General features: G+C 37.4%; 1 protein-coding gene across 2 annotated transcripts; it reads right to left on the bottom strand.

The window, feature by feature from the left end:
• Nucleotides 1-32,850: 32,850 nt before the first annotated feature.
• On the bottom strand, nt 32,851-185,224 carry CABCOCO1 (ciliary associated calcium binding coiled-coil 1). 2 transcript variants are annotated; one of them, XM_032423545.1, is made up of 8 exons: nt 185,051-185,224; nt 171,987-172,090; nt 166,699-166,868; nt 154,686-154,830; nt 150,323-150,395; nt 64,270-64,392; nt 63,722-63,862; nt 32,851-32,952 (listed from the first exon to the last, which is right to left on the bottom strand). In XM_032423545.1, the coding sequence occupies exons 1-8, from the start codon at nt 185,123-185,125 to the stop codon at nt 32,866-32,868; spliced, it is 918 nt and encodes a 305-aa protein (XP_032279436.1). In that variant the 5' UTR covers nt 185,126-185,224; the 3' UTR covers nt 32,851-32,865. The 2 variants fall into 2 exon arrangements, with proteins under 2 accessions (XP_032279436.1, XP_032279437.1); XM_032423546.1 differs by lacking the exon at nt 32,851-32,952 and adding an exon at nt 57,437-58,535.
• Nucleotides 185,225-276,186: the final 90,962 nt, after the last annotated feature.

The following is a 276,186-nucleotide window of genomic DNA, read 5'->3' as shown; positions in this document are numbered from 1 at the left end:
GAGGACGAATTGCAGAGTCTGTCAGCAGAGGCGCGGGGTTGGGGGGGGCACGGAGGGGAGGAGAAGAAGGGGGGGGCGGGGGGGGGGCGGCTAAATGCCCTCCGGGCTACCTTGGGAGTAGAATGGAAAGGCTGTAGGCTGTGAGAATTTTTATAGGGAAAAGAAGATGGTAGGATTTGATTCATTAACTGGGTTCAGAAGATGGGAGCATTAATGATAGGAACCAGGATCTAAGGTTGAGAAGGGTAAGTCCACATGAATGCTCATCAATGCGCATGCTCAGGTGAAAATCATAGTTGGGAATGTTCCGTGTTTGAAAAGGATGTGCAGCATCTAAGAGGACATGTGTTCTGTTCAGAGGTCAGCAAACTCTTTTTGTAAAGGGCCAGGTAGGAAATATTTTAGGCTTTAAGGGCCAGATGGTCTCTGTTGTAACTATTCAGCAGCTGGTCCATCAGGAAAGCAACCATAGCCAATATGTAAATGAATGGGCGTGGCTGTACGTCAATGAGACTTTATTTACAGGAACAAGCAGCTGACTGGATTTGGTTCAAGGGCAGTAGTTTGGTGACTTCTGCTCTAGATAACTGCAGCTATGATACAACCACACGTTAAAAGGAGAGAGAACACAGAGGTCCTTTAAAGCCGATTTTGAGATCTCTTTTGGAGTGATGCATGTTCCATATTCAATGAAAGTCTGTAATATCAACTGAAACTTACTTATTCATGCATGTAGCATTTTACTGGGAATCCACTAGGTGCCAAGTATGTTTGCATGTTATCACTGTCACTCTCCACTGGCAACTTTGTGAGTTGGCAACCGCTTTTCCCATTTTACGGTTGAGGAAACTGAGGCAGCCCTGAGTATGGCGACATGGAGTTGTTTACTTTTTCCTGACTGGGAAGTTTAACCAGTCTCTGGGTGGAGGTCTTCCACTCAGGCAGGAAGTTTGCTTAGGCTTGACAGTTTGCCTGAGGCAATATTAAATTTAACACCTGCTTACTCTTTTCAAAATTTTAACTTTGCCCGCAATTAGCAGTCTTCTGGATAACTGCACTCTGTGTTCTTACTAGAGAGTAAGGCCTGGAAGCTGTGTAACATCTACAGCTGGTTCAGAGCCTGGAAGAGAGAAAAGTTGAGGAAGAATAATTTAAGGCTCACGTAATTTGCCCTTTTCTCTAGATTACCTACATTTTTTCCTTTGATCCAGTTGACTGCTGGGTAACTCACAGAATCTTTCTTATGTAATTTAAGACATCATCTTGGTCTTTTTGCTGGAATTGCTACAGAAAAGTTGTGTGGATTTTTCTCCTGATTTAGCTCAGAGTTGTCATTGAAAATACCATTTATTATATTCCCCCATATATTGCTCCCTGTGAGAAAATTATCTCAGAATTTAACATAAGGAAATTTCTTCTCTTCTGAGAAAATATGATTCTGTTTCTCAGCTAAAGAGAACCACACAACTAATTGTGTTTTCTTTTTAGATTGGGCTTCCAGGAAGCTCAGGGCCATGTTTAAAGCACAAAGATAACAACTATTGTCACTTACTACCAAATGTTTTCAAGACTGCATCTCCCTTTTTGCTCCTGTTTTATTAATTTTCTTTTTCCTGCTATAAGCTGCTTCGAATACTTCTTAAAGAGAAATGAGTGTTTCGAAAACATAAATTTAAATTGAATTGATTCAGAATTAGAGAGTTTTTCAGCCAATCAAATAGTAACCTAAGTTCCATTAGACTAAAGAAATATATTGAAAAGACTTTATGACTAAGGACAGACATTTGCTTGTATAACTCTTAGAGGATACATAGTGTTTGCCCTATGATGACAAATTATTTCACATCTGCTGAGTGACCTGTCCAAATGGATTACTACATATATTTGCCTTAACACTAAGCACTGGGTAAGGTACTGAGGACCTGAACAAGCACGAGGTTTGGTCTTAGAAGGTCTGAGAACTTGTTTTAACTCTGCCACGAAATAGTCATGTGACTTCAGGCCAGGGCCCGAACCTCAGCGGGATGATTTCGAATGTCCCTTCAAATTAACCTTCTGCATACTAGCCTATACTTGCTGCTGTCTGCCATTCACTCTCTTGCGTTGTTCCTCAAGGGAGTGTGTGTGTGTGTACACATTTATATATATACATTCATTGAGTTGTATAAACCACATTATTTCAAATAGATTTGAGTAGCTAACAAAGATGAATGCAATAAAATGAGATGAAACGAACTGAAGCGAAATAAAACGGATTTTCTGCAGAGAGAAAAAACAAGACTTAGAAAGATGAGAAGATGGGTAGGTAGTAGGTAGACACCTGTTGAATAAAACACCAGCATCCACCTGCCTGTAGAAAAGCACGTTTTGTTTCTGCACAAACACAAATAGCCTTGGAAGTGGAAGCAAAATGGAGTAAGAGTGTGAAGAAATCTTTGTCTTAAATTAAACTTAACCAACACATGATGGAAACATAGCGTGAATTGACTGAGTGTTAGAAGTCAGTTGCTCAGGGCGCCTGGATGGCTCAGTTGATTGGGCGACTGCCTTCGGCTCAGGTCATGATCCTGGAGTCCCAGGATCAAGTCCCGCATCGGGCTCCCTGCTTGGCCCCATCTCATTCTCTCTCTCTCTCTCTCATTCTCTCTCTTTCAAATAAATAACTAAAATCTTAAAAAAAAGAAAAAAGGTCAGTTGCTGAGTGAGTCATCGATCTATAAAGGTGCTTACTGGATTCGGTAAATGGAAACTCCTCCAGCCCAAAGGTGCAGCAGGGAAGCTCAGGACATTTGCTGCAGTGGGACTAGAAGGCGTTTGGCTCCTGATGGCTGCCTGTGGCTCTAACAGAATGAGAAGCCCCTCTGAGAAGCAAGCAGAGAGTGGCAGGGAAAGTAAAAAACAAAAAGGAAGTAGCTTGGGGGAATTCAACAAACGGCACTTCTGATGAAATTAGTGAGTAATAAGGTGATATAGAGGCCCATTCCTCTTTATGGGGAACATTCTCTGGTGAGCTCTTCAAATGGGAAATTCTCAAATACTGTAATGCGCTGATATGAAAGATTTATGTAGCGAGAGGTCTAAGAGATAGCAGAAGGAATTTGAAGCTATGGAGGTTGGCAGTCCTGCCATTAATACTTCATTCATTTAACAAATATTTATAGAGCCCTTACCATGTATTGGATGCAATGTCAGTCACTTGAGGGAATGGGGGCAAGGGAGCAAATCATGAGTCATATAACATATCTGTCTTTCAGAAGCACATATCGGAATGAAGAAGCTGGCATAAAATAAATCTTATTAATTCATTAAAAGTATTTATTGAGCACCTATTATGTACCAAAGCTAGTGCCAGGTGAGATCCACAGCGCAGAACTAAAATGAACACCATCTGTCTTGAAATGTTTAGAAGTCTGTAAGTCAGGAAGGTTGTTGCTGTTGTTGTTTTCTGTCTCAAAAGAGAATTAACAGACTTTGCTGAGCACTGCAGAGATTAAATGGAATTAGAAGGTCCAAGTAGATAGATAATAAAGCAATAGGAAGAACAATGGAGATTCCTATTGTTTGGGTTATTTCTTGGCATATTTATTGTGAAGAACTCTTTAATTTTACGTAAATGGTAGGTTTTCTTAGTTCTGAAGATTGAGGTTTTACCTAAAATAGTGACCTCATATATTTATCTAGTGGCAGAGCCTGGAAAAATGATCTGAATCCCCAGGAGAAGAGAAGGCAGAGCTAGCAGGTGGGGACTATATGTTGCAAGATGCTCTGTCCCATGCTTACGGCAGACATTATTCATAGATCACGGAACTTTTTCCTGCTATGCCTGGATACGGCCTCAAGATCCTTCTTATTACAGTGTGGTAAGTGGCCAGGGCTTGTCTTGGCACATAAGGATGAAGTCTTTTTGCCCTCTGAAGTCCCTTTAGCCATTGGGACATGCCCCAGTTCTTCATACTTTGAGATACAGCTGAATGCTTTGAGTTTCGTTTGGGCTTTTTCCGGTTCTTTCCTTCCCTCCCTCTCCACCTCCCTCCCCCCACTCCCCTCTGCCCCTGCACTATACTGTGTGTTTTACATACATATTTTATTGAATCCTCACAAGAATCCTGGGAGGTAGGTGTGATTATTACATCTCCTGAAACTAACTCGCCCAAGGTCCCACCAGCAGTCAGTAGTGGAACTGACTTCAAATCTACACCATGTGTCTCCTCCCAGAGCTGAAGCTTGTCCCCGCCTGCAGAGTCAGAAATGTGAGACTGGCACCCCCAGGAAGTAAGGTTGTTCTTTTCAATGAAAAATTCATGCCCTTCTTTCTTTTTTTTTAAAAAAAATTTTATTTGAATTCAATTAATTAACATATAGTGTATTATTTGTTTTAGAGGTCGAGTTCAGTGATTCATCAGTTGCATACAACACCCAGTGTTCATCACATCAAGTGCCCTCCTTAATGCCCATCACCCAGTTACCCCATCCCCCACCCACCTCCCCTCCAGCACCCCTCAGTTTGTTTCCTAGAGTTAAGAGTCGTATGGTTTGCCCCAATGTTTATGGCAGCAATGTTCACAATAGCAAACTGTGGAAAGAGAAGGACACGCCCTTATTTCTAAACCTGAAGACACCGTCTATATCTCCAGGAGAAAGGATAGAGTTGGACAACCCCTCAATCTCCTGTTCCATCTTCTTAATCGGACCGAGGAAGGAACAAGATGCAGAAGCCCACGCTTGTGTACCTGCATCCCACCCCTGTTCCCTGACATCTGTGACCATAACGGGGAGGGAATGGCTGATCTAGCACAGCTGACCTGGGGGAAAGGGGTTAAATACTTGGAACACTAGGTATCATTTTCTTTTTTCTTTTTTCCAGGGATATTAACTAGCTGATTTGAATTCCATTTCTCATCCTGCCCCATACTCATTTTTGGGTCAAACAGTCCGGAGGACAAGCTAGGCATCAGAACAGAGAAGCAAGAGACACAGACTTAGGCAGCTGTAGTCCCCAAATTATCAAAGGTTGACGCTGAAGGGGAAAACCTTATTTTCTAAAACTGTATCGACAGGATTAAGATGGGAACTGGATGAGAAATATAGGAAATAAAAACAATACTGCTATTTATGGAACACCTACTAGATGCTAACTAGATGCTTATTTCAGTGCTTTACATGAATTTTAAAAACTTGCATGACCATACAAAGTTGATATTATTTTTTTCTCTTTTATAGTTGGGGAAAATGAAGATCAGAGAAGTTAAGACACTTGCTTACAAAGATGACAGACACAGCTAGCAATACATGGTCCCCCCAGGAGTCAAACCACAGTTCCCCAAATTCTAAGGCTCTTAATCAATTTACTAAATCTGACCTATGTGAAAATGGTATAAACTTTAAAGCACCAAAACCCAAATTTACTAATGAAGCTTAAGCTTCAGGGCCCCTCACTTGCCAGGGCCCTTTGTAAGACTCTGGGAGAGGTCCCAGTAGTTTTTATTTATAACTTTGTATTATTTTACTCAAAGAAGCTCTCCTCAATTATATGAGCTTTGGACCCCACAAAACTTGAATCTGCCACTGAAAGCACCATATTATTCTAGGCTGGATCATCACATAGTCCAGTCCTTCCATTCTTATTTCCCACCATCCCACGGAGAGTCCAGTAGACAGTTCTCTTCTCTTGGCTGGCTATTAATCATCATCCAAATTCCCAGTGTTTCCCTTCTCTGGAATCTCTCTCTCTTTTTATTTTTTAGATTTTATTTATTTGTTTGAGAGAGAGTGAGAGCATGCACAAGCGGTGGGGAGGGGCAGAGGGAGAGGGAGAAGCAGGCTCCCCACTGAGCAGGGATACCGATGTGGGGTTTGATCCCAGGACCCTGAGATCACGACCTAAGCCAAAGACAGACAACTGACTGAGCCACCCAGGCGCCTCTCTTTCTCTTTTTTTAGATAGCAAGTCATGTTGGGGGCCGACAGCTTCAGCATAAAAGTATTAATCTTTTTTTTTTTTAAGATTTTATTTATTTATTTATTTGACAGAGACAGACACAGTGAGAGAGGGAACACAAGCAGTGGGAGTGAGAGAGGGAGAAGCAGGCTTCCTGTGGAGCAGGGAGCCCGATGTGGGGCTCGATCCCAGGACCCCGGGATCATGACCTGAGCTGAAGGCAGACGCTTAACGACTGAGCCACCCAGGCGCCCCCATAAAGTATTAATCTTTTTTCTGGCGTCACACATATAACATTGCCCATGGTGTGTTTGTAACCCCTTGTGAGAACGGCCAATCTTCTAATTATAGTAAATGCAGTCAAGGAAAAGGGCCCAGATTTTAAACAAACAGCCATGAATTCTGCATTTGCATGTCATGCTCTGAAATCATCTTTTTCTGAGTCACGGATTATCCATTTAGATCAAGCCATGAAGAGCATCGTGTTTTGTTAAGTTGGGGCCTTTGGAAAGGGTAAAAGAATTGTAGCCAAATATACTGAGATTCTGTACTCTTCAAAGTAAAACATCTTGGTAAATCATAGTTCTCAAGTGGCTACACATTCAGGACAAGAATATATTCATGCTGAGTGAACTCTATTTCCAGAACTGTGACAATGTAGAATGTACAATTACTGGAGGATTCAGTGAGCACTGGAGAACGCTGAATTACTATAAAAGTTGATTTGGAAACTAATTTGGACCATATGATTATTGGGACAAGACTTATAACATCTTTATTTCTTACTATCTATAGAAACAAACTCAGGTATGTGTAAGGAGGTATTAGTTCAGGCAAAAACAATGTTACTAATAAGCCGTGTGACCTTAGATGATGATGATGATGATAATGATGATAATGACTAAAGTTCGCATTATTGATTATTGACTATGTCAGGTACCATGCTGAGCACTTTACATCCATTACCACATTTAATCCTCACAACTCTATCATTGTCCCCATTTTTCAGATGAGGCCACTGAGGCCCAGAAGGGTCAAGTGACTTTCCAGGTCATCTGGTAAATCATGAGCCTGGGATCTGAGCAAGATCTCATAGCAGAACCCAAGGTCTTAAACACTCTTCATGCTATTTCACCTTGTGGGGCTCAGTTTTCCAATCTGTAAAATGAGGGGCTTGGCTCCCCCCCAGTCTCTGTTTCTTCTAGCTATAAAGCTCTAAGATGTTATGATTTCAAGTTGTAATCCTCTGGCAGCAAAAGAGTGCTTGATTTTTTTTTTACGAATATGTTTGTTTTTCAAATTGATCTCTACCAGCTCAGGGTAATTAAAACCCCACAGCTCTTACATTTCCCAAGTAAACAGAGGCGTGCACATTCACCAGCCCTCACAGCAGTGCCTCTGGCTCTGTTTATGCATAGCACCTAAGATAAAAATCAAATATATGGTGAAAAGTAGTAAGCACTGTATGAGCAGAGGAATAACGTATGTACACCCTAGCCTAATGTTCTGTAAGTTTTTGCTTATTTATTGATGGCAGTAAGGGTTGACTTGATCCAGGGCTCCCATAAACAACTTCAGATGATCTGTTGGTACATAGTACTTTACATTCATGGTGGCCATGCTGTGGGACGGTGATGGTGGGCTTAGAAATGCAGAGTATCTATTTAGCAGCTTGCAATCCAGGTAACCATTTATTATGGCCAGAATAACAGAATTCACAATTTGAAAAATGCTCAGCCTTTCTGGATTAAGATGCTATCATGGCAGAGTTCTTTACGCACAACCTCAGTTACCATGGAAATCATGATGCAGAATGTTCTAAGTTCTTGGCATCTCTGGATTGCAAGTGTTTATTTACCTTTTGTGAAGAATATATTCCTGAATCGGAGGCAGAAACGGAACAGGTTTCCTACGAAGAACATGGATGTGGGTTCCTTAGGTACAATGTGGCAGGACAAGGGAGAGGACCCTTTGCTCATTTCATAAAGAGCTACTGAGTGCTTCTTTCCTGGCTTTCTGTTGGGAGCTCCTGGTGCCCAGATGAAGTATGTGAAGCCTTGTCCTCAGGAGCTTGTAGCATGGGTGAGAAGCTGCATGTGAAAAGCTCTCTGTACATTTACATGGTGCACATGTCTTTATGTTCATGAAGAAGATGGCATTGAACTAGGCCTTAAAGGATAAGAATTTGGACCTACAGACACTGGGATGAGAGTGGAGAGGAAGAAAAGCGAGGAGGAGAGGCTAGGTGAAGCAAGACAAGAGACAGACTGGGCCTAGAACAAGTCTGTCTGTATTTTTCCATTGTAGCATCATTATCATTGCCATTGTTTGTGTTGTTGTTTGATTACTGACTGTCTCCCCACACTGGAGTGTAAGTTCCTTGGGAGCATGGACAAGGAACAAGGTCTGTGTTATTCACTGACATATCCCAAGTACCTATGACCCTGTCTGGTATGTGGAAGGAGCTCAGTAGCTATGTATCATGTGGAGAGAAGAAGACAGGTTTGGAACAAGACTGACCAAGAGTGGAGGGACATGCAGAACCTTGGGGTCAAAGATACGTTGTAGTTTAGTTATCCCAACTGCTGGTCAAGACTTTCAAAAATCAGAGTTTTGCCTTGGCATGGTCATAATGCTAGCTGGACACAGAGAAAGAATTGAAAAAACAAACAAACAAAGAACAAGCAGACATTAAGACTATGAACAGGAGTCAGAATGGGGTGGCAATTTAATTTATCACAGCAAACATGTACCAACCACAAACCAACCATTACAGAGGTCAAGATGAACTTCAAAGGAGTTTCAAAGGAAGGAAAATTGTGTCTTCTTGGTAAGTAATAGCTTCATAGAAGAGGCAGTATTTCAAGTACAATTTGAATAATAGGTAGATTTTTTTCTAGATTGGAAATGGAGAGGAGAAGGACATTCCAATAAAGAAAAACAAAACAAAACAAAACAAAATTAGAGTTGGGAAGAGAAAGAGCAGTTATGAAGAACCTGTGTGTCAAATATCTTAGTTTATGTTTTACTTAAATCACCTTACTTATTCTTTGCAGAACCAAATAGGGCAAGATTACAGATGAGGAAGCTGACCTTCCTAGTAGAGCTGTGACTTGAATCCATGTCTGTCTGACTCAAATCTGGTAAGAATGGTCATAATAATAGGTAACATTAATTGAGCTACCTGTTTCCTTATCCTCTTGGGAAACCCCATCCTTCATGAACCAACACAAGCATCTCTCCCTGGCGATTTTTCCTGTAACCTCTGCATTGAGTGTTCTGCATCTGCCCTAATTAGAAATAGTTATTTCACTATATTGCAATTATCCAATGACATCTATTTGGAACACACTAGATCATGAACTTGATGAGGAGAGGGATGGATGTATCTGCCACCTTCTGTAGATGGGCTCTTGGTGGGACTTCTTTGTGTAACTAAATTTTGAATTCATGTTCTCATGTGGGATCATCATATGAGCTGAATCTGAACTAACTGGTTGCACCCTCCCTTCAGGAAGCCTGGTAAAGTGAATTTGATATCAACTTTGTGGTGAGATGGTCTAATAAGGTGGGGAATCCCCCAATGTACATGTTGGTGTTCAGCTGAGCCAAACATTCAAAAAGAAATTCAGGAGTCCACCAGAGAAGGCAAAGTTGTCAAATCATTCCCTGAAGCACCTCTGAGTAAAAAAAAAAAAAAAAAAAGGTCTTGGCTTGGGTCTGTGTTATGGATAAAGGAAGAACAGGAGAAAAAATAAAGGAATGGCCAGCCTCACAGAGACTCAGGTGAGCGGGATTGTGCGCGGGCAGCAGGTTGCAGAGTTCAACCTCTGAGCTCAGTGTGTGCATCACCCGTGGGGCCCAAGTGATTTTAGGGGTTTATGAACACATTTAAAAAATAATTTAAAGGTTATTTATTTTAAAGTATATCAGACAAAATAATTAGCACATCAAAGCTGTGAATTCGCAGCTACTACTGCTTAGGAAAAGGTTAAATTTAAGTTCTGTTTAAAAAGAGTCATTCAATATTAAAAGGATTAAGTTACTAATAGGGCAGGTGGCACATAGCTGTGGCATGGTTTCTGCAGGTAGCAGAGGAATGGCTGGAGTTTGGGAAAGCTCCTGCATAGAGACAGGAGGCCAGAGCTTCACTCATTCCTTACCGGGTCTTTATCTCAATGGGCCTCAACCTCATACTTTAAAGGGGTACAAAAATACCATCTCGGCTTCCTGAAGCCAGGGTCTAGACTAGATCTCTTGTACTGTCCAGGTGATACTTTAGACGGTTTGCCACACATGCCAAGACGGCTTGTGAATTTGGTGGGAATTTAATCTATTCATCCTCATCATTCAGCCGAGTCCGAGAAGTGTCAGACCCTCAAGGATCAGTCTTTAAATATGGGTCTGCATCTGAGTGGCTTTTGGGGGAAGATTCATCATGGTTGGGTGTGTTTTTGAATTTGCTAAACGATATAAGCTCAAATTTTGATTTGCTCTCAGTATGGGTCTGCTCCCTGGCTCAGTTTCACATCCCTTGGCTTTCCCATCCCTAACTCCTTCCTTTGAGTTACTGGCCACTCACTCTGAGACAGTGAGCTGACTGAGATGTGAGCATGCCCAGAGTCTAGCTCCCAGTCTAGCTCGTGGTAGGCGCATAATGGATGTAGAAACAAATCCCTTGAGAGTGGACATTATTCTCCTTCTCTAAGTTCAGCTCTCAGGAAATTGTATTACCTTTTTATATGTCTCCCTGCTCTTCCCCACAAATAATTTAGTTACTTATTCCTTGGGAACGTTTATAGTTCAGCAAGACCTGCCACTTCAGGAAGCAGGGGAGGAGAGAAACTGAGAGGGGAAGAGCACTTTGCATTTGTTAAGGTGTTGGAGTAGCTTTGGCATGAGGAGACTCTGGCTGAAAATGAAGCCGTAGCATTGAGGACAGCCTGAACTGACTGCTCTGAGCATTCGTGAAATGGCAGCGGAAGGTGTCTCATACTTGGATCTGGATATAAGAGAGAAATTTGGAGAGGGGCCCTAATTGTGGGGTCTGTTTTCAGATGATTGTTCAATATAGCTTGCATTACATTGGCAGGGACTTTGGACCCTAGTAGTTAAGCTGGGTCAACTCTCTGACCGAGGAAGTGGGGCCAAGGTTCGTGCTCTCAGTAAGCAAGACTTGATGCCATTCATTTCCACTCATGGTTCCATGAATAAACCTCAGACGAATCATTTCGTCAATTAACTGCCTCCCCTTGTCTTTGAGTTAGTAATAGTATGGTTGATGGTATCTCTGCTCACCAAATGTTCCATTTTCCTTGTTGGACCTTTTCTTCAGGGCAGTTACACATTTCCACCCTGTTAAACGTACAAGTGGCCGTATGATTTGCATCCACCAATAAAATATGGGCCAAAGTGATGCATGGCTCCTGGGCAAAAGCTTTAAGAGCCAGCAATGTTTTTCCCTGCCATGATAACTAGCAATGTTCCAGCTTGGGTCCCTGAGCACAGGTGAGTTGGAGCAAAGCTGCCGCGAACCTGCAATAGATATGTAGTGAATTCAAGAGATAAATTTTTGTTGCTGGAAACCACTGAGTTTTTCTCTGTGTGCTGTTTTTTAGAGTCATATAATCTAGCCCATCCTGGCTGACAAATTAGTGATAGTAGTAACCCCAGCAATAAGAATATTGCCATTTTGGGGAGCTAAATCCTGTGCTAAGGATTTTGCATGCTCCATCTCATTTAATTTGGTAACAAACTTGTGAGGTAGATCTGTTTCCTCAGTTTGCAGATGAGGAAGTTGGAAGTCAGACTGAAAAAGTTTCTTGGGTCATGTCACTAGAATGTAGACTGTGGTCATGTCACTTGAACTGGCCCTTGCTCTAAACTGCTTCACCTTATTGTACATCCCCAACCCAATAACTCTGTCAAGCTGTCATCCCACGCAAGTGCCAAGGCTTCTGACTCTCAGATGCCTCCAACATGGATCCTTGCAGGGAACACACCTACAAAAGCAAGGCATGATCTCCCATAGCCTGGAGAACAAAATAAGAAAGTGTCGCTAATCTGTTGCTTACAACTTAAAAACCTACTATTTATCATATAAGAGAAGACAAGATCCATAAACACATAATTTCTTATTATAAAATAATGCCCTACACTTACAAAAATAACCCAATAATTGTATTAAACTACTAACTTGATAGTATGTTAGAAATTATGTAAATAAAAAGTACAAATATTTATCACCAAAAAATGCCACTGTACAAGCAAATTTGGGGGGAATAGTTAATATATAAATATAATACATATGTATGCTTATATGTACACATTTATGTATATGTATTCATACATGCATATATATAAAATACACACACATATATAAAACATATATATATACAAAATCTGCTTTAGAAATAATGGTCTGGATGATTCATATTTGAACCACAATACATACATATGCCTTAAAGTTTAGTTATTGGATAATAATAGACCAAAATACTCTTTGTGCAAATGTGCACCATTACACACAATAGGGTTTACCAAACAACTGACAACAAACACAATTAATAATGATATAATGAAACCACAGTAATCTGTAATTAAAAAACAAGAATAGCAACAATTTGAAAACCACAACCAACCAACCCAAAGCAACATTGCTAGTACACTGACAACAAAGGATCCTTCCTGAAACCTGTGGGAATTCCAGCTGTGTGCGTGTGCGCTTACGTCGGAGTCGGCGATGTTGCCAAGCATTGTGTGGGAGCCAACCTTGTTAGCAGAGCAGTGAATTAGCATCCTCGACCCACTTGCAATGTGCTAACTTTAATTTATGAAGACTAAAATTTAGTGACCTCTAATTGTCCACATAGTAATAAATAATCCTTATGTCTATGAATTAAATCAGGACTGGTTTTCTTCCATTGAAATGGCAGCCGATCAATGGGTCTCATTGGTCTTAGTTTGATAATCACAGTGTTAGAAGTCTGGTGAACGAGATTGCCTGACTTTTTCTAATTAGACCCCAATTTAGATAGATTTTCTGGCAAGTACCTCCACAAGTGAGGGCCCAGGCACTGGGCATTTGCTTCCTATATATTTTCAAAAAGGTCTTTGGGGATCTATTGATCACTTCTGAGAATGCATTTGTTTTGCCAGGTGCTTTAGTCCTGAGAGAGAAGTGCCTTGTGTCGAGGGCGTACGTGGTTTGCCATGACCCAGTGGTTAGCATCACATTTCCTAAGGCTGGGAGAATACCAGTCCATCCTTGGGCCAATAGCACAGAATGGCCAACCTGTTTCATACATACAGTGCTGAGGAAGGAAAAGGAGCTTCAGACTCTGTGGAGAAATGTTTTTCAGATCCCTAGCTGGGGCCACTTGACTAAAAGCGTCTGTGTGATTTTTCTCCAGGGCCTCTGTTTGGACCATTATCCAGGTAATATTTTTGGCTTCCCTATTCCCTCACTCCCCACTTTTGTACCCCTACCTTCCTATTGCCACCAATAGAGGTAAAGGGTAATGGATGACTTGGTACCTGTTCAAATGAACATCCAACAACTGAACACAGCTTTTTTTTTTTTTTTTTAAGGTTCAAATTTGATCACTCTCAGTTTAAAATATCCTGCTGGTACATCTGCCTGCATATGTCCTCAACATGTATATTACTTCCTTTTCTTTATGTATATTACCTCTTAGGATACTTGTGTTATGGGTTGAATTATGTCCCCCCCAAACAAATATACTGAAGTTCTAACTCCCCCATATCTCAGAATGTGATCTTACTTGGAATCAGGGTCTTTGCAGAAGCAATCAGGTTAAAATGAGGTCACCAGGATGGGCTCTAATCCAATAAGACTGATGTACTTATACAAAGGGGACATTTGGACAGAGACAAACATGCAAAGGGAAGACTACTGAAGACACAGGGAGTACAACATCTATAAGTCAGGGAATACCTGTGGCTGCCAGAAGCCAGAAGAAAGGCATGCAACAGATTCTCCCTCACAACCCTAAGAAGGAATCAACTCTGACAACACCTTGATTTAGAATTTCTAGCCTCCAGATCTGCGAGACAATAAATTTCTGTTGTTTATGCCACCCAGTTACAGCGGCCCCAGGAAGCTAATGCACCATGCAACTTTGCCGATGGTATTAATGCATTAAAGTTTAATTTAATTTAACAAGTGCCTGTAAATGAATTCAGGCAGACATGGTGATATCTGATAATGGCTTAATGTGCTGCTCCCTCCTCAAGCTTCCAAATCTCTTCTTCCCCACTGGGACCTACACTCCATTTTTCCACCAACCTTTCACTGTCCCTCAAACCCCTCCATGTCCTCAGTTCACTCTACTAGCTTAGATTCCCTGGGCCATCATTATAGTCATTTTTTGCATCCCATCAACTACTTCACCCTCTCTCTCTTCATTATTCTCTTCTGGAAAACCTCAGCCTTGATTAAATTCCACTCTCTGCCTCTACCCATACAATTAAATGTGGCTGGAGAAAACACACAAGATGAACAATAACACTTTAATTAATGGCCACTGAACTATCTGGCCTAGTCATTCTCTCCCTTTCCAGAGGATGATTTTACCTCTTCTCCTTCCTCAGAATTCTGGTATCCCTGCCTCTCCCCTTCCCGCTTCCCTCTCAGCTAATGACTGCTTCCTATTTCACAGAGAAGCAATCAACAGAAGATGTCTGCAAGCTCCGGTTTCCACATCTCCCTGAATCTGGCTGTTGCCCTCTCTGGCCTCCTTTTACTGTGGATGGGCAGTCCATGCTCCTGTCTCAGTCCGGCCCCCCCTCCGGGGGGCCAGACCTCCGCTCTTCTCCCTTCTTTAGGGAGAAGTTGACTCTTGCCATTGTCCCCTCCTCTCCCCTCTCCTATATTGCCAACATTTCCTGTTTCCTCATCTGCTGGATACTTTCCATCAGCATACAAACAGGCTGTAAGTTTTCACATTTTAAATAAAGACCCTCTCCTGACACACACTCCTTCCAGCTGCCACTTCATTTCTTAGAACTTCTCTACAAAAAACCAAGTTGAACAGATTGTCTTTATGCTTTTTCTCTTCTTTCCATTCTCTCTTGAAGTTACTCCAATCAGCCTTTTGCCTCCAGATTAATGCCACTGAAACGAATCTGTGAAGGTCACAGCCATGCTCTCTAACTGCTATGTCCATTGGTCAGTTCTCGGTCCTCAACTTCCTGGACTTATCAGAAGTACTTGACATGACGATCAATTCCTCCTCCTTGAGATATTTTCTTTCATGGGCCCCAAGATTCCTTATTTACCTGTTTTTCCTCCTGTCTCAATAGTCAGTCCTTCTGCATATCCTCTGATTGCTTTCTCCTCATTTCCCAAACTGTTGAATGCTGGCACAGTGCCAGGACTCGGTCCTTAGAATTCTTATCTTCTGTATCGATCTCATGCTCTAGGTGATATTTCATCTCGTGGTTCAGAATACCTAAGTGCTTATCATCCCCATTTTATTCTTCAGTTTTGACCTCTTCCCAGGATGCCAGATTCAGGTGCCCACTCAACACTCAACTCTCAAGGTTTACAGAGCCCAGAGTAAACTCCAGGTCTCATGGTCCCCCCTGCAGGCTTTCCTCCAGCAGTGGCCCCTTCACAGTCTGTGCTAACTCTCCCTATCGGCTGCTTAGACCCCAAAATGACATTTACCTCTAACTCATATTTCATGCTTAATCCATCAGAATGAAGGATATGGACTCATCTTTCAGAAGGTATATAATACTTACTGATTTCTCCCACCTTTGCTTTTCACCCTGGTCCCAATCACCATCATCTCATACCTGTTTTGGAGATCGCTTCCAAATTGTTTTCTGTGCTTCTGCCCTTGACACTCTATGTGTTACCCAAGCTGCCCTGATCCTGATGATAGACTGATTTTCATTTTTATAACAGCCTAATTGAGATATTGTTCACCTACTCTGTATAATTCACCCATTTGAAACGTACAATTTTATGACTTTTAGTTTATTTACAGAGTTGTGAAGCTGTCAGCACAATAAAGTTTAGAACAGTTTCATTGGCCCCCAAAGAAACCCCAGACCATTTAATGGCCACTTCTTATTTCATTGTCACATTCCCTGCCCACCCCTAATCCCTAGGCAGCTACTAATCTAGTTTCTGTCTTTATAAATTTGCCTATTTTGGATTTTTCATATAAACAGAATCATGTAATATGTGATCCCCTGTGACTGGCTCTCTTCACTCAGCCTACTGTGTTTGAGGATCATCCATGTTATAGCATGGATCAGTGTTTCATTCTTTTTATTACCGAGTAATACTGTATTCTATATAGATTACACTCTATTCATCTGTTCATCAGTTAATGGACATTCGTGGTGTTTCCACTTTGGGCTATTATGAATAATGTTGCTGTGACCATTTATGTACAAGTTTTGGCATGGGGCATATGTTTTCATGTCTCTTGGGTATATAAGTAGGAGTGGAATTGCTGAGTCATACGGTAACTCTCTGTTTAACCTTTTGAGAAACTGCCAGATTGTTTTCCAGAGCGACTGCATCATTTTACATTTCTACCAGCAATGTATGAGGGCTACAATTTTTCCACATCCTTGCCAACATTTGTTTTTATCTGACTTTTTGCTTATAGCTACCCTAGTGAGTGTGAAGTGCTCTCATTATTTAGACGTTCTTTACACATGTAAGTCAAATCGTGTCAACCCTCCCCACCTTTTCTAAGTACCCGGATGGGGCATCACTCAGTAAAATCCAAAGTCCTTCCAGTGTGATTTGCTCCCCACCCTTCTCAATCCCACTCTCTTACCTGCCATGTTCCCTTTGGCTTGTTTTGCTCAGTTTGGCCACGTACCCTTTGCAGATACCATGCCTTCTGCCTAGAACAAACATTTCCTCCAGATATCCACCCTAATTCCTCCCTCATCTCCTTTGCGTCTCTGTTCAACTGTTGCTTTTTTAGGGAGGTCCTCCCTTAACACCCATTAGTTCCTGAAGCACCTTTCCCTTAGACACCACAACCAGCAAATGGAAGTATATTGAGCCAAAGAGACTTTTCAGTAGGTGCCCCAAGCCACATGAATTCAGCAGCCTATACCTTCTTCTTGTAAGTTCTATGCTGCCCATGACCTTGACAAAACTTGATACTTAAATTTAAAAAAAATTTTTCTCCTCTGGATTTTCTTGTTCTTTCAGGATAAGGGAAAATAAGGTGGAGTGGAAATGGCTATTGGGTAGGATGTTAACATATAACCTATAACATTGCCAGAGGAGAGTTGGTATTGGAAATTTGGCCCCATTTGTTCTGTAGGCCCCCTAAAGAGGATGTGCTATGAATATGTGGAATAACAAAAGGTGATGGGCAGGTGCAAGCATGTGTGTAGAGTGCCCACCAGGCAAGGGTTCCAATTCCTACCTTGTCTCTAAGTTGCTGGGTGGCCCTGAGTAAATCACTTAACCTTCCTTGCATATTTTCTCTTGTAAAACAAGGGAGTTGGACGACATGATCTTTGAGGTCCCCTCTAGCCCTGACGTCATATATTCTGCCATACTTTTCACCTAAGGCTTGATTTTAGGCTTTAGGGTCCTGGAAACTGGCAGCTATCAGCCAAAGATCTCCAAATGCAATTTGAACCCAGTGGAGCTTAATATATTTTTGGATCTGGGCTTCAGGAGATCAAGCTTTGTGTTGGCAATATGGGGAATTCAGTTGCTATTTTTGACAAACAGTTGGATTATTGAATGATACATTGTGTCTGGCAGCATTACTGACAAATCAGGGAACAAGGACAATGTTAAGAATTTCAAAATAGTTAAAGGGCCTTAAAAGATGGACCCTAATGAGGATAGTAGATTATTTTAAGAACCATGGGGTTTGTCTTGTAAAACCCTCATTATGTAGAATGAGCTACTGAAAGACAGAGGGAGATGGTATGAGGGGGGACATGTGAGGAAGGGAGAGCTTTGGGATGGACAGGACTCAAATGGACTGGGAAAGAGGACTATTACTCTTGCTTTTAATAGGTCAGGTAATTTCTTATTAGTGTGTGTTTGCTGGGAAGAGGGGAAAGTGATCATGAAATTGTGAGGGTAAAAGAGGTTGGGGGTGGTTTGTCTTTATGTTGCTTGTGGAAAGAAAAGATTTAATTCCTGTAAAACGAAAGGCCTATTAAGGACAAGTAAAGATCAGAGCTAATTTGCACTGAAGGGATGACTCGTGCTAAAATTGGTTTTCAATGTGATAGTGTCACCCGGTGTGATTGCTTGGCATGCCCTAGGGCCACCCCTACTGAAAAGTTCCTTACTGGGCCAGGTTAGGGATAAATGGGGCTGGAGCCTAAGCTTATGGTTGGGAACCTGGCCCTAGTCTACCAAGAGGCAGAGAGGATGAAGGGCGTTGGAAAAAGTGGGACACAGTCTGTGACTTCCGCCTGAGCAGTTGTCCTCATGGTCCTGCTGATGCCACGTTCTCCTAGGACATCTATACATAAGAGTCACTGGGGCAATGTGGGTTTGTGAGTCTCCATACACGGCTTGAGCAATCATGGCTTGTGGCTACAAGAAGGGAACTTTTAGTCTGGAGGGGTCTGTAGGTTTTATGTTCAGTATCAACATTAATTAATTACTAGTGATTTCCCAGAGCACTTTGTGGAGAAGGATTCTAAGTTTCTTATCTAGGCTCAGAAGAAAAGAGTAACTTAATGGATTAGCATGAGTTTAGGGGGCAAGTAATAAATGGAATCTTATCTCGGTCTGACCCATAGTGGGTCCGCTAGTTTTGCCCAGTGGTCATTCCCCTGTACCTCGAATATATAACTGGAATGGATGTATTTGGTGGTAGGCAGAACCATCATGTCGGTTTCTTTGGTCTGGAGGCCAAAGTTATCTTAGAGCAGAAGTTCAGGTGGAATCCCCTGGAACTGCCTCCCTACTCCCCTTCAAAACTGTGAATCAAAACCAATATTGTACTCTGGAGGCATGGCAGGAATTAGGGCTATCCTTAAATATCTAAAGGATAGAGGCTTGGTGGTATCCCTCGTAATTCACCAGTCTGACCCCAACAAAAACTAGGTGGATTCCGGTGGTCAACAAGAGTCCCAGTTGCAGTTTGATGCTGGATATGATGTCATTGCTAGGGCAGGTGAACGTGGCCTCAGATGTGTAGACCAGTGTGTGGTCATTGGTGTGATGAATGTATTTGTTCCTCCCCCATCAAAAGGAAAGATTAGAAATACTTCTCATTTATGGAGAATGGACATTCTTGCCCCAGGGCTTTGTTATTTCTCCTTCTCACTGTCACCAAATAATCTGAAGGGCTCTGGACTTTCTCCACCTGCTATACAACATCACATCGGTCCTTTACCTTGACAACATCATGTTTATTGGATCAGATAAGCCAAATCAGCAGCTAAGTGGAGGTTTGAATAAGACCTATGTGCTCCAGAGGGTGAGATATAAACTTTATGAAGGTAAGACAGTAAACTGGGGAAGTTTTTCAAGGTCAGAAAGTCTAGATCATGCCAAGGCCTCACCTCTAAAGAAAAGAACAAATTATCTCATCTTTCCCCTCCCACCACTAAGAAAGCAGAACCATGTTTGGTAGGCATTTCTGGGTTCTGCTGCAGCGTATTCCACACTTGGGAATACTGCTTTAGTCTCTGTACTATGTGATAGAGACAGCAGCCTGCTCCGAGTGGGCCAGCAGCAGGAAGGGCTCTGCTCTGTAGCAGATCCAGGCTACAATGCTAGCAGCCCTGCCACTTGCACCGTAAGACTTGGCAGACCCTATGATAATAGAAGTCTGGGTGAGGCTAAAAGCCTCCATGTGGAGTTTATGGCTCGCTCCCAGAGGACAACCAGAGTATAGACCCTTGGGGTTCTAGTACAAGGCCATTACATTTAAGGCAGAGGATTATGTAGCATTCAGAAAGTGACTCCTTGCATGCTACTTGTCCTTGGGAGAACAGAACATCTGACCCTGTCCCATCAAGAGACCCTGTGGCCAGAGTTGTCCATCATAAACTGGGTTCTCTCAGATCCACCAAGATTAGGTGGACCTATCAGCAATCCATCCTCTTCCTTGTCATCATCATCAGCTGGCTTCGGGCATGGCAGGGTCAGAAGGCACTAACAAGCTTCACAGGTGAGTGGCCAGACTCTTGCACCATCCTTACTTTTGCCCTGGTCCTTCTCCCTCAGCACACATGTGGCCATGTGGAGGGTTCCTTATGACTAACTGTCAGAGGAGGAAAGAGCAGAGCTTGGTTCACAGGTGGGTCTGATCAATATGTGGGTAGAAGCCAAAAATGGGCTGTTGCAACACTACAGTCCTGCTCAGGGAAAGACAGCAGTTGGAGGAGATGCTGTCAACGGGTAGAGCACCGGGGGGAGGGGGGAGGGGGCAGGGGGGCATACCAGGCTGCCACTTTGTGTGAAAGTGTAAGTGGTCCAAGGTAAGAATATGCAGGGAATGCATATATACAGACTCAGAGTTATGGCAAATGGTTGGCCTGGAATGAGCAAGATTACAAGACAGAGGGCAAGATTTGGGCATGAAGCATGTGGAGAGACTTAGGAAAGTGGGCAGGAAGTGTGAAGGTCTTTGTGTGATATGTTAACCCCCATCTGAGAGCACCTACCCCCAAACCAACACTAAGAACCAAGAACTGTCTCACTGTGGAATCTTGGGCTTTGGCCAATAGGTCGGCTGCTTTTTGTTTGGATTTCAGCTTATTTGCTTCAGAGAGAACTTCCTCAACTACCTTAACTACGGCCTTGCCCCCTATACTCTATCATATCACCTTGTTTTATTTTTTTCCATTGGTCTTATGTTAAATAATCCTATTTATTGTGTGTTGCCTGTGTCTCTGATAATTCTTCACCTGATAGAGAAGAGACATCTCTGTCTTTTTTTAAAAAGATTTTATTTATTTATTTAAGAGAGAGAGTGAGAGAGAGAAAGAGAGAGAGCACAGGCACGGGGAACAGCAGGCAGAGGGAGAGGGAGAAGCAGGCTCCCTGCTGAGCAGGGAGCCCAATGCGGGGCTCGATCCCAGGACCCTGGGATCATGACCTGAGCCGGAGGCAGACGCTTAAATGACAGCCACCCAAGCGCCCGAGACATCTTTGTCTTATTCAGCACTTTATCCCTTGTGCTAGGAACAATTCCTGACACATAGTATGCATTCAATACGTATTTGTTGAATGAAGGAATAGGGCTCAGCAAGGTTAAGTAACTTGCCCAAGGTCACATAGTTAATTAGTATTACAGCTGGGGTTTGAACCCAGGCTCCAGTGTGCTAGTTTTGTGACTTTGGCCAGATACTTAACATCTGTCTTTGTAACTTAGTTTCTTCATCTAATAGTAATATCTACCTCTGGGTTATTGTGAGGATAAATGGAGTTAGTATGTACAAATATTTAGAATAGCGCCTCTTACAGGTTTGGCATGGTAGAAGTGTTTACTACTATTAAGTACTGAATGGGATTTAAACTTGGATCTGACTGGGTTCTTAGGCTTTGGCGGAGACCCTAAGTGGCATTTTTTAAGGGCACGGGGGCACTTGTCGGGGGGAGGGATAATGGCTGAGGAGAGGGTAGGTGTTTGATGGACAGTGAGCTTCATAATCTCACCAAAGCACAGTGATGGGCACTATGGGAAACTCAAAACTACAATATGGTCTCTGTCCTCAAGCAGGTCTTTCCTTTGGACACAATGTTTTAAATGTTTACAACCACATCATCGAGCCAGGTCATTGCTGACCGTGCTGAGGCCAGAAGTGCCCTTCTCCAGGACCAAGGATAGCCACAGCTTTGTTCCACATGTTGCCACACTATTTATGTCTTCCCCAATCCAGATGCGTGGAAACATCTATGGAAACCTTGGGACACCTTCCTCAGGTGTCGACTGCAACTTCATTTTGACTTGTGTCGCTGAATTTGCCCTCCTCTTCTCAGAAATAACTGAGGGCAGCCTCTCTGTGGCCCTTGACCTGACTCACTTTGGTTTTGACTTCTGAACTTCTGACTGCCAAGGACCCTGACCATTGGCTTGGGTGGAAATTTATGGTCCAGGACTGTTGGCATTTATACCACCGGCCGATGGAAGCACATGGCCACATTTTTATTCCGGACACTGAAAACTTTGCCCAAACCACCCTTGGGTGAATTGCATTGAACTTTGCCTGGTATTTTGTGCCGGTATTGTTTGCTGCATACTCTAGTGAGTGTTGAGCTTATATTTACTGCATGATTTAACTGTAAGTTTTACTATTTGAGTTGACCTCCAAGAAGCATGGTAAATGACAAGGCCCATTATACCTTATTTTGTAGGTTTGTTCATTGCCACAGCCATGATGCAGTCTGCATTTCTGACAGAAATGGGATGATTTCACATAGGATTCTTGGATCCGCATTGCTTTGCTAATATTAAGAATTTGGTGAAAAAATTTTTTTGTTTTTTTCTAATGTGAACATGTGTGAAATATGCTTATCCAACAGTTTATTTTGTTCTTCCTTTTTTTTTTCTTTTCCCTTAGCAATGTAGTATCAGCTTTTCCTTTGCTTTTGGTCTCAGGAAAGGTTACATGGTGTTTTAATCGTATGTGTATATAATGCCCATTAGTACTAATGGGATATATACTTTAGCTGGGACATAGTCACTAATAGTATGCAAATCAACACTTGTTCTTCTCCAACGTTTGCTGAAGACTCCGTTCTTGGGCAACATATGGTCTCTAGTCACCTCCTCACTCTGCTCTGAAAATTTTCCATTACACATCTTAATCATCAATTTTTTTTTTTTTTTGCCCTCTGCTTAAGAAATGAATTAAGGCAGGAAGAATTGAGAGGACAACCATTTTTAGATTGAAAAGAACCTCTTCTCCTTGCTGCCAAAACCCACTGTTGCATTTTTACATTTTTATTTTTCATTTTTGACGTCACCAATTAGCACCTCAAAGTGATTTTTGCGTCTGGCATGCATGGGGTGTGAACTATAAAAATTCTGGTTTCAAAGCTTCTTTTGCTCTGTTCTGTGGGAAAAATTCCCTTTATCAGATAGCAATTGTTCAGGCACAAGGGATAATAGTTTAAGATGTGTCCGAAGAGCATTTGTCCGGACAGTCAAAGTAATTTTAGAAAATGTGTGGGTCTGATCAAAGTTAACCTTGTGAATAGCCAGAAAGAAGAAATTAATATTGAAAGAGCACTTAGTGTATATCGGGCGCCACATTTGCCTTCTGTTACTGAGTTTTTGTAAAGGCGAAGGCAACTAAAGTAACTTACCCAAGTTCATGTGTTCACTTGCCCCCTGCTTTTACCACAAAATTATTTAATGAGCGCTATCCTGTTCTAGGCATTGCTCTAGGCCCTGGGGATAGCATACTGAATGTGATACACTTGATCCCTGCCTTTATGGGGCTTGCAACCTAATTGGGAGGACAGATAAAATGTAACTAAACAAAGAATATATACCTCTGCCCCTGGCTTGTGCTCTCTCTCTCACTCGCTCACTCTCTTTCTCTCTCAAATAAATAAAATCTTTTTAAAAAAGATTCTATTTATTAATTTGAGAGAGAAAGAGCACAAGCAGGGGGAGCGGCAGGCAGAGGGAGAAGCAGGCTCCCAACTGAGCAGGGAGTGCGATGCGGGACTCGATCCCAGGACCCTGGGATCATGACCTGAGCCGAAGGCTGATGTTTAACTGACTGAGCCACCCACGCGTCCCTCAAACAAATAAAATCTTAAAAAATATATATCAGTGGGAAATAAATGGTGGTAAGTGCTCCAAAGGCTTCAAATAGTGTGTTAAGATAGAGAATAATTGGAGGTGCAGAGTGAGAGGAACCTTGACTTTGACCTTGACCTTGAATGCACAGTGCAAGGGGACTAAAGCCTTGATTCACACCCAAGTTAGTCTGTCGCCAAAGACGTTCCTTCCATTATATTTGTGTCAACCGGGCAACTCTGTTCTGAGTTTTGATCATGACTAAGATAGCTAACATTTCCTGAGTCCCGAGTATGTGTCAGGCCCCATTCAAGCTTATGTGTTTCTCCAGCTACCTTACGAAGCAGAAATTATTTTTCCCCATTTTGCAGAAAAGAAATCTGGGATTTAAATCTAAGACTTAAGTTTGCAACTTGCCCAGGTGATGCAGTACCATTTTCTCTTTGGTCCCCAGTGCTTTTGTTCCCAGCAGCTAGATTCTATAGCCAACCTTTCTTCCCGGAGTCCGAGGGGTTGTGTTCTTCTTGAGAATAGAGGTTTGGGCAATGTAGATTGGTTGATGGCACATTCTATCTCTATCTCTTAAGGAAGGAAGGAAGGAAGGAGAGAAGGAAAAGATCCATGCCTGAACCCTAGGAGTCAAGAATAACATAGATTTTGAATGGAGTTTTATTCTTTAAAAACATCATGTATTTTTCAGATTAAAAAATGACTGGGATGCCTGGGTGGCTCAGTCGGCTAAGTGTCTGACTCTTGATTTCGGCTCAGGGTCCTGGGACCAAGCCCCACATCGGGCTCCGCACTCAGTGGGGAGTCTGCTGGAAATTCTCTCCCCTTTCCTCTCTCCCTCCCCCTGCTTGTACTCTCTCTCTCTAAAATAAATAAATCTTAGGGCACCTGGGTGGCCCAGTTGGTTAAACGTCTGCCTTGGGCTCAGGTCATGATCCCAGCATCCTGGGATGGAGCCCTGGGTCGGGTTCCCTGCTCAGTGGCAAGTCTGCTTCTCCCTTTGTCCCTCCCCCTGCTCCTGTGCTCTGTGCTCTCTCTCTCTCTCTCCCTCCCAAATGAATAAATAAAATCTTAAAAATAAATAAATCAATCTTAAAAAAATGACTATAAAGTCATAGGTGATTTGGGGGGAAAAAAAGAATAGAGAAATGTAAAGGCAAAAATAAAAATCACTAATGGTTCCAGCATCCAGAAAGGGCAGATTTTTTCAGTGGATAAGAACAAAGATGACTGATATGTATATAGCACCTGTGAAGTGCCAGGAGTAATTTTACACATTTCACATACATTAACTAATTTAATCAGCATAGTAACCCTACCTGAGGGTGCTATTATTATCCCAAAGTTGTGGAAAAGGAAAGAGTGGCTAAGTAATATTCCCAAGACCAAAGGATGAAACTTCCCCAGGCAGCCCAGTTCTGGATCCATGCTACTCCTCATCCTGATATTCCACCTCTATATTAAAAGAGATGTACATAATCTTTTATAAACCTGGGGTCACATTTTATTTATTTTATTTTTTAATTTTTTTAAAAGATTTTTACTTATTTATTTGACAGAGAGAGACACAGCAAGAGAGAGAACACAAGCAGGGGGAGTGGGAGAAGGAGAAGCAGGCTTCCCGCAGAGCAAGGAGCCCGATGTGGGACTGGATCCCATGACCCTGGGACCATGACCTGAGCTGAAGGCAGACGCTTAATGACTGAGCCACCCAGGCGTCCATGGGATCACATTTTACATGCAACTTTAGATTCTACTTCTTAAGTTAACATTATTTCATGGGCATTTTTCCATGTCCTTATATATTCTTCAAAATATTTTTAATGGCCGTATGGTTATATTTTATATAACCACCTCCCACTGTTACACACTTAGGTTGTTCTCCCCCCACCCTTTTTTTGGTAATTATAAAAAATGATGCAATGAATCTGTGTTCATAAATCTTTAATCAACTTTTTGATTATTTCCTCAGGACAGATTCCTGGAAGAGAATGACTTGGTCAGAACTTTTGGCATGACTTCAAATCGTGGTAGAAGAAAAGTGTTCAGATGTGTGTCATAGATTTAAATAACATAAAAACTCAGGAAAGTTGGAGATCTGTGTGGGCTGAGTTAAAAAAAAAAAATCAGGGAAGACTTCCTTAAGGAGGTAGGTGGAGGATGAACCTGCCTTGGACACAGGGCTAGGGCCCCAATGGAGGGGCCATTTCTCTAAGGATCTGGGCATCTCTCTTCCGCAGGTCAGTGGACTTGGGCAGGGGGTTGGTGAAAGAAGGCTTCACGGAGCAGAGTCTTACAGGATGAAAAGGAGTTTCCAAGGTGGACAAGGGGTGTGAGGAGAGGAGGTAAGTGGGCCTTGTCCGAACAACCCAGGCAGGCGCAGAGGTGTGAGAAAACAGGAAGGGCTCTGAGTTGGTGCAGGAATGATTTGGGAGAAGAGCTCAGAAGAGGTAGGGCTAGATCCTGAAAGGCCTTGCACATGGCACTGAGGACCACAAAGTTTTCTTCCACCGGCGGGAGAGCATACAGAAGGCTTTTCGCCTAAAAGAAATTGTGGTCATATCTGTGTTTTTGATGGCACCCTGGTGCCAGGAAGAAGGGATGGAAGCGGGTGCAGGCAGAGGAAGCCCCTCTTGGGAGGACGTTCTGGGGACTCAGAGGAGCGCCCCGGCACCGGACTGTTTTCAGGAGCTTCACCCGCAGCAGGCCCGCGGCCCTCTTCCTTTTGCCTCCCGCTCTGCCAAGAGGAATACAGGCTGAATATTTATAAACATTGACACAGAGATGAAAAAGCTGCAGAAACAAAGAGCACAAACACTTCCTCTACGTTGTTGAGCATTAACATCCATGAGAAATATGCATGCATGTCGGAGCAGAAAATAATGAGGCGCTATGCCTCCTTAAGCAGATTCAGTGCATCCTGGTTAGGGCCCCGATGGGCAGAAGGGGAGGACGGCTGGAGGGGGGCCGGCCGCTGTCGGCGCGGATGCTCCTTCCCAAGCAGACAGGTCACTCGGTGCTTTCTTCCAGGCAATTATTTTCGGGATGACTAGAGATTTCGATCAACCAATCAAGCTTTTACAGAAGCCACTTTCCTTGATTATGTCCCCGATCTTTAACTCAGAGAGATTTTCCTCAGTGTGTCTTGACAACCTCAAGTTTTCAATTAATTTCTCTCTTCCCACCTCCTGCATCTTGCTTTTGCTTTCATTTGGGGAGCTGGAGGGTTCATGGGCTCTTCTGAATTTCCCACGCAGGGTGTGTGTGTGTGTGTGTGTGTGTGTGTGTGTGTGTGTATTTTACTTATTTATTTATTTATTTTTAAAAATATTTTATTTATTTATTTGACAGAGAGAGACACAGCGAGAGAGGGAACATAAGCAGGGGGAGTGGGAGAGGGAGAAGCAGACTTCCCGCGGAGCAGGGAGCCGGATGCGGGGCTCGATCCCAGGACCCTGGGATCATGACCTGAGCCGAAAGCAGACGCCTAATGGCTGAGCCATTCAGGTGCCCTGTGGATGTATATTTTAAAGGCTTCTTTCTGGCTTTCTCTCAATGAGGAATGTCCCATGAAAGAGAAGAATGATTGGTGAGCAGGAGGCTGAGTGAACGAGAACTGAGCGTACAAATTGTGGGGTGTAGAGGAGGCTGAGCTGCGGGCGGTGGGGGTCAAGACCAGCCCCAGGAGTATGCAGAAAGAGGCAGGCTCTGTGTTTTCAAATGCAGCAGGCCTATCCCCGCTTCAAAATACACTGATGAATATTTTGAATTTTAATGGATACACATCTATTTCAGAGTGATTTATTCCATGGGAATGATTGCTTTTCTTTTAAAATAAAATTATTTGCATAAGATATAAGTGACTTAAATAAAAATGCGAGGTAAATATTAGTTCAGATGTTATGTGGAAGGTGGCAAATCTCTTGAAGGTGGCACCTGAGTGCCTTAAGATCAGGAGACACTGGAATGAATTTTGGAATCAGAGAGATGTGGGTAAAATGTCAGCGTTGCCTCTTACTAAATGTGTGCCTCTGGGAAAATTACTTAATATCTCTGCATCTTCGTTTAGTTTTTTTGTTTTTAATCTGTAAAATGGCGTGTACCTTTCAACATTGTTGTGGGGTTCGGAGATTCACTTGTTCATCCGCGCATTCATTCAGTCATTACTAAACATGTGCTCTGTGCCACTCGCTGTCTGGGCGCTGGGAACACAGCAGGGAAGCAGACAAAGCTGATGGCCTCGTGGAGCTGCCATTCTAATGGTGAGGGCAGATAATACATGCATAGAGAGACTTGTAAGGAACGGTCAAGTTCCAAGAAAAATGTAGCTGAGTAAGGGAGAGGTTATAGCGGAGCCTCTGAGACAGGAATATGTTAGGCGTGTTTGAGGAAGGGCGAGGTGGTCACAGGGTGGTTGGAGTGATGGAGGGAGAGGGAGAAAGGAGGAAATGAGGTGGGGCGAGTAGTCCGATGCCAGAGGGGAGAGCGCCTGGTGGGGTGGGGTGGAGAACTTGGGTTTCATTTTAAGGGTGCCGAGAAGAGGATAGATGGATACATTGTATCCATTCATAATGACAAATTCCGTGAATATTTGAATAGCTATTTACCTAGTGCCCAGCTTACGCAGAGCACTCCATTCGGCTCGGAGGTTTGAGGAATACCAAGATAAGATGGACGGAGGAGCTCCAATTCTTGTTGGAGAAACAGGAGCTAATCAATTACTATCTGCCATATATCCAGTACCTGCTGTGCGCCAGGCATAGTTCCAAGGGTTTCCTCGTAATGCAGTAGCTCATGTGGTCCTTAGAAAACAATACCATATAGTCAGTTATTATCTCCATTTCTGGGGCCCGGAGAGGCTTGGCCCTCTGCACAGTGCGTCACCCCTTTCAAAAAGCGGAGAGCAAAGTAGACGTGCTCCCTTTGAGGGTCAAAGTAGAGTGGGTATGCAGAGCAAACGTTACCTCCAAAGAGGGAGAACACAGCCGAGGGACTGCAGGTGCTCTGGACAGCCACCTTGCCTCTCGTCTCCATGCTTGTTTTCTCATCCATGAGATGGGATCACTGGGCGTATCCATCCTACAGGATAGTCGTGAGGATGAAATGAGACAGTGCATGGAAAATGCTTTTGCACTGAGCCTGGCGTATGCAAGCGTCTCTCAGGTCTTAGCAAGACACCTGCAAGGGATTAGGGAGACACTTCATGGTCTGGGCCTGGGCCTTGAGGGGTGAGTGATAAGAAGCCAAGGTAGATAAGTTAATTCTAGGCTGACAGAGAACATCTCAGGTATAATAGAGTGTTGGTGACTCATCGTGCGCTGGGTGGTGGGGGAGGGTGTAGCGGACAATTCTTTTAATTCTATTAATCTGTGACATCGAGGAGACCTTGACTGCCATCCTTAGCACAGTGAACTTTTTTTTTTCAGGCTCCAGGGAAGCTTTGATCCTTTGAGCATAGGGAAGCCCATGAGCAATTCATAGGCATGCCCAGGAGCAATGCGAGAAGATTGCATCGGTCCAGGCTGTCAACACTGAACGTCCGACGGGCAAAGGGAAAGGTGGGGAGAAGGGATGAAAGGTAGAGATGTCTCAGAGGTGGAATCTACAGAGCTTGGGGCCTGATTCCACCAACTCCTTGCTGCTACACACACACATGCACGCACACACAAAGCAAGAGAACGCCAGATTCACCACACCCCAGCCTCGTTCTGTGTCCCGTTGGGGATGAGACTACTTATAGTTCCTTAGTTTTCCCATCTGTAAGGTGAGAAAAATAAAACCAGAATCTCATGGCTCCCAACGGGCTATAGTTATGTATTATGTTAGCATTGAGAACCCTGTGGAAATGCAGACTGTCTTCATTTCTCCTGCTAATAAAGGACTGTCTTCCTCCCAGAATACAGTACCCACAACTTGCATTTTCTGAGTATCAGAAAGCGATGGTTTGGGTTTGAGCTATTCACTCACTTATGATCTGAGATTATTCTAAAAAGACTTCGCAGCTTAGTCTAATTGGGTAATTGGGATGTTTCCAGATGAAATTTGACTTGTATTTTTAAAAAACGCTTTGAAGATCTGGTTGCCATGGTGCTGTTCTGCTGACAAGATCCTTCACTGGCTCCCACTAAGCAGCAATAATGGGCTTCTGTTTATTCTAAGTTTCAGGTTACCCCACCTGAACATCCTCTGGAAGGAAGGAAGGTATGAACCTGGAAGAATGAGGAAAGTCCTTCCCTTGCTCTCCTTGATGGGGATGAGCTGAGGAGAAGGTTGGTCAGGGTAGGGTTGGGGGCCTGGGCCTCGGCGAGGAGGGTCTTCCCAGACCACCTGACCCTGGGGCAGCTGGGAGTTGAGAAAGAAGCCACCGCACATCTGCCACCCATAAATTGGGTGGCTCTTTCAGGATTTGAATACTAATCCTCTCATATTTGGGGCAAATAGGTGTTTGGCAGAAAGAATTATCTTTATTTTAAGAAATAACATGGCTATAAAAATGAATGCTTATGCTTTTATAGTATTACTGTTTTAAATTGGAAAAAGCCTTTGTTCTAAGTCAATTTTTCAACCTCCTGGACAATCATTCTTTCCCGTCGTCCTTAAACTTCTTGTATCTGAGTGTTTATTATAAGAATGTGAAACATCTTCCCCAGATGCAGTATTTTTGGCTTCATTAAAAGTTTTTCTAGTTCCTCTTCAGTCATGTCAATATTTACCTTGGGCAATGCTTTGTATCCTTTTGTTTATAATTCCAGAATTCTCCAAGACAAACTGATTATTCATGACTCTCTGGCCTAGGTTACAATTTAAACATACCTTATGTTGACGTTTTAAGAGTACAAGTCCCCACACCATTTCCTGTACTTCTTCTCATAGTTTGTGACCTGCTGAAATCACTTCATGCCTTGTAGTTTTGTTTGGTTTGGTTTTTTCCCCTTTCAGGTATCTTCCAAGTACATCTTTTTCATCGATTTTACTCTTAGAACATTAGCAAACGAACTTTCTCTTCCTTTCCTTTTAAAATCCCAGGATCCCTTTATCCTGTCAGTGATGCTTTCACGATATTGCATCAAACCCACATTTTTTGAGCACTTCCATTGTTTCTCTTAGGGAGCACACTCTTCCGTGTTGCCCACTCCCTCTTGTGATATTTCTGGCTGCTGATGAAGAGAACATGTGATCCCAGGCTTCATAGTTTACAGACACTGGGATATATATCCACTAACGATAGTATAGACTAAACCCCCAGGGAGTAAGAGGAGGCCTTAGTGGCCAAACAGACATCGTAAAGCTGTAGCATGTTTTTCTTGAGAAGCCCACTTCCGTAGAGCCAATCGTCTTTCGTAATCACTCAGGATTTTATGATTCTGTGTGTTTCTTTTAGTTCTCTACATGTACCTTACGGTTGTAGAGGAGTTAAAACCCACAAAGTCGCTCACATACATTATTACTTTTGATCCTTATTACAACTTTGTGAAGGAGACCCAGAGGATTCAAATGACCTGCTGGAGATCCCAAAGTGAGTTGAGTAAGACACAGTTTTGGCCCTTGAGGATATTTATATTAATAAATGATTTGATTTTATGTAAGTCTTTCTGTTCCTTTAAAACACTGTACTTTTTCTTGTTTGGGGGACTTTGCATGTGCTACTTCCTTTGCTTGAACTACTTGACTTCTCCCTTTAACTAGCTAAACTCCTACCCGTTTTTCAAATGTCAGCTTTGATTTCACTTCCTCTAGAAGCCTTCTGTGGTCCCCCAAGTCTAAGCGAGGATTTCTTCCTTTGGGCTCCCATAACACCCTTAAAAGTACATAAGTTGATCACAGTGTCTGTCCCCTGATGAACACTGGTTAAGCAAGCACTGTTAACACTCCCCACCCACCTCTTACCGCATGCGGATTTCTTGCTTGCCATTGTATCCCCGGTACCTAGCTCTGGGATGGCACTAAATAAACAGTTGTCAGATGAATAACTGATGCACATTGTGTCTTCTGATTGTAGTTCTTGGATCCTTGAGTTCAAAAACAAATGCCACAGAGGGCCCCAAGAGGTGCCAGAGAATTTTGGATATTTCCAAGTTCATTCTTCATAATACCATCTGAGTCTTGGTAACTAATGTGGTTGTTTGTTGTTTGTCAAAACAAAATAAAATGAAACCAGAAATCCTTTTTCCCTTACTTTGCCTTTACCTCTCTGCTTCTCCCTTGGGGAACTGTTCCCTTTCCCACTTTTGATTAGTGTCCTGCAGGTTGGGCTGCCCCCATCTTGGGAACAGGAGTAGGCCTCATAAGCATATTCCATCCCCCAGGTGCTGGGACAAGCTTAGGGATGGGCACTCAGCTCAAGCTGGTAACCCTGGGACTCCTGGTAAAACTCTTAGGTAAGAGAGGGTCTCTTTTTCCTTTGACAGTTACAAGCAATAGAAACAAGGATGGAACAACTGGTTTTTTGGGGACTTGTGGAGAGATCATTGAAGCCATGACAGAATAACCACACCTAAGAGATGGTGATAGAGTGAAGGCATGATAAAGACATCATTGAATACATGGATTCAGCACCTGATTCCTTGAATTTCTAAATGCATGAACTGATAGATTAACTCCCTTTTTGGTTGCAACTGGTTTGAGTTACATTTCGGTCAGTCACCAACGACTGATAGAGTTCTGACTAATTCAGTGGAAAACAAAATACCATGGTATTTTTATTATTGACATTAGTGCTTTTTGTTCCTTTGTGGCTTTGTCTTATGCTTTCACTTCTTCATATGTGTTTTACATCCATGTAATTTGTCTTAGGTGTTCAATTGGGAACCAAGAAAACCAGCATGTTTTTGACTTATTTTCCCCAAGTCCAATGTCACCCTCTAGGATGTGCCCTGGTTCGTATTGGAGCTGAGCACATGCCTGGCATTCTCCTTCTAGGAGTGGTGACAGTTTTGCACAGATTCGACCACATGTCCAAACCTTACCTATTGGTCTTCTGGGCTGAACTGTGGGAGACTGAATACACTGGGGGCTGGGAGGGTGCTTTCTGATCTCAAAGTAGCACAAAGCTTCTGAGCCTATAGAAGCAGGGCCTCAGAACTGAATCTGAATGAGCTTCATGCCCAGCAATGGGCAGACAAAGGCCTTCATATTCTCCTTGGAGACCACTTTCTGCCCCCTTCCGGGGCTGGAGAATCAAAAGCAGTTGCAGGCCATTTGGACTTCATGGTTGGTGGATGCTGGTCTCTGAGTGCTGCGGTGGCTCCACCCATGGAATGGGTTCTGTGGATGGAAAGATAGAAACATCTCTCTTTCCTAGAAGCCTTTGATGAAGGGCCAGTGAAGCTCCCTATGGTAATTGTTTACCATAGGCAATGTACTCAATATATATCAACTGCTCTCTGTCCCTGATTCATGGATGCATATAAGTAATTAAAGCAGGGAGGCACAGATTCAGTCCTAGCTCTTTGGCAAAACATATTCCTGGAAACTGGATGATTGAGCGCATCACTGTATAATGGACAATATTTTCCATTCGAAGTGTTATATTTGGGAGTTGTTTTCCTGAACAAGGCTGCAGCTTCAACTATATTAGAGATGACCGTTCATTGTCACCAAATTCAAGATACAAACTGCAAAATCTTAAAATAATGAGAGTAAGATTTAATTCCTATTAAATTTAAAAAACCTAAAACCACAAGTTTTAAATGAAATGTATATTCCTTACCCATTGTTTGTATAAGTGCCTCAATTATATGTGAAATATTCATATGTCACACAAAAATCTATTTGACTATTATGATGTAAACAAAAATGTGTTTTTTTCTTAGCAATGTGTTAATTTTTGAGAGTATTCTTATTTTAGAATTAAATTAATTTTGCTTATCTTCTTAGAAACATGAAGGGTTTTAGGAGGATGTTTTGGATGATTTAGATCTATAGACCACTGCCCACTCACCACTGAACTGGCCTTTTCTTTTACATCTCCCTATAGTAAGCATGGATGTACCGGTCTTTTGGGTAACCAAATGTGTTAGAAAAGTCTTATTTATGATGATAGCAATCACAGAGATGAAGGTGGTGTTACACTCCCTGAACCTGGTAAAGATATGGAGAAGCGACCTGCAAATTGTCACCTCATATAACAAAATTGCAATTAGCAAAAGACATAAAACTGCCCATTAAGTGAAATTTAGTTTTTCTATGAACTATATTTATAAGTAAGAAGCAAGGTCTGTTTCCTCCCTTCATGAGGCTGAAGTAACAAAGTTTAGGGCTCACTTCCACATGGGACTTAGCAAGGTCCTTTTGTCCTGTGATGTCCTAATGATAAGATTAGGGTTTAGGCAGATGGGCAGGGAGAGGACCCAGAAGTCCTGAGCTAGGGCATGGGTTCCAGTTGACCCTATCCGAGAGGCCTGCCTAAGAGCTCAGGACACAAGGACAATTGACAATGAAGCATTAGGTATTTTCTTTTGTGGGAGTTTCTTGCATATGACTTCCCAAGAAATTGTCCACCGGTCTAGGCTTTTGGATCTCTAAGAAAACCAGCTTCATTCCATCAGTATCTTATACTGATTCCTAATAGAACCAAAAGAGGAAAAAAAGGTTTCTGCCTCACCCCCAGTTAACCTGAAAATTCAATTAAAGAGCCTCCTCCAAACACTCCAAATCATTGAAGTTTAACTATACACACCCTTGGAAAGGCCAGGTTAGATGAAACTGACATTTTGAGAGCTGTATTTTGCATTGAAATAGAAATTGAAATAGGAATGTATTTTTCCTTGCTTGTTTTGATAGCATTTTACTGATAGCAAGTTTGGGGAGAAGGGTTTCAGGGAACAAATATCTAGCTTTTGGTTTATTATCAGTGAACATTTCCCCCAAACTGTACCCTGTTGCTTAGTTCACAAATGGTGCTTAGCAAAATTATGTTTTTGCTTTGCAAATTTGTTGCTGCTTTCTCTCTTGCTTTCCTAGAAGATCTTTGAATATGTAAGGGTGGCAGCCACTGAGATCAGTGTTGATTTCTGCATTGGAAGGGTTTTCTTTCACTTTATCCTAGAATTAATGAGTACAACAAATAGCTGTGCCAATGAACCCATTCTGCTTGGTGACACACTCTCGCCGATGAGCAATTAGCAGATGGTCCGTCTTACTGAGGATGGCGGAGGCATGGGAAAAATGCTGTTAGGAGAGTGGGTCCTACTTATTTGAAGCCAGGTTCCTCCATTTTTCTTGTGGTATTTAGAATCTTGCCTTGCAAATTATTCTCCTCCCCCCCGCCACTCTAATTAGGTGGGCAGCCTCTCTGCCATTTACAGATTTCCATTTGGTTCTACTTCTCTTTCAATTCCAACATTTTTTATTTCTGGCACTGGCAACTTTGCCCAAACTACTCTTAGGTGAGTGTCTGGGGGTGTTATTCCATAAGAAGTCTACAGCTTGATTCAATCTCCTGATAAAATTACAACCGGAAAGCAGCAAAGTGAATAAAAGGAGACAAGAGGCGCTAACGGAGTGACAAAGGCAATCCTGTCACACTAGTGTTACTCAGACCAGTGTTCGCCTGGATGCAGAGCACGTGCCGGTTCTGAGACGTGGGTGGTGCCGTTTTGTCTTTGATTTTTATTACCATGCCCTGAATGAAATTACCTGTTTTATATCTTATGTTTCTCTTGGAACATGTTAACTTATGTCTAGCCCTTGGATTGTAAGAACCCTATCTGTGAGTGACGAGAAATCCAGGTATTGTTTTGTTTCTCTTGTTAATTTGTCTTAAAATGTTCTCTAAGGAAATGAAAGGAAGCCCCCATTTGTTTCTAAGAAAAAAAAATAGTTCCTTTCCCCAAATTGGAGAACTAACAGCCCTAGGAAGAGGTGTGGGCTTGTTTATGCATATTCAGTTAGCTCGGCTCCGAATTTTGTCCTTGAGCTGCTTGGTATCCTCTATTTCAAGTTCTTTCATAGACATTAACTACCAACCATTGTTTTTCAAGCTGTGGATAGTTTACCCACCCCTAAGAGAAACTTTATTTCTTTCTAGCTTTATGGAGGTATAACTGACAAATAAAATCGTATATGTTTAAAGTGTACAATGTGATAGTTTGATATGCGTATGCATTGTGAAATGATAATGCAAATGAGGTAATTAACATGCCCATCACCTCACATAGATACTTCTTTTTAAAATATTTTTGGTTATGAGAACACTTAAGATCCACTCTCCTAGCAAATTTCAAGTCTCCACTACCACATCATTAACTCTAATCACCATGCTATACATTAGCTCCCCAGAACTTAACCATCTTATAACTGCAAGTTGTACATCTCTCCCTTTCCCCCACCCCCAGCCCCTGCACCATTCTAATCCTGAGTTCTAGGAGTTCAACTGTTCTGTTGCACACTTAAGTGAGATTATATTTGTCATTCTGTGTCAGACCTATTTCACTTAGCATAATGTCCTCCAGGTTCATTCATGTTATCACAAATGGAAGGCTTTCCTTTCCTTTTTTATGGTTGAATAATATTTCATTATTTGTATACCTATGTATCTATTGATACCTAATCCATCTATATCATGGTTTCTTTATCCATTCATCCGTCAACAGAACCTAGATTGTTTTCCTTATCTTGGTTACTGTGAACAATGCTGCAATGAACATGGGAGTGCAGCTACTTCTTCAAGATACTGATTTTATTTCCTTTGGATATATACCCGGAATGGGATTGCTGAATCAAGAGAAGCTTTCTTCTGTAGGAATTGTTTTTGATTGTCTCAAGACAATGACTCAAATCAAAAGACTGAGATACTGAAGCCACTTTTGTAATCGGCTCCCAAAGATCTTTCTTGAAGTCCTGACACCATAAGGAAAGTGTCTACTTGCAGGTAGGGCAGCAAGCCCTAAGGGAGATTTTCAGGATTTTCTTATACCCCATGGACAGTTGGGTATACTGACACGTGGACAACTGAGGGTCCCTTACAGTTTCGATATTATCCAGGAATGTGTGAGTTCCTTCTTCAACAACTTCCCTTCCAGGTGAAGGAGATCTTCAAAGGATAGGAAGGATGATAGGAAACCTACTACTTTAGCAAGGCATTACTTGGGATTTCTGTAATTGTGAAGATTATCTTCCCACCCCAGTAGCTCCCACGGACAATCCCTCCTAGAAAAGGGCCCATCAAATCCCTCCTCACATGACAGATCTTCTGTGTTATCTTCCCTAAGTCATCCTTTCTTGTGCTAAACATCTCTAGGGTGTTAACTGCTGTCTAGACGTGTTACCTTCTTGTAATTTCCATACTGAAGGTGGTGTGGTATCCTGGATGTGGTCTGACCAAGTGCAGAGCAGGTGAAGGTTCAGGAATATCCTTCTGGAAAGTTCTCATGTTCTTGTTTATAGGAGAAACTTCCGCCTCTGAATACCAAAGTAATCCAGGCTCATAGGCAGTGCCTGAGATTCCACAGTTCTGGCTGGATATCCAAAGAACCACGTAAAATCAAATTTATTCAAAATCGATCTCTAAACAAACACCACATTCGGATCCTCCTCTTGACTTTGCTATTTCTGAGAGTGAAAGCCAGATTCTTCCATGCATCTTTGAGTTGTCCTTTTTCTCCCTCACCTCCTTCCCGATGGTTATCATTCCCATTTCATGGGCCATCCTGTTTCTCCTGGGCCTGGTTCCTCTCCCGATTCAGATCCGCCTTTCGGCTGATACTGGGAGTCTGCAAAATGTAGGGCATTCCTGTAATACTTTACACAATCGGACCTAAGAAGGTCACACTGAGGAGGGCCTTCTGCACAACGGACTCTCCAGCAGTGCTAATGTGCATTTTCCTGAAACATACACGCAAGAGGGAAAAAGCGCACGTGACAAAAAGAAAGTGGAGAATGAAGTTATCCGTCTTCTTGATGAGCCTAATGTCGAAAGGGCCATGGGATGGACACATCCTCAGGCTGAGTCATCATCTACAAATAGTTAAAACAAAAGTTCCTCCTGCCACGGCTGCATCCAGAGGAGTGGGGCAGAGGTTCTGATTGAGAACTTTGATTTCCCACAGATTGTTTGAGTCTTAAATGAAATTTGGAAAGGTTCCCTGACATCAAAGGCTGTTCCTTTTGGCTAATCGATTGAGTATGTTGTGCCTGTCCTCCCCCGAGTACCCCATGACTGGGAACATATGTCAGACTCTCCCTTTGCCAGTACTTTGGAGGCTCATGATAATAAAACATCCTTTGCCTACGTAAAAGAAAGGGTGGTCCTGGGGTATGTTAAAGCAGCAGAAAATAGCAATGATTTACTCCTCCCTGAAAAAATATACAAAGTGTGATCAATTCCTATTCGAATATCATCTACATAATTTGAAAATGAGACATTGAAGGGAATAGGCCCAACCTCACGATCCTGTTCACATTTACATCTGGGACAGCTGCCAGGGCCTCTCGGAGTTGATTTTGTTCAGTTCTGCAGGGCCGACTTGAAATCCAGGCAGAAAATGAAAGTGAGCAAATTTACCTCTGGCATTCAAAGAAATGCTTTTGGTCAAAGTGAGTATTTCTGACCATGACTCATTTTCAAAAGAAGCATTGAATTCGCTTTGTCATCTTTGCCTGGATCGCGCTCAATCGGCCCTTTTATGATTTTTAAAATATCCTATATGGCCAGGATGGCATTTATTAGGCTTCAGCTATTCAATATTGCATTTCAATATATAAAAGTCACTGTTCAATTGAATATTGAGTTTTCTAAGGAAGTAAACCTACAGAAAAGAAATTTGCAAGAATCTAAAATAAATGAGTTTGAGGAAGATCAAACTACCCTTTTGGCTGTTTCAAAGATCAAAAGATCTTTCTTTTATAGAAATCAGGAGCAGTGTGAATAGCCTCTTTCCTCTACCGCAAAGCCCCGTTTTTTTACTATCATTGATAGCTTGGGACTGCACCATAATGGTATGAAAGGCCCCGGGGAGGAGGGAAGATGGTTTCATTCCTGAAAAGCACCCAGGACTTTTGCGTCTGAAATAGCAGGTTTTTCATTTAATTTAGTCTCGAGCCCAGTCGAGTGAGAAAATGAAAATCTGTCCTCAGCTCCTTCAAGAGGAGGGGTGGCCTTGAAGGGCTTGAGAGGGTCTCCTGATAATTGTTTTTAAAGCCTGCCTGGTATTTTTGTCTCTGCCTCTCACGGAAGCTGGATTATATGTAAGGAGGCTATCTTTGGGTTCCTACCGCCCCACGTTCTGCATAAGCTTAGGGAGTTACCTAATCTCTCTCCGTCTCTGTTGCTTCCTATGTAAAGTGGGGATAATAATGTGTACCTCCTTGGTTTATGCTCCCTCCAACCTCAGGGCCTTTGCTTGCGCTGTTCCCTCAACCTAAGTTGTGCTCAGCCCCTCAGATTCAGCTGGAATGGCTTTTCTTCTGGAAAGTGTCCCATGAACTTAGTTATGCCAACTCCCGTTCCAGCATCAGGCAGTGTACTGTGGTTTTTCTTTGTAGTACTGGTCTCAACTATAATTGAGAAAAGTCTGTGTGAGTGTCATATCTGGTTGGTGTCACATCTGGCTCCCCCTATAAAGGATTAGGAAATCAAATTTATTCACCAGTATCTACAATAACAACAAAAACACAAGCAAAGTGTTTGTTGAGTGAATGAAATTAATGGAGGAAAGTCTGAGGCACAGAAAATGATCAAAAGTGGCAGTCCCTATTTTCCCCGGTACCACGGGCTCCATAAGTGTAGGGAGAGCGTCTCTACAGACTGGTTGTTCCAGAAAGTTCTGTGGCTGTGCAGACAAACATCATCAATCATCTCTCCACCCTAATGCCCGTTCTTCACCTGCCTGAGTCTTTGTCTTCTCTCTGAGAGTATGTTCTTGACTTTCGGGGAGATTCTTGTTCATCCCCTTCTGATGCATGTGTTCTCTCTCTTGGGATGGTCATGACTTCACAGAGCACTCCCTCTGAGAGGTCTGTGGCGAGGGGTGAGAAGCTGGTGGTGACCATGGTGTTTCCTGCCCTGGTTAGAGGATTGAGTGGGTGTAGGGGAGGTTAGGGATATCAGCCGAGTGAGCCTCACAAGTTAGATTTGCGCTCTCACGCTTTTAGACATCACCACTATCATTATCATCTCTGTCATCATTAACAACTAGCAACAGCTACTTTACAGTTTAAAAAACCTTTGCCTCCCCATCTAGGAACAAAAAATTCCCATCAGCACTGTAAACGACTCATGTTTGGAAATTCACCATTAGAATCTTTTGGCTTGGGTTGAGGCAAGTACGTAAAAGAAATTACTTTAGTAGTTACTCACTACATTATTGTGAATTAATTTATCAACTCACTTCATCTGAGAAGTTGGGGGGCCAGCATTAAGGCACTTGGTTGTTTATGTAGGAAAGAAGCGTCTTTGTCAGAGTTTAGTTACAGGTAACAGAATTCAGTCTAGCTATTTGTAGCAGAAATGGATTTCAAACCAGGAATAAGGAGTTTACAAAAACCCCGAGAAAAGCTGGGGGAAAAGGCTTTCAGCAGACTTTCCAGGAATCACACTCTAGAACAACACCTCCGAACTGACGCCCAGAGGTAGCTGCTGCCACGATCCAGTGGGTAAGGAAGAAAGTTACCTCTTCAACAGCTGGCTCTTGTACCTCACGGGGTCTGTCCCAGCCCACAGCAACAAAACAGATGCCCTTCTTGGCTTGCCTCTCAGTAACCGCAGGGCTAGGGTCTGGACCCCGGGGCCTCTGTTAGATTTCCCATATGTCTCCACACTTACTGGCTAGAAGAAGTAGAAGAGTATGGCCTCCACTTCGAAGTCTACTTCCATATTTCCTGGGGGAGTGTCTGCTTGGTTGAAGCTAGGTCTCCTGTGGAATCTAAGCTGTAGGCCACTCTGGGAAATGACACCATTTAGCTTGTCAGCCTCTGCAGGGCCATCCAATGACCATGAAGGCATTGAGATGGACTAGAGTGAATCAGCCTGCAGATTCTAGCACAGGGGCTACATGGTGAGGGTGTAAGGGAGCATTTTTAAGAAGGAAATGGAGAAGGGGCTGAAAACAACAATGACTGACCTCACAACTATGCGTAGAGCTGGTCTTGGTTATCAAGGTGAGGGATTTAGAAATGTCACATCAGGGAGACATTATGGTTTTCTTTGGGTAGGTGGTTTTAAGATCTGCTTGTAAATAGACTTGAGTAAATAGCCTCGAGTAAATAGCCTCCTTCTCCTATGCCCCTGACATTTATGGTGGGGTGGTGGTTTGAAAACTGGCTCCCATACAAGAAAGGCAAGGAGAGAATCAAGAAGGTCGTAGACCACTCCAGCTTGGTAGGTGGAAGGTTTAATAAACAAGGGAATTTACATATGAGGCTTGTCTTGGGAAGTTGCAAAATAAGTAGATCTCTGTACCCCCCGCCAGAATCTTCAACGTTTATACAGAGGTCTTAGCTGGGTTCACTCACAGACACTGTCCAGATGGTCTCAACAACACACTGCTCTCTCAAGGCTACTTCCTTGAAACTGGCTCCCAGTGTGGGGACGGTGGGTAGAATGTTCCTTCCAAGGATAGGGGAGGGATTGAGGAAACTTTGATTGTCTGGGTCCCATTCACAGGTCAATGAGTGGTCATGTCCCCCTTGATGACCTCCTCCAACATGTTTTAGTTCCCTCCTTACCAGAGGAGGAAAGGTGTTCAGACTCACTTGCAACTGAGTGGCCTTCCTTCAGGCCAGTGTCTATTCGGCTTAGAAAACCATCTCATCACAGTGGCCAAAAAGAGAAGCTTTAGATGCTACCCATAGGTGTGTGGCACTTTTACCTACCAGATACATCTCTATTCCCCTGATGAGGAGACCCCAAATGAAGGCTCAAATTTGCTCATTTTGGATGGATCATGGAAACCCCTCTGGGTTTTGGAAGCAGGCAGTCAGCATTGCTATCCTGCCATCTTCTTTTTAACATTCAATCCAGCAAACACCTTAAGCTTTAATAAACATCTTCTCCTTTAATAGTGTTGACTCCAAGCTAATAAGGCAACTAACGAATCAAGTGAAGGTAAATTTCTCATTAACAATTTATTTAACTTTGTTGAAGAGAGCAATTCCAACTTCTGCTAATTGAGTTTGTAACAAAAAGATGGATCCATTTTACTACCACCCTCAGGACCTTAATCAAACTCTGAGAAAGGTAAAGTAACTCTCATTAGCAGACTAAGCGGTAAAATCCAGGATGGAATGGAAGGTACCAGAACACTGTTAAATTCCAAAAACTTCAACAGGATTATAAAGCACAGACTGGCATTTCACAGTATTTTGAATTTTATTTGCCAGAGGAAGAGCCCTTTGACTTGAAGCTAAAGCCGTGTGTAAGACTTTGAAGATGCTGGCTTTAGGATGTGGGTGATGTGTTCAATTTCTCCCCCTTGATTGAAGATCCCTCTGTGGAATGTGGAAAAGCGTGCTGGGTAGACCTCTAAGAGGACTTACGCTTTGCAGCTGATCCAAAGCCTTTCCCTCTGGCTCCAGGAGGTGGCTGTAATTTGGGAGTTTTATAACGAAGGGCTGAGCAGGACTGCCGAATGTGACAGCCCTGCGGGCAGAGGGACATGCGGTGTGTCTGTGATCGGTCAGTGATTGAATTGGAAGGGATTTAATAATTCTTGATATTCTCAGCTTTTTCCTGAGACTTTCCTCTGGAAGCCTGATTAAATGGGTATTATTTCTTCTTAAGTGATTTTACAGGTCGTTTATTTTGGATTTATGAGTATCAACACATTTTAAAAGGTATTAGCGAGCTGTACTGCTGGATACTTGTTCTCTAAATCATTAACTTTACTCTCTATCAGCATCAGATAATAAGAAATCTTTCAAATATTACTTTGTTTTTTCTTCTTATGTATTCGTTCAGGCAACAAATATTTTTAAAACACCTTCTGCGTGCTGGGTCCTAAAAATATTCCAATGAACAAGACAGGCATTGTCTTGCTCTTACTACATTGTAGAAATTTAAAAAAAAATGTTTAGTAAAGTCCATATTATTGTGAAGTCATGGGGAATGAATTTGAATTTAAATTAGTCTTCCCTTCCCATTCGACACTGCATCCAACAAATCAAGTTCTATATGGAGAAGCACAAACAGGATATGATTCCTCTGTGTTTTCTCATACGCTAGTGTGTGTTAACATTTAAAGTAGGAAGAGGAGGTGAATTGGGGAAAAAACTATCCTTTTTCCTCTGTCATCTTCCCCCACAGAATTTGAAATTGTCCAGTTGTTCTGAGTCTGTAGGTCCAAAAGAGAAAATGTTTGTAGTGCTGGCAGAAACCTTTACGTGGCCTATTTTAGGGGGCGCATCTCAATGTTTACACCTGCCAATAAAACCTGCTCTTTTTCTGTGTCCCATTCTTGGCCTGGGGTGTCAGGTGCTGGGCACAAGGTAAAGGGAGTGTGAGTAAGTGAATCATTTGAATCACGATGGAGAAGAGATTCGAAAGGCCCAAACCAGATAACTGGAATGGTCTGGAAGCAGGAGAGGCAAGGTAAATAATAGCAGAAAGGCTAGTCATGAGGTCAGGAACAAGGTGGGTCCAGGCGAGGATTCAGAATGGGGACGGCAGGAAATGTCGGGTTTGGGGGGGTGTTGGTTCTCTGTATTGATCTGAAGCCACGTTTTTAAGAGTCATGGGTAGAGCCTTATGCGAGCATAAAAACTCCTATTGGGACCCAAGATGCGGAGCCCCCGGAGCGGCCAGCTGTTCAGCAGCTGCAAGTCTGAGAACCACCTGTTCTTTTCACACTTGGATTTGGAGAAGCTGGTGAAGAAGGATATGGCAGAAGAGCCAAGGATGCCACCATTTTCTCAGAAGACAGTAGTTAACCCAAAACAGAGGAGAATTCAGCCATGTCCACAAGGCTGGAGACTTGACAAAGTACTTTCCCACCCATCTCATTTGCTCTCCCAATGGCCCAGATGCAGGTGGGCAGCTAGAGGGAGGGTGGTTCTCCTTATTTGACAGATGATGAAATGGAACCCAGAAAGAGCAAGTGGTTTTAAGGTCACACAACTACATTGGGTCAAACCCACGGCTTCAGCCCAAATCTCATTCTAGCCACAATTCTCTTTTCAGTACAATTTACATAATATTCAAACGATATGTAAAAATAAGCAAATGATGAAACAGAGCATTACAAACGTATTGACTCATTGAAGCGTGTGAGATTCCTAGTATCTGTGATTCCTTTCAAAGCTTTGGCAATTCCCCCTGGCTGTCTCCTTTTCCACAATTTGGGCCCTGACTGGCACTGGTGGACATGTGTCTCTGAGCATTTACCACACCTTCTTCCAACAACATACAGACCCAGCATTCCATCTATGGCCACAGTCCTCAGGGTAGTTAAGATCCAGGAATACCTGGAGACATTTTATTCAGTAAGATTCCACTCATTTGCTTACTCGGTTGCTAAATTATCTTCCAGAAGTAAATCAGAAGGTTTGACCAGTCTATTTGCTTGCTTGAGTCGGGAAATCTGAGGGAAATGAGTCTAATTCACTCTTTACATTTCTAATTAAAACTTCTTACATTTCAAACTTTTTGACAGGAAAAAAAAAAAAAAACAACAACCAAGAGACATTGTGTGGAAGGCAGCTTTGAGAAGACACAATCTATGTGTGATTGCTCGAGCAGGAAGGGTTAAACAAGGCAACAATAAAAAACCGCTTGTTTTTGCTTGCTTAAAAAAAAAAAAAACACTCAAACCATCTCCAAATGTAGCTTAATCCATTTTCAGACTCTATACATTATGCATCAAGATTTTGTACAAAAGGAATTTGAGAGGAGTGTTTGCATGAAACCACTTCAGTGGATTAAATTTGCAGTTCAGCATATTAGACTCAAAAAGTTTACAAGACATTTTGAGAGCCCTGCCTCCTTCCCTTATGGACAAGGTTCCTACTTCAGGTAAATAACTTCTTAAGATGAGGTAGATTTGATCAGCTATCCTCAGAAAAAATTAAGAAAGGATTTGGTCTCCCTTCTACTTATCTTAGCAATGACAACTAAAGCTTAAAGAAGAGAAAGCACAATTGAGAAGGTTGATCTCAGTGGTTCTGCAGATCCTGAAGTTCTTTCAGGCAAAGCCACCCTACCCAAGGTAGAAAAGCTAATGTGAGAAGACATTCCCAATATAAAGAGCTCACACAGATAGTTCTGTAATAACTGCAAACCTTATTCAGCTTCAGTTCAAAGTTGAGTTGCCACTATGGTTAAGCATCTGGTTGGAAAGCTCAGAATCGATCACTCAGATGTCTTCACCTAGCAGATGCTAAACATCATTGAGACCACATCTGGATGTTTGGAGGACCAGCCATATTTTTATTTCCTATTGTTTTAAGTAATGTATTGTTGGACTCTTGGAAACATAGTATCCCTTTCTTCTTACCCAGAGAACACACACCACTGGAGGAACACACTTTATGGTGGCAATCAGGCAAGAGTCTGGAGAACCCCAGAAGCAACCCATTTCTGGGCTGTTAATGAGGGGAGGTCCTAAACTGACAGGTGAAGTCTGACCCTGGCATCATTACTGTTATAAATCACGGGCTGTCCAAACAATCTAAAGAGCATCTGAAAATTTCTATGGTAACTTTTATTTTTTTCAAGTGTTGAAAAGTTCCCAGTGGCATGGCTGGTTGCCTGGACTACAGTGTTGTGTTGACAGCTCCAGTCCTTTTCCTGGCAACTGAAGACCCAGGACAGTGACCAATGAGAGGGCGGCATTCTCCTCTGAACTTTTCATTAAGCTGGTGATTCATTTTGAGACCCACATTTTATGAAGGCTGTGAATTCAATACAATGTAGCTGTTGAGGTGTCTACATTCAAATTGGATTCCATTAAGTTTATGGTGTGATTAAATGTCTGAATCATAAGGAGTCAGGGTTGATTTTATGTGCCTTCTGAAAGCACTTCTGAAGACTGGCAGCTTCGATGAGTGTAATTTGATGCATGGGGCTGGGAGAACAAACCTAAAGAGACATCAACTCAAATATAACAAGGATCTGAGAATTGAGGTGGGTGTCAAGCTCTTGGATGTACAGAGTGGGGCTGTTATTCAGCATGCATTTTTTTTTCCCTTCAGAATATCCAATTTGGGGCATTAGAGGGGACTGGGTGGTCTGCCATTACAGTGATTTTCAAACTTGAAAGTCCCTAAGTATTTTTTAAAAGATTTTATTTATTTATTTGACAGAGAGAGACACAGTGAGAGAGAGAACACAAGCAGGGGCAGTGGGAGAGGGAGAAGCAGGCTTCCCGCCGAGGAGGGAGCCTGATGTGGGGCTCGATCCCAGGACCCTGGGACCATGACCTGAGCCGAAGGCAGATGCTTAAGGACTGAGCCACCCAGGCTCCTAGAAAGTCCCTAAGTATTAATTGAGGTGCTTGTTAAAAATGCCAATTTCCAGGTCCTGCCTTCTGATTCTGAAGGGATGAAGTGAGGCGCAGGAATTTTAGACATCACTAGGAGAAACACTGATTTAATAATCATCTTAACATTTGGACAAGTGATGTGCCTCTTCCATGGTCTGGCTCACAGTTCGTGGTAAGAAAGCAAGACCCAGAACTAGATCTCTCTACTGTTTCCTCAGGGATCTTTCATCATCCAATTAGTTCTTGCTCATCCACATTGATGTTTATGATGTGGACATGGTCAGGTCTGAAAGCTACATGCGCCGTGTTAGAAAAGTAGAGAACAACATGAGGTGGCAGAGAGAATGAGCAAACGGCGTACTGCAAGTTATCAAAACTGAGTTCCAATATCTCATTAAAATTTTTGAAGTACTCCTTAACACACCAGGGTTAAATGGGAGTTTCACAATGCTTCATATATTTGAGTCAATTTTAGGCAATTTCTGGCATAAATGGTACACAAAATGCTTTCATTTCTGCATTTCTCTTTATGGATTTCTTTGACTCTAAATACATCAAATATATAGCATTTTGAAATTCTAGAACTGATGAAATTAAACACTTTTTCATTATTCTGACAATTTGCATTTATTCTTTAATTCTCTAATTTGTGAATTAGTTGATCAGATCCTTTGCAATTTTTCTACTGAGTTGTTAGCATTCTTTGTATTGATTTTAAAGAGCTGTTTATATATTAAAGTTGTTAACTCCATATCTGTCATATGTCTTGCTGAAAGTACTTTTCTATTTTTTCTTTTTTTTTTTTTTTTTTTTAAGATTTTATTTATTTATTTGACAGAGAGACCAGCGAGAGAGGGAACACAAGCAGGGAGAGTGGGAGAGGGAGAAGCAGGCTTCCCATTGAGCAGGGAGCCCGATGCGGGGCTCGATCCCAGGACCCCGGGATCATGACCTGAGCCGAAGGCAGACGCTTAACGACTGAGCCACCCAGGCGCCCCTTTTATTTTTTCTTTTTATTTCTTTTCTTTTCTTTTTCTTTTTACTTACAGTGAATTTTCTTTTACACGGAGCATTTCAAAATTTTTCTGTAGTTAAAATGATCCTTTTTGCCTGTTCTTTGTGACATTGTTTCATTGCTTTTATTTGTTAAAGCCTTCCCCATCACAAGATTAGGAAAAGAATGACATACTTTCTTTTAGCTATTCTGTAGTTTTAACATTTGCACTTGCATTTAATGCTTTAACCTGTTGATATACTCTGTAAGATGTAATATACAGAATATGAATATGTAACAAATAAACATTGTCCCTCAATTTATTGTCTCATCATCATTTCTTATAGATTTCTTTATTTTCCCATTAGCCTGTGAAAATAGAGTTCTTTTTATCCCCATTTTAGAGATGAGTGAGCTGAGGCTGAGGCAGCTGACACTGCTTTTATCTGCAGGGGGCAGATTTAAGAATGGATCTCAGGACTGAGTGACTCTAAATTCATAGACTCGGCCACCCAGGGAAATTTCACTGGAAAAAAAATTATTAATTTGATGGCTATTTTTTCCACTAATATCATACTTAAAAATATTTTAGCTTTGTCACGTTTTTAAATTGGAAAGCCTTCGCCCTTTTTTATTCTTTCAGCATTCATGTTGATCGCAGACTAGCATTCGCAATTACAGACCTTGAGATTTTCAGTGAAATTACACTTAAAAAGACATCTCTACTATATTTAAACATTGCATCTAGCAAAACACCCTGTAGGAGAGTCTTATATTTTTCTTCAGCCAGGTCCTTTACATTTCCTATTTTTACCTGAAGTACTTGGTATGTGTGTTACTGCTATGAGATTTTTTCCATTGTATTTTGGAATCCTTACTAATTTATAGAAAATCTATTTTTAATATTCATTTTAAGCCAATTTCTTATTTTTTGGAATAGTTTTTCTCATGGGTTTTCAGTAGATAAGCATATGATCTAAAAACAATAATAATTTTAGCTTTGTGTTAATTATACTTTTAATTTCTGTATGTTGTCTTATTGTAGTGGTAGGAAAAGCTCAATACCGGTGGTGAAAACAGCCAGCCAGCCAGCGTGTCTGCTTGCTTTCTGCTCTCCCTCCTCAAAATATTCATGAAATACCTACTCTGCCAGGCACGGTGCTAGATGTTGGAGACAGAGCACGGTCCCCGCCCTCCTAGAGCTATAGCCTGGACTGGGAGACAGATATTAGACAGGTCTTCATATAATTACTTCATTGCTTACTACCCTTGTCTCGTTCTTGGCTTAAATGGGAATACATCTGGTCTTTCAATTTTAAGCCAAAATGAGACATTCTTTAACATGCTGTGTTCCTAGTTTTTTAAAATCAGGGAGTTTTAGGAAAAGGCTTTTCAATGTCACCTCCTTTTACCTATTGTCAGGCATTTTATAAACAATAAACCAGAGGCACAGTGGGGTTATGCAACATGCCCGCCTTTAGGCGGTTCCTTCCGACAGAATGCTCCATGGAATCCAGCTCTAGAAGTTATCTCACTACTACATAGTCAATGTGTCCACTTACCCACTGTCATAGGCCTGCTAATGTTAAGCCTGGGAGCATTTTTAGAACAGTAGCAATTTGGGGCAGCTCTCTATGTTTGCCCTGGTCCAAACGGTACCTGCTGCCTTCTAATGGTTGCTGTAGAGAGACTCCATGCCTGCCCCAACTCTGCCCCTCTTCCAGGGGGTTGGCCCAGAAGCTGGCAAAAGGGCAATAACAGTGCAGGCTAGGGGATAGCTTAAACCTATTAGAAGCAGTGCTTATTTCTTACTAGTTAAAAAATAGTTAATATAAAATGAATGGAAACTACAGCAAAAAATTTAAGAATCACCTGTAATCTTACCGCCACAAGATAACCCCCATTTTTTTTAATGCTTTTTCTTTGCTTATCAGATTTTCTCCACAACATGCATTTCATATTAAATGATAGATTTTTCCTTTTTTTATTCAATATTATATCATAAACAATTTCCCAAGTCTGTAATTGCCTCATCTTTTTGTTTGTTCTGTTTCCTCAGTTTAGTTCTGACACATGAGTTTTGCTTTGCAATGCTCTGGTGATTCATCTGGCTATTCATTTTGAAATAGTTCTAACAAATAAAGGAGCCTATGAGGACACCTTGAATAAAGACACTTAGCTGAATCTGAAATGGCCACACTTGGTTGAATGAATGATGACCATGTCATCAAAATTTCAGCAGAAAGGAAATGGTAATAATAATTCAATATGAATCCAGCACCTTAAGAGCTGAAAAGGTTTGGTTTCAACAATTTCTACCTATTTTTAATAGACACGTTGGAATGCATTTAGCTTCTTCTATGGCAAACATTTTAAAAACCACACCCACCCATAGAGATAATAATCAGCACCAGTAGCATAATCCTGGGAAAGGAGGAAAAAATCTCTCTCTCTCTCTGTCTCTCTAAATTTGGAATTGGAAAATGCCGAGCATGGTAGGACATCCTGAAGTATGAGGTGTTGTGGAGATGGAGTAGACATGGAGTTGCCCGCTCAATAGCCATTCTTTTTTTTCTGACAGAATCTCAAATTTTCTATTCCAAACTCTGTCTATGATCTGAGCGTGTCTTTTATTTTAACTTGTAGACTATCCAAACCAGAATAATACTTCAGAAACACAGATTGGTTTTTAGGAATAAATATAGTTAATATCGATAGCATCCAACATATCAATATTTGCTCTAATGTGGGCCTTAGTGAGGTTTCTGTAGAAGTATTTAGTAAATAACTTTTATTTATTTATTTATTTATTTATTTATTTATTTATTTGAGCGAGAGAATGAGAGAGAGAGCATGAGACGGGGGAAGGGCAGAGGGAGAAGCAGACTCCCTGCTGAGCAGAGACCACGATGTGGGACTCGATCCTGGGACTCCAGGATCATGACCTGAGCCGAAGGCAGTCGCTTAACCAACTGAGCCACCCAGGCACCCTACTAAATAACTTTTAGCGAATTAAAGAGTATTTCAGCTCAGGAAATAACCTTGGCTGAAAGGAAAAACTATTAGCAAATTAATAATTTAGAGTCTTATTTATACTTTTCTTATTATAGTAGAATAATCCCTAACTAACCATAGATATTTAAAAATTTACTGGCCTTGCTTAAACTAGAAACTATTTAAGGTGTGTCCTCTCATGGGAAATTCCTGAGTGTGCAATTCATCACACTTGTAAGGCTCAGTCAATTATTTCATAGAATGTCAGTCTAGGAGGGGCCGTGGGCTTATATAAACTAAGAAGTAATTACCTTATGTAATAAAACTAAAGCAGGTCCCTAGCTAATGAATTTGCTAGTTGTTTTCCCAGTTTATAGACATTGACCCATATGAGACACAGTACATAGGCGCAAACACAGACAGACATATTCACTGAGTTAATTAGGGCACGCTAAATTGCTGTAGCAGATAGACCCCGGAATGAAGTCATCCTAAGAAGTGGTAGCTCATTTCTGCCTCATAAGACAGTCTGGACACATGATCTAGGTTGGGAAGTGTCTCCTGCAGTGGGGGCATTTAGGAACCTAGGCAGACAGTTGCTCTATTACCTTCAAAATGTCACTGTCCTCATGGCCATCCAGCAGAAAGGCGGAAGAGAGAACAAGGAGAGGTGTTGTTTGGTCTTGAGCAACACCCTCCAAGAAGCCCACTTCACTTCTGTTCACATTTCACTGGCTGCAGCTTAGTTACATGGTCACATCTGACTGCCACGTGACCTGGGAAATGGAGACCTACCATTCTGGGAGAGTGGATTCTGGTGGACGGCTTCTGACACGTATGCACGTATGTAGTGTAATGGAGCACCAGCCTGGCAAAGTCTCCCCGCTGGGTGACCCCATCCTCCCTGGTCTCTTCTCCATTCTCCCTACTGCAATTAGAATCATCTTGGCATAGCGCAAATGGGCTTGTCCTTCACCAACCACCTCCAAATCTCTTGAAACCTTTCAATAACTCCTCATTGTATTTCGGACAAAGACAAAACTCTTTATCCTGACATACAAGGCTCTGCATAATCCAATTTCCACTTACCTAAGCATTTTCAGATTTGGAAAATGCTCCCACTCATTTTCGAGGCCCAGGCCACACCCGCTGCTTTTCACAGTCTCTACTTCCTGTGTTCTCTTTTCACAGAGACTTCACACTTGCTGTTCCCTTGGTCTGAGAACTCTTTTCTCCCCTCTTTGCCTCATTAGTGCCTACTGATCTTTTAAATGTGACTCTCCCAGTGGAACCTTCCTTGATTTGCTCATAATCCTCTAAATAAGCTCTCACTGCAGGAGTTTATCTTTTTTTTTTATAGCATCCATTATAGTTATGCTTTTATAATTGCTTGTGTGACTGATTAAAATCTACCTCTCCTGATAGACTATAAACTCCATGACGTCAGCAGTTATGTCTGTTTTAGCTTATATGTGCTCAGTGTCACTTCTTACCCCCAGAAGATACTTACTAAACATGTGTTGAACATAAGGAGGTTTGAATGAATGAATGAATGATCTGTATTCTAGTTTGGGTCCTGCCACAAATTAACTATGATCACCAAGTTTTCACTTGTCAGGGCTCAGTTTCTTCATTGTGACAGGGTTGAATTAGATGATGTTCAAGACCTTCAGCACCATGGTCCTGTGGTCCTACTATTTGAAAATTGAATCCTGTGGGTCATCATGTTTGTCCAATCACTCAGTTACATTTCTTTAACATTTTTTAAATTTTTTAATTTTCTTAAATTTTATTTTATTATGTTATGTTAGTCACTATACAATACATCATTAGTTTTTGACTCTGAGAAACAAACTCAGTTACATTTCTTAAGCAGATGCAACAAGTTCTGGATCTGGCAAGGTAGAGTGAGAACACTTCTTATTGTTTCATTTTGAATTTCAGCACAAACGTTAACTATATCCTAACCCATGAAACCCAGTAACAACTGAAAAGAGGACTGGATAAGGTTCATGAAAAATAATAGTATCAGTTATTATGCAGAAAAAGATAAGGAAATAAAAGGCAGAAACATTTTGTTGATCACTGTAAGATTAACTTCTGTCTAGGGTCGGAAGATGAGCACCATGTTACTTTTATTCTGGTTGAATTTAAAACTTGGTTTTAGAAAGGTCATGTATTGACAATGCATTCATATAAAATTTCATTGGGATATGAACAGGGGCTTCCCCCCCTTTTTTTTGATTTTGAGATTGATATTTGATAAAAAAAAATTAATATCCAGGCTTTTTTAGCCTTTTTCTGTGTGTGACATAATGGCAGGAGATCATTGCCATGCCCGATTTCAAGTTGTTGGATATCACTTATGTTTCATCTATCTAATCTATCATCTATCCTCTCTCTATTTAAAAACAGCTATAAGTCAAGGAATGCTCATTGAGAGAAGTCTTAGTAGGATCTAGAGGAAATTGACCTCTTTGAGAACAGCTTGAGAGACTGGGACCATTCTATAAATAGTTGATGTCTTTATTGAAGGTTAGCTGATAGACCATATTATATGTTATATTGCAGAGTTGGGTATTAAAAGGAACCCATATACCCTCTGCTTTTATGAGTAATGCACGTTTTTAGAAAGTATCAAAATCTACCACAGAACTGAGAAGGTAAGTTTAGGCCCAAGACTGAGGATGTTTGCAATTTCTCTAAAAATGGGATATATCAGTTTGACCTTCTTTATGAGCATTTCTTTTTCCTGCTAGTTTGCAAGATGGCTACATCTTATTTTTCATGTGTCACTAGGAAGGGGATGTCACTACAACAGTGGTGAAATTTAACTAGGGGCATCTTTCCTTCTAATTTTGTTTTGACTGAGATTCTTTAAGTTAATACATGATTTTTTAAAAGTTTGATATACAGAAAAATTGATCAGATAGTACAGAGACTTCTAGTATACTGTTTCCCTCCCTCCCCACAGTTTCTCCTATTATTACTAATTATTACTGTTATTATTAGTCTTGCATTAGTGTGGCACATTTGGTACAATTAATGAACCAATATTGATATATTTTTATTAAGTAAAGTTCATATTTGTATTTCTTTAGATACCCTTTTTCTGTTTCAGAATCACATCCAGGATTCCACATTTTATTAGTTGTCATGTGTCCTTAAGCTCCCTCTGGCTATGACATTTTCTCACACTTTTCTTGTTTTTGATGACCTTTATGTTTTTTTTTTTTAAAGATTTTATTTATTTATTTGAGAGAGAAAGTGAGAGTCAGAGCAGGAATGGAGGGGGAGGGGCAGAGGGAGAAGGAAAATAGACTCCCCGCTGAGCAGGGAGCCTGATGCAATCTGGGGCTCGATCCCAGGACCCTGGGATCATGACCTGAGCCGAAGGCAGACGCTTAACTGACTGAGCAGGCACCCCTGACCTTGACAGTTTTGAGTACTACTGATCCGGTATGTTGTAGGCTCTTCTACTGGAATTTGCCTGATGTTTTTCTCATGATTAGTCTAGGGTTATGGGTTTTGGGGAAGAAAGTACTATTTTCATCAACTCATATCAAGTGTATATGCCATCGACATGATTTTTGACTATTGATGTTGATATTGATTATATGGAGGAAGTAGCATTTGTCAGGTCTCTTAACTGTAAGGTACTCTCTACATACTGTATTCTTAGAAAGAAGTCACTATGCACAGCCCACACTTAATGATGGCAGTTATGCTCCTCGTCTTTTGGAGTAGAGTATCTACATAATTTGTTTGAAATTCTTTTGTAAGAGAGATTTGGACCAAGATTTCTTTTAAGGAGATGGGCTTATTTGAGTTTTGGGCTATCCCAATAAGTATTTTGTGGTTATAATTACGTGTATATTTTTTAGATAAGGCAATACGACCATGGCAATGTGACAGAGTGGGAAAGGTACTAGATTCGGAATACGAGGGTCTGAGGTCGCAGAGCAGCCAGGTACTTCCCAGAAGTGAGACGTGGGTACACCTGTCTTCCCTGAGAGCTGCTTTGTGTGATCAGAGGTTCTACCTGGCAAGTCACCTCACTTGCTAGCCTCGCTGCCTGGAACAGATGTTCCCTGGTGTGGTCCATGGCTGGTTCCTCCTACCCTGGTCTCAGCTCGAAAGCCACCCCTTCCAAGCAGAGTTCTCAGAGCACCGCAGGTAAAAGTAGCTCTCCCACACCCCGGAACCTTCTATCCCATGGCTTTGTATTAATTATTAGCATGATTTATTGTTATCTAAGATCCTCTTATTTCTTCCCTTGTTTATTATCTGCTTCTAGATTATAAACTTCATCAATTCCATGAACTCCAGCAAGTCAAGGACCTTATCTGTCTTGTTTCCTTTGTCGTAGCTAGACAGTGCCCTGAATATATTCAAAAGAACAAACAAACATCAAATGACCCTTGGAGACATCTGCACTGAACATTCTTTGAAGCTAAAAATTAAGTAAAATAACACAAAACTCTTTGGTGACTCAAACCAAGAGGAAAGATAAGCCAATCTCCACTGCTGGTACTTCCATGAAAAAAAGAGGGATCCTAAAAACAAAAGAGATTTTTAGTATTCTTTCTTTGTTTTGGAATTTGAATTCCAATAAGATGGTATTATTTTGACTTAGATTACTTTTTGCTTGGGAAACTTAAATTAATAGGTATTTTGGCTGCCACGAAGGAGTACTGACTTCTCTTATTTAACAAATCAATGTCCAGGAAAAAAAAAAAAAGACTTTGATGTCCAGAAGAGGGACGTCTTCCTGAGGCTCTCTGAAATTTGAGATGTCAGAAGTATTTCTCCTCTACAATTGTTGGGAAAAGGAGCACGTTTATTCTCTAGGGGAACTGAAGCATAATGAAATGCAATCTAAGAACATGCAAACTTATTATCTACCAGGATGGTTGAATGGTTCCAATCAAATGGAGGATAGAAATAGGGGCTTTATATTCGGATTTTGGAAAAATGACTCCACAGCTATATTTAGGCTCAACAGTGCCTGCAAATACCTGAAATTGTGGCAGTCTGTGGCTTGTTCATAACATAATGAATATATTTTCCCTTTGAAACTTATCATGGAGGTGAGGAAAAAAGTGCCCCAAATTATTCCTGCAGACGGAAGAATGATATCTTACTGTGGATGCTAAGAGAAAGATTGCTGCTTGTCTAAGTAATAGGTTGGTGTTGGTTTTTAATTGGCTCTTCAGAAGCCTGCCTCTGTGTCAAAGACTGCTTCGAGTAGGTGAACCTTGTGACTTCAGAAAGTCAAAATTTTTCTTTATTTCTCTCACTCGTAGGAATTGCTAAGAAGTAGAGCTTAGCATCATTAGCGGTAGGAATCCTTTTATGAAAATACTATTTTCCTTGTCTCCATGGATAGAAGTCCTAGCACCAGGGAGATGACATTTTAAAAAATATGAATCTGATGTTAATTGCTATTTAAAATTTATCAACAAGTTTCCATTGCTATTAGCTTGAAAATGAAATTCTGTAGTGTGGTCTATGGGACCCTGCGAAAGCTTTGACTGTGTCTAAATTGTTCAGCTTCTCCTTGTGTCCCAGGGACTTTGCACTGTCTGAATTTCCTCTTCCTTCACCTTCTTCTGTCTAGTTAATTCTAGGTACCCCTCAGGTCCTAGCCCAAATGTCAAAACCAGTGGGACATGTCGTGACCTCCCAGACTCCTTTGTTCAATACTCTCATAATTCCCCAAAGCTTGTCCTTATCACAGTTAGTATTAACTATTTCCCCTACTAGATCATTAGGGCAGAGACCATGTCTGTTTGGCTCCCTACTCAATGCCCTGGTACATAGTAGGTACTCAATGCTATATACTGGATAATGAATAAATGAGTGAATGAAAGGAGCTGAGTTATACTTTCCTTTCTTGCATAACTTTTCTAAATACTCAATATGCTAACAATAGTGTGTTCCTTTATTATAACTAATAACAAAAAAGAAAGGCCAGTTTTCACTTTGTTTCATATTGACAATGAGATAGCTCAATGAAGATAAAGGTGAAGAATGTGGGTTTTATGATCATAGATACCTCAGTTCAAAACCTGTTTCTACCACTTACTGGCTGTGCGATCATGGGAAAAGTACCTAAAATTTTTCTGTGTTCCAGTTTCCTCATCTATAAAATAGGTCAGACCTGGGCTTAAAGCCCTGATCCATCAATTACTAATTGTGCAACTTGGTTCAAGTTAATAATTTCTCTAAGCTTCAGGCTCCATAACAGGTACAATCATACATGAGGCTAATAATACCTATCCTTCTCTGCCTTAGGGTTATTAGGAGGATTAACCACACACACACACACACACACACACATGCATTTGTTTGTAAACATATAAACGTTGCTCAATCTGTGTGGAGTAAGAAGATAAAAGCAAATGAACACAACAGTGTGACATTATGTTCTACTTATCAGAATACCAAAGATAAAAAGTTGGCCAATGCTTGTTGGTAACAATGTAAAGAGAGATAGATATTCTCATTTCACTGTTGGTGAAATATCTTTGAAAGGCACTAAATTTGACCTAGAAATTTCCCTTCCTAGGAATTCATCCTACAGGTATAATCATACATGTTCATAAAAATGGCAATGTAGCGTTGTGATAGTAAATTACTGGAAGCAATAAAAAGTTCATCAATAGGACTAGTTAAAAAAGTTATGGAATTGATAAAATGAAATACTGTATGGTCGTTAAAATGCATTGATAGGGAATTATCTCCAAAATATTTGATGAAAGGAGCAATGTAAAGAACAATGCAAATTATGTTAAAAATAAAAAGATCACTCTATACAAGCATCCAATTATTTAAATGGATAAAAAATACTTCTCCAAGAATTTACTGGGGGGTGCCTGGGTGACTCACTCAGTTGAATGGCTGCCTTCAGCTCAGGTCATGATCCTAGGGTCCTGGGATCGAGCCCCGCATTGGGGTCCCTGCTCAGTGGGGAGTCTGTTTCTCCCTCTCCCTCTGCAGCTCTCCCTCTTGTGCTCTCTTTCTCTCTCTGTCAAATAAATAAATAAAATCTTAAAAAAAAAAGAATTTACTGGAAGCCATGGTTGCCTCATGGGGAGAGAAATGGGGGTACCCAGCTTCGGTGAAATTTATTTTTCATTGTCTACACTTTGTTGTTGTTGTCTTTAACTAAGTGTGTATATTCCTTTATCAACTCAAATTAAAAAGAAAAAGATTTTATTTATTTATTTATCAGAGAGATAAAGAGAGAGAGAGAGAGAGTATAAGCAGGGGGAATGGCAGGCAGAAGGTGAGGGAGAAGCAGTCTAAGAAGGGAGCCTGATGTGGGACTCCATCTCAGGACTCTGAGATCATGACCTGAGCCGAAGGCAGACGCTTAACCGACTGAGCCACTCAGGCACTCCTGAACTGGAAACTTCTGGAAGGAACTCTCCCCTTCCTAGTAATGCTCTCCATTCTCAAATACTCTGAAGTTAAGAAATTTGGAAAGGACCTAGCTAGTAATTAATTTTATTTATCCAACCTGAAACAATCAGTTGGCAAATAGATATTTTTCTTCTAAAATCATATTTTAATAAAGGTATTTAAAGGCTTGAGATGTTTTCAATCATTCTACTGCAATATAATGGTTAATTTGAAGAGCTCTGTGAGTTTGATTTGTATTTAAGATTTTTACAATCTATATATAGGTTGGTCTTTAATAACCATTTATACATTGCTTCTTTTTATATAGGTCATGTATTCTCCTGGGAGAGTAACAAGATTAGAAATAACAAATGCAGTACAGAATAAATTAAAGTGATTCAAACTGCATTATATAATTTCAGAAAATTAGTTTCACACTGAAACATTTAAATAAGAAAACCAAGTGATTTAAGGTGGGGGGGGGGACCATAGTGTATGCATTTTAATTGCTATTGTTAGCAAGTTTTATCCTTGGCAGTGTGGTATCTGTTCACAGGGCTCCAGTAATATGACAGCTCACTGGGTCAATATGGATAAAATTATTATTATTTTTCCTTATTTAAAAATGTTGGCTTCACTCTCCCTGAAGATGAATAGCATTTATTAGTCAAAATGTCAAAGGGGTATCGTAAAAGTAATTGTATTTTTATATATAATTCTCCAAACTCTTGTATACAAAATGTTCTTATTACACTTAGTGCCATAAATTTGGAGGCTGTTACGGGACAGGAGATAGCAAAATGGGGGCCAATACTTTTCTAATTAGTTAGGATAATAAAATGTAAGGCTTGGTTTTCCTCTCCCAACGAAATGAAGGAGATATATGCTGCTCTGGAGAGTCTACTATTCTGGCTGGTTGTGTTTGTTTCTGTGAAGTTTAGCATCACTCTCCTTGTACTGAGTCCTCAGGCCTTTTTCAATTTTTCTATTCGTGCATTAAAGGCCTCTTCCTGTATTTGCAGCTTTTCGTTTATCTCGGTCTGTGAAGACAATCATAAAAAAGTGGTTATGATGGAGCTATCTTTTGCTGCACATTGTCTTTGTGGTTTTGACATACTATAGTGCCTAAAGACAGACATTATCCCTCACACACCTTCCTGTTTTGCAGACAGAGCCGTGTTTCAGCCTGTAGTGATGTGATAACACTTTATCATATTTCTCTGCACATTCCCGATGTATAGCATGGCTGCTATGAACAGGAAGTGGTATTTGGACAGCCATTTTTCACATAGCCTTGTGCTGGAAGATAGGATAATTTATCTGTATTTTCAGACGGACTTTACCAATAAGCACCGAATCAGAATAACTGCTCTGGGCTCAGTTAGTGCGGTGTTGTGTGTCCCCCCACCCCTTTGCAATGATGTTTTTGTCTCCTGTATAAATACATTCTAAACGGGATCTCAAAAAACTTCTGTTATGAAATCACAACACAAATAATCTCACAATTAGAACAATTCTCATAATTAAGAATATTCATCAGACATTATAACTCTTGGAATTATGCCACTTTGTGGTATAGTTTGGGTAGAAAAAAAGTACGTGATTGCTGACAGGTTTTAGTGTTTGCCGCAGCTGTGATAGCATTTAGCCTCTGGCAGTGATATTCTCTGGGCTGACGTTGCTACCCGCAAAATTCCAGAAATCCTTCCACGTTATCTGAACATTAGTAGTGCCGGAAATGTCTTCCTTTTTTTCATGATGGGTAATAAAATTATGTATAGAGAAGCCAGTGGTGAGCGATGTGGCAAAACTGGTGTTTTGTTTAGGTGATTTAAAAAACGTTTACGAGTGTATGAGGAGTAGTTTATACACATAACTATTAATAAGCAATTTGAAGTTTAGAATGTTAACGTCTATAACATAATTTGATGTCTTCGGGGTAACCGTATTTTGAGAAACTTCTGTTATTTCAATTTATACAGAATAAATTTAAAAAATCAAATACTGTTTTGGGCTACATATAAATTTTCATTCTTATTTATTTATTTATGAGTGTAACTGTAATAGATAGTTTTGAAGTGTACATTCTGGTTACCTTATCTGATGAGATTTTGTTTCACCTTCATGGTAAGAATCAATATTTCTGAAAAGATCACACTGGTGTCAACAATTCTGGATCCTTACGTGAGTACCCATCTTTTTGATTCACGTTTTTTTATTGTTGTTTTTTAAAGATTTATTTATTTTAGAGAGAGAGAGCATGCATGCGTGAGGTGGGGCAGAGGGAGAGGGAGAGAATCTCAAGTAGACTCCCTGCTGAGCGCGGACTTGACGTGGGGCTCCATCTCACCACCCCAAGATCCTAACCTGAGCTGAAATCAAGGATACGGCGCTTAACCAACTGAGTCACCCAGGCGCCCCTGGCTCAAGTTTTATCAAGCCCTAGATGAAGCTCTGGCCTCTGGCTTCTCATTTTTTTCATTTTTCCTTTCTTGGTGGTTGGGTGGAGGAGGCAAGGAAGAATGAACATCGTCCTCCAGGTTACAAAGGAACTCTGTCATTTTTCAGGAATCACTAATCCCCTTGGTCATGGTTTTAGTAGAGGTGGAAAGAACATTGGTCTAGGAGACGGAGACATAGGGATTAATTTAGTTATGTAGCCTTGGACAAGTCACTGAGCCACTTTGGGGATTAGTTCTTATCTGAAAAATTAAGTAGTTAAAATTAAGTATGTTAACATTATATGCTAACTTTTAAATTCATAATTCCAACTCTTAATTTTCTGATATATTCACCAATGTTATATTTCAGTAATACAGCCTTGTGAAAGATTTTTAAAATACGTTGCTCTTGCTTCTTTCTGGCGTGCAACCTATTAGACCATATAGGAATTGAAACGGGTTTGAAGAAATAATCTTGTCACAATTCCAAAGGATTGAGAAGCACCACTCTAACTAAACAGTTAACTCTTCCCACTTTCAATTAATGTGTTCAATGTCCACTAATAATTTCCTTTCTTTCAACTAAGGACATAGATACTATCATCTCCCAGCTTCTGTTTCATGGTGTCACCAGTGTTTGCACATTAACTTGGAGGCCTTTCTGGTATTTCACTGAAACAAAATTCATCGACACAGGTGTGGGCTTGCGGGAGAAGGTTCGTGAGGGTAAGGTGCATGCCGAATAGTGCTGTGTGCTGACAGAGGAGAGCTACATTTCAGATCTCTAGCCTATGGTGATCGGTACTTCGGTTCAGACCCAACCAGCAGAGCCTGGACGAAAAGCCTCCTGCTCTGGTCAAGAACAAGGTTGTCATTAGTCTACCATGTCTCCTTGTTATTCCTCGGAACACTGCTGAGCAGATTAGCTATCCCACCAACCACTAGCATAGGAAAAGTTTCTATTGCCTTTAAGGGAAGAATGGAAAACCCATGACCTGGGCTCAATAGTCTCTCACTGACCACTACCTTGAGGTATTCTCCCACTCAGCTTTTCTAACCTGGAAATTCAAGTTGACCTAAAAATACCTATAGTCCTAAGATGGCAAACTTCCCTCAAGGTTTTTACATTATTTTACCCTGTTGCTTAGGGCCAACAGCCAGCATTTAATGTAAGAATTTAGTGTTAGTATTCATATTTTTCTGAAACGTAATTCTTTAAATATATTAAAGTTTGCTCCATTGGGTATAATTTTATTATACAACTCAGGGCCAAAATAATTTCATTTTGAATGTATCTTTAAAATTAAAATACCTAAACTATATAAGCTTAAAATGTTTGCTCTATTCAGTATAATTTTAATTAATATCTCAGGGCCAAGATAACTTCATTCTTAATAAATCTCTAGAACTATAAAGTTCGTCAATGGGAAAGTAAGTGGATTAACATAAAAAATATAAAGATTCACACTACATTCTCTGAAATTTCTGAATTATAGAAAGGGAAAAATGCCTGAAACCACACTGGAGAAGGAGCTCTAAAAACTGTATTCAAAACATGAATTCTCAACTGCCTTTTCCTCCAAAAATTATAATAACAGCATGGCTCTTAAATAAAGGAGAAAAAAAAAAAACTATTGGAAAATTGAAAACATCTTGCAAAAACTAATTCATTAAATGGTCCTACAGCAAGTCAGCGTGTTCCTACACTGACCACTGACATGTGGCTACCTTTGAACAGGGATGCTGTAGTTTTAAGAGCCAGCAACATTGGAAGGCAGGGTTTAGAAGGGGAAAATAACTTACCTATCTAAAACAGGGGAAAAAATTTAGGTAGGCAGAGAGTAATTAAACTTGGGACTTGACCAAGACACAAGGGTAAACACTGAAATCGTGCCATACCACCGGAGTATTAAAGTCCAAAGTAGTCTGGTTGTGATATTAGAGGTTGTGTGGTTTTTGCGGATAACACTGGGATTGGAACGAGAATCCAGGTCACAGCTCCCATTCAGGGTCTTTCAACAGTTTCTGACCCTGGAAACACTGGATAAATGATTTAGTCTTTCCGTGTCTATCATTTTTCAATTTATTTATCAGGGAAGTGCCTGGCTCATTCTCATGTAGTTTACCAGGATTATTGAGAGAAAAGACATAAAGGGGTTTGCTAGAACTTGAGACATTGTATAAATCCACATCATCAAGCCATTTTATTGAAAAATTGGCAGTAATTTGGCCCAGACTAATGTCCATGAATCCACTTAAAATGGAAATGATTGTGGCACCTAAAGGATCTGCATCCCCCACCTCTGGTCCAAGTCCTTTCTATGCCTAATTGCATTTAGACGAACAAGCTAATGAACTTCCAGGCGCAGCAAGGTTGGCTTTAGGCCAAAGGGACAATAACACACATATACAGCAATCATATTCTTTCTGTTATAGAGTAGTGGTATAAATGTTGCAAACTCTAACAGTAAAAAAAAAAAAAAATTCAATGAACAGTTAAAAATATACTGCTCACTACATGGAACATGGCCTTGGTAAAGATGTTTTCAATTTTGGGGGTCTGCAAACAATTCTATTACTGTCTAGTAGTTCCTCAGCAATAATTTCAGAGCTGCCGGTTGGCAAAGGAGCCCAGGGCCATGATTATACATAAACTATATTTAGATGAAATGTTATCAAATCTAAAAAGGAGATATGTTCTGAACTCAGTTTAATTCAACTGCACTCTGCCCTTCCACACAGTAACCAGTTATTACATTCATGGGATTGTTAACAATAAAGCTTTGTGTAAAACGTGTTCTACCACTATTTCTGGTAAACACTAAGCACCCCTTATTAAGCTGAGGACTTTGGCTGATTCTGTTGGTATCAAATCATTAAATGTTATATAAATAGTGCATTGAAGTTTGATGATTAGACAAGTAACAAGGTATGCTTATGCCAAGCTAATCTTTTGCTCTTTCTAAATTAGTTGTTAATATAGTGTGCTTTTTATATATCATCTTATGTTCAGATAACAATTAAATCTTTCCCTGAGATGCATTAATATTTTAAACATGTAGTATGTTGTTCTATTGATTCATGGTCATTTCTACAAGAAATCGTAAATCTTCTTAAAGTATGCAATTCACTTATTTAACCATTTTGCCTGAAAAATGATGCAAGTCTTTGTGTTGAGGTAGAGATGGGTTTTTGTTTTGTTTTGTTTTGACAGGAAAAAAAGGTTAGACATAAAGTTAAGCTGACTGATCCATGAGTGGCAGTTGCTACCGGGATGGCTGTCCCATCACCATTTCCAGGCAGCCTTTGGTGTGTATTGCTTAGCTATTAGTGGTATGTAAAAAGGAACAAACTCTCTGAGAGGGAGTTCAAGGATTTGAAGGCCTCTCTTTAGAAATTTGGTGGGAAGACTTACCTAAGAATTATGGTTGATCTTCTGTGTTTGCTGTTAGAAAGGTACTCCATTTACTCTTGCATGAGCCATGTTTACAGTATGACGGGCATGAAGTTTTTACCATTTTACTTTTTGGGTTTTCATGACGGATGATTGTGGAAACTGGCAACACACCCCACTCTAGGTGCTGTTGGGGAACCTGTTTCGTGTGATCTTATTGAGTCTCAGATGACTCAACTGTGAATTATGGGAAGATGTGAAATTGAAGTCCTCCATCATAAGCATCACTCTTGCTGGCAGAGTGTGGGTAGTGTTTATAGACATTAAGGCTCAGGTTGGCTAATTAACCAGTAATAATAAAGTAAGTGAGCACACTATCAAGGCTGAGTACCTGAATGCCGATTAAAATATCATCTGTGACTTGATCCAGAACTGCTTTTATATCTTTGATGGTGAAACCCACTAAAGGATCCACGTCGGAAGTGTTGGCTTCTGACTGGGATTCCTCAGGGCCTTGTTCTTGATCCAATCCCTGGAATATTAAAAATAAAGAACACTCAGGTGACTTCTGGAACATTCAGTGATTTATATGTAACCTAAAACTTCCCCTGGGTACTTTTCTACAAGGAATGATGTTGATCTGGAAGAAGATTTTGATTGGATGTTATCCTGCATTTCTGTTATTCATGAGCATCAGGACAGATCAAGTCATGGTGCTGCTAATCAGTGCTTACTTTGAGGAAAGTGGAAGTGGAGAGATTGAAATTGCTGAGCCATCCTCAGCTGGCCCACCAGCAAGTCAACCCTAAAAGAAATATTTATACTGAGCTGGGAAAAATCAGAGGGAAAGAAAATGGAAGAGCATTTGGTTTTTTCCCTCCTGCCCATAGAGAATAAAATGCTGAGACAAGGTGAATTAAGAGACAGAAGGAAACCTACCTTCATTTCTGTATTCAATGTTGGAGGTGGCTCTATGAATGTTGAATAAATATCAGATGAGATTCCTTCTTCTAGAGGATCTGGAAAGAGACCACGTGAAGCCTTGACAACCTCTAACACTTGCTGGAGGGGAAGAAAAGAGCTGTATCATGGTGACTAACCACAATTTCGGCCAATTCATTCATTTCCCTTTCTATATTGTAATGAATATATAGTATATAATACACAGCACATATTATATAACATATATCATACAACCTATTATCAATTAAATTAATTAAAATTATATGATAGTATATAATTATGTATAATTAATGTGCATATAATTTTATATAAGTGCATATGCATATATATAGTGCCAAGTCTATTATATTTTAAGTGCTATTTCCTCTGAATGCTTGACACCACTGCCCTCTTAGTTCTCTTTTGCTTTTTGCTCTCTGTATCTCTGTATCTGATAATTAGCATTTTATTCTTCCCACTGTCTTATTCTCTTTCTATACTATGTGGCTTAGGACTTCATTTTTAAAAAAATTTTTTATTGTTATGTTAATCACCATCCATTACATCATTAGTTTTTGATGTAGTGTTCCATGATTCATTGTTTGTGTATAAAGGACTTCATTTTATACTGTCTTGATCTTTAAATGTTTTATGTGTCAGTGTTCCCTTCCTGTTGCCTACAAGCTCTCTGTAGGTAGAGACCGTGCTTTAGATCCTCTGTATACCTTCTCCAGTTCTGGCAGAGTTTGGGTGCTTGAAACATTCACCAACAGCCTAATCGTGATCAATGTTACTCAGCAGAGTGTGGCCATTCTTGGGGGCAATGGCAAAGTGGCCACCGAGAACTTGGTGATGAGGACAATAAAGACTCTGAAGGTTAATGCATAAAGCCAGGACACTATGAATCAGAGAGGAGATCTGCAAAATCAACCAAAAACACAGAGGGTGAGGCAAGACCTCACCGTGAGCACTTCGGAATTTTGTAGCAAGTGTGTAAATCTGAGGGAGGGCGATGGTTGGTCAACACTGGAAATGAAGAAACGGGAGTCAAAGAAGTCAACTTAAGCAGTGTCCATCCCACTGTGACTTGAAGGTGAGAAAGAGAGGAGGGTACTGATTACAGCAAACATCTGAATCATTTAATTAGTTCCTCTTGTTCTGATTCTGTGTTTAACAAGCAACATCTTGATCATAATTTGACTTCCCATCTCCATTGATCTATAAAGACGTACCCTGCTCAGTGCTTTGATCTTCACGCCTATTACATTCCTCACTGTACATTGGTATGTTGATGTTCTCATTTATACAGTGAGCTTGCTTTTGAGGCCCAGAGGTGAAGCCACCCACCATGTGCTGACAAAGACAGACCCTGAACATACATGTTTAAAGACAAAACTCTGGAAATGCATAAAATCACCAGCTAATTACCATCCTACGGGACTTGGAAAAACCTGAAATCATCATCCATTCCTTTCTAACTTCTCCACAATATTTCAAGTTAACTTACCTGTTAAACATGTGATCATGTATAACTTATAGGTTGTAATGTTTCATCGTTTGAATATTAATAATGTTTTTTTATTTAGATAGGTTTGGGAATGTCCTGAAAGCTCAAGCTATTGCTTGGTCATCCCAGTGTATTTTGCATTGAATTCATATTATTAACTTTAATTCAATTTTATAGGAAGCTGCTGCTTAGTATAAATATAGAGAAGAACTGAAGTGTTAGGACTCTGTAGTCAATGCAGTTTGGAAACCAAGTGATTAAATGGTTGGCTCAAGGTCAAATCATCACTTAGTGCCCGGGCTGGGAGTTAAACCCTGCTGTGCCAACTTCTTGTCCTGGCCAGTTTTCAGTATCCATGTCATCATGTTGCCATACTTGGAAATTATTATTATTAATCACTTAATCTCTATTCTGTTAGATGACATCATTCCAGATTGTTCTTCTTAAGTTGACTAAATGTTAATCAAAATAGAATCTAAAAAAAATATATATAAGAACAATTCTTTTCTGTCATCATATTCATGTCATTTTTTCCCCTAAATGGGACATACAAACATTTTCTTCTTCCCACAAAACTATTTGTACCTTTTTTCATCATGCTTGTTTTTCATCCTCCCACACCTTATATTGCTCTTTATTTTACCAAGCTAGGAAAATGAAACAGCTAAATATAATTTAGTGTCCTTTGCAACATTATCAGTAAAATAAATAAGCTGCACATGGGAATCTAGAGACGAGGGCAGATGATGTGTGGTACAGACTTTCACAGAGGGTGAGGAATAGGAATTTGGGGGAAGTGGTGCTGAGTTAGCCATTGGAAAGCAGAGAGAAAGGAACCCAATAGGGTTTACTGCATTTACCGTAGACCCAGAGAAAGAAAGCATGAGCAAATCTTCAAGGTAAAATATTTCTTTTAATGAAGCAGAATTTTATTTTGTTGCTCTTGCCAAATTTGTCTTGCAACTCTGCTTTTCTACACTCAGGCTCTTTCTGCAAATTGTCTCTGTGCCCTTGGTGGAAGTTCTCAGCAGATGGCCTCCGCGTCCTGGTGGTAGCCGATTCCCCCCGCCTCCCCTTGTGCCCTTTTTTCCATCGGATCATACACGTGAGTGCAAGCAGATATTTGTGTGCAAGTTTCGTCCCTCACACCTCTGTGGTCCACGTTTCTTTACAAGGCTCATCTGAACTACTTGCCAACTATCCACTTTTCCTGGTCTTTGGCATTGGTTGTGTGTGTGTGTGTGTGTGTGTGTGTGTGTGTGTACTGGGCACATACTCGGGAACTTGGACCACTCCCAGCCCCACATTATTATTATTTTTTTTGGTGGAGTGAAACTCCTGTTTATCCCAAGAATCTCTTTTGCTTGATTTTTATGAATATAGCTCATAGCTCATACAGGTATTCATTTGATTTAATTCCTGCACAAAAACTGGGGGTGAGAAGTTCTTCAGAGTGTTTTGCATACTATCAGTGAACCAGATCATAGCTACATTTTCCTCTTTCACAGAGAGTTACATTTGGCTTTCTTACTAAGATACTACAAAGGAAAGAAATGTCCCAGTTTCAGATGGGGGTAAATATAAAGTCATCTCATTAATAATAAGAAGGCATACTGTCAAATATACAGTTTGAAATAAACCTGGTGCCAGAAGCATCATAGTGATTTTTCCCCCCATTAAGTAATCTTTTTAAAAAACAAGTTTAAGGAAAATTAGAATCAATAATTGTGGTGAGAGCACAGAGCCAGCAAATATGTTTAAATGAAACCGTCTGATGCAATACTTTCTTAAAAAAATACAATTAGGCCTTTGTATTTTTTTTAACAAAACCTCATGTTTTACAACATCACTGGTTCTGTAATAAAATCTATTTAAAACAGAAAGACATGGTCAGCTTTATTAAGTTAGATTTTCTGAAAGAACGTTATAATTTCCTCAAGTCTATGAATAGTTGGGGCAAATTAAATAAAGCTAGTTTTATAACTATTTTATACATTCCTGTAGCATTGTAATTGTCTCATATTTTTTTCCTCAAAAGTCTAATATGTTACCTCTTAAACCTAGGAAAATAAAAACAGAAAAAGGATCAAGTATGTTTATTAAAAAAATGCTCCTATTTCGTACCCTGATTTAGCAAGCACCCTTTCTTCTTCTCTAAGAGAATAGCACCCATAATCTTCAGATCAGGAAACAAAGGAAAAGACTTTAAGTGACTTGCCTGAGGCCTAATGCTGAGATTAAAAATCAGGAGTTTCTGATTATACACATACATCCATTTGGCCAAATGATTGGTTTTGCTTGACTTTCAAATACCCCCTAAATATTACTTTGAATGTAAAGCAATAAATGTGTTTCTCTTGCCATTTTTGAATGCTTGCACACAAATGGATATAATAAAAACAATCATGTTGTTCCATGTGAATACCATTTATATTTTTTCTGATAATGAGCAGACCATTTGAACCAAGGTGAGTACATTAAAAGCTCTAATAAAGAAGAGAATAGATTTCTAAACAGAATAATGGACTGTTAAGTGAACATACAATAAATAACTTCTACAGATGTGGTCGCTAGAAAATTAGTTTTGCATAACTTACCAAAATACATTTCCCCCAGATGTTATCTGTTACATGAAAATTAACTTAAGTTAGCTATATTGTTCATTACGTGCACACTGCATTAGTGTTATTTAAGATGGTTTACAATCTGAGCTTTAGTTGAATTGTGCTATGGTATTTAAAGAATATCAAGTAAATGGCTTTTTGGTATAATTTAATACTCGTAAGTACAAAATTTCATCACTGAAATATTATGTAGGTTTTAAAAAATCCAAGATCTTTACAAGCCAAATGAAATCACTAGAATACTTTTAAGATGTTACATATTCAATATAAAATGGACATTTATCATGGGAATAAGTGATAGGAATTTTGAGTCCTCCTGGAACTAAGTACAGGGTCAGTGTAGGTTTGAAGAATGCTTATAGGAATTAGAATCTGCTTCGGATCTTACTGTGTCTGAGAAGAAGTATGAAAATTATATCTGAAAATTGTGTTACTTCATGCTTTCTTTTTCTATTTTATGTGTTAGTATTATTGATAGTACAAACTCTGGCTTACTATTTTTGTTATTGTGTTGTTTTTTAAATGTTTTTTTTGTTACTTATTTTTTTACTGTTTTTCTTTGGAAAAAATTGTGGATGGATTTGTGGGTAGTGGTTGTACTGATGACATCTATGATCAAGGTGGCAATTACTAAATGATTAAATCCAATTATTAAAATATTCAAGATATCAAAACATGCCATTGAAATGACAACTCACCACTGTTTTGAATAGCAGAAAGCAAGATAAATCTGTTAAAACTTTTTTGGAGCGATAGAAATACATACAAAAAACTGGTATGCTTTAAAAAGACATTTGTTTCAAATTGTCAGATGATGACTTCATATGTAAATGAAAACTTACTACAAAATGTGAAAGTTTCAAAAAGCAAACTTTATTGCAAACATTTCCCAATACTAACTAAGGAAAAAAGGCACAAAAATTCCTGTAATGTTTTAACTATTTTCTCCCCTTGAAAAAAGGCATTACTCATTTGCAAGTCTAATGAAGAGGTACATGTGTGGTTCTGGAAATTTTTAACAAAAATTGTAACCCCTTGCCCACAATATACTACACAAAAAGTAACAACACATGAGTGCCACCTGCAAAATGTAATAAACTCTGGTAATGTCACACTGAGGCCATAAATTTAAAATCAAAAGAGAGGAAATTCAAAAGCTCAGATTATCAGAGAAACTTCAATTAATCCATTTCTAAAGTGTTTTCTTTTGTGTTCAGGCCATTACAACCTTCTTAATATACCCCATAAATGTAGAATATCAATTCTGCTACAACAGTCCTCCTCCCCCTTTGCATTTTTGACTTGGAAATAAATTTGCAAATGCAGCATATTAATTTTCTTTCCTGTGCTTAATATGCAGTATTTACATTTTGAAAAGGTTCAAAATGTTGCCAGGCTTCTGCAGGGTATGAATAGACATCTAATAACAACTTCTATTTTTATCCACAACATACTGGCAGTTTGAACATCTATAACTTAACAGAGCTTTGAGACCACCAGATCCACATGCTGATCACCTCAACAGTGACCTGTGACACAGGACAAGTTAGGACAGGAAATGAAGACTACCCATTCCAGCTGAAGTGGCAAGGAGGAATTTAAGTTGGCAGGCCCACAGTAAACCAAATTGCAGTCTGGCTAGGACACTTGAGTTAACACCTTGTGCCCATTTTTATTTATATCTCTTGATTTGATCTTGTTTAACTTGGGCTTGAAATTTTTTTAAAAAGTGAAATAACGAAAGAAGCCGATTCCAGAGTATTTTAGACATCTTTAGTATTTCCAAGTGTGGTTCTGCTTAAGGCCAACATTACAATTTGAAAAGAAATCTGAATACTCCTATCTTAATGACCTCAGACAACAAAATCCTCTCTAATGAATGTGAAAAAGAAAAAAAAAAGTACCTTCTTGTAGTATAAATGCAATTTAAAAGGAAAAGATGTTTTGATCTGGCTCTGGTGTAAACATTTCCTGAGGGATAGAACAGTTCTTCAGATACCCAGATATTTTCTAAAGATGGCAATAATCTGGAAGATAGACCACTGAATTATAGGCTTTTGACTTGGCTCTATTCCTAATTGTGTGATGCTAAGAAAATCCCTAGGCCTCAGTTTGTTTATCTGTAAGAGTAGGATAATGATAATTGCTACCTGGCTACTTCATTGGATTGTTTCAAGCACAAATTAGATAATGTGGATGAAAATTCTGGGAGTTCTTCAAAGGGAAAGTATTATTAAACCCAAAGGTGTATTATTATTATTATTTATAATTACTGTTATTATTGAAAGGATCATCTTTCTAATGCCAGCGCTGGAAGACAGAGTAGAGTAGCCATATTAAGAATACTGGTCCATGCTATTTCTATATGAAATTGTTAACATTGCCCCAAGAGTCCAGCTAATGCAGAAGAGTTTGTTAATAAGGACACACCATCACCCTGTTTCCATATAGTCACAGCCTTTAAATTACCAAATATAAATCCAATGTCATCTTATTTGAAGAATTCCTTGGACCCAAATAACTTCTCTCTGGAGACCTAGAGAACATGACATAGTTAGTTGTTCTGTGGCACGATCGGGACTGAGACAAACCACGTATTTAGAAAAGGAGAATGTTTACATCTAACTTTCAAAATTAGAAAAGCTGCCCCTCCCCCCTCCCCCACCCAATTTATCACTTTTTTCACCTTTCGTTTTTCAGCACCCAGTGTGGTCTGTGGTTGTCCCGACTGAGTTCACTTCCAAAAGATTCCCTTTAACAGATGTCATCAAAGGTAAGGAGTTAGGGCCTATAGGACACATTTTTTGCGTGTCGTTCTTGTGAAAACTGAAACACCAGAGCTCTTGAAACTGCTAAGTTCAACATTGTACTTTTGGTTCTTAGATTGACCTTATCTTGCAACTTCCTCAGGGTGAGAGAGGGAAAGTATGGTTGGTTCTATTATAAATAATTGGAAAACAATTAATGCTTTTCAAAGATTTTTTTTAAAGATTTTATTTATTTATTTGACAGAGAAAGACACAGTGAGAGAGGGAACACAAGCAGGAGGAGTGGGAGAGGGATCCAAGATATTTTTAAAAAGCCACTCAAGAGTATATTTGTTTAGCTTACTAAGTTACACTCTAAAAGGCATATCCTTGAACTCAGTGTAAAGTATTTCAAACAGTTCTGATCATGGATAAATGCGTTTTGGCTTCATCTTGGCATTCTATTTAAAGCTTGATGGTTTTTAATATTTAAAATTGAGGAAATACTCTAAATTATCTCCTGTTTCAAGAATTAAGTATCAGTATCTGTAAATTAGTCAGCATGCTAAAGATGAGTTATGCAATTATCTTTGCCGAAAGCCAGTGTTGAATTTTCAAATATAAATTTAAAAAATTGATTTTACATATGTTGCATTCTAATTATATCTTATGATAGCTTCTATGAAGATGAAATTATTTCATGGCCTTTATATTTGCGAATACTCTTTTTGAGCAAGTACCTGGAATTTGCAGAAATCATCTGAGACAATAAGTCATAATGAATAGAAGAGAAACTATGGTAAATGAAGGAACCCTAAGTCTTTGGTTCTAGTCTTTCTCTTTTCACGGACTTCCTGTTATTTTCACAGCTTAAATTACCTGAGTAAGAGGAGACTGAAACTATTTGGATAAAGCTATCCATGTAATTTACTTAACTTCAAAGCATACCAATTGACTTGCACTTCAGTCCTGAAGTCATCATCCGTTGGAAGCAAAAAAAAAAAACCTCCAAAACAAAAAAATTTCTTAGAACTATATTGAAATTAATTTCATTTAGAAATATAAAGTTTTATTTTTTTAGGCCAAACTAGAATGTTTGTAGAGTGCTATGAAGTCTTTAGAGCAGTCAACATAATATTATTATTCCTGACCTCTTAGACCCAAGATGTCTATTTTAAGTAATCTGACATTAAAAATGTGCTGACAAATATAGATTAAAAAACAACACAGGAAGTTGTAAATCAGTTGGTAACCCTTAGCATCAAGGAAATAAGAGACCACGAAAATGTAGTCATTTACTTTAGTCAACCTCAACTTTAATTTTTAACTAAAGAAAATTCGCAGAAGGCATGATGTTTACATTTTGGATATTTTATTCATAGTTTGTGTGTTTCCTTTTACTCCAGTGGGCTCATAAATTATTACAAGGAAACATGTTGTCACAGTTATAAATATTTCCCCCTCAGCCTAGCTCCCTCCACCATCCCTCCCCCAGCCCTCCTTTTAAAATCTCCACTAACTGGTTCTTTAAGTGCAGTAGTCATTCTTCTTTGATCAGCAGGGCAGGATTTTCGTGCTTCTGAGAAAACTGCTGTTGATTACTCTTGTGTCCCTGGCGTTCTGGAAACAGGGCTCTTTCACGGAGCACCCAGGCCCTTCCTTCCATGCCGGGCAGCCCATTATTATATACATGGGGGTGTCATTATTTCAATAACCTAAAAAGAGTCTTGTCTTTCCTTCCCAGGAACAGCTCTAGGTCCTCTAAGTTTCCGAGGCTTTTCATGGAATCGGAATTCTTGGAAATTAATTACAAAACTGGTTTTGTGAACAATGGCATACATAGCAATAGATTTTTGCAAAAAAGACCTTTCGCTTATAATCTGTTAAAAAGAAACTGAAATCATGGCAACTCTGAAAAATTTAGGTGGTATCTGTATTCCAGATTTGAATGTTTTAGAAATCTGGATTTTTTTTTCCCCCCATTAAATGTGTAGTCAGAGTCCTGGATTGGCTCTGCCACTCAGTAGAGAGTATCTCTGGAGCATGTTTTCTTTATTTGTTTTTTTTTAAGATTTTATTTATTTGCAAGAGAGAGAGAATGAGAGACAGAGAGCATGAGAGGGAGGAGGGTCAGAGGGAGAAGCAGACTCCCTGCTGAGCAGGGAGCCCGATGTGGGACTCGATCCCGGGACTCCAGGATCATGACCTGAGCCGAGGGCAGTCGCTTAACCAACTGAGCCACCCAGGCGCCCCATGTTTTCTTTATTTGTAAAATCAGGGGGTGAGGCTAGGTCATCTCTAGTTCAGTTACAGATGCTATATCCTACGTTACTAAATTTCAAGTGGCCTTTTCTCTAATTATACAAGCCTCAGAGTTGCCAGGCTCTGCAGATCCTCAGATTCCGTATTTTTCTGTCATGATGTAGAAGAATATTTGGATGACAGTCTCAGTACTTAATGGAATCTTAGACAGGCTGCAGCTTGTCCATTTATTTCTACTTAATTATCTTCCACAAACCTGTTCCTCCTTCATTTTCTTCATCACTTAATGACATCACCAGCTTCTTGGTTTCTGGACTCAAAATGTTGAGGTTGTCTTCAGTTGGTCCCTCTCCCTTGGTCCTAACATTAAATCAGGTGTTGGGGGCACCTCTGTGATGTGTCACACCTGCCCCCTTCTTTTTCTTAACCGCGCCCACCGGGTAGCCTCCAGAGCCAAGATCTTGCCTTCAGAGATCATGAACTCCAGCCACACCGCATTACTACTTTCCCACGATGCACACTGCCTACAACATAGTGGGGGCTCGATAAACATTTGCTATGGGAAAAGAGAAAGCCAGCCAGCCAGCCAGCAAGGGTGAAGGGAGGTGCTTTCCCAGCCATGAGTGTTGCCTGTGCTGCCCTCTTTGCTTGGAGGGCACTTCTTCCGAATCCTGGCCAGTCAATATTCCATCTGCCCTGCCAGGCTAGCTCATTCACTCCGGGGAAGTTTTCCTTGGTCTCCCTTGTGCTTCAGAGGATTTTGCTTGTTCCCCTTGAAGAGTATTTGTTCCATTGTACTTGGGAGTTATAGCCATGCAGGAGGGATTTCCCACCACTTTGTGGAAATGACTTGAGGGCAGAGACCGTGTCATTCATCTTGGGACCCTAGCTCAGGTCTTTGTACAAAGGTGGCATTCATTAGGTGTTAAATACTCCATTAGGGTAACCATTCATTTAAAAATTTTCAGGGCTGCCAATTTGTTTGATCTGCTATGATTCAGTTTTAAAAGTTTAACACGACAAAATGTACCACCTGGAGAAGCAAATCTAATGGTTTATTGTTGCATCAGGGCAATACATGTATTTCTCAGTTACGAATGAGTCCTAGAGTATTTGCTCGATTACTATAATGCCAAACAACAAAACCATCTCTCACTGACGTGACTGCATTGCTTAAACTAAGAGTTGTTTTACACAGTATAGTCTAAAATTCTAGAGAATTCCTCAGAGATACCATTTGCCCCTCCACAGCTCCTGATGGAAGTAACATTAACATCAGAAAATCTCTAGATTTTCTGAGTTGCTCAATTCCAGGGTCCATGATTCACATTGCTCTCCATGGGCCACCTACCTGCATCTCCAATCCTCAAAACAAATGTGAATGGTACCCATTGGTGATGTGGCAGCACTGGCCACCATCCAGGAAAATGAACATTGCTGATAAAGAAAAGAAACTCTCGTTTATTGAGAATCTACTCTGAACCTGGCATTGAGCTAGTTAGAAAGCACATTATAAATATTAGGGCCTTCAATTCATACTGCGTTGTGAAGAGAGGTTTTATTGACCTCATTTTTTGAATGAAGAACCTAAAGCTCACAGAGGTTGGGTAACTCGGTCAAGGTCACACAACTAACTAGAGAATGGCAAATTCCGGCAGAACTTGAACCCAGATCTATTTGACTCCATAGCCCATGCACCTAATCCTTGGCGGCAAGTGCAACCCCACTGTTTTTTCGTTTGTTTTTTGTTTTTTGTTTTTTTTGTGGAGTCCCAAAAATGTTTCTCTCTGCTTTACAGGTGAAAAAATACAGGATCAGGAAAGTAAAATGATATATGCACACTAAGGATCTGAAAGCATAAGTTCTCAGGGAATTTCAGAAACAATTTGTTCACTGGTTCCTCGCAGCCCTACTGTGCATAATTCCAAATTAACTCAACAAAAGTAAGACATGGAGATTGTAATTTTTTTTAAGATGGCGAGATGTAAAAGGCATTTGTTTTATAAACAAATTTGAGAACATGCTTAATTCATTTGTGTAAGCAGGAAAGTATAGGAGCATCAGTTTGCTGTTGGTGACTAAAACTGCATGTTCCCGCTCAAACAGCATTTTGTCTCATTTGTTGTAATTGTAATTACTGTTTTCTTTGGAATCACAGTTTTTTCTAGGAACAGGCACATGCAGAAAAGCAACCAATAACCTAGACAGTTAAAAAACACGTTGAGAAATGAGTATGGTTGTGTGAACAAATCTCTTGTGATTATTCTTCCACTGTGTGCTGTAATGTGCTTTAAATCCATTTCCATATTTTTAATTAACACTTAGTTCCAAAAAACTTTCTGGAGGCCATTTAAATCACAAACGGAGGAAAAAACAAATTTGCTTTATCAGAAAATTGACTATAGACTATTTTGATGGCTTTTATTATTTTTACATTTTAATGATTAAAATTAAATATAGCCCGATTACTCAGGACAGAAGACAGTGAAATAATTTTCATGGCTGATATAATTTTAAAGTCAAACCTGGGTGAATGAGATATTCATTCTGTTGTGGACGAGTTTCATTGTCCACCCTGTGGCTCTAATTTCTGACCAGTCCCATCCATTTCATGAAAGGAATTAGACAGCTGTACCAAGTTACTCTTCTAGCAGAGACCCAGTGGTGCTTTGGCTTGATCTCAACAGCTGTCCTATAGGGACTATAGTGTTTGTTCTGTCTCACAGATTTTAGACACCTGTTTTCATAGTTTGAATCATTCATTTCTTTTGAGTGAAAAACAGAAGGCACAAATTTTATTTTAAAATTCTTTGCACCAAAATATCACCTGCTATATTGAAACACAGTCATTGTCATAAGGCATAACTGTAGCTCTCTGAGGATGCTTATTCATACGTGATCCTACAACAAAGGCCACTGTCCTCGTCTAGAAAATGGGGATAATAGTAGTTACCCACCACATGGGTTTTGTAAAGATTAAATCAATATGTGTAAAGCACTTACACAATGCCAGGCATGTAGAGACAGCTTAACATGTGAAGCTTGTTTTTCTTTTAAATATATATTTCCATGTCATTTATGTCTACAGTAACGATAAACAAAGATCTCTTGAGGGTAGGGACTTGGTCTGTTTCGTTCACCACTTCACCTCCTGGCAGGCGGTGGATAAATAATGGGGAAGTAATAAATATTTATTGACTAATTAAATGTAGAAAATCGCTGTGGTCAATAGATCATTCTACCACCATTTCCCCCTGCCATAGAAGTCTACTGACATACAAGGTCCCAAATTTTACGATTTTTTTCTGTAACTCCTCCCTGCCACCAGCCCATGCCCCCAACTTTGGCCATCTACTATGACCTATAACTCAGACTGCTCCTCATCTGGGTGTCCAGACTGGCTTCTTGACTGGACATATTCTCCCCCCTATTAATGGTTCGATTCTTCCAGAAGGCATCCATGTGAGATGGAGTTATGCCAAATGAATAGACTGTGGTGGTAAGACTGGAATATTAGGATGAGTGTAGCCTTTTCCCTGATGAAGAAATTATTCAGGCCAGGAAAAGCCTTGAAGGATCGTTCTGGTTTTCACACTTGTATGAACACAGCCCTGGCATGAAGGGTTGCTAATGAAGCCAGAGAATGTGGCCCAGCATGTTAATTTACTTGATGCAGGGTACTTCCTGGTATTTATAAATGAACTCCATACATTAGGCAACTGATATTTAGATAAGAAAATCAGAAAACAGCACATGCTGTAATATAGTGCTTCAACAGATTGTAGTATCAATCTATTCCTGCAAAGCTAACATCATTTAAGTAATCAAAAACAAGCAAGGACAATGAGCTACTGTTTTGAGATCCTGTTAGAAATAAGAAACCAGGACTAAAACCATTCAAATAATAAAGGTAAATTGCAAAACTAAGCCATAGTATTAATTGGGTTAATCTAATTATACAATCTACAACTGAGCCTTAACCGATTTTGGACTGGGGTATCATTGTAAACATCAGCCACCTGATTATCATCATTGTCCTCAGAGAAGATGAAGCTTTTACCTTTGAGGGATCTGGTGTTCAAGGCATGTTTTGAAGAACAGATAGAATATCAAAATGTTATGAAAAGGCATGTTCTATTTCTTAAGCTTCTAGTTGTATTTGAAACATTTTATTCTGTTCATTTCAGCAATGATGGTAAATACTAAGAAACATCTGGGAAGATAATATTTTAGTCATTCTTTATTCTAAAAAATAGCATTTTCCTTACAGTTTATTTTGTTATAATTCGTTTGCTTACTTGCTCATTGGCAAGTAATTTTATTTTTGGTTGTAGACACAGAAGTACAGCCTTATAATTGATTTATCCTTTTATTAGATCGATTTTCCTGCTGGTAGATCATAAGGCATTTTATTATTTTAGCAAGAATTTTTTAAAGCATTTGCTGCTACATCTCTGAACTTCACCATCTCACTAGCATCTGTCAGATTTAATCACCTACAGAACTACCTTATAAAGATTACCTTATCAGAAAAAGCGTCAACTTGTGAGCTTCGGTGTGAGAATTGCAAAATAGAGCCGAGCTACACTAACAACTGCGGTGCTAATTTATTGTAAATTATGGTTTTTTTTGTTTGCAGAGATAAGATACGAGAAGTGTTTCTATTTAAATTCATTTCCTATTATTTCAACATAAATACAAAACAGCTCGACAAACATGTGAAGAGGTAGAATATTCCTTAAATAGGTTCTAGTGATAGTAGAATTTATTTTCTAAGCTTCAGTACCAGTCACGCCACATTGTTCTAGGTGCAGAATCAGACAGCACAATTAACACAAAACATGGATGTTTAGAATATTAGATGGGAATTGTTGATTGTCATGTGAAGAGTGATGATTTGTAGGATATGAACTGGAAATAATTGCATAGCAAGCTGGGCTACAACAAAGCTTTAATTTACTGGGCTGACACTGTAAACTCATAATGTGTCGACCTGGCACCCGCCATGATGGATTATGGCTGTTCCGAACACATAAGCATATCCCTTTCATGAGCATTCTGGGAACCGTAGTTCAGATGACCCCAGTAAAAACAACTGCCATGGTTTGGCCAAGCTGGTTCTCTAAGAAATGTAAAAATCATGATGAGTCATTATGTTATTAAAATTCAGAACCAGGTGGCAATGAATCACATGAAGTTATCACCTTCAAATCATCAAAGGGAATATAAATTGGGTCATATAAAGTACCATGAATCTCACTGCATTTTTAACTAGATGAACCTCTCATAAAAACAAGGTTTTATTATTATATTTATTGTTATTATTATTAAAACTAGAGTGAAATTTAGTGCACATAAAAGTGAAGGGCTCATGTTGCTGGCTTGAGCCAGAAAGAGGATAGGTCTGTATTTGTAGACTGCTTTACGTAGCACTGGCCTTACATTTTGACCTATTCTTGTCTTTATGAGTCAATGCCAAATGTGGGAATTTGTATAATTCTTAAAAATGCATGAGTGGATGGGGCACATGGTGAGAGGTCCTCAAATCAATTTTGTTTTTTAAGCTAAACTAGACTTTGAACTAGAGAACTTGAGAACCAACTGTAGGTCAACCCAACTGTTCCATTATCCTCTGTCCCCTTTTTTAATACATTGGATCTTTTGAAGGAAACAGAGTAGAAATACCACTTAGCAGAAAAGTAAAAAAACATTTTGCTGGCTTTGCTATGACTTCTTGCTAGTAAGCTGTATGCTGTACCAGATCCCATATTTAAAAGAAGAGTTTTGCCTCTTGAGTAAGATTTAGATTTCAGTTCAGTTCAGTTGAGCTGGGTACATTCCATCCGGGTAGGATTTCTGCGCTCACAGGGGTTACAATCCGGAGATGAAGTTAGAAGGAAGGGGATACAAAATCAATTATAACAATGTGGAAATGGCTACAACTGGGCTAGAATAGGGGACTGCTGGGTCAGTCATACTTTATTTAGCTGATGACTGAATGATGTACCAGTTAGGGAATCAGCCAAACGAAGACACTAGCAAGGAAGGGAAGGGCATGGTGGAGTGTATGGGTGTTTCCACTGTCAGCTAGCTCCTCTTCATAATAATTATCCAAAGCCAGAGGAATAAGTGGCATTAAACCACTTGACTATAAAAACATTTTAAAATAAACTTGGCTCTTGAAGAAGTTGAGCATAATTGTTAATTGCTGATAAATATTACTTTGCTTATAAGGATGAACAGAAGAAATACTATTGTTGGCTAATGGTTATTTTTACTTAAAATGTTTATAATTGGAGGGATACAAATAGGCCTCTGGTCATAGATTATGGAAAATGCATTGATAGTTAAATATATTTTAAAAATCCAAATATTAATAACTACTGACATTTGTGTAGTCCCGTTCTCCCAAAGCTCTTGACAAACATTACTGACTATACACATACAGGAATAGCACTGAAATGCTGCCACTCTTTCAAAGGACAAGATGTTGATTCAAGAGAAAAGTAGCAAATGGCTGATCTACTTAAATATAGGTTTACAGAATATAGGTGTGCATTTGGAAATGAAAACTCACACCACAGCACCTCCCTCCCAAAGCATTTGTCGTATTTTATTTCAACCTTATTGAATTAGTGGTTTTATTTAACTCCATTTTTTACTAAGACACAGATGGTGTTTATATATATATATTTATTTTCTTAGATGGAGATTGAGCTGGTTTATGATTGCTGCATGGCAGTGAGTAAGGACCAGGGTCAATGGCATCTCCTTTCTGAGGCCATCAGCTCTGGCTCTGTAGTGCCTCCTAGGGCTGAAACGCCAGTACGACACAAGAGTGCCACTGAAGGACGAGTTTTGTTTGATTATGAACTAAGATTACCCTCAGTTATCTGAAAGAAACCACCTGGCTCAACCAAATTTCATTTATAAAATATTAGATCAAATGAATTGTTGCTGGGTTGCTTGGTGACACCGATTAAAAATATGCCATGTTTGTCATACTTACTTGAACAAAGTATAAATTACATGACAATAATCATTTTTAAAGATGAGACAACATAGAATGTTTAATGTATACTTTTAGGGCTCTTACTGCTAATTATTAATTATTTTATTGCATTCTCAAAGTATGACTGGCAAAGACAGAAATATAGTTCCTTTACATTTCCTGTAAAGATGTTAATATAAATCCTACATGTCTTCAAAAGTTCAGCTAAACTCCCAGCTCCTCCTTAAAGGTTTCATAATTTTTTTTTCCAGAAAACAAGGCACTCTATGTTTCTAAAACTCTCACATATACAATCATTTTTAGCATACATTTACTGAGTCTGTACTAACAAGCCAAGCACTGTCTAGGCCCTGGGAATTCAGACATGACCAACATACTTAGGGGGTCACAACCTAGTGCGTGGGTGGGGGCCGTGGTAGAGATAACATACACAGTAATTGGAGTGTGAAATACTTATTATAAGTATATGTAGGGTGTCCTAGAAACTTACAGGAAAGAGCCACTTCATTGTGGTGGAAGGGAAGAGGGGAAGAGAGTCAGGGAAAATGTAAAAGGGAGATGGTGCCTGAATTAAATCTTGAAGAAATAGGGCTAGCAAGCAGACAGGGTCAGACAGAGAGGGACAATCCCAGACAGAAAGACGGGGAAACTGGAATTTACACAAAAAGAGAGAGTAAGAAAAGCATTCCAACAAGAGATGCACTCAGTGTTGGTGAAGAGCTGGGGTCACAAGGGGAGGGGGTTTGTTAACTACAAAGCTTTTGGGCAAGTCATTTAATTTCCCATATGCCTTAGATTTGCCACCTATCACATGGGGCAAGTAACCTGCTGACTGACATTTAATCAGTAGAACCCATTTTCTTGGGGACTTTGTGGGAACAAATATCAAAAATTCAAAGCGCAGAGCAACGGGAATAAAAATTATGATGTAAAAGTCTAACAACAAAATGAAATTTTATTTGAGGAGTGCTAATGTTTTAAGTATTTAAATGTTTTAACTTTAAAATGTGATTTATAGTCTTTTAGAGTAAGTCATGTCTAAGAAGTAAGTGTGTGTCTTTTGCTAGAGCTGCATTGAAACGATGGGAAAAAAATTAAAAAGAAATCAAGGGATTTATTTTCCATATGTCCAAATAATATCTAGCAAATTTTAAAACAAGTTTAGTAAAAGTTAGAACAATGCAGTTCCCTCATTCTTTGCTGAGAGGAAGCCTGCTTGATTAATGTAATTAAAGGGTTGCTTGTAACTCAAGACTCAATTAAAAAAATAAATTTGGCCTTATTACTTTACTTCCAACTGGTGGTTTTCCTAGTGTGATTTTTGAGCTAAAATCTGCGGCTGCTTTGTTCATGACACATGAATTGTTTTAGCACATCCTTTCCCCTGCTGTGCATATGATTAAGAAAGCAGAGGTTAAATACTGCAGTAAAGAATTGGGTAAATTCATTCTATTCATTTTTGCTCACAGGGCCTTTTAGTTCTCCTCCCCCTTTTCGGGACTGAAAGAGTGCAGAAGCCGATTATCTTTTCCTGAAATAATTTAAGATATGTTCTTGTGCTGAAAGTGTAACTTTTCTCTCTCAGCATTTTCTAGTGCACTGATTTTGTGATGTCTATGCTATCGATATTATCCATATTAGCAAGAAAACCAAATGCAAGTGCATCCTACCATTTATTCAGTGCTCATGGATGCTGGGCACTGTGATAAGCATTTTGCATACATTGTTATATTTTTACTTGTGATGATCCTACCAGGCACGGATAATTCTTCTCATTTCTACTTGCTCACTTGAGAAACAAGAGGCTCTGAGAGGTTATGGTATTTTTCCAAGATGCCACAATTGGCAGGAGACTGAAGTGAGGTGCTAAATCTGGTCTACTTCATTCTAAACCTGGGGTCTCATCCATTTGCATTCTTTTTGGTAGGACGAGTTTCATTCAAAGGATTTAAAACTAGTTCTGGTAGAGCATCTTGTATGTGTGAGGTGTGATACCTGTTAAACTCAATTGAATGGAAATTTTAAGCTCATGAGGGCAAAGAGCAGTGAGTTCTCTACTCGAGTTTATAGTCTGATGTGGGTGTGACTATAGTATGAAGTATGATAAGCAGCATGAAAGGCAGTGTGGTATAGTGGGGGAAATCATGACAAACTCCCCATGTCCAAAGGAACTCTTTGTTTCATCCCTTAACCAGTTCCTTCCCCAGTCTTCCAGGTAATGGTGCTAATATACATCGGCTGTTCAAATCAGAATCCTGGGGCCACCCCTGATTCCTCCCTCTCTGTCAGCCTTTGTATCCAGCTCTTCAGCAAGTCCTGTCAGATCTGCTCTGAAATCTATCTGACATCTACTTGCATCTACGTTCCCTGCCACCACCCTCCCCAAGCTCCCGGGACCACAGCCATCGCCTTCTAGCTGCGGAAAATAAGCGTCCCTACTCCCCTACCCAGTAAGAACCATGTACAAGGGGCAGCCAGAATAGGTTTGGGGGACCATGAAGCTAAGTTATGATGCAAAATTATATACAAAAGTGAATATATAGAATGATAACAGTAGTAGTGAGAAATTACATATATTAAAAAGCTGACAGGGGCACCTGGGTGGCTCAGTAGGTCAAGAGTCTGCCTTCTGCTCAGGTCATGATCCAGAAGTCCCAGGATAGAGGCCGGAGGTGGGCTCCCTGCTCAAGGGGGAGTCTGCTTCTCCCTCTTCCTCTCCCCCCTCCCCCGGCTCGTGCTCTCTCTCACTTACTCTCTCTTTCTCAAATAATAAAATCTTAAAAAAAAAAGCTGACAAATTCTACAAATATAACAAAACAGAAAAATAAGTTAAAGATTATTAACTGCTTGACCTCACATCTGTAATATATTTTACTTTTTGGGTTTCATACTCTAATCAGCTGTTCACATGACAACGATTTTGTAATATTATCTTCCATAGAAAGAATGTAAAGATTAATGGGTCTTTCCTCTAGCTTGTTATTGGAATTTCAGCCTTGCAACTCATTATCGGTAGTATCATGTACCTTTGAGGATTGATGTCAAATTTCAGAAAGCCTGTATCCAAGTTTCCTTTCGTATATGACTTGCAGAATTTAAGATGCTTTTCAGGTTCTCTTCTGTAGTGAACAATTTAAAATAATCTTTACTTGTTGAATGGATGGCACTCATTAATCAATTTGTGTCAATGTCTTCGTTGTAGAGGCATATTATATGTTTGATGTTATCTTCATTGATGTTAGTATTTTTTGTAAAAATGAAAGAAACTGAAATCTTTTTACAATGTGTTCCTATGATTCACTCCTCTTCACTAATTGAACTATCAAGCAATCTAGAAGCCTATTCATTGCTTCGATTTAAAATGTATTTCTTCTTCTTATTGCATTACTACTTTTGTTCTGATCTGAATTTTGGGGGCTTACAATTAGTCATTGATGTCAGAATAATTTCTACTGATTTAATTGCTCATCTGTATTGCCCTTGTTTCACATTCCACTATACTTTAAATTTTTCTCAGTTCTTTAATAAATCAATTTAAAGATGACAAAAGAAGGTACTCTGAATATAAGTCCAAATCACAAGCTGTAATTTCTCACTTGTTGAAATAAAACATTCCAAAAGTCTGCCTAAATTGCAGTTAAAATGGTATATTCAAAATTTATTGAATAAAATGTTTGCATTTCATTTGCACTTGGGTTTTTCTTCCAAGTCTTCAAAAATATATTTTAGAGTTCTTAAAATGTCATTTCACTCTTATTGCAAGACTTGCATAACTTTTTACACTGCTGATAATTATTAGAATTTTCCATAGAGGATAAAATATAACATTTTGACTCTGGGGCTATCATTAAAAAACATTTTTAATTTAATTTTTAAAATTAAAAGTGGGTAACATTTGTTTGTTAATAATATAAAGTAGTGATATTGGTGTACTTGGATAGCATTTAGCATTAAAGTGACAGAAAATCCAAAATTCAACAGCTTTAACAAGATACAATTTTACCTTGCCTTCACATAAAAATCCAGAGTTTAGCAATAGAAGGCTATTATTTAAGAAGAAGAGATGCCAAGCCCTAATCTAGACCTAGTTATGGTGGGAGAGGTCAAGAGTTAATTTTTGAAAGTACTACAGATGATTCAGATACATGGTCAGGTTTAGATAGCAGCACAGATCCCTTGGTGGGATATTATTTAAGAACTAAGACATTGGGGAGGGTATGTGCTATGGTGAGTGTTGTGAATTGTGTAAGACTGTTGAATCACAGGCCTGTACCCCTGAAACAAATAATACATTATATGTTAAAAAAATAAAAGAAGATAGTAAGAAGGGAAAAATGAAGGGAGGGGGAATCGAAGGGGGAGACGAACCATGAGAGACTATGGACCCTGAGAAACAAACTGAGGGTTCTAGAGGGGAGGAGGGTGAGGGGATGGGTTAGCCTGGTGTTGGGTATTAAAGAGGGCACATATTGAATGGAGCACTGGGTGTTATATGCAAACAATGAATCATGGAAATCTACATCAAAAACTAATGATGTAATGTATGGTGATTAACATAACATAATAAAATAAAATAAAAAAAAATTTGAAGAAGTGCCAAAAAAAAAAAAGAGCTAATAAGGGAAGAGAGTATAGGAAACATCAGATTAGAATTGTTAGCATCTCTTTATTTATTTTATTATTATTATTGTTTTTAGAGAGAGAGGGAGTGTGAGCCCATTCAGAGGGGCAGAGGGAGAGAGAATCTTAAGCAGGTTCCATGCCCAGCATGGAGCCCCATGTGGGGCTTGATCTTATGACTCTAAGATCACGACCTGAGCTGAAATCAAGAGTCAGTTGATCAACCGACTGAGCCACCCAGGTGCCCCTGTGACCATCTCTTTAAATATTTCTTTCTTCCCCATTTATCTGACGTGGTTACCCATTCTTCTGTTCTCCACCTGTCATCAAGCCCTCAGAGCAATTTTGCTACAGCTCACATGACAGAGGAAGTAGAAAAAAAAGGAATTTAGGATTAAAAAAAAGTTTCCTCTAAAGAACATAGGTGACAGATAATGACATTTACAACTATAAAGTGAACAACTTGAAGGTAAGGCCTTCATCTTTTCCAAGAGGACCTCCAGGGCCTATGGCATGGTAGAGGCTCAAAAAATGTCGGTGTGAGGGAATATTAAACTGTATTGGTACCAGACAGGTTTAGCTTAGTGTAGCTGCTCCAGGGACTTTTGGTGGGAAACTAAGACTCAGTACTGAAGGATTACCATCACCTAGTCTTAGATGTTTCCGTTGGCTGACTTTGTCTGATTTTATTGTGACAGAAACCTGGCTGGAGTCTAGAAAGAGAGATGCAGTTCCTCCTGCACTGAATTAGCTTTCTGAGGTTGTCTTTGGAGCCCCACATGTTCCTTTTTGACTGAGGACCATGTGATGCTCATACTGTAAACAGTTTTGGGGGTTTATCCTGGATCCCTTTGAGGGAAATTTTCTGCCTGGGCCCCAATTTTATTCCACTGATTTTACTGTTCTACGGAGATACTTCAGATTACATCATTCCTTGTCAGTGGAACTTCCTATATTCCTGGCCTTGGGAAATCCCATTTTTCTCCTAGATTCTCTTTAGAACATAGAAGAACAAGGATATGTTGTACTAAGCATGCTTCATCTAAAATTTTAAGGTTACTTTTAAGTTAGGTTGAGTTTCTCAACTATGGTTCTAATCTCATTTTACTAAAGAAAATGAATGCCATCCTCCACTCTGTTCCACATTATCTCATCCTATTTTTATTTTAAGATTTTATCCAACACTTCTAGTTTGGATGAGCTTACTTATAATCTCTTTGATCATGGCTATTGCTTCAGAAAGAGCTCCACTTACTTCTCTAGTCATGAATGTTGCCAGTTACCTAATAGTCTGTAATTACAGACGTTTAAACTTTGAAAAACCAGTGTTTTTCCCATCCCATTTGCAGGAGACAGATTTAAAGAGATTTATGTGAAGAGACAAAAATCCATTGTATTTGTTGTTGACATAAAGTGCTGCAGATAGCTTTCTGGTTTTTGTCTCAACTCTTTTTAATGCTCCCCCCCCCCCCACTTCTTCAAGAAAGTCTTAATTAGGTTCTAGTGGTTCTTAACACCTGTCTAATTTCCCACTTAAGAAGGAAGGTGGGCTTTAGGCTCTGAGTAGTTAGCAGGTATCTTAACATTAGCAAATGGAAAAGGTTGGGTAGTAAAGCAGTAGGCTACTGGAGGAAAAGACTAAATACAGTAGGAATAATGAGACACCTAAGTCCACGGATCTGAGGATTTTGTACACATTGAACTTGATTATTAATGTGTGCCGAGAGTAAAAGGGGCTTAGGATATGAATACATATGAGTGCATGTGTGTGCGTGTGTGTGGGCACCACACATGGTAATTAACAACAGTTCCAAACCCCGGGAACTAAGAGTAAAAGAAGGTTTAGGGCTGAGAGGAAAAACAAACAGACCAAATTATTTTGAAATAAATACCTAATATGTAACATTAACTTATCCTCAGAAAAAAGTTTAAATCTTGAATTGGAAAAAAAAAAAAAGCTTGAGTTTGAAAAAAGTTGCCTTTTCCATATTTTTGGGCAAATATAAATAAGTATATATCCTAGACTAAACTTTTATTGTCATTTTTTTTCTTTTGTAGTTTAAAAATATTATAGTCTTTATGTTTCCAACAATAAAACTCTTTTTATTACATAAATCTGAAAATGTCTTAGGCGAAGAATTTATCTTTCTAGTTAAAGATTTGAGTATGCTCTTTCTTCTTCATTATTTAATTATTTAAGGAAAAATCAAGGAAAGAAATCTATTTCAATAAAATAAGAAATATAGATAAAAAGCTGACATGCTTCAATTTGTATTTTCAACTGCAAATCTTCTGAACTGTGAATGCTTTTATATTTTAAAAGTAATTTAACATCTAGTTACAAGTGAAAAAAATGACCAAATTATATCAAACTTCAGTAATTTGAATGTAATGATTTTGTCACTTAGTTTGAAAATCATTCTCATGGGCATAAAAGTGAAGTTTTAACCAAACCTCCACAGGAGGGCACTGTAGTGTGACTCTGGTATAAATTGCAACTACAGCAACCCATTCTGTTATTAGCTGGTCCTTGATTAAACATCTAAAATAGTGAGTCCTTGTCCTTAATTGGAAAATTCTAGTTTTCAAAACTCAAGATAGGTAGATTTCACATGTGGCAAATACTTTTTCTTTGGTAAAAAAGGAATATAGGTAATTTAATCTTTCTTTTGGCATATACTCAAAATCTTATCACAAAATACAGCAAACTTGGTAAGATGTGTGGTCTGGATGAAGCAAAATCTAAATAGGTTAAAATTATATCATATTTTAACAAATAACAGGAATATTTTAGAACTATCAGGGCTAAGCAATCAAAATCAAAAGACATTCAATGGATAAATGCATTATTACTTATAAGTGGTACATTTTTATAAGTAGCATATGTAAATGTTATATGTAAATGTTATTACAAATAATATATATTACTTATAATGGTATGCCTAGCTAACTAGACAGTAGGTAGATAAATCAATCTCAGTGAATATAGAAATAGAATCAAAATATAAATAGCAAAGCATTTCCAAACTGGTTCACCTCCTCCCAATAAGGCTTTAAAAACATTCACTATAATGATAGAAGTGGGATTTGGTCCAAATTAAGATGTTTTAAATGCCCCTCGTCCTAACTTTCAATTTCACTAGTGTATTTTCAAGTCGTTCTCCAGGAGATAAAATATTTTGATATTTTACCAGAGTTAAATTGATATGAAAATCATTGTGCTTTTGGCAGTTACCATGTGCCTTTTGTGGGCCTTGCATTGTTATTTTGAGGCCTAACAGAATGCCACACAAGTCCAAAACAGCTATACTGAATAGACATTTTCATAAAATATGAAGAGTAACAAGATCAATAGTTATAAAATCACATAGTTCTATAACTGTACATAACAAATCTATTTCCATTAAGAAAATTAGTCATTTCATTACAGTTTTGCCAAAAAAATGGCAGGCAATTGGGTAAATCCTAATAATGGAGGGAAAGACTGGTACGAAGTTAAAGTGGTAAAAAATCCCTATATCAACCTGCTTAACTTTCGGATTGCACATATCCCTCTTTATGGTCAAATACAAATAGCTTTAATGTTCTGGGAATTTATAGTTGAAGCAAAATAATATAACCGCAATACAAATCTCATAACTTTCTGAATCTACATTCTATAATAGAAATTGATGGCATCATATTTTCATACAAATGCAAAGCACTTACTTAAAACAGAGAAGTTCTCTAAAACTTTTGATGGTTCACACCTGGGTTGAATAATTAAATTTGTTGGTAATTAAAATGCTCTTTCATCACTCCCCTGGGGATTCAAGACAGCTTGTTTTAATTTAAATATCTTTTCTTTTAGCTCATAGTTACAGATTCTTTAGCCAATAAAGAACTCAAAAAGTAGATTTAAAAGTAATAAAAAATAAAGACTTGGATAAACTGTTCTCATTCAATAAAAAAATGACTTTTAAATATTATTCTTATGTAAAATTGGCAAATTACATAATCAAATACTTATCATAAATAATAGAATCATATACCATTAAAGTTTTCTTTGCTTTTTCATCTAGAATCTAGCTAACCAGAACATTCCACTTATTAGACTTTTTGTTTTTTAGAACATCTATTTTCAAAAATATTTTCCTGCTTTACTGAAGTACACTGTTATATATTTAAAAATTTTATATATTTATCGTATACATTTTGATGAGTTTGGACATATGCATATACTCATGATACTATCACTACAATAAGGGTAATAAACATATTCATGACCTCCAAAAGATTTCTTGTATCTCCTTGCTTCTTTTATTTATTTATTTTTTGTGGTAATATCACTTAGCATGAGATCTATCCTCTTAAGGAGTTTTAAATGTGCAATACTATATTGTTAACCATAGGCACTATGTTGTACAGCAGAGCTCTACAACTTATCTGAAACCTTATACCCATTGAATAGCTCCGCATCTAGCTCCCCCTTCATCCCCTGGCAACAACTATTCTATTCTTTGCTTCTATGAGTTTGACTATTTTATATACCCCATGTAAGTGGAATCATGCAGTATTTGGCCTTCTGTGACTGGCTTATTTCACTTAGCAGAACGTCTTCCAGATCCATCCGTATGTTGTTGCAAATGGTAGGATTTCCTTCTTTTTTTAATGCTGAATAATATTCCATTATATATGTGTATATATACACATACCACATTTTCTTTATCCATTCATCCATTGATAGACATTTATGTTGCTTCCACATCTTGGCTATTGTGAGTAGTGTTGCAATGAACATGAGAGTGCTAGTATCTTTTCAAAGTGCTGATTTCAATTCTTTTGGCTACCTACCCAGAAGTGGGATTGCTGGATCATACGATAGTTCTATTTTAATTTTTTTTTTTTTGAGGAACATCCTTACTATTTTCCATAGTGGCTGCACCATTTAACATTCCTACCAACAGTGCATAAGAGTTGCAATTTCTCCATATCCTCGTATTATCTTTTTCCTTTTAAATAATAATCATCCTAAGAGGAGTGATGTGCTATCTCATTGTGTTTTTGATTTGCAGTTCTCTAATGATTAGTGATATTAAGTACCTTTACTATACCTGTTGGTGATTTGTATGACTTCTTTGGAGAAATGTCTCTTCAAGTCTTTTGCCCATTTTAAAATCAGTTTTGTTTTATTTTGTTTTGTTTTGCTATTGAATTGTAGGAGTTTCTTGTGTATTTCAGAAATTAACCCTTTATCAGGTATATAATTTGCAAATATTTTCTCCCATTCTGTAGGTTGCCTTTTCACTCTGTTTTGTCTCCTTTATTGTGCAGAAGTCTGTAGTTTGATGTACTACCACTTGTCTATTTTTGTTTTTGTCGCCTATGGTTTTGGTGTCCTAACCATGATGTCATTGTCAAGACCAATGTCATGAAGCTTTTCCCCTCAGCTTTCTTCTAGGAGTTTTACAGTTTCAGGTATTATGTTTAAGTCTTTAATCCATTTTGAGTTGATTTTTGTGTGTGGTGTAAGATAGAAGTCCAATTTCATCCTTTTGCATGTGGGTGTCTAGTTTTCCCAACACCGTTTGTTGAAGAGACTATCCTTTCCCCATTGTGTATTCTTGGCACCCTTGTCGAAGATTATTTCAGCTGTAGTCAAATGACTTGATGTCAGTAACTCAAAAAAATGCAACTTCTGGGATATATATTAGGGATGGGCCAAGTTTCCACTGAATTTTATATCACTCTTGGATACTAAAGTGTCTTCCTTAAAAAGAGTTTTATTAAGGAAACTATTTTTCTTCTTTCCTTCCTTCTTTCTCTTTTTCCTCCTTTCTTTCTTCCTCTCTCTCCCTTTCCCTCCTTCCTTCCTTTTTCATTTATTATTTTTACCCAAGTCAGTAAGAGATATTGACAGATTTTTCACAAAATCTAACATGTCAAAATAAAAGCAAGGTTTGGTTAACCAAAATGCTCCATTTCTTAAGCACTAAGCAAAATTTTGCTGCAAAATTTATTTAATTTCTAAATTTGACTCCACTAAACAGATCAGTATCTTGAGGAGTGATCGTCATTTCGATTTTAAAAAAAGAACAATCAGAAGGTGAAATATGACATTAGGTGAGTTCTAGAAACCTTCACACTATGATAGTTAAAAAGAGGAAGATAATGGGAGTTACAGCCCTGGATTTTATATGGGCTTCATCTTTAGGTAAATAAAATGATACACTGTGCTTCCTCGGGCAGGATTATGTAACAAAATCCAACAGGAGCCATAACATGAGGAAGCAGCTTCTTTGAAGGGCCCATATAAATTCCCAGTGCTCCCATAATTTAGACCTTAAGATTTTAAAAATATTACGTAGAACTTGGGTCAAAATAGTTTTTTGTTTGTTTTACATTTTTCTTTTAAAATAACTTGGAATTTACACATAAATTATGGAAATAATACATACAGTTCCTGTATAACCATTGAGATTAAATTGCAGACTAATGCTGCATTTCTTATCAGACTTCAGTGTACATTTAAGTACAATGGCATTTACCTATATAATCACAGAAGAGCTATTAAAATTAAATTTAACCTAGGGGCTCCTGGGTGGCTCAATTGGTTAAGCGTCTGCCTTCAGCTTGGGTCATGATCCCAGAGTCCTGGGATCAGGCCCTGCATCGGGCTCCCTGCTCAGCGGGGAGTCGGCTTCTCCCTCTCCCTCTGCCCCTCTCCCTTGCTCATGCTCTATATTGCACGCTCTCTAATAAATAAACAAAATCTTTAAAAAAAAATTAAGTTTAATCTAATACTGCCATGTAATCCCCAGACTCCAATAGAATTTTGCCAAGTATCCTAATAATGTCGTTTATAGGTCCAGGATCCAATCCCAAAGAAGCATGTTTGGTATTTAACTGTTTCTCCATGCTGTTTCAATTTATAAGAGTTCCTCAGTCTTTCCTTATTTTTCTTGACCTTGACATTTTTGAAAGCCCTAAAACAGTTAGTTTTTAGGATATTGTTCTTTTGGTGTTTATTTGATGTTCCTCATGATCTACGCATTTTTGACAGGAGTAGCCCATGATGTTATATTCTTCTCAGTGCAGCTTATCAGTAAACAACAATGCTAATTTGCATAACTTCTTATAATATTGATGTGTATTACTTGGATAAGATGGCATTGGCTTAGTTTCTCTGCTGTGAAGTTAATTATTCAGCATAGTATACTTATTATTTAATAACTAGTAACAATTTTTATGGGCAGATACACTGAGACTATGTAAATATTCATTTCCTTATCAAACTTACACCCTTTGTTTTAGCATTCTTTGATCATTCATGCTGAAATCAATTATTATTGTGATGATTACCAAATAGTAATACTCTAATTTCATTATTCTTTTTGGATTTATTAGTTGTCATTCTACTGATGCATCCTATTTCCCCTGTATATCTTTTTTTTTAAATTCCTGTATTTATAACAGTCATGCTTCATGGATACGTATTTTACTCAAATGGTTACAGTTTCTTACTATCATAATTTATTTTGATGTTCAGATTGGCTAATAAGAGACCCTTCAAGCTGAATCCTGTGTCCTCTGGACAAGATCCCTTTGTATACTTCTTTGCTTTCTAGTATGTCAACATATTCTAGACCCATCTTTTTTTCCCCCCAAACCCAAAGTCAGCCACTTCTTTTACTGGACAGTGGTTTTTAGAAACCAAGAGCTCTGGCCCTTAGTGTGCTCATTGTTACCAAGGTATCATTGTGCTGGGTCCTCTCATCAGAAAATATTAGAAAAAAATTATCATTAGATTATACTCTATCATCTATCATCTATCTATCTATCATCATCTATCTATATTAAAACCCATTAGTTCACACTGATAACTCCACCACCATGTGGTTTGTTGTAGCCTTCCCTCTTACCACATATATAATTTCCTTCTCTTAGAGTGACAAAACCCATTTTTCTTGACATACTTATTTGCTCAATACCCGCCCCCCCATGCAACCAATTTCCAAAGTTGTGCCAATCAAAAGTTCAACTCTAGACATGTGCTATCCTCTCTCTTTCCCCATTGGCCCCAGTCAGGCTCCAAGAGGAGAAAGGGAAATGGATGAAGAGAGGAAGAAGGAGGAAAGGCTTGAGAATCTTGGCTCTGGCCACATCAATCTCCCATCCTGCCGCTAGTTGTAGTGATGAAACTCTGGACTCTGGATGGATAAACTGTATTTCCCCAGCCTCCTGCTGGGTGTGCTGGCAGAAGCCTAGCTTGGTCAAAATTTTTGAAACTCCAAATCCTGAAGTAATCTTTTGGAGTCTATTCAATATTAATTGAAACAATCAGGTTAGTTATCTAACTTTATAAAAGGAACTAACATTGTTATATTCTCTTTCCCTTATAATCTCAAGGGTTCAATATATTTTTCATCTTTGAAGGAAGATATAAAATGCATAGAAATATTATGGATTATTCTTTCTTTTGAATTGATAAGGGGAGATCTAATGAATTTACTTATGAGGCTAGTTCCCCATGATGTGTTTTTGCCCAGAGAGCCACAATCACCTGGTGACATTTGGTGCTATTTTGCAAATACTGGTAGGCCAACTGCAGTACTGGCAGATCTGTCTCATACTTCCATATTTCAGGAAAGATACTTTTATTGCCAACATCTGAAAACTGATATGCCAAGTGTTAAAGGCCCTAATGTAAACATGAGTAAGAACTAACTTTGTATATTTAAAAGAAAAACAAACAACAAAAATAGAAAACTTAACAACACATAAGAAGACTTACAGAGATAAAAGGATTTAAAGAAATTAGATAGAAAGATATAATACCCATATCCTCAGGTGCCTTCAAAAGCATGTTAAAACAAAGGAAGGTTGAAAAAATGGTTTTAGTCCTATGACATTATAGTTTAAAAACACTGAATGTGTGTGACCCACAGATTTTTAAGGCTCTAGAAATAAATTTAAAACCAATTCTGTAACAGATGTTAATGTAAATGATGCTTACAGGCATTGATAAAACACTGTGCCTTCCCTCTACTAACATATTCCATAATTATACTGTGATTTAAATAGTTTATATATAGAGAGATGAATGTGGAACAGGAGAAAAGTATTCATACATTAGCATTCAGAGTAAGTAATTCAAACATCTAATTGTTCCAGCTCAAGGAATATTTAAAAATATTACCAGTTAGGTGTTCAAAATTATTTCAGTTTATTTTTTTATTGAGTCATGCTGATCATTTACAAAATTAGAAAATGTTCTTGATCATTATAGATGCACATTACAGAAAATACAGAAAAGGAACAGAATGATAGACAATTATCAGAAAAACATTTCTGCTTTTCTTTTATACTAGATACATTCAAAAATCATTTTTTAAAACTGAGCTTGTGCTATTTGCAGAGTTATAGATGAAAACAGACATTTCTAGTTATTTTTTTACTGGAGAGAAATGCTGTGTGTAAGGGACTTGGTTGTACATTCTTTGAACTCTAGAGCTCTTTTAGATGCATTTTAATTAACTTGAAACAGTTTAAATCTTTCTTCAATATTCTGAGAACACCAGTAAAAATCTTACTATTGTAAAAATTATTCTTGAGATTTATGCAATGGCCCATTCTTAAGTCTTTCTGTTTGTAACTATTGTAGAAACAAACTAAAATGAAGTCACTTATGTCAAGGACAAAATGGAGACAGTCAATGCAGGTACATAGGTACATAAAGGAAACTTAACCTAACCTTCCAGGAATTTACAGCTTTCTGAACCAGCAGAGGACACTAGCCAATACCCAAATGCCAGATCTGTTCATTCATGCCATCCCTGCACTTCCTTGTTCCTTTGACTCAGCTACCCTGATCCAAATCAGAAAGAAGACAACCAGGCAACCCATCAGCCGAAAAAGCCCAGTGACTTTCGCACTTATCCCACAAAAATTTCTTAGTCTTTGAGCAGCTTGTAACTCTTTGTTCCTGTAACCCTGAATTTCTCGGCTTGCAGGTCAAAAGCTTTGTGATAAATTCATGTTTCTGCTTTGTTTTATTCAGTATGCAGAGTTTGGTTTTTGACACTAGAATGATTTGAAAATTCCAGTTTTATTAGTATAATAGGTATAAAGATCATGATTTTTTTTTAATGGTTGCCTAAGTTTAATTGGTTCAACTCAATAAATGTTTACTGAGTACATCCTATGTTAAAATCTGTAGGAGACTCAATTAAATAAGAAATAATCCTAACTTCAAGAATTTATAATCTGATGGAAGATGATAGTTAAAAAAATCACATTTTGTCTTTCATTATTATAATTTATACAAGTGTCATAAATGAAGTGATGTAGGAGTTCAAAGGAAGTTATCCAATTCTGGGCGATCATATGTAATTCCACTAATAGTATTTTCTAACTATCAGAATGAGTAACATATCCCCTATCATAGTATTTTCCCCACCAATGAAAATGATTTTATTGCTTTTTCATCATAAAAATGAACAGAATCATTTTGAAATAAGTCAAGCAATACAAAATAGTAAAATAGAAAAATAACTAAAAATCATTCAAATTCCATAAATCTTTAACATGCAAACATTTCCCATATATTATTCTATGTAATCAAATATGACATAAAAATAAATCCATGTCTTTTATATTGCTACATTTAATATTGCACATGTATATATTTATTTTAAGAATTTGGGTGATATGATATTGGTATTTTGTAATCTTTCCTTGTCAATCTTATGTGAAAATTCATGAGCTCATTATTTTTAATGGGTATTATGCAGTCTTACATTGGATAGATGTATCCATATGTGCTTAATCAATTTCTTGTTGAGGAACATTATTTTCCAAATTTTCATGATTGTAAAAAGCAACACTAGGATAAAAGTCCTCATAGATGTATCTCTGCACATGTTGAATTATCTTCTTGGACTAAAGCCCTGAAATTGGAATTGCCAGGTCAAAGGATATGACTTTTTAAAATTTTGATACATTTTAACAAATTGTACTCTAGCAGAGTACCAATTTAAATTTCCACAAACAGTGCAGGAGACTTTTTCACACACGGGCTAGCACTCAGGATTGCCAGTCTAATAAAGGAAGTGGTATCACATTATCTTGTTTGTATTTCTGTGATTGTTAGTGAGCCTGAATATCTTTTTCATATATCTAGTTGACCCATTTGTTTCTTCTTTTATGAAATGTTGTTCACATTGTTTGTTTATATTACTGTTGGGGTCTTTTCTTTCTCTTGTTTATTTATAAGATGCTAGGGATATTAATTCTTTGTTTAACATGTGTTACAAATAATATTTCTCTTTTAAAAAAATTTTCAAACTTGTTTTTGTTGTCTCTTTCAATTAAAAATGTAATTATGTTTTTTTTTACAATTACCAATCTTTTTCCTCCATGCTCACAAAGGCCCTCCCCATCCAGAATTATAAAGAAATCAGAAATGAATTCACTCATATTTTCATCCAGTTCTACTATGATTTAATTTCTTAACTATATAATTTATTTATCTGGTATTTTCTTTGATGTTAGGAGCGAGCTGGTAATGGACATTTTCCTATTTTTTCATATTTCAGTCTTTGATTTGAATGCCATCTCTATCGTATATTAAGATCCCATATATGTTCACAGCTCTTTCTAAATTCTTTGTTGTGCTACAATGATCTGTTGATCTTTTTCAGAAGGAAGGTGGCCATCTCCAAGCCAGGAAGAGAGCTCTCATCAAAACTGACCATGGTGGCATGGACTTCAGACGTCTAGCTTCCAGAACCAGGAGAAAATAAATTTCTATTGTTTAAGCCATCCAGTCAGTGGTATATTGTTATGGCAGGCCAAGGAGATGAATGTACTTTTTTAATTCTCTTATTACACAGGCTATAAGTCATTAAAAATGTTAAATAATAGCAGGAACTCTTGGCACTATTTTTAATGGGAATGCTTGTAGTATTTGTACTTTAGCTTTAAGTTTGGGAAATGCATACTTTAAAAATATTAAGTTGTTAACCTCTCTTCTGATTTCTTTGCTATTACTGATGTTTATTCCCTAAATTCTTGAATAGAATGCTTTATTAATTCTTTTTTGTTTCATAGGAAAACAATTTTAAGGTCTTCTGTAGAGCTTTGGTTGTATCCTGTGGATTTGGCAATTGGTGTTTAAATTTTTATTTTTTTAGCAATTTTAGTTTGGATTTAGTCTTTGGCTGTAGTCATTTCAGAGAATTTTAACACTTGCAAGCACCTATTGCTGTGTTGTTTCTTTATACATTTGTTTTTCATTCCTAATTTTAATGAATTATTGCCAGTGTATTACGTACTATTTCTAATACAGGAATTTGTGGAGGCTTTCTTTGGGGACTAAAATATTGCATTTAAAATTTTTTGATGACTGATTAAAGTAATGTCTTCTCTGTAGACAATAGATGAAATATATAGTTTGTGTGTGTATATGTATCACATGTTAATATCTACCCTAGGCCATCCACCATGGAAGACCTAAATGACTAAATAGACAAAATGACTCAGCCGGGTGATAGCAACTAGCTTTTGCTACCAGGCTTCCCATTGCTGGCATGATGGGCACAGATGGCTGGCTATTTTGGCCCTACGTGGGATGCTCTGACAAAATAATTCTCACTCCAGAGCTCTCCGACGGGATGGCTGAGGTTTTGTAGCTCATTGTCTGCATTGTTGTTTAATGTCTTTCTCCATCCAATCCTGCTTCATTCATCCCCCTTCTCTTCACATGTGTTGATGCCCAGTAAAGATTTTGCACCCAAACTCCATCTTAGCATCTGATTACAGGAAACCCAACTTGTGACACTGAATTCTATAGAATGCATCATTCCTTAGTCCTCTGCTTCTGGTTGGATTTGGCCAAATGGAGCCACAAGGAGAATGTAAGAGGGCAGAGAGAAAGAGAAAGAGAAGTCGATGTATTTATTGCCTCATTTCCTATTTCTTTGGTATGGTTTTGGCCTACACTGTCCCTCTTTTTGACTTCTGTTCCAGCTTTATGGCTCCTTTTCCATGATTCCAACATTTCTTAGACTCTAGTGACAACTTGCCCTTTCCTCTCCCCTCAGGCTTAGGGATAGTATACTAGTGAGACAAAGCTAGATTTACTGCTGTGAAAAATTACCCCCAAATCTCAGTGACTTACAACTATAAATGCTATTTATTGTTCATTGTCGTGCTGCTATCTGATGTCCAATTTGGGAGCCAGGGGCTGGAGAAGCACAAACTAGCTTTAAAATTTCTGTCCATGGGGCACCAGGGTGGCTCAGTTGGTTAAGCATCCGACTCCTGGTTTTGGCTCAGGTCATGATCTCATGGATCATGGATCAAGCCCTGCATTGGGCTCCCGCTCATTGGGGAGTCTGCTTGAAAGATTCTCTCCCTCTGCCCCTCCCCACCTCAAATAAATAAATAAATCTTAAAAAAAAAGCTTCTGCCCATCTGTTTCATGACATTCCGGCTCACATTTTATTAGCCAGATAATGGGTAGCACTAACTTCCATGGAGCACAGAAGTATAAGCCTCCCCAGGAAGAAGCAGAAATGGATGAACAGTAATACACTCTACCAGAAGTATTAATGCCTTTCCTGCTGTTGCTTATACATAGGTGCTTACCAGCTCATGGGGGTTCTCATCTCTATGTAAGTGAAGTTTTTTTTAAAGTTTTTTTGAGGATGCTGTCTGTTTCATGCCCAGAATCCTGATAGATACTGTGGTGTTCACGGAGTCTTTTATCACCATTTCCCTTCAACATTATGTAGTTTTTCTTTTAGAAATTATAATGACTACATTGTTTTATGCTTCGTTAGATAAGAATTTGGCCTTAATTTTATGCTCAGCCAACTTCAGTACTCACCAACCATCTCTCATCCTGTGACTTTGCCATTTCTGTAATTTTTATTTGGATGAATCTCTCTATATTGACTGGATTGTGTTGACTAATGGATTTTTCAAAAATGTTACCTGGATACCTAGGAGATATGCTTTCTCGAACTTTGTATATCCAAGATTATTTCATATTGTCTGGACATTTGAGTACTAAGTTGACTGACTGCAATTTTAGAGTCAAATCTCTTTTTCCCCCAAACTCCACTGACATTGTTTCACAATATTCTTGCATCTAGGGGCGCCTGGGTGGCTCAGTCAGTTAAGCATCTGCCTTCAGCTCAGGTCATGATTCTGGGGTCCTGGGATCAAGTCCCGCATTGGGCTCCTTGCTCAAAGGGTTTCTCTCTCTGCCTGCTGCTCCCCTTGCTTGTACTCTCTCTCTCTCTGAGAAATAAATAAATAAGTCTTTAAAAAAATATTCTTGCATCTAAAACTGCTAAGGATAATTCTTAAATCTGTGTTTTTGTTTTTTTGTTTATTTTTACTTCTTCCTTTGTTGGTGACTTATTTTTTTTTAAAGATTTATTTATTTTGAGTGAGAGAGCAAGTGAGCAAGAGCAAGCATGAGTGAGAGGAGAGAGGGAGAAGGAGAGAGAATCCCAAGCAGACTCCCTGCGGAGTGGGGAGCCCAATGCGGGGCTCAATCCCACAACCCTGATATCAAGACCAAACGGAAACCAAGCATGGGACACTCAACTGACTGAGCCTCCCAGGCACCCCAGGTGACTTATTTTTTTGCTTGAATGCTTTAGCCATGAAGTTCAATAACTTCACCTGTCATATATGTCTCAGAGTTTGTCATTCTTTACCTTTTTCTTCTAGAACAGTGACTCTTTTTTTCTTCATATCCTGTCTTCTTTCACTTCAGAAATGTTACCTCAATTATGTTTTTGATTTTTTTATTCTGTTAATTTTGCTGCTTTCTTCAGAGGCAGGCCTCCATATATTGGGTTTCCACTGGATCTCTTGCAACCCTTGTCTCTGTCCTTTCCCACATATTTCTTGTGTGATTTTCTGAAGCTGGTTCTCTACGTCATAGGTCAGTGTTTCCATTGTCATTTTTACTCTTCATTATTTTAAAATATTTTAAGTTCTTTGATGTCATCATTTTCTCTCTTTTTAAAGTATCAGTTCTTTTTTCATTTTACTCTGTTTTATATCTTTATATTGTCATACAAACATGTTTCCTTAATTTCTTTGGGGGTATGAAACATTTATAGTTTAAAATCTTTTCTCTAAAGTTAGTCTTCTTCATCTTTTTTTTTTTAAGATTTTTATTTTATTTATTTGACAGAGAGAGACACAGCAAGAGAGGGAACACAAACAGGGGGAGTGGGAGAGGGAGACGCTGGCTTCCCGCTGAGCAGGGAGCGCGAGGCAGGGATCGATCCCAGAACTCTGGGATCATTACCTGAGCCGAAGGCAGATGTTTAACGACTGAGCCACCCAGGTGCACCTTTCTTCATCTATTTTTAATAGGCTTATGTATATTTTTCATTCGTTTTCTCCTCTCTCTCTTCCTCTTCCTCTTCTCCTCTTTCTTTTTTTTCTTTCTTCCCTCTTCTTCCTCCTTCTTTTCCTTCTTTCTGATTTTTGTTGTTGTTAATTATAGACACATTTTTTAAAAACTGCTTACTTATTTTTGATCGAAGGACTCTCTATCTGGTGCCCATTAACATCACCCCAAATCAGTAATTGAAAGCTAAGGGAACAAACCACAAAATAGAACAAACTCCTAATAGAGAGAAGCATCTTCCAATTTAGAAGTGTCAAAAAATCTAGAGAAAAACATAGAAAGAAGGCTTTCATACCCTACCACTTAATGTTTGCCCCAAGATGGCACCACTTTTGATTAAAAGAACAGGTCAGAGATAACAGCGTGTTGCTTGGAGAAACCACCTCCCATCTGTTTGGCAATCTTGCTCATCTGCAGTAGAAGAGTACACCCTATGCTGAGTATTTTTTGGCTTTCTGAAGCTAACAATAACAAAAAAGTAGGAATCTTTAGATTTTCTATCACATGTCACCTGCAACTCTGTAATATGTCATAAACTGGAGAGCTTAAGCTTGGCTCTCTGTATCCTCTCTCAGGTGGTCTAAATAGTATCGTACCTAATAGCTGTTCTGTAGCATTTATAGTAGTGGCCCAACGTCTCTTAGTTTCAGCTGGAAATCAAAGAGTTTTGTAAACATGCTCATGTCATTACCTTTCCAAGAAGCCCATTATAATTTTCATAATTTGTTTTAGTAAGACCCAGGAAAGCAATGATCAGACTTAATGTTTGGTTTAAGACACAGGAAGTCAGGGCTTTATTAATACTTTCTGAAACTTTGAGGCATTTAGAAGTAAATTATATATTGGAATTATTTTACTCCATTAGTAAGTGTATCCAAGTGGTAATTTATTTAACCTAATGACTTTCTGTAAAATTAACAGTGTTTTCAAAGCATATTTATGAAATGAAAAGTAATTGATGAAAATTTTTCATTTGGTAGTTTTGCTGGACTTTTTATAATGAATTGGACATCAATTTCTAAGCACCTAGAAGATACAGGCATTGGGTAGAAATTAACCATTTTTTTGTGAGAAATGTATCCCATCTGATTCATCAAATTTATTTCTGTTGACAGAATGGGAAGCTGTTAGATCTCAACAAATAATACCTTTATTAATACTTTCATTAGATAAACTTACAGTGGTTTTTTATGATGAATTAGTAAATATATTGTTTTAAAGTTAGTTTTTTGAAATTTTTCCAGTAAATTGTCTACTTTGTAGACTGAGATGACCAACTTGACTGTAGTACTAATCTGTCTTCTGACCCACACTTTGGAAATTAAAACATACACACACACACACACACACACCCCCAAATTCTGACCTTTGCTTCATGTTTAAATAATAATCTTTTTATGGAAAAAATGCTTATTTTTATACCTTTCTTTAAACAAGTTGGGATTGCTTTTCACAAATAATTTGTAACTATTTTAATTTAAACTTAGTTGATCATTTTCCAGTAAATTGACTACTCTCTGGACTGAGAGCTCTAACCTGCCTCCTGACCCTGACTTTGTAAATTAAAAGACCTACACACATCATCATGTTCATGAACACAAATGCACACCCAAACTCTGACCTTTGCTTCATGTCAAAAATAATAATCTCTTTATGGAAAATAAATGGAGCTGAATTTATAGCAAACAAGTAGAAAGCTTTCATTCCAACTGTACTTCAGGAAGAATTTTCCTATGTTAAAATTCAGTCAAGTTCCCTTTAGTTCATTAAATGCTCTCACAGCAAAGTATGAAAATGCCTTCGAGGTGTTTATTGTACCAAGTCGGAACCACACACACTGACTAGCATCCATTTATAATAATCTAGCCTGCCTTACCCATTAAATTATATTTTCCAATACTCTCCAATACATAGCCCTGCTCAAGATGAGTGGTCTCTTCCCTGTTATCTGGTTAAAATGTAACATACTTGCCTCCATGGCTTTGCTCATATTGTTACTAATTTCTACCTTCTCAAATCTGGAATGTTCTTTGCTAACCTTTTCAAATTCTGCACTTTGTAGGCCCACCTAAATTCCCAACTCCAACAGAATTTTATTTTTGTGTTATATTCCACAGTGATTACTCCTTTTCCTGCCCCTTTATCTAATTTTTTTAAACTAAAGCTTTTCTGTTAAGTCCCTAATTATTCAATTTTATATTGTCAAATAGACTGCATATTCTCTGATGTCGGGTACCATATTACACTCTTTTAAAATTTTTCAACAGTCATAAAGCATGGCACTGAGCACATAATACTTTCTGATTGTTAAACAAAAGTATCAGAAATATGTTTAATTTTCTCTAATTATAATAGTGGACTATTACCTCTAGATAGAGCACAATTTTTTAAAACTAAGTCATTCTTAGGCTGTGCTTTTCCTGTATGGATGATTAAAGGATTTAATATTACATTAAAAACTACACTAAGGTAATTTGAAGTCTTTGAAATTCTAGGAAGGCAGAAATTTGATAGTTTTGTTTTCAAAAATAAGAATTCATGAGATAGACTGTATTCCATATAAATATGGGAAATGTAGAATCTAATTCAGAGGAAAGATGCCTTTTTTTCCCCAAAGTCATTTCCTGAGTATGTTTTTAGAGTGGTTTCCCTCATCAAGTAAGCCAACTTATGTCAGAATTTCAGAACTCTTGGAACTATTCAGGGTTCTATAGGATACATTTTCTCCTGACTCTTTTGTTTCCTTTGTTCTTCATTCTTTGGTTATTTCTTCCTTTTCTTTAAAAGCTTTGTAAGGCTGGTAGGGTGAAGTTCTCAGAGCTGTGCCTGGCACATAGCTAAGAGCTCAGTGTTAGCCATTGTGTTATTTTCTTTTGTTTCTTTATTATGACCCCCCCCCCCATATTAGCCTGGTAAACTATACACAAACATTATTTAGTATTATTTTGCCTATTTGTATCTAAAAAATATGATTAAGGATAAAGAAGAAAGTAGGAAGTCAAATACTCTCAGAAGCCCCTAGTATTGGCCTATTAGAAAGTTTGGATTTTATTCCAATGTTCCTTAATAAATATTTACTAATCATCTCAAATTTGTAAAGCAGTGTGGGGGAGGCACATATAATTCTGACATATATCCTGATAATTTTCTCCAATATGAATTTTGTATTTCAGCAACTAGAAATAATGTTATTTGAAATGTAGAGGAGATAAGACTTATATAAATAATTCAAGGTTGAGAGTTAAAAGTGCCCCGAGAAAGGTACAGATGAAATGAGAGTTCACAGGGGGAAATGGAAGAGCTATTTTCAGTTTAGGGGGTTAATAATTCATAAAAGAGAGAGGATTTGAAATGAACTTTGATGATAGAGCTAGTTTTGGAAAAGCATAAATTTGAGGGAGGTGGGAAGATGTGATGGATTATGGATTGCTGCAAATTCTGTCACTTCCTGAATTGAGAGGTTGAATTTATTTCCCCTCCTCTGGAATCCTAGCTGGTTCTGTGACTACTTTCACCAATGCAACGTGGTCAAAGTGACACTGTACCAGTTCTAGCCTAACTCAAAGAGGACTGGCAGCTTCCCTTCCTCCCTCTTGTAAATTTCATTGTAGGATCCATGTAATGAGCACCATGTAATGAGCCCAGCTAGCCACATGGAGAGACTATGTTGAGAGAGCCTATAGAGAGAGGTCAGCTTCCAACAGTTTGCATTTTCTTGATGACTAACAAATTTGGACACATCTTTTCATTTGGATATCTTTTGTGAAATATATGTTAAGTATGCCCATTTTTTCCTATTGGTTTATCTGTCTCATATCTTACTGCTTTGTAGCTGTTTATCTATTGAAGATTAAGTCTTTTGCTCCCATACATTTTATGGCAAATACTTTCTCCCAATCTACTTGAAGTTTTGTCCTTTTTATTGTGTTTTCTGTTGGAAAGAAGTCTGTAATGTTAATATAATACAGTTTGTCAAGTTTTTTCTTTTATGGTTAGTATTTTTTAAGGCCATAATGATATTTTTCTAGGTTTTCTTCTATAAGCCTAAATGCTTAACCTTCTTATTCATTTATTTATTTATTTAAGAGAGGGGAGGGGCAGAGTGAGAGGGAGGGAGAGAATCTTAAGCAGGCTCCATTCCCAGCAGGGAGCCCAATGCGGGGTTCGATCTACCAGCCCTGAGATCATGATCTTGGATGAAATCAAGAGTTGAATGCTCAACCAACTGAGCCGCCCAGGTGTCCCTAACCTTCATATTAAGATCTACACTTCATTTGAAATAGATCTTTGTTTATATTGTGAGCTAAAGGTCCACATTCATTATTTTCTTTATGGAATTATACACTTGCTCGAGCTTCACTTACTGAAGAGACCATGTTTTCCTCTCTGCATTACTTTGCCACCTTTGTCATTAAACTAAATGATCATGTAATTGTGGGTGTCTTTCTGGACTCTTTTATTCTCTTCCAGTGGTCTATATGTCCAAAATTAAGCACGTTGTCTTCATTACTGAAGATTTACAAATCTTAAAATATGATAGTATAAACTCTTCAATTTTTTTCTTCAAGATTGTTTTAGTCCGTTTTTGTCTTTCACTATTCTTTATACATTATAGAATCAAGCTGTCGATTCATGAACAAAACCTGCTGGGATTTTTAATAAGATTATGTTTAATATGTAGATCAATTTGGAGAGAACTGTTAATCTTTATTATAATGAGTCCTCCAACACATGGCCACCGTGTATTCTTTCATTTGTTTAGATGTTATTTAATTTCATTCAGTAAGATTTTATAGTCTTCTATGTATATATGCTTTATGCACGTCCAGTTAGATCTCATGCTTGTTCGATGTTATTATAAATGTTGTCATTTTATTAAATTTTATTTCCTAATTGTTTCTTGCTAGTATATAGAAAAAATATTTTTGTATATTGGTTATTTGCTCATTGATTTACAAAATTCTTTATAGACATCCTATAATTTTTCTGTAGATTCTTTTGCATTCTACATATGCAATCAGGTCAAATGTGAAAAATAGTAGTTTTCAATCTTTCCCATTTCTATACCTCCAATTTTTTCCTGCCTTATTGCACTGGCTAATTTTTATTTCTCTTTGCCAGTGTATATTGAATAGAAGTAGTGAGAGCAGGCATTCTTATTCCCATCTTCAGGGATAAATTTTTCAATATTTGACCATTAATTATGATACTTATTCCACATTTTCTAGCAGATATTATAATGACTAGGTGTCATATCTATGAAATGATTGTTCTGCTCCTAATGAGAAGATTATATGATTGCCCTCCTTTATTCTAAGGTGATAAATTGCTTTGGTATATTCTCAAATATTAAATAAACCTTGCATTTCTGAAATAAACTTAACTTGTTCGTGGTGGACTATCTTTTCATATGCCATTGCATTTGATTTATTAACATCTTGTTTAGAATTTTTGCATGTATGTTCATAAGAGATATGTCAAGAATTTGCCTTTTTTGAAATGTCCTTGTCAGGTTTTGAAATTAAGGTTATGCTAATCTTTTTCTAAACTTGGACAGTTTATATAAGATTAGTTTTATTTATTTCTTAAATATGAAGATATCTGGCCTTGGAAATTTCCTTATGGAAAATATTTTAAGCTAATTTTAAGAATATTTTAATTAAATTCAATTTCTTTGATATAGTTATTTGAATTTTACAAATTTTATAATTTTTACATAGTATGAAAATTTAAATACAATGCTGTTTATATTATGTTACTCTCTTTTTAATGTATGATTTTTAAAGATCTCCAACTTATTACTAACATTGTATTTTGTGCCATCTCTCTCTTTTTTCTTAAATAGTCTTGCTAAGACATTATTGAGTTTATTAGTCTTTCTAAAGAATAACCTCAGAGGTTAGTTAATTTTCTCTATTGGTTGATATTTTTCGTTTTGTTGATATCTGCTCTTAGCTTTTTAATTTCCTTCCTTATTCTTTCTTTCAGTGTAATTTGGTATTTTTACATTTATTTCTCTAACTTGTCTCTGGCTCAGGAGTCTGGGGTCTTCTGCCAGGATCCATGAAACTGATAGCTAAACTGTAAAGTATGTAAAATCTCAGACCCTTCACAGTTTCTTGACAATAATATTCCCTTATTGTCTTTTCAACATTTGTAGAAATTTTAGTAACATTGTTTCTCTTGTTGATGATATTGGTAATTTTTTCTTCTCGCTTTTTTTCTCTGCTCAGGCTTCACAGAGACATCAATTTTATTGATCTTCTAAGAAATAGCTCTTCTTTTGTGTTTTATTGGTTTCTCTTCCTAATTACTGCTTTTCTTCTATTTATTTTGTGTTTAATCTTCTCTTCTTTGCTAATTTCTTAAGGTGGAAGTTGAGGTCAGAGATAAAGACATTTTCTTTAATGGTATAAATTTCCCAGTAAATACTGCTTTAGCTTTATCCTATAAATTTTGATATTTTTTGTTTTAATTTTCACCCCATTCAAAATAGTTTTAAAATTCCTTTTTGATTTCTTCTTTGATCTATGGATTATTGAGAACTGTGTTATTTAGCTTATACAGATATAGTTTTCTATTACTGATTTCTAATTTAATTTAATTGTAATCAGAAAACATAACTTGCATGATTTTAATTCTTTAAAATTAATTCAGACTTGTGTTATGGTCCAAAATATGGACAAGTTTGTAAATATTCTTTGTTCACTTTAAAGAAATGTTTTCTGTTTTTGTTCTATAAATGTCAATTATGTCAAGTTATTTAGTAGTATTGTTCAAGTCTTCTATATCTTTATTAATTTAGTTTTCTGAGTCTATCAATTATTGAAAGGGGTTGAAATCTCCCACTGTAATTATGGATTTATCTATTTCTCTTTGTAGTTCTATCAGTTTTTGTTTCACATATTTTGAATCTCTGTTATTAGGCACATAAATGTTTAGAATTGTTTGTCCTCTTGAATTGACCCGTTTATCATTATGAAATGACCTTTTTCACTAGCCAGGTCTTTGCTCTGATAACTATTTTCTCTGATATTTATAAAGTTATTCCTCCCTTCTTTTTATGACTATTAGCATGATATATATATATATATACACACTGTCCATCTTTCTACTTTTAGCTGATTTGTGTCCTTATATTCAAAGTGTGTTTATCATAGGCATCATATAGTTGGGTCATACAGTTGGCAATTTGATGATCTTCTCCTTTTATTTGGGTTGTTACATTTAATGTGATAATTGATATGGTTAGGTTTACATTTCCATTGAATGTGATAATTGATATAGTTGAGTTTAAATCTACCATCTTGCCATTTGTTTCTATTTTTCCCATATGTCCTTTGTTCTCTTTTTCTGTCTTCTTTTGGATTAACTGAGCATATTTTTATTTCATTTCAGTTCTGCTTATTAACTATATTTCTTGGTGTATTTTTAGTGATTGATTTAGAGTTTATAGTATGTACCTTTAATCCAGTCTACCCTAAGTAATATTCTGTATCACTTCATGTACAGAAACTTATGCCAATATACTCCTATTTCTCTCCTCTTGGGTTTTTACTACTGTTGTCACACATTTTAGTTTCTTTATATGTTATAAATCCAATAATGTAGTCTTTATTTTTGCTTTAAATAGTCAAATGTTTAAATTTTTTTCATTATTTTATATTGGCTCACATGTTAACCATTTCCAGTGCTTTCATGCCTTTGTATAGATCCAGATTTCCCTCTAGTATCATTTTCTTCTACCTGAAGGACTCACCTGCACATTTCTTGTAATGCAGGTCTGCTGATGATATATTTTTAAGCTTTTCAATTTCTGGAAAAGTATTTATTTCACCTACAGTTTTGAAAGATATCTTCACTGGATATAGAATTCTAGGTTGACAGTTTATTTTCTTTTAGTGCTTCACCATCTTCTGGCTTGCATGTTGCCAAGGAGAACTTTGCTCTCATCCAATGAGAACTGTGTTCTCATTCTTATCTTTGTTCCTCCATGTGAAAAAAAAAAGATGGTGTATTTTTATTCTCTGCTTGCTTTTAAGATTTCTCTTTACCACTGTTTTATAGCAATTTGGTTATGATATTTCATAGTTTAGTTTTATGTGTCTCATGTTTGGGGTTTCTTGAGCTTCTTGCTTGGATCTGTGAGTTTATAGTTTTCATGAAATTCAGATAAAAATTTGTCACTGTTTCTTCAAATATTTTTTCTCCTTCTCCCTTTCTCTTTCTAGGAGTCCATTACACATATATTTGGCCAGTTGAAGTTGTCCTTCAGCTCACTAACTTGTTTTATCTTCCTCCAGACAGGCACAAAGTAGGAGCAGAGTAATTTCAATCCAATTATGGACTAGAAAATAATGGAGCTGGTTTCCAAACACTCTAATGCTAGGTATGCCTCAATTCACCCCATTCTTAGGATATATCACTCCAGGATCCCAACTGACCAGTGGATTTTTGAACTTTATTTTTTTTATGCCCCTCATACCATAAGACTGCTAAAAGATCTGCTTTACTATACAGATGCTATCTGCATAACATTTGAGCCATTTGCCTGTCAAAGTTTAAGAATCAGCACATGCCTGGAATGGAGAACTGTCATAGAGTATCAGGTTCACTCTCTACACCTACCTTCAACTTATGATCTCTATCTCTTAATCCTGACAACGTTGGCATACTCATATTCTCATCTTTGTTTTCCTAGTCTTATAAAATTGCCAAAAGTTCTGTTGGCTTTTTTGCTTCTTAAAGGCTGCCCTCTACCTGTTTCTCAACTTCTTGCCTTGTACTTCCTAAAACAAATGCCCCTAGGGGAAAAGCAGCACAAAAATATTGGGTTCACGTCTTCCTGGGATTGTGGCCTCTTAAGTCCTAACTGCCTTGTGAGATCTCCAAAGCCTTCAAATGGATTTCTAAAAATGTATCCACTTTTCTTTTGTTCTTAATTAGTGCATGATCCATTACAAGATAATCACTCAGAGCTGGAAGCATATGTGCCAGAATAATTATTTTTTGAATGAAGTACTTTTCACATTGGAGAGATCTGTAATTATCTGTAAAATTTATGCTTTATTGTTTAATGTCCCAAAAGAACATATTTCTATATTTTGAAAAGTGAGAATATATTTCTTTCTTTTTACCTTTTCATACTCTTTACCCATTTCTCCTACTGTTCATTGCACCTTGCTGGCAATCACCAATTAGTTCTATCTATGAGCTTGGTTTTGTTTTTGTTTTCTGTCTTTTTTTTTTTTTTTTTTAGATTCCACATAAAAGAGACATCATACAGTATTGGTCTTTGCCTTATTTCACTTAGCATAATGCCATTCAGGTCCATCCATGTTGTTGCAAAATCTTGGTTTTGTTCTTTTTTTTTTTTTTTTTTTTTAAAGATTTTTATTTATTTTTTTGACAGAGAGAGACACAGCGAGAGAGGGAACACAAGCAGGGGGAGTGGGAGAGGGAGAAGCAGGCCTCCCGCAGAGCAGGGAGCCCGATGCAGGGCTCGATCCCAGGACTCTGGGATCATGACCTGAGCTGAAGGCAGACGCTTAACGACTGAGCCACCCAGGCGCCCCTGGTTTTGTTCTTTTTTACAGTTGAATAATATTCTCTCTCACATACACACACACACACACACACACACACACACACACACACGCACACCCCACATCTTCTTTATCCATTCATTGATAGACACTTAGGTTGTTTCCATATATTGGCTATTGTATATAATGCTGCAATAAATATCTATTTAAGTTGGTATTTTCTTTGTTTGGACAGATAGCCAGAAGTTGAATCACAGGATCATTTGCTAGTTCTATTTTTAAGTTTTTGAGGAGCTTCCATACTATTTTCCATAGTGGCTGCACCAATTTACATTCCCACCAACAGTGCACAAGTGTTCCCTTTTCTCCACTTCTTATCTCTTGTCTTTTTGATAATAACCATTCTAACAGGTATGATGTAATATCTTATTGTCATTTTGTTTTGTATTTCTCGGATGATTAATGGTGTTGAGCATATTTTCATGTACCTGTTGGCCATCTGTAGGTCTTTGGAAAAATATCTATTCAGATCTTCTACCGATTTTCTCTATCAGAATGTTTGTGTTTTTTATTTGCTATTGAGTTGTATGAGTTCTTTATATATTTTGAATATGAGCTCCTTGTCTGAACCATGATTTGCAAATATTTTCTCCCATTCAGAAGCTTGTCTTATCATTTTATGGTTTTCTTTCCTGTTCAGAAGCTTTTTAGATTGATTTGGTCCCACTTGTTTATTTTTGTTTGTGTTACTTTTGCTTTTGGTGTCAGATTCAAAAAATCATCACCAAGACCTATCTCAAGGCACTTACTGTTTATGCTTTTTCTAGGAGTTTTATGGTTTCAGGTCTTATATTCAAATCTTTAATCCATTTTGAGTTTATCTTTGTGTATGCTGTAAGATAGTGGTTGAGTTTCATTCTTTTGTATGTGGCTGCTCTGTTTTCCCAGCACCATTTATTGAAGAGAATGTTCCCCATTGTATATTCTTGGCATTGTCATAAATTAATTGATCATATATGTGTGAGTTTATTTCTGAGCTCTCTATTCTGTTCCATTGATCAGAATTATATGTCTGTTTTTATGTCAATAGCATAATTTTTTTTTTTAAAGATTTTATTTATTTATTTGACAGAGAGAGACACAGCATGAGAGGGAACACAAGCAGGGGGTGTAGAAGAGGGAGAAGCAGCCTTCCTGCAGAGCAGGGAGCCTGATGCGGGGCTCGATCCCAGGACCCTGGGATCATGACCCGAGCCGGAGGCAGATGCTTAACTGAGCCACCCAGGCACCCCAATAGCATAATGTTTTAATTACTATAGTTTGTAATAGATTTTGAAACCAGGGAGTGTGATGCTTCCAGTTTTGTTCTTTCTCAATATTGCTTTGGCTGTTTGGGGTCTTTTGTGGTTCCATACAAATTTTAGGAATATTTGTTCTATATTTATATTAAAAATGCCATTGCAATTTTGATAGGGATTGCATTGAATCTGTAAGATTTCTTTGGGTAGTATGGACATTTTAACAACATTGATAATTTCAAGCCATGGGCATGGACTATCTTTCCATTTATCTGTGTCTCCTTTAATTTTTTTCATTAATATTCTGTGGTTTTCAATATACAGGTCTTTCACCTTCTTGGTTAAATTTATTCCTAGTCATTTTATTCTTTTTCATGCAATTATAAATTGGAGTGTTTCATTAATGTCTCTCTCTGATAGTTTGTTATTAGTGTATAGAAAAAACAGATTTTTGTATATGTGACATTCTGTTCTGCAACTTTGTTGAATTTTTTAGTTCTTACCGGTTTTTGGCGGACTATTTAGGATTTTTTATATATAATATCAAGTCTACCTTTACTATATATTTACCTTCCCAGTGAGATGTATTCTTTTCTATGTTTTCTTATTACTAATTAGTATCCTTTCTTTTCAGCTCATAGAAGTCCCTTTAACATTTCTTTTAAGGCCAGTTTAGTGATGAGGAACTCCTTAGCTTTTGCTTGTATGGAATAGTCTTTATTTCTCTTTCAATTTTGAATGATAAGTTTGCCACAAGAAATATTCTTGATTGGAAGTTTTTTCTTTCAGCAGGTTGAATATATCATGCTACTCCCTTCTGGCCTACAAAGTTTCTGGTCAAAAATCTGCTGATTATCTTAGGGGGTTGCCTTGTAGGTCACAAGTTGTTTTATTCTCTTCTTGTTTTAACATTTTAATTATAGCATGTCTTGGTGTTGGTCTCTTTGGGTTCATCTTATTTGGAAATTTCTGGGCTTCCTGGATTGGATATCTGCTTCCTTCTCTAGGTTAGAGAGGTTTTCAACCATTATTTCTTCAAATGAGATTTCTGCTCCTTTTTCTCTCTCTTCTCCTTCTGGGAACTCTGTGAAATGAATGTTAGTCTTCTGATGTTCTGTAAGTCCCGTAAGTGATCTTTATTTTTTTCATTCTTTTACTGCTCTGACTGGGTGAGTTCCACCACCTTCTCTTCCATTTGACTGATCCTTTCTTCTGCTTCATCTAGTCTGCAGTTGAACCCCTCTAGTGTATTTTTTTTCAGTTTGGTCATCATGCTTTTCAGCTCTGTGACTTCTATTTGGTACTTTCTTATATTTTCCATCTCTCTGTTGACGTTCTCATTGTACTCATTCATTCTTTTCCCCACTTCATGAGCATCTTTATGGCCATTATTTTTAACTTTTTATCAGGTAAATTTCTTATCTCTATTTCATTAAGGTTTTTTTCTAAGGTTTTATGTTGTTCTTTCATTTGAAACATACTCCTCTGTTTCTTCCTTTGCTTGACTGTGTGTGGGCTTCTGGATGAAATAACCATGTTTCCCAGTTTTGAAAGAGTGGCCTTATGTAGGAGATGATCCTTGTCACTCAACTCTGCCTCAGTTCCTTGTTGTGTCTCAAACATTTGTGCTTGTCCAAGCAACCTATTATATTTTTAATGTTTCCCAGTAGTTGAGGATGTATGTGCCAAGACCTGTCACTGTCCCTAAGGGGAGAATCTCAGTTTACTGTATATGCAGGGAGTATCAGCAGCATCACAACTGCTTTTAGAATCCAAACTGTTCAACAGAAACTTAGGATTTCTCTAGTTAACTCTAAGAGCTCCTTAAAAAGGCTATTATCATGAAATCTGTATCACTATCTCTCTCTATATCTATGTCTGTACACACACACACATACACACAGATTCAGTATCTAAAGCCTCCAGTCATAATGCTATATTAGGAACTGGAAATCTATGGCATAGAACAAAAGTTTTCCATTGACTACATACCAAAATCTCACTGGAAATTTCTTTCAAAATAGTAAGTAGGTAAGTTTCTTCTTTTTCTTTGGTGAATTAATGCATTACATTTTTAAATCATTCTGTCTTCAAGTTAACAAAAATTAAAATTTACAAGTTATGTAAAATGCTTATTTTATGAAGTCACTCATGCTTTAACATGTCCTTCATCCTTTAATTCATTTTATAATTTTGAAATGGCAAGTGCAGCTTATGTTACCACAAACATTCCCTTTAATCCGAAAAATGTGATTTCTGAAAAGCCACTCAACACAAATAAAGCTCTAAGTAAAGCTTCCTTTTCTAAATCAGTTTAAATTACTTATATTTTAGATATGATGCAGTGCTAGGGCCCTACAAAAAATGAGTGAAATAGCACTGAGTTTTGTCAATTATGTTTTTTTTTCCTATTTGAAGGGCAGAAAGAAAATCAGGCCAGCAGTGATTTAAAGGATCTTTTAAAAAAGTCTTTTCTCTTTTTGTCTTTTGTTTTTAGTGGTTTAGTAATTCTTGGAGTCCCTTGTAGTATGTAAAATGAATTTGTGTAAAGGCACTGCTTTTTTGTGTTTGTGAATTTGTGTAAAGCACTATGAATTTACTGTTAAAATTTAACTGAGTTTTTATGGTTATGGCATAAAATTAATAAAATAATCCAAACATTGTAGCCATGTTTTAATCAAAGGTGACTATCTTAAACTGACTTAATTCCAAATGTCTGGACTTATTTTAACTTAATGGTTCTATGTCTAAGCAGTAATTTAATTTTAAGCTTTTTGTTTATTCCAAGTAAAGTCAAACAATATGTGCATTTGTTAGGAATAATCTTTGGGCAACACTTGAGTTGATGTATCCCATTATAAATGATTTGGGGAGCTTCTTTTGAGTAACCTATCTAAACCGTCTCTTCTTATGATTTCTGTAAATAAAAGAGAAAAATTAACTATATATCCTTTCTATTCAAAATTAACTGTTGAATGTTAAATGTTTTCCACATCTATCCATTTTGGATTTATTGAAAGAAGTTTCAGAAGTGGGGCCTCTTCCAAATTCTTAGAGCATTTGAACCATAAAAGGCTTAAAAATATTTTGCAATCCCATGAGCAGTAATCTGATATTTAGGAATTTTTTTAAAGGAATGAATGGTGTATAAGCTTTGAAATTAGAACTTCATGTGTGATCCATCATAAACAACATTATTTCAGTGCTTATAAGATACACTTGAGATACAAAGGATGAGAGAAAGGGAAATAAAATTTATGAAGTATTCCCTATTTTCCAGATACTTTAACTGTTATATATTTTATTTTATTTTATTTTATTTTACTTTTAGATTTATTTATTTATTTGAGAGAGAGAGAGAGTGAGCATGGGGTGGGGACAGGCAGAAGGAATGGGAGAGAATCTCAAGCAGACCCTCTGCTGAGTGTGGAGCCGGATGCAGGGCTCTATCTCATGAGCCTGAGATCATGATCTGAGCTGAAATCGAGAGTCAGATGCTCAACCAACTGAGCCACCCATGTGCCCCTATAATTTATTCTTTAAAGCACTTCCATAAAGATACAAAGCTTTCCTAGTTTCAAAGATGAGGAAACTACAGCTCAGTAAGGTTAAGTAATTTGTTCATGATTATAAAGAGAGCAGATGGAAATGGAATTTAAACACAGAGAGGAACAGAAAGGAAGGTAAATCATAAGCTGACCACTTCCATTTCATTATCAAAATAAGACATTTATTCATTCATTCAACTGCTCACACAGTTGGCCTCTGATTTTGTGTCTAGGTGTTGACCCTGGGGATATAAAATGATATAAGGAGACGTGGATCCCAACCTTAAGGGGTTTGCAGTACAACATGTGGTACTAGGTTGCAAGTGCTATGAGAGAGAAATGCCCAAGGTGCTGGAGCCCAGAAGATGGTAAACTTAATTAATTGAGTTGCTGCCCTCTATTTTGCTTATCCTCACAACTATGAGAGGCAGATATTATTCCCCTCATTTTGTATGAAGAAATTGAGCTTCATAGAGATTAAGAGTATTGTCAATGGTAACCCAACTAGTAAGTGACTTACTTTGGACCAAGCTCATATATCAGCTTCTGTTTTCACTTTGTGCCAAACCTGAAATAGGACTCAGTGTTTTTTTGTATCAGTTATGCAGAGTACATTCATTAAAGTGTTAGTGATCAGTGTAGATTTTATGGGAGATTTTTTTTTAAGTGCTTTTTTTTTTTTTTTAAGATTTTATTTATTTGAGAGAGAGAATGAGAGAGAAAGAACACATGAGAGGGGATAGGGTCAGAAGGCGAAGCAGACTCCCTGCCGAGCAGGGAGCCCGATGCGGGACTTGATCCAGGGACTCCAAGATCACGACCTGAGCCGAAGGCAGTTGCTTAACCAACTGAGCCACCCAGGCGCCCCTATGGGAGATTTTTTAAAAGGGGATTTCATTGTAGCATTCTTTTCTCACTAATGTTACTAAAATTTCATTTAGTGGTTAAGAAAGTATAAATGTGTCATAGGAATAGCAAATGTGATCTAATTTCCAAACATGGTTCCCAGCATCTCACTCTCCTGCTCAAAGTCAACCTACAGAGAACAGCCACCACAGGGTGACCAGTGATGGTACTGACTCCCTCACCAATGCATTTCTTAATACCTTGATGAAAGGAGTGTGTCCTCTGGACCCACCCAGGGATAATGGTTAGCAAGTGGCTAAATAGGTTATACATTATTTCCTTTTCCTGAGCTATCTGAATTCTCCCTTTATATTATAGCAGGGAAATTCTGGCACAACATCCTAATTGACTGTAGGCCACCATTGAGTTCAATCTTTAGTTAGCCAGCTTAGCAGACTAATAAAGACACTTCTGGGTACTTGAGCCACACTGTCAAGTCCTGAAACCTGAGTAAGTGCACCCACATCAATACATTCATTCCCCTCAACCTCTATTTTCTCACCTTTTGTTTTACCCTCTTTGTCTAATACCATGTTCCTCGGTGTTACCTTCCTAACTCCCCTACTTCTGTCCAGTAAGTTATCTGGATACCACATACATATGTGATCAACCCAGTTCAGAACTCCATGAAAGCAAATTTCTAAGGCCAATTCTATTGTCAATTACTATACGGTCAGTCATCTACAAGAAAACAGTTCCCTGGCCCTAGGTAATTGAGGAAGGCTTAATAAAGGGACTATTTACAAAGATGCAGGCTGGTTTGGGAGAAAGTAACAAGGATGGTTCAGCAATCTATCTGTTCTTGTCCTTGGGCCTAATGGTGAAGGGGATGGAATAGTTTCCAGAATACAGACAAAAGGGCTATATAGACATGACAGGAACCTTATCTTTCTGTAGAGGGCATACCCAATATGCAGTGACCCAGTAGAGAGGGAGCTGAGAGGAAAACCAGTTCAGCCTCTTTCCTCCCACTTACGACCCCCTGCCACTGGTCCAGTTAGAAGTCAAAGGCTAAAGGAGCCTACTGATAATTTCCAGAAATGCTGGCCTTCTGAGGCGCAGAGTAGGGTAGAAAAAGGGAGAATGGATCTTGGAGGGGCAAACAAAATCCATCCAAACAATAGGCCAAATATTTAATGTAGGCTTATCTATGATATTTAAAATGTATTTAGGAAACAGCTATGTTCAATTATATTTGTTTTTACCTAGATAACTAATTATGTTGAATAGATGGCTGCATTCATTTTGTAAAAATTGAACAATTAAATATTCAGAATTTCAGTCAAAGAGTTTATCTTAAGGAACATTTCAAGTTTTAAAAAATTTACATTTATATCAGAGTTATTTTATGCTCATTTGCATTTAATGATCACATTACTCCAAAACATTGATTACTTAACAAAGAATAGTAAAGTACTTTCCCTTCTCTTTTCTCAATGTTGGCTGAAACTTAATATACAGTAACAGTGTCCATTTTCATAAACTATATATAAGCTGAGTATATATATATTTGGTTAGCAGTATTTATTATATAGAAAAGAATATCATGGGGTTATATAGGAAGCATAAAGAAATCAAGAAAATTATAAAAGTGATTAATAATTTAAAACAATTTTTTTGGTAATATTATTTATATTTTATTTTTTTAGAGTACATATTTGGAAAGTAATAAAGTTAAACTATGTTCTATTTGTCAGTGTTTTAATTGTTGAAACTTCTATAGGTAATCAATATTATGACATGCTACTTAGCTTGAAAGAGGTCTGAATAATCTCTTTCATTCACGGTTTTCTTTGGTGCCCCTAGGGATTAAATCAAAGCCTTTGCAGAGAAAGTGTGCAACAGCAGTAAGCATGTGGACATTAGTCCTCAGGTTTCATAGCTTTAAAATGTGGTTAAGTTGGGGCCCACCTCCTATGGTGAAGATTACCTATGTTGATACCTGAAGTGCTTAGACAGTTCCTGGCATATTGTAAATGTTCAGCTAACTTAGCTTCCCATCCCCCCTACACTTTTGCCTACTTACCTCCTATTATCCTAGATCTCCACCCAAAGATAATTAGCTCAGGGAAGCTTTCTGTGATTCGCTACGCCCCAGATTAGAGAAAGCTTTCTAATTCAGGTCTTTACGGTAATCTGTATTTTTCCTTCACAGTACTTGGCTTATAATTACATGCCTGTGGGTTCATTAAATCACTGTCCATTACTCTTGCCTGACTATTTAGCATTATGAGTAACTGTTTTGCTAACCCACGTCACAAACTGATAGTGAAAAAAGTATTTGTAAACAAACTGACTCAGAGAACTTAGTATGGCAGGCATATCACAATTGTTTAAGAATTATCTTGATTATTAAAGGTGGCAATAGACACAAATCTGAAAATTACTGGCAATACCTAGAACTGGAAATGCATTTATAAGCCAGTGATCTTGAATCCACAATTGTTCCCCAGGGCAAAGTACTTGTTGAGCTTTGCCCATGCGGAACTTAAATGCACATTATCCCTGGTTCCAAAGAGTGCACCGAGTCCAATATCTGCTTGACTCATGTACCAGGTGAGGTTGTATAGTTACCAGTAGTAAGCCTTGCTTATGAAAGGCTTAGTTTCAAACACTAACACTTTTCTCTATAACTCTAGTCTGAACTAATAAGAAAATACTATTTTTCAAATGAATGATTTTTGTTTGCACGAAACAGAAGAAATTGAAATTTGGTTATACTATGAAGAGATATTTATTAAACACCTATTATGCACAATCCAGTTTGGGATATGAGCCATTCATGGTGGAGAATTTGATTTTTTACAATTCCAGGAGGCCTCCTTAGAGTGAAGAGCCATCAGAGTAGGCAGAGTGGGTTGTGCAAAAGCAGCCTGACACAGGGGAGGAGAAAATGAAAGAAGATGAAGTGAGCACTGGAGGGTGACTGAAATAGGGGGTAAAAGAGAGAGATTTCAGCTATTGCTATAAATGGGAAATATGTTACTTATCTGTTGCTATGTAAATTACCCCAAATGTGGCAGCTCAAAATAACAAACATTTAAAGTCAACCATTCTGTGGGTCAGGATCTGGAGCTGGCTCAGCTGGGTGGTTCCGGCGCAGGGGCTCTCACCAGTCAGGCTATTGGTCAAGGCTGTGATCATCTCACCTTGGGGAGGATCCTCTTCCTACGTCCGTCATGTGGCTGTTGGCATGCTTCAGGTCCTTGCCAAGGGGGCCTCTCCAGAAGCTTCCTGAGTGTCCTTATGACACAGCAGTTGGCTTATGCCAACTCAAATGATTCAAAAGACAGATAGCAAGAGAGTGCAAGCAAGCCTTATGGTTATCACAAGATGGAAGCCACAGTTTTTTTATAGCCTAATTTTAGAAGTGACATCCCATCAGTTCTGCCATTTTCTATTCTCTAAAGAGAGTCACTAAATCTAGCCTCTATTAAAGAAAGAGAAATTCAGCTCCACCTCTTGAATGGAGAAATGTTAAGGAACTTGTACACATATATTTAAGAAAGATAGAGGAAACACGAAGGGACAGGGAGATTTCCAGATGTGGTACCTTATGCAAAATGTCTGGGTTGACCTTTTAATGAAAGCTTACAATATAAAGTAAGATTAACTATTTCCCTCCAGCTCCTAGGAATCAACTGTGTTTGTGTGTCTGTACATGTGTATATGTGTATGTATATGTGTGTGTGTGTGTGTGTGTGTGTGTTTCAAAAGGCAGGGGAGGCCTGAGAGGAGCTCCCCTGTAGTCAGGTGACATACAAACTAACACAGTAAGGCGCAAATCCCAACAGTAGTCAGTAGGAAGGGAGGAGTCAGTGTGGCTTATGGAACTCAGGAATGGCTTCATAGAAGACACACGAGTTGCTTCCAATTGTAAATATTAATATGTGACAGATGTTTATATATTTTTTATTGAAGAAAAGATAATTCAAGTTAGATTTCTCGCTGTTTAAATGGAGCAAAAATATCTGTTCATTTGTTAACTGTATGTGTCTTTTCCCATCTAAATTTCTAAATCTCTTTAGTTAAAAGGCCTTAATTCTTTAAGTTACTGAGTATTGAATAAGGACTGAAAAACATTCTCTGAATAATGGATAGCTGCACCCATTTGGTTCTTCTTTTGAGAGACAGAAAGACAGACAGACAGACAGACACACACACACACACACACACACAGACTCCACCCACAAATATTAGCATGATTCTGTGTGTACCAGCAGGCATGCCAATCTTGAAAGTAGGTTGCTGTTCCCATCTAAATTCTTATTAGTCCAAAAGCTATGCTCTGGGAGCTTTGAAACTATATTCATCAGTTAAACTTGCCACGTTTGCTATGGTCATTAGTGCTTCAAGTAAACAAAAGAAATAAGCAATTAAAAAAAAAACCCAACCAACCAACAAAAACCACTCTACCTCACCTACCCTTATATTATTTCCTTGATTAAGCACAGAGCTAGTTTGCCACAGAAAACTTTGGGGTTTTTATCCTCTTTACTCCTACAGTGTCAATGGTGCTGATGCAGCTGCGTAATTTGCATAGAAAGTTGCTTGATTCTGTAGTCAGCATACCAATAAGGTGGCCTCTTTCTAAGCATGTTTATTCTCTCTTGATTGACTCTTCACTTGCATGCTCTTCTGCACAATGCACACTTACTTGCATATTTCCAGCCATCTGTCAAACACTTACCAAGACTTAAGTCTGGCCTCGTAATCAAACTTGAACACTATGGAAACACTGGTATATGTATGGCCCAATAGTATAGAACTGTGACCAAAATCTTCTTCTTAAAGAAAATAATCAATAAAAATATGTTACTCTACATAAATCTTGGTTGACTTCATTTGATTACAGAAATTTATCAGTTAAGTCTGCATTCACCAAGATAGAGCTAGCTATACAATTATAGCAAATGACTTCCTAGTCATAAACAACTGTAGTTCTCTATCCACACCAAGTATAGCAGTCCAACATGATTTCCAGCCTGTAGAAAGAAATCTACTTTGTCATTCTATTAGTTATACTACCTAGAGTAAGACTGGCTCATCATAAATTTTGGACTTTACTAACGAGAACAACATTTGGAAGTATACTCCAGGGAAGAACAGGACAAAATAGTTTAAATTGGAATTATACTAGAAAATCCTAGAAAAATCTGGGATGGATGGCCACACACTTATAGATGATCTGACTCCATCTCCCATCTAATGCTTTAAACTATTTTACAAAATATCTTTCCACAAAAATCATGTAGCTGAATCAGAATATACTCAATAAAGATACAATTTATTGCCTCTCAATTCACTCAATAAAATTTAGTAGGTGCCTTTTGTTTGCCAGGACCTGTGCTAAGAGTTGCTGGTATCAAAGTGTGGAAGGCATAAGCCCCTGCCTTCCCACATCTTATCCTGGATATGTCTATTATTTAGAAAGTGATTGCATATAGTAGTCAAAATCTTCCTTCAGAATAGCTAGTCACTGGCCTTTGGTCTGCCATCTGGGAGTTATACAGACAAGACAAATCTCTTTTTTATCTTGCCAGAACTTTAGATCTGCAGACAGTTATTATATCTTCTCTGAACTTTTTCTTCTTCAGAGTCAGTCCTCTGGTCTTGGAAAATCCAGGTTATTTTTCTCTGAACACATTGTGATTTGAATATGCTCCTTTTCACATGTGGGCTCTGAGCATTATATAATCTATTTTAGACATGTCTGGACATCTTAGAGAAGAATGAAAAGATCACTTTTTCTTTAAACCAGAAGCTTGGATTATTAATGGATTCTGCTGAGTATGTAATCACAGAATAGAGACATATTGATTTTTCTTAGACTCCGTTCATCCTGCCACTTCTTGCCATCTATTGGCCAGATAGTATCTTAAGTAATAGAGTAAATCCCTGTAGCTAGCATCCTTGTTTTCCAAGTCTTGTTGTGATCACTGTGGACACTTTGGTGATTTATATAACTCATGAATAATAAGATGCTCATCCTCGAGTAACAATTAAATCTTCATTTGCAATAGAACTTTTGCTTTAGGGAAAAAGAACACTGACTAATCACATAAACATGAAATGCATCTCTTCAAAATAAAGCAGACATTTTCATAATGTTATGCAATCTTTTAAAGTTAAATAAGCAAGAAAAAAGAAATATTGCTGAATAAGGAAAATAAAAGGAAATGAGATAAAACATATAGTGTAAGTCTTTACTCTGGGAAAACAGCTATATGCTACAGCATTTACATGCCGACTGCAAAAAATTTCAGGACATACAGACAAGTGTAAAGGGAAAGCAGAGATTATGTGCTATACTATCACATCAAATGACTATAGCTAACGATTTGATGTCTGTCCTTCAGGGCCTATTCTCTGTATATACATATATGTGGATATAAACTTATAAACTGCAATCACAATAAACACATTTAGTAGTCTGTTTTTTTTTTTTTTACTTAACATAGTGTGAATAATTTTCCATCATAAACACAATGCTATATGAGTACTCTTAATAATGACAGCATTTTATTATATGGAGGTACCACACTTTTTTTTTTTAAAGAATTTATTTATTTGACAGAGAGAGACACAGTGAGAGAGGGAACACAAGCAGGTTGAGTGCGAGAGGGAGAAGCAGGCTTCCCGCTGAGCAGGGAGCCTGATGCGGGGCTCGATACCAGGACCCTGGGATCATGACCTGAACCGAAGGCAGATGCTTAATGACTGAGCCACCCAGGCGCCCCTGGGGGTACCACACATTTTTAAAACTGCTTTCTAATGATAGACGTTTAGGTACTTCACAGTTTGGGTTTTATATTTTTTTTTTACTCTATACAAATATATGGATCCATAGTTCTGCCCATTGTCTGATTACCTCTTTGGGATAAACTCAAACTCAAATTGTTGGCTCAAAAGGTAAACACATTTTAAAGCTTGATATATCTTGCCAAACTGCTCTCTGGAGAGTTTACCATTTTACATTCCTCCCATCAGTATATGAGAATGTCAGTTCACCACACTTTCACAAGACAGTGTGTTACCATTGTAATTTTTGAGAATCTGATCATTTAATTCAATTTGCATTTCATTGAGTACTAGTGTGAAAATCTTTACATATGTTTATTGGCTTTTTATATATCTTCTCTTCTAAATATGATTTGTTAATTTTTCCATTAGTATGGTCACCTTTTCCTCATTGATTTATAAGAAATTACATATAATATTAAGACTATTATGCTTTCTGTCATCTGCAATGTAAATTTTAGTTTTTAGAGTTTGTTCGATTTCTCTTTGTGGTGTTCCCTCCCCTAAAATAGAAACTATACATTTTGATGTGGTCAATATATTAGTGGCCTCTGGTGTCTTAGAGTATCAATTTATAATGGGCATTCCCATTATACAACAAACATTCCCAAGGTGGTCCATATAAAGCAGAATCTTCATAATTAAAAATGAGTAATGTAAGCATATTTCTTCTATATCAACATTTAATTTTCTGGTCATGGGTTTAATGACTGATATTTAAAAGGGTTGATTCAGATTTTTAAAATTACACAGCAAAATAATATTCTCCAAATATAATGTTTTGGGTTTAGTCAATGAAATAAAATGTTCCTTCTTTTACATTAATTGATTCAGTAAACAATTATCAAACACTAGGTGAATGTATATAGTTCCTATACTGAGAAAAACAAGAGAAAAAAATGTCAGTTGTCCTGATCTCACAGAACTATGTAATTAGTTCCCAAGATGTAGCGCTATCTTTGGAAGACAATTAATAATGAGGAAATAAAAAAGTAATGTTAGAGAAAGTACTCTTCCCTCCTTCCCTTCCCATTCTACTCTCCCTCCCTGCCTTTCTCTTTTCTTTTCTTTTTCTATCTTTGATTCCTTAAGAGAAGTGTCCCTCAAACTGAGTTGTAAGGGAATAATAGCTTTGGGTTGGCAGAAGAGAGGTTAGGGAGCATTTCAGGCAGTAGGAAGAGTTTCCTTCATGGCAGCAGTAAGTAGGAAACCTGTAGTTATGAAAAGACCAATCAGAAAACTGGTCACAGAGGAGCTGAGATTAATGCTAGTGGGCCAACTGATGAAAAGACTTGAGTGACAGGTTCAAGAGTTTAGGCGCCATGTGATCTGTGATGGAAACCATCTTTAAATTATGCTCTGCCATTTATCAATTATTTTACTGAAGACAGATCCCTGAATTTCTCTTAAAAAATTTATATTTAGGGAAGGATGATTATTTTTCTGTGCTTTGGAGAAAAAGGACTAGAGTGAAGTTTGATAAATTGTATACCCAAACGTCAACCATTTTCTTTAAATGATAGATTCTAAAGTCAGTCACACATGCCAGGTAGAGCAGATAGAGTTATTTTAACACAACAATTTCTGATTGATTTTCTTTAGCAACACCCAATGTGAGTAGGTCAAACTACAAATTATGTCCTGTATGATTTTCCCTTCCAGCAGTTTGCTAATAAGATCATCCAACAAGAAAAAAAAAAAGCCTTTTTCAAGATTAAAAATATCATCTGGATAAGTTTAGAGTATTTTGATAGGTACATTCTCAAGGGTAAACTGAATAGAAAAAAGATATCTTTATAGCTACGCTTCAGTTGCCTTTCCCCTTTTCAAAATATGATCAGACATGCAATGTTGTTTTTGCTGCTTTTTTTTTTCTTTAAAAGGGTGTTTACATAAGTCTCATATTTTATTTATTCAGGACACCGTAACGTTATAGTTTAAAGAAAGAAAATAAAATTTATGTTCCTATCTAGATATTTTTTCCCCCAAAAGCTAACAATTTTTAAGTACAGTGTCATTAACACCCATAATCTGTGTGGGTTTTGAAATAAGGAAGAAAAAAGTGTTTTCTTTATTTTGTTTTTGCTTTAGGAATAAGTGCTCATGACATGAAATTATATACAATTGACATTCACTGATTTTAGAGAGGTCTGAATTTTCTACATTTGCTGACGTTAAGTGGTATTATTTTGGGTTATGAAAGGCTGCCAAAACATGACTCTAGGCAAGGTAACCACTTAGGTATATTTATCATTCTCTTTAAATATCTTTCTAAGTATACCATATTTATAACAATCAGATTCTGCTACAGTACCACTTGTGAAAACAGGGCCTCCACCAACAGCTGCAGTTTGTACAATGCACAACTCCATTAATCACATATACTACAATGTGAACAGTGCTTCCTGGAGTTGTGCAGAGGGGGTCTATGTGAAGGTGTCTATGTTATAAAGTAAAATTCTGAAACATATCAAGTATGCTGGCTTAAACAGTCAAAAATAAAACTGTATCTATTACATTTTGTAAATTAGAGAAACTATCGAAGCAATCTTGTGAGGTTTTTATATTTAAACACAAATATGTACGTGTGTGTTTCTATATATATATATATATATATATATATATATATAAAACCTTTGAAAGTACAAATGATCCAAGATTTGACGTGTTGTCATTTTGGTAAAATTAAAATGAATAAATATTTTTAAAATGTACTATGTATACATAATTCATGATATCAATTTTATTTTCTTAGGAAAAATTTGGGATGTTATAGCACAACACCAGATTTTTACTCTATAAATGACTTTTCAGCTAAACCTAATTTATACTTAAAATGTGGCAGCAACACACTTGCAAAGTATTTAATTTTATGGATTGGGAGTTCACCTATTTCTTCTTTTCAGTCTTTTATTTTGTAAACACCCAGATGATCTCTCTCTGTCAATATATTAGTATGGAAACATGTTTATATGCCTCCATTTAATTTACAAAATGTGCCTCAATACTTCTTGGGAATACACTAGGGAGTTCTACAACCTTATTAGCATTTGCTGTTGTCAGTGTTCCAGTTGGCCGCTCTAATAGGTGTGTAGTGGTATCCCATTGTTTTAATTTGCATTTCCCTGATGAAATATGATGGAGCATCTTTTCATATGCTTATTTGCCATCTGTATATCTTCTTTGGTGTGGTGTCTGTTAAGATCTTTGGGCCATTTTATAATCAGATTGTTTTCTTATTGTTGATTTTTAAGAGTTCTTTGTATATTCTGGATCAAATGTATTTTTTTGCAAATAAGTACTCCCAGTCTATGGCTTATCTTCACATTCTCATGATATTGACTTTCCCAGAGCAGAACTTTTTATTTTAATGAAGTCCAGCTAAATCAATTATTTCTTTCATGAATTGTACCTTAATGTTGTATTTTAAAGTCATCGCCATACCCAAGATCATCTAGGTTTTCTCCTATGTCAACTTCTAGGAGTTTTATAGTTTCTGTTTTACATTTAGATCTGTGATCCATTTGAGTTAATTTTTGTAGAGGGTATAAGTTCTATGTCTAGGTTCATTTCTTTGCGTGTGGATATCCAGTTTTTCCAGCACCATTTGTTCAAAAAGTTATTTTTGTTTCATTGTATTGTTTTTCTCCTTTGTCAAAGATCAATTGAGTATATTTATAAAGGTCTATTTCTGGGTTCTCTGTTCTGTTCTATTAATCTATTTGTCCATTCTTTACCAGTACCACACTGTCTTGATTACTTTAGCTTTATAGTAAGTCTTGAAGTCAGGTAGTCAATTCTCCAGCTGTGTTCTTCTTCAACATTGTATTGGCTATTCTGGGCCTTTTGCCTCTCTATATAAACATTAAAATGAGTTTTTTGATCTTCATAAGATAAATTTTTGGGACTTTGTGATTGCATTTAATCTCTACATCACGTTGGGAAGAACTGACATCATAACAATATTGAGTCTTCTTATCCATGATAATGGACTATATCTCTCCATTTATTTAGTTTTGATTTCATTCATCAGAGTTTTGTAGTTCTCCTCATATAGATCTTGTACTTATTTATTTAAATTTATACCTAAGTATTTCATTTTTTGGAGCTAATGTAAATGGTAAAGTTGTATGTAGGCCTTAAGTAATGTGGTGGTAAAGCATGAGGGTAGAGAACATGTTCTATGGTTCTATGATAACATATCAGTCTTTTAGGGAGCCTGTGCCTCTGGACTGCAAACTTCACAAGAGTTATTTTTGTGAATAACTCTTTTCCGGTTTTTCTTCCTCTTTCAATGGGACAGGATGGCTAGAGTGAGCTGGAGTTGGGTGTTTCCATTTGTGCAGGTTGGTCAGACTATGATAATGCCTCAGCAGGTTAGGCTCTGGTTAACTCATTTCCCTTGAGTGCAGGTCTTGTCAAGAGTAACTAGGTGGTCTGGCATGTTTCAAAGTGGTTCTTTTTCCTCTCCCCCTGCCAGAAGTACAATGGCATTTTTTCTCAATATTTACTGTGGACTTCTGATCAAGCTCTGGGAGATAAATTCACAATGTAGTGGGGCCCCTCATGACTGGGTCCATTTGGAGTTTTTAACTCTCAAAAGTTGTTGGCACTGAGCCTCCAGCAATTCATCAATTACATTTCAGGTTTTCTTACCCTGGCACTGGATCCCGTGGCAGTTTCTACTCATAAATCTGTTACAATAAGCCACAGTGACCTGAGTTTGCCTGTCTGTCTCTCCAATTTTGGGGGCAGCCATTTGCCCTGTGTCCTTCCTCTCATATGTACCCAAGAAAAGTTGTTGATTTTCAGTCTGTTCAGCTTTTTACTCTTTGTTAAGATAGAGTGGAGAATTCGAACCCCTTATGTACAGATCTGGAAACCAGTACTCCCACCTATGGTTTTTAGAAATTTTACTATGTTATGTTTAGATGTGAATTTTACTATGGTATGTTTAGAGGTGAATCAAATTTAAAGTGGTGTAAAGTTTATTATTTCTAGAAAATTAACTCTTCAAATATTACGTCTATCTTCTCATTGTGGAATTAACTTCAGTTACTCTGTGGCATACCCTTTTCACTCTATCAGTATTCTCCTATATCTCTTACTGTGTTTTTATCCTTTTGCATACCCATGCTTCATCTTAGGTATTTTCTTCTGATTTATCTTCCAATTTACCAATTTTCTCTGTAGTCATGACTAGCCTGTTGTTAAACACATCCATTTGGTTATTAATTTCAATTATTACATTTTCTAATTCCAGAATATCCATTAGTATTTTTAATAGCTTCTAATTTTCTGCTGAAATTCACTATCTTATATTTTATTTTCCAGAATATTTCTTACTTCTTAAGCATAATTATTTTACAGTACATGACTAATAATTCCATCATCTGAAACGCTTATGGGTCTGTTTCTATTTTTTGTGTGTCTCATAATTTTACTAAGTGGCAGACATTGTTATTAAAAAAAACTGTTGATATAATCTGAAGTGTAGCATGAGTTTGTTTTACTCTACAGAGGAGGTTAATGGAACTACACACGGATACTCTTAAATCTACAAAAACCTGAGATAATTTGAAGCTGAAGTTCAGTTTATGACAGGGCTGATTTCCTCAAGTATGGTCCTTTGGAGTCCCAACATGCAACTTGTCAGATTTACTATGTTTTCCTTCAGTTTATGTTCTCCTAGCACCATGTGTCTACCAAACCATTTCCAAATGCCAGGCTCACTTCTTTGACCCCCATTTTTTTTTTAACTTGTCTAGGTCCAATACTTTCAAACATTTAAGTCTTTAAAAAAAACTTGTCCAGTTTTTCTAGTTGTTCTCAGGGGAAGCGTAGGGCCAAATTATAATTTGTCATTGTGGGATATGTCTGCTGTTATAGGAAATAGATCTCTTAATAGGTTAGACTCATTTTCAAGTTTGGGGTGAGGTAGAAATCTAATTTTTTAAATCAAACACATGGCCCATTAGCCTGAATGGTTTTATTTTTTAAATTTTTTTATATTTATATTTATATTTATATCTATATTTATATATATTTTTTATTTTATTATGTTATGTTAATCACCATACATTACATCATTAGTTTTTGATGTAGTGTTCCATGATTAATTGTTTGCATATAACACCCAGTGCTCCATTCAGTACGTGCCCTCTTTAATACCCATCACCAGGCTAACCCATCCCCCCACCCCCCTCCTGACTGGTTTTAAATGCCACTTTTCTAAATACTTTTATATGTTACATACTAGAAACACACACATGAATTTCTTTTAAAGATTTTATTTATTGGGCGCCTGGGTGGCTCAGTTGATTAAGCGACTGCCTTTGGCTCAGATCATGACCCTGGAGTCCCAGCATCGACCCACATCGGGCTCCCTGCTCAGCAGGGAGTCTGCTTCTCCCTCTGACCCTCCCCCCTCTCATGTGCTCTCTCTCTCTCAATCTCTCATTCTCTCTTTCAAATAAATAAATAAATAAATAAATCTTAAAAAAAAGATTTTATTTATTTATTTGACAGAGAGACACAGAAAAAGAGGGAACACAAGCAGAGGGAGTGGAGGAGGGAGAAGCAGGCTACCCGCTGAGCAGGGAGCCTGATGCAGGGCTCCATCCCAGAACACTGGGACCACGACTTGAGCGAATGCGGACGCTTAATGACTGAGCCACTCAGGCGCCCCCACACACATGAATTTAACTCTAAATTTCATATTGGAGGAAAAATAAACTATCATATATGAACTATATAATCAACCAAATACTGATGATGATGATGATGATGATGATGATGAAGGAGGAGGAGGAAGAGAGAGGGGAGGAAGAGTAAGGGAGGAGGAGGAAGAGAAAAAGCCATTGCCATATCAGATACCAAAACAGTCTATAAAGCTATGGTAGTTAAAACAATATGGTATTCAGACAGGGATTGGCAAAAAGACCAATGAGATCATTGGTCAAAGATGAGACAACTTGAGTGTTAATAAGAATAGTAATTAAAATAGATCAAAATTCAACAAATGTGTGCTATTAAATCAAAGTCTATATTAGTTTCCTATTCCTGCTATAGCAAATTACCACAAACTGAGTGGCTTAAAACAACACAGATTTATCTTACAGTTATGGATGTCAGAAGTTCTCAAATTAACATGTTGACAGGGCTGCATTCATCCTAGAGGCTCAAGAGGAAAATCTGTTTCCTTGCCTTATCCATCCCCTTAGAGGCCACCTTAATTCCTTTGCTCCTGGCTTCTTCCTCCATTTTTAAGGCTAGCAATAGCATCTTTTAAATTTCTCTCCCTGTCCCTGACTTTGACTCTCCTTTCTCCATTTTTCTTTTATAAGAAACCTTATAATTACATTGAGCCCACGTAGATAATTCAGGATAATCTCCCCATCTCAAATCCTTTAATTTAGTCATATCTGCAAAGCGCCTTTTGCCATGTAAGACTACATATTCAGAGGCTCCAGGAATTAGTATCCAAGCATCTTGAGGTGGTTGGGGGAATCATTCAGTCCACCACAGTCACTTTTGGAGGATACTAAAAATCCAACTTATTGTTTTGAAAACTATTAAAGAGAGGAGAACAATCTAGCACTTATCCTGTCTTTTCTATATGAACTGTACCTCAGTTTAATCAAATAATTAAAGAGTGGAAGTTTCTATTCATAGAAGTATCCAGCTCACAAATGAAAAAAGAATGATGAAGTAGAATATCACCATTTTTTAACACTTAATGAAATAATAGATCTAAGTAATGATGATCAGTGGTTGCTAACATCACAAAAAAGAAAACCGGACATTAGTTGCCTTCTAATATAATTGTATAAAACCACCTAGGGGCGCCTGGGTGGCTCAGTCGTTAAGTGTCTGCCTTCGGCTCAGGTCATGATCCCAGTGTCCTGGGATTGAGCCCCGCATTGGGCTCCCTGCTCAGCGGGAAGCCTGTTTCTCCTTCTCCCACTCCCCCTGCTTGTGTTCCCTCTCTCGCTATGTCTCTCTCTGTTGAAAAAATGAATAAAATCTTAAAAAAAAAAACCCACCTATAAATTCTTCTTTCTAAGCATTTGAACTGAAATCTAGAAATATGGGAAGATAGAGAAATGTTAAGAATAGCACAGGAACACAATTGGCAAACTAGGCTGTGGAATATTCTATAGGATAGAATATGTGGATTTTTCACCAAACAAATTATAAGGAAATAAAAAAAAATACAAATAGTGAACCTATAAATTTAAAATGACATAAGAATCTAATTGCAACATGGATATTTTATTTGGGTGCTACTTCAAACAAACATACAAACACATGGATACATAAATAAAACACAAATACAGACAAGTTCTAAGATAATCAGAGGCTTTTGAACATTAGCTGCATATATGATGATATTAAAGAGTTACTTCAGGGCGCCTGGGTGGCTCAGTTGGTTAAGCGACTGCCTTCGGCTCAGGTCATGATCCTGGAGTCCCAGGATCGGGTCCCGCATCGGGCTCCCTGCTCAGCAGGGAGTCTGCTTCTCCCTCTGGCCCTCCCCCTCTCATGTGCTCTTTCTCTCTCTCAAATAAATAAATAAAATCTTTAAAAAAAAAAAAAAAAGAGTTACTTCAAATTCATTATATTTTAGAATCACATATTAAAATACTTAACCATTATGGCCATAAGATCGTAACTGTTGAAGCTAGGTAATGGATATATGAAGGTTAATATCCTATTCTTTCTATTTCATATTTGATTGAAATGTTCCACAATATATATAGTTTTTAATTATTTGGTAAAGTGCCACAATAATCATGGCACTTTGTGATTATGCTGAGTTTACAGGCCAATTTGGAATGACATGATATCTTCATAAATTGAGTCTTCTCAACTGGGAACATGTTTTACTTTCCATTTACTCAGAATTAAAAACAATTATCTTTACTAAAACTACTTAATTTTTTTGTATTATCCTTGCATGTTTTTGTTAGGGTAATTTCTAAAAATTATACGGTTTTCATTATTATCAGTGTGATCCTTTTCTATTGGATTGTTACTAATATATAAAAAATATTATTTTCTTAATGATGGTTTCATATCATACCATCTGCAAACAATGAAAACTTTGTGTCTTGTTTTAATATTTTTCTTTTTCTTCTACTTTTGACTTCTTTTTTGTTTTATTACATTGGCTAGGAACTAAAAAGCAATGTTGGGGGGGGAGGAGCAAGATGGCGGAGGAGTAGGAGAGCTGGATTTCGTCTGGTCCCAGGAATTCAGCTGGATAGGGATCAAACCATTCTGAACACCTACGAACTCAACAGGAGATCGAAGAAAAGAATAGCAACAACTCTCAACAACTCTCAACCACTTTCTGGAAGGTAGGATGTGCGGAGAAGTGAATCCAGGGTGATATTCGGGAGGATAGATGGTGGGGGAGGGGGCCTCCATCAGCCGCTTCTGGCAAGTGATAGAGCCCTGGAGCACAAAATCGGAACTTTTACAAGTCGGTTCTGCTGAGGGACGTCGCTCCAGTGGCTAAGCGGGGGGTGGAACCCTCGTGGGACAGTGTGGTCTCAGGACCCTTGGGGTCACAGAAAGACGGGGGGGGGGCCTGAGTGCGGCAGAGCTCCCAGGTATCGGAGCGGGGAAGCCAGCTGCAGAGATGGAGCCGAGGCGTGGGCTCTCAGCTCGGCGTTGCCATAAACCGTGATCTGTGGCACAGTCGGGCCACTGCTTCTTCAGCAGGGACCCAACAAGCGGCAGATCCGGGGAGACTCCCCTTCCTCCCCGGGAGGATCGACGTGGGAGTGCACTGCAGGGATCTGCTGGGTTTGGAGACTCCACACCAGGTCAGGTGCCAGAGATAGAAATGCTCAGTCACAGGCCCGGTGAGCATGGGGTGTGGCCAGAGACCGGGGAGACAGGAGTGATTGACTGCTTTTCTCTGGGGGCTCACTGAGGAGCGGGGCCCTGAGTTCTCGGCTCCTGTGGGGTGCAGATTGGGAGGCCGCCAATTTCACTCTCGTCCTCCAAAGCTGTATGGAAAGCTTGCAGGGAACAAAAGCTCCCGAGAGCAAACCCAAGCAGATTACTTAGCCTGAACCTGGCAAGGGCGGGACAATTCCGCCTCCGGCAAGGACATCTGAGAACCATGGCAACAGGCCCCTCCCCCAGAAGATCAGCAAGAACAGCCAGTCAAGACCAAGTTTACCCATCAATGAGAACGGCTGAACTCCAGCGCTAGGGGAATACTGCACATAGAATTCATGGCTTTTTCCCCCCTGATTCTTCAGTCTTTCAAAGTTAATGTTTTTAATTTTCTTTTTCTATTTTTTTTTGAATTTTTCTTTTTCCCTTTTTCAACCAACATCCTATCAATCCCTTTTTAAAATTTTTTTTTTATTTTTCATTTTTAAAGTCATATTCTAACCCTTCATAGTAGTTAACCTTATTTTTGGTATATATATATATAAGTTGTTCTCTCTTTAAAATTTTGGGATACAGTTTCTTCTAACAGATCAAAATATACCCTAAATCTCTAGTGTATGGCTTTGTTCTAGTCTCCTGCCTGATCACATTCTCTCCCTTTTTTTTTTTTTAAAATACTCTTCTTTCTTTTTTCAGCCAACTTCTTATCAATTCCTTTTATAAAATCTTTTATAATTTTCATCTTTACAGTCATATTCCATCCCTTCATTGTATTAACCCTTATTTTTGTACATATATAAGTTTTTCTTTCTTTAAAATTTTGGGAGGCAGTTTCTTCTAACAGACGAAAATACACCCAAAATCTAGTGTGTGGCACTGATCTATGCACCAGCCTGATCATATTTGATCATATTCTGTTTTGTTTTGTTTTGTTTTTGTTTGTTTTTATCTTTTTCTTTTTTTTTTTCTTTTTCTTTTTTCTTTCTTTCCCTTTCTTTCCCCCCAGTTTCAAGTCTTTTCTGATTTGTTTAGAGTGTATTTTCTGGGGATGTTGTTACCCTGTTAGCATTTTGTTCTCTCATTCATCTATTCTCCTCTGGACAAAATGACAAGATGGAAAAAATCACCTCAACAAAAAGAACAAGAGGCAGTACCGACTGCCAGGGACCTACTCAATACAGACATTAGTATGATGTCAGAACTAGAGTTCAGATTGATGATTTTAAAGATACTAGCTGGGCTTGAAAAAAGCATGGAAGTTATTAGAGAATCCCTTTCTGGAGAAATAAAAGAACTAAAATCTAACCAAGTCAAAATCAAAAAGGCTATTAATGAGGTGCAATAAAAAATGGGGACTCTAACTGCTAAGATAAATGAGGCAGAAGAGAGAATTAGTGATATAAAAGACCAAATGATGGAAAATAAAGAAGCTGAGAAAAAGAGAGATAAACAACTACTGGATCACGAGGGCAGAATTCGAGAGATAAGCGATATCATAGGATGAAACAACATGAGAATAATTGGGATCCCAGAAGAAGCAGAAAGAGAGAGAGGGGCAGAAGGTATATTGGAGCAAATTATAGCAGAGAACTTCCCTAATTTGGGGAAGGAAACAGGCATCAAAATCCAGGAGGCACAGAGAACCCCTCTCAAAATCAATAAAAATAGGTCAACACCCCAACATCTAATAGTAAAACTTACTAGTCTCAGAGACAAAGAGAAAATCCTGAAAGCAGCTTGGGAGAAGAGATCTGCAACCTACAGTGGTAGAAACATTAGATTGGCAACAGACCTATCCACAGAGACCTGGCAGGCCAAAAAGGACTGGCATGATCTATTCAGAGCACTAAATGAGAAAAATATGCAGCCAAGAATACTATATCCAGCTAGGCTGTCACTGAAAATAGGAGGAGAGATAAAAAGCTTCCAGGACAAACAAAAACTAAAGGAATTTGCAAACACAAAACCAGCCCTACAAGCAATATTGAAAGGGGTCCTCTAAGCAAAGAGAGAGCCTAAAAGCAACATAGATGAGAAAGAAACACAGACAATATACAGTAACACTCACCTTACAGGCAATACAATGGCACTAAATTCATATCTTTCAATAGTTACCCTGAATGTAAATGGGCTAAATGCCCCAATCAAAAGACACAGGCTATCAGATTGGATTAAAAAACAAGACCCATCGATATGCTGTCTGTAAGAGACTCATTTTAGACCCAAAGACACCCCCAGATTGAAAGTGAGGGGGTGGAAAATGATTTACCATGCTAGTGGACACCAAAAGAAAGCTGGGTTGGCAATCCTTATATCAGACAAATTAGATTTTAAACCAAAGACTGTAATAAGAGATGAGGAAGGACACTATATCCTACTTAAAGCATCTATCCAAGAAGATCTAACCATTGTAAATATCTATGTCCCTAACATGGGAGCAGCCAGTTATATAAGCCAATTAATAACAAAAGCAAAGAAACACATTGACAACAATACAATAATACTGGGGGACTTTAAGACCCCCCCTCACTGAAATGGACAGATCATCTAAGCAAAAGATCAACAAGGAAATAAAGACTTTAAATGACACACTGGACAAAATGGACTTCACAGATATATTCAGAACATTCCATCCCAAAGCAACAGAATACACATTCTTCTCTAGTGCCCATGGAACATTCTCCAGAAGAGATCACATCCTAGATCACAAATCAGGTCTCAACTTGTACCAAAAGATTGGGATCATTCCCTGCCTATTTTCAGACCACAATGCTTTGAAACTAGAACTCAATCACAAGAGGAAAGTCGGAAAGAACTCAAATACATGGAGGCTAAAGAGCATCCTACTAAAGAATGAATGCGTCAACCAGGAAATTAAAGAAGAATTAAAAAAATTCATGGAAACAAATGAAAATGAAAACACAACTGTTCAAAATCTTTGGGATACAGCAAAGGCAGTCCTAAGAGGAAAGTATATAGCAATACAAGCCTTTCTCAAGAAACAAGAAAGGTCTCAAATATACAACCGAACCCTACACCTAAAGGAGCTGGAGAAAGAACAGCAAATAAAGCCTAAACCAAGCAGGAGAAGAGAAATAATAAAGATCAGAGCAGAAATCAATGAAATAGAAACCAAAAGAACAGTAGAACAGATCAGTGAAACTAGGAGCTGGTTCTTTGAAAGAATTAACAAGATTGATAAACCTCTGGCCAGACTTATCAAAAAGAAAAGGGAAATGGCCCAAATCAACAAAATCATGAATGAAAGAGGAGAGATCACAACCAACACCGAAGAAATATAAACAATTATAAGAACATATTATGAGCAACTATATGCCAGCAAATCAGATAACCTGGAAGAAATGGATGCATTCCTAGAGATGTATCAATTACCAAAACTGAACCAGGAAGAAATAGAAAACCTGAACAGACCTATAACCACTAAGGAAATTGAAGCAGTCATCAAAAATCTCCCAACAAACAAAAGCCCAGGGCCAGATGGCTTCCCAGGGGAATTCTTCCAAACATTTAAAGAAGAATTAAAACCTATTCTTCTGAAACTGTTCCAAAAAATAGAAATGGAAGGGCAACTTCCAAACTCGTTTTATGAGTCCACCATTACCTTGATCCCCAAACCAGACAAAGACCCCATCAAAAAGGGAAACCCTTTCTGGAGACCAATATCCCTGATGAACATGGATGCAAAAATTCTCACCAAAATACTAGCCAATAGGACCCAACAGTACATTAAAAGGATTATTCACCACGACCAAGTGGGATTTATTCCTGGGCCACAAGGTTGGTTCAACATCCACAAATAAATCAATGTGATATAATACATTAACAAAAGAAAGAACAAGAATCATATGATCCTCTCAATAGATGCAAAAAAGCATTTGACAAAGTACAGCATCCTTTCCTGATCAAAACTCTTCAGAGTATAGGGATAGAGGGTACATACCTCAAGATCATAAAAGCCATCTATGAAAAACCCACAGTGAATATCATTCTCAATGGGGAAAAACTGAGAGCTTTCCCCCTAAGGTCAGGAACGCAGCAGGGATGTCCACTATCACCACTGCTATTCAACATAGTATTAGAAGTCTTAGCCACAGCAACCAGACAACAAAAAGAAATAAAAGGCATCTGAATCGGCAAAGAAGTCAAACTCTCACTCTTGGCAGATGATATGATACTTTATGTGGAAAACCCAAAAGACTCCACCCCAAAACTGCTAGAACTCATACAGGAACTCAGTAAAGTGGCAGGATATAAAATCAATGCACAGAAATCAGTGGCATTCCTATACACCAACAACAAGACAGAAGAAAGAGAAATTAAGGAGTCGATCCCATTTACAATTGCACCCAAAACCATAAGATACCTAGGAATAAATCTAACCAAAGAGGCAAAGGATCTATACTCAGAAAACTATAAAATACTCATGAAACAAATTGAGGAAGACACAAAGAAATGGAAAAACGTTCCATGCTCATGGATTGGAAGAACAAATATTGTGAAGATGTCAATGCTACCTAGAGCAATCTACACATTCAATGCAATCCCTATCAAAATACCATCCACTTTTTTCAAAGAAATGGAACAAATAATCCTAAAATTTGTTTGGAACCAGAAAAGACCCCGAATAGCCAGAGGAATGTTGAAAAAGAAAAGCAAAGCTGGCGGCATCACAATTCCGGACTTCCAGCTCTATTACAAAGCTGTCATCATCAAGACAGTATGGGACTGGCACAAAAACAGACACATAGATCAACGGAACAGAATAGAGAGCCCAGAAATGGACCCTCTACTCTATGGTCAACTCATCTTTGACAAAGCAGGAAAGAATGTCCAATGGAAAAAAGACAGTCTCTTCAACAAATGGTGTTGGGAAAATTGGACAGCCACATGCAGAAGAATGAAACTGGACCTTTTCCTTACACCGCACACAAAAATAGACTCAAATGGATGAAAGACCTCAATGTGAGACAGGAGTCCATCAAAATCCTAAAGGAGAACACAGGCAGCAAGCTCTTTGACCTCAGCCACAGCAACTTCTTCCTAGAAACATCGCTAAAGGTAAGGGAAGCAAGGGCAAAAATGAACTATTGGGACTTCATCAAGATAAAAAGCTTTTGCACAGCAAAAGAAACAGTCCACAAAACCAAAAGACAACCGACAGAATGGGAGAAGGTATTTGCAAATGACTTATCAGATAAAGGGCTAGTATCTAAAATCTATAAAGAACTTCTTAAACTCAACACCCACAGAACAAATGATCCAATCAGAAATGGGCAGAAGACATGAACAGACATTTTTCCAAAGAAGACATCCAAATGGCCAACAGACACATGAAAAAGTGCTCAACATCGCTCGGCATCAGGGAAATCCAAATCAAAACCTCAATGAGATATCACCTCACACCAGTCAGAATGGCTAAAATTAACAAGTCAGGAAACGACAGATGTTCGCAGGGATGTGGAGAGTGCAGCCACTCTGGAAAAGAGTATGCAGGTTCCTTAAAAAGTTGAAAATAGAGCTACCCTATGATCCAGCAATTGCACTACTGGGTATTTACCCTAAAGATACAAATGTAGGGTTCCAAAGCGTTACATGCACCCGATGTTTATAGCAGCAATGTCCACAATAGCCAAACTGTGGAAAGAGCCAAGACGTCCATCAACAGATGAATGGATAAAGAAGAGGTGGTATATATATACAATGGAATATTATGCAGCCATCAAAAGGAATGAAATCTTGTCATTTGCAACGATGTGGATGGAACTGGAGGGTGTTATGCTGAGTGAAATAAGTCAATCAGAGAAATGTATCATATGACCTCACTGATATGAGGAATTCTTAATCTCAGGAAACAAACTGAGGGTTGCTGGAGTGGTGGGGAGTGGGAGGGATGGGGTGGCTGGGTGATAGACATTGGGGAGGGTATGTGCTATGGTGAGCACTGTGAATTATGTAAGCCTGTTGAATCACAGATCTGTACCTCTGAAACAAATAGTATATTATATGTTAAAAAAAGAAGAAGAAGATAGTAGGAGGGGAAGAATGAAGGGGGGGGAATCGGAGGGGAGACGAACCATGAGATACTTTGGACTCTGAGAAACAAAGTGAGGGTTCTGGAGGGGAGGTGGTTGGGGGAATGGGTTAGCCTGGTGATGGGTATTAAAGAGGGCATGTATTGAATGGAGCACTGGATGTTATACACAAACAATGAATCATGGAACACTACATCAAAAACTAATGATGTAATGTATGGTGATTAACATAACATAATAATAATAAAAAAATAAAAATAAAAAGCAATGTTGGTAATAATAATCAGCTTTGTCTTATTCTTTATGGGTATTTTAATATCTTCATTAGATATTTTTAGAGAGTTTCTTTTCTCAGTTAAGAATATAATTATGTATTACTGGGGCGCCTGGGTGGCTCAGTCTTTAGGCATCTGCCTTTGGCTCGGGTCATGATCCCAGGGTCCTGGGATCGAGCCCGCATCGGGCTGCCTGCTCAGTGGGAAGCCTGCTTCTCCCTTTCCCATTCCCCCCCTGCTTGTGTTCCCTCTCGCTGTGTCTCTCTATCAAATAAATAAAAAATCTTTAAAAAAAGAATATAATTATATTTACTGATTAACTGAAGGTTTTTTTTAAGTGAAAAATGGGTGTCTAATTTTATCAAATACTTTACCATATCTATTGAGATGGTCACTTGGGTTTTTTCCCCTGAAGCTGATAATGTACTGAATTGCATTAATAGATATCTCACTGTTAAACCACCCTTCCACATATGGAATAAATCCTATTTGAACATCTAATCTCCTGCTATATTTCACTTCCTAATATTTTATTTAAGATTGTTGTATCTATTTTCATACCTGATATTGCCCATAGCTTTGCATTACTCTTTTTCACTTTTGGTTATAAATCATTACCAATTCATAGAATAAGTTGAAAGCATTCTCAGAATTATACTAACATCAAAGAATGAGTTGAAAGCTCATCAACTCCTTCTATCCTCTATCATAATTTTTATATAAAAGGGAATTATCTACTTTAGAAATGTTGGTAAAACTAGCCTGTAAAATCTTTGAGGTCTGAAGCCATTTTTTACATTTGGATTTTTCAATGTCTTATATAATTATCTCTCTATTAAGATTTTCTACATCCCCTCAAGTAAATATTGGTAATTTACAGTTCCAAGTATGTTTTTTTCTAGATTTTCAACATAATATACCTGATACTTTATTAAAAGTTTTCAAATCCTAGTTTAAATTTCCATGATCTCTATTAGTTCCTTTTTCAAGAATACAATAAACTTTCAAACTTTCTTGAGGATATTAATCAGACTTAAAGTCTTCTACCATTTGCTCTATCAACTCTGTTCCTTAGCTATTCATTGATTTGTTAATAGAGTTTCATATCTATCTGTGATTTTATTTTCCTCAACTGCTTGGTGATTTTGGGCTGCCTGGAGATGTTTGTTTGCCAAAGCTTGCCACCAGAGACTATAGGAAATAATAGTGGTAGCTAGATGTGCCACTACCTTATACTCAGAGTATATTTGTCATTTCTTCTGGAAACGTCAGTACTCTCTCCTCTTTGGTGTCAATGTCCATACTAGTTTCTTTAGTTTGGGAGCAAATATTATGGAATCCCTGTGCTCTGCACAAGCAGCAGAGGATGATGGGGCTGAGTAGTGCATTTGCTCTGGAAGCAGTCCCCTACATGCTTTTTTCCTTCTAAAGCTTTCTCCCACTTCTGTATCAGTCAGGGATGCCTACGGAAACTTCATTAACTCTGTAGCATCTTCTTTGTATGTATGAGGCTGTGGTTTCATCTAAACAGCAATCTATAATTTTACATGTCATAAAATCTTTTATCCATAGATTTATGGATTTTTGAAATTTTTGGCCTCTCGTGGAATTTTGGATGGAAGAGTCATACATGTCCGCTTAGTTCACTCTTTTGATAAAGTCACTCTTCCCTTTTGCAAAGGCTCTCTCTATTTCTTTTGGGGATCTATTCATCCTCTGTCACCCATTCAATATGGCCTCCTTGGATCTTCTAGTAGCATTACTCCACTCCTCAGGCCACAGTGATTAATCGAGAGTGGACACATGGCAGAAGCATAGCCAATAATGTCAACAATGTGAGGAGGAATGTCCCTTTCTCTTGGAGTTGCTAAACTGGAGCTGCCTCTGCCATGTCTCCCACCAGTTGGGGGAAGGACTGTGTGCAGTAGAGGGCAATGAGACCAAAACAAAAGAATCAGAGAAAAGAGATGAAAAAGGTCTAAAAGAGATGAGAATTGTGATATATGCATGCATACATACACACATTCACATGTTCACATTGTTTGACTACTTAGAGCCAGTTAATCTTAGTCAGGCTCACTTTCTATTTACCAGTTGGTGATCAAGTAATATACCCTTCCATTTTTTTTAATTGTTTGAACTATTTTGAGTGGGATTTCTTTCATGGTACCAAAAGAAATTACAGTACACTGCCTAACTCATTCACAACCTTTAGATTTGTTCTTAGAAACCTCTATAAGCCTTAAATCTACAGGTTAGATGTTTCTCTTTGTCTTCTATTTGTTCCCATAGGATCATAACACTTTGGGTCCTATACTATAATTAATTAATTAATTATATATTTATTTTAATTTTATTATGTTATGTTAGTCACCATACAATACATCATTGGTTTTTGATGTGGTGATCCACGATCCATTGTTTTCATATAACACCCAGTGCTCCATGCAGTACGTGCCCTCCTTAATACCCGTCACCGGGCTAACCAATTCCCCCTCCCCCCTCCCCTCTAAAACCCTGTTTGTTTCTCAGAGTCCATAGTCTCTCATGGTTCATCTCTCCCTCCAATTTCCCCTCCATTTTTCCTTTCCTTCTCCTAATGTCCTCCATGCTATTCCTTATGTTCCACAAATAAGTGAAACCATATGATAATTGACTTTTTCTGCTTGACTTATTTCACTTAGCATAATCTCTTCCAGTCCCATCCATGTTGATGTAAAAGTTGGGTATTCATCCTTTCTGATGGCTGAGTAATATTCCATTGTATATATGGACCGCATCTTCTTTATCCCTTCATCTGTTGAAAGGCATCTCGGCTCTTTCCACAGTTTGGCTATTGCGGACATTGCTGCTATGAACATTGGGGTGCATATGGCCCTTCTTTTCACTACATCTGTGTCTTTGGGGTAAATACCCAGGAGTGCAATTGCTGGGTCATAGGGTAGCTCTATTTTTAAATTTTTGAGAAACCTCCACACTGATTTCCAAAGTGGCTGTACCAACTTGCATTCCCACCAACAGTGTAAGAGGGTTCCCCTTTCTCCACAACCTCTCCAACATTTGTTGTTTCTTTCCCTGTCCATTTTTGCCAATCTAACTGGTGTAAGGTGGTATCTCAATGTGGTTTTGGTTTGGATTTCCCTGATGGCTAATGATGATGAACATTTTTTCATGTGTCTGTTAGCTATTTGTATGTCTTCTTCAGAGAAGTGTCTTTTCATATCTTCTGCCCACTTTTTGACTTGATTATTTGTTTTTTGGGTGTTGAGTTTGAGAAGTTCTCTATAGATCTTGGATACCAGCCCTTTTTCTGTAGTGTCATTTGCAAATATCTTCTCCCATCCTGTGGGTTGCCTCTTTGTTTTGTTGACTGTTTCCTTTGCTGTGCAGAAGCTTTTTATCTTGATGAAGTCCCAAAAGTTCATTTTTGCTTTTGTTTCACTAGCTTTTGGAGATGTATCTGGAAAGAAGTTGCTGTGGGCGATGTCAAAGAGGTTACTGCCTATGTTCTCCTCTAGGGTTTGGATGGATTCCTGTCTCACATTGAGGTCTTTCATCCACTTTGAGTTTATCTTTGTGAATGGTGTTAGAGAATGGTCAAGTTTCATTCTTCTGCATGTGGCTGTCCAATTTTCCCAGCACCATTTATTGAAGAGACTGTCTTTTTTCCATTGCATGTTTTTTCCTGCTTTGCCGAAGATTATTTGACCATAGAGTTGAGGGTCCATATCTGGGCTCTCTATTCTGTTCCATTGTTCTATATGTCTGTTTTTGTGCCAGTACCATGCTGTCTTGGTGATCACAGCTTTGTAATATAGCTTGAAATCAGGCAACATGATGCCCCCAGCTTTGTTTTTCTTTTTCAACACTTCCTTGGTGATTCAGGGTCTTTTCTGATTCCATACAAATTTTAGGATTGTTTGTTCCAGCACTTTGAAAAATGTCATTGGAATTTTGATTGGGATGGCACTAAAGGTATAGATTGCTCTGGGTAGCATAGACATTTTAACAATGTTTATTCTTCCGATCCATGAGCATGGAAGATTTTTCCATCTTTTTGTGTCTTCTTCAATTTCTCTCATGAGTGTTCTGTAGTTCCTAGAGTATAGATCCTTTACCTCTTTGGTTAGGTTTATTCCGAGGTATCTTATGGTTTTTGGTGCTATTGTAAATGGAATCATTTCTCTAATTTCTCTTTCTACAGTTGCATTGTTAGTGTATAAGAAAGCAACTGATTTCTGTGCATTGATTTTTGTATCCTGCCACATTACTGAATTGCTGTATGAGTTCTAGTAATTTGGGGGTGGAGTCTTTTGGGTTTTCCACATAAAGTATCATGTCGTCTGCGAAAAGAGAGAGTTTGACTTCTTCTTTGCCAATTTGAATATGTTTTATTTCTTTTTGTTGTCTGATTCCTGTTGCTAGGACTTCTAGTACTATGTTGAACAATAGTGGCGAGAGTGGGCATCCTTGACGTGTTCCTGATCTTAAGGGAAAGGCTCTCAGCTTTTCCCCATTGAGGATGATATTCACTGTGTGTTTTTCATAGATGGATTTTATGAACTTGAGGAATGTTCCCTCTATCCCTATACTCTGGAGAGTTTTAATCAGGAAACGATGTTGTATTTTGTCAAATGCTTTTTCTGCATCAATTGAGAGGACCATATGGCTCTTCTCCCTCCTCTTATTAATGTGTTCTATCACATTGATTGATTTGTGAATGTTGAACCACCCTTGCATCCCGGGGATAAATCCCACTTGGTCGTGGTGGATGATCCTTTTAATGTATTGTTGGATCCTATTAGCTAGGATTTTCTTGAGGATTTTGGAATCCATATTCATCAGGAATATCGGTCTGAAATTCTCCTTTTTGATGGGGTCTTTGCCTGGTTTGGGGATTAAGGTAATGCTGGCCTCATAGAATGAGTTTGGAAGTTTTCCTTCTGTTTCTATTTTTTGAAACAGCTTCAGTAGAATAGGTATTGTTTCTTCTTTGAATGTTTGATAGAATTCCCCAGGGAATCCATCAGGCCCTAGACTTGTTTTTTGGGAGGTTTTTGACCACTGCTTCAATCTCATTACTGGTTATTGGCCTATTCAGGTTGTCAATTTCTTCCTGTTTCAGTCTTGGCAGCTTATAGGTTTCCAGGAAGGCCTCCATTTCATCCAGCTTGCTCAGTTTATTGGCATATAGTTGTTGATAATAATTTCTAATAATTGTTTCTATTTCCTTGGTGTTAGTCATGATCTCTCCCCTTTCATTCATAATTTTATTAATTTGGGTCCTTTCTCTTTTCTTTTGGATAAGTCTGGCCAGTGGTTTATTGATCTTATTAATTCTTTCAAAGAACCAACTTCTAGTTTCGTTGATCTGATCTACTGTGTTTCTGGTTTCTAATTCATTGATTTCTGCTCTAATTTTAATTATTTCTCTTCTAATGCATGGCTTAGGCATCGTTTGTTGCTTTTTCTCTAGTTCTTTAAGGTGTAGAGTTAGTTGGTGAATTCAGGATTTTTCTGTTTTTTTGAGTGAGGCTTGGATGGCTATGTATTTCCCCCTTAGGACCGCCTTTGCAGTATCCCATAGGTTTTGGACCAATGTGTTTTCGTTCTCATTGATTTCCATGAATTGTCTAAGTTCTTCTTTGATTTCCTGGTTGACCCAAACATTCTTAAGCAGAGTGGTCTTTAGCTTCCAAGTGTTTGAATTTCTGCCAAATTTTTTCTTGTGATTGAGTTCCAGTTTTAAAGCACTGTGGCCTGAGAATATGCAGGGAATAATTTCAACCTTTTGGTATCGGTTGAGACCTGATTTGTGACCCAGTATGTGGTCTATTCTGGAGAAAGTTCCATGTGTGCTCGGGAAGAATGAGTATTCTGTTGTTTTAGGGTTGAATGTTCTGTAAATATCTCTGAGGTCCATCTGGTCCAATGTATCATTCAAAGCTCTTGTTTCCTTGTTGATTTTCTGCTTAGAGAATCTGTCCATTGCTAAGAGTGGAGTATTGAGGTCTCCTACAATTAACGTATTGTTATCAATATAACTCTTTATTTTGGTTAACAGTTGGCTTATGTAGATGGCTGCTCCCATGTTGGGGGCATAGATATTTACAATTGTTAGATCTTCTTGTTGGATAGACCGTTTAAGAATGATATAGTGTCCTTTTGTGTCTCTTATTACAGACTTTAGTTTAAAATCTAATTTGTCTGATATAAGAATTGCTACCCCAGCTTTCTTTTGAGGTCCGCTGGCATGGAAGATGGATCTCCATCCCTTCACTTTCAGTCTGGATGTATTTTTAGGTTCAAAATGAGTTTCTTGTAGACAGCATATGGATGGGTCCTGTCTTTTTATCCAATCTGCAACGCTGTGCCGTTTTATGGGAGCGTTTAGGCCATTCACGTTGAGAGTGATTATTGAAAGATATGAATTAATTGTCATCATGTTGCCTGTGAAGACATTGTTTTTATAGATTGTCCCTGTAAATTTCTGTTGTATATCACTCTTGGGGTCTTTCTCCTTTTATAGAACCCCCTTTAATATTTCTTGCAGGGCTGGCTTAGTGGTCACATATTCTTTGTTTCTGCCGGTTGTGGAAGCTCTGCATCTCTCCATCCATTCTAAATGACAGCCTTGCCAGATAAAGTATTCTTGGCTGCATGTTCTTCTCATTTAGTACCCTGAATATGTCTTGCCAGGCCTTTCTGGCTTGCCAGGTCTCTGTGGATAGGTCTGACGTTATTCTGATGTTCCTCCCTCTGTATGTAAGGAATCTCTTCCCCCTGAGTGCCCTTAAGATGGTTTCCTTGGTTCTAAGATTGCAAGTTTTACTATTACATGCCGGGGTGTTGGCCTGTTTTCCTTGATCTTAGGAGGGGTCCTCTCTGCCTCTGGGACTCAAATGTTTGTTTCATTCCCCAGATTAGGGAAGTTCTCAGCTACGATTTGCTCAAATACATCTTCTAGTCCTCTCTCTCTCTCCACTCCCTCCGGGATTCCAATTATTCTGACATTGGAATGCTTCATGATGTCACTTATTTCTCTGATTCTATTTTCATGGATTCTGAGTTGTTTTTCCTGGCCTCCTCTTTTCCCTTTTTATCTATTATATTGTCTTCCAGGTCGCTTATTCGCTCTTCTGCCTCAGTTACCCTAGCTGTTAGATTATCTAGATTGGATTGGATCTCATTGATAGCATTTTTAAGTTCTGCCAATTCACCTTTTATTTCTGCCCTTAGAGACTCTATGTTGCCATTAATTGATTTCTCCATTCTAGCCATTGTCTTCACAATTGCTAGCCTGAATTCCATCTCCGACATCTTGGTTATATCTGCATCCATTTGTAAATCTGCAGCATAAGTCATAATCTCTGAGTCTTTTCTATTTTGGTGGCTCTTCCTCCTAGTCATTCTGTTGATGGGTGTTTGAGGGAATGTATAGAGTCCAAATTATTGACCAGAACCCAAGCAAGATGCACCTGTTTTCTTGGGACCTTAGGGTTGCTGGCCTCTTGTTTTCCCAGCCTGTCTTCTGTGGGAGGGGCCTGCCACGCTGTTACTCAGGCAACCCTGTTTGGGCGGAGTTGTCCTGCCCCCCCCCCCCCGTGGCAGGGGATGGGTTCAGCGGGAATCAGTCTTTGGGGCTTTTGTTCTCTGGCGGCTTTCCCTGGCAGCTTTCCGTGTCTATTCCGCGAGTCAGAGCAGAAGAGACCGCTTCCAACCCTCTGCCTCAGAGCAGAGAGACCGCAGTCTGTTCTTAAGTGAGCTCTCCAGGCCACACTGTCTCCGTTTCTGTCCGTGCTGCTATAAACTGCAGCGTCCTGGGTTGTGTGCCCCTCCGCAGCGCCCCCACTCCTGCCTCCAGGTCAGGGCATGTCTCTGCCCTTCGTGCTTCTAAAACCGCCAGCCACTCACAGTTTGCGTGCATTCGCCCCTGCCGCTCCGGGTTTCCAACCTGGGGGCTGCAGTTTGGATGCGCGACCCCGCCGCTCCGGGTTTCTGCCCTGGGGGCTGCCCTAGAGTCCTTTCCCCACCACTACCAGTCTGCGAGTCTGCGCCCCGTCCGCAGTGCACTAGGCTATTGCTAACCGGTGGTGTAGGATCCCCACGGTGAGGCACCCTCCCGCTGCCGTTTATCCTCCGATATCTGCCCGCAGAATCACGGCTCCCCACCTTGTACCTCAAAACCAACCGCCTGCAATATTCTGTTTGTAGAGATCCAGATTTTCTTACATCTCAGGCTGGTTTCGTGGATGCTCAGAGTGGTCTGGTAGATATCCAGCTCAATTCTGGGGACCAGTTGAAATAGGGTCCCCTACTCCTCCGCCATCTTTCCCCCCTCCTATAATTAATTATTTAATCACCTTTCTCCTCTCATTAGACAGTCAACTCCTTGAGGACAAGAATTGTTGCTTATCATTGTGTGTCCTTGGAAGTTAACAAAACCTACAATGTAATAGGGACCTGGTAACATATGTTGAACGAATAAACAAATAATTTTATAGTTGTATCATCTCATTTTAACAGATGCCTGGTGGTAGATACCTGACTAGAACCATGACTTTGGGTATCTGCTATGAGTTTTTGGTCATCACCATTGCTAATATCTGATAGTGTTCTTTGTGTGCAATTATTAAATGTTTTGTGTAGTTTTTAGGTAACAAAAGCAAAGAACATAGCAGTTTCCAGGTTTCTTTCCGGGTGCGGCCTTAGGTCAAGGAAGATACATATCCCCAAAGGAGAATCTGATTACCTTACAATTCTTGTGTCAGAGGATCTGTGGGCTAATTGCATTGTCAAAACAAGACTTGGAGAACTCCTGGCTTAAGTGACTAAAAGGGAGTTCCCACCTCCTTAGTTAGTTAGTTTGTTTCCATCTTATTTATTTATATTTAAATTTTAGTTAACACCGTGCAATATTGGTTTCAGAAGTAGAATTCAGTGGCTCATCTCTTTAAATAGTGAGTGAAACTCATATACTTCATCCTCTCAGGAGGCTACAACCAAGGGAATTTGCTGCTTCCATTCTGTCATTATCCTAGTTCATCGTGGTTGTTTACTGCCTTTCAACATATATGATCTGTGAACCACTGAATGAACTACAAAACATGTCATTTACAGAACTGTATCTATAGAAATATTTCTAGATTATGAAGCATCTCAAGTCAAGAATAATGATTTACTGAAAATGTGCCTCTATGATCTAAGCATAACATGAAATTTCTTGGAAAAGGTGAGTAGAGATAGCCAGAAATGATCGCTAAATTAAAAAACAAACAAATAAACAAACAATTCTTTTAACTAAAACCCAAGAAAAGTATGAGCATGGTTTATTTATATTCTTTTCATAATAGAAATTAATATTTAGTAATTATCCTTAGAGGGGATTTATGTGTTTTGTTATAATCGCCTATCCACAATTAAGGAAGAAACTAAATTTTGCAGTGTTCTTTAATTTGGACACTAGCCTGAGACTTAAACTTGGAACATTTATGCAATTGTTGTGTGGACCTTATTTGGTCCCAGAGCACTGAGGTCAGCATGAATAATCATATTAGGGGGGCAGACCTCTGCCTCGTCTATGAAAGGTTGTTAATTAAAAAACATATTTGCACCAAGGGTTATCAGACACTTCTACAATGCCATTAAATATTGTAGTATAATATCTGCTTTGGTTAATCCTTTAAAATATCGTCAGTGGTCTAATTCTTGAAGACCCAATATCCCTTCATTAAAGATTTTTTTTTTTTTTTTATAGCTCTGGTCAGCTTGGAGAAAATACAAAAGACAAAGGAAAATAAAGACGCCAATCCCAGTCTACTTTCTCCATTTTATCTTTCCATAAGCATAAATGTCACCTAAATATATCCTTACAACAAAGAAGAAAGGCACAATTGTGCAACTAACAAAGGGAAAAGGGAGTTCTTTATGAAATTTTTTCTTGATGATTCTAAATATCTGCTTATGCTGCTGTTGAAGTCATTATCATTTTCCCAAAGTTTTGCTGAATAGATGAGATAGGGTTGTATCCATACTGATTTTTATTGCAACACTGTTGCACTACATGATGTAATTCTCCAATGGAAATGTTTTCAGTAAAACTGTCAAGTGGCATCTAATTTAAAATATAGTATGAGGAGACCACAAAGAAGAAATTTTAAGGAAAGTCAAAAGCAAAAAGGGCTCCTTGTTTTCCTTCAATTCACTTAAAAGGCCAGCATTAGAACAAGTACCCACATGGAGGATGAGTAACAGTGACTGAGATGTTTATGAAGTAAGCATTTTATAAACTCCAGAATAACAACACTCTGGCAGACAGAAAGTTGGCACACTCTACCTGGTACTTAATATCAGAAAATTATAAAGCTCACATAAATATACCCTTATTCACTGTTTGTGACCACGGCAAGTCCTGTCTGATACTTCTGGGCAACATAGCCTCCTCCAGTAGTTGAGAACCTGAGGAGCACTTTTTATGGCATCTTTAGCCTCCTTAAGATGTTTTCTTTTTTTTTTTTTTTAAGATTTTATTTATTTATTTGAGAGAGAGAGAATGAGAGAGAACACATGAGAGCGGGGAGGGTCAGAGGGAGAAGCAGACTCCCTGCCGAGCAGGGAGCCCGATGCAGGACTCGATCCAGGGACTCCAGGATCATGACCTGAGCCGAAGGCAGTCGCTTAACCAACTGAGCCACCCAGGCGCCCCGATGTTTTCTTACCCAGGATTAATTTATAGCAATTATGAATATGTAATTAATATGTAAAGCTCTTCCAAGGTATCTTCAGGTAGATCATTTTTTGCAGAAATGTTATTGTATTCAACGTCACTGAATCACATAGTATTAATTGAGGGGCCACTATGGTGCAGTATACTCTATGCTTTGGTAGAAAAACAGCACCTCATCCTTGCCTTCAAGGAAATTACAGTTGAATTGTGTTGACTATATTAACCCACAAAAAATAATTAGAAAACCATATAGGATAGTGCATAGTTATGTGCTTATTGGTGTAGTAAGAGTAGCCAGTATTCACCAGAAAGAGATCAACTAGAATAAAATAACAGAATGTGATTAAAGACTTTGTCTAAACCCTTCCTTTGAGATGCTGTGAATTAAGGAAAGTTTGCTTCACTGAGGAAGTGGGATTTGAATTAGACCTTAAAAAATGAGTAGATTGGAAAAAAAATGTGAAATTAGAGAGATTTAACTGAATTAATTTATCTCACTTTTCCCAATTTTCTTTGTATGAAGACATACATAACCCATTCAATTTTGCTTTGTCAAATAATCCATAAATACATAAAGTATATGTGATTAACAATGCTTTTAATGCCAAAAGACAGCTTATTTTCTTAATCCAAAGCTCACTTTATGTAATTATTCTTTTTGCAAACTAGTAGTTGGTTATATTAACACTTGAGTAATCTTGACAAGAAGTTGCTTTAAGCAGTTAAAGATCCAGATGCTGATCAGCATGCATTAAGTGATTCAGCTTAATTGGTTCCATCTAGATAAATTACTTACCTCAGTTCCTATCACAATTTCTTCCCTGGTAGAGTAGAATAGAAACTCATATAGCTTGTAGTGTTGAAATAAGCTGAAATACAAAATAAATGTGCAACTCTGATAAGTTTATTTTAGGAAAGAAAACAAATAAATAAGAGTATTTATTAAAGGAAAGTTGTTCATAGTGACCAAGCGAAAGACATTAAACACTAATATAGAGTTAGCTACCTCTTTTATTCCAAATGAATTGTCCAGAAATGGTGAGAAACTAATGATTTACTTTTTTGAGACATTGACAGTATAACACAGTACCTAATATAAGATCGGTAAATTAATCTGTGATGAGTCGATAGGTTTGGGATAAGGGAGCAATTAGATTGCATCATGACTTGTTTTGGTTGACAATAAAGTAATGCACTGCCCCTAAATAACACCAAATTTCACATTTCATGTTTTGCTTCAAACTGGAGTCAATTTCCCCTGGAATGAATGGCACCGAATTCTATAATCTACTTCCATATCAATTACTTCTCATGTTCTCAAACTGTTTCAAGATTAAATTAATCTCTGATAACACCTGAAAATGATGCAACATGAACTGAAATCCATTTAGAAGTTGTCTGGTTTTCTTGTAGAATATTTGATCCATGTCAAAGAGAGGAATTAATTTAAGAAAGATAATTTCTTCAGTTTCTACCCAAAGACTAGGTGGTCAGTGTATAAAAACTGTGACGAGCTAAAGGATAGGAGTCTTAAAACAAGTTTTTCTAGTAAGTTTAAAGATCTCAGCAATGTATTATTAGAGTTAAAAATTTATTGAAGGGCTGATTTCTAATATCCTGTTTGTGATAATATTTGAATTTTTCTAATTCTCTTCCTGCTGGTTGGGAAAATTAATAGACTCATAATACAGCAAAATGCCCAAGAACAAAAAAATTGTCTTAGTGGTTTCTCTTTCACTCTGGTGCCTTTTGCTATTTAAGAAAATTGATTTTAATGTAACTGAGAAATTAACATTTGCAAAATGTAGCTACAGAGCATGTATAATAATGGCTTCTCCTGAATGCTGTAATGGATCAAAGTTTCAATTCATTTGAAATCAATGAAGAAATCCTCAGGCAGATGGGTCTCTCTGAGTTATATCAGCAGTTGATTTCACTACTAACACAATCCATTAGAAAGTGATGGGTATGCAGACTCAGTCATGTTTTTTTTTTTTTTTTTTTTTAAAAAACCTCGTATATTCAAATTACTCATCAACACTCAGAAAACTAACTTAGCTTTTGACATTACTTTGATTTATTGGCTAGAAAATACATCAAGATTAGTGAAGTTTGATGGTTCAATGAAGCAAAATAAATTCAAGTTCTCCTTCCCTTACATCGCTTACCTAGAGAAAGCTTTAAGGTTAAAAATATTACACTGGCAATAACTGATTTTGAGTAGAAAAATTAAAGACTGTAGAGTATTTGGAAATAACTTGGCTTCCTCTCAGTGAATTAGTGTAAAATTTTCCTTCCATCTCATGCTACACAAAGAAGTTAATTCATAAATCTTCCTTCCTGCAATTTTATAATCTTTCAGCCTCATTCTCCTCATTACATATAGGAATTAGATTGTCTCAGCCAAAAGGGAAATTCCCTTCTTACAATGAAAATAAAATTCATGACTTGGATGCAGTGGTCAAAGATGCAAGTTGGGGCAAGGCCAGGACTAGGGTAAAACAGATGAGGGGAGGGGGACACCTAAGGAGGAAGCACTTTTCAGGGCCAGGTCAAGTTGCCTCCATTGCCTCACTCTGGTCCCCATATTGGTTGAGGTTCTCTAACTTTAGCAAGGAACTATTAGATGACTTCCTATGGGAACAAAGTGACACCTCTGCTATGGGAATACATTTCCTCCTTCTTCCTTTGCTAGGAAGACTTCCAGCTGACTCAAGCCCCTAAACTATTTTGTCAAACAACTTGTCTTAGTTCTAAATCAAAGGGAGAAATAAAATGGGTCAAGACATCTGGGCTCCATGCCAGGAAGTAGGATACCCTGTTGTGCACAGAGGGACAGTTTTGATTTTCTTATATTGAGTAAATGCCTGTGCACATTACCTTCACCTAATTCCCAAGGAAGAGGTAGAATACACAATGACAGAAGCGTATGTGGACCAGATATATCTAAATGATGTCTTATATTGAAAAGCTGCAGTAGCATTTATATTAGCATATATTACATAAAATATATCAATGTATATATTGCATGAGTAGATTGGTCAGTACTTACAGCAATGTTAGAGAGGAATTTTGATATTAGTTTTTTTCAAATCACAGACACATGATGGAATATACAATTTAGATTCTATTAACAGTATCAAATAAAATTTTAATTTTATTGCCAGTTAAGTTTCATGTGCTATAGGTCATATTCTAAAAACTACTCTCCCTAAATTGATGAGGGCTTTCACTGGTTGAGTAAATTTAATATCAGATTGAATTGAAATATGCTTATACTTTCAATAATTGAATTAGGTTCATATTTATAAAACTTCTTTGTAGTCATTAAAATGAAAAATATTATACGATTTAATTGCCATTAAATTTATATTTGTGGACCTATGAGTCATTCTAAATAGGAATTGTAGAAAAGGACATTTTTCTTTACACAATTTCAGTATCAATTCTAGATATCATACTAACTGATATTTTATTTTCTGTAACAGATGCATTTAAAATGTACAATATCTTTGAAATCACAATATGAAGATTTAATGCATCAAAAATAGTTCTGATTTACTTTACATGGGAGATTAGTAATCTTTCAAATATTACTTTTTTGTTGTTGTTTTTAGAAATGAGACTAGAAATTTTTGGTAAGTAAAGTTACCCAGGTAAACGTTCAATGGTAACTAACACTGACATCCCTTCCTAACTTAATCATTTTCTGAAATGAAATGTCAAGAAATTCACTGATGAGTGTTTGTCCAGAGAGACAAGACAAAAGAGAAAAGAAGTGCCATCTTTCACCACCTAGAAGGTGTGATTAGGGTGCCTGCATGGGTTTAGCTGTTATGGTTAACTATCAGTCCTGGTGCCTATTATAAACCTCCGGGGCTTAGAGCTCAGATGTAATGTGTTCTTCAAAGAGAGACCTGGTGGTCTCAAATAGATAAAGGAGGGAAAGAAGGATGCTATACAAATGTGCAGAGAATTCCCCTCACCCAGTGATTCTGATGGGCAGAAAGACCTTGGGGAACGGGTTCTCCAATTCTGGATTTCCACTCCCTTCCTTCCTCCCACGCAAGGACCTTGCTTTATTCTAATTGATATGAAGAGTACTGTAGCTTTTAGTGAGAGACACACATTTGGAGGTATATGTTTTATATTAAGAAATCAAATTATATCAAGTGCTATCATATAAAAACATATTATATCATATACTATTATTAATTCATGCCAGAAACCAGTATATAAGCATTATCAAATTAAACAGGTTAATATTTAAAAAGCTTCCAGACTACAGCCAGGATCCTTGTCAAGCAAATTATGAGCATGTCTAGGACATCATGCAGCACCCTTTATTTTGGAATTTTAAAATTTAAAATTGGAAAACACTGCAGTATATAATAATGGAGGAAAAAAGATATTCTGCAGAAGCTTTTAGTTAGGCAAAAAAATATTTTTACCAACTCTTGTTTAAATATTTGCAAACTCTAAAAATGTCCCTTGGGAGAGATGCATGCCCTAATGCAGACCTTGTGACAGATTATATAAAAAGACAGATTTCTTAGTTCACCAATGAAGAATCACTGTAATAAAAATACTTCCCCTCCATTCACCATCATTTTCTAAGCATAAAGAGACACTTAATGAGTTTAATTGATCAATACTACAAAATATTTCAGGGCAAATAATAAACTTGAGGAAGCCTGCACATAAATCTCTTTAATTTCTAATACAAAACATTTAAAATAAATCTTTAAATGGAAATGACTGTTATTCTAAAATGTAAAATTTTGATTTCAAGGCCAACTACTAAAATATATAGTCTATTGTAACCAAGTCTGATTAATCTGAAAGAATAATTTTGTTAATAAAATGATATTAATTAGAGATTCAGAGAAAAAAGAAATTTTTGGATAATTTATTATAATTCTAGATGAAATTGTACTTGTTAAACACAAACCTTTTTTTAAGAATGGAAGGTTAGCCAAAAACTCAATGTCCTGAATTTTATTTATTGGATGAAAAATTTTAATATCATCTCATTATTGGCTGGGTTAATTACAGCATAAATTCTGTAAATGTCTAAAATTTGAATTCATTTCTATTTAATAGACATTTTGTAAAAGATAATGAAATGAAAACAAATGCTACTGAAAAAAAATCCATACCTGATTTTTAAGTAATCGATGACAGCATTGGCTTGTTTTATATTAAAGACATTCCATTCCTCATTTTTCTGTGAATGGGATGGTCCTATTTCAGCCATAACTTCTCCAAGCCATTTTATGCTGTCTTCCAAGGACATATGCAGTGCTAAAATAAGACCCAGAGCTTAAGCATTATTTTGATAGATGTTTTGGGAACAAAATAATCCAAGATGTCCTTAATGTGCAAATATTTACTTTTTCAATATTTGTGAGGACAATGGTAATAGTAATGTTTTTTAATGATAAGTTAATAATTACATTTTGTGTAAAAGAATAGCAGCTGACACACCCAACAATTGTAAATTACTGTAACGCTACACAATTATCTAAAGATTTTGTTTCCATTTTAAGATGCAAAGATAATTTAAAATCTACCTAAAAATTACTTTAAAATGGAAAATATACTTTTTAATGATCTTAGAACAAGAGCATATACAGAAATGACACAAAAGTTGTTTAGATTAGTTGGTGAGGAAGACCTACATGGTAGATTCAGTTACTGTAGACAGGAGAGTTGAACTCAGAACTGAAAATGTAAAAGAACAGAGTCAACCAACACTTGGCTTTGGCTGATTGTTAACATGTGGGAATTTGGGACTGAAGATTTTCAATAGATGCCAGAAATATGTATTTTTATGTAAAACATCAAGATATTTTTTTTCTTTTCCAAGCTACAGACTTATAACTTATGTAAGCTGTTTCTCAAATGTATGCGTGGTGGTGGTGGTGAGAGCCAGATGACAGCGCCGAGTGACGCTGACACCACTTTGCCACCATTACCAAAAATAAACAAGTCAATGATTGTGGTATCTTTTCTTGCAACTAAAAACAAACAAAAAAGCAAAAGTATCTTGTATGGCATATGTCCAGTTGAAAAAAAAAATAGATAAATGTCAAGAGCCTTAGACTTAACATTTATAGCATCTATAATACAAACAGGAACTTCCATCTTCTTTTTCTATTTAATTATGCTCATTTTTACTTGTGTCAGGCAAAATATTACCTCACACACACCACGCACACTGACAGGTGACGAGTGTAGAGGTAAAACTGAAGAGTCTGGAGGTGGAGAGCTGAAAGTCTCTAGCAAAGACGAGGTTGCACCAGCTTCTTGGAGGAGGTGTCAGCTTGGGGCCTGGAGGAAGGCTCTGGGGAGCACTGTGCTGTTCCACGTGAGCCCCACCTGCCCAATCAGTCCCAATCAAACCTCTGTCTCTCTCAGGAAACCATCAGTCAACTTTCCACTTCTTGCTAATGGAGTGAATTTTTCAGGGCAGCAAGAGGGGGTAATGCACACGATTTATGAGAACATAAGCTGATTGTTGGACAGAGCTTCCAGTTACACAGCAACTCTTTCACTCTGGGATGTGTTATGACCCCAGATTACTGATAAAATGACAGTAAAGCAATTAAAAATTTTAGGAAGACACTATAAACACTAATTTGCAATTTGTTTCTTCTAGATTCTTTTCTATCTGTAGGAATTAGAATGAAGCAAACTACATAACAATTAAAAACTGGTTTAATGGATGGCAATTGGTCCCTTTTTCATAGCTTCCCTCCAGATCGTCTTTTATATATGTCAGATACACGAATTATTGCTGGATAAATGGGCTTTCCTATATCATTCTAAGGGGAGCTCAATTATTATTGTATATTTCTTTTCCTATGATAAACTTCTTTTGAAACTTTCTTGGGATAACTTCAGAAATGAAATATCTGTTGGATAAAAGCAATTCAAAAACGAATGGGGTGGGAGGGATGGGGTGGCTGGGTGATAGACATTGGGGAGGGTATGTGCTATGGTGAGCGCTGTGAATTGTGTAAGACTGTTGAATCACAGATCTGTACCTCTGAAACAAATAATACATTATATGTTAAAAAAAAGAGGAAGATAGTAGGAAGGGAAAAATGAAGGGGGGAAATCGGAGGGGGAGTCGAACCATGAGAGATGATGGACTCTGAGAAACAAACTGAGGGTTCTAGAGGGGAGGGGGATGGGGGATGGGTTAGCCTGGTGATGGGTATTAAAGAGGGCACGTATTGAATGGAGCACTGGGTGTTATACGCAAACAATGAATCATGGAACACTACATCAAAAACTAATGATGTAATGTATGGTGATTAACATAACATAACAAAATAAAAAAATGAATGGATTAAAAATCTGAATCATTTTATTACTAAAATGGTATTAATTAGAGATGCAGAGAAAAAAGAAATTCTTAGATAATTGATTATAATTCTAGATGTAATTACACTTATCAAGCACAAAAATACATTTATATGACTATTTCCTTATGTTGAAATATAATTGACACTTTAAAACTTTTTCTATGTCTAATGTCTTTCTATAGATAACGGCTTTAAAAATAAGAAAGTTATCATTTCACTTATCTAACTGAAATATTTGCTCTTTTAAAAATCACATTTAGTGATGTGATTAAAATATGAAAGATTAAACCATTTAAATAGTAAGGGCTGTTAGAAATAAAATTTATCTTCGAAAATTTAGGGTAATGAAAGAACACGCTAGACATAATTAGTTGGAAGACTTAAGATAGTACCTTATAACTGCTACTGACTAGCTAGGTGATCTGAGTTTCATTTTCTATATCTATAAATGAGAATAAGATCAATTTTCAAAATTATAGTGCTGTTGTGAGGATTAAATAAGACATGCATGCCAAATACTTGGGAAACTGAAATGATATGTACGCTAGTATATTATGTATGTGTAGTGCTTTTTAGAATCAGCCTAAATCTGGCAACATTTGATATAGTAGTAGGGAGGGTGAGTTCTCACTCACTGGGGCTGATGCTTGTGACTTTAAGAAATTATTTAATCTTTCTAAATCTCATTTATTTTTCTCATTTTTAAAATGGGGAGAATAATAGAACTATTTCAAGGTTGTGTGTGAATTAAACGAGACAGAATTTGGAAAGCAAATGCACTGTGACTGGCACAAGTTAATCCTACCCAAGTGTTACCTATTATTATCATTCCTATTTAGGGGAAAACAGTCAATTTCATAGAACTAAAAAGTATTCTATGGTTATTTGCTAATAGTCATGTTATATACAGGGGAATAAATCTAGGCCCATGGACCTGGACAGAGGTCAAATACCCAGTCCTCCAGCTTGCCCTCGGTCAGGCTCTGGAAAAACTAGACCCCAAAATCGATACTGTTTTTTTTGTTTGTTTGTTTAAAGATTTATTTATTTATTTGAGAGAGAGAGAGAACAGGAGCGGGAGGAGCAGAGGGAGACAGAGAGAGAATCTTCAAGCTGACTCCATGCTGAGCGCGGAGCCCGACCTGGGGCTTGATCTCAGGATACTGAGATCAGGACCTAAGTGGAAACCAAGAGTCAGTTGCTCAACCGACCGTGCCATGCAGGCTCCCCAAAATGTGTATTTTCTATGTTGCATACTCTTTTAGTTTGATCCACTCTGATTCCAGGTGGGCTGTCTGCAGTATGCCTCGTAGCACAAGTTTGAGAGAAGGAACAGATCAGAAACTGCATCAGAAAATGCAGTTCCCTCACTAGAATCTTATTAATGGGCAACCACGCTACAGCTAACAGCCCCAGCTATGTTCTTCAGTGCTTGTTCTATTAAAATGTTGCTGGATGGGAATGTTCACTGTGGGCTCAGGCCACTACCACCTCTTAGTTTAAGTATAAAGACTTTACCTCCTTCTCTGGCATGCTTGGCTAAAATTATATTCTTTCCCGATGATAGTTATAACCTTGTTAGGTTTAAAGGTTTAGGGGGATTTTTTTTTTTTTCCTGCCAAAAGAAAAAACTAGATCCCTGGCTTTTTTTTTTCTTGTTAGGTTTTACATATGTACTTTCACTCTCTCCTAGTTTATGAGTAGCTGGATGGATCCTGCTCAAGTTTTTAAAATTCATTTTTTAACTGATATCAACAATATAAAATTTAATGCAAAAGAAATATTTTCAAGTCAGTTGTAAGTTATGGAAAAAATTTAAAATGGAAATATCTTGTCAAATTTGGAATGTGAGATTCATGAAAATGTTTTACTTCTCTTTATTCTGTTTCTAGTTTGTGAACACTCAGCTAAAAGGTTGCAAAGCATAGGACTCTTCATGTCATATTTTCTTTTTTACAATTTAATTTTTGCATAGGTGATATATTCACATGGTTCAAAAACCGTATGTGAAGATATATTGTGAAAAGACTTCCTCAACCTTTGTTGCACACATGCCCAGTTCCCACACCCTTCCCTACAGAAAATTTTTCCCTACTGTTATTGAGAAATAATTGACATATGTCACTGTGTAAGTTTAAGGCACACAGCATGATTTATTGTGAAATGATTTCTGCAATGGGTTTAGCTAACGTCCATCTCATATAGATACAATAAAAAGAAAAGAAAGGAAAGAAGATAAAGGAAAAAATTTTTTCCCTGTGATGAGAACTCAGGATTTACTCTCTTAACAACCTTCCTATATATCACACAGTGGTGTTAACTGTAGTCATCATGTTCATTACATCCCTAGTATTTATCTTGTAACTGGAAGTCTGTAACTTGACCACCTTCCACCTCTGGTAACCACAAGTCTGATCTCCTTTTCTATAGGTTCGGTGTTTTGTTTCTTTTGTTTGTTTGTTTAGTCATTAACCACTGTGTTCAAATATTTGAGATTTTATAACACTACTACTAGTGCTAATAACAAGATATGCTATAGCTTATTACACTTTTTAAAGACAATTTGTATTTGCTTATTTTCCATATTTTTGTTAGAATCACCTTGCCAGTAAGTCACCTCTAGGCAAAAATATCACAGCAACAACAACAAAAAACTGTTGGTATTTTTACTGCAATACTAATATTATACATTAACTTAGAGAGATTTAGCATCTTTATGATGTGGAGTGTTTCCAAGAATGTTGGTTTTTCTCCAAATTTAGAAAACTTCCCTGTGACCTTTAAAAGTGCTCTGAAGTTTTTTTCATATAGGACTTGTACATTCCTTTTTAAAGTTTATTCTTAGTTTTTTTGTTGTTGTTGTTAGAGCATATATATTTTTTCTTTCATTAAATCCCTTTGTTTGGGGGCACCTGGGTGGCTCAGTCATTGGGCATCTGCCTTCAGCTCAGGTCATGATCCCAGGGTCCTGGGATCAAGCCCCGCATCGGGCTCCCTGCTCCGCGGGAAGTCTGCTTCTCCCTCTCCCACTCCTCCTGCTTGTGTTCCCTCTCTCGCTGTCTCTGTCAAATAAATAAATAAAACCTTAAAAAAAAAATCCCTTTGTTTTTCTACATAAATATATATTTTTAAAATTATTATTAGATTTCCTCAATTTTTACTTAATATTTTTTTCTGTTCAAGGATCCCATCTAGGATACCACATTATATTTACTAATCCTGTCTCCTAAGTTCCCCTAGAGTGATCATTTCTCAATCTTTTCTTGTTTTTGATAACTTTGTCAGTTTGGGAGGCACCAGTCAGATAGTTTGTACAATGTTCCTCGATTTGGGTTTGTCTAATATTTTCCTCATGGTTGACACGAGTTATGGGTTTTGATAGCTTTGCTTATTTTCAATAGGATTATTTTCTTATTGTTATAGAGACAAGTCTTTTGTCAAATATGTAATTTACAGATGTTTTTTTCCCTGTCTGTAGCTTGTCTCTTCATTCTTTTAACAGTGATTTTTCATAAAACAAAAGTTTTACGATTTTATGAAGTCTAATTTATCATTTTTCCCCTATATGCAGCATGTTTTGGGGGTCATGTCTAAGAACTTCTTGTAAAACTCCAGGTCATGAAGATTTTCTCCCAGTTTTCTTCTAAAAAATTTATAGTTTTACATTCTAACTTTATATCTATGATCCAATTAGAGCTAATTGTATCAAATAATAATTGAAATATTGAATATAAATAATAATAATAAATATAAATATTATAATATAAATAAAATAGTAATATTTTCCTCATGGTTGACACGAGTTATGGGTTTTGATAGCTTTGCTTATTTTCAATAGGATTGTTTTCTTATTGTTTTGAGACAATAAGAACCCAAATAAAAGGTTTAGGCTGAGCTATATATTTTTTCAATATAGATAGAAGTTGTTCCAACATTTGTTGAAGACTACACTGTTCTGTTGAATTGCTTTTGCATATTTATCAAAAAAATCAGATGACCATTTTTGCATCAGTATATTTCTGAATTCTGTCTTCTGTTCCATTGATCTATATTTTATTTTATTTTTTTAAAGATTTTATTTATTTATTCATAAGAGACAGAGAGAGAGAGGCAGAGGGAGAAGCAGGTTCCCCGCTGAGCAGGGAGCCCAATGCGGAACTCGATCCCAGGACCCTGGGACCATGACCTGAGCCGAAGGCAGATGCTTAACCATCTGAGCCACCCAGGCACCCCCATTGATCTATATTTTATCCCTTCACTAATTCAACATTGACTTTATAACTTTATAGTAAGTCTTAAAATTGGGTGTATGATTTTTGTAGCTTTATTCTTATTTTTTGAAGTGGTTTTAGTTATTCTATTTCCTTAGCCACTCCATATAAATTTAAAAATCAGCTTGGGTAGGTCTAGAAAAAAAATCCTGCTAGGATTTAGATTGATATTGCATTAAATCTACAGGTCAATTTGGGAAGAACTGACATCTTTACCATGTGGAAACTTCTAATCCAACAACACAGTATGTTTTTCATTTATTTAGGTTTTCTTTCATTTCTTTTGTCATCATTTTGTAGTTTTTAGCATACAGATCTTGTACATTTTTGTTAGATTTATACTTAAGTATTTCTTTTATTTTTTGAGCTATTGTAAAGAATGCTATTTATTAAAATTTTGGAATACAATGTATATTGCACATTGAAATACAATTGTCTTTTGTGTTTTGACCTTATTCTTGCAATCTTGCTTAACTTACTAGTTCTAGGATTTTTTAAAATTCTGTTTAACTTTTTATATAGACAATCCTTTCATCTGAGAACAGAGACTGTTTTACTTCCTCCTTCCCCTTCGACTGCACTTATTCCTAAGACTTTTTTTCAGTCCTGTGTTGAATAGGAGTAGAAGTGGTGATAGTAGACATTCTCGCCTTGACCCTGATCTTACGCGGAAATCATCTGGTCTTTCACCACTCAGTATAACAATAGGTTTAGGTTTTTTCGTAGATGTCTTTTATGATATTGAGGAATATCACTTCTTTTCTTTTCTGACTCTTTTCTAAAATAATGAGTGGATGTCATATTTAGTCAAATGCTTTCTCTGCATCTATTTATATGATCATGTGGCTTTTCTTTAGATTATTTTCATTGATGAGATTTTCAAATATTGAATCAGCATTGAATTTCTGGGATAAGCCCTAACTGGTCATGTGTACTATTTTTTTATATGTTGCTTGATTCATTTTGATAGTGTTTTGTTGAAAAATTTTTTGTTTATGTTCATGAGGGATATTGGTCTGTAGTTTCTCTCCCTCCTCCTCCTCCTTTTGCTGTTGTTGCTGTTCTTCTCCAGACCTGGAGATTTTTTCCTAGAAGTTAAATAATTGAATCACTTATAAGTTATAAGACTATCATGTTACCTATTTCATCTTGCACAAGTTTTGCTGGTTCGTGATTTTGGGGGATTTGGTTCATTTCCTTTTTGTTTTCTAATTTATGTATATAAGTAGTTTTTTCCTAATATTCTGTTAATGTCTGCAGAGTCTCTAGTGATATCCCCCCCTTTTTTTATACCTGATAATGATAATCTGTGCCTTGTATCTTTTTTTTTCCTTAGTCAAGTTTTGCTTCATGTTTATCAATTGTATTGATGTTTTCAAATATCCAGATTTTGGTTTCATTGATTTTGTCTATTGTTTTTTTTTTTTCCAGTTTCATTGATTTCTGTTCTTTATTATGTCTTTCTTTTCTGCTTGATTTCTGCTTATTTTTTAAAACTGGCTTCCTAAGATTTAAGTTTAGATTATTAATTTTAGATTTTTTCTATGTATTTAATGATAGAAACCTTCCTGTTATCATTGATTCAGCTGTACCATATAAATTTTCACATGTTTATTTTCACTTAAAAATCTTTTCTACCGGCGCCTGGGTGGCTCAGTCGGTTAAGCATCTGCCTTTGGCTCAGGTCGTGGTCCCAGGGTCCTGGGATCAAGCCCCACATCAGGCTCCCTGCTCTGTGGGAAGCCTGCTTCTCCCTCTCCCTCTGCCCCTGCTTGTGTTCCCTCTCTCGCTCTCTCTCTCTCTGTCAAATAAATAAAATCTTTAAAAAAAACCTTTTCTAATATCTGTTGAGATATATGACCCACATACTATTTAGAATTGTGTTATTTCATATGTGTTTGAAGATTTTCCTGACATATTTCTGTTATTAATTTCTTGTTCAATACCTTTATGATCAGAGAATGTATTTGTATGATTTCAATTATTTTAAATTTAAGGTTGTTGTATGACCCAGAATACAGTCCACCTTGATGAATATTCCATGTGCACTTGAAAACAATGCCTATTCTGTTTTGGGGTGGACTGTTCTATAAATGTCAATTAGACCCAGTTGGTTGATGGTGTTTTTCTTTTGGTTGTCTCTTTGTAGTCCAGTCAGCCTCCTGAATTTATATATTTATGCCTTTTGCCAAATTTGTGAAGTTTTCAGCCATTATTTCTTCAAATGTTTGTTTAGCACTACACTCTTTCTCCTGTCTTTCTGAGACTCTAACAATATGTATATTAGAACTTTGGTTGTCCCACAAGTCCCTGAGGTTTTTGTTTTTTTTTTTTTAAAGATTTTATTTATTTATTTGACAGGGAGAGACACAGCGAGAGAGGGAACACAAGCAGGGGGAGTGGGAGAGGGAGAAGCAGGCTTCCCGCGGAGCAGGGAGCCCGATGCGGGGCTCGATCCCAGGACCCTGGGATCATGACCTGAGCCGAAGGCAGACGCTTAACGACTGAGCCACCCAGGCACCCCAAGATTGGCAAACAAATTAACAAAACCTCAGGGACAGGGCGACTGGGTGGCTCAGTCGTTAAGCGTCTGCCTTCGGCTCAGGTCATGATCCCAGGGTCCTGGGATCGAGCCCCGCATCGGGCTCCCTGCTCCGCGGGAAGCCTGCTTCTCCCTCTCCCACTCCCCCTGCTTGTGTTCCCTCTCTCGCTGTGTCTCTCCCTGTCAAATAAATAAATAAAATCTTTAATAAAAAAAAAAAATTTGTTTGCCAATCTTTTTTTCTCTGTATTGTTCAAGATTGGATAACTGCTATCCCTCTATGTTCAAGTTCACTGATTTTTTCCTTTGTCTCCTCTCCATTTTGCTATTATTTCTATCTAATGAGATTTTAATTTTGGTTATTGTATAATTTTATTCTAAAATTTCTATTTGTTTCTTCTTTATACCTTCCATTTTTTTTCATGATTCTTTTTATTTTAACATTTATTTCAAGAATGTTCACAATTGTTCATTTAAGCACTTTTGTAATACCTGTTTCAAAGTCTTTAACATATAATCTCAATATCCATTTCATCTCATTATTGGCATCTATTTATTATTATTTTCCACTCAAGTTGAGATTTACATGGTTCCTTGCTTGCCAAGTAACTTTGGCAATGTTGTTGAAATATATTTGTTCATTTGTTCATTAGGGGAAAAAAACAACCAAAGTCTGTCTGATCAGTTAATATCATAACAAATTTGTTTCATTATCAAGTTTAATTATTTTTTCTTCTATCAGTTATTTATCTTTTTGTTTTTTAAAGATTTTATTTATTTGAGAGAGAGAGTGAGAGAGAGACAGCATGAGCAGAGGGGAGGGAGAGAGACAAGCAGACTCCCCACTGAGCAGGGAGCCCGACGCAGGGCTCAATCCCAGGAGACTGGGATCATGACCTGAGCTGAGGGCAGATGTTTAACCTACTGAGCCACCCAGGCACCCCCAGTTATTTATCTTTAACATGGCACTACATACTTACATATAAGCAAAGATAAGATTCTCCCACTTGCAGAGAAGGAAAATAATGCTTTTTTCTCCTCACATACAAGAACTACCAATTCTTCCCTTGTAAGGATGACTAGGAGTAGGAAGGGCATGAGTGGCTTTTCTATTAGTTTTACTAGTTCACTTAAAATTTCTCCTGCTAGAAACTGATACACAGAACAGAATAGGCTTTTTGTGGCCACAAATAGGCACCCACATATTTTGACAATTCTGTTGTCAATTCTTTAGGGAGAGCAAGGTCTTCTACCTGCTCATTAAAAAAAAGAAGAAGAAGAAAAGAAAGTAAAAACAAGCAAACAACCAAAAAGCAAAGAAAAGTTAAAAAAAAGTAAGGAAAGGAAAAAAAGGAAAGAAGGAAGGAAGGGAGGGAGGGAGAGAGAGAGAGGGAGGAAGGAAGGAGCAAGCTCTCAAGTGACATAAGCATGTCTTTTTTTTTAATTTTTAAAAAATAATTTTATTTTTATTAGCATATAATGTATTATTTGTTTCAGGAGTACAGGTCTATGATTCATCAGTCTTACACAATTCACAGCGCTCACAATAGCACATACCATCCCCAATGTCCATCACACAGCCACCCCATCCCTCCCACCCCCCACCACTCCAGCAACCCTCAGTTTGTTTCCTGAGATTAAGAGTCTCTTATGGTTTGTCTCCCTCTCTGGTTTTGTCTTGTTTCATTTTTTTCCTCTCTTCCCCTATGATACTTTGCCTTGTTTCTTAAATTCCACATATCAGTGAGATCATATGATAATTGTCTTTCTCTGATTGACTTATTTCGCTCAGCATAATACCCTCTAGTTCCATCCACGTCGTTGCAAATGCAAGATTTCATTTCTTTTGATGGCTGCATAATATCCCATTGTGTGTGTGTGTGTGTGTATATATATATATATATACACCACATCTTCTTTATCCACGTCTTTCAATTGAGACACAAATACCCTTGTGTTTATAGTGCTCATGGCATTTTTTTTATGGAGCTTTATTTTTTATTATTATTTTTTAAAAAAATATTTTGGGGGTTGGAATTTTATTTTTTTTATTATGTTCAGTTAGCCAGCATATAGTACATCATAAGTTTTTGATGTAGTATTCAATGATTCATTAGTTGTGTATAACACCCAGTGTTCACCACAGCACGTGCCTTCCTTAATACCCATCACCCGGTTACCCAATCCCCTCAACCCCTTCCCTTCTGGCCTTTTGATTATATACTTTGAAATTCAAGTTCTAGTTCTGTATGTTCCCAGCTTGCAACCTTGTTCTCTGGACTCCTTTCTCAGCTCTGAGACCGTGGTTATAATACTTCCCATGCAGGAGTTGCTCTGAGGTTCAATAATGCATGTTAAAGATTAGAACAAAACAGTGCCTAGCACACAGAGCTGGCAATATATCAGTGATAGACTTCTTTCTTCCAAGAAGCAATTGTATTTACTCTGAAACAAAATTTATCACAATGAAAAGTGCTCTAAGGAAGAATTTCCAAATTTCCTATAGTAACTCATTCCAATGTTATATATAAGAAAAAAAGTCACAAAATCTAAGTGTATGTGAGCAATGTCTATTTAATGGGGCTTAGATATCGACTAAAGTACCTCCTCTCATTAGTCATTTCTGAGTTATCCCAGTAATACTTGTAGGTAAGATGAAATGAAAACAGTTCAAACAATGAAAAAATACCTAAGTAAATGTGAACTACGTGACATTTTGGGGATGGATGGCATTGATAAGATTTTTTAAATGAAGCTAACATATCTTTGGCAAGTTAATTAAGAGAACTTTAGCCTGTTAAATACTGTTTGAAATTTTACAACTTAATGAAGGTGTGGACTATATATCTTTGCTCTATCCAGAAAAAAATCCCATAATTTTCACTGAAGGAATTACAATAAAATTAGGAACTTTTGCTTAAGAACATTAATTTAAACAGTGGACTAAATTTTCTTTTCTTAAAAAAAAGAAAAATAATGTACTTACTTCTAAGATTATGAAGTAACATATCTAGTAAAGTCATAAATTTTGAATATTGAATAACAGAAAATTCCATTCCTCTAGCCCACAAAAATCCAGATACATAATAATCCAGTAGAATGGCTTCCTTTAAACAGGTGTGAAGGTTTTTGAAATTCAAAAACTTTTTCAGTTTTCTGTAATAAAAAGAAAAATCCAAACATTAAAATCAGATTAGTGAACAGTTCCTTTTCTAAGTTTTGAAAATGCCGATATTTTTCTTGAATGAAAATTCTATAATTCCCTAAATCTAAAAATATCAAAATCCTAAGTCCAAAATGACATTTCAAAAGGAAAGAGAAAGGGAGAAGTCATATCAAAATCCTAAGTCCAAAATGACATTCAAAAGGAAACAGAAAGAGGGAAGAGGAGGAAGAGATGAAGAGAGCAATCATGAGCATTCTTGTTGGTCTTCTTCCTCCGCTTCCTCTATTCTTGTAATTCTCTTCCTCACCTTCCTCCTCTTCTTCCTTCTTCTGTCTTCGAAGTACAGTTACTCTACTAGCATTTTTTTTCTCTGAAATTTAGTATCTTTTTTCCACTTATAATCAAGTTTGTTTCTGATGACGTTCTGGAACTATAAATATTTGTTGTTTTCTTTTTTGAAGAATTCAAATTATGTCTGTTTTACTCATTTTGTCTATAGCTATAATTTTCTATTAACCTTCAAAATTTTTTTCAAATCGTTTCCTTTTCATTTTATATACTTTTCTCAATACAGTCTTCTAGGTCCCTTAGTGTTTTTAGCAGTGTTAATTCTCCCTTGGGTTGCTTACAGAGCTCACCTCTGTAAGATCTTTTCTACTCTTTGCTTTTTTACATGCTTTATCACCTTTATTTCTTGTTATCTCTTCCTTGAGTTTTTATATCTCTGTTTTATGCTCTTGTTGTGGTTGCTTCATAAGTTTTTGTTTTAATTCATGATAAATGTTTGACAGTATATTTTTCTGCTCATGGCTATATTCATTTGGTTGTATTTTCTTTCCTGTATTTTTCCCCCATTCTTCAATTACTTTTTTTTTCTTAAAATGGCTTTGTATGCATATTCCTTGTTTTGTACTCAGACTTGGCCATGTGACAAACTATTTTCTGTACAGAGTAAGTTTGTGTCATTTATTCTAGTTTTTTACTCTTTTTTTCATTAGTGGGGGGAAGAAAAATAAAAGTAGGATAGGTTCTCATTACCATCACATAAACAATCTATTTCTTGTAAGTATGGGAATTATCTGTTCCAAGCCTATACATCCTGGCCCTGCTGTTGCAAACAAGAGTTCTTGAAATGGCACTTCAGGGTTTTCTTCTCACCCAGGAGAATAATTTATATTTTTTAACTCACTCTAAGATCTTCAACTATGTGTATCTTTCTTGTTCTTTCCCCACTTCTGCTTGATCTATAATGCTTCTGGCAGTCATCCTCTATTTTGTGGTTTGGGCATACAGGATTCTCCTTGTTTGGACAAAGAAGTTATTGGTATTTCCTTGTTGCTTATATGTGGTTTCTGAGGAACTGTGTGTGGATGTGTGACAACTTTATACTGCCATTTTCAAAAAAGGAAATCCTTATTATTCATAATATTGAAATAGACTCTATAATCAGAATAATAAATACAGCAGGATTAAACAAGTTTGGGAAAAAATAAAGCTGATGTTGTATTTAACTCTCTAACATCCATCTCATCTACAGTGGTGTCAAGGTAGACCTCAACCCCAAAAGTGAGTTCTGATTCCTCTAAACCAATTATGATAATCTCTCCCTCTTCCCATAATGCCATATAATGGCATTCAGTATATGGTATTCTCTGTAGTAACTACTGGTCTATGGTGGGCACTCTCCTAAATTGTTCTAATTCCTAGCTAAGGGTGAGGCTTATTTTCTTCTGTGGAACCAAAATACAAAAGAGTAAATATGTAGGTTTGATTGTTACTGGCAGCCATCTTATAAGAAAAATCAATTCTAAAATTATAATCATTTCTTGATGATACTATTGAGGCCTTGAATCAATCAACTCTGGAGTCAATCTATCTCTGAACATTCTGTTTCCAACAGTTAGTCTTCCTTCTAACTGTACTTTTCATCTGCCATCTCTGTGCTGTTCTTTTAAAAAATTAAATATTTGACTTAAATAGTTGCATGTGCTCTTTGCTTTTTTATTTTCATTTTTTTCAGTGTCTGATTATATGTAAATGAAGCCAACTATTTGTCTAAAAGTATTTTAGTGAAACTTCTTTGACATCCTCTAACTTTGGGGGCGCCTGGGTGGCTCAGTCGTTAAGCGTCTGCCTTCGGCTCAGGTCATGATCCCAGGGTCCTGGGATCAAGCCCCGCATCGAGCTCCCTGCTCTGCGGGAAGCCTGCTTCTCCCTCTCCCACTCCCCCTGCTGTGTTCCTGCTCTCGCTATCTCTCTCTCTCTGTCAAATAAATAAATAAAATCTTAAAAAAAAAAAAAAAAAAGAGTCTCTATCTTTGCTCTCCCCCATCCCCCCTCCACCACTTCCCTCACTACCATTTGAATCTTAACCTTCAACTTGAATTGCAGGGCTGGATATTCACCATTTCTATTCTTTGTTCAGATATTTCACCCCAAAGGAGGTTATGCAGGGAGGCACTTGGAACAAGATGCTGTTGCAATTTGAATGCAAAGTTTCCATGCATTTTACTGGCAAATCTTTAAGTTTTTCCTCTGGGATAAGGGAAGATAGGACATGGGAGAGGAGAGATGGCATTAGAGACTACAGGGAACGAGAAAGATGCTTAACAGGGATTTAGGAAGTTGTGCTATAGTGATAGGTGATGTAACTATCTACTTTGTCTCACCAAGAATTCCAGTAAAGGTATTACATTATTCTTACATGCTCTTGAAATTGGAGTGCATCTTATTTTTTAAATATGATGACACTCAGGAATAAGCCTTAAGGCAAGAGCTGAACAGCTCATGGAGGCCTAGTTATGGAAGGTTATTAAAAGATCTCTCAGGGTTATTTCTGTGTTTAAATAGTTATTTTCAATGTAGTCCTTAACCTTTTTTCAAAAAGGATTTGGGTGTATCTGTAAAAAATCAGGGTTACATTAAAAGCATGAATGATTGATAATAGGAGATATGAGAAATGTACTCAGACATTTAACTTTACTTGAAGTGTACTCTAGAAATATGTTTTAATGATACTATATTGTTTCATTTGGTTGGCTGCTTTCATGAAACGCAATTTTTAATTTTAAAACGTAGGGAAATGTGATTTCCTATAATGTATTTAAATAGGTTTATAGCTTTGTAGACTATAAATATATATATAACTTTGCATGATTTGCATGATTTTGGCATACTTCTGTCACTTGGTGACAGGATACCTAAATTATATTTCTGTCATTTTGAAAAGTATATAATCCCCATTTATAATAATGCTATTTTAAATGGGAAGTGAATGATTGATTGCAAATATTTCAGGATTACTGTTACAAAAATCATATAAAGAACTTCAAGAAAATTACTTTGCAAAGAAATGGCTCCTGACATAACACTGTCATTTATCCAAAATTGATATCTTAAAATCTGAGATTACTTCAGGTGAATTCTATTAATGAGACAATCTAAAAGGTCAACCTACGTTGAACCTGGTTGTTTCTATACAGTTAACTTCTGTATCACCCTCTGTATTATTTCCTTTATCCTAGACATCACCTCTTAAAGATTAAAAATACTTTTAGAATTTGAATATTTGACAACAAAGAGAGCCAATAAGTGGTAAAAAAAAGATTGTCACACAAGGTATGGTACACAGTAGAATTAAGATGTTGTAAGAAATAAACAAGTATAAAAAATTTGTTTGCAATACCTTTTATTTAATATTAATTGCATTTAATATAACATCTTTGATATTTAATACAAATAAATTGTAAACTATATTAAATATCTTTCATTTGCATCATATTATTTTGCCTAGTATGAAATACCTATTTTTTGCACTTTAATGATCAACAACATTTGGGATTATCTAGAAATGGAAAATATTTTACTTAAAGCATAAATAATCAGTGATACTAATACAATGAATGCATTTTACTAATCAATTCTGATACTAAAAATCGGAATTTCCAATGGGTATTCATTTCTATAAAAATGCTAAAATTACTATGATATACTTGTTTAAAAATCTGTGAAATTTTTAATTGACTAATACTTATAAAGATATAGATGGTAAGCAGTATGGCCAAATCACAGATCACCAGGATTTCTAGCAAGATTTGCAGGCCCTGAAGGTGAAGAGCATCCTGGGAAAAGGCCTGTCAGTGTCATTTGCCTGCTCTTAATATGTCTTCCCTTCTCAGATTTCTCTTCCAGCCAGTACATCTGTCATATTTCCTTCTCAGTAGTAAATCACCTCTATTCCACAATATTTGAAAGATTTGCAAATGATAGCCACTGACAGAGTCATTTTCTATTTGTCCATTATGGTTCACAATACCCTCCTAACATCCGGATGACTGGCCTGCAGAAGAGACATTACAGTCCAGAACATCACATCATGTGTAGAGTGGGCTCTCTACACATTATAGTCAATCAGCCTTCATATTATTAGAGCAAGATAACTTTTAAGATGACTGATTACTCAAAACATATGTTAGGAACTTGTGTTTTAGATATATCTGACTACTAAGTAAATGATCTGCTGTAGAAATCAATGGCTTTCATATATTAGAATTGTTCCCATAAATTCAGTTACATTCACATTTTTAGGCAAAATACATGAAATCAGAGTATTTAGTATAGCTTCATATCCAATAAAAATCACAGGTGGATGGCTAATACTCAGGGTTTCCAAAATATTAAAATGTATTAATTCTTAATATTACAGAAAATACAACCTATTCTTGTCATGATGAGACAGAAGACCTAAAGGTTATTGTGCATAATTGAGCTTTATGAATGAAAGAGAAAAGAAGTAGAAGACAGCATATGTTAAAGACTGCTTTTAACAATAAATCCTTATTCTCTGTTAACATTTACATGCTGGTCTGAAATGCATTTCTCCCATAAAGAAGACAGCTAAGCAGTGTAAAAAGTCAGTTGTTTGAGAATTTTGGTGTTCCAGACTCTGGATATTATATATATTTGGATATATATATATATATATATTTGCATAATATAATAACAATTCTTTTGAAAAAAAGTTTAAATTATGTAATAGCATATCATGATCATTTATAGATGCAGAACTAGAACTGTTCTATATTTGGTTGTAATACTGAAGTGCTTACTGTTGAACTCCATCTATGTCCTCTGCTAGTATTTCCGTGATTTGAGCAACCGAAAGAAAATCTGGAGACAGAATCTTTTCATGCTCCTGGAATTCAGCATCTCTCTACCAAAACAGAAACAAAAACAAAAACAAAACAATAACTGGAATGAGTTATTTCAATCATGCTTTACACATTAATCCAATGATATCAAAATTTGTTTACTGTGTTCTAGTTGCTATCAGAAATAAAATTTAAACACAACAGTCTTCTAGATAATCATTTTTCTCTTCAGTTTTCAAGTAATGGTACCTCTCAAAAGTTGAATGTCTAGTTAAACTGTCTTTTATGCATATTTAAAACAGGGTGATGGCTTTCAATTAACAAACTCATTTTTGGTATTTTATTTTTTTCATCATGATAGTGTACTCTTTAATCTCCATCCCCCCCAACTCCCCTCCAGTAATCATCAGTTTATTCTCTGTAGTTAAGAGTCTGTTCCTTAGTTTGTCTCTTTTTTAGCCTTTGTTCATTTCCTTTGTTTCTTAAATTACACATACAAGTGAAATCATATGGTATTCGTCTTTCTCTACTGATTTATTTCACTTAGCATTACATTCTCTTGCTCTATCCATGTTGTTGTGAATGGCAAGATTTTATTCTTTTTATGGATGAATAATATTTATATATAGTTTATTATATGTATTATTATATATTATATATCCCACATATTCTTATTATATGTAATATATATAACTTATTTTATATATATTTATATATATATAAAATCCTACATCTTCTTTATCCATTCATCTCTCAATGGACATTTGGGCTGCTTCCATAGTTGGGCTGTTGTAAATAATGCTGCAATAAACATAGAGGTGAATGTATCCCTTTGAATTCGTGTTTTTGTATTTTTTAAGTAAATACCCAGTAGTGCCATTACTGGATCATAGGGTAATTCTGTTTTTAATTTTTGAGGAACCTCCATACTGTTTTCCACAGTGGCTGCACCAGTTTGCATTCCCACAGACAGTGCATGAGGTTTCCTTTTTCTCTACATCCTCACCAACACTTATTGTTTCTTGTGTTTTGATTTTACCCATTCTGACAGGCGTGAGCTGATAGCTCATTGTAGGTTTGATTTGCATTTCCCTAATGATGAGTGATGTTGAGCATCCTTTCATGTATCTGTTGGCCATCTGGATGTCTTCTTTGGAGAAATGTCTGTTCATGTCATCTGCCGGTTTTTTAATTGGATTATTTGTTTTTCAGGTATTGAGTTGTATCAGTTTTTTATATAGTTTGGAAACTAACTCTTTATCGGATATGTCATTTGCAAACATCTCATTCAGTAGGTTGCCTTTTAGTATTGTTGATTGTTTCCTTCACTGTGCAGAAACTTTTTATTTTGATGTAGTCCCAATAGTTTATTTTTGCTTTTATTTCCCTGCCTCAGGAGACATATCTAGAAAAATGTTGCTATGGCTGATGTCAGAGAGATGACTGCCTGTGTTCTCTTCAAGGATTTTTATAGTCTCATATTTAGATATTTAATTCATTTTGCATTTATTTCTGTGTGTTGTGAAAGAAAGTGGTCCAGTTTTATTCTTTTGTATGTGGCTGTCCAGTTTTTCCAACACCATCTGTTGAAGAGACTGTCTTTTTCCCACTGTACATTCATTCCTCCTTTGTTGAAGATTAATTGACCATATAATTGTGGGTTTATTTCTGCGTTTTCTGTTCTATTCCATTGATCTATGTGTCTATGGTACACCAGTACTATACTGTTTTATTACTACTGCTTTGTAATACAATTTGAAATATGGAATTGTGATACCTCCAGTTTTGTTTTTCTTTTTCCAGATTGCTTTCGCTATGCAAGATCTTTTGTGGTTCCATACAAATCTCAGGATTGTTTGTTCTAATTCTGTGAAAAATACTGTTGGTACTTTGATAGGGATTGCATTAAATGTACAGATTGCTTTGGGTAGTAGTATAGACATTTTAACAATACTTGCTCTTCCAATCCATGAGCATGGAATATCTTTCCATTTCTCTGTGTCATCTTTCATCAGTGTTTTATAGTTTTCAGATTACAGGTCTTTTGCCTCTTTTGTAAAGTTTATTCCTAGGTATTTTATTGTTTTTGGTACAATTGTATATGGGATTGTTTTCTTTATTTCACTTTGCACTACCTCATTATTAGTGTATAGGAATGCAACAGATTTCTGTACACTGATTTTCTATCTTGCAACTTTACCGAATTCATTTATCAGTTCTTGTAGTTTTTTTGGTGGTCTTTCAGATTTTCTATATATAGTATCATGTCATCTGCAAACAGTGAGTTTTACTTCTTCCTTCCTAATTTAGATGCCTTTTATTTCTTTATGTTGTCTAATTGCTGTGACTAGGACTTCCAGTACCATGTTGAATAAAAGTGGTAAGTGGACATCCTTGTCTTGTTCCTGCCCTTAGGGGAAAAGCTCTCAGTTTTTCACCATTGAGTATGATGTTGGCTGTGGGTTTTTCATATAAGGCCCTTATTATGTTAAGGAATCCTCCCTCTAGACCTACTTTGTTGAAGGTTTTTATCATGAACAGATGCTGTACTTTGTCAAATGCTTTTTCTACGTCTATTTAAGTGATCATATGGTTTTTAATCCTTTCTCTTGTTGATGTCATGGATCACACTGATTGTTTTCTGAATACTGAACTATCCTTGTATCATGGGAAGAAATCCCACTTGATTGTGGTGTGGGATTTTTTTAATGTATGGTTGGATTCAGTTTGCTAATATTTTGTTAAGGATTTTTGCATCTTTATTCATGAGAGATACTGGTCTGTAGTTCTCTTTTTTTGTGGTGTCTTTACCTGGTTTTGGTATCAAGGTGATACTGTCCTCACAGAATGAATTTGGAAGTTTTCCTTCCTCTTGTATTTTTTTGGTATAGTTTGAGAAGAGTAAGTATTAACTTTTCTTTAAATGTTTGGTAGAATTTGCCTGTGAAGCCATCTGGTCCTGGACTTTTGTTTTTTGGGAGTTTTTTGGTTACTGAGTAAATTTCATTGCTAGTAACTGGTTTGTTCAAATTTTCTTTTTTTTCCTGCTTTAGTTTTGGTAGGTTACATGTCTCTAGGAAATCCAACAAGGAGACATCCACCCAGCAGTAAAGAGTCTGCCACATGTCTTACTGAGATCCACCTGGCTGTGTCCAGTCTGCCATGTGTCTAAGTGAGACATCCATTCAGCAGTGACCAGCCTGCTGCCTGTCTCACTGAGACATCCACTATGTCTCATTCAAGGAAGCAACGTCTACCCAGCAGTGACCAGCCTGCCACGTTTCACCCCTAGAAGCAGAAAACCCAGTGCAACTGGGTGTATAGCAGGACCACTTATTTATTCTAAGAGTTTTACTTCTCAACAGGATTGGCCACCAATCCTCAATGTAATACCAGCATCCCATAATTACCATGAGGAGACATCCACCCAGCAATGAAAAAGAAAGACTTAGAAGTCTGCACTCTGTTCTAGGGAAAACATGTGGTGGATCAAATGAGCTGCTTATGGGGAGAACTTCCCAGAGAGTCACCAATGGGCTGATCTTCCCCCAAAGTATCTTGGTTTCTCCTGGTGACAGTCTAAAACCACTGTGGGGGCTTGGGGCACTGTATGATCAGTCTTACGTGTGTGTTCCCAGCAAGCCACAAATAAATTATCATGGAGAAGATTTCCTCTATGGGGACTACTACATGAGGAATAACCTCTGACACTTCCCTGGGTTCTTAGTCACCTAAAAACACTTTCTGATGGGAAGGAACAAGTGTCCCTTTTCTTTGGAGCTGAGTGATTCAGTCTCTTACACCAGCTAACAGCCTTAAGAAAAACTGTCCAAGAACTGAACCAGAGAGTCTTACAATTAAAGTGAGAGTAAAGTTTCAGAGCCAGCTAAAGCAATTCAGAGCATAGGGAATGAATAGGGAGCGAGAATAGTGAATGAGAACAGGTCCCATATCAGTTTTCCCAGTTTTCCTTTTCCCCAGAGAATAGACCAGTTACACAGAGGAGCACATAGACAGAAATTACATCAGCATCAAACCAACTATGTTTCACAGAGGAGGAACTTACCAATCCCCAAAGGTCAAATTGTGCTGTGCAGACTTAATTTTGGGGTACAATTGTTCCTCTGAGGGTCATTTCATAATCACCAAGATGATGCAGCAACCCAGGTCCAAGGACCCAGAGTGGGTCCCACAGGACCAACCAAGTGGGTCCTTGCTTCATGCAGTATGGAAATCAAATGCAAGCTAAGAGGAAGTAAGAGCAGAGTTTACTGGAAGACATAGAGCAGATACAGCTGTAGCATCTGAAGACTCGGAAAGGAAAAGGAGCATGAGTCTCATCTTTGCTTGGGTATCTGGAGTTTTTATGGAGGACAGTGGTCTGGTTGTATGTGTCCTCTTAGGCATCCAGGAACTGATCGAACAAGAATGAGTCAATTTAAAAACTTTTAAAAATACCTACATATTCCTCATTGAGCTTGGGGCTCAAGAGGAGGCAAAGACAAGTAAAAAAACTTGCTAGCCTCAATAACTTAACATCTAGTGGAAGGAACAAACCAAGGGTGACTTTAAAACAAGAAAATAAAATAAGTGAGTCATAATAAAGGGACAAAAATAGAGACAGAACAAAGAAAACCTATAGAGAGGAGGTCCAGAAATGGACTTGGGTGAGTCTGGACAAGAATGATGGAATGAATCAGCAACAGGACACTTGGGGACTGGTTCTGTAAATATCAAGTAATTCACACAATAGTGCTTTGGGTGCAAGTCAGGGACTAGTTGGACCTAAGTGGGAAGTGGGCATTGGGAACATGTTGTGGGAGATCTCAAATATAATAACTGAATAAATATTTACTGAGTGATTACAAAATGCAAGATACCGCACAAGAGATCACAAATATTTTAGACCCTTGGCTGGTCAAAGAGTGACAGGCTGAAGAGTTTGTTCTTAATAATACAGGCAGTAAGGAACCTATGAAGTTTTTTAGCAGTGAAATGACAAGATAAAACTGTCCTTTAAGGAAGCACAATTTGTAGGAGGGTGAAAGAAAGAAAGGACAACAGAGGAAAGTTCAATGAAAATGTCTTTGAAACTGGTCAGGAATGAGGCATGGGGCTGCACTGGGTTCCTAGCAGCGTGCATGAAAAGAAAGGGGTGAATGCAACATATTGTATCTGGGGGACTAAAAGTGGGAAGAATAAATAGTATGATATCTGAAATAGATGACTGAAAAAAGAGAAAGGTGGTGATTCTCAGAGCCTCCCATAGCTGAGTCCTTTTGTTCAGAGTACAGTCTGTAAAAACCATATGTGGCACTCTTGTTACACCAATAAAAATAGAAGCATTGGAAGATGATGCTCATTTTAAGAAGGCAACATGACAAGTTTGATTTCAGTGGTTGAGTTTAAGGTGGAATATGCCTATCGAGGAAGAAATGTTTAGAAGGTAATTAGAAATGCTAGACTCAGAAAGGTCCAGTTTAAAAATGTTGGCTTAGGAGTCACTCCAAGTGTGAGAATGGATGAAACTGCCCGGAGCCAGAGCATGGGGAGAACAGCTGTGAATGGGGGATGGAAGAGGAGACTGAAAAGCAGAGGTAAAAAGCAGCAGCTCCATAAAAATCAAGAACTGTGAGATTTTGGGGGAGAGAGCGGGCAAATGTTTTCAATTCAACAAATAGTTATTTATCCTTCCATGTGAATGCGTTCCAGTGAATAAGAAGAGCAACAAAATGCTTTGCTATAGCTAATAAGATCACATCCCACATTTTCCATATTTCTTTCCAGGAGTAGAAAAATCCCAAAGCTAACACTTATTGGTAATGGTAAACAACTTAATGTTTGTATTTAATATTAGGTTATTATATTTTTATTTTTAAAAATCTAATTTAGACATAAAATGTGCTACTTTATTAGCTATCTTTTTGTAACCTAGGGTTAGCAAAGTAACCTAAACTAGGTCATTCAATTAGTTTATAAACTCAGTAAGAAAAAAATATTTTAGTACCTAATAGAATACCTTGCACCTAGTAGGCACTCAGATACTTGTAAATTGAGTTGTATGAACTCAGTTTTTAGATAGGACGGTATTTTAGTCCATAACACAGGACTATATATTTGTTAAATGTTTGTTGGTTATGTTTTTTATTATTAGCAGTAAAGTAAAATTATTCCTGTACTGTCAGCTCCATTAGACTGTAAATTCCTTAGGGACAGTCATTCAATCTTTTACTTCTTTTTAGAATTCTGCAGATCCTAGTTATGTCAACATAGGTTGTTAATCGGCTGTCTGAATTCATCTGTATCATCTGATGACATTATTAGATGATGGAGATGATAAATAGTAAGACTTGGATTTGGAGGACTCGAGGGTTTGACTACTGATTAATTTTGTGACTTATAGCAAGTCATTTGAACCTAAGTTGAATTCATGTTAAAAAATCATTTTTAAATGTTTTAATACACAAAATTGCTGTCATTATTAACAAAAATATGCATGAAAAGTACATTGTACAGACATTCAGATCAATTTTATTTGATGTGAAAATTTTCTGGATAGAAGAACTGTATGAAAGGGAATACAATAATCTTAAACTTTTGTACAATAATAATTCTAGCTAAGATGCCTAATATTAGTGCATTTTTTACTAAAACTTGATAGTTTAAGATAATCATCTTGTAGGAAGGTTTGCCTCTGGTTTTTGTTTTGTTTTCTTTTGTCTTAAATTGGAATTCCTGAACCTATTTTAAACTAGTGCTCTTTCTTGTTTGTTTATATACCGCCTTGCACTTGAAAGGATACAAGGTGGTAAAAAGTCTTTAATCTTTCAACACATATATTCTGACATATAAAAATTAAAGATACAATACAAATTTCATGAATAGGCTAATAAAGATGTGATATGTAATCTGGTTTTCTCTGTAAAATTCCATCTCTGACTAGAAAAATATGTAAGCTAAACTTCATTGTAACTCATTTTACTCCACCACCTGTGGAGTAAAAGCAATTATTCCAGAAGCAATAAAATTGTAAGCCTAATATTATTTGCCAGATAATCTTTTCTCTGAATTTTTTCTCTTATTCACCTAAACTTTCCACATTGTATATGTCTTCCTTCTAGAATTTCAGCTTTTGGGGTATCTTTCTATCCATCACTGGTAGTATCTCAAAAGATTCTTAATAAATGTTCATTAAAAGAAAGATAACACAGTTCATCAAAGATGACTAAAAGGGTTTTCACAGTCATAGAGAACATAGACTAATCTACAATTTCCACACTTAGAAAGGCTCTTTTCAAGCATGAAAATAAATGAACTAAGGAGCAGCACTGTGTTGAGCCATGTCAGAGCCTGAGGCAAAAGGAAAAATCAGGACTACTGATTCTGTCTTTATTTAAATTTTTGATCCATTATGAGCTTTTTGTATTAACTTTCTTTTTTTAAATTTTATTTTATTATGTTAATCACCATACATTACATCATTAGTTTCTGATGTAGTGTTCCATGATTCATTGTTTGCATATAACACCCAGTGCTCCATGCAGAACGTGCCCTCTTTAATACCCATCACCAGTGTATTAACTTTCAATTTAAAAAAAATGCTTTCAACTGAAGTTTATCTTGACTACTGAATTTCTGGCATCCTTAAATTTTATGCCCAAAGAGACCGCCTTACTTGCCTCACTACAGTCCAGGACATGCTAAAGAGTCAATTTAAGAAAAAGAAAAATATTTTTAAAAAATTACAGATAAACGAAGGATAAGTGAAAACAAGAACTAGTTCTTTAAAGTAATGAATAAAATAGGCAAAAATATTTGGCAAACGTTATTAAAAGAAAAAATAAATATATGCCACATTCTATAGAGACACATTTAAAAATTACAAGACAATGTATGAGTCATCAAATTTGAACAGGGGTAAGAAAGAGAATGGAACTGACCAAACATAAACTAAACTGGAAGTCTACTTTTTAAAAAGTCACCATGCCCAGATATTGTACACTTGAAGTTCTACCTAACAATGGAGAACACATAAATTCTGTTAGTCTAATAATTACAGACTGTAGACAATTCATTTTTAAGAAGCTGGCAGAGTCAACACACAAAAATCTAAACTAGCACAAAATGGAAATGATAAACCAAAATCATTCATGAATTCAGATGTAAAAATTTTATTTAAATATTATCTTAGAAAGTTGAATCCAACAGCATACTAAAAGAAAAATAAACTATCATTATGACCAAATAAGGTTAATTTCAGAAATGCAAGGATGGATCATCACTAAACAACATACTTTTATGTCAAATTAAATGATAAAAAATGATATAATAATGAAATAATAAGCAGGCATTCACTAGAATTCAGCAGCAAAACTCTTAATAAAACATGAATAGAAAAAAAATAAACACAAAAAAGATTATTTGCCAAAACATCAGATTGAATGGTGAGAAACTGAAGTCATTCTCATGAAACCAGAAACTAAAAAGGGATTCTGGCTAGTAACATTATTGTAATTCAACACTCTATAGAGATTCTAACTAATATAATAAGAAAACTAAATATGTGGCTTAAATATTAAAAATGAAGAAATAAAGGAATCTTTATTTGAAGGTTACATGGTTGCATACCTAAGACACCTGACATTGTACTAACATGGTTTCAGTTAATAAGAACTTTGATAAGATGGTTACATAACACAAATATATAAAGGCCGATTGTTTTTCTCTATATTAGAAACTAATTAGAAATGGAAATGGCAGAAACTTGATTAACCTATACTTGGTTATAAATATAATAAGAAAGGTATAGGACCTACAGAAATTATAAGCTTTATCAAAAGTTTAATAAAAAAACTTAATAAAGGAGATTTATTGGAAACCTTCAAATTGAAAAAAATTAAATCCATCCCACATTATAAATCTCCATTTTAAATCTCAACTGTATCATTCTGGAACTTTATAAAATAATTTTTAAAAATTCTTATGGAAGAATACGTATATTTTCAAAAAGAAAAATAGTGAGAGGAACCTTTCCAAATTAGATATTAAAGCTAAACATAAAATAGTATGGCATTGACACAAGAATGGGCAAACTGGTCAGTGGAAAAGAAAAGGATATTTGAAAATATATCTGTAATAATATATATAAACTTTTGGAAATTTAAAAATACATATACATGTACACATACATATAAATTTATACATATACATGTATATATATATATATATATATATATATATATATATAAATGTTTGGAGTCTCTATTCTGTTCCACTATTCTGCCTATCCTTGTGTTCATTCACATATATATACACATAATGTGACAGTGGCAGTCAGTCCATTCTCAATGGGAAGAGAGAGGATGGTTTATTTAGTAAATGAAGCTGGCAGACTGATGGTTCATGTCTAGAAGAAAATAAAATTAGATCCTCATTTCCAATATATCAAACATATCTATCAGAAATTAATTTTAGCCATGTTAAGACCTAACTTTAGTAAAATAACACTTTATTTATTTTTGCAAGTCTTTTTTTTAACTTTTTTTATTATGTTATGTTAATTACCATACATTACATCATTAGTTTTTAATGTAGTGTTCCATGATTCATTATTTGCGTATAACACCCAGTGCTCCATGCAGAAAAAATAACACTTTAAATATTAGAAAAAGAGTAGAGATTACTTGCATAATCTGAAAGGGAGGCTGAAGAGAAGCAGGACTTTTAAAATAAAATAGAAACCCAAAAACCACTAGTAAAAAGAAAGACAAGCTCAAATATCTGTGAAATTTTCCACACCCACAGCCACTACTCCAGAGGTTCTAAATGTTTTATAAATAATACTACTGTATATTAACATTTTGAGCAATGTTAGTACTGTCTTAACAATATTTTATGTAATACTTTTGGCATCCTCCCCATGGTCCTGCTCAGGTTTTCCTACAGTATGTGCTGAAAATGGGTTCAATAAACATCTCTTGAGTGATATAGAAACAGAAGGACCCTGATCATCTTGCTGCTCAAGTTGAGCCCTAAGTGTTTCTCTCCAACCTGTTGATGATGGGGTGGGAGCTGTTTTCAAGGTTTGTTAGGGAGACCACCTAATGTAGAGAGAATCATCTGTGGCCATGTTGAAGATCTCCAAGACAAGACACCATCTTTCCACTCAAGATTATGTAAGTGTCCTCTTATCCTGATAAAGTCTCGAAGGCACTGAGTAAATGTCATCTATTAGGGAATGTGGTAACACTTCGAGACATTATTCAGAAGAAGCAACTGGGCAATAATCATTTATGTTTTCTTTTAGGTCTCTGATGTAAGTTGAAGTATAGTCCTTTCATATATGCTACTTAAATGATATTTCCCAAATAATATTTTTGAAGACACTAAGAAAGTCAGTTTATGAACCAACTACTGATAAAAGACTGATGATTAAATTCTAAGTATTCATTTATAAATTCATTTATAATTTAATTTGTAAACATTTATAAATTCCTTTCATTTGCAGATCTATACATAGTAAATATTTTCAGATCTTTGTCATTTTTGTTTAGTCTTATGCATTTATACAGATACCTCCCAAACATTTGGTCTTACTTTTTAGAGGGAGGCATTAACTCCCATGTTACTAAAGAACCCGGAATGTTAAATTCAGAAAGCTGGCAAAAAGAGTTTATGAAATGCTACAGAAAAAAATATCTTCCTGGACCTGCATCTCATGTGTGTTTGTTCACAGTTTCTCAATAACTTTTGGTCTATGATAACTATCTTTCCTGGCATACATCAGACCACCTGTGATTTTAATTAGTTATCATATTTTACTGAGTGCCTACTATGTGATTGGGATAATTGGTTCTTTTCGTTCTAGGTACTGGCAACAAATAAGTTGGGAAACCTCAGACTACTGGAAGCTTATGCTTTATTTCTGATTCACTTGGCAAGAAAAAAAAATATTTCACTACTGCTTGGCCAGGATGACTAGATGGTCTACTGGCTAAGTCAATTTGGATACAGAATTTATTAGAAATGACACCATAAGGGACTAGGCCTTGGGGGATCAACTCTGGAAATACTCTGATCTGAGAAGAACCTTCCAGTATCTAACTGAAAATCAGTAGCCTTGGGAGCATAGATTTTGAGAGAGGGGTCTTTGCCATTTTTTCCATCTAACCCCTAAAACACATCGTGGGCACAAATGGGCGGCCAGGAGGCCTTATCACTCCAATGAATGAAGGCCCTATGGATCCACTGGCTTCTCTGTGACCCACAGGAACTCTGCTTTCATTAGAATGGAAAATGGTGTTTCTAACATGCAGTGTATCAACCTGTTCATCTCAGTACAGGCTAAGTGAGTACAGCTCAGTGAGTCCAAATTCCATCTTGATTTCTTCAGTTTGTTACTAACCAGAAGATTAAGCATTTTCTGAATTGCTCGTCACAGGGAATACCTGCTCCTCCAAAAAGTTAACAAATGTACCCACTGACAGTGCTAAGATGGCAGATAATCACCAAAGGTCTATAACTCAATTCATCTGACCCATCCAAAAAACAAGTGATTTTCTTTTCCCCTGGGGCATGGCACTTCTTCGCATCTTCAAAAGAAAATTATGGGTATTTCTTTTTCTTTTCTTCCCTTTTTTATTTTTTAAAGTGCAGATTCGTTAAACCCAAATTATCAGAGTCTTCTTAGAAAGGACATATCTATATCTACATGGATAAGTAAGTATATGCAAGTGTACACTGACAATTGAGCATTTTCTTAAGTAAGTTTTTGTATATATTTAAATAACATGACTTAATTGGGAAATTATCTCTGCCACTTTTGAAATTGTATTACTTACATTAGAGATCACAAGGGATTAACTAGCTTAGTAACCAGTTTATCACATTAAATGTATTTTTAATGTATGCTAATTTCAAAAGGCTCATAGGACAGTCAGCCTGCTTTAGCCGTCTGCAATATTGGGAAGAATCTGGATTGGGAACGACTTGTACATATCTCCGGCAAGGCACTAGATTATTGGCTGTGTGTTTCTACATTTAGAAAATAGCAGTTAATATTTAGCTTCTGCACAAAAAAATGTTATTTAGACTAATAAGGGAGTTGAGCATTGCAATGTTAATTATACCATTATTATTCACCTTCAGTCTTAAAAAAAACTCAAGACAAAACTTCCTAGAACAACATGACGGACTCTGTGTGAAGATTTAAACATTTTCTTCTAGCTATATCTGGAATAGCAGATATGTTCTTAATTAAAATCTCAGGATACTAAGCTTATGAATAATTAAAGTTACCTAAAACCCGTTTATTACTGAGAGCTGGTGTTGGGAGGGGCCTAAAGATAAATCCTTTTTTCTTTCTTTCTTTTTCTTTTCCACATACAGGAAACCACTGGGGCCCAAGGAAGTTAAAAATAACTTTCCTAAAGAGACAAGTTGACCATGAGCAACTAAGCCATAACCAGAAGGTGGATTTTCCAGGGCCCCTCCTTTGTCCTATCGTGTATCTCTGTATTTAGAGAAGTGGTAAAATAATCAGGGAGACACCAAGCCCTGGCCTTCAAATATTAATCAATCTACTAACAATGAAGAGTTATTATTCCATGACACCTTTGAGCAATAGGAACTATGATCACTGCAAAAGAATTAGTAGCACTTTCCAAGATCCCCTTTCAAGTGCAGAGAATCCGGGAGAAGCACAGTGTTGTGAGGTCGCCGGGACCTGGAACCGACCAAGGGAGGAATTTCTACAGTTTCTACTCCAGGGAACCTCGAGAGGCGCGCCTGGGCAGGGGCGCGGCCGGCGGCAGGGCTCGGGGAACGCGGGGAGCTGCCCCAGCGACCCCCGCCCGCCTCCCGGACCCTGGCGCCGCTCCGGTCGGTTTCCTGCGGGGCCGCCAGTGCGCGCCGCGCTCCCAACCCGGGAGCGGGACGCCTCCCCGGGGCCGGGCCTCAGCCGCGGGCCCCGTGGGCCGGGGCGTGCGCTCGAGGGTCGCGGGTGCCGGGAAGGGGCGGCGTACCTCCGACTCGGGTGTGGTTCCCGCCGGGGTCGTCGCCGCGGGTGTCGTTCCCCCGGGAGTGGTCCCCACGGACATCCTCAGGATCTCGCCCCGGGGCCGCGGCCCTTCGTCGCCTAGGCAACAAGGGCGGGGCCGGCGGCGCGAGTCTGGGGAACGGATCCCTCCGCGAAGAGGCTTCCGGGTCGGAACTTGGGCCCCTCCGGGAGAGGGCAGGGGCGGGGGCGGGGCCGGGGCCGGGGCCGGGGCCGCGGCGGGGTCGGAGCCGGGGCAGCCGCAGGGCTACTCTGCGGAGATCCGTCGCAGCAGGGCTTTGAATCACCGGGTAGAGAAAGACTCATTCCTTTCAGTAAGAGTGAAAGCAAGAAGGAAAAAAAAGGCAATTTTAATAACAGCAATTTAAATGAATTAGTATGTGGGCAAGTGTCTAATGCTAACATCGCAAGTCCTCAATAAATATTAAAATGAGATCTATTATTGGAACTTGATCATTGATTGATTTTTGATATTAAGGACTTATTGTAATTTTAAGGCGATATGATGTTATTGTCCTGTTTAGAAGAAAAAAGAAGTGTCCTCTTAGAGATAAATACTGAAAGATTTAGTGATGATGAAGTGATACAATGTTTGCATTTACTCCAAAATAGTGAGGGGAGGGGTTTGGATTATTGAGTGGAGTTATGGTAGGTGAATCAAGATTGGGTACATGGAGGGGGCGGGGTCATTACATTACTCTCTATTTTAGGTACGTTTGAAATTTTCCATAATAAAAGCATTTGAAAATAATATATCTAGTGGCCATATTAGTATGACAACACCTGCTTTGAAAATTCACCTTGTATTTACCTGCGTGGGGTTGCTATGCAGAAAGTTGACTGTAAAAATCAGACGTTATGAAAGTGCTTCGGTTTCCCCATCTATAAAATGAGATGGTAACAGCATCTCATAGCATCAAGGACTTAACATGTTAATATACAGGATTTCATGTGTGAGGATTTAATATGTTAATATATGAGAATGTTTAGAACCGTGTCTGGCACCTATAAGCGTTAGGTGTTATTAGGGTTAGTATTAGTTTGTATTATGCTTCTCCTGACCTTAATCCACCTTGTACACAGCTGCCAGGATAATATTTCATCGTGGACCTCTTATATTTGCCCAGTGCCTTTCACGTCAAATTGAACACTTTAGCTTTACATAGCCTCATGATAATTGTGCCCAATTGCCTCACAGCTCAATTATGCGCACAGTTTGTACTGTCAACTTGTGTTCGTGAATTCTCCCGTTTTGTGTATGTTTGGTCAATCTTTCAAGTGAATGGTAGTGTCCTTTCCTTGATATCTTCATTCTTGAAGAAACTGGTTTAGTTCCTAATACAGAGTAGTCATTTAACAATGTGTCTCTGACTTCCAACCCCATTTAAAAAGAACTACATTAGAACTTCCTCAATTAGTGAAAATATAGTCGATTTATAGTGATTGCCAGAGTTTATACAAGAGCTACCACCTCACAAACTCATTACAATGCTTAATTATTTGTTTCCTTCTGATAGCTACTTCAAAGAAATTGAAAATAACAAGTCACCTTCTGCTAGGTGACAACTCTCCACATTCTTTAAATTTAGCATTTGGTAAAGTGCTAAAGCATTGATCTCTCTAAGCCGCAGTTCTTGTTTCCTCAAAAGTCTGATTTATTTTTCTGGCCTTTAATTGTCCTGCTATTTCTTTGGCAGTTTTTTTAGGGGTTTGTGCCCCTTTTTTGGACCTGATGGATACTTCATTAAAGATGGAATCAATTTTCACAGTGATGGGAGAGTTGCCTCAGAGAGGGGCAATTGTTTTGTAGGAATTCCAGTTTTACTGTATTTAATGGCGTAATTTATTGGAGAAGTCATTTTTGAGGAGGTAATTTAATTTTATGGGACACAAAATTGTTTGCCCAGTAAGGAGTGGTGTTGAAAGCCCATTAGCCTGAAGGTTACTTTTAATTTGCACAAGTTGAAGCTGATTTTAGCCTCCCACTTCTTTTGTAGGGAGGTGCCAACAAGGAAGACAAATCTCAGTAGGTGATGTGCTTTCTTACATGGAAAGGTCAGTTAAGTCTTCCTTCTCAGGTCTCTTTTGAAGATAAAGGCTTCTAACCAAAGGCTGTAAAATTCCATTTTTTATCTTATTGTTGTAGGATGGAAGAGAAAAGGAAACATATGGGTCTTGTAGTTTACAATTATTGTTTGAAAAGACCTTTGACTTTTACCACATCACAGTGAAATATGGGATAGCTCAATACTGCTATTTTGATCCATTGGATTGGCCCTGTTCTCATGAAAATATTCCCATCCCTATACCTGTAAACCTGTGCTTTTTACAAATAGAATCAGATTTTCTAGAAGAGAAGCATTTTCACAATTTTGCCAATTCAAGTATTGGATGTTTAAAATAGACCATACTTTTACATACCTGAGAAACATTTAGGAAAGGACTAGACAATACTATGATGGATGTTGATGGTCTAGTGTGGCAATATATGGCAATAAGCTCCGACAGCGAGATGTCAGTTGACTTCTTAAGTAGGGAAACATTTCATGGTGCCTGTGTTACTGGCTTCTTTTAAGTATGAATGAAGTTCTTTAACAACAAATGAAATAATGTCACTAATGTGATTAATGACATACTAGTAGTTCAAACAACATGATTCCTGAGGTCTTCAATCTTTTAACACTCGTGATGATCTTAAGTGGATCAAGCTGGAAAAATTCCAATTTGGCCTTTAAGTGGTTCTGAGACACCACAACGTTCTGTAGATGGAATTCAGATAACACGTCATATCTTAGCCTTGAAATACGTAAAAATTGTTAGATGTAGAAAGAAAAAATATAAAAAGCATTTAATTTGTGAGTAATTGCCTTCATTCTCTGTTACATATTTAATTTTAGCCAAGAAAGTATTCCAAGAGCTAATCAATTTTGAAATCCATTCAGTTTTCTTAGCCTTTACCTAATCTTCAAATCTGGCCTTCTTATTTCAATCAAGTGCCTTAATCTGTTCAAGTCATATGTGAGAACATTTTAAAGCCTAATAAAACATGTTTAGGAGATGGCATAGTAAACCTGTTGTACTAGTTTTAAGTAGTTTTAAGACTGACTAACTATGGGGGCTGATAATGATTTTCAGTAAACAGTTGATACAATTTTGACATTGTTCATTATCTGCAATTTGTCTTCAAAACTCTATACTCTCCATTGTGGGTTTATCTATTATTCTCTCTTTCTCCAGTTACTCCCTTTACAGTAGATCCTTATGCTCTTCAAATGAAAACTCCAAGTCTCTTTCCCTAATCAGAAAATACTCTTTTCCTAATCCAGAGACCACTTTAAGATAGTTTTGTAACTTGTTCTTTTTCTTCCTGATCAATTTATTGAAAAAGTGGGATCTTACTCCTCACCTCTCTTTAAACCACTCCATGCCCTTACTTCCTTTGCTCTCCTCAAGCTGTACCCCCTCAAGAGCTGCCACTAGGCTCTATCTTCCTTGGTATGTGGACATTCTCTGTTTGCCCTTCATATCCATTCTTTTCCTTCTCCACTCAGCCTTGTGACCTGGAAGGTTGACCATTATGGACTCCAACAGCTGGATTTACTACATTGCTTGCCCTCTGACCTATGGTTCATTTTGGCCAATGGAAACACCAGCAGGGGGTTGGAGGGAGGAAGAGTGAGGTGAGGGTCATTTATTCTCCCTTCTTTCCTCCCTGCAGGATAGTAGGCCGGAAGTACTAGGTTCCTACACCAAAGGCTTTCAAGGCCACAGCCCATCCCTTAGCTTCTCCAGAGCTATAGCTGTCTCTGGGTTTTGGTAACCCTCTCCCCTTTCCCCTTCAGGCCTCGAAGCAATAATGTCTCCCTCTTGTTCCTAGCCCCAGGATGGTTCCCCATCCCTTGCTGGTTTCCCTTATGTCTGCCCATATGTTTATAAATAGCTCCTTTACTAAATTTTCCTCAGTTCCCACCTTTTGCCATCTGTTTCCTGCTGGTATCTGGACTGATATCAGCAAAAATTAACTCCAGAACATTTAACACAAAAGACTAAGCCTGGCTTGCTCAACACCATTGTTGTCCACCATTTAGTTGTTTTGCAATGAGCAGTATCATCTACAAGACATCTTAAACAATTATTTAGGTAGGACTGCATCCCACCTTCGCCCATTCTCTACCCGGAGCAGCTGCACCCAAGTTCCACTACCCTCAAGATGGATGGCAAGTAGGGGAGTGTTGTAACTACCCATGGGACCTGTGTCATCCATGTCCTAAGCAGTTGTCTGTCTCAGACAGCCCGTATAAACTCCCGGCTCCCCAAATTCTAACCTCTGGACGCCAAGCAGACTATATAGTTCCCCTGTTGACAAAACTTCTTTAAAATTTGTCCTATAAAAACACAAAATAACAGATCACCTGGGCCTTGGTCCAGGTCCTGCTTTCTCCATGAATGGTGGGAAGTGTGGGGGAGGAGCAGTGCCTTCTTCTCTTCATGCTGATCCTGGCCCTGAATGTTTGACCTTTCCCAATAAAACCTCCCATGCCATGTGGTATGGAATTCATCTGGAAACCAGGAGGGCCACAACAGGCAGGGGAGTGGCTTGTGAGAATGCATGCGGTTCACAGCTTCACTCCTCCCAGCACATTTAGATTTATAATCTGTATTTGTACACAAGTCCTACTAATTATTTTCATTTACAAATTGTTCTTTATTGCAGCATTTATGCTAATAGTTTCATCATTCCTTTTATGCTTCAGTGAACTACTTTTGAATCATCGATCCGTATTTGCGGACTGGTAATTTAATGCCAAAACACAAGTTAAATCCAGGCAATGGCATACATATTAAGTGAAATGCTTCAGCTGACAAAAACTGCACCCTGTTTCCAGAATGTTAGCCAAGGCAGGCTGACCCAAATTCCTAAAGTGCAAGCAGAATCTTGAAACACATGATTTGAGTTAGCCATAAAGAATTTTTGTAAAAATCAAAATTCATCCCATATTTTACATTTGTGAAGTATGTATGATCAGAATAGTTGTATTGATGTTTTTCCCTTCTAGAACTGCCTAAAAGTGACTGGGTGCCACTACATTAATGTATTTAAATGTATTTTTGAGAAAGCCTCTCCTGGGGGATTCTGGGAAGTGCCTTGACTGGGCGGGCAAGCATTGCCTCCTTCTCTGCACTACTCCCACCCCATTCTACTTTTAAATATAGCAAGTCTAATTTTACCTGTTTTACGTAATAGCTTTCTTATAAATTTTGTTAGAAGGAAAGATTGCGAGCTTGAAAAAGTTTGAAAGCCACTAGATAATCTCTAAGGAATCTTCATCTCTGAAAATGCTATTACAACATAATTTCCCAAAGCATTCATTGTCTAAAATGTTCACTTTGGCAAATCGGCAATATTACTGTTATTAAACACTTCTGGTGTATATGCATGCTTATGATTCTAAGAAAGTAAAATAACATACATTATGTCATTTAATCATCTGAATCCACGTTTACAGCATTCCACATGGCATTGCTTTTGATCAAGAAAATTATTTTACAGCAAAAGAAGCACGGCAATGGGCCCACGCTCATTGGTCTTCACAATATTCCCCCTCATCCTGAAGTGGAGCATGTGATGGAACAGTGGAGTGGCCTCTTGAAGGCTCAGTCACTCAGTTTGAAGACATCAGAGAGGTGTCAATACCCGACAGGGCTGAGGCAAGTTTCTCCAAAAAGCTCTGGATGAGCATCCAGTATATGATGTTACTTCTTCCATAGCTAGGATTCCTGGGTCCAGGAATTGAGGAGTGGAAATGGTAGTGACAACGTTCACTATTACTACCCTAGTAAGCCACTAGCAAAATTCATGCTTCCTGTTCCCATGACCTGCTCTGCTGGCCTAGAGGTATTAGTTCCAAAGGGAGGAAGGCTTCTACCAGGACACATAACAATGATTCCATTGAACTGGAAGTTAAAATTGCCACCTGACCACTTTGGGCTTCTCATGTCCCTGAATCAACAGGCAAAGAAGGGAGTTATGCTGTTGGCTGGGGTGACTGATCCTTAACACCAAGAGGACAATGGGCTTCTATTCCATAATGGAGGTAAAGAAGAGTATGTCAGGTATACAGGAGACCCCTAAGTCCTCGCTTAGTATTGCCAGGCCCTGTGATTGAGGTCAATGGAAAACTACAACAACCCTATCCAGGGAGGACTACTAATGACCCAGGCTCTTCAGGAATGAAGTTTCAGGTCATCCCACCAGGTAAAGAACCATGATCCAGCTAAGTTACTTGCTGAAGGCAAAGGGAATACATAATGAGTTAGTGGAAGAAGGTGGTTATAAATGCTAGCTATGACCAAGATCAGTTAGAGAAACAAAGACTGTAATTGTCATGAGTATTTTCTCCTTATTTTGTTATGAATATATTTGTGTATGTATGTTTTCTTTCCTCTCTTTCTCTCTTATGTAACATAAGATGTGTTGACTTTACATTATAGTATTTATGTATTATTAATTTTACATCATGGTATTTAAGTTACAGGAAATCAAGGAGAAGACGAAACGTCACTCCAGGACTTTACCTTCTTTTCTGGGGAAGGGGTTGGTGCATTTTCAGTTGTACACAGGATAGTTGTATCATGTTAAGCAGAATTATGACAATGTTATTTTCTTTATTTGGAGATTAGGTACGGTTTAAGGAGATGCACACAGGTGCCAAGCTGACAAGGTGTGGACTTTTGACGGCTAATTTTTATATTTATTTATATTTATTTATTTATTTGAGAGAGAGAGTGAACACTAGTGGGGGGGGAGCAGTGGGAGAGGGAGAGAGCGATTCTTCTCACAACCCTGAGATCGTGACATGAGCCGAAAACAAGAGTCGGACACTTAACCACCTGAGCCACCCAGGCACCCTAAGCTAATTTTATGTGACAGCTTAATGGGGCCACAGGGTACCCAAGTATTTGGCTGAACATTATTTCTGGGTGTGTCTGTGAGGGTGTTTCTGAATGAGATTAGCATTTCAATCAGTAGACTGAAACAAAAGTGGATTGTCGTCCCTAATGTGGGTGTGGCATCATCCAATCCCATGAGGGTCTGAATAGAACAACAAGGTGGAAGAAAAAAGAATTTGCTTTCTCTGCCTGGCTGTTGAGCTGAAACAGTCTTCTTTTGCCCTTGGACTCAGAATAGGAGTTATGTCATTGGCTTCCCTGGTTGTCAGGTCTTTGGACTTGGACTTGACCATGGCTTTCGTAGGCCTTCATTTGCAGATGTCAGATGGTGGACTTCTTGGTCTCCATAGTCATGTGAGCCAATTCCTTATAATAACTGTCTCTCTCTCTCTCTCTCTCTGTATTTATACATATCCCATCAGTCCTGTTTCTCTGGAGAACCCTAATACAATGGTATTATTTTGTTTTACAGATGACGACACGGAAGCTCAGAGAGCCAACTGACCTAATGTCTGTGGCTAAGTATATAGCAGGCAGGCCCAAGTATGAACTAGTTCCTGTGATTGCACGGCCCACTCACTCTGCTCCACTGCGTCACACTATCTTAGCTGTGCTATGCACTCAAGAGCCTGGGTGGCTTGATGAGTTTCATCACTGGAAACTTTCCACCTACCCCTCCATGTTCTCCTCTCATCCCTGCCCTGCTTCCCCAGTACCTTCACAATAATTGCTAATTCATTAGTGTTTTACTCTGGGCAGGTCATTAACCAAGGCATATAGTCATAACTAAAGTGTGAGGTGATATGACTTAGCGCCTACTAAGGTATATTTGTATTTTACTAAGAGACTCCTTAAAGATGGAAAATTCTTTTGTAACTCAAATGCATGAGTTTTTGATAAAGGATTGCCAAGTTGTGGAGTTTATATTTTGGAAACAGAAGATCTCTTCTGGTATCTTCTTAGACCTCACCTAGAGACAGCTTAATTACATTTACTAGAGTCATAAGATATTGTGATTTCTTCTATACTCCATAGCATCTATTGCAGTGCTCTGGTAAGCATCCAATTAATAGGTAGAGCAGGATGGTGAAAATGTAAACAAATCAATAGAAAATATTCTTGTAGCTATGTTTATGCTTGATTCTAATGCAATAAATGGTATAATATTAAACATTATTTTTCTATTTCACCAAAAGGCTCAAGTGTGTCCTTTCAGATGAGATGCATTTTTGTGTGCCTCTAAGCTGGGTTAAGCATTTACACTACAGGAATTCATGATATCATCATGCAGCTTTCAGAGGAGTACACTAAGCTATCACAGAATTTTCTATGCCATTTTCTATTTTATTTTATAATAGAAGTCATTAACTTTTTTTTGAAAGAGCTGATTATCTCTATGTGCTGGGAAGCTAGTTCTGTAAAGAGTATGAGAAGATTATATGTGGTAGTTCCCAAACTCAGTGTCAGCTATTTGTAACTATTGGTTAACTTCCATCTTGTTAACTGTGATAATAGTTCCACATGCCCATTATGGTGTCACCTCATGGCCACGAGTATGTCCTGGTAGACAGCTTGATTACAGGGTAGTACAGTAAATCTTGTCAAATGAGGCTTTTGACCAGCTAGGTAACCTTAGGAAAAATGACTTTATTTTCATGTAACATCAATGGTTCTTCTTAGAAAATCATTAAATATTTCCTCATGCTAAGTCATCTAAACTTAGAATGTTTGCCTAGAAAAAGGAGAGTATAAGATTGGAAAATAAGAGAAGAGAAGGTGGATGGGAGAACAAAAGTAATCTTCAGACTTTGGAGAGAGAAAGTGAAGTCAAATTAAAAAACAATGAAAGACTATGGACTCTGAGAAACAAACTGAGGGTTCTAGAGGGGAGGGGGATGGGGTGATGGGTTAGCCTGGTGATGGGTAGTAAAGAGGGCACTGGGTGTTATAGGCAAACAATGAATCATGGAACACGACATCAAAAACTAATAATGTAATGTATGGTGATTAACATAACATAATAAAATAAAAAAAATTAAAAAACAAAACAAAACAAAACAAACAAACAAAAAAAACACAAAGTTATTTGAAACTACCACAATGCGGAACCACACTCCTGTCTTTAGGAGTGAGCTCATAGGAGATTTGGCCAGAGTCTTTTGATAGGTTTGCTTTCTCTGGCATTACCGTCCCCTGGTAGAAGTGTTGCTAGGACAATCTCCTCTTTGGGACCTAGATCCTCTAAGCAAATGAGACAATTTTTTCTTTCTACCATTAAACTCTCTCTTAAAATAGTTGCCACCATGGGCATAAATACTAAGTTGACTGATGCAAGTTGGTTAAAGTTAAGCAGCTCAAGTAAGTATTAGAAATATGTTTGAAATGTAGATTTTGAAAGGGCCAGTGGGCTACTCTTGCCTAAGCCAACCACTCCTGAATGCCTAACCATCCTCTATATGACAGCCTTCTCACTTGGCCATACTCAAGAAGAGTTGAGAAGCTGGACTTCTCCCTGGATTTCATAAGTGGTAGAGTCCATTGGTCATAGGTCCAGGGTCCAAGAACACCTTAAGACAACAGGGCAGAACATGCTTCTAGTTTCTTATTGTCGTCGTGTCCTCTGGAACCCATTGGCAGAATTACTGTTCTCTCTTGACAGAAAAGGTCCTGTTTTTCCATAGGCTACTGGAAAAATTCTATCTACTCCTCTCCAGCATCAGGTGCTAGGCTTTTCCTGGTGAGCCACTATAAACTTTAACTTTCTTCTTTGCCTAGGGAGGCTTCCCTTTCTTCCCTACTGAAACCTAGATGAGGGTGTCCATGAAACCAGCTTGGGTTGTATCCATTCATGGAAAGACAAACACAATGCTAGAGTCCTGCTTCTAACTCCACCTCCAGTAATAGTGCTTAATTATATGATTATTCTGAGTTGTAAGAACTGAAAATGGAGTAAAAGGAATTTTCTCCACAATTTAGGACAGTTTAAAACTGCTGATAATGTGAAATATGGCATTTTCATACCATTCATTCATCCATTTGTTCAACAAATGTTTATTGACTACAGACTAGGGACAGGCAGTATTGTGAGCATTTGGTGAACAAAAGCCCTCTTTCCTCTCAAATTCCACTCTAGGGAGTTAATAAACCTAGATTCTATTTCAAATATAAGAACCCACTAATTAGTATTTTGGAAAGCTTTTTGTCTATGTGAGTCTGAGAAATTAAGAACTTCAAAGAGCCTGATATAGGTGTTGTTTCTTGAACTGGAAATTATATCCTACTGGTTGATGGTTAATAGTTTGCTGGAAAGTGGTTAAGTGCCATGGGAAAATAATAGAACAGAGTGAGGGGGGATCCAAAGGGTGGGGTTGGAAGAATCTGGGCATGTTGCAGTTTTAAGGAGGATGGTCAGGATAGGCCTTACAGAAAAGATGACACCTGAACAGAGCTTTTCATCACCGTTATCATAACTAGTGTTCTGCCTAACTGCTTTTTGCACAATATCTTATTCAAATCTCACTACAGATGTGGTCACTGAAGCTTAAAAAAGTTAATTATTTACTCTGGATTACACAGCTATTTAGTAAAGGTGATAGAATTTAAACTCAGGACTATCTGATTAGGAGCCTAAGTTACACGACACTGTGTTGTGTCTCAAGGCAGTGGTTCACAAACTGTTTGGAGGTTGCACTGAAATTTGATGGAACATTAGTTCTTCAAAACATCTATTATTAGCCATATCTTTAAAACTGTGTTTTAAAATGTGTATTCACAATACTGTAATCCACATGTTAACATATTGGAGGATCCTTGACCTCTGAAAACTTGGTTATGAAATTTTTGCATGGCTGCATGCAAACTTTTTTCGAACTCTGTGCATACATTTGAACACAGTATAAACGTTTCATTGGTTAGGTATGTTTAAATTTTGCATGATTTTTTAAAAAGTCACGTCTTGGCATGTCTGTTCAATATAAAACTGTAAAATAGCTCGTGTGTAACACAGGGTAGTATCAGAAATGTCTGCTGGGTACGTGTTCTCACCATTATGGAATTGTTGACAATTCATTAACAAGGGAACCCATAACATGTTTATATAATGTGATATGAAAGGTAATTTAGTACTGTTTGTCAGGTTTAGATGCTTTTTGCCTGACTTATATTTGAGAAAAGCTGAGATATAATTAATGACTAAACCTTGATTTTATCTGAAGTTCTGAATTACTTAATTGAAGAATATCCTGAGACTATAGGGAAGCTTGGTTTTTGTTTGTTTGTTTGCCTTTTAAACTTACTGTTTAAAATTACTTAGGTAGATAAAGGTTTTGTTTTTGTTTTAACACTATGAAACCAAGTTAGAATATTGGAATACATTTAATATTGAGACTGACATGGCTGGAATAGTCTCATTATGCTAATTTTTATAGTTATAAACAAATATATGTTATAATCAGCAAATAAATGTTTATAGTTATAATAATCATATGTCAAAATAGACTATAGGCAGTATATTTATATAAACAATATAACACTTTCACCTATTTATGTTTTGAAGTGTAATTTTAACAATATCAGGGGGAGGGGCATTCATAGGTCAAAATCCATTGATGTAAACATGGAAATGATTCTAAAATGGCAGCTACCTAAGGAATTAGGAAATAGCATAGATTGTGCCCATAGTTGCCCAAATGAAACTAGGAAATATTGCTCCTTTTGTGAATATAAATAGTTCAATGATCAAAACAGTTTTTTTCTCTCACCTATTTTAATCTATATAATTATACCATTAAGGAAGTAGAATAGTGTAAAAACCTTCACAATTTCATTACTCAGTCAATTTCATTACTCAGTTATTAGGTGACGAAACTTGGAGGGACATTACTGTTGGGATGTTGGGGGCAAGATAATTCACTTGAATTTAAGATTGCCACTGCTACATCAATAGACCCCTATAATGTCACCTCATCACCCCTCAACTCACTTGCAGACTTAAACCTAAAGTTCACCTTCTTATTTAGGTGAAATGTAAGCTGTTTATCACCAATTCTAACATGAGACGTAGGCATTAATAATGTCATTTCCATAATTATTACTTTGGTCACTAGAGTGAACTGTCTTTAGTGGTTGATTAAGAAGTTGAAAATGGTTTCATTTATCTGGAAACCATGTTTTAATGTGGAAAAATCAAGACATACAATATGAACCCAAAACTTATTTTGTTTTGAACTAGTGGAATTATTGAAATGGATGTGAAATAGTATGAAAAAGAAAAATGCACCCCCTACCCCCAGAAGAAAACTAGACAAGGGTGTATACGGGCACATCTCAAATGAAAAAATATTAATGAAAAGAAACACATGAAAGATGTTCAACCTCACTAATGATGAAAGAAATACCAGTTAAAGCAATTGTAACATGTCTTGCTTATCGAGATTCACAAATGTTTGGGACAATGCACACTCTCAGGTACAGTGGTCTTCCCTCACACATGGTTTCATTTTCTGTGGTTTCATTTATCCTCCATCAACTGTGGTCTGGAAGCAGATGATCCTCCTCTGACATATCATCAGAAGCTCATTAGTAGCTTGGTGTTATGTCACTCACATCACCTACATTCTTCACTTTACTTCATCTCATCACACAGGCATTTTATCATCTCATATCATCACAAGAAGGGCGAGTACAGTATAGCGTTATTTTGAGAGAGAGAAAGAGAAACCACATAACTTTTATTACAGTATATTGTTATAATTGTTCTATTTTGTTATTAGTTATTGTTAACCTCTTACTGATCCTAATTTATAAATTAAACTTTATCATAGGTATGTATGTATAGGGAAAACATAGTATATATAAGGTTTGGTACTATCCCTGGTCTCAGGCAACCACTGGAAGTCTTGGAAAGTATGCTCCATGGATAAGGGGGGAAATATCATACTTCTTATGGACATGTGAATTAATACAATTTCTGGAAGATCATATGACAATATACATAAAAATATAAAGGTTTGCACACTCCTTGACTTGTAAATTACATTTCTATAAATATAATCTAAGGACATAAACGTAAATGTCTGCAAACCCCATCTGTACTTTTTGATGTAACATTGTTTATAATCTGAGGGTGGAGGGGAGAAATAATGTAATGTCTAATAATGGGGGAAAGATAAATCTAGTTAAATCCATAACATGAAATTTTATATGGTTATGAAGTATCATGTTTCAGAAATTATTCATGATAAATTAAGAGAGAGTATACTACAAAGAAATACAGCATAATAATCATGTATAATCTATACATACATATTTAATACAAGAACTGGAGAAATGCTCATTAAAATATTTAGTGCCTTTTGGTGATTTCTTTTTTTTGCTTATATATACTTTGTAAATTTTCTATAGTAAATGAGCAACATCATTTTTCATTATTTTAATGGAAAATTTCAAACTTACACAAGAGTAGAGAGAATAGTATAATGAATCTACATGTATCTAGTTACTCCATTTCAACAGCTATCAACCAAAGTCCTTTTAAAATAACTTTTTTAAAAGTTTAATTACCCACAAACCATTGTGCTCAAACCTCCTGGAGCTATTTATTAATTATGATTCTTCATAAAGAATTTCTCATATCTTCCCTTGAAAAATAACTTGTTTCCACAGCCCAAATCCTGTTTCCAAAACATTGGCTTAGTCACCAAATTTTTTTGTAAAGGAAAGCTAAAAGCATTTCAGTGTTGTTAACAAAAATAATAAATCAATAATATGATTTCTTATTTTTTTTATCAAAGTAAAAAACACATCTCTGTTTTCTGGCAGTTAATCATTGCTGCTTTGAATATATGAACAAGGAGCCTGTGAACAATGAGATCCAAAAGGGGATGTGGCCAATTGTGTGTGGTCCTTGCCATGTCTTTCTTCTTCTAGGTTAGGGATGAGGCAAAATTTGGTAAAGCACATTTAAGTTAAAGGGTCTCTATACTCTGCAATCAGTTTTGGGCGTACTTTCATTCTTGGATTCAGAAGCTGAAACACAGAACGTGCTGTGCAAGCAGATGTTTACCAGGGTTTTCTAGAAGCGAAGAGCCATGTTTGCTCCAAAGGATTATGTGCTCACATGCGAAAAACAGACTCCCATGAGTTGAAATATTTTCCCCACCAAAGAGTAAAAGATACAAAGAGGTGCATCAACCACCATCCAGTATGTTTACAACTAAAAACCCTTCTCTAGACTCTTGATTTTGTACCAAGATTTAAAGACACCTTTTCACACTGTGTGTCAGCAGGAGTGTGTGCATTTTGATGGACTAACCCCTTTGGCGAACTTTAATGTGCACAATTTTTTAAAAATCCTGGATAACTTGCTTTTGGAGAGTGGAAAATTATTTCTTTTATTTCCATAAGGCCCAATACTGTGGTTTCAATGCACTCAGTATAACTGGACCATAAAAATAATAAATGTGTGACAACATGAGTATAAACATAATAAATGTCATGTTTTCACATGGCAAATTGTCAATATCTATTGACATTTGTTCCTATGGCATCTATTAAGGCCACACCATATTTATTAACTCTGGTTTGATTACAACGCTCCATTAACTTGGTAATTTCATTATAGTTGAAGAGGGATTTTAGCTGCTGGATTTAGTTTAAATTTTATGTGCAAGCCCAGAAGTCCTTGGGCAGTGAACACATTTCATATATATAAAATAAATAATTAATGAATAGAAGCTATTTTGGAGAAGCAGAAAACAACAGAATAAGGATCAGATAATTTTTAACGACACAAACTGAGAAATTGCTCACGGAGATTATAGTCATAAACTGTGTCAGGTGTATTCGTTCATATGCTTGTTAGTAAGATACTTTGGAGTAGAAATACCCATGTCAGAGGGAAACATTACTCCAGAAAATAGATACTAAGCCCACATGGACAGTGTGAACGATAAAGCCAGATGCTTGTATGGGGCAAGAGGCTGAGTAAGTTTGTTTGCATATGAGCTAATTTTAAATATGATCTTATAGAAACTGATGAAAAAAAATCTTCCCCTTCTGATAAATCCCACAAAAATTGCCAAAACTGGCTAAAAGCTTCTTTAGCCTGTAGTCAGTATCACCAGTAAAATATAGACTATCAGTCTGTTATTTTAGCTATCATCTATTGACAAGTTACGGACTATACCTGGGCTTGACCCTTCAGTCCTCAGCCTGCTAATTTGTTTAATTTATTATCCTTTCTGAAGGCACTTAGAACATCAAAAAAAAAAAAAATGTTTTTAAAGGCTTGAAAACAAATGAGTAAACACATGCTCTACTTATCATTTTGTCAGACTGAACAAAGCTCTTTGGATGTGCTCAACAGCTCTCGGATGAATACAAACACGATCAGTTAAAAAATGAACTTCATTGGGATCAGGAAGTTTCGGCAGAATCTATTAATTTTTATGAGCATTAACTGACAAAAAACTATGTAGTTGACGTAACCTATATATCTGTAAAACGCTCCCTCCATGTTAACATCGGGAATGGAGAATCATGCGATTCAGATAAAAATTGCAGCATATGGTAGAGTCTTTACAATGGTGGGAAGATAGGCCAAAAATTATGTTTGTAAATTTCTGAAATGATTTCCAGAAACGCATTACAGGCTAAGTGCTTTATACAGTATGTATTGTTAGCAGGTGTTGTGAGCACTTTATTTCTTACACACAATGCTGACATTTTACTCCTTTATACTCTTTAAGGGAACAAGCAGCATAATTGGAATTCCTTTGAGAATGATTTGTTAGTTATTTTGGACCTTTATAGGGAGTAAATGGTAAATAAGAGCTGAGTTTTTGGACATTAGTATCTATTGGTTGAGCAGATTATACTGTAAATTTTAAAAAGGAAGGCCAATTTAGGCAATGATGCTAACAGCTGCATGGTTATTGTGTAATAGTGGCCCACCTGGGCTGAATTGTGAATTGCAAAACAAAGCTGAATGCTTTCAATTCCGTGATGTATTATGCTACAAGGGAAGCTCTCAGCTAAGCAAAATGCAGAGCTACTGTCAGACCATCCCTCTGCCAAATGACTACTGCACTGAAGAATGACTGCAGTGATATCACTTGGTGAGATCATCACAGTCTACTTCTCTTAATGTTTCCATCATTTCTGATGTACGTCTCAGTAATTTATTTTTGGTAATGAAGTGTTTGATCCCCCTTCACTTTGGTAGACCTTATATTAATTTTTTTTAAACTTACTCAGCTCTTTGAAAATGAGAACACAGGAAGTTTTCTCCCTTTCTTCGTTGTGAAGAATGTAATTGGTGAAAAAACATCTAGTCAAGGAGTTACATGCTATAATTTATATATGTCAAGTGCAATTATTTTAAACATGGAGGAATGTTCTTATAAGTGAATTAAACATAAGCCTACTTGCACTTAAGAATTTACTACCAAAAGATGTGATTGATTTGCTTTCCACAACTTAAGGAAAAAGAAAAAAAAAGTATTTTCTACATCTCCATCAGGACTCCAACTCTGCATTCCTCCAATATTCCTTTCTACTTCCTAGTGTTGAGGATAATGGAGGCTTCTAGAAACATGAGTTCTTAGAAAAAGGAGTTGAGACATAGGGAAACCATGTGGTCTTGCTGTGAATCATCACAAATGAGGGCCAAAGGAAAGTTGGGCCTTGTATCAGCATTTTCTTTCCAGGTTTTGCTAAATCTGGCTAAGTTTTACAAACACTTCAGGGAAAGGTTAGAGTTCTACATCTTATTCCTTGATCTTTCATATGACCCTGAGAAGTCACTTAAGTGTACAGATGTGTTTGAGATGGATTTTAAACCACCTTTCAAAATATATCAGTAGCAAAGAGTGTTCATTTGGATGCTTTCTCTTCACAGGCACTCAGACAGAAGCATGGAAACTGCTATTATATTTTGATGCAGAGAATAATTCAAAATTTTAATAAAGCCAAATGGCTGCTTGGATAAATCTGTTAATCAGTTTTTCTCTTTGCTTGTTTTCTTTCAGTAATGTGGTTTCCATTAGACATTTCAATTCTGTTTTATTGCTGGTAAGCATCTGTTTTAAAATACAGTTAAAAATTGGTACTCTTGGTCCAATTCCAAGGGGCAAAATCAGCAGGAATAAGTAATCCCACAGCCTTAAGAAGAACCTTCTAAACCATGAAAAAAAAGTACTAAGTACTAAACTTTGAATAAAAGAGCCATAAATGAGTCTGGAAGCCTCATTTACATTGTAATGTGCATACCAGCATGATGTCATTATCAATTAGTGTGAGTATTTTCTAACAGCCATCTATTCTGAGTATGTAGTCATTTAGTTTATGGTTATGACTGCGGTGTATGTGTGTGCTGTATCAGAGAGCAAACACTAAAGCAGCAATGTCCGCGGAAAGTAATAATACCGAAAAAATTTATGCCAGCCATGAATCAGTCCTACTTCATTTAATGTTATTTATTGATATGAGGTAGATATAGTACCTCAAAAATCTATGCGTGTTGAATAGAATAATGAAATCTGGCTGTAATATAATCTTTCTACTGTATGAGTTAAAGCAACAAATAAATATATATATTCTTTTTTGTCAGTCCCATCACAATGTAATCTTTTTTTCTTTCGGATTTTGGAATGCCATAGGTATTGTCGAGACTCATATTTCATTCCTTGTGTTTTAATGTCTCAGCCTCTCTGCTTTGATTATGTTTCAAGAATCCCCATGCACTGATTAGAGAAGTGGTATCTTGGCGGTGAGGTGAGACTGTCCTCTTGAGTTTAAGTTTAGTTCTTTATAACTCTAGGCTTTCTGGGAGAATCTAGAGGAATATAGGGCAGTTTGCATGGACATTGATGTCATGAGTGAAGCAGTCTTGATGAGACGCTGTGCTTCTTAAGCCTGCTTTCTTGGCTTTAGGCTATCTTTTAAAATTTAATTTAATTTGTTTCTACTTCTTTCTGTATGGTCTGAAATATTCCGTAGCTTCCCTAGCCTTATTAGTAGTAGTAGTAACATATTCCGCTTTGCTATATTTCCACATATTAACTCATCCTGATGATTAGGGAAAAAAAATTAACTCATGATTTCAGAACATAAATACTTGTGATGATTGAGACTCATAAGTGAATGATATCCAGGTAGTTCATATTTTTGTGGTATTTCTCAGCGATATTCTTCCATAATATTATTGAAAAATATAAAAGTGTTGTCTGAAAAATGTGCACCTTGTTTTTTTTTAAAATTGCCTTAAAATGATGCCTGGTTTACCTGTGTAATTAAAAAAAAAAAAAAGGTAAATAAACAAAACAAACAATAAGAAAACCCCGTTTCTGGACTTAGCTCTAAGCATTTTTACAGATTAGGCTGGTTTTCCTCTGGACAACGGTTTCCATCCAGTATATATCCAGTCCTCAAGGCTCTCAGACTAAGGCTGTTTCACTCTGAGCACACTGCAGTTTGGTGATATGTGTAATGTTCTGTGTCTTTGTTAATCACACAATGGAAGGATTCAACTTACTGAATCATTTGCTTTATTACAACTCCAGAACAGCACTGTAACTGCCTCGTGGGAACTTTCGTGGAGGGAGTTATTCTGGAGGCAGTCACTATGTAAATAAATACATTCCTTCGATTCCTGTAAATGGCACCAAGACGTTCTGCTACCACTCAGTTAAAAACAAAATGACCCTTTTGATAAACTTTCCTGGTGGAAGTTTTTGATGCATTTATTAATTTCATGGTGTTAGCATGCTGAATTGCCATGGTGGTAACTGACTGGGATAATGTATGTGAGAGCTTTGGTACAGTGCTTGGTAGGTGGTGAACACTCAGCACGTGCTAATATCCAGCACTGAGGCTGCCTATTGACCATGTCCACATCGTATACTGAGATTCAAATGGACATCCACCTAAACTGTCATGTTTGAAAACTTGGATATGCCTTCCAATGTGTATTGTAAAATTTTATTTTATTTTATGTATTTATTTATTTTTTTAGAGACAGAGTGCACATGCACAAGAGCCAGCCGGGGCGGGGGTGAGAGGATCAGAGAGAGAGTGAGAGAGAGATTCTCAAGCAGGCTCCATGCTCAGCATGGAGCTCAATGTGGGGCTTGATCCCAAAACCCTGACATCATGACCTGAACTGAAATCAAGAGTCAGATGCTTAACCAACTGAGCCACCCAGGCACCCCTATTTTTTTTTAAGTATGTGAAACTCTCCCACCTAATCCCATCCTCTCTCACCATTTCTGAGACGTTGCACCATCAGCCATCACTTCAAACTCTCCTGTTCCGCCATCCTCTTGCCTGCAACCTATGGACAGTCTCAGTCTCCCTCCAAGCCCCATCCATAAAACAATACCTTTCCTGATCCCACCTTCTCTTTATGCAATTGACTTAAGTTTATTCTTTCCTTCATAATCAGACTTCTTAAAAGAGCCATCTCCTTGATGTCACATAATTTGAAAAACAACGAATGGCATAGCGGAATGAATACAAAGTTTTAGTGGTGCGTTCAGCATCCCCAGGATCAATTGCAAATTGAGTGTCAATCAGAAAAAGAAGGTGCTGCCTCTTTCTAAGTCAGCTTCCCAGTATCTACATTGTGAGCCTAGACTGTAAGAAAGAAATTATCTTATATATAGTGGGGGATACCCAGAGAGGTAAGACATGGTTTCTATCTCCTAGCTGCCTACGAACTCATTGTGGAGAGGACCACATACATAGAAAGATCACAGAATGAAAGAGAGGATGTTGGCTGGGTGTGTGTATGTGTGTGGGGGGTATTGGTAGCAACATTGGAGTAGGGTCAAAAGGCTTGGCAGAATGTAGAAAGGTTGAGGAGAGATAGTTCCAGGTGCAGAATACAAAGCAATATGGTTAGTGATGGAAAAAGGTAAAATGTATTTGGCAGACAACGAGGAAAAATCTCTCTAGGAAAGAACATTTTTATGGGAGAATAGTGCAAGCCAATGCAAAAATATTACTCAATGTGCACTTTATTTGACAAATATGTTCCTGGAAAGTGGGAAGATGTAAGGACTACTGTATCTGGTTCTTCTAGAAATAATGACAACTGGCCCTCTCATCAATGAATGAATGCTAAAGAATCAGATTCTCATAGTTTTCAGTCTTACCTTAGTGTGACTGAGGCAACTGCATTAACTCTTTCAGGCCTTTAGGTGATCTATCATTTGCTATGTGCACCTGCCATTTAATGTGTTAATGCTGAGTGTTGTGGGCCACTTGGATGTTATTTTAATGGAGATTTGAATGCTATTCATGTCAACCTAATTTTTACTATTAACCACCTTAATAAGTCTCTGTGTTATGTGGCACACTGTGGTGCAAATTTAGGGAGGAATTATACCAAATTTATAAATTACTAGCAATCTCACAGGCCCTGGGTCATTTTCAAATTCCACAAAGTTCATTGATACGAATAGGACCCCCATTTATAAAGGGGTTCAATTAGCCTTACTTTCTCAGGATGTAATTTACTCTTCAAAGTCATATAAGATTTTACATGGCTGAAAAAAAAGATTTTACATGGCTGGAGGTCTATTTAATAAATTACTTCTTCTGTGCACTAGATAGGACCCAGGAGACCTGAAATTGTTCATGTGGCTTCCAGTCATCCACAGACTTCTTGTGCTTATTTATTGCTTAGTGGCAATATTATATTGATACATTATATGCCAGTTTGTCAGATTGGGTCATTCTGTGTAATGTTGCAAAATATTTCTGATTTTTTTTCTCTTCTGAAAGACTGTGTTCTTCTAAATAGCGTCTGTGCAATACACATGCATTAGTAATTTTAAGAAGTGATGGGGTGAGGGCTAGACCTCTGGGGCTAGAAGGTGCAAACAGGTTTGCTGGTTTGTATGCAAACTGTAGATGTCTGACAAAGGTGGAGTGTTATTATTGAAAATGTGAAATCAGGCCTTAATTCAGTGACTTAATACTAGTTTTTCATCTAAAACATCATTGTCAAAGGAACACTATGACACATTTATCCAACCCTGATCCTTGGAAAGCAATCAAAGTAGAGTTTTCCTTTAACATCTGAATCTGACCTCAAGCTCTTGAGCCAATTTGGAAAACAGTGTGTTAAGATGAGAATCACAAGACTCAACAACAAATATTCATCTTCTTCCTGATTTTCCTACTGGAAATTGAAAATCATAAAGTTATTGGCAGGAAAACTCCCAGTGTTATAAGTAACATATTTTAAAGATCTACGTAATGTCATATAACAGAATCAGCCAACAATTGATCAGAAAAATCCGAGCTAGACCAAACAGTGTTATATGCATGGAAGAACATCAGCCATATTTCTTTGAACAGAATCTTATTTTTCCTGGTTGTGTTATTCCACGGACTAACTTATCTGGGGATTGAAACTGTCTAGCCATGATTCAGAATCCTTTTAATGAGGTTATAAAAGGAATATCTAATATCACCCAAAAGATGAACTTAGCTCCAAATTCATCCGAAAGATGAATTTAAAGACGAAAACTGAAACTTCACATGAGGTCGCTCTGAAATCTTCCTCTGACAAGGCTTATAAGATTGTATGAGATAGAAGGGAATTTAAAAATTACTCCGTTCACCGGGTCATTTGCAAGATGAGGAGCCTTAAACACAGAGGGTGGATTTCCTCATTACATTCCTGCATTACTCAACTTCCTGCAAGTAGGTCACAGCTCTTCCTGGTGCCCCTCTGCCACGTGCTTGAGGGCATGGGGTTCTGAAAACTCTCTAAGATCCTACAGGTCCATCATTTTGCTGTGCTTTGTATCATTTGACTTTTTGAGTATTGTTCTTGTGAGTAAAGCGTGTATCTCCTTGAGGATGCCAACTACTTTTAAGCAATAATTACATTTAGTCTACTGAGGTTTGGATACATGGTGGGTGTTCAGAGCGTAAGCTTTGCTGTCTGACAGACATGAATTCAGGTCCTGGATCTGCCATGTACTTGGTGACTTTTGACAAGTTACTTAAACTAAGCTTCAGTTTCCTCATAGAGAAAATAGCTTTTGTTTATTATTGTGAACATAGTGTGTAGTCAATAAATATTGCTCTCATTATTATCATTCAGTAAATGCTTATTCATCACTGGAATCTAGGAAACATTTCTGAGGCTTCATTACTATATATAAAAATATTTCTCATTCCATATTATGAAAAAAGTGATAGTGATAGTATTTAGAGACAAAATTTGCAGATGTATTCAACTGTCCCTTGTTGGTATTTCTAGATTTGTAGACTTTACAACTTCATCTGTATGATGCAGAAAAACAACCCAAAAGGTAACTTATTGACTATCTGGGGAGTCAAAAGTAGCTCAGAGTTCAAGCAAGGTTTGATTCAGAAATTAATGAAGGATAGAGTATGGAGGTTCCTCAAAAAATTAAAAATAGAATTACCATATGATCCAGCAGTTCCACTTCTGCATATTTATCCAAAGAAAATGGGAACACTAACCCAAAGAATATATACACTCCCATATTCATCACAGCATTATTTACAATAGGCAAGATACGGAAACAACCTGAATGTCCATCATGAATGAACAGATAAAGAAAATGTGGAATATACACAATGGAATATTACTCAACCATATAAAAGGAAATCTTGCCATTTGCAAAAACATGGATGGACCTTTAGAGTACTATGTTAAATGAAATAAGTCAGACAGAGAAAGGCAAAATAAATTAGTCACAAAGATGTAATGTGTAGCATGGTGACTACAGTTAATAATACTGCATAGTATATTTGATAGTAGATCTTAAAAGTTGTCATCACAAGAAAAACAATTTTGCAACTACGTATGGTGATGAATGTTAATTAGATTTATTGTAGTGATCATTTTGCAATATATACAAATACAGAATCATTATGTTGTACACCTAAAGCTGATATAATGTTATACGTCAATTATACCTCAATAAAAAATTTTTAAAAAGAAATTAAACCATGTTGTCAAAGATCCCATTTCTGACTGTCCTCTCTGCCTGCAAAGTATCTGCTTCATCCAAGAAAGGCTCAGCTTTGGGGAACTAAATGCTTCTTAATTCACATTAAGCAGTAAAAGAGAGAAGATCTCCTCTGGTAACTCTCAGAGAAAAGGGTATAAACTTATTTTTTCAGAAACTCTCAGCAAAGATCTTGTGTTTCATTGACCTTCAGTGGGCTCTGGTCATTATGTCAGAGAGTGGATTTACTGACTCATTTCAGCCAGTCTGGATCCATCTCTGGTGTTGCGGATAAGTCAGCTTTCCATTATTAAACACGTTGTTTTGGGAGGAAAATATACTCAAAAGGAAATTAGCGTATGCTTACTAAGAGAAAAAGACAATGGATAACAAGAAAACCCAAATGTCTGCTATCTGTCCCCAAAGCCAGTGGTGTATCCCAAGTTTGAGATCAAATGTTAGATATAACCATAGTTCTTTATTTTATATATCATCAAATTCTTTGCTTTTTCACAAATTAGTAATCATTACAGACATAAGTATGTCATCATGAAGATATTTAAAGAATTACTTACTTCTATTCAAATTTTCTCAATCTCCTCCCCAAACAGTGGCATACGGAAAGATTACTCTCACTGGACAGGAGGTCTAGATCAATTAAATTAAATATAGCAGATTGCAGAATCTCTGGAGGGTGGTATTTAAAGCTTTGAACTCAAAGACAGAGTAGTTGTCTTATTTTGTGTTACCATGTAACCAAATTTTCTTCCTTAGAAAAAAATATTATTAAACAAGATAGAAATGAGATCAGAGTGAATTCATTTGAATCATTTTGACCACAACCATAATTTCCACTTTTAGCAATTCACAGTGTTATCAACATGTAATCCTTCTTATTTTCACACATACTGCTTAACAAAATACTAATCAAGTTGGAAATTCTTTTCTGTTTCTAGCAAAGAAATTTATGCTCTCAATTCTGACATTCTCAGAACACTATGGATCACACTGCATGAATATCTGAGGATACGATATATATCTAAGCTGCAGTAGCCAAAAATAATTATGGCTCAAAATTAGTTTGTATCCCCATGGAGAATATGCACCTCACTTACAGGAAAAATAATCACAGAACCAAATGATGCCAAGTACAACAAAATGATGCAACTATAGAATCCCAGAGAATTTTCAGAATAAAGAATATGGTTTATTTTGGACTTCATGGTTTTTCAGTGCACCAGGGTCTCATGATAGTAACTGAGCAGCTTAGCAGAAGGCGGTACTTTGGGCTGTCTGGTAGTGCTTGGAGTCATGGATTCTGTAAGAATCAGGTGACAGCTACAAATGCTCGTACCAGGACAATGTGCCTCCACCCAGAATTTCACATACAATTTTGAGGGTTCATGGACTCCCTGAAACTCATTTTTAGACCCAAGCACACATAAACCATTTTTATCAGAATACAAAAGCTAAACTCTCTTTCCTTGAATTTTAAAATACAATATTTGACTTTTTACAGGCATAGCTGTAGGGATTTGGAAGAACTGAGTTCACTGTTTCTCAAAATATATTTCTAATTGTTCAGCCTGGTAGTAGGACTAAGAACATGTGAATAGAGTAACAAATGTGGAACAGCAATGGATTCTTCCAATGCCTTGCACATAGTAGGTACAATGAATCTTGTATAAAATAACAAAAAATCCATCTTAGAATTATGCCGAGGTAGCAGCTCAATTCCAAGACCACAAAAGTGACGTTAGGTAAATACTTATTAAAATAATTCTCTTTATTTTGTCATAAAACAAACTGCTTCACTACTGTCTAATTTTTATAAATAGGATTTTCTTCATATGTGAATTTATTAAAATATACAAAATAGTTAAAATGTTTATCTACCCTACTTCCATTTCCTGCCTTTGTAATATCAGTGTAATGTTTTCCAAAATAAACAATAGATGATGTTATGGGTGTATTCAAATATTTCTGTGAATAATGTTCCTTATGGTTTGCGTTTTAAGAGATATTTTAATTTTGTCTTTTGATTTTTACAATCTCTAGGAAGCTCTTTTCTAAAATCAGTGTTCTCACTGGAGATGATCCAACACATCGACTCAAATGACTGAAAAAACACGATTGGTCCTAACATTGAGCGAAACTATGTGGAAAATTTGTAATGATTTGTAAACATTTTCACACTTATTATGATTCAGATGTGGACTGTGGCCCAGAAAAGATTTGGATTTATTTTGATAGTCCCTGTAATTAGCTCAGCAATGTTTTCCTAAGTTATGATTTCATGCTGACTATTAGAAATTGCACATTGTTGAGATGCCACATGCAAAGAAGGTATGGTGTTATATGGCAACAATTAAAAACACTACAAAGTAAAGTAAACAGGATTTCAAACCAAGAAAACATAAAGTCAATGTGGCATAAATAGAATCGAGAAGGAAAATATCTAGACTTCAGCGTTAGATACCATTCTCAGCACATGGCCCAATTTAGTTTTGAACAAGCAGAGCAAAACTAGAGTACGGATGAGGCACAGGACAAGTGGACTTCGCTCTTGCATCCCTGGCATCAGTCTGAAGATCAAGGACACATGTCTTGACCTAAATGCTACAGAACCCATGTCTTTTCTTCTAGGAGGTGTGAGAAACAGGATCGGCTATATTATTTTGGGGGGGGGGGCCAGCGCCAAATGAAAATGCAGGATTTCTTGATCAACATTCATCTGAACAAAAATTCAAGATGACAACAGCAGTGCATTCAACCAAGCACAGGTCCTGTACCACTGCCAGTCCTGTGACAGAGGAGGGGAGTAGGAGAGACACGCCTGAATCCCGTCTGTCCCAGTGTGGGCTCCTCCTCGGCTCCAAGGAGATGCTCAGACCAAGCCCTGGGGAACGGTCAGTGCTCTGTTTGGTGCAAGTTTCAAGGCGATTGAGATGACAGGGCCTGCTCCTGCCCGAAATCTATCCTCTAGATAGGTTGTGAGGATTAATGAGTTAATATCAGAAATTGCTAGAGGGCAAATCTTCACTTGCCTAAAAGAGCATAAAATTTTTATTTTGTCTTTTATGCTTTCTGACAATCCCTTCAGTCTGCCACTAGGCTTTTAGTGGAGCGTGTGGAGAATTTAGGACAAGATGATGAATCTTACTCAAGGGCATCTCGATAGCTTTGCAAACTTAATGCAATAATGTAGGTCTTGGGCCCTGTATCATGGAGTAAACGAAGACAGCAGAAATTCAGATAAAAGAGGCTATAGCTCATCCTATTGTTATTATTTAGGAGACAAATTACGGCAATGAATTTTTTTAAATCTTAAAATCCTCTTTATCATTGCACAGCTACCTAATTTTATTTTCAGTAACTACAAAGCTATAAAGATACTCGATGGAGTATTGAAGGCCGTATTTTCTTTTAAACAGTGCATAAAGAATACACTTTGGCCCCTTAAAAGGAAAAGAAGCCACAGCCAGGTTGTACATCAGGAACCTGGGTAAAGCCCCAAATGAAAGTAGGTGCAACAGCTGGGATGGAAACAAAGTTGTGACATCCTTTGCTTTGGCGTCCACTTGAGAGCCCAGGGGGCAGGCCCCTGCCCCATTGCCACAGCCCAGGCTGGGTCTGTAGTCTTAAGAACCACTCCAGGGCATCTCCTCTCCTGAGTCCCTAGCAATAAGGTACCAAGGAGGCATTTAACACTTGTACTCCAACACCTGAGCCAAAAAAGATAGGCGGACTGTAAGCAGAGAAAATAGCCAGAGACACCACGGGGAGAAGGACAGAGGGAAAGGAGGCCAGAGGGAGCACACCCTCGATGAAGCCAGTAACCATCTGCGGCACCTGCACTGGGGAGCTGCATTCTTTCCCCATGTTCCCTTGTGCTGTGTGTCTCCCAGTGTGTGAGTAGAAGTTACAAGAAGTCTTCCGTCCAAGAAACCTTAGGGGATGGAGGGATTCAGTTCCTGCCCTCCAGGAGCTTTCAGACTGGCAGTGGAGAGCAGGGTATCAAAGATGCCGAAAAAGACCAAGAACACTGTAAGGGATTTGAGGAGGAGACAGAAAGAGGGAGGTTAAGTGCATGTGTGATAACTCATGGAGACCCGCGGGTCACTGGGAGCAGCCATGTGGGTGGGGACAGAACCTCTATGAAGAGACAAAGACTTCCTAGGACACTCCGTGAGAATTTGCCACAGGTTTTTAAGTCACACAAACCTCCCCTGTATCTATGGTATATTGTTAGATGACAAAAGCAGGTTGCAGAGAAATGTGCACAGCACGATCCCATTTTTTTCCTTACCAAACGCTCCTAGATCTACGTTTATAGATGTTGTTACATGTTTGTAGAGTTACGTTGGGTACTGGAAAGAGATTTTTTAAAAAGGAGGGCAAAAAGGTAAGTAGGTTCCTAGTGTGATGTAAAGGGACCATATAGAATAACGCAGTTCAATCTACAACATTACCTCAAACGGGTAATCACTGAATGTACCTACAAAAAAGGTCTCCAGGTAACACATTCAAAGACCACACTGATTTGTTTGGGTGATGAGGCTGTGGGTAGTTTTAGTCTTTGATTCCTTCTTTGTGTTATTTTAATTTAGTTTTTGCTCTGAGGTAAAATAGCAAAGCAGGCATAAAGGATTTCCCCAAATCTGTGTGGATTTAGTGGTGCCTATGGGTGAACAGCCCATAATGACAGACCTGCTGGCCACAGAGTCCCCTCCCCCAGCCTCTCAGCTCCCCTCTGTGCTTCTGGAGGGAGAACTCCTCCCCACCCCGCTCCCACAGGGCAGAGGCTAGCAGTGGTGGGAAGTCCCTAACCACACACCCTACCCCACGGTAAACAGTAGAAACGGTGCAGGGCCCCCTCTGGGAGCTTGGGGAACTGCAACGTGCCTACCCTGTTTGAGAGGCGGGGCACCGGCCCCTCGGCGCCTGGGGATTGTTGCGTTGCAGGATGGTGAGCCCAGTATCTTTAGATCTTCCTATTCTTCTGGAGAAGTACAAAATTCAGACTTGTATGTGAACACTGTTCGCTTTTCACGATTGGCACTAAATCACATCTGAAAAGATGCTATGTAAGCCATGACAGACACACGTGCAGTCACATGTCATTGTGCCTGGAAGGGGAAAGGGTCCAATTCAATATTTTGACAAGAGCTCAGGAAAGTTCTGGCAATACCGCTTTTGGGTAATGGTAGGGTGCGGTGGTTAAGGATGGGAAAACTGAACATAAAGGGAATCACAAAGTCACACAGTGGGGGAGAAAGGTAACTGTGGTCCTATAAAAAGACACTGGTGATAACTTCTACGGATTCCCCAGTTTTGCTGAATGTCTATCTTTTCCTAGCTATATCTTGTCTCTTAGATCGACAGTTAAAATTGAAGTATGGGGCTCAAACACCTAGAGGGGCACTTCAATAAGGAGTACAGACATTCTCTCTCCAAACCTAACCACATATGCACATGCATCCCACACATCCTCAGCATGTAGAAACATGGAGTGTTGTTTTGCTCTTTTTATTACTTAAGAGCCAGGGATAGGAATGAACTGATAGAAAATACTATAGTGTGTCATTGTGTGTTCTGAATTCCAGCATAATTCAAACACCTCCCACTAAGATTTGTCATTCTGCCTCTAGGCAGGACTGTTCCTAAAGTGTTCTTGACATCTGAGCACCTGTGGTATTCATTAAGCCCTCCTGGGAATAAGATCTCCTTACAAATACTCAGAAAGTATCTTTCTCTTAAAGAATGAAGTTCTATATCTCCATCAAAAAGATGAAAGTAGAACCTTCACTCTACTATATCTTAAAGGGTAAGAAAAGTAGGTTGGCAATGTAAGGAGTAGAATTAGGTCTGTGCCAGCAAGTATTCAGGAGGTAAGCCTTATGTAGCTCATGACTTCATAGCAGCAAAACCCTCCTCCCCACTCTGTGTCTTCAGAAAAGGGGCACGAGAATTCTGGAACATCATACTCTATTAATTTTAAACACTGCTGCAAACTACTGCTTTTAAACATTGAAATATTAAGAATTGTTCTGTACCCAAAACAGATATTCTTATTTTAGAAAGTGCTTCTTCACCAACTATCACAACATTTTTTTGCAGGGAGCTAGCTAAGAGGGAGTACAGTTTTTTCTGCACTGCAAGGCTGTCTTCTCTGTTCTGGTTCAAGCCAATAACTCATTTTATGCAGCCACAGACCAAGAATTTTGAAATTTCTGAGTCATCATTCGAACAGCATATTCTCCGTGATCCTGAAGACACAGTTCTTGATAACATATTGATTACTATATCCCTAAATGGATATTTCTGGTACATCGCCTGTCTAGCGGGCATATATTCCCACCTATTTGTCTGGGTAATTTCTGGCTTCAGAAGAACATATGGGCCATATTCACAACTTCTACCATTTTCAGTGTTTATCTTTATTCTGTCAAATTTCTTAAGAGTTCTTTCCATTTCCCTCTGTCTCTTTATTCTCTTCATTTTCTCTGATTAGTAATTCATTTACGTAAAGCTCCAGTTTTAAAGTTTGTGGAATAGGCACACTCAGGGATAAGAAAAGGGTAAATCCACAGGCTAAAGTTTTAACCCTTGCTCTGTCATTATTTAACACTAACAATTCGAAGAGGCATTTAACACACTCTTGCCTCAGATCTCCCACTTACCAAATGCCATGAGGGCAGTTTTCTTCTGCCAGCTTAACAAAAATATAGTGGCAATAAATAATGTACAGGAATTACTTTGAGAGTCTTTGGGAAAATCTGTGTTCTTGACCTCACTCTGCCAACAGCGCTGTTTGCAGCCCCTGCCCATCACTCTGGCTGCGGCTTCTCCATCTGAACGATCTGAGTAATAATTCCTTTCTCTACCCGTTTCACAGAGATGCCCGAGTCTCAACAGGCAAACGTCACACTTTGAAAAGGCAAACACCACTAAGAATTTAAGGCAGTGTGGCCCAGCTTCTGGAATAGAACTAGTAATGAGTGGTATGGTTACCCATGCTCTGTTCAGTACAGGTACCTGCGCTTTGTGTGAATTACAAGATCTCTCACCCCCTTTGTACTGTCTCTGCAATGTGGGTATAATTATGTGCATTTTTACACGTAGATCAGGAAACTAAAACTCGGTATGAGAAAAACTAATTCAAGGTCACAAACCTTGTAATAAGAGGCAAAACCAGAATTTGAACCTAGTTTTTGAGTATTTTTTTTACCTTAATAAACGATGGCTATTTAGTTATCTATATTTATGGATACATATCTATATCTATGTTTGCACAATTGACTATTATTATAAAAATTTTGGAATATATAGCAATCTGATCTAAATTTCTGAATGTCACCTGTTCATGCATCAAAGAAGGTGATAATGCTCAAAATGGCTTTAGGGCCAAATAAAGTAGCTAAGCGTGGTTTCTTTTTTTTTTTATTATTATGTTATGTTAATCACCATGCATTACATCATTAGTTTTTGATGTAGTGTTTCATGATTCATTGTTTGTCTATAACACCCAGTGCTCCATTCAGTATGTGCCCTCTTTAATACCCATCACCAGGCTAACCCATCCCCCCACTCCCCTCCCCTCTAGAACCCTCAGTTTGTTTCTCAGAGTCCATAGTCTCTCATGGCTCGTCTCCCCCTCCAATTTCTGCCCCCTTCATTTTTCCCTTCCTACTATCTTCTTCTTTTTTTTAACATATAATATATTATTTGTTTCAGAGGTACAGGTCTGTGATTCAACAGTCTTACACAATTCACAGCGATCACCACAGCACATACCCTCCCCAGTGTCTATCACCCAGCCACCCCATCCCTCCCATCCCCACCACTCCAACAACCCTCAGTTTGTTTCCTGACATTAAGAATTCCTCATATCAGTGAGATCATATGATACATGTCTTTCTCTGATTGACTTATTTCGCTCAGCATAATACCCTCCAGTTCCATCCACATTGTTGCAAATGGCCAGACTTCATTCCTTTTGATGGCTGCATAATATTCCATTGTATATATATATACCACATCTTCTTTATCCATTCATCTGTCGATGGACATCTTGGCTCTTTCCATAGTTTGGCTATTGTGGACATTGCTCTGAGCGTGGTTTCTAAACTGGCTTTAAATATAGATGCCACAAGGGAGTCTATGCTATATCTAATCCATAGCAATTAGAAAGCAAATCACCAGGGGCCAGGGGCCAGAGTTCATGAGGGGTAGCTTAGAAAAGACATAAGGGAACCCTTTGGGGTGATGGCAATATTCTATATCTTAATTATACTGCTGATTGCACAGATGTATACATGTATCAGAACTCATTAATCTCTATACCTAAAATGGGAATATTTTACTCTTGATAAATTATGTCTCAATACACTTGATTTTTGAAAGACAGTTGCCATCATTCACTTGCAAGTTATTAACCTATATGTCTCATACTCCTCTGTGAAAATGGGGACACTAATTGTGACCACCTTCAAAATGTTGGGGAGCATCAAATAAAATACACCATATAAAGAGCTTACTATCATACTTGTTTATAGGAAGCACTCAACACATGCTTATTCAACAAAAGTCTGCGTCAGACAGGGTTCTAGGAATAGGAGAATCAGTGGTACATAAGAGAAAGCACCTGCCCTCACAGAGCTTATCCTTCAGACTGGGCGAGGCAGACACTAAGCAAGTCGACAAAGAAATGACCAAGACACAGTCAAATAGCAGTAAGAACTCTGAAGCCAGGATGTGAGTGTGTGGCCACGAGGATGGTGGCCATTTCCCTGAGTGGTCAGAGAAGAATCCTGTGGAGAAGTGTCACTTCAAACCAAGTGTGGATAATATTAAGGAGATAGCCAGGGGAAATGATGGAGACCAATGTTCCTGGCAGAGGGGACAGAATGTGCAAAGGAGCCAAAGGAGGAGCAAGGTTCTAGTGTAGGGACCAAAGGCTGGGGAGACAAGTGGGGTGTGCATCTGGAAAGCTCGGCAGCAGGGCCACTCATCTGCTGTGGGGAGGACACTGGAGGAAGGTGAGCAGGGGACAATGTGCTCTGATTGACATTCAGAACAATTTCTTTGACTTCTGTGTAAAGTGTAGATTCCCAAGGGGTGAGAGGAGCAACAGGTGAGAAGTGATGGTGCTTGGACAAGGGGTGGGAATGAGAGATGGTGAAACTTGGCCAGACTTGGGATCTATTTGGAGCCGAGAAAACAGGGCTGCCAATAGTTTGGATGTGGCAAGGGAAAGATAAATTGTCTTTTGGCTTAAACAACTAGGTGCTATTTACTGCCTTGACATTTACTGATATTTTGTTATAATAATTTTTTTCTGAGAAGTCATTTGGTGAGCTGTCAGGTATTATATCAGAAAGCATTTCTGGGCTAACTACTGATATTAAAGTGACTGTGGGCTAAGTGCTAGTTTGGGGTCCAACTCTTAGGTTTAAGTCTTAAATTATCTATTAGGTAATTAAATACTTATGCTGGAAGCATTTCTGAAATCAGAAGGGCACTTGGGCTTGTGTGTGTGTGTGCATGCAAGTGTGAATGTGTGTTCACACAGAGTGGGTTCTTGAGGCTACCGAGCTCTGCTTGCAGAACTGACATTCAAGGGCAGAGCCTAGAATTTTCAAGAGGGACCTCAAAGTTGCCCCTTACTTCACCCGTACCATCCTGCACTCTGCATAATCTTCATGGAGCTTAGACTTTGTCCATCTCTGGTTCCCTCATTGCAGCTTTATGTTCTGAAACCACGTAGACTCCCACCAGTCTTCCTCAGTATCTCTGGAGCGGCAAGTGGGAAGGTGTCCAAGACACTCCTATAGTTTTAGCTCACAGTTTAGAGTTCAAAGGCTGATGCTTAATTTTCTCCCTTCAGTGGGGAGGTTCAGAGTCAACAGCACATTAATTGATAAGCAGAACTTTCTCTCCTGCCTCCACCTCCTTCTTCCTTCACTGTTCTCCCCACTTCCCTCTGCTGTGTTCTCTCCTCTGGGATCCACTGGAAGTTTCACTCAGTGTGAAGAACTCTGTTCTGGGATGAATCAATGAGCCAATGCCCCCGGGGCTAACTGACAACTGATAGAACCTTTAATTCAATAATAATAAAATAAAGTCATTGCCCTCCATTGAGCACATACTGCCTGCCAGGGCTTTATAGGAATTCTCTCTCTTAATCCTTCCAGCAAATTTAGAAGCTCTCTTGTACAAACTTGTAAGGCTCTTTTATTTCCCACTTCTAAAGGTTGAGTACACAGGCTCAGAGAGTAAAGTAATTTGCCCAAGGCCACACAGCCTGTAAATGACAGAATTGGGACTTCAACTCAGGTTTGTCTGGCTCCACGTTCCAAATTTATCACTGCTAAGCTATAGGGCCTCACTCCACCTAAAACTTTGAGTAAGGGGCTGTTACAGCAAGACTCCCCAGAATCTTGGCTGATTACTAAATCTCCACTGTGACGCTGACCATGAAGCTTGGAGAACATTACCACAAACATGGGGGGCTGCTGTCTTAATTAAAGGCCAGGTTTTCCTTGTTACTTACATAGAAGAATCTGTTTGTTATGTTTTTGGCCTTTTATTAAGGCATGGAAAAGAGCATCACCTTCATTTTCAGACTCAAAGTTCCCTGATTTTCTCTGGATAGGCTTTTTTTTTTTTTGGTAAAAATGCACCTTTAACCCATTGGTATTCATTCACTAAAAAACAGTGCATAGATTATTAACTCTGAAATTTTACATGGCCCCACATCTCAGTCATACTGAATACTTGTAATACTTCCTGTCCTTATATGACAGAGTTCAGACACGTGATATTCAGCAAGTAAGTTCAAACAGAGGCATTGTTGATGGACAAAAGCACAAAAAACTATTTTTCAGTTTCATGTTGCTTTAAGATCTGGCCAGAATTTGTGAAGGAAAACCACACACACACACACAGACACACACACACACACACACACACACACACACGAGAGAGAGAGAGAGAGAGAGAGAGAGAGAGAGAGAAAGAGAGAGAGAGAGAGAGAGAGAGAAAAGACAAAGAGCAGAGACAGAGAGGGGGGTGGGGAGAAAGAACACGTTTGAAAGCAGGAAGTACTAGAAATAGTTTAAAGGCATGATCTCAGGAGATTTCTACTCCCGCTTTAGCAGGATGAAATATTGGGTTTATGCAGATAATCAAACATTGGAAGCTGACACTAGAACCAGTCCAAACACAACCTGCGATTCTTCCATTGCTCCTTGCAAACTTTATTTGCTGGAATGAGGGGCCAAAAAAGATTCCCTCTCCTATGACAATTTGTTATTCAGAGACCATGTCTTTATGTGACTCAGACGTGCTTCATTCGAGTGATGGAGAAATGGAAGTCTGAGCCACAGACTGCTAACAAAGCGATGCAGATGAATCTATTAAAGTGTATCTCCTCACTGTTTTGTTTTTGACTTCCAATTGGCACTTTTTCTTGCCTCTCAGCTTTGAAACTCGAGAATAAAACGCCTCTGGAAACAAAGCAAAGCGAGCTGAAGTGTGTGTGTTACACAGAATACTGAGAGCGATGTTTGTGCCGCACACAGCTACAGCTGTCACCGATTTTTCATCTACAGAGAGGTCAGCCAGACAAAAAGACCCAAGACAACACATTCAGTAGCATCTTTGTTCTCCTCTCCGTCTAGAAGAAGGAACTTGTAGTGACTCCCAATTATGGTCATCGCGATTTTTCAGCACATCATTGGTTTGGATATTAATTGTTGGTCAGATGGGGGAGTTCTTTTAAGCTCCTCAAATAAAATAAATGTAGTTTTCATAAAAGGTGTTAACCCAGAAGCTCCAGAGACTTAACTCTCCATGCTGGAGACTGATTGGTTTACCTCCAGATTGCTTTGTGGGGATATGAATTCAAAATGATTTTCAATCAGAAAGAGCTGCTCTATTGTTCAGAGTTTGATCACATAGGTTATTACTGAGATCCTTTGCTCTACCTCGCTTGTCTTCCTTAAAGCTTGCCCTATTGCTTTCCACATCAAATGGCTAGATGGGGTCAATCTCCTACTTATTAGACGCCTAAGAAACAGTTACTACTCTGAGATTTAGGGATTGTTCAACCATCAGTGCTATCCATCTCCTTCTAATTATTTGTGGCTATTCAAATGTAAACTTTTGCATTTTTTTCTATTAATATTAACCATAACACAAGCTAAATAAAAAATTATGGAGCTTTTAATCTTGGTCCTCAAATTTTGTGCTTTCAGTGACATGATTTGGAAAGCATTTCCTTTTTTTTTGAAGCACTCTACATGATAAGAATGTTTATTTTGGGTGATTAAACAAAATGGAGAGTGCCAACCTCATTTTTTCCAGGAGACGATTATGTTTTTTTAACGTTGAACTTCAGCTTGAATGAAACTCAGTGTCTCCTCCCCTTTCTTCCTGAAAGGTTGTTTTATGTGCTGTCTACTTCCAGAGTATTCAATTTTATGAAAAGTACTAAGGGAAGAAATTGCACACCGTTGTACCGGGACCAATGCAAAACAGTATTTTCCTTGAGTTACTATTTACCTTTCTCTCTCTATTACTCGTGTGGTTATGTCCTGAATGGAAGGAGGTAACGCAAGCCTTCACAGATCTCAAAATCTGTAATTAAGAACTGCATCTAACAAGGGTTTTTTTCCTACTGACAAAAAAAAAATGTCATTTTTAAAAGGAGTATTACTGGAAGAGTGATAAAAATAGGCAAAAGGGCAAAAACTGTTCCCTCTCTTCTTCATGGCTGAATACAAAGTGGGTTTTTTTTGGGGGGGGGTGGGTTTTTTTTGGATAAGTACTTACAATGACTACACTGTTGACTTGGCATGCAGATCAAAAGACTGACAGATTTAATTCATGTTTCTGTGCTATCCAAACAATGACATGTATGAGCCAATCTGTGCTGCTTTCAGCAAGTAATTGAAGGTAGCACAAACACAGACTTTAAAAGATCAGTGGTGCCCAACTGAACTGTTCGACAAAAAGAGATCCGACAGCGCATATTCTCTTTTTCTGTTTTGTTGGGATTCCGCTTTGCCTGCCCTCTGCCCTGCCCTTACTCTCCTGGAATTAATAGCGACTGATAGCCTGTGCATTGTGTCAACAGAAATGGACACACACGCACCATATATTAACTCACTTGTCTGCTGCTGGGTGAAGAGATAAGCTCCAAGAGTGCACAAGAATAATCTGAAGACGTTTGGAAGTTAACCACAAGAAATCAATGTTTGCATAAGCTTCCATTACACAGGCAGCTTTTGCTCTATAATGCTGGGATGTGTCCGGGTAGTAAGGTAATAAATTCATCCTCAAATGTATAAAGGATGACCCTGCAGGATTTTGACATGACATTTTCTGTGGATCTAACTTGGTTGGAAACTACAGGCAGCATTTTTCTCCAGTAATTTGTGTACTTGATGTATTTTTTTTTTCAAATTGCGTAGTGCCAGCAATTTCGTTTTTAAATACAATAGTCTTTTGAAAAGTACTGAAGAAAATGAATAGAAAATCACCAGCATCATAGCAAATTATCCTAGGTCAACATAATGCCTCCATTTTCCAGATGTCTCAATTCAGGCAGCTACTTTGGGCATTTTTGTCTAAGGATGCTTATAAGTATTCCAAGTTTAATAATACACTTTCTGTTGTGTGTTACCCTGGGCTAACATCATTGTATGTGTATCTTCCACAATAAGGTTCCAAAAGAAATGGATTTAAAACAATGTGCCTGGAGGCAGTGCTTTTGCTTGAATGTTTCCAATGAATTCTTTGTTCAGAATCCTTGCCTCTACTTTAGGGTCATGGATAATTTCTCATGATTCTGTCTCAATTATAAAACTATAATTGTTTTATACTGAAAGATGTTAAAATATAATTTCCACGTTTTTTTTTAATGCCCAGAGTTTAAACATTTGGAAGTCATCTACGCCATGATAATTAATTGACAAATTGTTTTAGAATATTGAGTCTAAAAAGAGTTATATAAACAACGCTGGCTGGCTGTCTTAAAAAGAGTTACAGAAACAATGCTGGCTCCTTGTAGAAAAAAATCAGAAGTATCAAATAAGCAAAAGCAACAAAATGTATCTGTAATACTTTTACTCCAAAAGAATTAGTATTATTATCATTTGGATTATATCCTTTCAAACTTTAAAAATTAATATTATGTCCATTCTTTCAGGAAGTAAATGGGAAACTTGATCCATTAATCATTGTGGAGATATATATATATAAGATTTAATTTAATTTTTTTCTCTCCCATAGAGTTGTGCAGAATGCTTTGTTTGATAAGTCTTTTTCTCTGCATTGGGTTTCTTCTGTGAGTTTTTTAGAATTTCAAGTTTTTGAGTAGAAAGGTATGGCCTATGCATCTCTATTGTAGTACCAGTGGTTAAGCGATGGGCACATGGGCTGGTCACGGAGAGAAATTGGCAAAGAGAAGTATTTTCTACAAACTTGAACAGAAAGGTGAAATATTTGAAAACCAGGGAAGTGAGGGATAGCAAAAGAAATTTGGTATGTTTAGTTGGTGAAGGGGCTTAAGACAAATTGGATAACTGTCTTTTTATCTGCATGGTAGCCCTATGGAATATACTTCATGAGTGCTGGTTTGGTCCATTTGGGCTCCTATCATAAAAATAGCATCAACTGGGTGGTTTAAACAAGAAGCAGTTCTTTCTCACAGCTCTGGAAGCTGGAGTTCAGAGACCACAGTGCCAACATGGTGGGTTCCTGGTGAAGCCTCTCTTCCTGGTTTATAGAAGTCCATCTTGTATCCTTATTTGGTAGAGAGAGAGAAAGGAAGCAAGCTCTCTCCTGTGTCTTCTCATAAGGGCCAGCCCAAGGGTCCCATCATAAGGGTTCCCTCCTCATGACCTAATCACCTCGCAAAGGCCCCATCTCCAAATACCATCACACTGGGGATAAGAGTTTCAACATATGAATCTGGGGGGGACACAAACAACCAGTCCAGAGAAAGTGCTATAGAAAAGAGAGAAAAACAAAACAAGGCTCCAAGGTGATTACCTCAGAGAAGGTTTGGGAGCCTACTGAAAAGGAAGGAGGAACCAGCAGCTAGAAATACACAGCAGTGCTACTAGCTGGGTTTAAAATCCGGAAGCCCCGACCATTGAAGGTGACCAAAGGGATGCTGAATGGTTATTGGCCAGGGATGCTGAATAAAGGCTAGCTGCATGGGGAGAAATGTCAGACTATGTGAGAGACTCCTTCTTCTCCAGAACCATCATTCCTTCATGCCAGGCAATACAAAAGGGCCCAACTCCATAAGGATAAGGTTGTTTGTATACATCATGTTGAAACTAAATGACATCTGAAAGAAAACTAAGAGCAAAAGCAGAATCAGCTCCGGTTTATACATCTATTTGGATAAAACTTCCAATTATCAAAATACCAGCAGCTCTTTTGCTATACCAGATGGAAGTGGTACTTGCAATTCTAGAAACCTAAGATCTATAGGCTTCGAAGACATTAATGGAAATTGTCAGGGTCTTGGTTTTGGTGGCATGGCTTCCGTATCCCACCTCAGAAAAGGAAACCATGAGGAAGCCTAAGGAAGCAGTGAGTTGTGTGTAACACACTTGATTAAGTGAACTGTATTCCTTTCTTTCTGTGCAGAGTCTAATCAGTTTGTCTGTATATGAAAGCATTGCAATAATATAGTCCAGAAGCAAGCAAGCATAAATCACTACTTTGGCAACAAACCAAACCGATAGGGAATGAAGCACAGAGATAATTCGTAGGTAGTAGAATAATAGCATAACCCAGGATGACTTTATGTTATTCCAGAGACAGAACAGGGTTGAGCATTATTCCTAAATACTGCAATATCTGCAAAGGTGAGATGATCATTATAAATCAGGATGTTACAAAGAGAAGAAAAGAGCTGTAGCTAGAGACAGATGCTCCAAGTAGCAAGACACCCATTTCCAAATTATTATGTTTTCAAATAAATTCTGACATGCAATTTCAGAACATTGGAAAATAATACTAAACCAGCCCAAGTAGAAACAGGAAGTAAATCTTGGCAGAGCTGTACACCCTCAACGTATTACTAATAATTCATCCCATTGCTGGGGGTGGGGCGGGTAGGGGTGAACAGAATGATTTTAAAAATCAACATTTAACTTGAGATGGTTTTCCCAAACTTGGAGTTACAAATCGAAACTGGCAAAGTCAGAAAAAAATCATGTAATTACTAAAGCAGATAGTTCAACCAGATAGTTTAAATTGATCTATAAGGATCCTCATGTTCCAAAGTATCAAATATAGCTGAAAAGTCTTATGAGCTTAATTTTACCCTCTGGTACATGGTATGCATCATTACGCATCTCAAAAAATCTATACTGTTCTCACATGCAGCCATAAAATTCTGTTTTCTTTTCAGTAAGTCCATTCACGCTATCCTGTTGGGACCAATGTAGGCCCATAAAAATATTAACCCCACTCCCACCCTTGCCAGCCCCCAATATATACAAGCCAGTTTTTTCAGAGAGAAAGGGGACATGGTGATGCATGTACTGACTTCAAAAAGCCAATCTCTTGATAAAGTAGAAGAAAGAAAGAGGAGGAGTAGGTTAATGCTTTTCAAAGTATTATCCAATGTAAGAATCATTTGTGTCGTGTCCTACTAAAGCAATTTTCTAGAACCATCCCAGCCCTATAAAATAAGATTCTGTGGGGGCTGGACCTGCATTTTAAATATTCTCTAGGGATTTTGGTACACTATCTTGTGAGTCTCATTGGCTTAAGTGGAAGTGTGGGGGTTCTCCTCCCATCATCCTCCATAACCTCTAGAATTTGTGGGTGTTGTAAAATCAGTATCAAGGAATGAATGCTAGGCATAAAAAAAAAAAAAAAAGCCAAGGGAGTTGAGATGAAGACAAAATACATGAAGAATGACAAGTTTGAAGATCAAATAATTTGAAGTCTGAATGTCTGACTACAGACTAATGTATGACATATGTAGACATAAGCTATTGAAATCAAAAGCAATGGTTTGGGGATAGAGTGAGGGAAGGATATAAAATGGCTATGTTCCTAAGCTGTCATTTATGTCAGCCTGTTGCTTGTCACTGGAAATAAGCTGAGAATCCCCTTTGTATAACACAGTGATGAATCTTGGAAATTCTTACAAGCATGTTTAAGTGCCATTTACAACTCAGCTGAAGCTTTTCTGTTGGAGTCCAGTTTACACAGCTGTTGCCAATGTGATACTAATAGAGATGTTTCATGCCAGGCAATATTTGAAACCTTTAGATGCATTATCTCAATTACACACTTCTCTTAGGTAGATGCTATTAATCTTCCTGTTTTACAGATGAGGACACTGAGGCCCAGAGAAGTTGGATAGTTTACCTAAGGTTTCAGTTACTCAACAGCAGAACCAGGCTTTAAACAGAATACCGACTTCGGAGCCTGAGCTTTAAACCAGGGCATTATTCTGCCTCAAACTGTGGGACCACATTATATAGTAGGGATCAGCAAACTTTTTCCATAAAAGGCCAGGTAGTAAATATTTTAGGCTTTGTGGGCCATACAGTCTCCACCATTGTAACATGAAAGTCATAGACGAACCATACATCAATGGAATGACCATGTTCTAATAAAACTTTATTTACAAAAATAGATGGCAGGCTGTGGTTTGTTGTTCTACAGCATTTTTTAAATGGCCCCCATTCATGGTGATGGAAAAGAACTACAAGTTTCTATTCTTAAGGGAAGGCTTCTGTGAATAAAGATTTTACATTCTCTTCTGGTGTATTTGAAAATTTCTGCCCCTACCTATGGCCAAGAGGCAAAACGGCATGTGTTTAGAGACATCCTGAAGTGATGTGCTTGCTTTGAAGTGGTCTCACTGTCTCACCTAGCTGCTCCTGTGATGAGAAACATGGATTTATGAAACAGCCAGCGGGGCTCAAAGGGTGGAACTTTCTAGAAGGGAGACATCTTGCAAGGGGAGAATGTACCTCACCCGGAAGAGTATCACAACTGTGATCTAAGCTTCTTTATCTCCGTACTTTAATCCAATGGGGTGTCCAGACCAGACAAAATCAACAGTTCTGAGGACTACACTGGTGTATGTGCTATAAGTTTTGGTGTTTTGGTGTTTTGGTGTTTTTGTTTTTTTGTTTTTTTTTTTGCTTTTTGAGCACATATCCCAATTGAATATTGATTGAAAACATTTGCTTCCTATTTCATCAAAATGAGGAGACCTTTCCAGGCTAAACTCTTTCAGATGGCCTGTTAATGAGTGACTCGTAAATAATAAATATTATTGATAGTGGCTTTTGGAAATCTCTAAACACTCTAGAATTTGGTTTCTCTCCATCTGTAAATTGGGACTATGACATTTGCCATTCTCCACAGAACTGGGAAGGCTGAATAAGGAAGTAGAACCAAAAAGCCTAGATAAGTTCAGAGAGCTGAAGAACTCTTATTGGTAAGGGTATTGTTCTGATCTTTTGGGAGTCATAACACTGGACAGTATTTTCGACTACTCATAAAAATTTAATTTGTTACAGTCATTGTAGACGGAACTGTCTGAGGGTGAATCTATATGCACTGTAAAAGGGGAGTGAAGGCCTTCAGGCACACTGTGAAATATGGCAGCAGTGGATGTTGGCATGGAATCCGAATGCCTCACAGTGATAATTGCCACTTTTTTAAAATGCAAATGCTTATCCATGTTTTTTAAGAAAAAAAACGTAAAAGAAGGAGTACGTTAGTTGTCATTCTAACAAAACTGGAAGAAGCTGGAAAGGAGTTGGCAGAGAGAATCATCCCTTTACCCTGCTTTTTACAGGCTTTGCTTTGGGAAACTTCAGCATTTCTGTGAATAAGGCATGGATTGTTCTAGTGACCAGCAACTACTTGGTGATATTGGGGAGACTGACATCCACATTAAAAAAAAAAAACCAAAAACCAAAAAACCAGATGAGATTTACATAGCTCCTTGAGGTGTCCACAAATTAAGTTTATAGCTAAGCAAATTGAGGAATGTTTACTTATATGAATTTTGAGCTTTTTCTTTCTTCCTTCCTTTCTTTCTTTCTTTTTTTTTTTTTTTGGAGGAGGTTGGATTGATGAAGGTGAACTAGATATAATCAAGAATAATGCAGAGGGTGATGGGACCCTGGTTGTTCAATAACAAACCCACTAAAATGTTATGAATAATCCAAAATTTGGAATTCTTATTATAGTCTCTATTTATTGAGCACTTAGCCTGTGTCAGGAACTGTGATAATGGCATTACATAAAGTATTTTATTTATCTCACTCCATCTCTCTGAAGGAGGCAATTTTACTTTCCACATTTTTACAGATGAAGAAAATGGCCAGAGGCATACAGCTCATAAGTGGGATTTTAACCCAGATTTGTCTGATGCCAAAAGCCATAGTACTTAATCACGAGTTAGAAAAAAATACAGGGATGACTGAGAACTAAGCTTGCTTTACACAGAAATATAACTAAGGGAATAGAGCTCATGAGTAACATTGATGATATAATTAAAATAGAGAAGACAGTATTTTTCTTTTCTTTGGAGAAGGACCACAAAGAGATCATGAGTGGAAGATATCTTCCCAGCTGAGGTCCCCAAACCAGTGTAAATGTCTTCTCTTCAGACCTTCCTTTGCCTCTCTATTGAAAAGAGCATCTGCTCATTATTTGTTCTCTCAGCATTCTGCTATCATATGACCTGTCAGAATTTGAAAATTTTCATTTATATATACAGGAATCCCTCCGCCCCAACATTTATAAAGTTCATGTTACACCACTTCACTGTTACAAAAAAATCTACATTAGTACCTGTTTTCACTAGCTAAAAGAAATCTGAAGAGGATTTTCACTTTATTTATTTATTTATTTATTTATTTATTTATTTATTTGACAGCAGTGGGGCAGGGTCGGGGGGAGAGGTAGGAAGGGCCAGAGGGAGAATGAGAGAGAGTCTCAAGCAGGCTCCATGCCCAGCGCAGAGCCCCATGCAGGGCTCCATCTCACGACCCTGAGATCATGACCTGGGCCAAAATTAAGAGTCAGGTATTTAATTGACCGAGTCACCTAGACACCCCGAGGATTTTCACTTTTATGAAAAAAGGCAAAAAGTGAAAATAACAATCAGTGTTTGTTTTTCAGCAAGCTGTTCTAGAGGCCACACGCCCGGAGCAGCAAGGGTGGCCCAACCAAGCTCCTTCCCTGGGAACTACACTCAGCCTCTCAGCATCAAGCCACCATAGCTTTGAACTATCTCTGAGCATCTGTGCTTTACCTTGACTTATTTTGCGTATCTTTTAGCAAAATGTGTTCTACAGTATCTGAAAAGCCCAAGAGAGGTTATTTTTGGGGTTTGGGAATGCTCACCATTTTTTTCCACATAAATTAATGGTAATTGCTTCTTTGCTTTACGCCATTTCAGCTTAAGAAATGTTTCAGAGGAATGTTCTACTTTTGGAAAGCAGGGAAAACTTGTATATTTGTTTCATGTTTATTCTGCTCATTACACTATGAGCTCTGTGAGTACTGGTTCCCCATTGTATCCCTAACACCTCATAGTGCCAAGCACATAGTAAGCACACCAAAACCAATAGCAATAAAAAAGCTTTATTGAGTGCTTACTTTGTGCTAGGTGCTGTTCCAAACACTTTACATGTATTATCTCATTTAACTCTTCCCATGAGTCTCTGATCAGATTAGACTCAGAGGGAGGTAGTGAACATGCTCTGTGTGGGTTCTTTTGTCCATCACAATTCTTTTCATTCCTTGTCTTATAGCTCCACTGTCTGCCATTTCAATGTGTTTTCTTCAGTAAGCCCACCACAAAGCTATTGTTTATATATTCTTGATTGTTTGCTTGTTTATAATGTAAATATATAATACGTACACCACAGTGAGAGTTATCCTTTCTCTCGTGAAGCTGGGCTACTCTAGTTGGACAAATCTCAGATAATACCAGCCATGAGGCTGAATTGAAATCACTTTTATATACCAGCTAAGAAAGGGAGAAAATGAAGTCAGTTTCTGAGAAAGAATAACATCTAGAAGAAGAATGAATAAAGTCTATTTAATACATATCTATTGAGTTTCTAGTTTATTTCTATCCCTGTGCTTGTGAAGAATAGAAGTGAAATTCCAAACACAGTCATATCATTAAGAAGGTTACAATTTTTGAAGTTGTAGAATCATGGCCATTCTTGAGAAAAATCTTTTGGGCAATGAATCGCCTGTCTTTTGAGGCTTGCACAAAAACATATTTAATCAGCGTTCTGGTAGAAAGGATGTACCAGGAACCATAGTGTATAGCTTGGTAAACACATGTCAAAATAACTCCCCAATGTACACATGGGTGAGAAAGAAATTTTGATGACTAGCAGCAAATGCTTAGTATAACCTCATATTATCTTAGAATTAAATGGGAAAATAGGAGCTGAGCAAGATTCTAGGTTACAAGATCCAGGAGTGATAAGAAGAAAGGCAAAATTTAGCTAAACGTTAGTTAAAACTGAACTAATTGAAGTACAGAAGGTGAAATTATTCATAGAGTCTTGTACATAGTAAACATTCGATAAACATTTGTTTTGACTGATTTGATTTCAAGAATGCTTACAGAAGGAATGGCCTCCTCCACCCACATGTCAGTACAAGTCTTTCACTCAAGCAGAAGGAAAGATTAGCCATTTATTTTTAATCATCCTTGGGAACAAGGCTCATGCAAGAGATTGCTTTATTCTCTTATCTTCCTGCACCATCCCACACTTTGACCATCATAAATCACTTTTCTCCCTTCCTCTATTCTCTGCCCATGGGACCTGTGACTTCCATTCTTAGACATATCTATGCCATATGGGTAAAAGAACAAAGTAAGGAGTCATTTCCTTTATCTGTTTTTGTAAACAGCCCAGGAACAGGTGACAGGAACTAGGGAAGTTTATACAGGAAAATGAATGATGCATTTGAGTGGGAGGGCTATAGAAGGGGGCATGATTAAAGGAGATTAGAGGTACCACCTTAAGTGAGAGCTTAAAGACAAAGTGTGGTTATTAAGAAGTAATAATGGGGATTTTTTTTCAAATTTAAATTAGTCTGCTTTGATTTTCACTTATTTAAAGAGAACCAATTAAACCAATTAAGGGCATGCCCAAGAGTCTGTAAAAGCCATGAATCTAAGAGTCACATTCTCCCAGTGAAAATGTTTAGTGGTCATGGGTAGATGCTGTGCCAAACAGATATCCCACGTCATGTTTCTGCCATGTTGACAAGGGGGAAACCCTGATTATGGGCTTGCCACTCAAGAGCTGATCTCTCTGTCTTCTTAAGATGGAAACCTGGAATGGCAGCTTTTGGAAGAGTTTGATGTTTTGGAATGTGCAGTGGACGAGAGGCAGTGTCTTTGATCATTGGTTTTCAGATGACCTAAGCAGGGCTGTCGAGATTTAATTGCTCAAATTGGCTATAGAACAAATAGAAAAGTATGCAGATGGTCAAAGCCTTCATAGGAGCACAAACCTGAACGTTTTCCCCAAGGCAGATGTCACCTCTCTGCACCATAGGATAGATGGAGGAAGGGAGGCAGAGCAACTCCAAGCAGAAGATGCTTCAGCGGGAATCTTTTGCCTGCAGCGAGAGAGGGAACACAAGCAGGGGGAGTGGGAGAGGGAGAAGCGAAGCAGGCTTCCAGCTGAGCAGGTAGCCCCATGCAGAGCTCAATCTCAGGACCCTGGGATCATGACCTGAGCCAAAGACAGACGCTCAATGACTGAGCCACCCAGGTGCTCCTAGACCTGGGTTTAAATCCTAGCCCTGCTACTTGACAGGTCCCTGACTTTATGTAAGTTACTTAACATCTTTGAGCTTCAATTTAGTTTCCTCAGCTCAAATACAGAGATAACATCCATCCTGGTACATCTTGGTATGTGGCTTATGGTGGGCTTATATTTTGGGTTCTCAATAAATGATAGGAGTGCTAGCCATCACTATTTTTATTATTACTATGCTTTCACATAACCTTGAGGTTTTGCCTTGGTATATGCTTCACAAGATTCTGCTGTGGTGGAACTTTGAGTGATGTGTGGATAAAAATAGCCCCAGAGAGATTTTTGATGTTGTCAAATGAGAGCAAAGAAAATTTTAGCAAAAATTTAAGCCCCACCAGTGAGAATGTTCCCAGCTAATTTGGGAACATTTAGTAGCCACAGCCACTAAAAATGTTTTTACTGGAAAGGGTAGATAAAAATGTTCAACTGACTAAGCAATACAGCTGTAAATCTAATTTAACATTTTTTAAAGTAGAACTCTTGTCTGGGAAATGCCTATCATGTAGACTTTCATAAAGATATAAATTTGTATTATAGTTAAGATACAACATTATAAAGTCAGTTAGGCCAGCATTGATGTAAAGGGTTATATTGATAGAGTTTTGTCAGTTTCCTCGACTTGAGTATCTTCATTTCCCCTATTTTGAATATACTCTGGTTTATAGTAACTGCTCTATTCTTATGGGTCATTTCTGTCTTGTTTTTTCTTTAAATTGTTTCTTTTCCCAAGGTTCTGATGTTAGCCAGTGTAACATTAACATAATTTGGGTTTCCCCTTTTGCACTTGGTTCCTAACAATAACGTCCAGATGTTGTTTGCATTATAGTCTGATTCTGTTTCAATAAAGTTTGGGTATTTCACAATATTTTACTATCAAAAACTTTCTTTACATTTCTTTCAGTTCACAGTGATTTAGATTTTCCCGTAATCTATTTGGTTCCAACATAGGGTCATAGCCCTGAAAGGAACTATAGAAGTCATAAATGTCCAGTCCCCCTGTGTTAGAAATAAGGAAACTGAACCCTTGCGAGACCCTGTGACCAATGCTACTAATATAACTAATATGTGGCAAATCTAGGGAGAAACCGCGGATCTCATTTTCTCCAGGCCCCTCCAAGCTTGAATACACGGTTGACCAAAATATTTTGAGCTTTTTAAAAAACAATTCTTTCACTTATGTACTATATTCTAAATTCAACCCAGAAAAATGTTTAGAAATCTCTGAGAATGACTGCAAATTAAAGATGTTATATTGTGACTTCTCTTGAAAAATGTAACTTAAAAACAAATCATTATGTTGGTGCCTCTGAATTTGAAACAAACTTGTACTTCTTCAATTTGTGTATTTTTGAACATTTTAAACAAAGAGGTCAGTTTTTAAGCAATAAGTCTCCATTTAAGTAGTTTCTTGAATGTAAAGTCTGCAAATGAAGAGAAATGAAGTCATTGCTAGATCATATGTCATCAAGGGTCATATGTAGAGCTTTCATACTTTTCTCACTAGGAAAAGAAAGGCTTAAAATTTAATTCATGTGGAAAGGAAAACCTTAAAGAACCAAACCTTTTCTTAAACAAGACCAAAAAGAATATAATTTAGAAAATGCATACAGTAAATGCTAGTGCATAAAAATGCCTTCATTTTAATCACAATCCACCTTTGATTTAACTGGTATTGAAATGAGGAATGCAAAGGCAAGTTTAAAGTGTTTTTTTTTTTAAGTGGGATATCTGCCAACTACTAGAATTGAGTAATTATTTTCCCCACAGGACACCTTGGGCTCATTGGAATGTGGCTTAAGATAATAATCAGATTCAAAGAAATTCTGATGCCAAGGTAGCATGGAATTTGGTCGTGATACTCTTTTCAGTAACATACTAAACTTTATTTAGAGAAACATATTCCAATTCTGTTTAGCAGGATACACTACGGATCATCAGTGAAAAGAGGCGAGGTTTCTTTCCTGCCACCAGCTCAAAAAGTCTACCAAACTTTCCTCTATAGGCTTAGAAGACCCTGATTTAATCATTCATCCATCATCTTCAGTAATAAACTTTTGAGTACCCACATGTAAGGGTACTGTGCTTGATACGGAGAACAGAAGTTGATTCTATTTAAATCAATGTTATCCCCAAATGTGTTTAGTAGAATACCATTTTTTAAGATTTTATTTATTTATTTGAGAGAGAGAGAAAGTAAGAGACAGAGCACAAGTGGAGGGGGAGGTGCAAACGGAGAGGGAGAAGCGGACTCCCCACTGAGCAAGGAGCTTGACTTCGGCCTCCATCCCAGGACCCTGGGATCATGACCTGAGCCAAAGGCAGATGCTTAACTGACTGAGCCACCCAGGCGCCCCTGGAATACTAATTTTTTGAGAAAAATAAATGTGGGAATCTAAAAAAACCAATAATGACAGCTAACATTTAGATATACCATGTGCAAATACTACATTAAACATTTTATATTTCCCATATCATTTCATTTAGTCCTCATGAAAGTCATAAAAGTAGGTACTATTATATTCTTTGTCAGAGTATCATTGAAGATTAAAAAGTTTAGCTAAGGCATTCTAGATAACTAAACTACAGGGAAGCTGAACTTCAAATGCAGTTTGATTTTAGACCTGATACTTTCAACTCTGTAACTCAACAGTGTGTCTAGAGGGCCTCAACAATTATTTTCTATGATTAGCCAGTTTAGTTGATGCTAAATTTTAATGTGAAAAGTGAATTGTTGATATCCATTCTTGGAATCGCCTTGAAGCAAATGTTAATGTACCTAAGATTTAGTGTCTTTTAGATGTATTTTATTACATCTGCGCTAACTGCAGCATTAATTTGCAATTCAAATTCTGTGATTCTTCTTCCAAAAGGCTTGAATATTAAGGGGGTTACCAAAAGATGGAAGAAGCTGAAAGCAAAACTGTAGTTCATAGAATAGCACCTCAAGGTTCTCATCCCTTTATTGACAGGAGAGTTTCTGCCATGAGTTGATGATGAAATTTCTAGGGGGTTATAAACATTGGGTTTGTTCCATGAATCAGTGCCATGGGTTATACTATATTCTGAAGGACTGGAATTACTTGGAACACTGGAGTTGTGAGGCATGGATTGCTGATTTGGTCAGCCAAAACCAGGTACTCCTCCAACATCATAAAGCATCAGCTCACTGAACACATGTAACGAGACAAAATTTTAGGAATTCAGTGAGGGTAAAGCTTGGCAATATCCAATGTATGATTCCGACCTTGTACCACTGGTCTGGACTACGGCTGGTTCTAGGCCGTAGACACATCTTCAAACAAATGGGAATTTGAGATATTTGAAAAAACTGAACTAGTTTATTATTAGTCCCTAAATGGAAGGATAGGTATCAGTAGGAGATTGGGTTGCCTGCAGGAAGACACACCACTGTATAAAATATGATGGGCTATGTTTTACAGAATGATCTTGCCTTGCTGTTTTTATTATCTAATAAACAGCATGTACGTGGAAAATAACTTTTAGGATAACATAGTATATCTTCAATCTTTGGAGACTCACCTTGTTTCTTCACAAGGTAAAGATGCTAAAAAGTCTTACAGTCTTGTAAAACAGTGTTTCTCAAGCTTATTTGGCCACATGTTCCCATTTTAAGTAATCATTATTAACATTTAAGTAATCATTATTAACAGAACTAGTATTCTGTGGAAGACGACAATCTTCACATGAGAATAACCACTGTGGTACAAAAAGTCTCCTTTCCCACATCTCATTAATTTCTTTTTGTTTTCTAATTTTTTATCCTGCAATCTTTTAAACATACATAAGAAGAAAAAAAGAAGAAATGTATAATGGAGTCTACATACCTATCACTTTGATATAACAACTATTTAGATTTGACCACATTGCTTCACCTATTTTTTGAGGTTATTTTTAAAGCAAATCCCAGACATCATAATGTGACATCCTTAAATACCTTGGTATGCTATTACAAACAAACAAACAAATAAATAAATAAATAAGAAATGTCCATACATATCTACCATGCCATTACCCCTTCTAATAAAATTAATACCACTTCTTCAATGTTATCAAACACACAGTTGATATTAATTTTTTTCTAAATTGTTCCCCATATGTCTTCATTATGAAGTGTACAATTCAATGGCTTTTATTAAATCAATAGAGTTGTGCATCCACTACCACAATAAATTTAAGAATATTTTCATTAATCGCCCCAAAACTCCCTACTTTCCTTAGCCATCACACCCAAGTAAGTCCCCACATCTTCCTCGGTCTTAGGCAATTACTAATCTAATTTTTGTTTCAGAGATTTTTACCTATTCTGGACATTTCATACATTGGGAATCATATAATATGTGGTTCTTTGTGCCTGGATTCTTTCATGTAGCATGTGTTGGGACTTTATTCTTTTTTATGACTGAATAGTATTCTATTGTGTGGATAGACCACATATTATTCATCCATGCACCAGGTGAGGGAAATTTGGGTTGTTTCTACTTCTTTGTGATTTCTTTTTTATTTAAAAAACTCTTTTTTATTATGAACAATTTCAAACATGTAAAAAGAGAGAGAATAATGTGATGAACTGCCAAGTAGCATCTCATAGTTTTCATATTATCAACTTCTGACCCATCTGGTTTCATCTATATCTATACTTCAGCACTCCCTTGCTCTCTAGGTTATTTAAAGCAAGTCCTAGACATCACATCATTTCATTCATAAATGTTTTAGTATGTGTTTGTCAATGTTAAGAACACCTTTTTAAAAAATCACCATTATCATTCTTAAAAAAATAATAATTCCTAAAGACTATCAGATATATGGTTCACTAATACCTTAATGTTCATCAAGATGCTTGTCTTCATACATTAGATTTGATTTACTTAGTGGATATTGAAATTGTCAAAGCCAATTGATTTATATTTAGGATCATTTACTGTGCTAGAGGAAAATGCTGCTCCTTTCTTTGGAATTGCAAGACATGGATACTTTCCATGGTTAGAGTTATCACATGCAGAATCTGCTTCTGCTTATCACTCCCAGGTCCCCCAAAGGCCCTTCCCCAGGTTTAGAGGTACCCAAACCAAGATCTCAGAGATGAGAAATGCTGAGGTCTGACAGAGACAAACTGGGCCAAGTCTCCATGAACTGGAGCAATGGGATATTGATCTGCTGTAGAAACAATCATCTGTCAGCCAGGACTCCTATTTGTATATTCAGGTAATGAAACATAGTCTGGGCCTGAGCCACAGCCATGGAAGTGGAAGAGCAGTATACTAGATTAGATGGGGGATATTAATGAAATCAAATGCTCCAGGTAAGATATAATCTACTTTTTCAGGCAGAAAATGGGGACTGATTGATTTTTCTCAATATACACTTATGTTGATGTTTCTTTCTTAACTTTAGGGAGAAAAACTGTACTATTTGTCACTGAAATCATAACTTAGCCTTTAAAATAGTTTGTAAAGGCCTCTATAATTCAATACACAAAAATTTGTGTTTATCTAACCTATACAAATAAAGGAACTACTCTTCTCTTACTTTTTGTACTGAATGGTTATAGTAATTGAGAATGTATAGTTTGTCCTGCAATAGAGCAATGTGCTTAACTAGTGGTAAATTTACTGAATGGTGTGTGCGTGTGTATGTGTGTGTGTTAAAGCGATTACAGAGGACAGGCAAGGTATGACACTGACTGGATACAGACTATCAGCAGTTTATTAATTAGGAGGATTTCGACCTAGATTTTTAGGCATGTATCTTTTGGGAAATTTTAGGGACACCTGAAAACCTTTGAAGTAAACTTTTGTGTGTTTGTCTGGACTTAGGTATTTTGTTTAGTTTTGTTTTTTGGAAGGTCCATAGCTTTCAACAATTTCTCTAAGGAATCTGTGAGACTTCTCCTCTATAATGTTACAAACCAGTGATTTAAGGGTTTGACAAGAGAAGCCAGTGATGTTCTTTGAAAAATTTTTTTTTTTTTTTTCATATGTTTTTATCTGGTCAGAAACTTTAAAAGGCCAGGCATGGATGACTATTTGTTGAATGAATGAATGAATGAAGTAAACAAATGACTACTTCCCTTAATTTACTCTCTTTCAGATTTGGGTCAAATCAAATAATGATTATTTATTAATTGCTCTACTGAAGACCCCAATAATACCTTCAGTGTTCAATAGGAGGCATAAGTATAAGGAGAAGACTATATGACCCCTATGGGACTCAACACTTCCAGAGGTCCCATGTTCTCATAGACCATTACTAATGTGGAAGTGCTTAAGATTTAATGGATAGATTTTAGAGTTACTCTTAAGGATGCAGTTGTGTGGCTCTGTGTCTATAGCTGAGGAAAACGGTAGAGATAATTTAAATTCACATGAAAAGAAGCTGTGTTTGGCATGCTGGATACAACTTAGACCCACCTATCCACCCTCCATTAACCTTCTCAGAGAGATGAACTATTGCAAATGCAGAGTATTTTGTGATCTGATGAGCTGGATTATTTGGAGGAACTCAGAAAAGAGTCAAATTCTGGAGTGAGCAGTTTCTCTGAGATTGTTGTTATTTGTGTAATTCTGTGCTTAATTCTTCTCTTAACTCATTAGGAGGACAGGAATTTCTGTCCCCCCAAACCAGAGTGTGATGCCATTAAAGACAGTAGAATATAGATAATATCAAGAGATTAACACTGGTCATCTCAGGGAATTGACTGGACTTTTCACATTGACACTGAGAATGTATCTCAACCTTAATCCCTTTACTGTTTATAAAAAACAGTTGTGCCCAGGATGTCTGGCATGTCGATGAGGCAGTTCACCCAGTCAGAGAGGTGCTATGATCCACAACACAATCCTGAGAGAACATGTAACTACAAATTTGGGCAGGAAGACAAGACGAATTCAAACCACACTGTAGTTTTCCTTCACTAGACCGTCAGCATTTGGTCACAATACTTATCGGAGAAGTGACCAGTGTTCTTAAAGGCCCTTATGGGTGGCAAGATAGAGCTACATCTTATTTGAAAAAAGCAGTTTAAAAACAAAGGAATAATCTTTCCTGAGTGCCCGCCTCAATTTGCATTTTGGAACCAAGAAAAAGAAAATTCATTTAAAATAGATTATCTGATGACAAGGAGTCAGACTTATGAAAAGAATATTTAAGCTTTATACCAATGGAAGGAAGAATAAAATACATTTCTTACTAGAGCATAATCTTTGTGAAATTAAACATGTATAATGATCATACTCCAAACATGTGAAGAGGTCCTGTAATAACAATGAGGTCATAAGTAGAAAAGACAGGAAACATGATCTCATCAAAGAGGATATATACATAATCATGCATATATATGCATTCATAATACTTTGGAAACTTTTTGCCCTACTAAATTAATGAATTAATTTTATTATCATGTAGATAAGTAAGATGGACATTAAGAAAATATTAGTTCCAAATTATTCCTGAACAAAATCAAGGTAAAATATTTAGTTCAACTATACTGTTAATTTCACAGATGTCCAGTAGATATTTTGCTGAAAATGATGATAAAATATTGCCTTAATACATTTTAAGGAAATTTGGATTTGGCACTTTCTTTTGCAACTAAATTCAGCTCCCTAAAATTCTGTTTTCTGCTTATATTTAGATATGTCTTCATAAATGTGGCTGCCAGAGAAAGTATAATAGACACAGAAATCAAGTCAAGTATAGTGTGTTGGAAAAATACAGTTGACTGGGATTTAGGCATCCTAGATATTTATTTTTCTTCTACAGCTGAACTAGCGGTGTGCCCTTGGTCAGGCAGCTTAATCCCTTTGAACCTGGATTGTCTGAGCTATATAATGAATTGGTTAGACTAGATTTTTAAAGTGTCCTTTGGTTCTAATAAAAATAGAATTATAAATAGCTCTGTGAGTTAAATCAACATGGCCAATCTGGTTAATTCTGAGTCTCCAACCCCTTTAAAATGGAGAATAGTTTATGTGAATTTTACAAAAAATTGATTCATCTCTTCTCCTTTCCACTTTGCCTTTGAACACACAGTCTCAGATTTTTCGTCTGTATGGTGGCATTGTGGGCTGATTTATTTTTCTGAAGACCTTTTACTCTGATTGTTTGATAAGAAACAATACAGTTTTTTCAAAGGTATTGAGTTATTCCCTTGGTTTGTATTAGGGTAGATAAGTCCTTCAAGTTTTTAAATGAGTTTACATTTTCATTCCATCTCTTTGATTCAAGTTTGAAGGGATTCTATTTTGGCTATTTTATCTCTCTGCCCCTAGGAAAGCCAGACTTTAAGTTATCCCCAAGGTATCACTGGCCACGTTCCACACCATCTGTAATGTATAAATATATTCAGTTATTCAGTATATTCCAACTTAGCTCGCTCTAGTAATTTTATATTATTGGAGTCTTTGTGGAGAAAAGCATTCATTCTCTACTGATTTATTCCTGACTCTTAGTCCTGAACTTTTGATTCAGCTGACAAGTAATCTAATACAGAAACACAACCCTAAAATTTTTCACAATGAGTTAAGTAACAGAGAGTTCTGGAGCCCATTCATTGTCTTTATTGCAGTTGACTGGCTGAATACATTTGAGCACCCTTGGCAGATTCCAGATTTGAATTTAGGAGACTTAAAGCAGGTCAAATCATTCTCAATAAAGGGTGCTTGTCTTTGGGGCTCCTTCCTGACATGGTATCCCATTAGTTGCCTTGACTATTTCTTCTTTATTTAAAATTTCCTCTTTTCTTTTCTTATCACTATAGTGAAAGAAAACACACCTTCCTCCAACTGGTGTACGGTTCTTTCAATGTGAATTTTTTGGACTTTCATACATGCACAGCTCCACATAAATTCTTGGGTACTGTATACGACCTCTTGTAGAGTGAACTCTTAGGGAAAAAGTACAATGGAGAACAGGGCTGTGAAAAACATCAATGATGGTAAGACTGACAAGAGTTTTAGTACCAGCTCTCCCACTACTAGTTATATGACCTTTAAGGATGATCTTTAAGGATGTCATCTTTTTCCACATCAGATTTTGTCGTCTGTAAAATGGGACAATTTCTATAAAGATTCAATTTTATTACTCTAAAATTTACTGGGCAAGTAGGCTTTCGATAATTAGATGTTATTTTTAAAGCTCTTTATGTATTTACACTGTGCTTGCCTTTGGAAAAGACACAGAAAACTCGTAAGGTATGACTATCTTTGGGAATTTATGATTTAGTTGAAGTGCAAAGTTTGCTGAGATAGATTGCAGGAGGCTTCATACACCATCCATTCATTCTTTCATTCATTTACTAACTCATTGATTCAACAGATGCTTCTTATATGCCAAATACTATCAATGAGCAGAAGTACTTGGCTAGAGTCTATGAAAATATAAAATTATAATGGATTTTTTACCGCTAGATGTAGCACAGTTGGCACATTAGAATGGTTCTGACGACACCATGGCTTCAGATTGCCTGGGTTAGAATCTCAACTCTATCAGGAACTATCTGGGTAATTCTGGGAAGGTTATTTGTGACTGCTTTGAGGCTCAATATCCTCAACTGCAAAATGAGATAATAATCATATGTACCTTGGTGTGAAAATTAAATGAGTTAGTATACATGAAGCGCATAGAATAATTCCTAGTATATAGTAAGACACAAAGAACCAATAAAATATTAGCTTTATTATTGTTATTGTTATCCACTCTTTTCCAGGTATCAGATTACTCATTTTCTTTTAGATAACAACCTCCTGACTATTCTCAGTCTGTGTTTTGACTTTCATGTGCACCTGCAACTTACACTTAAGTGAATTAGCATAGTGCATTTCCCTCAGTCATGGTGATTGGTTGAGTTAAAACAAAAGCAAGTCAATGAAGTTCAATCCTAGTCCTATCTAGGGCTTTTGAGATGCATGCTCTCTTTTCTGGTAGATCTGAACCTGAGTAGATGTAGCCCTAGGGTTCCTGACAATCTTCGTGTCACTATTTAAACCCAGAAAACAAAACCTTATGGAAGAGGACAGAATAAGAAGTTGGAGAGAAACTGGACACTACTGATAACATATGAGCCTCTAGATCAAACGATGCCAAAGATATTACTCCTGAACTTTTCAGTTTTATGTGGTGACAAATTACAATTTCCCTATCTTATTTTCTTTTTAGTGTTTGGCTAAGTTAGCCAGAATTATTTTCTGTTGCTTGCAGTAAAGAAACCTAATAAACTACTCAGTTACTTAGAGGTTGATGCAAGTTTCTGATTATGAAATATCTTTCCTTCCTTTCTTTCTCCATGTAATATAGTCATCTCATGCCACTTCATCAGCATTAGCGGAAGTTTCCCTTTTGGAGAGAAGACTGTGATTGTCTTTTCTAGGACTAGAGCATTTTTGGAATCCACTCGAGGTGACTAGAGTATAGTCAGGAGACATGACAAAGTAAAGAAAACTGTAGATTGATTCAATGGTGGGTAAATGAGTGTTTTTGTGCTGGGCAAACAGGAGAATTAAATAGTACAAATTTGTTTTTTTTTTAAATATTTTATTTATTTACTTGAGAGAGAGACAGAGCACAGGCGGAGGGAGGGGCAGAAGGAGAGGGAGAAGCAGACTCTCCGCCAAGCAGGGAGCCCAACTCTGGGCTCAATCCCAGGACCCTGAGTCATGACCTGAGCTGAAGGCAGATTCTTAACTGACTGAGCCACCCAGGCGCCCCTGAATAGTACACATTTGTTACTGTATATTGCAACATAAGGGATCTGGTATATTTATCCTAAAAAATCCCCCACAACCAGATTAAAGAAGGACAATCAATAAGGTATAAAAATTAATATATGGCTACAAATTCTGGTAAGTGCTATAAGGGGGAAAGAGGGTGCATATATTAGAGCAAATAACCAGAAAATTGTCTCTTATTCTTTTGCGGTCAAGATGTGAAAAGGTCAGCAACTTGTAAAAGTGGCATGTGACATACTTAGTCCATGACTCACTTCATTGTTATTATCATTTTTGCAAACCACCCTGAATCAAAACAAGGAAAAGCATCACTAATAGTATTGTTGATATTGAGTGCTTAAGCATTCTAAGTACTTAAAATTCTAAGTACATAAAATTCACCTGACTTCTCATCCCACATGTCTGGGTGAAACCCAAGAATCCTTTTTTTTTTTTTTTTTTAAAGATTTTATTTATTTATTCATGAGAGACAGAGAGAGATGCAGAGGGAGAAGCAGGCTCCCAAGGAACAGAGAGCCCGATGCGGGACTCGATCCCAGGACCCTGGGATCATGACCTGAGCCGAAGGCAGACGCTTAACCATCTGAGCCACCCAGGCGCCCCCAAGAATCCTTCTTAATTTCTCCAAAGATTCTTAGGGTTGGGGAGTTAGGTTTCTCTGACTCTAATTATTTTATATATCTATATTTATCTGTCTTTGAACTTGTCATTGATTTTTCATCCCGATACTAGATTGCACTTTGGTCTCTTTTCCATCAAAGGACCAATGACACAAAATGCAGTGTGTTAGAGAAACCTGGGCACCTTCCTCTTCTAAGCTATCTGCTAAAAATTTTATTATTTTAATTCGTACTTACAAGGACTCTATGAACTATCTCTATATTATTAATGTCAGGTGAATAAATTGGCCCTACTCGAATAATTTGGGGTTAGGAATTACCAGCACAGGTTGAGCCTGGGAGAATTCCCTGGTAGAACATGTCAACATCTGTCCTGTCATGACTTCCAAGTGAGCTGGTAGAAACCCGATGTGTCTGTATGAGGAAGAGCTGCTGGTGGAATAGGGAGAAGTGGAGATTATAGAAAATATATATTTAAAAAAAGCATTTTAAAAAACCTTTGCAGTTTTAATAAAGTCTGATTTGTGTGTTCATAAGTAGAAGGGACTAATCAGATGGGAAAAGAATTCAAAACCTAGGGACCAATACCAAGAAATAGAAAAAAAATTCTTCTTCTTCCTTCTCCTTCATCTTTTTTTTTTCATAGCAAGCCATAGCTTGCAAATTCCTTTTCTATGACTATACAATCAAGGTTCATCACTTTCTTATAAAATAATGAGTTCTTTTATCTCTTTGGTTAGGTTTATTCCTATGTATCTTACGGGTTTTGGTGTAATTGTAAATGGCATTGATTTCTTGATTTCTCTTTCTGCTGCTTCATAAAATAATGAGTTCTTATTTGAGTGACTGTTTTATTATTTATAAGGAAAGAGCTGAAAGATTTCTACCAAATTTCTCCTATCTAATTTTAAATAGTAATGTTCATGTTGAAGTGGAATGTTCTGTTTTTTCAAATTTATTCCCAAAATGGTAATCACAGCTGAAAGCTTATCTGTTATAATTATAGTAATATGGTAACAATGGGAAATATTTATGGAGCTTTTACCCGATGGTAGGTACTTAGATTTATGTGCACATTATCTCATTTAAGTCTCCCAGTGATTCTGTCGCTATCTCCATTTGATACGTGCAGAAAAGGAAGTGGATGCAGAACAGTGAAATGACATGCCCAAGGTCACATCAAGCAATATGCTGTCCAACTGTTCCTTGTGTACTGAAGGCTAGCATCTTGATGATTGTTTTCCTTGGATGCTTCATGTTTACTTGGATACTTGGAAGCATCATTCTGGATGCTTCCATGATTAAAACTGTTGCAATTTGGTATTTATATCATCAACTCGTGAGATGATCAATACCAAACCTTTCTTTTTCTATTTTATAATTAAAATTCCATTTTGAAGAAATGAGATGAATCAAGAACAAGAGGCAAAAAAAGCTGTCACCACAAAGATATAATCATAGAAATTTTTAGAAAAATTTAAAGAAAATTTCCTAATGGATGAATAATAAAACATGAAGAAACCCGAGGCACAGAAATGTCAACTGAGTTGCTCAAGGTCAAACAAATAGTTACATAAGCATATCATTTTCCTTTGTCAAAGAAGTGTTTGAAGTAACTATTTTAATGTTGGAAGATCTCTATAAATCTTCCTGCATTACTTAGATAAATAATTTGCCACTAAAATTGTTTTTCAGTAATTTTGTTTGGCTATTTTAGTGTGTGTTTTTCATAATCTCTAACGCTGAATTTCTCATCAGTTCAGCCCTCCAGATTTTATTAGGTTCTGCGTGCTCAGGAAATAACACCATCAAAGCAGAGTTATCTTCACATACGCAGGACAATTATATTGATATATCATGTGCTGTATTTTAATTTCAGAATTATTGCCTCATTGTTTTCTCCTGGAGCCCAGTTTTTATTTCTTTCATCTTATCGTTAAAGGTACAGCGACAAGTAATTCACCCTTTAAAAAAGAGAAAAGAAAAGGTTTGCTTAAAAAAAATGTAGCTAGAAAAATCTCCCACAGAGTGAATTCCCACAGTGTTATGGAGGATGTAAATTTAGCCCAGTGTGATTCAAACAATCAAGTTAGGAATTTTAATTTAATGGTTTGTTCCTTTGAATTGTTAGACGCTCACCTCATTGTGCAAGTTGTATTTGAATTGGAGAAAATGAAACTAAAATGTGTTGAATTTGCCCCAATCAGGTTATTCTGGGAGGTCTGATTCACAGGCTGAATGATGGACTAGCATGGAAGAGTCAACAAGCAAAAGAGGAGGCCTCAATTAATACTAATTAATAATAATGGTCTTATTTTCTCTCAGTACGTTAGAACTTAAATATTTGCTTTGGGGGATGGCTATATAATTTTAGCAGTTTAAATAAGTTTGGGGAATCATCTTATTTTCTTCATTTCAAAATAATCCAGAATCCCATGTTTTGGTATGTTGGTCAGAAATTTCAGTGCCTCCAAGATTGGAAGGTTTGTGAATCTCTTTCTGCCCTGGAACTGGCTTGGTTGTGGCAAATAAAATGCTGTAGGAGGAAAAGAAAAAAAGTTGGATGAAACAACAAAGGGAGAATAAGAACCAAGTATTTTTTATGATATCTCAGGGAACAGTTCAATAGGCCAAAAGGGTCTAGACAACCACGGCTCCTATCTGGAATTATGATTGAAAGATTTGATAAAATACAGTACTTTTCTTAGAAAGTGAGAAGACATTATAAAAAAAAGCCCATCAAGACAAAAGTGACTTGGTTACAAGCTTTTTTACATGTTTAACTATAAAGAAAGCAATGTTAATAAAGTGAGACTTTTGACAGTAAAATGGAGTTCTTACCACTTAGAGGCTTTAAAGTTTCGAGCTGATAGGGACCTTAGAGCCAGATGTGTTGTTGAACCTCATTCCAAAGGCATGGAGGTAGAGTGTGTCATGGCAAGGGTCACACTGGTCCTGGAGGAGTTAGAAAAGGCATTTTCTTCCTTGTCATGCCATCTTGTCTCCTGGCTTTCCTTTGGGAGCACTTCTGTCTGGAATAGTTATCATTGCCCCCGAGTCCCTTTCCTTGAATGTAATGTTGGTCTTAGTTGACAGCATACGGGGCTGCCCTTATGAATGACCATGGCCGTGTCACACAGAAGGTGGCATAATTAGTCCCACCATAGTACTGATAATATCGTGGCTCAGGATCTTTTCCTTGCCATGTGGTTCTGAAGCCTCAAGCCCGTCTGCCAGCATATCTAGCTCCCGCATTGTGGTATTGAGCCCAAAAGTGTGACTCCTCAAAGCTGGGGGATGCCCCTGACAAAGGCTAGCGAAGACAGATGGTTCTACCTGCCGCATTTCAGCATTTATAAAAAGCATTTCTCAAGTCTTGATGAAACATGTTAATGCAAAACAATCAGGCCTTGCGAAACAAAACGACACTTTGAGAAAGCGAACGTTTGAATGGAGACGGAATATTCAGTCCACTGTGCTGATTTTCCCAAAAGCCCCAGAAGCCAGGAAACTTGTTCTACTAAAGATCTAAATGGCTTCAAACCCCTTGACTTCTCCAAGTCTCAGTTTCTTCATCTGTGAACAAAAGGTTTGAATTAGGTCATTACTAAATTCCCTTTGTGTTCCAGCAAGCTCTTTTAAAACATAGCCATCTCTGTTACCATCTTTGAAGTGTAGGAAGAATTAACAAAAAGGATAAAGACTGATAATTTTTTTTGATCCTGATTGCAAAATTGCTCTCAGCTAAGCTTAACCTCATTTGTATGGTTTCCTATTGGGTCTTAGTCCCTGACAGAAATCTGGATGCTTTTCAGTTTAATGTGTGTTAACAACATATTTGTTCAGTGTTTAGAACAGTAGTTTTAGGAAATTCTTTCCTCTCCAGAATCTTCAATGAGCAATTCTTACGCACTGACTGAGTGCAGGGCTCTCAGCATCGAGAGTCAAAGAATCATAGAGTTTGGCTGGGGGTCCTTGGGGAGCTTGTAGTGCTGTTGAAAAGAACAGAATTATGATTGAGGGCACATTTAATTAAGTGACAAATGAGTGATCTAGAGAATAATTGCAGATTTAGCCTGTTGTTATTTAACCACTTAATTTTCCTATATTGAGATTTTCTGATCTTTAAAATCTTTTTATCACAGCTTAAATACATCTATTAAGAGGTGCCTCATCTAGGAGTGAATAACTGTCTTCTTGTTTTCCTTGAGATAATTCTCAGATTAAAAAAAATTTCCCGGCATTTGAGGCTAATGACTGAATGCTGTGGGAAAGAAGTAATTCCAATGATTATGTCAAAATAAATATGTTATATGTAGCTTTTTCTGCTATGCTAACACTGTCCTCAAACCATATACTAAGATGAACAGAGTGTGTAGAAATGATTGGCCAGGAATCTTATGTAACAGCTGGATAACATTCCGGATGCTACATACTTCTAGTCAACCTGTGTCATCTATTCGTCCCCTTTCCATTAACTAAATGAGCTCCAATTTTACATGGTGTGGTATTGTACGTGTTCTAAATATTACATTTACCAACTTCTCTTGTAGCAAGGATAGTCATGTGACATGGTTTTATTCAGTGAGATACAAAGATAAGTCACAAGATGGGGCTCCCATAAAGGCTAATTAAGGTTCAGGGAGAGGCCCATCCAAGTGGCAAATGCTCTTCATCTTCCATCCTTCTTCTCTGTGATGTGGATGCAAGCGGGGATGTAGAACAGCCATGCTGAGTTCACAAGGTAGTTCTGTAAATGATACATCCTAAGTAAGGGAGTGCAAGAGCTGGATAAAGCCTGGGTTCCAAATGACATTGTGAGATGTCATACCAGCCATGGACTCCTTACCTCTCTTAAGAGTCTTCTCAACCAGTGAAGAAAATATAACTCCTTATTTGTTTAAGCCATTCTGGGGGGATTGTTTCTGTTATTTGTGGCTGAACATGTCTTAATGGATATGAGTAAATAAATGCTACCTCTAAAGTGCTAAACCTTGCTGGGAATATAGAAAGTCTTCTAGAAATTTCAGAGTCTCATGGGAGAGATATTATTATACCTATACATATATGTTATATGTATATGTATCATATGCATTTGTATATGTATATATAATACATATATACTTATATTTATCACTAGTATTAAAATAATGTATATGTACATTATTTTACTTATATAAATATTATTTAATAAATGTATTCATAATATGCATAGATATTTGTATATTATGAACAAATATATAGCATATACATATGTATTTATCACTAGCATTAAAATAATGTATATCTATATATATATACATATACTATAGCATATAGTGTATATAGTGATGGGTGTGATTCTTTTTTAAGATTTATTTATTTATTTGAGAGAGAGAGAGAGAGAGCATGAGTCGAGGAGGGGGAGAGGGAGAGAGGGAATCCCAAGCAGACTCCCTGCTGAGCATGGAGCCCGATAAGGAGCTCGATCTCACCACCCTGAGATCATGACCTGAGCCAAAATTACCAGTCAGAGGCTTAACCAACTGAGCTACCCGGGCGCCCCATGATGGGTGTGATTCTAAAGAACTCCATGAATATGGAAGAAGGGATTAATCTGACCGATGATATCAGAGAAGGCTTCCTGGCAGAAAATTTATTAGATCTTTTGTTTTTCTTCATAAGGATGGGTACCACACTGCAGTCAAATGGGGACCAGAAAGACGAAGCCTGGGGCCGACGAGCAACCTGAGTGGTGCTGCAGATCTGGTTTGATCTCACCAGCTAATCAGAGAGCTCTAAAGCAATATAGAATGTTTCTAAACTGTTTTAGTTTGTTATGGTGCAGATCACAAAGTTGGCCTGAACTGGAAGTTACAATTGAAGTTGTAGTTATCCCGGGATTCCCATATCAGCTTGTTTCTTGGTCTACCTTGTAACTGGGCGTAGGATCAACCATGCTTTGTTCTTGTTTAGCTCATATACTACAGTCTGCAGGCAGAGAGAGACACAGTGGAGAAATATCAGGAGAAGAGAACCAGACACCCATTTCTGTTCTTGGTCATTTAGCCACCTTATCTTTTAATCCTATAGGAAGTCATATGTGAACTTGACAGTTAAACTTGAGAAAAAATTACAATAAATGGTGTCCCATTTTGGGGGCTTCCCAGCCCTTCATCTCTTGTGTGCCCAAAATGGCGATCATCAGGAATTTCTAAGATGTTGGAGGATGAAAGTTGATATTAAGTTAATTGACATGGCTTGTGGATTTGCATATTTATGGATACTGTTCAACTATGTATAGTCACTTAGATAACAGCCATGTTCATTTAGGTGTTATACACACAAACATATATTCAGATGTTACCTCTAGAACATATGTAAATGAGTGGTTAAATTCCATATATGATCTTCTATTGCCAGAATCTTTATTTTTATCTGAAATCTTTTTTGGGGGGAATTTCTGCTTTTCATGGCCAATTTTCTGGTTTCTTTCTTGTATTTATCTGACTTTACAAGATTCATGCTTGTACATGCCAATTATTGCATGGGTCTGGAACAAGAATGCTAAATACACAGCAGGTATCAGACCCCTTCACTCCCTTTCCATGCTTGTGCTCCTGTTGTGCATCCCTAAAAACTCTGAGCACTTTTCCAGTGAAGTTAGGCTACATCAAAATCTTCAACATAGTGCTCCAAGAGGTAGCAACAAAAATATTTGAATTGAGACTCAAAATAAAAGTCATTTGCCAATCATTGAATAGGTGAGAAGCCTGGTACACTGTTTCTTGGATACAAAGCTGGGCTAATGGAGATTCAGAAAGATTAAATTAGGAGTCCATGCACATAAAAAGGGGGAGCTAGGATTCAAACCCTGTGTGTCTGACCCTAAGTATGGTGTTTAAAGCAGTGTACTATAAAATCCTCAGCTTTCATTCACAGTAAGGCAGTGATTTTACCCTTAGTTAAATGAAATCTTACACATGTAACTGGTATGTCCCGCTTCACCATGTAGGGGTTCAACACAAGGTCATCTCCCTTTTAATACTCAAATTAAATGACTCCAAGTCCCATCTTGCTGTCATAGAAATGTCTTTCTTTCCTCCTTGGACCCTCCTTTCCATAAGAAGCCCAAAAACATTAGAAGTATGTATTCAGTCCATGACCTCACATGGAAGAAAATCCAAACTTGTCTACTGCATTTCCCAGGAGCCAGGATTTCCTTGCTGTTGCTGTTGCTGCTGTGTGGTGTGGTTGCTGGAGGCGGGAGCAGTGTGTGGGTCCGCTGCATGAAGCATGACAGAGACCTACTACACACTGACATCTTTGGCTGGTGGTGGACTGGATGTGGGCAGCAAAAGGAAATTGTCTCGAGCAGTGCCAAGCACAGCTACGGCTCCCCACACTCCTGTTCTTACGGGTCTACCAAGAAATGGTTCTTTCACAATAAAATCTATGGCCATTTTCCTGAGGCAGACCCTCCCTCAGTGCCTGGGGAGCTGGGCCATGAGGGTTTTCCTGTCTTGGAAACAACTCGCATCCAGAACCAGCTTCCCTTACAACATCAGAATCCTAGCCCATGACATTGGAAATAGTCCTCTTGTAGTCCCAAGGTCTATCTCACCGGTGTTCAAATTAAGTTAGGCTGCAAGGAACACAAAAATAAAAGCACCAAATTGTAGTGGCATGAACAATACACAAGCTTATTTCTTTCTCATGTTCTATCTCGTTCTTACTTTTCCAAAGTCAAATTGTTGACCAAGGCGTTCATTAAATCTGGAAGCTTCCATCATCACATCCATATTCCAGCCAAGAGGAAGGGGGAGGAGGGAAAAAAAAAATGATCCTCCCTTTAAGGATGCTTTCTTTACATCCTATTTTCTAGAACTTAGATGCCAGATTGTCATGCCTATCTGCAAGGAGGCATGGGAAATGTCACTTGTACTAGGGGTGGCCACATGTCCTGCTAAAATTCAAGGATGCTGCTCCCAAGAAAAAAAGTAGCAACCAGCGGTCCCCAGTCTAAAGAAACACTCTAACTTATTACAAAGTCTCCCCATTTTATAAAACAGAGAGGAGCCAATTGCTCTGGCTGAAGCAGAGGTAGTTGCCTAGATCCCTGCTCACTCAGCTTTTGACACCTTTGCTGTGGTTCTTGAGGAAGTGCTAAGAAATATAGGGCTGCAAAGCTCGATTTGAAAACTGTTGCACAGAGATGACAGCTCACAACTCCAAGGGTTACCTGCTTTCTGCTTCGACAAACATATTTACTTATTTTTCCTGATAAATTTAAAACCTACAGAAAAATAAAAAAAATAATATAGCAATAATAATACACCTCCCATCCGGATTTTCCCCCATCACATTCGGTCCAGTATTACTTTAAAGAAAGAAAGCATTTCTGATTCAGCTAGAATTCTTTTAAAGTTCCACACAGCCTCATCCCCCCTTTCACCATTTCTATGTTCAACGCTGCCCTCCCCCAGGTGTATATATCCAGGTTTATTGAAAAAATTAAGGTCTATACTTAATTTTTATTTCTTTTGTTTTTACCTAATGTCCTTTTTCTGGTTCAGGACCCCATTAAGATATCACATTATGTTTAGTAGTGATGTTTCCCTAGGATCTGCTTGGCTGTGGCATTTTCATAACTTCCTTGTTTTTGAAGACCTTGATAGTTCTCAGGAGCATTGGTGAGGTATTTTGTAGGATACCCCTGTATTAGAATCTGTCTGATATTTTTCTCAAGACTAGATTAGGGTTATAGATTTGGGGGAGGAAGACCACAGAGGTAAAGTGCCATTTTCCTTATATCTTATCAAGGATACTATCCACATGATTTATTACTATTGATATTGACCTCATTCATCTGGCTGAAGTAGTTTTTCAGGTTTTTCTACTGGAAAGTTACTATTTTCTTCCTCTTCTTTTCATAAGGTACTCTTTAGAAGAAAGTCACTACTACAGAGCTCACACTTAAGGAGTGGGCAGTTCTGTTCCCCTCTTGAGGGTGGAGAATCTATACATCAATTATTTGGAATTCTTCATAAGAGATTTGTCTCTTTCCCCCCATTTATTTATTTATTCAATCACTTATTTATGTCACTATGGATTCATGGATATTTCTTTTATACTTTGGGTTATAGTCCAATGCTATTTTATTTATTTTTTTGCTCAAATCATTCCAGCTTTGGACATTAGGAGCTCTTTCAGTTGGCTGCTATGTCCCTTTGACATACTCCCAATCTCTTGTTATCTGTCTGTCTGTTTGTTTATTTCCTTACATATTTAAGCACTGCCTTATTTTCAGGTACTACAAAATGCTCCTGACTCATCATGTCCTCGTCCTAGAATCAGCTATTTCTCCAAAGAGCTCTGGTTCCTTTTATTGGAGAACGATATTAAGAATCAAGGCATGCTTGAGGTCCTATACACACACATATATATATATATATATATATATATATATGCACACACACACACAAACATGAACACATGTATATGTATATACACATGTATATTATATATGTATATTTATATACCCACATATATATATGTATATGTATTATATATATGCGTGTGTGTATAGGTATGGAGGAGACTTCTATTCTAATGGGATTTAATTGTAAGCTAACAGATGGCAGCATTTGTAGAGTGTGGTTCTTGGGGTTACCTGCCCTCCCCCACACATTGTGAAAGCAGTCATTTATTCATACTACAACTTAATCTTAACCTTTCTTCAAGTCCCAAACATCTTTTGAGATGCTGCTGAAAAGTTAACAGATCTTTTGGCCAGGAAGGAAAAAAGAGGATAAGTAAACATATACAGAATTTAGTCCAGGATTCCTAAGGCTCATGGGCTCCCTGCAATTCTGACCTCTGGTGTCAGTGACCTCTGATCAGGGAACCATGGTGCTAAAGGAAGGGCCAGGAAGTCCACACGCCCTGTTGCTGGTTTTCTCAAGCCCCACTTCTGCTGTGACCTCTTCTCTGGCCAAGGAAATGGTATCATTTAACAAATAAATCAGAAAACTCTGATGTAATAATACAGTTTCTGTATCAGTTAATTACAAACATTTTATTTTAAGTGGCTCCCTTTTGTGTAAAATCATGATGGAATTGTTTGGGGTTCTTTTTTGATTTCTACAACTTAAAGAAAAAAATCAGAGTTAATTTGCATGGGTACTTTAATTCATGTCTTTCTCAATTGTGTTTGAGTCACTTCCCCTTTGTATTAATGGTTTCCTGTTTAAAACTGGTAGAGTGGGATGGAGGGTATATTTCCTACAGTGTTGTGTCTGTGAAAACTGACTTAGGTGTAGGACTGAAGGAGTTAATAGAGTCAAATCCCAGTACATTTTTCTGAAGCTGTGTTTAACACTGATTATTTCAAGGTGGTTTTTATAATCACTTCCAAATGTTTTAATGAGGCTGTTTTTCATTTTTCTCAAGACTTCTTTAAATTTTTTTTTTGCTTTCCATATTGATTTTCCAGCCACTTTCCTTAATGCCACCGTTGGCAGACCCAGTTATGCACTTTTATGGTTTGTTCCGGAAGCTTCCCTCCGCCTCCCAGCCCCATCTCTCTTCCTGCCTCCTGGGTGCTCTTCATCTGAGGAGAAAGCTCTTCTGGTCTGATTCCTCATGGTTTCTCTTGCAGCCCGAGTCCCAGGCGGTGCAGTTGTTATTTCAATCTGTCAGTCTTAGTCGTAGCTACCTCCTGTTGTCATCTTATTTCTTTAAGATCTTTCTGGAATAGAATCTACAAGATTTGTGATTTTACCAAATTTATTGATTATAAGTGTTGGAAATCTGTTTAATCTGTGTTTGCATTCCTTTGGTTTCAGAATTAGCCTTAGAAGTGCTTCCCCTTGCCCTTCTGGGATTCTCCAGTCTGGTAGGGGCCCCTTGCCTACTGTATCAGGTAGTGATAGGCAATTAGACTGCCCAAGGAAGGCAGGGCCGTGACACTCATCACACGTCTCGGCTTTTGGACAGCTCTGTATAAACACACGTTACCAGCCATCCCAGGTTGATGTCAGAGATTAGAGTCAGAATGCGTTTGCCATTCCTTCAGACAGAGGTTTTGTTAGGTCATGATAAACAGCTGCAAGATTTATGACTTCCCAAAGAGGAAAATCAATTCCCTAGACTGTTGCTGGGAGTGCTGTCGGTATGCCGGACCTTCTCTGTGAACATCGTGACACAGAAACAAGATCACCCATCGAATGTGTTCTTAAATCTTGGTGCAAAGCATGTTGGGTATTTTCTAAAATGTAGTGATAATAAATGGGCTTGTTTTCCCTATTTCCTTTGCCTTACTTATTGATTTGAGTCCAAAAGCCTATTCTCAATTTAGTCCAGAGTTTTTATAAATACAGTTTTCCCCGGAACTATACTACTCACACAAGCTTATTGAGTGATTCTGCATTTTTGTTTTGAAGTTGAAGTGGTCAGGGTACATTTGTTTTTAATGGAGAGAGAGGGTGTAGCTCGGGTTGCTATCAAGATCTCTGCCGAGGTCAGCGAAGTTGAAAGCATTAATATAGTATCCCTTATGTACATGCTTGGGAATTCAAGCTCTCTCATCGGCTACTCCCTCAGGATGCAGAGCTATTTCTGTATGAATGATATTAAAGTAGCTCCACTACTCAGTGGGGAGAAAGCAAATTAGGTGACTTGTTTAAGAAAAAATTTTTAAAATCTGAACTATGGTACAATTTTAACATTAAATTTCAAGACTAAACCACCATTTTCCACTGTAGTGGTAATACTGAAATAATAATAAATTGTAGGCAAATAATAAGAATCTACATTTTTCTAGGATCATTCAAATGGAACAGTGAAGATTATCAAATCATTTGGATAAGCACTGTCCCCAAAGTCCAGATGTTTTCTAAACACCTAAGTATTTAGGAATGTCCATTTGGGGCTGATATTTTCTCCTCCTGACCAGGGGCATCTGGCTGTGAGAGCAAAAATTCTGCATGAAGCAAATTCAGCAGCAGCAGAGGATGAAGGACAAAGGCCCATGTGAAAAAACCTTTGGAAAATTGAGATATCAGGGTCTTTTAACATGAACTGGGTTCCCAGGCAATACTCTTTCATGATTCCTTCATTAATGCCCCTGGGAGCAATTGATTTGACTCTACTCTTAGTCTGCTTAAGCAATTCCAAACCCAAGAAAAAAAATGTTACTTGAATCTGGGGTCTTTTATTAATAAGATTAATTGGCGTAAAATTTAATAATTGAGAAAGGATACCAAAAAGGAAGATAAAGTAAGGGTTCTAATGAGAAACAGATACCCATCCCCAAGGAAATAAATGTGAGCATTGATGTAATGTTAATATAAAGAGAAGGGGAAAATGTGTAGCTGCCGCATATAGGGGCGAGCTCCCTCCCAGGGCTACATACTGGCTTCCAGTTCTGTTCCCCCTATTATCTCTAACTCGGAAAAAATCTGCTTTTGGAGTTGAAATTCTCCATGCTTTGTTTTACCCTAAGGGAATGCATTCAGTTTTTCTGGGAGTTTTTATTTTGTGAAAGCTAAATCTCTTTTTCTTTTATCTTGGCACAGGGCTGGCAGTCCCAGCAACGATTAGTCCAGTCTCTGCATTACCCCACGAGGGGATGGGAAACACCAGCTCACTGCCACTGGCATCTGTATCCTTATTCATGTTTTATCTTCTCTGGCATGCCTCTCCTTCTTTTTGTTTCTTTGACTGTGACCAATCACAGGGTCAGCCTGAGTTTCATTTGTTCCATGAAGTTTTTCTGAAGGATTCTAGTCCCCTTGATCTCCCTTTCCTTCAGTGCTGATTGACACTGGCTCATTATTTAGCCCTTGGCTATAAATTATCTTCTATTTATTTCTCTCTTTCTCATTAGCTAGACTGTAAGCTGCTTGAGAGACCAGAGATCTCATCTCCCGTGAAGGTCTCTCGTAAGAACAAGCATGATGCTGGACGTGTGATTTTGTACCATGTGCTACATCTCCACTTGCGGGAATGGCTTAAGCAGAGTAAAACTAGAATCAAATCAATCGCTCCCATGGCATTAATGAAGGAATTATGAAAGGGTGTTGACTGGGAACCCAGTTCATATTAAGAGACCTGATATCATGATTTCCCAGATGTTTTTTTCACATGGGCCTTTGTCCTTCAACCTCCTTTGCTTGAGAGGAAGGAACCCCCTAAAGAATTTATTTGAAAATATTTTCTAATTATACTGGAATTTCTCTTATAAAAATTATGAGAAAGTTATCACAAGTTAATGATTGTCCACTTACTGTGAAGAAATTTCAAAAATGCATATTATTATTTCAGACAAAATTTTTCTAACATCATTGTTTCAACAAAGTATTTTATAATCTCTTGGGACACCCATGTTGAGTCACATTAGCATTTTACAGATTGTTTTTCCATGTGTTAAAATCAGTTATACCTGAATTTTAAAAATATGACTTACAACTATTCATAATGCCATTTTACCAATTGGAACAGATCCCATGTTGCACTAAACCAATGTTTTTCTAAGAATGGTTCTCACATTTCTGGGATAAATTGGATGAGATATTTTAGGGACGTGTACCAATAAACATTTTAGATTTTAATTACACATTTTAATGCGTAGTAGAAAGTACATAGCAAGCATATAAAAGATTGATTCACTGGTATTATTGCTTGGGATAAACTATGTAAATATTGTAAGCCAGGGTAAAGAAAATTATCAAGTATTTAAGTACTTACTAAGTCTTTGTATGTTGATGCATAGATAATGGCAAAAATTATAAATTTGGTAGAAGAGATCCATTTAGAGGAAACACAGCTTTAAATCCAGACTAGACCTTCTATGAAGAGGAAAAGAAGAGTTTATTAGCACTCATTCAGTGAGAGAGAAATATGTTCCTAACATTGTGCCTCCATTGCCCTCCATGCATTTCTAATGAGGGTCTTCTGCATGAATGTTAACTATAAGTTGAACACAGCCTGAGTTCACTGTGACCAAGCCATCCACCCAGCAATGTGACTATAAGATAGTGAATACATTTCCAAGTTCTAAACTTTAATGTTACCATACTCTGATGTGTCCTGTAAAATATAACACAAACAATCGGTTAATGAGAAGCATTTATTGTATCAAAATGGACAGGATTTTCTATAAGTTATAAACTAAAGGAGATTCTGTGGCATCTCTATAAATATCACTTCCACTTGCATCCAGTACTTTTTCTAGAGTAGGACAGAAAAGATGGGGGATACAGGATAGGCTGGAATTGCTTCTTTCTCTGGCTACAACCTTGGGTTAGTGTCATACTTAAGGCCACTGTCCATCCTATATGGCCATCTTTCTAAAGCATCATACCACAAACCCTACCTCTTTCTCAGCTAGGTCTGGAAATATGACATATTTCTATACTTCAAGACAAAATATATTTTTAAAACTTGACTGTAGCTAAACCCCATCTTTGGCTTTTTTTCCAACAGTCATAAAATTTGTGAAATTAAAGGAATATCCCTTGTTTCTTCTTCTTTTTTTTTTTTTAAGATTTTATTTATTTACTTGACAGAGAGAGACACGAGAGAGGGAACACAAGCAGGGGGAGTGGGAGAGGGAGAAGCAGGCTTCCCGTGGAGCAGGGAGCCCGATGTGGGGCTCGATCCCAGGACGCTGGGATCATGACCTGAGCCGAAGGCAGCCGCTTAACGACTGAGCCACCCAACCGCCCTCCCTTCTTTCTTCTAAATATCACTTTGAAAGGCTAAGAATACAAGATGTTGATAAAGATTAAGTCACGCCTGGCAAGTGACTTGGCCAGGATTACACAGGGCAGTCATCCTTTCCAAAATGTAGAATATAGGGTCATTTTGCTGGAGACTAGAGAATCATTATAGTTTAGTTGTTTGCTAGACCTGGGAAATATGCTTTCAGAATAGCTGTATGAAGAATTAAGAGCTGCCATTCTTTTGTTCTAATGAGGCCACTAGTGGAAATAGAAATTAGTCCTTAGTGGGGATTCTAAACTCTTAGCTCCTCTAGGGAGCTGCCATGTCTTACTCATGGAGGATTCCTTGGTACTTAATGCAGAGCCTGGCCTACGGAAGTACATTGTTATTGTTGCTCATCATTTTTATATTTGTTCATTCATACATTTATGGACTTACTGTAGGATGTTACCAGAGACTAATTATATATTGATAGGTGGTCATGCCACTAGTTGAAAAAAGAGGAGAAGAGGAGAGAGGAGAGATTTGAGGGGGAGAGGGAATCATGACAATCTAATTTATTAATTATTTATTTCTTACATTCAAACATACTTTTTACTACTAAAAAATAATCTAATCATTAAACCAAAGTTAAAAACATTAAGTTATATAATTGTTTAAAGTTGGTTTCTTTTCACTTTAGTAGATCATAATTATATCCTATAACTCCAATACTAAAGGGAAATATTTACTCAATATTTTAGTAACTTTTTAAGCAAAGCAAAACATTGATTTAGGCTGAAACAAGAATTCTTATCACTTCCATTCACTATAAACTCTCCATTAAGCACAATTGGATAATAATGTAGTGTGACAACTGCTGATCTCTATCTCCCTTTGCCTCCACAACAAGATAGTAGTTCTCATGATTACAAATGTGTTCATTTGAAATCAGGAATGCTACAGAATCGCTAAAACTAACAGTTTTAAAGTTTACAGATCATTAATGTGACTTAAATTGATTTAGCGACTCAAATATTGCAATTATCCTCTACTAAACCCCTTGGTGAGGATTTGAAAATATTGTAAACTAAAGCGCTGATTTAGAACTGGAATCCAATGTGGGTAATCTCTTTATTTTCCCTCTCTCCTTCCCTCTCAACTTCCCTCCCTCCCTTTTATAGTTTTTTCTTTCTATCTTTCAGCTAAACTAGCTTCAGCATTATTTTCACCCATAGACTGCTCTGGCTTTACCATTTGAAGAAATGAAAACAGTATTTCTGTTTACTGTGCTTTCTTAATATAAGGGCCTAGCATATAATGACAAACATTTCTTCTAATGACAAACATTCTGCATTAAATGTTTATTAAATTGCCTATAGGCTTTAAATCTTAATTTATAGGTACAAAGTTGAAACAATACAAAGGAAAACCAAAGGAATTTGATTATGAAGATACATTTCAATTTATGAAAACTCCTAGAAACTGGCCAATATTTTTGTTAAAAGTTATTTTATTTATTACTGTATTACCTGAGTGAATTTAATGCATCAGTAATTTAGATACCTGGATTGTTTTAAGACTGTGGATTTGGGGAGTTCTCATTACATATAAAAGCATCCTGCAGTGTTCTTTGCTTAGGGAGTCCAATCTGTATCTATAAACCTTTGCAAGGTTTTCTTCATTCACAGCAGGGGCCCGAAACAAGTAAGCAGACAGGAATATTTTAAAATGAAAAGGAAGAAAAGCCCATTCTGTCATATGACAATTCTATAATACTTCTGAGGATCAACACTACCTGTAGAGATGACAATAGAAGGTGTGTGTGTGTATATATAATTTACAATTGCAAGGGCATTTAAAAACTGTGCAGTAACAGTTTTCTGAAAAAGAAATAAAGAAATCAATCCCATTTACAATAGCATCAAAAACAATAAAATATTTAGAAATAATTTAACCAAAGAGGTAAAAGACAACTTTGAAAACTACTCTGAAAGCAAAAAGACACTGATGAAAGAAATTGAAGAAAACACAAATAAATGGAAAGTTATCCTGTGTTCATGGTTTGGAAGAATTAATGTGTTAAAATGTCAACACTACCTAAAGTCATCTATAGATTCAATGTAATTCCTCTCAAGATTCCAATGGCATTTATTACAGAAATGGGAAAAACACTCCTAAAATTTACATGGAACCACAAAAGACCCTAACTAGCCAAAGAAATTCTGAGAAAGAAGAAAGCAGGAGGTGTCACACTTCCTGATTTCAAGTTATAATATAAAAGCTATAGTAATTATAACAGTATGGTATAGGTAGAAAAACAGACAAATGGACCAATGTAACAGAGTTGAGAGATCAGAAATAAACCCAAGCATATATGGTCAACTAATATTTGACAAGGGAACCAGGACTACTCAATGGAGAAGAGATAGTGTCTTCAATAAATGATGCTGGGAAAATTGCATATTTCACATGTGAAAGAATGAAACTTGACCCCTATCTTACACCACTCACAAAAATTAACTAGAAATGAACTAAAGACTTAAACAAATGACCTGAAACCATAAGACTCTTAGAAGAAAACAGGAGAAAAGCTACTTGACATGGGTCTTGGTAATGAATTTTTGGAAATCCCACATAAAGCACAAGCAACAAAAATAAAAATAAGCAATTGGGACTGCATCAAACTAAAAAGCTTCTGCACAGCAAAAGAAAACATCAACAAAGTGAAAGACAACCTACAGAATGAGAAAAAATATTTGCAAACCATATATCTGATAAGAGGTTAATATCCAAAATATAAAAAGAACTCATACAACTCAATAGCAAAAGAAAAAAACAAAAACAAACAACCTCCCCCCAAATAATCCAATTTTAAAATGGCCAAAGGGGTAAAGAATCTAAATAGACATATTTTCCAAAGAAAATACATGAAAGGCCAACAGGTACATGGAAAGATGGTCAACATCAATAGTCATTGAGGAAATGCAATTTAAAACCACAATGAGATTTCACCTCACACCTGTTAGAAGGGCTATCATCAAAAAGACAAGAAATAAAAAGTGTTGACAAGGATGTGGAGAAAAGGGAACCCGTGTACACAGTCGGTGGAATTGTAAATTGGTGCAGCCACTAAACAGCGTGGAAGTTCCTCCAAAATTTAAAAATAAAACTACTATATGATCCCACAATTCTACTTTTAGTAATATATCCAAAGGAAATGAAAACACTAACTTGAAAAGATATTTGTACCCCCTCAGGTCCATAGCAGCATTAGTTACAATAGCCAAGTGTCCATCAATGGATGAGTGGATAAAGAAGTTGTGAGGTATATATATCTCTCACACATGCACACACAAATACACACAACAGTGGAATATTATTCAGCCATTAAAAAAAAAAAACAAACAAGAAAGCCCTATCATTTGCGACATGGATTGATCTTGAGGGTATTAGGCTAAGTGAAATAAATCTGACAGAGAAAGACAAATACTGTATAATCTCACGTATATGTGGAATTAAAACAAACAAAACAGCAAATTCATAGACAAAGAGATCAGATTTGTAGTTACCAGGGGTGGGGGGATGTGGTGGAGAGGGAGGGGTAATGGGAGGAAAGTGGTCAAAAGGTATAAACTTCCAGTTATAAGATATATAAATACTAGGGATATAATGTCCAACATGATGACTATAACTAGCACTGCTGTATGATGGAAAAGTTGTTAAGAGAGTAGATCCTAAGAGTTCTCATCACAAGGAGAAATATTTTTTGTTTTCTTTTTATTATAATGATATGAAATAAAGGATGTTAACTAAACCTATTGTGATAATCATTTCACAGTATATGTAAATCAAACCATCATGCCGTACACCCTAAACTTACACAATGTTATCAATTACTTCTCAGTAAAACTGGAAAAAAGTGCACAATAATGACTTGCAAACAGAAATACTGAGACCAATGTGTAAAGTAATGCTCCTCCCCCTCTCCCAGGTTCTGGAGCAGCCTGGGAATGCATACTTTATTCTGATGTAGAATGAGGCTCTGGCAACACACATTTACAATGATTCTCCAGGGATGGTTAAGAAGCTCTTACCCACAGTGTTCTATTTCACTGATTTTTCTTTGTGTTTGCTCTTTTTTTTAATTTAAAATAGTGGTATGCTCTTTCCTGTGTTAAATCTTATTCAGAACCCCAACAAGAAAGCAGGAAAAAGGAGATCAGCTGCTTTTGAAATGGGGGGGTAAGGGCATTGGAGCCTGGCCACTGAAGCTCTCTTCTGTCCAAGTCTCCCTCTGAAATCAGTTCATCTATGGATTCTTCTGGAGTTGGGGAATGTTCTAGTTATTCACTCATTTGGGTTAAGACTCGGAAGGCCTTAGCTACAGTGTAAACATCTCGAAAGGCTTTCATATTCTGCCATTGCTTATCAGTAATTCCCACCTTCATTCTCTTTTGTTAGCTAGTAACGGAAAGAACCCAAGTGGCTGGGGCAGAGGAGAGGTGAGCTCTAATTTGGCGAGAGATTGAGGAGAAAAGTAAACTATTTTGGACTGTGTCAGAACATGAAAAGGCTAACACAAAAATAAGAACTGAGCATTGAGGAAACAGCCTTAGAACACTGGTTGTCTGGTAGAAGGAAATAAGTAGGCCAGAAGGAGGAAATTATTATGGAAAGAGAGAAAGTAGGTTATGGAAATAACGCTGGTCCTTGCCTTTATGTTTAGGCCTTTGCTTTTAAGCTTGCCAGTCTGGTTCAGTGTTTGTTCCATTTGTTGAGAGGCCTCATTAAAATTTCAGACTCTTTAAGAGCTTATTTTGCCCAAGCGATGGCCTGGGAGACCAGTAGAGTACTTCAGAAAGGAAGAAAAAGTGGCCCAATCTTCCCAATGTCCAGGATCTTCCCAGACCTACAGAGCCAGAGGTAGATCTTGACTTTCAGGAAACCTCCGGTTTAGAGGTCTACTTGGCTATATTTTGGAGCTCAATTTGATGATAACTGGTAACTGAATTCCTTCTTAGATTAGCCATTTATCCCTGAGGATGCCTCAGAAACCAGGAGGAGCAGGATTGCCTTTTGTCATAAATTTGCCCCAGTCTCTAGTGGATCCTCAGATTTGTTCTTCAGCTCATCATGTGAGTTGAATGAATGTTTTGAAAAGTATTCCCATTTCTCAAAGGTCATAGTGGAGAAGAATAGTGTATGTATGAAGGAATTCAGGTAAGCAACTCTGTAATGAGTCAGTGGTTGATTTTGCTTAGAATTTATGTATAAATAAGAAGAACAGCAAATAGATTGAGAATCATAGTGAGCCAGTTTCCCCCACATCATTTATTAAATTATCCATATTTTCCATTTACTTGTCCTGCTTATTCAACACATTTGTAAGGAGTGACCCAGTAATCTCTAGGTGCATCCATTTCCCTGAATATATTCACCTTCAGTGCTTCTTTATGTGCCCTCAATACAATGTTTGTGTACAATTTTCACATATCATTTGTATTTTGGGGATTTAGTTCAAGACACAAAGATGTTTTTCAACATTATATATCAACTTTTTCTTTAAATGCTTCTTCTCTTCCATTCTCTCTCTCTTCTCTTTCTAGAATTCCAAATCACATATAATAGAATATTTAATATTGTCTTACTGGTCCTTAAAAACTGTTTTTTCCCCCTAATTTTTTTCTCTCATCTTCAGATTGAATAATTTATATTTACCAATGTCATCTTTCTCTGTCATTTCCATTCTGATGTTAGGCCAGCCAGTGAAGTTTTTATTTGATTATATATTTTCCAGTTCTAGAATTTCCGGTAATTTTTTTCTATAGTTCTATATCTGTGCTGAAAATTTCTATCTTTTCATTCAATGTAAACATATTTTTCTTTACATCATTGAACATAATTATAATAGATATTTTTAAATCCTTCTCTAATAATTCCAACGTGTGAGTCATCTTAGGTTTGGTTATTTGGTCTCCATTGATTATCTTTTCTTTTAAGAATGGATAGCATTCTTCTGTTTCTTTTAAAAGTAATTTTGAACTGTATCCTGGACATTGGGAATGATATGTTGTGGAGACTCTGGGTTCTGTTATATTCCTTAAAAAAAATGTTGATTCTTTTTTCTTCTAGTAGGCAATTAAATGAGCTTAACTCAAACTGAGATTCTCTATCTCCCCTCTAGTGAATGACAGTCCAAATTTCAGTTCAGTTCTCTTATAATGAGTTAGGCTACTAAATCTATTCTGTGAATATGTTCAGATACCAGCCAGAGGCTTGGACAAAGTTCATAAAAAGAATTTGAGGCTTTCTCTCTCTGGATTTCTACTTTCTGGAATTTCCCCCTCACTTCCCATTATGATAGTTACTCTGAACCCTGTCCTCTGGTTCTTCAAGAGAGCTAGTCTGCATGTTTTTCATTAAAGTTTTAGCCAGCTCATACAATCTTGGCTGTGGTTTGCCTTCAGGTTACAACAACAACAAAGGTGGGGAAACTCACTTCATACTATTTTCTTCTAGCAAGTGTTAACTCCCCTCTGTCTTTTTCCTGCTTATTCACTCTCTAGTGCCTTCGTGGAGTTTTCTACTCCTAGGGTTTATAATTGTTTTAACTTTGTAGTTTTACCTTTCACATTTATGTTCATCCAACCCATAATTGACCTTTTGTTTCAGTGTTAAATGGAAAACCATTTTTTTTTTCACCTAATGAGCCAGTTTTCCCCCACAACATTTACTATTCTGTCTCTTCCCCCATTATAGAACAACTTTCATCATATAAAAACTGTCTGTTTCTGAGTTCAATCTGTTATAATTTTTCTGCTTTTGTGAGAGTAGAAATTTTTTGTTAGAATACATTTGTAATATGTCAATATCTGGTGGTGTAAGTCTTCTTTGCTTTTTTAAAAAAATTATTAAGACTTTGTTTCTTTAGAGAAGTATCAGGTTCACAGTAAAATTGAGGGGGAAGTACAGAGGTTATCCATATAACACCTGAACCCACACATGCTTTATCATCATCCCCACCAGAATGGTACATTTGTTATAATTGATGAACCTACACCGACATATCATATTCACCCAAAGTCTATAGTTTACAGTATGATTCACTGCTAGTGTTGGACATTCTATGGGTTTAAACAAATGTATAATGACATGCATCCATCATTATGGTATCAAACAGAGTATTTTAACTCCCCTAAGAATCCTCTGTGTTCCACCTATTTATTCTATTCATCCCTCTCCGACCCCCACTGGCAACCACTGAACTTTTTACTACCTCCATAGTTTTGCCTTTTCCAGAATATCAGAGTTGGAATCATGTAAGATATAGCCTTTTCACATTAACTTCTTTCTTTCAATATACCTTCAAGATTCTTCCATGTCTTTTCATAACTTGATAACTCATTTTTTTGGAGCTGAATAATTTTCCATTGTCTAGATGTGCCACAGTTTATTTATCCATTTACCTACTGAAGGACGTCTTGGTTGCTTCTAAATTTTGATAATTATGAACAACCTGCTACAAACATTCATATGCAAGCTTTTGTGTGGACACAAGCTTTCCCTTTTTTGGGTAAATAACAAGGAGCATGACTGCTGGATCACATTGTAAGAGTATGTTTAGTTTTATAAGAAACAGCCAAATTGTCTTCCAAAGTAGCTGTACCATTTTGCATTCCCATCAGCAAAAAATGAAAGGTGATATGACTCCATATCCTCCTTAGCATTTGGTGATTTCAATATTCTGGATTTTGGCCATTCTAATAAATGTGTAGTCCTATCTCTTGTTTTAATTTTCATTTCCCTAATGACATATGATGTAGAACATCTTTTTATATGCCTATTTGCCATCTGTACATCTTCTCTGGTGAAGTGTCTGTTAAGGTCTATGCCCCATTTTTTAAATTGGGTTGTTTTTCTTATTATTGAGTTTTAAGAGTTCTTTGCATATTTTGGATAATAGTACATTATCAAATGTGCCTTTTGCAAATATTTTATGCCAGTGTGTGGCTTTCCTGTTCATTTTCTTAACAGTGTTTTTCACAGGGCAAAAGTTTTTAATTTTAGTGAAGTCCAGCTTATCAATGCTTTCTTTCATGGATGTGCCTATGGTGTTGTATCTAAAAAGTCATTACTATATATAAGGTCACCTTGGTTTTCTCCTTTTATCTTCTAGGAGTTTTATGGTTTTGCATTTTATGTTTAGGACTGTGATCCATTTTGAGTTAATTTTTGTGAAAAGTGTAAGGTCTGTGTCTAGATTATATATATATTTTTTCTTGTAGATGTCCAGTTGCTTGAACACCATTTGTTGAAAAGATGATCTTTGCTCCATTGTGTTGCCTTTGTTTCTTTGCCAAAGATCAGTTGACTATATTTATGTGGGTCTATTTCTGGGCCCTCTATTTTCACCTATTGATCTATATTTGTCTCTTCTTTCAACAATACCACATTGTCTTGATTAATGTAGCTTTATAGTGGGTCTTGAAGTCAGATAGTGTCAGTCATCCAATCTGTTCTTCAACACTGTGTTGGTTGTTCTGGGTTTTTTGCTCCTCCATATAGGCTTTAGAATGCATTTTTCAATATCCATAAAATAGCTTGCTGGGGCTTTTTTTGTGGTTGCTTTGAATGTCTTCATCAAGTTGTGAAGAACTGACATTTGACAATATTGAATCTTCCTGTCCATGACACAGAATATTTCTCCATTTATTTTGTTATTCTTGGATTTTGTTTGTCAGAGCTTTTTGTTTTTTCTCACATAGACTTGTGCATATTTTGTTAGATTTATTCCTAAATATTTCATGTTTGGTGGTGCTAACATAAATGATATTGCATTTTAAATTTCAAATTCCACTTGTTCATTGCTGATATATAAAAAAGTAATTGACTTTTGCATCCTTTTGTATTAAATTTGTATCCTGAAATCTTGTTATAATCACTTTTTAGTTCCATTTTTTGTTTTTGTTTTTGTTTTTTGTCAATTCTTTCAGGCTTTGTACATAGACATGTAGAAAATGTCATGTGCAAACAAAGATGATTTTATTTCTTCCTTCCCTATCTGTACACCCTTTATTTTCTTTTCTTATTGCATTAATTGGAATTTCCACTACAATGTTGAAAAGAAGTGGTGAAAGGGTACTCCTTGCCTTAACCTGATCTTAGTGGGGAAACTTCAAGTTTCTCACCAATAATGATGAGCTAATGATGTTAGCTGTAGGTTTTTTTTGTAGATGTTCTTTATCAAGTTGAGGAAATTGCTTAGTCCTAGTTTATTGAAACCTTTTTTTTTTTATTTTTATGAACAGGTATTGAATTTTGTCAGCTCTTTTTTTGCATCTATTGATATAGACATATGATTTTTCTTCTTTAGCCTGTTGATGTGATGGATTACTTTAATTGATTTTTGAATGTTGAATAAGGCTGCACACCCAGGACAAATCCCACTTGGACATGGTGTGTGATTCTTTTCACACATTGTTGAATTCAATTTGCTATTTTCTTGGGGATTTTCACATCCACATTCATGAGAGATATAGTGTATAGTTTTCTTTTCTTGCAATTTCTAATTTTTCTTGTCTAATTTTGCTATTAGGGTAATGCTAGACTCATAAAATGAATTAGAAAGTATTCCCTCTGCTTTTGCAGTGAACTAATAATTTATTTCTTAAATGTTTGGTAGAATTTACCAGTGAACCCTTCTGGACCTGATGCTTTCTGTTTCAGGTGGTTATTAATTATTGATTCAATTTTAAAAATAGATCTAGGTCAATTCAGATTGTCTAGTTCTCCTTGCATAAGTTTCGTCCATTTATTAGTGTTATATTAGCATTTCTTCCTATTTTATTATTTAATAGTTTTGATTTGTTTTACTTTTATTTTTCTCCTTCCCTATTTTCCATTGGACAGATTAGGTTTTCTTTTATCTGGTTTAAAATTTAAGCTATGCATTCTTTTGTTTATGAATGTGTTTATTTGTTTCTATGTGGTTACCTTAATCTAAGAATCATACTTACATTTATTTATCCCTAAAGATTTTTGTAAAACACTTTTTATTATGTAAAATTTATATCAAGTTAAAAACAGAGAAAATAATATAATAAAACCAATAGACCAGCATCCTACTTCAACTGTTAGAAACACATTGCCAATATTGTTTCATCTCTAACTTCCTCATGCCCACCACCCCACAACTACCAAAATTATTTTGAAGCAAATCCAAGATTTCATGTCATTTTACCCATGAATATTTTAGACTGTATCTCTAAAAGGTAAGGACTCAAAAAACATAACCATAATACAATTATAAAAAGCTACATTCTATGCAGGCAGCCTATAAAAGTGGGGAAAAGCAGGGAAATGGCTCCTTTCCTAGAGCCTCCAGAAGGAACCAGCTCTGCTGACAATTTGAATTTAGCTCAAACGGATTTTGAGTTTCTGACCTCCAGAACTGTAACAGAATATTTGTGCTATTTTAAGCCACTAAGTGATAATTTGTTATAGCGTCAATAAGAATCTAATACATTGTAGATACTGGTCATTGTTTTCTAGGACTTTTCATGGCTAGAGCAAGAAACGATATATATTTTAAGAAGGTAAAATACATTATGTGTTTGTACTATTACTTCCAAGTCAAATTCAGAACTGAGTATTTACTTATCCTCATTAAATTTACATCATATCTATTTTCTCCCATGCCCCAAAGCTCAGTTCTCAGTGACAAAAAAAAAAAAATAATAATAATACTCATTTACTCTATCACAGATTACAAAAACACCAGTTTTAGAATAGTAACATTGCTACCACCAAAAACATGATTACCAAAAATGGTTTATTCTTAGATTGTTTCCCACTGAGAGTGTAAAATAAAATTACTGCATCTTAAAGTCATTTGGAATAGATCTTCTCTGCATGATTATGCCACCAACTGGAGACTAAGTTAGCTTCATTTGTTTCATTTTTAGATTTTTAATGATTTTTTTTGATTGAATTTTATTTTATAATCATATAAAATATTTTTATGGCTCCAACATTAAATCCACAAATCAAAGTTTGGCTTCTATCCCCGTTTTTTTTTTCCCCCACTATTCTCTTTCTCTTTTATGAGTACATTTTTAAAAAAATCACTGGACAAATATTACTGATTTGTTTTTAAAAATAGCTCAGATAACACTTATTCTTAACTATGCATTAGTAATATAAATAAAAATGTGTAATCATGGAAGTTTTAAAATATACTAAAAGTACACAGAAAGAATTATTAAGTGACCTGAACTCACACAAACCTTAGAATTATCAGGTTTCCCTGATAATTTTCCTCTCCCACTGACTTATCCTTTTCTTGCATTGTTTTGAAGCAAAATCCCAAATACTAAATCATTTCATCAATAAATATCTTAGAAAGCATCTCTGAAAGATAAGGAATCTCAAACAATAAACATAACTATTAAGTCAGCAAATATAAAGAGCTTATTTACAGGTAATTGTTTATTTTATTATTTTTTTTATTTCAGTATAACTGATATACAATAGCCTATTGGTTTCAGGTGTGCAACAGTAAGATATCACCTCACACCTGTCAGACTGGCTACTATAAAAAAGTCAAAAAATAACAAGTGTTGGTGAGGATGTAGAGAAAAGGGAACCATCATGCACTGTTGGTGGGAATGTAAATTGGTGCAGCCACTGTGGAAAACAGTATGGAGGTTCCTCAAAAAAATAAAAATAAAACTACCATATGATCCAACAATTCCATTTCTGGGTATTTATTCAAAGAAAACAAAAACACCAATCTGAAGAGATATATGAACCTCTCTGCTCATCATTTATTTTTATAATTTTCTTTTTTGAATGAGAATCCAAATAAGTCCACTCATTGCAATTTTTTCTTTAAAAATGTTTTTAATCTCTAGTTTCTCTCTTCATAGTTTTTTTTCTCGCAACATTTTCTTTCCTACTGTTGATAAAGATATGTTGGTTGTCCTATAGATTTTCTCATAGTTGGCATTTTACAGATTGCATCCTTGTGATGCCATTTAACATGTTTCTCTGGTCAATGTATTCCCTACAAGTTAATATTTGGATCTAGCATCTTGATAAGAGTTCTTCAAAGGTGGTATTTTGTTCTTGAATCAAGGGGCACATATTACATAGTTGTCTCTCTCTGTCTCTGGTGATCAATTCTTAGATCCATTAAGTCATTAGCGGTTGCAAAATGATGATATTTAATTGTCATTACTTTCTTAATTTTTAGCTGGAATTCTTCCATAAAATTAAACAAACTTCTCATCTGGTAAGACAGTGATACCTGATACCATTAATATACAAAGGCAGGATAACAGTTTGATACTTTTTATTTACAAGTTTTCAAAATAATGAGGTGGTTCCCTGGTATCAGGGATCTCCAAAGAAATAGGGCCAATAGAATGTGGTGTATAAGAGATTTATTTTAAGGAGTTGGTTCACATATATAGAGGCTAAGTCCCCAGATCTACAAACAGTAAGCTGGAGACCCAGGGAGCCAGTGGTATAGTTCCAGTCTGAGCCTGAAGCCCTGAGAACCAGGAGAGCGGGTGGTGTGAGTTCCAGTCCAAGGGCAAGAGAAAACTGATCTCCCAGGTCAGCAGTCAGGCAGGTGAAGTTCATTCCTTAGGGAGAATCAGACTTTTTGTTTTAATCAGGCCTTCCACTGATTAGATAAGTGCCACCACATTATAAAGGACAATCAGCTTTACTCAGTTTAACAATTCAAAGGTTAATCTCATACAAAAATGCCCTCAGAGAGATACCCAAAATAATGTTTGAGCAAATATCAGGTTACTCCATGGCCCATTCAAGTTAATGCATAAAATTAACCATAGTATCTGGCTTTCTCAAATAAGAATCATTTGCTTTTTCTTTTCTATTTCTTCTTTTTTTTTAAAGATTTTATTTATTTATTTGAGAGAGAGAGACTGAGAGAGAGAGCACATGAGAGAGGGGAGGGTCAGGAGGGTCAGAGGGAGAAGCAGACTCCCTGCCAAGCAGGGAGCCCGATGCGGGACTCGATCCAGGGACTCCAGGATCATGACCTGAGCCGAAGGCAGTCGCTTAACCAACTGAGCCACCCAGGCGCCCCTCTTTTCTATTTCTTCTTGGCTTTTTTTTTTTAAAGTCATCGTGAACTCATGGATTTAAATATATTTGATATGTTTCTAGTCATTGAAATTATTTTCATTATTGATGCTCTAATTTTTCCATCCTTGACCCTTCAGTTTGGCCCCTAAATCATTTTGACACAGTTACAGTAGGTTTTGATATCTTCCTTCTTGTCATTGTGATATTCACACTTATCATGTACATTTCTGGCCCTAAACTTGAATCAGTCATTTCCCTGAGGAGCCTTGCTTCTTTTTTAGAGTAAAATGCCATAATCTGAATGTTAGGGGCACATATTACTTACACTGAGTTGATCATTATTTTTAAATTTTTCCATACATAAAGCTAGGAATATGTAATTAATTCTTATTATTCTAATTCCGAATCACAGAATTTTGTGTTTGCTCTTTATTAAGCTTTTAAAAATATTACATCTGTATGTTCTCTCTCTCATAATGAGAATCCTAGTTACCATAACACTATGCCTGATGGAACTGGTCTATCAAGGGGACACCTGGGTGGCTCAGCAGTTAAGTGGCCAACTCCTGATTTCAGCTCAGGTCGTGATCTCAGAGTCTGGGGATCAAGCCTCATGTTGGGCTCCATGCTCAGTGGGGAGTCTGCTTGAGATTCTCTCTCTCCTTCTCCCCCTCCCCCACATTTTCTCTCTCTCTCTCTCTAAAATAAATAAATAAATTTTTAAGAAAAAAGAATTAGTCTATCAAATAATAACTACTTGCTGGATCCTACATTACATACACAACAGTATCAGAACAATACCTATACTACCACCAACAATATGATTGTTAAAATAGGGGTGCCTGGGTGGCTCAGTTGGTTAAACAACTGCCTTCAGCTCAGGTCATGATCCTGGAGTCCTGGGACCGAGTCCCGTATCGGGCTTCCTGCTCGGCAGGGAGTCTGCTTCTCCCTCTGACCCTCTTCCCTCTCATACTCTCTGTCTCTTATTCTCTCTCTCTCATATAAATAAATAAAATCTTAAAAAAGATTAAAAAAATGATTGTTAAAATAGCTTAAGATTTTTTTTGCAGTTTTTTTATCCTTATGATTTATTCACTAGGCCTATGTAGTAAAATTATTATGTTTTAAAGTCACTTGGAGCCATGTCTCTGTATGTACCACACATAGAGATAGTGGATACACATATACATTCATTTCACTTTATTTTTAAAAATAATTAACAGATGAACTGCCATATGATGCAGTAATTCCACTTCTAGATATTTATCCAAAGGAAAAGAAATCACTATCCTGTTGAGATATATGTACCCCTATGTTCATTGCAGCATTATTTACAATAGCCAAGACGTGGAAACAACCTAACTGTCCATCAATGGATGAATGCATGAAGAATATTATTAAGCCATAAAAAAGGAATCCTGCCATTTGTGACATGAGGCATTATGTTAAATGATATAAGTCAGACAGAAAAACTAATACTATATGATCTCACTTATATGTGGGATCTAAAAAAACAAATTCATAGAAACAGAGGATGGATTGGTGGTTGCCAGAGGCAGGAGGTAGAGGATTTTGGGGGGGATTCATGAGGTGGTCAAAAGGTACAAATTTCCAGCTATAAGATAAACAAGTTCTGGGGATTTAATGTACAGCACAATAACTATAGTTAACAATACTGTACTGTATATTTGAAGGATGCTAAGAAAGTAGATCTTAAAAGTTCTCATCACAAGAAAACAATTTTTAAGTGTATGAGGAGATGTATGAGGTGATGGTTAACTAAACTTTTGTGGTATTCAGTTCATATATATATATATATACATATACCAAATCATTATATATTATATACCTTAAACTTACACTATATTATATACTAACTACATCTCAATAGAACTGGTAAAAATTACCATTTTTTTAGCACATTCTTAGATTTTTAGGATAATTTAGCAGATAGCACAGAGCTCCATATACCCAACCCATATGCCCTCTTTCAAAGTCCCCTATTGTTAAGCTCTTGCATTAGTATGATACATGAGTGTGGTACATTACAATTAATGAACAAATATTGATACATTATTAATAACTAATTAATAACCATTACTTACATTATGATTCACTCTTTGTGTTGTACAGTTCTGTGGGTTTTGACAAATGCATAATAATATGTATTTGCCATTAAATTTCTTACAGAATGGTTTTACACCCTAAAAATCCCCTGTTCTCTGCCTTTCATCTTTTTTCTTTTCTCCTAAACTTGGCAACCATTGATCTTTTACTGTCTATAGTTTTGCTTTTTCCAAAATGTCATATCATTAGAATTATACAGTATGCAACCTTTTCAGACTGACTGCTTCGAGTTAACAATACACATTTTAGGTTCTTCTATTTCTTTTCATGACTTGATAACTAATTTCTTCTTATCGCTGAATAATATTCCATTGTATGCATTACCACAGTTTATTCACCTATTGAAGGACATTTTGGTCACTTTCAGTTTTTGACAATTATGAATAAAGCCACTATAAATATTTGTGTGCCAATTTTTGTATGGACATAACTTATTTGGGTAAGTATGTAGAGTGCAATTGTTGGATTGCATAGTAAAATTATATTTAATTCAATTACATGGAAGGATTGTGTTCTGATTCATCTTTTTGCATATGGATGCCCAATTATTCTGGCACCATTTTTTGAAAAAAGTATCCTTCCTCCATTGAGTTGTATTTGCTCCTTTATCAGATCTGTTGGCTATTTTCATGTGGGTCTAGCTTTTATCTCTATCTCTTTGTCCTGTTCCTTCCATTCCCTTGCAGTTAATGGCAAGTAAAAAAGCAAGTAAACCTGCTTTAAAAATTATGTATCCACCCACTTTCTTTTTAAGATTTTTTATTTATTTATCAGAGAGAGAAAGGGAGAGCACAAGCGGGGAGAACCACAGGCAGAGCAGGCAGAGGGAGAAGGAGGCTTCCCACCGATCAAGAAGCCCAATGTGTGACTCGATCCCAGGACCCCGGGATCATAACCTGAACTGAAGGCAGAAGCTTAACCAACTGAGACACCCAGGCATCCCGTCCACCCACTTTCTTAAATAAATGGTAGCATACTCTACATACTGTCTTAGTCTGGTCAGGCTGTTGAAACAAGATACCATAATCTGGATCACTTAAACAACAGAAACCTATTTCTCACAGTTCTGGAGGCTGGGTAGTCCAAGATCAAGGTGTCAGATAATTTGGTTCCTGATGACAGCCCTCTTCCTAATTATATCCCCACATTCTGGAGAGAGAGGGGGGAAGCAAGCCCTCACCTGTCTCTTCTTAAAAGGGCAGTAATCCCATCATGACAGCTTCACCCTCATGATTTAATTACCTCCCACATGTCCCATCTTCAAATATTATCACACTGGGGATTAGAGTTTCAAAATAAGAATTCTAGGAGGACACAAATATTCGTCTATAGTATATACTTTTGTCTAATTAGATTGGTCAGTGACCAACACAATATTTGATAGCAGGGGGACTAGTGGCTAGACTTTTCTTTTCCTGATCTTTGTAGGACAGCCTCTAGTGCTTCCTTATTCAGAAAAATACCAGCATTTGAATAGATAGATATATAGGTAGGTAGGTAGGTAGGTAAAATGTTAAGAACATCTCCATTCATTCCTATTTTAGTGAGTGTTTTTAAAATGAATAAAATTGAATATTGAATTTTGTCAAGTGCCTTTCCTGTGTCTATGGAGATGATAATTTTTTTTCCTCTACTTGACTATAATGATGAATTATATTAAGGGTTTTCTAATGTTGAAACACATATGTATGCCCTTAGTTAACCCTATTTAGTCATAATAATCATGCTTTAATGCGTTGTTCAATTCTGTTTGCTAATATACAAGTCATATAAAAATTCTGCAGCACTATTTTTATGAGACTGACGCGCTGCCCACTGCGCTAAGAAGGCGGTTGCAGCACTATTTTTAAGTGAGATCAATCTGTATTTTTTATGAAGAAATCTTTGTCACGTTTTGGGATTATGTTCTAATTGCTTCATAAAAGTAGAATGGTAGAATTCTCCTGTGAAATCTTCTGGACCTAGTCCTTTTGTGTGTGTGTGTGTGTGTGTGTGTGTGGCTGGGGGTTCTCTTAACTATTATTTTTATTTTTATTTCTTTTTCTTTTTTTTTTATTATTGTGTTATGTAAATCACCATACATTACATCATTAGTTTTTGATGTAGTGTTCCATAATTCATTGTTTGCATATAACACCCAGTGCTCCATGCAGAATGTGCCCTCTTTAATACCCATCACCAGGCTAACACATCCCCCCACCCCCCCTCCCCTCTAGAACTCTCAGTTTGTTTTTCAGAGTCCATAGTCTCTCATGGTTCGTCTCCCCATCCGATTTCCCCCCCTTCATTCTTCTCCTCCTGCTATCTTCTTTTTCTTCTTTTTTTTAACATATAATGTATTATTTGTTTCAGAGGTACATGGAAAATGATCTGTTTAGATTCTCTATCTCCCCTGGGGTTATTTTTGGTAAGTTGTGGTTTTCTAAAAAAATTTCATTTTATATTTAATTCTTGAATATCTGTGTCTTCTTCCAAAAGATAAATATTCTCTCATGCATTGTTTCTTCTCTTGATTTTTCTAGAATTTTAGTTCTAGTTTGTTTCAGATGTATTCTTATTTATGTTGTCTTTATTTTTCAGATGACAATATGTTTTAAAAAGTGATTTGAGTACATTAATTTCTGAATATCTTAAATTATCCTCCAGGGATTAGCTCTATTTTGTTTGAGTACTTTCCTTAAAGAGGGCACCAGAGGTTGGACTTTGTTTGGCAAATCTTGTGAGGATGTTTTTTCCATCGGATTTAAATGACATATTGGTAAATATAAAATGTTATGGTCAGACTTTTTCCTTCTACATCTTAGAAATAATACTTTATTATCTTCTTGCTTCTTTCTTTTCAGTGTAATTCTTGTTTCTTTGTGATATATCTGCTCTTTCATTCTGGAAGCTTTTAGGATGTTTTTTTGGATGTTATTTTATTATACTGTGTGCCGATGTAGGGTTTTATCTATTATTGTGTGCCCCATAAAGTCTTCTTTTCAATCTTTCTTTAAATTGAGAAAATTTATTTTCCTTATCAAATTTTTTTTCATTTGTATTTTTTAAAAGATCCATCCAGTACTTCTATTACCCATTTGTTTTCACTTACATTTGTAATCTTTACAAGTCTTATTTTCTTTGTATGTCCCACTCATTTTCTTTTCCGCTGTCTTTTGGGAAAGGTCCTCAATCTGCTATTTCAGCACACTAATTTGTTTAACAAATTACAAACTGGTGTTCTTTATTCACCTATCATACTTTCACACCTCATATTTCACCTTGTTCTTTTTTCTTTCTTCTTGGAACTACGTAACACTCCTAATATCTTCATTCTCTGTTTGAGTATATTCTTTATGCTTATTTGGATTATCTATTCCAAAAGTTTTTCATCATACAGTTATTTTTGTTCAGTTTATTATCTTTATGTTATAATTTGCATCTCAGCTGTGTGTGAAGTCATGTTTCCCTGGGAATAACAGCCCTGCAGCAGCTTTTAAACTTTTTTGATCTTATTCTTCAGTAAGAAATACATTTTACCTCTCATGACCCATTTGATATAGATTTACAAAATGATATTATAAATTTATTTTATATATATTACAAAATAATATTTATTTTATGATGAGCAATGCACTCTGGTATTTCATGGTCTATTTGATTTAATTGAAAAATACTAATAACTAGTAACCATATTGATTTAATAATCCACTAATGAGTCCACACCCACAGATTGAAAACTCTATGATATATAAGGGAAGGACTGAAGATCAGGCAATGGTTAAGGAGGGTTAGAGGAATAAACTACAGAGCTCTAGGCACCACAGAATCCCTTAGACTAATCTAGTTTGCTCCATTCCATTAGGCAATAGCTCTGTTTGGGCATTCTCTTCTAAACTCTTAGACAGAAGCAGCACTAGGAGGTGACAATCCTTTCGGGTTATAAATTTCCAGTCCTGGGGGTTTGGTGGAGAGGAGGTTGGATTAATGACTAGGCAAGGGTGACTGAACAGTTTAT

The sequence above is a fragment of the Phoca vitulina genome, unplaced genomic scaffold, assembly GCF_004348235.1.
Source record: "Phoca vitulina isolate PV1807 unplaced genomic scaffold, GSC_HSeal_1.0 scaffold29, whole genome shotgun sequence".
NCBI classification, from domain to species: Eukaryota; Metazoa; Chordata; class Mammalia; order Carnivora; family Phocidae; genus Phoca; species Phoca vitulina.
Note: the sequence above shows the minus strand (reverse complement) of the source record. Positions and strands in the feature narration are given on the sequence as shown.

What these genes read in the sequence shown, in the direction of transcription:
- CABCOCO1 (XM_032423545.1), bottom strand. Translation starts at nt 185,125, where the DNA reads ATGTCCGTGGGGACCACTCCCGGGGGAACGACACCCGCGGCGACGACC. An exon ending in GACATAGATGGAGTTCAACA is followed by an intron (nt 166,869 to 171,986) that starts GTAAGCACTTCA and finishes TTTTTATTACAG; the next exon opens with AAAACTGAAAAAGTTTTTGA. An exon ending in GTTACTTCATAATCTTAGAA is followed by an intron (nt 154,831 to 166,698) that starts GTAAGTACATTA and finishes GTCTTATTTTAG; the next exon opens with CACTGCATATGTCCTTGGAA.